General features: G+C 34.8%; 1 protein-coding gene across 4 annotated transcripts; it reads right to left on the bottom strand.

The window, feature by feature from the left end:
• Window positions 1–49,255: 49,255 nt before the first annotated feature.
• On the bottom strand, window positions 49,256–213,781 carry TLK1 (tousled like kinase 1). 4 transcript variants are annotated; one of them, XM_074215727.1, is made up of 22 exons: window positions 213,600–213,781; window positions 193,228–193,296; window positions 155,456–155,574; window positions 149,803–149,874; window positions 124,202–124,277; window positions 116,213–116,259; window positions 114,201–114,296; window positions 113,187–113,276; window positions 112,643–112,735; window positions 100,389–100,499; window positions 100,166–100,302; window positions 94,746–94,934; window positions 84,380–84,446; window positions 68,996–69,093; window positions 67,605–67,686; window positions 63,690–63,781; window positions 63,515–63,604; window positions 62,975–63,144; window positions 62,504–62,639; window positions 53,372–53,483; window positions 52,644–52,751; window positions 49,256–49,623 (listed from the first exon to the last, which is right to left on the bottom strand). In XM_074215727.1, the coding sequence occupies exons 1-22, from the start codon at window positions 213,742–213,744 to the stop codon at window positions 49,450–49,452; spliced, it is 2,373 nt and encodes a 790-aa protein (XP_074071828.1). In that variant the 5' UTR covers window positions 213,745–213,781; the 3' UTR covers window positions 49,256–49,449. The 4 variants fall into 4 exon arrangements, with proteins under 4 accessions (XP_074071828.1, XP_074071832.1, XP_074071829.1 ...); XM_074215731.1 differs by lacking the exons at window positions 193,228–193,296; window positions 213,600–213,781 and adding exons at window positions 160,872–160,937; window positions 163,388–165,493; XM_074215728.1 differs by lacking the exon at window positions 193,228–193,296 and having other exon boundaries at window positions 213,600–213,779.
• Between the last annotated feature and the right edge of the window lie 59,179 nt (window positions 213,782–272,960).

The following is a 272,960-nucleotide window of genomic DNA, read 5'->3' as shown; positions in this document are numbered from 1 at the left end:
ATTCAGTCTGATTTTCAGTTGTCACCCCTACCTTGCCTGGCATAGGAAATAGTTCACTTCCAGGGTGGTTATTGCCATGCTGGAGGGCCATAAGGAAAGGGTCAAGGAGAGGAGAAACTCAGATTGAGCATCACTGCCCTGGTTGGATTAGGAATGATTACCTGCACTTGTCTCGCTGTCCGCTAGGTGGTGCTGGACAGTGTCTTTTCTAATTTGGGCCTCGGCCACCCAAAGTCAGTGTGGCTGGGTCCCTTTATCCCCGGCCTTCTCGATAACTCAGGCTAGTGGATGCAGTTACCCCAAACAGCAAAAGTGGGGACATCGACAAGCTCAGGGGGGGCAGAATGCCCCGATGGCAGATCCAGAAGGACCCTGGGCTTTTTTTCTGACAAAGGTGAACTGTATTCTCAGGCACAGACAAGAAGTGGCCCCCATAGCTACCTGGCTTCCCAGAAAAGTCTTGTCACTTTTACTTGATTTACTTATCAGCCCAACTCCAGGAACAGACTAGTTTTCAAAATAACTGCCAGGTGGACCTCTGGAGCACTGGCAGAAAGGGGGTGGCATGGAAGGTGAAAGAGGGGTCCAGAAATGGCCACATACATGAGTTGGAACACAGGACCGTGCCCACACTGGCCCATCCTGTGGCCTCTCAGCCCCCCACCCACCCAAAGAGAAGTCACTCTATCGCCACCCCTAATCACAGTTATTTACATTTTTATATGCCCTACAACTGGTACTGAGGCTCCAGATCTATAATTCACATTATAGAGAAAGCACAAGCTTCTTGCCCCATAAACCTCCCTGTGAGGAAGATAGAGCAAATCTTTATCTCCTCCCCACCCCCATTCCATGCCTACTTTGAAGATAACCCCAATAAAGTGATTTTACAAGTGGCAAGCCTGGACTTCTGACTGAATTCAGTCTTTTTTTATCCCTAATACACCAGAAGAGACATAATTTTGCCATCATATAATTGAGATGTCATGAGGAAGAGTATGTTGTGCATAGTCCCAGAGGACAATATCTGGAGTGAATTGTGGGAGAGGGGAGAGAATTAGACTTGGAATAAGGGAAAATTTCCTAACAGTAAGAGTGACCAGAAAGTGAAACAGAAAGAGTGCCTTGAGGAGGCAGTGAACTCCCTCGTAGAGGAGATTTTCCAGAGACTAGATGACATTTGGTCAGGTTTGTCACATAAGGGACCCCCTTTAGGAGCACTGGACAAGGCCTGGAGTTCCATCCCAATACCGAGACTCATCAATTAAAACAAACTTCCTGCTCAATATAACAGCAAGGGGAGTTTGGGAGAACCCTCCACACAGCAGGTTCTCATTTGATGGCCTCTCTTGCCATCGGGATCCACTTGACCATTCTTGATGGGGGTGGGGGGGAGTAGGCAAAATCTGAATAACTTCAGAGCAACTGAGCCATGCCCCAAACTCTTTGGGCAAATGGGTTCCTGGGGCATAGTAGGACTGGACTGCACTGCCATATGTCTGTACAAATACACCTACTCCTACTGACACCCATCCAGGGGAACTGACACAATTCAACTGTATCAATTTCCTTATTTGATGCTTATGCGAAAATAATTTACATTTATTCAGGTTTTACCAAGTCAGTGGATTAGTTAGTATGAGGAATATTTTCTCCATTTTAAAGACAAGGAGACTAATGCTTACAGAAATCACGAAAACAGGCAGTATTGTAAAAACCAAAATCCTGTCAAAGCTAAAATTGTTTACAGCACAAGTGTCAAAGATGCTGCCCTGCAAAGGTTCAGACTACATTAAAATGTAATGGGGAAATAAATACTAGCAAAAAAACTATAATAATGCATAGATAATGTTTTATAAATCAGACAATAAAACACAGGTGATTCTTTCGTATGTATAAGAATTTTCTGCTTTAACACTACTGTTTACAGCAAGACAGGCATGAGTTGTCCCTTCATGGATGCCCCAAACCTACATAAGTGTTTCCTACATATATTTGCCTTGAATATTTGTTGGATTGGTTGGTTGGTTCTTGTCCTTCCTTATCAAAGAATACCAAAATGTTTGAGATAAATTATAGCATGTCCAACTGTGGCTGATTAAACCAATATAAACTTAGAATGCTCTGCTACAGGTTGGGCACAAATAGTCCATGTGAACATCTGGAGGGCTTATTCTAAACTTCATTTCTCTCTTTTTCTTGGAGCTGCTTCAATTCTGCCTTGCCTATAGAGTGCAGCACCCTCTCTGATGAAGGAATGCCATGCTAGGTGATCCTGTGCCAGTGGCTCCCATGCTATACAATCAATTCTTTTTTTTAAGTTTTTTTTTAAAGGCAATGGGGTTAAGTGGCTTGCCCAAGGCCACACAGCTAGGTAATTATTAAGTATCTGAGGCTGGATTTGAATTCAGGTCCTCCTGACTCCAGGGCCAGTGCTCTATTTACTGTGCCACCTAGCTGCCCCTCTAATATTCTTAAAAGAGACTTTCAGGATGGTTCAGTATCACTTCTTCTGACCCCCTTGTGTGAGATCTCCATAAAATAGTCTTTTTGGCAAGTGTACATCTGGCATTCTAACAGCATGACCAGCCCATCCTAGCTGTACTCTCTGTAGTAATGTTGGGATGCTCGGCAGTTTAGCTTGAGAAAGGACCTTGGCACCTGGTATCTTCTCCCACCAGGTGATCTTCAGAATCTTCCTAGGACAATTTAAATGGAAGCGATTCAGTTTCCTGACATGGTGCTGATAGACTGTCCAGGTTTCACAGGCATAAAGCAATGAGGTTAGCACAAAAGCTCTATAGACCTTCAGTTTGTAGTCAATCTAATATGACTCTTCTCTCCCACACTTTCTTTCCAAGCCTCCCATATACTGAACTAGCTCTGGTAATGAGTGTCAACCTCACTGTCAATGTGTACCTCCCTGGAAAGGACACTGCCAAGGTAAGTAAACTTATCCACAATACTCAAAACTTCTCCATTTTCTGTAATCAATGGCTCCACATATGGATGGTGTGGTGCTGGCTGATGGAGCACCTGTGTTTTCTTGGAATTAATTATTATGCCAAAATTAAAGCAGAGAATTGATCCATACTTCGTTGCATCTTAGTTTCAGAGGCTGCACTGAATGCACAATCATGCACAAATAGAACAACATACACCAGCACTCTCTCCACTTTAGTCTTGGCTTGTAGCCTTTTCAAGTTGAAGAATTTACCATCAGTGTGATAGCTACTGACCTTGGTGCCAAATTCATCCTGAGCAAAAGTGTCTAGTAATGTGGCTGAAAACATCATGCTAAAAAGCATAAGAGCAAGAACATGGCCTTGTTTCACTCCATTGGAGATGGGAAATCTCAAGAGCATTGTCCATCATCCAGAACCTGGGCAGGCATGATGCCATGGAATTGATGTACAATATTGTTGAACTTCTCTGGGCAACTGAATTTTGAAATAATTTTCCATAAACCCACTCTTTTTCTGCTCCACTGTTTCCAACTTTATTGGCAGTTTCCCCTCCAAGTTAGCAATAAACTGTTTCTGCTCAGAAGAACACTAATCTCTTGACATTAATGCTGTGAGGATGCAACCAGGAAGTTTTTTTGCCTTTAGGTAAATGGAAGACAATATTTGTGATGAAAAGGTCATGAGATGCACAAGTCTTCAGAAGTTGCTGTTTCCAACTCCATTCCTCCCAAGGTCTCCACATCTGCTAATTTGAGCCTACTTTGGCATTTAAAATGTCCTTGAATTATAAACTTGTCCTCTTCAGGTCTTCATAAAATTTTTCTTTGACTTCTTCAGGGTTAGGCATGGTGGGTGCATAGGCATGGATGATGGCATGATATTTTCCTGCAAGTGATAATTTTAGGAGTCTGTTGTTCACTCCTTTTGGTTGGTATTCAAACTTGCTGATAGATTAGTTTTCATTGTGCTTCACAGTGTTCCCCTTCACTGCGGCCACTCCAGAAAAACAAGTATTCAGGTCTGACTTCAGTAAGCTGGCCTTCATTTGCCAGCTTTGTTTCATTCAGGACTGCCTTTTGGATATACCTTCTGAGTTCTCTTGAAACAAGAGATATTTGTCTTTCAGGTCTATTGGATCCTGTGTCATCTATGAGTGTGCACACATCACTGATGGTGAGCGGCATCTTCTAGGAAGAAGTTTTTGTACAATTTTTTTGTGTCTTGACTGCAGGGTGGGATCCCTGCCTGCTGAGGTAATCAGGCCAGGGTTCAGTAAGCAGACAATTTTTAGGGCACCTTTTCTAGTCCCTTCCTCACATCATGAGATGAAGCAGGGCAGTCCTTAAAAGTTCAGTCACCCGGGTGTTGCTGAATTTCACTGCCGCTTTCAGTGGGGAAACAACCCTGTGGCCTGGGCCGCCTGTGTGCAGGGTTAAGACTACAGCTCCCATGTCTCCACACCTGCTGCTTTGTCTTTTGACCATCACCAAGAACTTTGAGATAGGAATGGAAAAGTTCTATGGGTGATGTCTTTTGATTCGCCTACAAATTGGATTTAAGTGAGGCAGAGTTGTTTGAAGTCGTCAGCCTCACTCTTTTCCAAAGTCATCGTTATCCAGTGGAAAGACAAAATCAAGACAACCAATGATGGCCGTAGTTGCAGTGGATGACCTTGGCATCTTCGGTGTCTCACCAAGCTCTATGTGTTCCACAGCACCTGCTTCAGCCAACATCATGGTCGTTGGAATGAAGTGTTCTCATCTATTCATTCCACCAGTGGAAGATTTCACATGCTGGGGCAGACACCCACCACCAACTCCTCAGTTACCTTCAATCTGGTTTAGCCCACCTGCCCAAATGGTTTACTGGGGTATGGCCACTGGACATGCTGAAACTTCTTGGAGCCATAGGTGAGAGTTAGTGACTCAGGTGGACATCAAAGGTAGATAGCAGCCCTCACAGCAGAGTTACCAGTCTTCCTTGAACATACCTATACCCCCCTTGAATATACAAGTTTCTTATATGTCCCTAATATATCATCCTTCTTTGTGTCTACTTCCTGCTGATGATGTGTCTATTTGTGTGGCAATGTCCCACAGGCTTGTAGAGCAGATGTTCATTCTATTGCTATTTATCATCCTATTCCATTTAATGCCATTGCTTTGAATTCTGTCCTTGGATTAAAGAAAAAGTAAATATATTGATGGGGGCTTGTGAACTTTAGTACTGGTTGGATATGGACCTAGGGAATCCTTTGAATATGAGATAGCTATTCTAGAGACTCCATGTGCAAAGTGGATGGAAGCCTTGCCTCAGGGATTATAAAAGCAAACCAAAAATTAAGTCGTTTGACTTTCTTTCTGCCATCAGTTGGCAGTTGTCCCAGTAAAAGTGAATAAACTCCTAGGCTATTTAACAAGCACTTTCCTACATATATAACATTCTGGTCAAATTAGAAGTCAGAGGGCACTAATTCACATTTCATGAGGTGAACCCGAGTCATGGCAGGATGTGAGCAAAACAAATGAATCCTCTGTAGATTTAGGGAGCTACAAAGAGTCAAGGAACTAGAACTCTGATGATATAGCCAATTAACTCAGCTGAGGAAGGAAGGGAAGGAAATCCTTAAACCAAACTACACCAAAATTATATAGTGATTTAAAGTTTGCAAATACTTTACAAATATCTCATTCTATCCTTCCTCAAAACAACCTTGGGAGATAGGTGCTATTATCCCCATTTTTACAGAAAAGGGATTTGTGACTTGCCCAAGTTCACATTGCAAGTAAAAGGCTTAAAAATTTATAAAATTTAATTTAATTTTTATTGATTTTTACTTTTCCAAATACATTTTATGAAATTTTTTTAACATTCAGCCATAAGCACATGTATATTTTTAAGTTACAAAATTTCCTTCCACCCTTCCTTCATTCCCACCCCCCTCCCCTCAGTGGTGAACAGTCAGGTTAATATTGTACTTACACGTTTGTGTTAAGCATGTTTACAGGTTGGCCATTTTTGGTATGAGGAATTAGAATTAAGGGAAAGAAATACCTAAGATATTTTTTTTAAAAACTAAATGTAGTGTTCCTCAAGTTCTGAAAGATTTTGTTTTGTCTTGTTTTTCTTCCACTGGATGGGGATAGCATTGTCCATAGCTGGTCTAATAGGGTTTTTCTAGCTCTCCAAACTGCTGAGAGGAGCTGCTTCCATCAAGGTTGATCATCTCATAATATTGTTGTTAATGTGCACATTGTTTTCTTGGTTCTGCTTCCTTCACTCAGCATCAGACCCTGTAATTCCTTCCATGCTTCTCTAGTTTTTTTTTTTAATTTTTATTAACATTTTGCTTTTCTAGCATGGTGCAGTATGCTATCTACCATACCACCTAGCTACCTCTTATAATTCATTATTATTTCACATCTTTTCTAATAACTTTATCATCCAATCCAATCAGATTTGTAAGAGGCTCTAAAAATGTTCCTTTGAACTAAAGACAAAACTTTGACTTATCACCCCCAATCCCATGGAGTATCTAAGGATCAGAGTGATGATTGCTTGTCCTTCTACTAATTTTTTTTAAATTTTATTTCATTTTTCTCAATTACATGCAAAGATAGTTTTCAGCCCTTATTTTTCGTAAGCTTTTGAGTTCCACATTGTTAACTACTTCCCTTCCTTCCCTCCCCAGACATCAAATAATCTGATATGTTTTATATACATATATATGTAGAATCATTTTTAATATATTTCCATATTAGTCATGCTATGAAAGAAGAATCAGAACTAAAGGGAAAAGCCATGAGAAAGGAAAAAAACCACAAAACAAGTTTTTAAAGGTGAAAGTAGTATGCTTTTATCTGTAATCAGATTTCATAGTTTTTTCTCTAGTTTTGGATGGCATTTGCTGTCACAAGTCTTTAATAATTGTCCTTCATCACTAAACTGTTAGATGAGTTAAGTCCATCATAGTTGATCATCACACAATGTTGGTATTAATGTATACTGTGTTTTCCTGATTCTGCTCATTTCACTCAGCTTCAATTCTTGCAAGTCATTCCAGGCTTTTCTGAAGTCTGCCTGCTCATGATTTCTTTCTTTCTTTTTTTGTAAGGCAATGGTGTTAAGTGACTTGCCCAGGGTCACAGTTAGGTAATTATTAGGTGTCTGAGGTTAGATTTGAACTCAGGTCCTCCTGACTCCAGGGCTGGTGCTCTATCCACTGTGCCACCTAGCTGCCCCCTACTCATGATTTCTTTTTTTTTTGTTTTGTTTTTTGTCATGATTCCTTAAAGAACAATAGTACTACATCGCATTCATATACCATAACTTGTTTGGCTGTTTCTCCAATTGATGGGCATGCCTTCAATTTCTAATTCTTTACCACTACAGAAAGAGATGTTATAAATACTTTTGTGTATGTAGGTCTTTTCCCCTTTTTTTAAAATCGCTTTGGGATATAGATCTAGTAGTGGTACTGCCCTATGCTAGTTTTGAACCAATCAAGACTGAAGAATGACCCTATTCAGAAGCTTTTTTGCAAAAATTGAACAAGTTGATCCTTCACTTTGAAGTAATGATTTTCTTTAATTGACAGGAGTTTACATGTTTAGGTATGTACCACATGAAGCAGATTGACTCAAAAAATAGAATCCTTTCCCTTCTATTTGTTGTAATAATGGTGATTAGTCAAGCTTATTAGCCCTCTGAGACTCATTTGAATATTTTACATACCTCCCTATGTTTGTTCTGGCCTACCCACAGAATATTTGCTAGTAGCTAAGATTATTTCAAACTAAGCCATCTGCCTTTAATGAAATACAAAAAGTCAGCAGTGACATTTCAAGACTAAAAATATTCAACATATTATGAAAGTTATTAGTTCAAACATGAACCTGTCTATTGCTAAGCAAGGGACATATATTTGACTACTATATATATTCCATGGAATAGATATTTCTGATTTGGTTTAAAAATAAGGAAATAGCTAATTATCTCTCACTAGAATAGTAAACCTGTATCATGGGTTAATTTTTTAAAATCTTAATGACAAAGATGACAAAAGACAAAATGTCTGTGAGAAGACAGGCACATATGGATGGAGCTGTGAACTAGTCCAATGAGTAGGTTAAAACAATTGACATTATGTGAGAAAAGTCAGAAATCTTTTTCAAAATGATCAGATCCTAAGGTCCAAAAGTCTTATTATCTAAGTAGGTTCACAGTGGTATGAATAAAGAATTCCCTTAACATGAGTGTCCATCTTTGAAGTTATAATTGTATAAAATGTGGTTATTGGTTCCATACAATGGAATAATGTAAGTGAATTTGATTTACGCCTTTCAGGGATTATTTGTACTGATAGGCACTTTAAAGGAAAGTGAATGATAAGGGGCAGCTAGGTGGCGCAATGGATAAAGCACCAGCCCTGGAGTCAGGAGTACCTGGGTTCAAATCCAGGCTCAGACACTTAATAATTACCTAGCTGTGTGGCCTTGGGCAAGCCACTTAACCCCATTTTCCTTGCAAAAAATCTAAAAAAAAAAAATAAGTGAATGATAGAGGGGAAAAAAGTCTCTATTCATAGCCAAAAAACTAGAAATAAGTGGGTGCCCAGCTATTGGGAAATAATTGTACAAACTGTAGCTTATAATTTAATATTACCGTTCAGTAAAATATAAAGAAATTAAAGAACTATGGGAAGACTTGAATGAACTGATAAGAGGGGGAATGAAGAAGTAGGAGAATGTTAGAATAGCTTCAATAACATAAATAAAAACACTGGAGGGAAGTTGAATCATTGTAACTAGAGTTATATAAGGACCAATCTAGGTCTTAGAGAACAGAGGATAAAAGTACATTCCCTTTTTTTCAGGAGTAGAGAGATGAGAAATTATAGGTGGAAATGTTATATATGCTATAATATTGATTGTGGTATGGATGAAAAACAAAAAAAATAATATTTTTAAAAAATGATGTATGGTTTTTATCTAAAGTCCTAATCTGAAGCATTATTGTGATATGTTGACAAATTCTAGAAAATTCTTACAAACCAGAAAGACTTTGAGGATTGGTCTCTAATTCATGGAACAATCTTCCAAAGGAGGGTGAAACTTATTACCAGGTTCAACAGCTAGGTTTTTGAGGATAGTATACTCAAATTTAAAGTGATTGTACAAAGCTTGTATTCTACTAAGTCCCCTTCTGAATATGGCAGCTAATGGAGGAGTGACTTCCTTGTCTGTAGCATCTTGACTGCCTGGCTAATTTAGTACTGGACTATATCCTACTGGTCACTTCTGGGGTTGCACTGACATCTTACCTGGTTTAGCTGGTGGCAACTTCCGGCCTGGATTCCAGTTCTGATGGTCAGCTAGGTGGCAAGTGGAGAGAATGCTAGGACTGGAGTTAGGAAGATCTGAGTTTCAATCAGGCCTCAGTCATAACTAGCAGAGCAGCCCCCAGGGAATCACTAAACCTCAGTGGTAAAACGGTGATGAGAACAACACCTACCTCCAAGGATTATTATTGTGAGTCCAGCACAGTGTTAAATGCTTGTTCCTTCCCAAACCTCCTGCCATTTTTCTGATGCTCTCAAGGTACAATCTAGTCTTATTTTGGCTCCAGTACTCATTCACTTAATAGCAGAAAAGAAAGAAATTCTATAGAGGCAGAAAATAGTCACCCAAGCACTAGTGCCTCCATGTTGACCCTGGTCCTAAAAGTCAATCAATGCTATTATCTCTCTTGCCTCCATCAGCACCAGAAAAAAAGAGAGACCTTAGTCTTTTTTTAATGAGCATTCATTACCAGTTCAGTAGCCAATCCAAAGGTTTTCTTTATCATTCAGTAAAACAATAAGAGACAATCAGAGAATAATTGCTCTTGCCCTGAACTGGGGAGAAGGGTTCCTTCCTCCTTTATACATCACAACCCAATTTCCAGAATAAGAGCACCCTTCCCTCAACCCCTGCCAAGAAGCCATGAGGACTGGTAGCAGGTAGAGATATCTGGGGTGTTCCAAGGACTAGGCCTAATTAATAAATCTTTCCTCTATGCTTACATGAACAGAGATAAAGCTCCTGGCAGAAATTATGACCTTTTGGGGGAGGGGATGGAGCATGGCTGAAAAGGTCATTCTGTGGTCAACAATTCTTTCCAAACTGCAATGCAAGAATTATCCTGTGAGAAAACAGCTTTTCATTTGCAATTCTTTTTACACTACAGCACTAAATGGGAGGCATACAACATTTAAAATTTTATCCTAGAATGACATTTTACTGCTATTTTGGGGCTGTAAACAAAGTTATCTTTAGATGAAAGATGATATTTTAACAAAGCAATGTCAAGTAATCTTATACCAATGGTGGAACTTCATTCAATGCTATCCCTCCTATTTCATTTAAGGGGCCCTAGCCTCTCACAATTAAATAACAATCTATGGGCATTAACCCATGAAGGACAATTGTTTGTTAGAATAATCAATGACTTCTTCTTTGAAAATCTACTAAGATATTTCATATGAGCTATGGTACTCAAATACAATTCCTTGCTTAGCCATCACACTGTAAATTAATTGCACATTCTGCCCTGCATTAATTTACTTTTATCACTTCGGAACATTCTAACTGTCATGTTGGGGATTTTAAACAGCTTCTATAACAAACAAGCATGAGACAGGAAAATGATAAATGTGATACTTGCACATTTTCTAAATAGTAATTTTGCCATTTCAAGGGACAAGATGAAAAAACAACCAGAACCACAAGAAAACATGCTCCAAATCACTAATAGTAAGAGAAATACAAAACTAAACAACTTTGAGCTTTCCCCTCATATCTCTCAAATTGATAAAAATAACAAAAAAATAGAAATAGTTTATGTTGGAGGAGCTGTAGGAAGAAAGGTTTACTTGTATAGGTGGTGGTAACTGATTTTAAATTAACCCTACCCCACTTAAACTATAAAATTCCCAATTAATCTCATAGACTTTAGATTAAATGGAAAAGTCCTTCAAACAGTAATGACTGCACAGGAATCATGATTGGACAGGCTGGAAAAAACTTGGCCATGCTCAAGAAGTTGGCTATAAATTGTAAAATTAGTTAGAATTACATTCACTTGACTTCCAAGGTAGAGACAAGATGGTGTGAAGCTAGGAAGCTCTTGTAGATTTTCTCAAAACAGCTTTAAATGAAATTTCTACACAGAAGCTACAGATTAAAGCTACAAATCCCATATACACAAAAAAGAGTGAAACAAGTTCTCATCTCTGATATTGTGAAAGAACTTCAGTAAAAGTCTGTCTCACCTGGGTAAAAAGGAATATAGCCCAGTGTAGGCATTTGAATTGGAAAGCCAGTGGGAGGCTCTTAGCCACAGAGCAAGAAACCAGATCAAGGATCAATAAGCCAGCTTGGAAGACAAGTTCAGACCCTGGAAATGCAGGTACAACAAATGGGATTGGTTTGGACTACCCTAAGGCAGAGAATAAACCACAGAATAGGCAATGCCATAGAAAGCAGTAAACCGGAGACCAGATCCCTGGCCCCAGCATAAAAAACTTAGGTCTATATCCCCTGTGCCCCAGGAGCAGAGTTCAACTATCAAAATGAGCAAAACAAACAAACAAAACAAACAAAGAAGTACTAACCAAAGATAGTTACTATTATGATAAGGATGATAAAAATGCCATCTCAGAAGAGGAAAGCAAAGACAAAATGCCTACATGTGAAGCCTCAAGGGAATTTATAAATTGGTCTCAAATCCAAAAATACCTCTTAGAAGAGCCCAAAAAGGATTTTAAAAACCAAAGAAGAAAGAAAGAAGAAAAATAAAGAAAAGAAATAAGAACCATGAAAATTATGAAAAATTGACTGAAGAAATCAGCTCCTCTAAAATTAAAAGTGACCAGCTAGAAAAGGAATATAATTCACCAAAAAGTAAAATTAATCAACTGGAAATGGAAAATAATTTATTTAAAAGTAAAATTAACCCACTGGAAAAGGAAACAGAAAAGCTAACTGAGGAAAATAAAATCCTAAAAATTAGAATTGGACAAATGGAAATTAATGACTCTCTGAGACATCAAACAAAACAAAAGGCTGAAAAAAGAGAAGAAAATGTAAAGTACCTCACAGGAAAAACTATCAACCTGGAAAAGAGATTCAGGAGTGATAATTTATAACTTATTGGTCTTTCTGAGAGCCTTAATCAAAAAAAGAGCCTAGAAAATACTTTGAATGAATTATCATGGAAATTTGTCCTAATAATAAGACAAAGACAAAATAGTCTTGGAAGAATCCACCAATCATCTCCAGAGATTCCAGGGGGAAAAAGTCCAAGGAACATTGTAGCCAAATTTCAGAATTCTCAGCTAAAGGAGAAAACACTGACAGCAGCCAAAAAGAAGAAATTTAAGTAGCAAGGAAGCACAGTCAGGATTATTCAGGATTTATCAGCTTCATCATTAAAGGATGAGAGGGCTTAGAATATAATATTCCAGAGGGCAAAGGAACTACAATCAAGAATCATCTACCCTGTAAAATTCAGCATATTTTTTTTCTAGGTTTTTGCAAGGCAAGTGGGGTTAAGTGGCTTGCCCAAGGCCACACAGCTAGGTAATTATTAAGTGTCTGAGACTGGATTTGAACCCAGGTACTCCTGATTCCAGGGCTGGTGCTTTATCCACTGTGCCATCTAGCTGCCCCAGCATATTTTTTTCAAGGAGAAAAGTTGGATTTTTAATGAAAGAGAAGATTTTTGAACTCACCTGATTAAAAAGACCAGAACTGAACAGAAATTTATATCTACAAGAGTCAAGAAAGGGAGAAAAATGTTGGTCAAAAATGTTAAACTATAAACAACTTTACATAAGAAAACAAGACTTGTAACTCTTAAGAATTATATTTCTCTTAGGATAGTTATAAGAAGCATACCTAGAATCAATTGATCATCAAAGTACTGATACTTCAACTGATACTTTGGACACGAGGGTAATATTTCTATTCTTAGAGGGTATGGGTATAAATGAATCATGAAGTAATTTTGTTTGACATGATACTTTAGCTCATGAAGATATATATATATATATATATGTATATATATATATATATATATACAGATGTATTTTGGAATATATCTTGACTGAAGTTGTTAGTTTAAGACAGGTATAAATTAAGATGTGAAAGAAGGGTTATACTGAAAGAAGACAAGACATTAGAGGATAAATAATACCACATGAAGAGGAAGAAAGACCTATTATAGTAGAGGGAAAGAAAGAAGGGTGTGAATACTGAGTAAATCCCACTCTCAATAGATTTGGTCCAAAGAGGGAATAGCATACATTCCAAATTAGGTTTAAAATTTTATCCTACCCTTTGGGGAAATAAAGGGGGAAGAAGGGACTGACAAAAGGGAAAGTAAAGGTAAAGTTAAGGGTAAAGTAAAAACAGTAAAAGTGGAAAGGGAGAAGGAAGTGGTGATAAGGGAAAAGGAAAGAGGAAAACAAATGGGAAGAAAGCATGAAAAGAAATACAGAATTAGTAATCATAATTATAAATGTGAATGGGATAAATTCTCCCATAAAATGGGAGCAAACATCAGAGTGATTAAAAACCAGAATTCTAGGACATGTTTTTAACAAGAAGTATATTTGAAGCAAAGAGATACACACAGGGTAAAAGTAAAAAAGCTAGAGCAGAATATATTATACTTCAGCTGAAGTGAAAAAAAAAGTAGGGGTATCAATCTTTATCCCAGACAAAGCAATACAAAAATAGATCTCCATAAAAGGGATAAGAAAGGAAACTGCATCTTCTAAAAAGGTATCATAGCACTGAAGTAATATCAATATTAAAATATATGCACAAAGTAGTATAGCATCCAAATTCTTAGAGGAGAAGTTAAGCATGTTACAGAGGGACAAAGAGAACAAAACTATATTAGTGGGAGACCTCAACCTCCTTCTCTCAGAATTAGATAAATGTAACCACAAAGTAAACAAGAAGGAAAACAAGAAGTGAACAGAATTTTAGGAAAGTTATATATGATAGACCTCTGGAGAAAACTGAATGGAGAGAGAAAGGATTATATATTTTTCTCAGCTGTAAATGATACCTACCCCAAAATTGATTATGTTTTAGAGCATAAAAACCTCATAATCAAGTGCAGAAAAGCAGAAATATTAAATGCATCCCTTTCAGATCATAATGTAAAAAAATTATATGTAATAAAGACCCATGGAAAGATAAACTAAAAGTTAAGTAGAAACTAAAAAACCTAATTTTAAAGAATGAGTGGATCAAAAAACAAGTCACAAAAATAATCAACAATTTCATTAAAAACAATGACACACAGTGAGATATCATACCAAAACTTGTGGAATGCAGCCAAAGCAGGTTTTAGAGAAAATTTATATTTCTAAATGCCTACATGAATAAAAGAGAAAGAAAAGCTCAATGATTTGGGTATACAACTAGAAAAGTTAGAAAAAGAACAAATTAAATTAAATTAATTAAACACAAATTATAAATTTTGAAAATTAAAGAAGAAATTGAAAAAATTGAAAGTAAGAAAACTATTGAACTAATAAATAAAATCAAGATTTGATTTTATGAAAAAAATCCAATAAATTTTAGATAAACCTTTGGTTAATCTGATTAAATAAAAGAAAGAATAAAACCAAATTACCACTATCAAAAACGAAAAAAGGAAACTCATTACCAAGAAGGAGGAAATTAAAATAATAATTTAGAACTATTTTACCCAATTGTATACCAACGGGGTGGCTAGGTGACGCAGTGGATAGAGTACTAGCCCTGGAGTCAGGAGTACCTGAGTTCAAATCTGGCCTCAGACATTTAATAATTACCTAGCTGTGTGGCTTTGGGCAAGCCTCTTAACCCTATTGCCTTCCCCAAAAAACAAAAAATGATTGTATACCAACAAAGCTGACAATATAAGTGAAATGAATGACTATCTACAAAAATATAAACCAACCAGATTAACAGAAGAGGAAATAAAATATTTAAATAACTCCTTTTCAGAAAATGAAATTGAAGAAATTATCAATAAATTCCCTAAAGCAATCTCTAGCCTCAGATGCTTAATAAGTCTTGACTGTGTGACCTTGGGCAAGTCACTTAACCCCATTGCCTTGTAAAAAAACAAACAGAAAAAGAAATCTTTATGGTCATCTGGATTTACGAGTGGATTCTACTAAACACTTAAAGAATAATTCATTCCAATTCTATGTAAACTATCCGAAAAAAGTAGAAGTTCTGTCAAATTCCTTTTATGACACATCTGATATGTAAACTAGGAAGAGTCAAAACAGACATATCTCTAATGAATATTTATGTAAAAATTGAAATAAAATTTTTGCAAAAAGACTACAACAAATCATTACTAGTATAATTCACCATGATCTGGTAGGATTTATACCAAATATAGAGGGATGGTTCAATATTAGGAAAACAATCAACATAAGTGACCATATCAAGAAAAAAAATGCACAGAAATCATATAATTATCTCAATAGATGCAATAGATGAAAATGCTTTTGACAAAATATAGCACCTATTACTATTAAAAACACTAGAGAATATAAAAATAAATGGAGTTTTCTTTAAAATGTTAAACAGTATCTTTCTAAAACCATCAGCAAGCAATTCTTGTAATGAGGATAAACTAGCAGCATGTTCAATAAGATCCAATAAAAAATAAGAATGTTCATTATCACCACTATTATTCAATATTGTATTAGAAATGTTAATTTTAACTATTAGAAAAAAGAAATTAAAGGGATTAGAATAGGCAATGAAGAAGCAAAACTCAGTCTTTGCAGACTATAAAGTGGTACACTTAGAGAACCCTAGAAAATCAAATAAAAAATCACTTGAAACAATTAACTTTAGCAAAGTAGTAGAATACAAAACAAACCCACATAAATCATCAGCATTTATATATATGGCCAATAAAACCCAAGAGCAAGAGATGGAAAGAGAAAACCCAATCAAAGTAACTATAGACAAGATAAGCTATTTGGGAATCTACCTCCCAAGACAAAATCAGAAGCTACATGAACACAATTACAAAATACTTTTCATTCAAATAAAGTCAGATCTAAACAACTGGAAAAATATCAATTGCTCATAGTTAGGCAAAGCTAATATAATAAAAATGACAATTCTACACAAATTAAATTACTTATTCAGTGCTATATCAATCAAACTACCAAAAAACTATTTTACAGAACTAGAAAAAATAGTATTCTGGAGCTACAAGAGGTTAAGAATATCAAGGGAATTAATGAAAAAAATGCAAAGGAAAGTAATCTAGTTGTTATCAGATATAAAACTATATTATAAAGCAATCTTCATCAAAAATGTCTAATATTGTGGAGGGCAAGAATTGGAAATCAAGGGGATGTCCATCAATTGGGGATGGCTGAAAAAATTGTGGTATATGTATGTTAGGGAACACTACTGTTCTCTTAGAACCAGGAGGGATGATATTTCAGAGAAACCTGAAAAGACTTGCATGAAGTGATGCTGCGCAAGATGAACAGAATCAAAAGAATATTATACTCCCTAGCAGCAACATGGGGTTGGATGATCAACCTTAATAGACTTGCTTATTCCATCAGTGCAATAATCAGGGACAATTTTAGGGTATCTGTGACAGAGAATACTGTATCCAGAGGAAAAAAAACTGTAGAGTTTAAACAAAGACCAAAGACCTTCAATTAAAAAAAAAGTTGTTATGTACCACATAATTTTGCTATTTCTAATATTTTATTTCTTCCTCAAGGATATGTTTTTTCTCTCAACACATTCAATTCAGATCAATGCATAGCTTGAAAACAATGTAAAATTTATCAAATTGCATTCTGCCGGGGAGAAAAGGAGGGAAGGAAGGGTGGGTGGGGGGGAAAATTGTAAAATTCAAAACCTTACAGGGGTGGCTAGGTGGCGTAGTGGATAAAGCACTGGCTTGGAGTCAGGAGTACCTGGGTTCAAATCCGGTCTCAGACACTTAATAATTCCCTAGCTGTGTGGCCTTGGGCAAGCCACTTAACCCCATTTGCCTTGCAAAAACCTAAAAAAAAATGATAGGTAGAAACTACTATTGAGTATAATTGGAAAACAAAATATTTCTATAGTTTTTAAAAATGTCTAGTATTGACTAAGAAATAGAGAAGTGGATAAGTGGAACAGTTTAGGTACAAAAGAAAGAGTACTAAATGACATAGTAATCTACTATTTGATAAATCCAAAGACACAAGTTTTTGGGATAAGAATTCACTATTTGACAAAAACTGCTGGTAAAAACTGGATAATAGTATGACAAAAACTAAATAGAGACCTCATAAGCACACCTTATACCAAAATAAGGTTGAAATGGGTACAGATTTTAGTATGATACCATAGACCAATTAAGAAAACAAGAAATGTTTTATCTATCAGATCTATGAAGAAGAGAGAAGTTTATGACCAAATAAGAGATAGAGAACATTATAAATTGCAAAGTGGATGATTTCAGCTATAGTAAATTAAAAGGTGTATGCACAAACAAAACCAATGCAGTCAAGATTAGAAGGAATGCAGAAAGCTGAGAACTAATTTTCACAGCTAGTGTTTCAGCTAAAAGACTCATTTCTAAAATATATAGAAAATTGAATCAAATGTATAATATTACAAGTGATTTTCCAATTGATAAATGGTCAAAGAAATGAACAGGTAATTTTTAGATAAAGAAATTAAAGTTAGCAGGAGATGATTACAGTAATCTGCTGTTTGATAAACCCAAAGAGTCCAGCCATTGGGATAAAAACTCCCTCTTTGATAAAAACTGCTGGGATAATTGGAAGTTAGTATGGAAGAAACTTAGATTAGACCAACACCTCACACCCTTTACAAAGACAAGATCCAAATGGTTACAGGACTTAGACATGAAAAACAATACTATAAGCAAATTAGAAGATCAAGGACTAGTTTACCTGTCAGATCTATGAAAAGGGGAGCAGTTTATGACTAAGGAAGAGTTGGAGAACATCACCAAAAACCAATTAGATGATTTTGATTACATTAAATTAAAAAACTTTTGCGCAGATAAAACCAATGTAACCAAGATCAAAAGAAATGTAGTAAATTGGGGAACAATCTTTACAACTAATGATTCTGACAAAGGACTCATTTCTAAAATATACAGAGAACTGAGTCATATTTTTAAAACAAAAATCCATTCCCCAATTGACAAATGGTCAAAGGATATGCAAAGGCAATTTACAGATAAGGAGATCAAAGCAATCCATAGCCATATGAAAAAAATGCTCTAAATCATTAATTATTAGAGAAATGCAAATTAAAACTTCTCTGAGGTACCACCTCACACCGCTCAGATTGGCCAATATGACCAGGAAGGATAATGATCATTGTTGGAAGGGTTGTGGGAAATCTGGGACACTATTACACTGTTGGTGGAGCTGTGAACTCATCCAACCCTTCTGGAGAGCTATTTGGAATTATGCCCAAAGGTCAACAAAAATGTGCATACCCTTTGACCCAGCAATACCACTACTGAGTCTATACCCTGAAGAGATGATGAAAAAGAGTAAAAACATTACTTGTAGAAAAATATTTATAGCAGCCCTGTTTGTGGTGGCAAAGAATTTGAAATCAAGTAAATGTCCTTCAATTGGGGAATGGCTTAGCAAACTGTGGTATATGTATGTCATGGAACACTATTGTTCTATTAGAAACCAGGAGGGACAGGATTTCAGGGAAACCTGGAGGGATTTGCATGAACTGATGCTGAGTGAGATGAGCAGAACCAGAAAAACACTGTACATCCTAACAGCAACATGAGAGTGATGTTCAACCTTGAAGGACTCGCTCATTCCATCAGTGCAACAATCAGGAACAATTTTGGGCTGTCTGCAATGGAGAATACCATCTGTATCCAGATAAAGAGCTGTGGAGTTTGAACAAAGTTCAAGGACTATTCCCTTTAATTTAGAAAAAAACAGATATCTTATTGTCTGATCTTGTTACCTCTTAGATTTCCCTTCTCTTCTTTAAGGATATGATTTCTCTCTCATCACACCCAATTTGGATCAAGGTACAACATGGAAACAAAGTAAAGACTGACAGAGTACTTTCTGTGGGGGGGGTGGGGGGAGGGAAGCAAGATAAGTGGGGGAAAATTGTAAAACTCAAATAATATCTTTAATAAAAATTAATTTAAAAAAGAAATTAAAGTTATCTATAATCATATTAAAAATTATTCAAATCATTATTGATTAGAGAAATGAAAATTAAAAAACTCTGAGATACCACCTCACACCTTTCAGATTGGCTAAGATGATTAAAAAAAAGGAAAATGATCAATGATGGAGAGGATGTAAGAAAATTAGGACACTAATGCTCTTTTAGTGGAGTTGTGAACTGATCCAACCATGCTGGAGAGAGATTTAGAATTATGACCAAAGGACATTAAGACTGTGTATACCCTTTGATCCAGCAATAACCACTACTATCCCAAAGGGATCATAAAATCAGGAAAAGACCCACAAGTAGAAAAATATTTATAGCAGCTCTTTTTGTAGTGGCAAAGAATTGTAAATTGAGGGGATGTCCATTAATTGGGCACATTATGGTATATGAATGTTATGGAGTGCTATTATTCTGTAAGAAATCACGAGTGGCTGGACTTTAGAAAATCCTGGAAAGACTTGCATGAGCTGACACTGAGTGAAGTGAGTAGAACCAAGAGAACATTGCACACATTAACAGCAACATTTCTGACCAACTATGATGGATGCTGCTCCTCTCAGCAGTTCAGTGATCAAGGACAATCCTGAGAGACCTGTTATGGAAAATGCCATCCACATTCAGAGAAAAAAACTATGGAGTTTGAATACAGGGTAAAGCATACTTGTTCACATTTTAAAACTTCTTTTGTTTTTTCTTTCTTTCTCGTGACTTTTTTTCCCCTTAGTTCTAATTCCTTTGTCACAACATGACTAATATGGAAATATGTTAAAACCCAATTATACAAATACAACTTTTTACCAGATTGTTTGCTGCCATGGAATAGTGTGAGGGAAGGGAGGGTGGTAGAAAAATGCAGAATTCATCAACTTGCAAATGGATGAATGTTGAAAACTTCCTTTTCATTAATTGGAAAAAATAATAAGAAAACAAGTTTTTTAAAGGATTACATTCATTTGAAAGGTTGGAGTAAGTATGGCATTCCAGGACATTCTGAGGGGCAAAGAAGCTATTTCAGAGAAGGGAGATAGATATTGGGGAGGATCACTGACTCCACAAGCATTGCAAAGAAGACCTGGGCTGAGGTAAGTTCTGAGAAAAACAAAAGTTCTGGGGCAATTCTATCCTCAGCTTCTCTTGCTTATACTTCTTTATCCAAACTTTTATATAATCTGGTATTTTGCTACCTAAATGTTTCTAATATGCTGAATTTTGCCTCATCAACAGAGGCCATAGTGATTAATGATAGACAGAAATATAAAATTAGGCAGAGACCAACCTCTGACTAAATGTTAGAAATTTTCCTAAAGGGTGGCATAGAGTAATTGTAATTTAATTAATAACTTTAAATGAAATTCCTAAAGTTGAAGAAGAGTATACACACTATGTGTACTTTAGAAGCAAACGATTCAAGAACACTGAAGAATTCTGGAATTGATTGTGAACTTGGGAGACTCTGGCACAGGACCATCCAGTGTGGTGAGCCCTCATCAGAGAAGCTGCTGTGCTCTATGAGTGAAACAGAGTTGCAGTTGCTTAAAAGAAACATGAGAAGTGCAAATTTAGATATCTGCATTCCAAATATTTATATGGACTTTTTGTGCCCAATCATTGTAGAGCTTTCCAAGCTTTTTAGTCACAATCACACCCACTGTACCTTGACCTCAATATAGTGATACTATTTGGGTTCTCTTTCAATAAAGGTTAACAATTGTTCACAAGTCTTAATTTAATCTAATTATTATAAAAAGGTACTACAAATTAAGGAATTCATCCAGGACATTCTTTTTACTTTGTGACTTTAAAATACTATGTTAAATAATTTTTGTTGTTGTTCTTTTTCTTGGTTTCCTTTTACTTGTTTGGGTTTTTTTTTTAAGATTTTTTTTCAAGGTAATGGGGTTAAGTGGCTTGCCCAAGGCCACACAGCTAAGTAATTATTAAGTGTCTGAGACCGGATTTGAACCCAGGTACTACTGACTCCAGGGCTGGTGCTTTATCCACTGAGCCACCTAGCCACCCCTAAAAGGTTCCACTCTTGAAAGTTGATGAACACAAAGGAAACAAAACCCTAGAACAACTTGTTTAAAATGTGAACAGTAGGCAAATAGGCAATAGAGTGGAGCTTTAGGCCTGGAGTCAGGAAGATCTGAGTTCAAATTCTTCCTCAGACATTTTCTAGCTATGTGACTTTGGGTAAAACATTTAACATCTGTATGCCTTAGTTTCCCCAACTGTTAAATGGTGGAAAGGAATAGCATATGTGAACCTGAAACTAATGCAAGGTTAGAAATCCTGGGGTAAGGTTGTTGGGAGGATCAAATGCTTAGCATCTGTGCCAAGGCACATTATATAAATGCTATTCTTATTATTGCTGTTATTAATCATAATAAACTCCAATTATTCTTTAGCTCTGGTCAAATGATGTAGTGGCACTGAGGTTGGGAGAAAAATTCAGCAAAATGGGAACTACTGTCCTGATTCCCATCACAGGTGGACAGGCAGCTTCTCTAGACCAGTACAAGGAGGGTGGTGTGGTCCCCTTAAGGAGAGACTGCCCAGGCAGCTCCAGACAGTGGGGCCAGTCCAACATAACAGACTCTCTGAAGACTGTCAGAGTGCTAAAATGAGTCTTGACCTGGGACAAAGCGGTTATGATTCCTTGGCCTACCTAATGGGATTCTTATGTATCAGCTCTTCAGTTTGAAGGACTTTTCCATTCAGTGTCTAAAGTCTAGGAAACAGACTGATCAGGCATCTTGTCATTTACTATATATGGAGTGAGGAGATTGCTAAATGTGCAGTGAGAGGAAAATTGTCTGTAATTTACTTGGTGAGAAGATGGTAAGGTATTGATGGGGGGAGAAGGGAACAACCGAAGGTGTTGGGGTGACAAGGGGCCAAAGCATTATTCCTTTCCCATAGAATCGAACTACCTATGGTGCCCCAGCCCAGCAGAACAAGGATGGCTCTAAGTCACCCCAATAAAATAATTTTTGGTAAATCTAACCAATGATTAATTATGTTCTTCAGTTTCTTCTGTGATTAACAGTGGTCCTTAAATGAACCTGTGGGCTAATCTTTTGTGATAATAATGGATATAATGACTAGCCATATTCTTCTTGGCCCTAATAATTTGGTTGCAATTTTTATTTTTAAAAAATAAAATATTAACACTAATGTTTTATCCAAAGACCAATGTTAAATTGGATTGGTAGAAGGTACAGAAAGATGTTTAAAGACAAATATGATCTGACTTTTGTCCCAAGTTTGCAAAGTTTGAGGTCCACCATTCTAAAAGCAATCAAGCAAGGGATTGACATGCTGTTTTTTTTAGGTTTTTTTGCAAGGCAAACGGGGTTAAGTGGCTTGCCCAAGGCCACACAGCTAGGTAATTATTAAGTGTCTGAGACTGGATTTGAACCCAGGTACTCCTGACTCCAAGGCTGGTGCTTTATCCACTACGCCACCTAGCCACCCCTACATGCTGGTTTTTTAAATCACACTACCACCTTTGTCACTATTACAACATCCAGTCTCAAGTCTCTTCTCATTCCAGTTCCTCCTCTAATCAACTTTTAAAATGATATTCCTTTTGGAAGGAAAATCATGATCTGACATAATATTCTACTCAATATTCCAAAGACTTCCAAGATAAAATGAGCCCCTCTGTTAAGATTTGAAAACCTTCCAACCTACCTTCCTAGCTTCATTATGCATCCTGTTAAAATGGTTTTCTCGTACCCCAAAAGGGAACTACTCCCATCTTTGTGTCTTGCCTTTTCCCATGCTTGGAGTGCACTCCCTACTCATCTTCAGTCATAGAATCCTTCTCTTCTCTCAAGATTCAGACCAAGTATCACCTTCAACATGAAGCCTTTCCTTAGCTGCTAACATCCTCCTGCATTGCTTAACTTGTATTTATTTGCATATATTCTCTCTGTATTTATTCTGCATTATTTATATCTGTACATGTTATCACCCCAAATAGAATGTCAGTGCCTAAGAGTAGGCATTTAATCAGTGTTTATTGATGGTTGACTAATTCTCAAGTACAGATCTAGTCTGATTACATTACTTCATCTTCCATTCTCTGCCTTGATGTCATTCAAAAATTGCTTTAGTAAGTATTGTAATTACTGCTACAGAAGACACAGAAAAAGAAAAGATCTTGACTTTTTAGGGCAAAGTCTTATCAACTGGTTTACTATTCAGTAGAAACGTTAAAGAAGAGACACTACCATCTGTTTTACTGCTGCACTTGTAAGGTCCTTAGCATCTTTCCATCTGACATACAACTGATTCTAATAGGATGTGAACTCCTTGAGAGATTGTCTTGCCTTTCTATTCATACCCCCAGTGCTTTGCACATAGTAAATCACTGAATAATTCTTTTTCATTTATTGATTTCATTCAACATATAATCTAGCCACTCTAGAATCCTGGCTCACAGAAGAACCAGGAGTAGTTGTTGTCCTTCAGAACTGAAGAGACCCCTGTCATTGTATCTGTGATGGCATGACTTGAACATTATGTTTATTATAGTGAGGGAGATATTGTACAAGACATCCTACTCGCTGCCTTTACAGAACTGTCTCATTCCAGGGCCTGATTTGATAAGAAACAGACTTCTGGGGATGGGCTGGCTGTTGTGGGAGTTCTTGGCCTTTGAATGTGGTTTCCCTCCCAAATCAGCAAATGCTCCTGGAACGTTAGTTGGATACATTTATGGTTGGAACTAAGACAGTATCTGATCATCTTCGAACCTCTAACTTACCTTTGCTTCCTCTGGCTCCATTGCACCTTCCAGTTTTGGAAACTACTTTGCTTGGGTTGAATTAACTAAGGGAAGATGGCCCTTCCTTTTCATTGTAATGCCACTGGGTATATTGTTGCTCAAATGAAGTTGGAACTATCAGCTATTACTGGAACTGGGGAAAAACAGTAAAGAAAATCAATTTAGAAAAGAAGCAGCATCTCCTTGTGACAGTTGTTAGCTCCCAATTCAATCTTATTTTGATGTGTTATAACAATCTTTGGCATCAGAGTCACACATCAGCTTCTCCTTTAAATGCCCCTAGGAGACTAGTATTCAGCTCTGATATGCCAAACAATGAGAGGGCACAGTTCTCTTCTTGTACTATTTCTGCTACAACTTCTACCTTTTAGTCAGATTGCTTTTGGGAGTCTTTGACTGAAAGTTGGTGAATTTTTGGAAGAAGCAGGAGAATGTGTATTCTATGAAAAGCCATACCCAGTGTGTTAACTCAATGAGGCAAAATGAGGGACTGGAGAAATTAAGCATCATCAGGTCTGACCATGTTCTAGAAATGTCAAATTTTCCATTTTACACAATTGCATTCTTTTTAGGCAAAATTTGGATCAGTTTTTTTTTTTCTATAAGTATGGCCTGAGAGTTGAGGTTAGGAGGAGTCACAAAGACTAGGTTTCATAAATAGGTTTTCTTTTAGGTTTTTGCAAGGCAAATGGGGTTAAGTGGCTTGCCCAAGGCCGCACAGCTAGGTAATTATGAAGTGTATGAGACCAGATTTGAACCCAGGTACTCCTGACTTCAGGGCTGGTGCTTTATCCACTGTGCCACCTAGCTGCCCCTCATAAATAGTTTTTGAAAGCAGAATTTGTCTTCCTCAGAGTTTTCAACAGTCATTTCCAAGTTCTGCATCTCATAAGTTACTTAATTCAAGATATCAGTGACTTTAGTTTTGATGTCCTGACTGGTGAACCAATGAAGATCTACACATGGCCTGTACATTTGGCAAGACTGAGACCCCAAACCATGCTTTTCAAACGTTGCAGATTGGGCCTAACTCAAGCTGATACCTTAGGTCTGATGTTAAAACAAAATGAGACCCATGTAAATTATTTATCAGTTAACAAAAGGTTTCCTTCACCAAATCATGGAAAGGATAGCAACAGACAGAACCATCCCTTTGGAAAGATGCGACCACTCTCATTTCTACATGGAAGTTTGTCAGCAGAAAATGTGAAGACTTGATCATCAAATCAATTCCAGTTGCATGTGGTTGGGTTCCTTCTGTTGCCCATTGGTAACCAAGAAGTCATTTATTGACACCAGTAAGCTTTCCCTCTTAGATGAGTCTAATCCTTTGGAATACTAGATTCTAGTACCCTGTGTGACCCTATCCAATTATTCCTTTCCTCTTATCAAGGTTGCTTAGACCCCATCTGGGATAACTGGGAAGGAATCTTTCAGCTTGCAGTTAGGATGATCTGAGCATCACTGACTCTGGTACTTATTAGATTCCAGATATAACCATGCATTTCATTCATTCATAGCTCTTTGCACCCAGTGGTCCTGTAGGATCTTCCCTCTGTCCTCCCCTCTTATTGTATAGGACATTGATGAAGCTTTGGTCGGGAGTGAGAGGAACGGAGAGGAAAGAAATCCCTCTAGTACTCCTGAAATGGAAATGGAAGGGCCAGAAGCAGAGACAGAAGTGCAGAGCAGCAATAGCACTCCAGGGAGTGTAAAGGAAATCATATTATTTACTAGGAGACAGAGTGTAGGATGTGCAGTTAGAAAACAATAAGCTCCATTGCTGCTTTAATCACCAGCTGCCTGACTCTAGTTCCTCAATTGCAAAATAGAATAAAAATAGTAGCTATTCCACATCAAATGAGATTATAATAGGCCATAGTAGGAGCTTTATAAATTTTAGTTATTATTTTATGTAGCAACCTCTTACCCCTATCCTCATAGTGATAAAAATCCCAATTGCTCTGCTACTTAAAGTGGGTCCTATGGTGACGTGCTCAAGATCCTTGGGGGAATCTACATTCTTTTTTTTTTTTTTTTACAAATGACAAAGCATTGTCTGATCACAAATGACATATTTGGTTGATGCGAAAGACAACCCAGCAACAAGTTTGCAAACACATGCAAAAAAATCATTCTGTTTTGCTTGCCCCTTTTTTATTTAAAGAAAAAAAACTGGCATATGTGGAAAAACCTTTTGGGGTGCACATCTGTATATAATATGCATTAGCAGCAAAACACTCTGCACAGTTTTCCAACCACCAGAAGGCGCATGTGAGCAAGGTCAAGAACCCTTTGACAGCAGCAAGGACTACTCCCTCCCTCTCCAGAGCTGCTGACAGGCATAAAGAAAAGGAAGTCTCCCTCCTCTTCCAGAAGTCTCACCCCCTTTTCTCATAGCCCAGGCTACTCTTTCCAGCAGCCAAATGAATAGGGGACAACTGTCCTAAATTACCCTCAGGCCAAAAGGACTTTCCTTGACTCACCCCCTTCTTCTCAGGGTCAGTACTAGGTTGGGGAGATTAGGAAAACCAAAACTCAGGGACAACTGCTGTGTCTAGCAGCCACGGAGGATGGAGGAAAGTAGGAAGCGACTGAACCAATGACAGCCAGAGGATAAAAGGACTTCTCCCAGGGCCGGTGAATGGGGAGGAGGAAGAAGACTGGGTCCTCATCAGCTTCATGGCCAGAGGTTCTTGTCTGATTATTACTGAGGTCCAGATTCACCCTCAATTCTTAATCTAATCACACTCATTTATCCTCCACTTTGGGTCATTATGCTGCTCTGAATTTGTTTGGAGCCACCTTATCCTGAACTCATGTTAGTCATATATGGTGTCTCCTCTCTTGGCTTCTTCTCAGCAATCTGTCCAAAGTTCAGAGCATGAAAATCTCAGGAACACTGGGAAGTTGGCCTGCTGTGGCAATCGCTCTTTTTGCAAAATAAGTTCATGTTTAGGTTTTTGTTGTTGTTGTTGTTGTTGGGTTTTTTTTAGGTTTTTGCAAGGCAAACAAGGTAAAGTGGCTTGCCCAAGGCCACACGGCTAGGTAATTATTAAGTGTCTGAGACCGGATTTGAACCCAGGTACTCCTGACTCCAGGGCCAGTGCTTTATTCACTACACTACCTAGCCACCCCGAAGTTCATGTTTAATCATGAAAATACCTGTTACAGAATCACAGAAGGTAAAGAGCTGAAGGATCTTAGGACTGTCCACTTAATTCTAGTCCTTTCATTTAATAGATGAAATAACCAAGGCACAGAGAGGAGTGGGTCCTCTCTAGGCCCCTCCCCCCATCCTGTTTCCTCATTTCAAAATGAGAATTGGACTAGCTGATCTCCAAAGGACCATCTAGTTCTAAATCTAAATTGCTCTCTGAAATGATTTGTCCAAGGTCAAGGTTGGGGTCTTTTACTCCAACAATGGGATCCAAGATGCCTACAATTAGTATTAATTAGAGTTTGTCCTTCTTGGCAAGGCTGAGATGGTTTTATGAATATATGGAAATAAAAGTTGAGCTTAGGCCCAAGTGTTAAGATTTACCAATGCTTGATAAAGCCAAACTGGGATTGGAAAGAAGAGCAGAGATCATCATGGGGACACTCAGGGTCTAAGGCAAGATTGAGACAGGGAAAAACGCAGGTATGTCAGAGAAATACAGGACAGAACTAGGAAGCATACTGGGAGGATTCAGGGAATCAGGGATATAATGAGGCAGGAGTCAGAAGCGATAGCAGGCAAGCTACGTTGGGTGCTGACTTTTAAGGGGACAAATGGGACTTTTTTCTTGGCCATCCATCCTTCATTAGAAAAATGATCCAGACAAGCAATAGCTTTCTCAAACAAGGAATGCTTCAAATCACATGTGAGATGAATGGGTGGGCAAGTCTCTGCTGAAGCCCACATGAATACAAAGATTTCCGAATTCTTCACATCTTTTATGTTCTTTCATTTGGAAAGGATCTTACATGAAGTATGAATCCCCACTATGCCTTCCCAACATTTTTCCTTGAGGGGCTGCTAGGTGGAGCAGTGGATAGAGTACTGACCCTGGAGTCAGGAGGACCTGAATTCAACTGTGACCTCAGACACTTAATAATCACCTAGCTGTGTGGCCTTGGGCAAGCCACTTAACCCCATTTGCCTTGCAAAACAAACAAACAACCTAAAAAAATAATTTTTCCTTGAATATTTCCAGTGATAAGAAACTCACCATCAACACAGTGGTCACTGGGATCATTCTTCCTCTTTGCATATATCCTTCCTAAGCAGCAGCATCCTAGGGTTTCTAGCAAATGCAGGTTTATTCCAGGCCACATGCTGCCTTAGAGTACTTCCCAGTGGTTTTATTGCCAATGGTTTCTCTTCTTTCCAGACCAGTCTTTGCTGAGTTTGAGTGCCAGGCCAACAGAAGGCACCCCTCCGGCCCCCCAATGTTCAAAGAGATCTTAGACATTCTATAATGGGTCAATGTCCTTAAAGTGACAAATGTGGAAAGTGAAAACCAGGGAAGTGACTTGTGTTGCCTAAGGCTATAGATGCCTTAAGCAGAGGAATGGAATTTGAATCCAGGTGGTTAAGGAAAGAAGACAAGCATTCACAAAACCAATGGGAGGCAACAAAAGGCAAGGTGTGGCCTGAGAGAAGGTAGAGAAATGACTGTATTTGCCAGGAACCCTGAGGGTGGTACTCCTTAGGAAGGTGACATACTCTAGGAGTAAGAGGGAGCCCAGCACATTATGCCAAGAACTATACAAAACAATTAGAAATCCCTGAACCAGAACTTTCTCAATCCTGAATGAGGGGCAGAAAAGACAGGAACTTCAGGTTCCTGCAGGTTTTCAATAGCTCCAATTCATACCATTTCTCTAGTACTGGGCTTCAGAGTACTTCCCGATGGTTTTATCACCAAAGACTTTTCTTCTTATAATTGTGTGGGGAGGTGAAAGCCAATGCAGGTAAAGAAGAAAGATTAAAATGACAAAAGCTTATACACATTTATTCTGATTTCCTTTGTGGACCCCAATTAGTCCTGTCCATTCTGCAGCACGCTGTGGAAGAACTCAACGGTGGTGGGTAGGGAAATGTTTCCCTCAGACTTCTGGAAGTTCAAAATAGGGCATTAAAAAAAGAAAAACATTTAAGTAGAACCAAAAAAAGAAAACATGGGTCATTCATGTGTTCCAAGAGATTAAATGATCACCAAGAAAGCTAAAGAAGAAAAAACCAGTGATATCTGATGAACTTCTAGCATCTCAGCATAGTATGAGATTTGTATTCCAGTTTATCTTACTTATTTGTACTTTTAGAAAGCTTGAAATTACTGCAAAGAGCTATGAATAGATCAAACACTGCTCCACTGAAGGATAATGGAAAATTGCATTCCCATGAAACTTTATGGTATCCCTGCAAAATAATGAAAAACACCTGCTTAACTTGCTGTAATCATTTGTCTGTTAATGTGTAATCTATATCTTAAACATTTTAAAATCTACTACTAAGATGCTAATGATTAGTGATTCATTAATCTAGTTTAGTTATTTAGTAATTCTGCTAATTCTTTGCATATTACCATGCTGTTTTTCTTTGTAGCCTTTATTGTATTAATCTCCCATCTTATTATGCCTTCATTTCTTTTGTGTACTTTTATTATGCTTATTTTTTATTTCTCTAAAAGTTATAAAAGCTCAATAAAGCCTTGGACAGTTTGTGGGGGATGGAGGAGAGAATAGGGCAACTTCACAGAATTCAGGGATATATGTCAGTGTGAAATGTTTTATCCCTTATATGTGTAAAAAGTAAAAGACAATGTCTTGAGTCTGACTCCAAAGAAAAGTCCTGAATCTGCTCTTCAACATTCAAGACATTTGACCCACACCACCAGAATCCATTCCCTCCTCTTGATGACTAATAAACATACATCCAGACTCTATTCAAAGACCTCTGCTAGAGAGGCTCACTTACCTCTTGAGGCATCCATTCTAATTCTAGACAACTTTGTTATTAATATTTTCTTTACATTGAGTTTATATCTGTCTCTCAGCAATATTGAGCCCCTTCTAACTCGCTTTTCTGGGAACAACAGAAAAATCTAATCTGTTTCTACATCACAAGTTTCAAATTTTAGAAGACAGCTATCACATGGTCCTCGTTTTTCATTGTTTGGTCCTGAAGTGCCAGAATTTGGCCACAAAATTTGAGAACTGTAAAAACAGATCAAAATGGATTGTTTTGTTGAAAATAAAAATACAAAATGGATGTTAGCTTCATGGTTTTCTAAGTCAAAATGCAACCTGTAGGGTCTGTTGCTATTTGAGTTTGTTGCAATGATATGGTTCCTACTCCTCCTCTTAATGGTACAGATAAAAAAATGAATTGCAAAAGGTCACAGAGGTAGTATGTGGCAGAACTGGTCTTAACTTCAGATTCTAAGAGTCCAGATCTAGTGGTCACTCCAACAACTTGCTGTTTTTGCATCTGATGAAATGTGGTTATCTAATGGATACAGTGCTGGACGTGGAGTCAGGAAGACCATATTTCAAATCCTGCTTCAAATACCACCTAAATGATGCTATGCCTCAGTTTTCTGAAATGCAAAATTGAGTGCGTTGGACTTATTTTCCTACAAGATTCTTTCAGCCTTAAATCTCTGCTCTATGACATTCTGTACCTAATATAGAAGTTATACATGGAAATAAGAATTCATTCCTTGGAAATTCATGCCAGTTAATCTTCTTCTGCATTACTTCATTAAACTATTCATCAGAACATTTAATCCTAGATGATAAGGCATTATATATATATATATATATATATATATATATATATATATATACACACACATTATATAGTTTGCTTATATATATATATACACATACTTTGCAAACTTTAAAGTGCTATATAAGTATTAGCTGTTATATTAAAATAGTGAAGTCTTCAAATACATGTTAATTATCATCATGCCAATGATATTTCCAAAACCTGAGTTTTTAGAGCGCATACCCAAACATAAGGTTCCTTCTAGTTCTAAATCTATAATCCAATGATCTATGAAAAAAAATGAGTCCAAATTACTGACTCTATGAGTGGGATATAAGAAGATGAATGTTTAGTGACAAAAGGATGAGGGGTCATTTTGAGGCCCATCTTGAATTGTGAGATGCTCCTGTCTTAGGTCTATGCATAAAGAATACCTGATCCTCTCATTTCCAGATCTCAACAAGGGGTAGCTTTAACTTTAGTCTCACCCAGGTAGTGCCAGTGGTGTAAGACTTAAACATACTCTAAAAAAGGGATGAAGCATGGCAAGTTTTTCATTGGCAGCTTTGTGAACACCTTGAGCATACTGCTAAATACATAGCCTAAAGTCCTCAGAGTCTTTCTACTGAAAATGACTTGTGTGCTTATAAAAGTGAAGTTTTGAATCTCAAATTCCCAAAACATTCTTCATATCAGAAAACAAAGCATTTCTGGTAGTTAGCTCATTCCCCTGCAATCTGGGTTCTCCTTGGGCATTACACATATCTGATTGAATTTAGAGAACTTTTTTGATTATTTAGGTTTGGGGGTGGTATGATCTCTGAAACATCTAGTAAGTTACCAAAGAATTTTAGGTTCTTTCCCTTTGTGTACCATTGTTCCACTGAACTCTTTTGATGGGGAGGAAGGGGGAAAGGGGATGGAAGGGACAATTTATTTTTGGAAAATAACCAGTATTTCTAAGGAGACAGAAAATAATTTCCATGCTAATAACAGGTAAGCCTGGCATTTAGAAAGGTGAATACATCTCCTTGGACTGACAAGTCTGGCTGAATTGGCCATACATTAGTCATTGACTGAATGGGAAGGGGGAAAAAAACTCATAGAATTGAAGATTGTTAAAAAGTTCATTTAGTTGAATCCCTAACTGAAGCATGAATCACTTCTACAAAATTTTGGCCAGGTGGGCAGTATCAAATGAGGTAAAGGGATAGTGTTTGAGCTTGTGAGTCACTTGTTCTTGATTGAGAGAAAAAAATCCTATCTCTTCAAAGGTTTAAGTAAACTGATTCTGAAGGGTCCTCAGAGCAAGCCAAATGAAGTTGTTTTGGGCTGTGCTCCCAAAGCTCCATTTTTTCCATTGAGATGAAAGAATTACTTGCTTATGAAAATTCAATTGTGAGATCACCTTTGGAAAACTAAGACATTTTCAACCAAACTACACCCAGCTTCTGTGTCAACCAAGACAGGGTAAAATCCTGATACCTTCCTGATACAAACTTTCCAGTACAATGTGAGGGAAATGAGAGATTGGAATTGAAATATTTGGCCATATATTCACTTCTAAAGCACACCTACTATTAAAAACAAATCCTTATTCTTGATTTAGGATGAAAGTTGTCAACAGTTTTCTTGTCACGCTATGGTGATGCCTATTCACCCTTCAGATCAGTGTTCTAAAATTCATGATGGAACTCATAGAAAACCAATTATATTGAAATGCAGTCATCAAAATACTAAACCAACAACAAACATAAAAAACATCAAATTCAAGATCATAAAGTCTAGGTTAAAAACTCCTGTTCTTGAGGAAAAAGTAGAGTGCAAAGGAAACTTGGGAAAGTATGTCAGAATTGCCAATAATGAAAAATAGTTTACACTGACAGGATTCAAGAGGCTTGAACACTACTAATGATTTCTATGAAGAATTAGTATTTTCTAGAACAATTTCCCCCCAATACTTTATCCTACTTTCCCTTTTCCTTGTTAATTACCCTCTTCCTCAGTAGGTTAACTTAGGATCAAGCATCATCAAACTGCTTCTTAAAAGAAGCTGCACTATAGTGGTAAGTAAAAGCAGAAAGAGAATAAAAACAGATGAAAATATAAGCCTACTTTAATCTTTGAGTCATAAGGTCACTTATATAAGATAGTCACAACTTTCCAATTCTTTAAATAGGTAAAGATTTCTAGAGTGAGAAAAATTGTGCTTTCGTCTTATCTAAATGTTACCATTTTAATAAAAATTTATTTTACCTATGGCTTTTCTTATGTAAGATTTGATCTTCATATACTTGCTGAAGAAAAAGAAAAAAAGGAGATGAGATTGCTATCCTATAAATATAGCATGTATCTGTGTGTATGTATGTATATGTTTACATATATATGACTGTCTCCATTTCTAGCTATAAAAAAAGTTTAAAGATTTAGAAACCATTTAGTTAAGCCCCTAATTTTACCATAGGGTCACACAGGTGGTGAACATCACATCAAGGTGGGGATGCAAACAGTCTCTCTGAATTGAGAGTCAATGTTCCTTAAACTGTATCATAATGGCTGGATAATTATATGAAACAAAGGTAAGGTAGTCAAAAACACAATGAAAACAATAGAAAGTTAATTAAAGGAAATTTCTTAAATCCCCAAATTGCAACATAGACAATACTTCATCTCCCTAAAAAACAACCACCAGAATTCTTATGGTTCAAAAAGAAACAGCTATTGGAAGCAATACATTGATTTTTCCTTTTCTGAAGTAGGTTATTCCGATGTCTGACATTTGGTACAGCAAAAGAGAAAATTGTTCAGTAGATAACATGTACACTGAACTACTTTCCTGGGGTTTTTCCATCTCTAAAATTCTACATCAAAATTTGGTTTCTTTTTTTTTTTTTGCAAGGCAATAGGGTTAAGTAGCTTGCCCAAGGTCACACAGCTAGGTAATTATTAAGTGTCTGAGGTTGGATTTGAACTCAGGTACTCCTGACTCCAGGGTCGGTGCTCTATTCACTGCACCACCTAGCAGCCCCAGGAAGGTGTTATCTTAGAGAAAATGTTTGCAAAATGAATTTTTATTTTTTTAATTTAAAATTATTTATTTGTTTATTTAAGGCAATGGGGTTAAGTGGCTTGCCCAAGGTACACAGCTAGGCAATTATTAACTGTCTGAGGCTGGATTTGAACTCAAGTCCTGCTGACTCTGGAGCTAGTGCTCTATTCACCTCAATACCTAGCTGCCCTCTGCAAAATGAATTTTTAAGGTAGAATAAAAGATAGTGCCACATAAGAGAAAAGAAAAATGATTAAATCATGGCTATAAACTGTTAATACTGAATGTACTGTACATTGTTTATATTGCCACTAAAAGAGTTAACAATAACATTTTTCTCTATCAACATGATTACATGTAATATATGAGATAAAGAGAAAACAACAATAGTCTCTTCAAATGTTCAACTGCAACTCTCACTAGTTTGACTTCCTCTAATGAAATTTTGTAGAAGGGAATAGTTGTCCATATTTTGTATGTCATTCAAAATGAAGTGGTTTTGAGTGGGTAGAAAAAATGGGCTGTTTTGTTTTTTAAATCAAGTGATTATTTTTCTATACAAAATTAATGAGATTTCTCCAACCTCTCCCTTCCATTTTGAATCAGGTTCAATCCAAAAGAAAAAATAAAACATTTCTCAAGTTATGTTCCAAAGAATTATGTGATTGGATTAGGTTGCATATTCCAACCTTAATTGCAGTTATAGAAAAGAGGTTTGGCAGAAGGATGCTTATACTTTCTCTTAAGTGACATATAAATTTATGATGAATTGCTGAATTCTAAGGGTACAGACTCAGAGATCTCATTAGATATGTATCAAATGGCAAGAAATAATTTATTCTCAAGCAGAAAAACATAATTTTCTCTGCTCGCTACCTCTTCCCTCCCCCCACCCCAATGATGGGGAGAAAGATTCCAAAACAAATAAAAGTGAAGACAAGAGAATGAACAAAATTTATGCCATAAAGGGAAATCCCTGGAATTCTTTTTTAAATATTGATTTATTTTGGTATTTAATGTAATTAATTTATTTTTACAATTTTCCCCTAATCTTGCTTCCCTCCTCCATCCCACCCCCCCCCAGGAGGCAGTCTGTTAGTCTTTACATTGTTTCCATGCTATGCATGACATAAATTGAATGTGTTGAGAGAGATAATACTGGAATTCTTTTAATGGAGGATGCTAATTCCTAATTTAAGGTTAAGATTAAATCATCCAATCAGTTCCCTAAAATCATAGAATTTATTATATTATAACATCCCTACTCTGCTTGAGCTAATGGAAGACTATTAAGCTGATATATATGAAATTCACTTTTATAGTAGTCTTTAAGTACATTAGGAAAGATATCCATTATCCTGTAATATCTTTGTGTGGTTCAATAGGGTTCCCACCTGTTCAGAGGCATAGGGAAAGACTTGTCCTTACAGCTTGTCATATTATGTTGACCTTTGCCCATAAGCTCTGTAAAGAGATCAATAACTTCTTTTTCTCACCCAGAAATATTTAGGTGTATAAGTAACAAATTTAAATATAGAGGATTAAATGAAAAAGTAAGCAACCTATAACAAGTCAAAAAAGGATAAATCTGAGGTGGCTAGGTGGCACAGTGGATAGAGCACCAGCTCTGGAGTCAGGAGTACCTGAGTTCAAATCCGGCCTCAGACACTTAATAATTACCTAGCTATGTGGTCTTGGGCAAGTCACTTAACTCCATTGCCTTGCAAAAACCTAAAAAAAAGAAAAGAAAAGAAAAAATAAATCCAGTTCTAAAACAAATCATGAAATAGTTTTCTATATACATGTGATTGTAAAGCTTGTGATGCTTTGATGATAGATTTAGACAAGAACACAATAACATGGTATAACTTTGCTTTTCACTCCTCATTACATCAGGGCTATTGTAAATTACTGAAATTAGTTAAACTTTTGTAATCAAAATAAATCACTAACCCAGTATCAATGAAGAAAGGTAGAAATTAATAAAGTTAAGTGTTTTCAGAAAAGCAGAGATATGTATTTTTTCCATTCTCAAAAAAGGGAAATTTTGTGCCTCTAAAATAAAAACAGTTAACTATTAAAGAATATAATTTTCAATATGTCTGAGACATGTCATATTGACAATTTTGACAACCTAGAAAGAAAATTAAGAAAATTTGAGTCTGCTACAGTTGGGTTTATAAGAATGAATGACTGAATAAATAAAAAAGTATTAGTGTTTACTATGTGCAAAGCAATATGTTAATCACTCAGGATACAACAGAAAAGGTAGTTGCTGCTCTCAAGGAGTTTACATTCTAATAAGGGGAGGCAACTCATATAGGAGATTAAGTATGCCAGATGGAAAGGCTCCATGATCCTTAAGATACAAGCACAAAACAGATGGTAATGCATTTTTTTAATGTGATATGTTTTGACAAAACCATATCCCTTTCTGATGTCAATCCATTTGAACTTAAGATTCTGGTTCTGATAAGTTTTTTCCCTTGGTCTTCAGTAGCTGTAGGTACAGAAGTCAGGACTTACAGCACTCACCGATGGAGACAAGTTGCCAAGTCTCAGATTTGCAAACACTGATGTTATGTGTAACAGGAAGCAGAGTTAGTGGTTTGAGAGGAATTCATGGTAGTTGAGAGGGCTAGAGATCACCCGGTACTTGCCACCTTGTCTCTCTCTCTCTCTCTCTCTCTCTCTCAGGTAGTCTTTCTGACTCAGGTAGACTGGCCGGTTGCTGGCTGGCCTGCTCAATGGGTGTAGCTGGAGCTCCCTAGAAATTATAGGGAATAGATGTTCCCTGAAAAGGGAATGGCTCTTTATGAAGAAATTCCTAGGGCCAGCTAGGTGACACAGTAGATAGAGCCCTGGAGTTAGGAGGACCTGAATTCAAATCCAATCTCAGAAATGTAATAATTATCTATCTTCGTGACCTTGGGCAAGTCACTTAACCCCATTGTCTTGAAAAAAAAATTAAAAAGAACAACAAAAAAGATGATAAATAAATTCCCTTAATGGTCATGGGAAAAAGGAAGTCTCTGCCTCTTTGTTCTCTCTTGCTGAGGGAGTCAGGATAACAAGATTTGCTTAGGCTGATAATAAATTGAAATGAAGTTGCAGAGTTCAAGTAAATTTTATTTTGTAACAACTTGCCATAAATTGATCAAGCTATTTATAGATAGTAATTTTAGACAATGACGTTCTTTAAAGACTTGGGCAATCCTTTCTCCTGAAAGACGTATTTACATTAACTTAAAGAAAACAATGGCAGCATTTTTCTTTGCATGAAAGCACATGATGAATGCACAAGTTTTTCCTCTTTTTTTGAGCAGGAGGATATCAAAGAACTTCTGTTGCTACAAATATGAATACTAATGTTGCTGCTGACAATTAATTGCCTTGTAATAAAATAGTAGCTATTTCCAAGTGATAGTATAGTTACAAGGAAATAGAGGCAAAGAATTATATACATACATATACATATCTATAAATGTATATATATAATATTTATTATATATATAAGTATACCTACATACATGTAGGTATGCTATAAATAGCCTGATCTTCCCTTCCCTCACACCTTCATCATTTCAAGCTACCATGCTAAAATCTCTTTCCTTTCCACAGTTAAACCCCTGGAAAAAAGATTTTCAACATTCCCTTTGTCTCCATTTCCTCTCAACTCAGCCCTTGAAATATGGTTTCTGATCTCATCACTCAACTAAAACTGTTCTCTCTTAAGTTACCAATTATCTCTTAGTAGGCAAATCCAGTGGTCTTTTTTCAGTTCTTGCTTTGACTTCCATGTAGCCCTGGAAACTACCTACCATCTTCTTTTTGGATTCTCTCCTTTGAGAGAATCTACTCTCTCTCAGTTCTATCATTTACCCCTCCTTAATTTCATTCACTGATTCATCATCCATATCTTATCTCCTAAAAGGTAGTATCCCTAAGACCCTGATTTTGGTCTTTTATTCTCCACCACCATTACTATCATCATCATTATCATCCTTTTAAGATTTGCAAAAATTCTTTTCCTATCTTATTTTATTCTCACAACCTGGACAGAAGGGGCTGTGATTGTCTCCATTTTACAGATAAGGAAACTGAAGGCAAGAGTGGTTAAGTGACCTTTTCAGGATCACACTACTATTAAGGATCTAAGGCAGGATCTGAATTCAAGTCTTCCTGACTCCAAGTCCAGTACTACCTTGTTGAATTGTGCTACTTAATTGTCACCTTTCTGTTCCTCTATCTTAAGTATCAATGGAAGGAAAAAGAACTTATTTTCCCACTTCAAATTAATTCTTCTTCCTAATTCAACCTATTTTTCTTAAGGACAATGCCAATGTTACAGTTCTTCCTGTAGGCAACCTGGGAGTCACTCCTCACTCCTATATCACTTGCTAGATCTTGTCAATTATATGTCCACATTTATCTCTTTTCCTTCCCCCTTTCTGCATTTACACAGCAGACCTTGTGTTCAGGCCTTCCTCCTCTATCACATGGTCTAATAATTTTTAAAAAAATAAATGTCTACTAATATTTTCTGTTTCTCACATCGCAACAGTAATTCCAAGTTTTTCTCTTTTTCATCTTCCCGGGCAGTCATCCCATATGACAAACAGTATTTAGGGGGAGGGAGAGTCATAATACTGATACATTGAAAAAGTATAAAGACAAGTATTACAAACAGTACTTGTATATATTCCACCTCTATGAAGGAGTGGGTTGCAGTATCTCATTATACAAGCCCTGAATGATCGTTAAAATTTCATTACATTTAGTTTGGATTTTGTTAGTAGCACTTCTTTGCATTTATATTGGGTATCTACTGCATATGCTATTTTCTTGACTGTTTACTGTGTACCAGTTCATGATACTTCCATGCTTCTCTGTGTTCCTTTTATACAGATCATTTCTTAATGCACAGCAATATTCCACATATTGTTTAACCATTCCCCAACTAATGACCATCTACTTTGTTTCTAATTCTTAGCTCACAAAAAGTGTGGCTATATATATTTTGGAGAATATCGAGACTTTCTTCTTTATGGGGATATAAGGTCAGTAAAGGAGACTGATTCAAAGGGTATGGAAATATTAGGTACTTTATTAGCATAATTTCAAATTGCTTTCCAAAATGTTTTTATAATATTTCACAGCTACAGCACTGGCTCTGAAGTTAGGATGTAAGTTCAATTCTAGACTCAGACCCTAGCTGTGTGACCCTGGATAAGTCACTTGATTAATTTACCAAAAAAAAATCACAGTTCAATGAATATTATTAGTATGCCTATCCTTTGGCATGGGGCAGTTAGGTGATGCATAGAATTCTGGGCCTGGTTTCAGGAAGAACCTTTTCATTTTTCAAATCTGGTCTCCAATACTTGCTGGCTGTGTTGACCTTGGGCAAGTCACTCAATTCTGTTTCATCTCATTTGCTCATCTTTAAAATGAGCCAGAGAAGGAAACAGTAAACCATTATCTTTGCCAAGAAAACCCCAAATGGGGTAACAAAGAGTCAGACTTAACTGAAACAAACAAAATCCTTCCATAAACTTCCTTCCAATATTACTATTGTTTTGTATTTTTTTTCCAATTTGCAGGATATGAGGTGAAACCTCAGGGTTGTTTTGATTGCATTCCTCTTAATGATTTGGAACATTTATTTTGTTGAGAATATTTTGCAGTTCTTTGGAGAACTTTGACCATCTTTAACCATTTATCTATTAGGGAATCGTTATTAGTCTTCAATGTTTATTGCTTATATTTTGCATACCAGATCCTTATTAAAGAAATGTGGTAGATTTTTCTGTTAGACTGTTTTCCTTCTTATCCCAGATACATTAATTTTGTCTGTGCAGTTTTTCAGTCAATTACTAAATATTTATGATGTGTCTTCTATTTGCCAGACCCTGGGCTAAATGCTGAAAATACAAAAAGGCAAAAGACACCTTCAAGAAGTTTACAATGCAAGAAAAATCTCTACCAAGCAAGCTTTATATAGAATAAGTAATAATAAAGGAGGGAAGCTACAAGGACTTGAGAGAGCTTAGGGAAGGTTGTGGAAGGCCAGTCTGAGTTGAGTCTTAAAGGAAGTCAGGGAGAAGTACAGTAGTGAATGGAGAAAGACCATTCCAGAGATGGGATTCCAGCCATAGAAATTATCTGTATCTTGATTGGTTAGATACCTCCTATCTATAAACTGAGAAGTATATGATCTTTGCTACTTTCTAATAGGATGATCTTTAATATTAAAGTTGTTTATCTGTTTATAAAAGGGCATTTTATTTTCTTTTTTACCTATCTTCATACCTCTAATTCCATTCTCTTGTCTTAATGCTGTTGCATTTCCAGAACTTTTTCAAATAATAGTGAGGAAGCTTGCATCCTTGCTTCATTCTCAGATTTACTCGAAGTTTATGTATCCCCATCACACATGCTTGCTTTTGGTTTAAGATTATTTTTATAGTAGTAAAAAAGTTTCCTCTATGTCTATACTTTAGGGTTTGTTAAGGTTTTTTCTTCATCTACTGGGATGATCATGTGTTTTAGTTTTCATCTTTAATATAACTTTATTAATGTGGAACCATCTTTGTATTCCTGGATAAATCTATTTAGACTGATAGAACTTAAAATTTTTTTTCCAACAATGTTCATTAATGTGTTTTATCCTTTCCTGGAAAAGGTATCAAGATATTTGTCTCATCAAAGACTCTAATGGAGTTTCTTTTTTTCCCCTCAATTTTTTGAGAATAATTTATTAGGTCTTTTAAAAGCTTTTTAGAATTCTTCTTTGAATACATCAAGCCCAGATTTTTCTTTTGGTAGTTACTTTTCAATTAGATGTAGTTCCTCTTCCGAGATTGTATTATGGAAGACCCAATTCCGGTCTTTTGATAAGTTCTAATATTAAATTTTGTATTTTTCAAGGTATTCCAATAACTAGGCCTAATAAATATCTGCTTATTCATATTTTTGCTTTCACCTGTTTTTTACACTCTTCAAATAGATTACCTAAGAATGTCAATTTTATTCTTTTCAAAGAATCAGTTTTTTACTGTTATTTGTATGGATTTCTTTTGTTCTGTGTTTATTTTCTAACTTTTTAAATCTCTACTCATTGTTTTTTATTTGCTTGTTGGCTAATTTTTAAAAATCCATATCCAGTTCATTAATCTTTTTTCAATTTTATTGTTTCTAGGATGAGGTTTTTCCCTGAGAACTGTCTTAGTAGCATCCCATAAATTTTTGGTGTTCTGATGCTTCATTTTCGTTTGCCTATTAGTTGTTCCCATTTTTTCCAATTTCATTAGGTTTTCATTTGGGTCTGAATCTTTAGATAGTTGTCCCTGAATCAATTTCTATTTTCCAACATTTTAACTCATTTCATCAGTTATACATTTCCCCCTTTATCTTTGTAAAACTTATCCAAAATGAAGAGGAATATTTAAGTCTCTGTTACTACAGTATAAATGTGTCTTCTTGTAGAGCTCAGCTATTTCCTTTTATGAATTTGGATGTGAAAGGATTTGGTTTGTAAAAGCATATTACTGATAATGTTTGTGGTTCCTTTCAGCCCAATAGTTTCCTTATTTGTCACTTTATTTCAAATGTTTTTGCTTTGATGGTATGATTGCATCGTTTTTATTTCATTTATACATAGTAAATATTTATGCATCCCTTCAGTTTTTAGGTATGTCTGTTTTTTAAACATTTCTTATAAGCAACAGATTGTAGGGTTTTGTTTCATTAACCAGTCTCACTTTTTTAGAATTCATTCATACTTAAAAGTTATGGTTAGGTTTATATTTTCCTTCAACTGTCTCTAATATTTCTTAAAATGATTTCCCCATCTCTTCTGTTGTAAGTACAGTGTTGTTTCATTTATTTTTTTTTAAGATGGCCTTGTTCCCAATGACTCTTCCCTTTGACTCAACTCATTTTCACTTCTTGCCCTTTTCCCTTTAGAGTTTTACTTATTAGTTCCTTTTTCTCTGGTTTATAATTTTATCACTCTCCTCCTCGCTTTTCCTCAGTCAAGTAGATTAGTCAACTGATTTTGTTCATTAGTTTTTCCTTGATTTTTTTTTTTTTTTAGGTTTTTGCAAGGCAATGGGGTTAAGTGGCTTGCCCAAGGCCACATAGCTAGGTAATTGTCTGAGGCCAGATTTGAACCCAGCCACCTAGCTGCCTGTTTTTCCTTGATTTCTGCAAGGAAATGAAGTGACTTGCTCAAGGTCCCATAGCTAGGTGTGACAGCTAAGTGTCTGAGGCTAGATTTGAACTCAGGTCTTCCTGACTCCAGGGTCGGTGCTGTCTACTGCACCACCTAACTGCCCCTCAAGCACTAGTTAAAAAAAAAAATCTTGGCACCCTTTTCAAAAAGGATCTCTCTCATTCTCATTCTCCATCTTCTCTGTCTACTATAGACTCCTTCATGGTCTTGTAATGAAAGCTCCCAAAGTATCCATCCCAGACTCTTCCTTCTAGACAGTTTGTGCCACTGCCTTAAAAAGGTTGTCCCACAGATTCCCCTTTTCCACTGTGCCTTAACCCCCAGAACAATGCTAATTCTTTATCATGGAGGACACCGCCCCATGGAAGGACCCTCCTTTAAAACATACCTGATCACACAGTGTACCATGAGCTGTACCTGCCTCTGGTTCCCCTTCCCCCCACCCAAGTCTCAAAATCTCTTTCCTGCATAGGCTCCCTCTCACACTAGGTGCCAGCTGCCTCCAAGTGCCCTCCCTCCCACTGGAGTAAAAATAGAGTTTTTAAACACCAACTCCTCTAGATCACAACCAGCATAAGGTCCTTGTCTCTCCTCACAGACCACTTTTCTTCAGTCATAGAAATATTTATCAGCAGAACCCCCTGCCACTCCCCGTAAGACCTCCATATCTCTTCTCTTCCCTTATAAAATTCTTCCACTCTTCATTTGCTCCCCTCTTTCTCTTAGCCCTTGATTTGACCCTATCACATCACATTTCTACCTGCTTGTAAATCTCTTTATGTGCCCTCTCAAGTTGTAATGTAGTCCCACCACAACCCCACCAAAACTGACTCACCTGTATACAGGATATAATCAAGTTATGTTAATACTATTACCTTTATTGGATTTCTGCCTTCACTCCTGTTTTCTTGGGAACATTTATAAAGAAGTCTCTTACTAGACTCTGTGCTGTCTTTTATGCATTTATTCACTTCTTTATTTTTTGTTTGGAGGACCTGAGAAACAATTTTTGTTTTGTTTTTCCTTCTAAAAATGTTTCAAACACTTATTTCTTACTGAATATCTTTTTTTTCCCATTATGGGTATTCCTTGGGGATACTGAGGGTTCAACTCCAGACAACCACAATTAAGAGGTGCTATGAATTTTTGATTTCCCAGTGCATATAAAAATTAATGTGGCCAACTAAATGATTCTATGAGAAATCAAGAAACAATGAAATAAAACCAAAAGAATGAAAGAACTAGAAAATGTGAAATATCTCATTGGAAAACAATTGACCTGGAAAACAGATCCAAGAGAGGTAATTTAAAAATTAATGGGCTATCAAAGTCATGATCAGGAAAAGAACTTAGACTTCATTTTTAAAGAATTTCCCCAGGAAAATTTCTCTAATATCCTAGAAGCAGAGGGTAAAATAGAAATTGAAGGAATCCATAGATCTTCTCCTGAAAGAGATCCTCCCAAAAATAACTCCCAGAAATACTACAGTCAAATTCCAAAACTCCCAAGTCAAAGAGAAAATATTACAAGCAGCCAAAAAAGAAACAATTCAGCTATCATGGCTCTATAGTCAGGATCACACAGGATCTGGCAGCATCTATATTAAGTGCTCTTGAACTTGGAATATAATATTCTGGAAGGCAAAAAGTTTGGATTACAACTGAGAATCAACTCCCCAGTAAAACTGAACATCCTCTTTCAGGGGAAAAGATGAACATTCAATGAAACAGGGGACCTTTCAAACTTTCCTGTTGAAACAACCAGAGCTGAACAGGAAGTTTGATCTCCAAGTACAGGACTCAGGTGATGCAAAAAGAGGGTGGTCAGGAAGGGCAAATTATGAGGGATTTCATGATGTTGAACTGTTTATATTCCTGCATGGGACTAAGATACTGAAAACTCATATGAACCTTCTTATCTTATTAGAGAAGTTAGAAAGAGTATATATAGATAAGGCACAGGAGAGAACTGAATATGAGGGTATAATATAAAGATGAAGTTAATGGGCGAGAAAGGAATGTACTGGGAGAAAGAGAAAGAAGTAGAATGGGCTAAGAAATTTCACATAAAAGAGGCAAGAAAAAGCTTTTGCAATGGAGTGGAAGGAAGGTCGAATGAGTGAGCCTTCATTCTCCTTGAAAATGGTTCAGAGAGGAAACAACATACACACTCAATAGAGAATAGAAATCTATCTCAGAGGAAAAAGGAGAGGAAAGGGGTAGGCAAAAGGGGACAGGGAAGGAGAGGGGGAAGGTGTAGGTGATACAGGAAAGGGAAGATACGAATTAACTTCTCTGATGTACTTATGATAAAGAATGCAATCCATCACAGAGACAGAGTTGATGCTACCTGAACACAGACTGAAGTACAATTATTTTCTTTTTCTCTCACCATTTTTTGTGAGGTTTCTATTTTTGTGGGGGGAGGGGGGGATTATGTTTATTTTACAACAAGACTATTTTAAGAATGTGAAAAATAAAGTAAATGATAAGCTAAAAAAATTGGAAAATATTTGTTATTTCACAGGAGGAGAGACAACGGACAAATTCTGATGACTTAGAAAATAAAATATATAACCCAAGATTTTTTAAAAAAGTAAATGAATCAACAAACATTTAGTAAGTGCTTACTTTGTGCCAGGCATTATGATAAACTGGGGACACATAGAAAAAATAATCCATGATCTCAAGGATTTATATTTTAATGAAAATACTGAATTTGAGGAAGTTTGGGGCATTCCATGGAAAAGCTAAAAAGGCATTTATTTGGTCATTCAAAATGAAGCCCCAGAGAGACTTGGATTGGATATCTGGAAGTCACCTGCATAAAGAATGACAATTATACCCATGAGAACTGATGTGCAGACCTAGAGAAGAGGGCTGAGGACAGAATTATAGGGATGCACCCATTATTAAGAGGGTGTATGAATATGAACCAGCAGAAGAATGAGAAGGGGACAGCTAAGTGGTGCAGCAGATAGAACACTGGCCCTGGAGTCAGAAGGACCTGAGTTCAAATTTGACATCAGACACTTATTACCTAGTTGTGTGAATTTAGGCAAGTCACTTAACCCCACTTCCTTGGAAAAATTAAAAAAAGACGTTTGAGAGGAGTGCTCCTACAGAAGGAGGATAACCATGAGAGAGCAATGTCATAAAAGCAAAAACCAAAGGACAAGTATGGAGAAAAAGCCATTAGATTCAGCAATTAAGACATTGTTTGTGACTCTGGAGAACGTTGTTTTAGTGCAATGATGTTGGAAACCAAATTATAAAAGACTGAAGAGAGGAAAGAAGTGAAAACAGTAAGTGTTAATAGCATTTTCTAGGAGTCTAGCTATGAAAAAAGGGAGAGAGAACCTGATCACTTGAAGGAATTAAGGCATAGAGATGGTTTCTGAGGAATGGGAGAGAATTGGGTATGTATTATTGAGTAGGACTAAGTCAGCAGTGAGAGACTAAAGAGAAGGGATGTTCTAAAGGACAATCAGCTGTAGAAGATGGGAGGGTGAGGAATTCAGAACATAGCTTTGGCAAGAAGTAGCCTCTTTATTCAAAACTGTAAAAAGGAGTAAAAAGTAAAAAGGAGAGGTTGTGGGATGATGTTAAAAGGTTGTGAGATGCACAAAAGGAGGGAAGGAGGTGGGTCCTGGTGAGTGACATCCATTTTGATGTCTCTTGCTACTACACCCTTTCTAAATTTCTTTTTAATTTCACACAGTGAAAAAGAAATGTTTCATATTTGACTCTGAAACTCTAGAGTACACTGAAGCATTTGGCACATAAATGCTTGTTGGCTAACTAGGAAAGAAAAAAAGACACTGACAGATTCACAAAGTGAATGTAAAATAAGACTTGAATTGTCTAAAGAATTACAAGGAAAATACAATAGTTATTACCAAAATATTTGGCTGTATTAAAGTTTCCAATGCTTTTAGCATAGAAAAACAAACAAAAAATAGAATAAACTTGTTTCCCAAATTTAGAGCTGGAAGAGAACCATCTTCCCATTTTATAAATGAATCAAGTGAGAACACTGAGGTTAAATGATTTGTCTAGTCACTGACCTGGAACTTGAACCAGGACCTACAGCTTCAAATCTATTATTCTTTTCCTATACCAAATGGTCAATTAAAACCAAATTCAGCTTTGCTTAACATGCCTCAAAAATGCCCCTTTAAAAAGTACTCAAGAAAATTCCAGAAAAAATGTTTTCAATGAGAGAAGAATTTAATGCAAGATTAAGAGTTTTATATAGATAGCTCCATCCTAATTTTTCATTATCTCTGGAATGAAAGCTGAAGATAGAAAACATTCCAAAAAGTTTACAAACTGAGCTGATTAGTTTGCTCTCAATAGAAATTTTCAGGAACAAAAAAGTTACTTGCACTTAAGCAACTACCCTCCAACCTCCCAACACACACAGCTGAAGTCCTCTGGTATGAGAAGAATAGCTCTCTATGGCAAGACTTACCTATGCAAACAATTCTTCTTATAAATGAAACAATCTAAAAATGAGAAAAAGACTAAAAAACATTTAAAAGCATCAGTGAAGGTGGCTATACAGATTTTTTTTTTTTTGCCAAGTATTATTTATCTTTTAGGATCGGGGCGGCTAAGTGGCGTCGTGGATAAAGTACTGGCCTTGGAGTCAGGAGTACCTGGGTTCAAATCTGGTCTCAGACACTTAATAATTATCTAGCTATGTGGCCTTAGGCAAGACACTTAACCTCATTTGCCTTGCAAAAAAAAACCCCTAAAAAAATAAAAATAAAAAATCTTTTAGGATCAAAATGTCAAATTATTAGCCAATTTAAGATAATTTGTATTTAATTCTACATAGTATTTTTTAGATTTTTAAAATTACTAAACAATTAAATCAAGAAAAGCATACTTTCCATCCCAAAGTTTGCTCTTTAAAAATAAGTGTTCTTCAGAATTAAAACTTAAAATATAAAATTTAATTTTTTTATTAAATAGCACTATTACTCTTCTCATTTTCAGAAAACCACCATTTTTTGAGTACTGGATTATAATCTGAGCTATTGACCAGTTATGTGACTATCTGATTCTAAGTGACCACTTAAATTAAGAGAACTCAACAATTTTCAATTTTGCTTTTTCTCTTACATCATAGCATATTCATAATAACATGAACTAAAATGTAGTCAGCAATAACCAGTCCTTCTTGTTCTCTCAAACAGTAGATATTTACATACCCATTGAATGTGTCTCAATGTAACAGCCCTAAAGCATTTACCTAAAAACAAGTCATTAAATAATACTTACTAAATGAGTATGCCATTTTATTAAGGTTAGGAACATGCCAACAGATGCAAATTGCTGCATAAAATATGAAATCTAAATCTAAAGCATCTATGTTCTTGTTTTGTAACCACATCACTGCTGACAGGATATTTATTTTAATCTGTCTAAAGGACAGACAGTCTAGAAGAATTTACGTGCTTTCACCCAAGGAACTACTTCATTTCCTCTTTGTATTCCTATTGCAGAGTAGACAGTGAAATTTAATGGAAACCTGTGTGAATAATGCTGTGTCACTTACCTCAGTTTTGCCTTGACTGTACAAATTTTAAACCTGCTGACCTTGGCCTGGCATTTTGAAGAACTTTGCAGCTGTTGTTCTATTTGTAGGCAAAGGGAGCTGGATTAATCAGTACCTTAAATCTTGAAGTTTCCATTTAAATGCTATTTACAGAGTCTTTAAATTTCAGTTGTCATTGTTTATTACTGTATTGGCTACATTCTCTACAATTTCAGCAGCATCTTAAAGAGACAGTTATGTGTTTATGTACAGTGAAAAACAAAATGGCTTGCAACATTAAAAAAACAAGAGCCACAGTTCAAATGTACAGTATTAAATGAGAGCCTGTGGTAATATAGCCTCCTTTTTCTGCAACATGGACAAAACTTACTTACATATAAGTATTCAGCATCATGAATGTGACAGCAAAAAGGAGTAATGTACAGGAGAGAAATACAGCATCCTGGAAAAAAAAAGTTTCTACCATACATGGCAATTAGAAAATGTTTCACATTTTAACACATCTGTACAAACCACAAGAAACATTTTTTCATAGGAAGACCTTCCCACCTTGCTGATAGGAACCTTCCAGAAACTGAGAATAACCATGAATGATTTCTAAATCTAGAATCTGTGCCACATCATTAGGGCATAAGAAACTGACTTAAAACAGCTGTTATGTCCAACATATTCAGTTATACATGCTTTGATTGTTAATGAATTGCCTACTTTTATTATCTCTCTGTGACATACAGCCAACTTCCACCTTAAAGAAGTCATTCAGTTTCTTTGCAAAGGTAAAAGCAACATCACTTAGCAGCAATTAGAAGAAGACTTAAAAAAAATACAATATCCAATTAGAAAAAGCCATACTTTAAACATCTGTACAAGAAAATAAGCTGCTGAAACTTGTGTATAATTGAAAATACGACATCTGTACAACAATTTACAATAGAACTTGAAGGGAATTGATCATTATCCTGCATAGAACTGGTCTGCATTTGGTTACATACTGCCATTTACTTTTTATCACAAGGACAGGAAATGAATTATGAAATAAATTCTGACATTTTGGAAACACTGCAAAATTACAATTTAGTTAATTCAAGAAGTTTTTAAAATATGCAACTCATTTAATCAAGGGTTTAAAGTATCTAGGAATAGCTTACCATTCAAAATGATACCATTGGAAAAAAGAAATGTGATTTTTGTTTGAGGTACAACTCTTCAAAAGCCCAAAGAGGCAAAAAAAAAAAAACAAAAAAAAAAAAAAACCCAAAGCTTAACTCTGTCCAAAAAGTCTATGATATTCTATTATCCCACAACACAAGGTGACCATCATTCACTTCATACTTTGGTGTCAGCAAAATTCCTGCTGAATGGCTAATGCATGGACACAGGCACTGAAATTCTTGTTAGAATTTGTCTGATATTTCCTCCATGAATTTAAATAATGAAAAACTACCCTTCATATTAGAACTCTCCAGTATCAACCAAAAATTTATTTAAGTATTATAAAGGTTTATTTACAATGTCTTCCCCTCCAAAAAGCCCCCAAAGGCCCATTTTTCCCCCCTCTTAAACACAGTATTCTTGTCTGTGTGCAAGAGGTAGTGATCCTTCAATGTTTTAAGTTTATACTCAGAGTACATTTATTCACAGTCCATGATCCACTCGAATACAAATTACACTAAAGAAGAACTTCAGTTTGAAAAGTTTTCAATCTTGTCTTGTGTTAAAAAAAAAAGACACTCAAATGCTCTCAAATAGTCTGCATTTGAAAACAATTTTGAAAGACATCACACCAATCTTGGAGCCACGTCAATAAGAAATTATACTTGAAGAAGGAGGGGTAGGGGTTGTTAGTCCAGCCATATGTAAATTCCCTGAAGAATTTGATCTTCTCATGTGAGGGAGAAGGTAAGGATCATTAGCCAGTTGGTGGACATCAAATCGATCTTCTTTTCGGTATGCTAAACAACGTCTTATGAAAGCCTGAAAAAAAGCAGAATTCAGATATAAAATGTCAAATTTTACATCTATCCCCCCTAAATATTATTAGTATATTCCTAGAGGAGAATTGATAAGTTTTTTTTTTCTTTTTGCAAGGCAATGGGGTTAAGTGGCTTGCCCAAGGCTACACAGCTAGGTAATTATTAAGTGTGTGAGACCGGATTTGAACCCAGGTACTCCTGACTCCAGGGCCGGTGCTTCATCCACTGTGCTACCTAGCTGCCCCAGCATATTCTTTCAAGGAGAAAAGTTGGATTTTTAATGAAAGAGAAGATTTTTGAACTCACCTGATTAAAAAGACCAGAACTGAACAGAAATTTATATCTACAAGACTCAAGAAAGGGAGGAAAATGTTGGTCAAAAATGTTAAACTATAAACAACTTTGATAAGTTTTTAAGACAACTATGTGAGTTGTGAACATGGGTTCAGTTATCAGTTATAATCTGTACATGAATGACTCCCAAATTCATGCAAACAATCTAAACCTTTCAACTCTAGAGCCTTTAGATATTATAAAAGGGTGATCAATGTTAAAAGAATAACAAGCCTTATCTGTTATCTTAAAACTAAAACCTTGATTTTTCTGGAAGGGAAACAATTATAATCCATTTTGATAGATTATATAAATTGCCTATTTAAAGATTCTAAAATAGGAAATTCAATATAACATTTAAGCATTATAGAAAAATATTTGTAGAAAAAGTTTAATCATCTTTGAAAATCTGCCCAAGTTAAATGAATACTTTAGGCACTTAAAATTAATAGTACAGGGGGTGGCTAGGTGGCGTAGTGGATGAAGCACCGGCTTTGGAGTCAGGAGTACCTGGGTTCAAATCCGGTCTCACACACTTAATAATTACCTAGCTGTGTGACCTTGGGCAAGCCACTTAACCCCATTTGCCTTGCAAAGTTTAAAAAAAAAATTAATAGTACAATCACCCTAATTTTCTTTTTTGAAGGGAATTAATTCTCATTTTCTCATCATATTCTGTAAAATCATGGTACTTGAAAATAGATCAAGAATGGATAAAGGGGGATGAATTTTAATCTTGCTTCTGATGTCAATTTTTTTTTGTGTGATAAACCAAATGCTATCGGTTTATTTTGGCTAAGGGCCCTCATTACCAGGTCCAAGTGAAGAGTAATTACAGGAGAAAAATAAAAGAATACACTAGTTTCCTTAGACAACTCTTCCCTCTATATATACTCTCCCCCAATTGTATCATTAGCTTCTATGAATTTAACTGTCATCTCTATAATTCCCCAATCCTCAGTCAACTTTCGTGTTCTAATCCTGCATCCCCAATTGCCTGAGTACTTCTACCTGCATGTTCCATAAGCAGCTCAAAACACATGTCAAAGACCAACTCAAATCCAACCCTCCCTTCTTCCACTAACCCTGGTTTACAAAACAAGTCATCCCCAACTCTTCACTTTCTCTTATCTCTGCTAGCTAATCAGTTGCCAGTTCTTACTAATTCCACCTCAAAATCTTTTGCATCTAATTCTCTCTCTCCACTCACACCATAACAACCTCAAATCTGACTTTTCCAAAGTCAGCAGAACTATTATCACCTACTTCCTGAAGTGCAGGCCTGACTATGCCATTCCCTTGCAGTAGCCATTCAGCAAATCTTCTTATAGGCAATTAAAATCTTTCAAATTCTGGCTCCAGAATATCTTTCCAGTATTATCTCATTATTCTCCATCATGTACTCCACATAAACCAACCAGACTAGTCTTACTGATTTCTTTGGCATCCCATTTCCTGCTTCCATGCTTTTGTACAAGCTGTGCTTCCTTCATCCCTAGAATGCTTTCATTTTCAGGTTTTGGGATCTCTTCCTTCCACTTCTTTCGAGAGACTTCTCCTAATTCCCAAGTATAGTGCATCCCCAACTTGAATCATTCTGCATACAAACTATGACCATTTTGGATCCTTTTAGTTGAATATAAGCTCCTCGAGGGCAGGTTTAGACCTACTTTTGAACCTGTATGTACAGCATGTAAGCTTTTTTTTTGGGGGGGGGGGAGAAGGGGAGGTGTCCTAGGGGAAGCACCACCACCTACAACCTAGAAAAAAGTTTTACCTAAGACACATCAATGGTTATGGAGAATGGCCAAAAAAATAATTGCAGGGCTTTACAGTGTACAAGTATGCTATATATGTTAAATCACAAAGTAGACAAACATGATATATAGCTATGAGATTCATTTGGGCAGCAGTGTCAACAAATGCCAAGTGATACATGCTTTTTAAGGACGTGACTAAATGGTTGTGGCTACTTCCCCCCATCTTGCTTCACAATGCTATGCCTCCCTTGTTATGTAGGCATGCATTAGAAACAAGAGAGAGATTGCATTTATTTATCTTAGGAATTTTAGGACATCTTGTAAAAAGGAATGCTCTTCCCCTTCCCTCCCACCCTGGTCAATGAAAATGAAATTTTGTGAACAAAAAATAAAAACTAATGAATAAAAGTCAATGATCAAATTCAAGGCTAACAACAGTGATCTAATCTAGTATAACTCTGTCTTATGATGTTAAGGAGAAAACACAAATGAACATACATAGAAATTCTATATAAGCAGCATCTCTATGGTCACCACAGAGTCCCATTTGATTTAGATTTACATTATGGTGAAGCATAAGCTGAACACAGAAATCAAACCAATTCTTATTTTCATGTGGATGCCACTTCCTATTGGGAAATGTTATGCGAATATCTAGACCACAGCTCTTGGGTTTATGCTAGTGCTACACAGCAATTAGACCCAAGCTAAGGAAGTGAAGATGGATTAATTTTATTATTAAAAAGCAAAGCAAAGACCAAAACCAATGGACCAAGTGGAAATCCTATACCCTTTACAGGGCTCTCTGCAGGAAACAGTAACTTCTTTTGGATTTACCCATTAAAGAGTATTCACACCTTGTCCTAGAATATATTCTGTTCAATAATTTTTTTTTTTTTAACATTATCCACTTATATAAGTTTAGTACCTTGGCTTCATTGCTTACAACGGGCTTCACAGGGAACTGAACTTCTGTGGCTTTTAGTATTGTGTTTTCTTGCAGGATATCTTGTTGAGACTGGTTGTGACCAAATGGCTAAAAAATTGAAATAGATATTCATAAGTTTATAATCTAAAATTTTCCAACTGATAGTTTTTTGGTTTAAGTTTTAGGTTGTTAATATGTAAACTATTGTTAATATGTAAACTACATAGGGAAGGCTCAGACTACAATTGATTTGAAAAATGCTGAGCCTGTTGTTTGCTATACAGAATTCAGTGTTAGAAATGCAAAGTTATTTCGCAGGCTAGGTAACTAAGACCCAATAAATACCACTGCATGATATTTCTATAGTCTTTTAATGTTTGCTGAATATTTTCTTCACAATTTTGTAAGCAAAGTATTGTTATGAAGTAACCCCAAGTTACAAATGAGGAAACTGAGGTTCAAGAAGGTTGAGGAACTTGTGTATGGTTAGACAATCATTAAGGTCTAAGGTCACTTCAAAGTTACTTTGTGATGGTAGTTAACAAATATAGTTTTTTAAATTTAAAAATAAATCTGATCCACCAAAAAACCCACTAAAACATACAACATTAACAAAAATAAATTCTATTAAATTTACACAAAGAAAACATTAAGGTCAGGAGTAAACACCTTTGACGGACTTGTAGAATTTACCTAAAGTAAAATAGTATTTTAATTTAACTTCTTACCTTTCGACCATATAGACACTGAAAAAAGATGACTCCAACAGACCATACATCAACCTTGTTGGAAATCTTTGGAGGCTCTTTGCCAACTACAAAACACTCTGGAGGTAAATACCTTACAAAAAACAAGACAAAGATGTCAACAATATTCCTTAACAAACTCTGGGACCTAACAAATGCTCTAAGATGAACTTAATTCCCATATGCAAAATGTACTGAATTTTCCACTGCCATCAGTGAAATTATACATGGATTATATCATTCTATCATTTACCAATTTTACCTACATAGGCTGCTCTTTATGAAAAAAATTAAAACTATAAAATAAGTTGAATTACCATGAGAAATTATAAAGGCCCAATTGTGACTAATTTAAAAAATATATTTAAAAAGAATGTATGAACAAGAAAAGACAATAGAAACAAAATCCAGCCTCATTTCCTTAATTTTTAAAATGAGAGGTCTGGACTGGATAATCTATAAAAAGGGTAATTTTAGCAATAAAATTCTTTGGAAAGTTATAAATTTACTAGATTTTTATGAAATACAGAAATAAATAATTGTAATATTTCAAAATGCAAGTAAAACTGGCTAATCTCATATTAGATGATTCTGTTTCTAACACTAGACTTGAAAAAAAAATCCATTTCTGTCCAAATTACTTTGTTCATATTTTGAGTTACTTTTGAACCTCAAATTATCTGGTCAAAGAATAAGATTTCTATTCATGATAAAGACTGGACCAATTTAAAATGAGGTCAGCAATGTATAACAGTACCTATGTACTGATATCCCTACATTTCTACCAATACTGGATGTTATAAAGCATAAATTCATCTCTTTTAACCACTTAGCAAGGGCAAGGTATTTCTCTAACTTATTATTTCTATTAATTTTATACATATATATGTGTGTGTGTGTATATATATATATATACACACACACACATATAATAAGAATAAAGTTTTAATCAGTTTGGTGAGGATTTTCCTATTCTGACTTTTTTTAATATTTACTTTATTAGATTTTCATGAAACTTATTTCTTCTCCAGTGATGATAAGTATATAATATTGCTTTCTTCCATTCCATTTTAAAAATTATATGGCATTATGATACATGGGAAGAATACTTATGGGAGGTAGAGGGGGTAAGTATATCCCTGGCTTTGAGTTTCAACTCTGATATTTAGCTCACTGCAGTTTCCATAGGAAAAGTTGTGGGGAGAAGTAACTGAATTAAGGAAAAATGAGAAGGGATTCTGGAAGAATGTTAAGACTTTAATGAGTGTACAAGAAAGATGGAAGAGGGGCGGCTAGGTGGCTCAGTGGATAGAGCACCAGCCTTGGGAGTCAGGAGCACCTGGGTTCAAATCTGACCTCAGATGCTTAATAATTACCTAGCCATGTGGCCTTGGGCAAACCACTTAAGCCCATGGCTTTGAAAAAAAAATCTAATTAAAAAAAAAGAAAATTACCTCTTTAAAAAAAAAGGATGGAAGAGGAAGGAAGAGAAGGAGGAAGAGAAGGAAGAAGAGAAGGTCCAAAGAAGGAGAGGAGGAAGACAAACAAGGAGGGCTCATTAAATAGGAAGTAGAAGGAAAAGAGAAAGAGAAAGAGAAATACTCAAAATAGGAAACTAGAGTATAACTCTTAGTGGGGGAGATTATTTTCCAGATAAGAGTCAGCCATCCAAGTGTCTTTAATCTCTTAAAATGCTGTGATTCTGTTATTGCACAAGCCTCAAATTATTATAAAATGCAATTTAACTTCAATCCACTAGAAATTTATTGGAATAAATGCTATAAGGTAGAGACCTGTTACAAAATAATTATTCTTTACCTTTTAAGCTTCAGGAAGCAAAGCATAGTATATGAAAACTAGTCTTAAGAGTAAGAAAGATCAGTGTTCAAATACTGTTTCTGGTATCTATTGGTTCTGTGACCCTGGGCAAGTCACTTAATCTTTGAGTTTAAGAGTATAAATTACAGGGCTGGTGCCTGAATTACTCACTGGTCTAATAAAATCACAGGTCTACTTCAACCTACCCATTTCCAGCATATTAATCTCCTCTTTATATTTAATCAATATTTAGTAATGCAACTAGTTTTTAATAGAATTATCAAGCTTCCTGGCATCTTTGCTGAACATTCCATCTTGCAATATATTTCTGGATTTTCAGAGTACATATATTTAGAAAATTTATGTAAACTCTTTAATTCTTCCTTTTATTAACAGATATCCTAATTTTTCTTTTGTACCATTAAAAGCTACACATCAATTTATGAGTTTTAATCAAATGTTTAATTTTATTAAATCAATTTCATGGCCATCTTCCTTACCTCTCTGATATGATCTAATATTGTTATTTACTGAATTTGTAAAATAATTTTCAACTCTGCTATTAGTTCACTGTCTCTGGGTCTTGGTTTCCTCATTAAAGGGACAGACTTCCTGCAGCTTCCACAGGAAAAGTTGTAAAATAATTTGAATGGGTGAACTTTAAGATCCTTTCAAGTTCTGTATCTCTAATGCTACTTGATAATACTGAAAAAATTTACTTTAATGCATCATTGAAAATGAATCTCAACATCTGCTTTCAAAAATTGAGTATTTTATTCTTTACTTTTTAAGTAACTGGAAATAATTGAAAATTTATTATAAAATAATAGGGATCTTTATAATTAGATAAATCAATACAATAAACTCCAGTGGCTTGATCTCTAAAAAAGATTTAATTATCTCTTATTTAAATATTAAAGTTGTTCTCAGATTGGCCCCAATTAATCTTTCCAGTTTTGCACATCACTCTCCCTCCTCCTGGACTCTCATCCAGCCAAACATGACATTCCATTTTCCATATTCAAACTACCTCTCCCTTCCTTTGCATCATCAAAGTCCATATCTCCCATTATAACATTACTTCAATTTCAATTGCTACACAAAGCCTTTCTTGATCACCTCAATGGATAGGGTCCCCTACAAATTATTTAACAACTTTATAACTTGTTCTGGATATGCTTATATTTATTCTCATTGCCTCCCATTCCATTAAAACATTAACCATCTTTTGTGTGATGGACTTCTTGGGCAGCCTCAGAATGTGTATAAATAAATAAAATAAAAATACAGATTTATAAAGGAAACTATACTGAAATAGTTACCAAAATACTGAAAAAAAAAACAAACAAACCTCACAGATCACAAGTAAACACCCTTGGGTTAAAATAAAAACCTCCTTTTGAGTGGGAATTTTTCATTCATATTTAATATCCCTAGCATCTAGGACAGTATCTGCTCAGCACATGATTAATAAATTGATAGATATTATGATTTTATATCATTCTTCTTATCCCACCCATATCAGGCTGATAAATTAGATCTCTATTTTACATCAACTAATAAAATCATTGCTTTTCATTTTAAAAATTCTTACTAGTTGATTCCCTTTGCAACATTTTAAGCATCTCTCCCTTGATTTCATGTTCGTGTTCCTCCAAAGGATAGAATTAATCTGTCAAACTTAAGTTTAAGGAATATTTGCATATACCTTAGACAGATAAAGTCAGAGCTGTTGTGGGATAGGAATGTTGACAATTACAGGGTCCAATTTTTTTGGGGGGGGGGGGGGGTTTCTGCAAGGCAGATGGGGTTAAATGGCTTGCTGGATTTGAATCCAGGTATTCCTGACTTCAGAGCCACCTAGCCGCCCAGGGTCCAATTTTTTAAAAAAAGATTTTAGTTTTACAATTTCCCCCCACAACAGAAGGTAGTCTGTTAGTCTTTACAATGTTTCCATGATATACATTGATCTAAGTTGAATGTGATAACAGAGAAATCATATCTTTCTATTTGCTTACATTTTAAGGGAGAGTTCATCCCATTCACATTCAAAGTTATAATTACTAACTCTTTACTGCCCTCCATGCTATTTTCCCTCTATTTGTATTTCCCTTACTTTTTCCCCTTTATCCATATTCCCCAGTATTTTGTTTCTGGATACCACCACCTTCAGTGTGTTTGCCCTCCTATGTCAACCCCCCTCTCCTTTCTTTCCCCTTTCCCTTTTCCCCTTCCTTCCCTTCCTTCTGTTAGTTCCCCTTTTTTCTCTCCCCCCTCCCCGTCTCCTCCCTCCACTCTGTCCCTTTTAATACTTGAAAGGTAAGGTAAGTTTCTTTTTTTTAAAATTTTTATTAAAGATATTATTTGAGTTTTACAATTTCCCCCCCATCTTGCTTCCCTCCCCCACCCCCACCCCACAGATAGCACTCCGTCAGTCTTTACTTTGTTTCCATGTTGTACCTTGATCCAAATTGGGTGTGATGAGAGAGAAATCATATCCTTAAAGAGAACAGAATTCTCAGAGGTAACCAGATCAAACAATAAGACATCTGGGTCTTTTTTTTCCCCCAATTAAAGGGAATAGTCCTTGTACTTTGTTCAAACTCCACAGCTCCTTATCTGGACACAGATGGCACTCTCCTTTGCAGACAGCCCAAAATTGTTCCGGATTGTTGCCCTGATGGAATGAGCAAGTCCTTCAAGGTTGAACATCACCCCCATGTTGCTGTTAGGGTGTACAGTGTTTTTCTGGTTCTGCTCATCTCACTCAGCATCAGTTCATGCAAATCCCTCCAGGTTTCCCTGAAATCCTGTCCCTCCTGGTTTCTAATAGACCAATAGTGTTTAAGGTAAGTTTCTTAACTGAGTGTTTGTGTAAGTTAACTTTAAGCCAAGTCTGATGACAGAAAGATTCAGGTGGTTCTCAGCTTCTCCCTTCTTCCCCTCTATTAAATTAGGTCTATTGTACCTCTTAATGTAATGGAATTTACCCCATTCAATCTCCCCCCCTCTTCCTGTCTCCTTACTGTCCCCCTTTTTAAGGAGGTATTGTTTTTAAATTATTCTATCTGACTCACAGAAAAATCATGAATGTCCATCACTTCTGGCTAAGTATATTCTCTCTAACAGAATTACAATTCTCAAGAGTTATAAGAACCTTTCTCCCAAGTGTACCCACCACAGCCATGGATAGCAGGTTTTTTTTCCCCTTTACCTACTCCCTCCCCCCACTTTAAAATCTTTACAATCTTTTCATATGTCTCTTGAGCCTCCTATTGGATGTCCAAATGTTCTGTTAAGCTATGGTCTTTTCATCAGGAAATGTTGGAAGTCTACAATTTCGTTAAATGTCCATCTTTTTCCCCCTGGAAGAGAAGGCTCAGCTTTGTTGGGTAGTGGATTTTTGGCTGCATTCCAAGCTCCCTTTGCTCTTCATAATATCTTATTCCAGACCCTTTGATCCCTTAATGTTGATGCAGCCAGGTCCTGTGTAATCCTTACTGTAGCTCCTTGGTAGCTAAATTGTTTCTTTCTGGCTGTTTGCTGGATTTTCTTTTATCTGATAGTTCTGGAATTTGCCACAACATTCCTTAGTGTTTTCAATTTAGGATCTCTTTCTGGAGGGGAATCAGTGTATTCTTTCAATAACAATTTTGCCCACTGGTTCCATGATATCAGGGCAGTCTTCCATCACTAAATCCTGTAATATTAAGTCAAGGCTTTTTTTTTTCTTCTCTTCAATATTTTCAGGAAGACCTATAATTCTCAGATTGTCCCTTCTAAAATGGTTCTCAGGGTCAGTGGTTTTGCTGATGAGGTATTTTATATTTTCTTCTATTTGTTTGATTTTTTGTTTTGTTTAACAGGCTCTTGCTGTCTCATGAGATCATTAGTTTTCACAGACTCCATTCTTTTTATTAGAGAATTTTCTTCATTTACCTTTTGCAACTCCTTTTCCAATTGGTCAATTCTATTTTTGAAAGAGTTTTCCATTTGACCAATTAAAGTTTTGAGAATTATTTTCTTTCTGCATTTGTCGAATTGTATTTTCAAATGATTTGTTTTCTTTTTTGCAAGGTGTTAATTGTCTCACCCAAATCTTCAATTGATTCTTTTTTTTTGCAAGGCAAACAGGGTTAAGTGGCTTGTCTAAGGCCATACAGCTAAGGTAATTATTAAGTGTCTGAGACCGGATTTGAACCCAGGTACTCCTGACTCCAGGGCCGGTCCTTTATCCACTACGGCACCTAGCTGCCCCAGATTGATTTTTAAACTCCTTCCTGATTTCTTCAAGGAAGTCTTTCTGTGCTGAAGACCAGATCATATTCTCCTCAGAGGTTCTAGGTCTCTCTGAGTTAGGTTCTTTTCCTTCTAGGAATTTTTCTATGGATCCCCCTTTCTTCTGGTCTTTCTTCATTTTACTAAGACCTTATCTTATGTTGGCAAGGGGCTGGTTCACAGAAGTTTGGTGTTGAGATCCCTAGAGACTTTACTCATTGGGTATTTAGCAACTCCAAATGGGCTGGCCAGAAGGCTGTGTTGGTTGCTTTCTCTCCAGTGTGGCCCCCTCCTTAACTTGGAGTGGGTGGAGGAAGGTGCAGAGCATTTTTATCTTTGATCAATAGTGGATTTTGCCCTAGGGCAAGGTAATTGCTCTCCCTATTCACAGCTGAGAGAGATCTTTGGTTCACATGCCTGGGGCAGAGGTGGGCTGTAATTGTGTTTGTTCTAGAAAGAGGCTTCTGCTGAAATGAAATACTGGCACTCTCCCTCCAGCTTTGCTGGCAAGCTCAAGACCTTCATTTCCACAACCAATGCCTCTACTCCCTAGTTGGCCAATCAGGCTTGCCCAGCTTTTAGGCTTTCACTCTCTAGTCTGTCCCTGCTGAACAGGCTAGTGGGGCTCTCAGGCTCTAACCCTGTCATGAGTCAGCCCTCTGCACCCAGCTCACCCAGGATCCTGGATTTCTTTTAAGAGGTTTGTTTCATATTACTTATGAGGGAAGATCAGGAGATTAGCACTGTGCCTGTCTTCTCCGCTGCCATGGCTGTGAGTCCCAATTTTTAAAATATTTAAATTTATGGTTATAATTCTAATATATGATCCAATCCAATATTCTATTACAGTGTTTTTTTTTATTTTTTATTTTTCAAGGCAATGGAGTTAAGTGGTTTGTCCAAAGCCACACAGCTAGGTAATTATTAGGTGTCTGAGGCCAGATTTGAACTCAGGTACTCCTGACTTCAAGGCCAGTGCTCTATTCACTGCGCCACCTAGCCGCCCCTATTAAAGTGTTTTTAAGAGAAGGGGAAAATTAAAGAAGATACTACTTGCATAATATACTATGCCTGTGAATTTCTACACTGGAGTTCCTATTTCTAGCTGATGAATAGATAATATAGTAACTCTAAGCAGTCTTAAAATAGTAGCATGGTTGACTCAATTATCCACTAAATACTGGTGAACATACTTAATTGACAATAAGCAATTTGATAATATTCTATAGACTTAACAGACCTTTATCTTCAAGATGTTGTATCCATAAATAATGAAAGGCAAAAAGCCAAAATTATTTACCCTTTGGAAAGGAAGGAAAAAATGAAGTATCCAAAGATTTTTATCATGGTAGTCTGCTACAAATAGCTGGGTTTCTTAGCTATCACTAGGAAATGAGTTGGGGTTTATAGGGAAGCATCATAAAAAGGAAAACATTGGTCTCCTCAAAAGTGATTTTGCCTGAAATTTTTCTGCAAATTATTTTTCTGAAGATCAGGAAACACAGTTGACAAAATCAGAATATGGTACAGTTACCAACTTAGAAAACTTAAATCGGAGTTATACAGCTGATTTAACTATAAAACCGAAAGTAATACTACTAAGTAATTCTATAGACATACTCATTCTAAGTCCTCAAGATTCTAAAAATTCTATAAACAATAAAAGACAAAACACTAAAACAATCTACCCTTTGAAAAAGAAAGAATGAAAGTAGATAAAGCATATGACTAAGAAACAATATCAATTTTGAAAAGTAAAAGGGTGACAAAATTATTTAATAAATGTAAGTTATCTTAAGTTATGAAAAGAATACTATATTAAAATCAAAAAACAATAAAATATCAGTTAAGGATTTATGAATATTTAACAGTCCATTTCCTGTTTCATACCCTGTTTGTCATGCCCAGTTCTGGTCATTTATTGCCCGGTAGGTGAATGTGATTATTTTCATAAGTAATGCTGCCATGAAGTTTCTAACAACAATCAGGGAATCTCAGAATTGTTTACACTACAATAGTTCAAGAAAGCTCACAAAGAGGAAGCCTGGAAGACTGAAAAGGACATGTCACAGGAGAAGAAGCCCTGTCTGTATTCTGGTAACAGTTGTTGGCCTTTTGGAACTCAGGACAAATCCCATTTGCTCAAATCAAGATCATTATCTGTCCTACCTTTCTCATAGGTCTGCTGTTGAAATCAAAAAAATTTAGTAGATGTAAAAATGCTTTGGAAATGGCAAAGCACTCTAAGTAAGGCAATAGTATGTTTATAATTTAACTTCTGACTTCTCTGGATAAAAGAGAAGTTTTAAACTTAACCTATATTTCAACCTATATTTCCTGGATAAAATGCTTTTGAAAACTGAGTTGATTAATCAATCATCAATTAGTTAAGGTAATTAAGCTTAAAACTTTTTTTAGTAGTTTTAGTAACACCCTGTACATAAACAGTTCATTCAGTTCCCTCATCTGCCAAATCATATATATAAGATCTTTAAGGGCCATTTCAACTCTAAATCTTACTATTTCAACTGTTTTTGTGGGCTGTGCTCCAAAACATATAGTGAAATTACTTGAAATCAGAAAGAGTTCTCTCTGAGGAAGACATTCAGGTTTCCACTAGGCAAGTCAATAAAGTTCAATTCTAATGGCCAGTTACTCTTTTATCTACAATTTGCCACCCTTCAGTGGCATCATATATGCTTTCGTCACTGGCTTCATTTTGAATATTGCCTTCCTTAAAGATCAAGAGTTTAATGAAATGGAAAATAGTTCTCCCCCCCCCCAAAAAGGTCAAAGGGTCTTTGATAACAGGGAATGTTCATCTTTTTTTTTTGGGGGGGGGGTTTCAAAGCAATGGGGTTAAGTGGCTTGCCCAAGGCCACACACAGCTAGTAATTATTAAGTGTCTGAGGCTGGATTTGAACTCAGGTCTTCCCAACTCCAGGGCCAATGCTCAATTCACTGTGCCACCTAGCTGCTCCAAGAGTTGATATTCTTAATATTTAAAATAACAGTTACCAGTAAGTTCCTGCCCCTTGAGAAGTTAGATCCATTCCATCCACACCATAACTATCATCATCCATAATTTTGGATAGGCCAAAATCAGTGATTTTGATTTCTCCACATGCTGTTCCATCTACTAAAAGGATATTTCCTAAAAAATAAAGAAGCACAAAAATTAAGAAATTCTTTTAAGTATAAATTCCCCCCATCTGTACAATTGCAACCATTTCATTGTTTTCATTATTTAATAAAAATATATTTTATGAACTAAATTAAAAGCGATTTATGTATTAAAGTTAGTAGTATGACGCTTCTAAAGTTAACTACAATTCTAAAGTAGTTCTCAAACAAAAAACATATCTTTAGCATAGATTTAATTTGATTTTAAGAAATTTACTATTTTTAAAATGATCAGGAAAGTGATATTTATAAGTGTCAAAGAACAAGAAAAGAAAATATGATAAATTATGATAAATTCTTATTTACCTGGTTTAAGATCATAATGAATAATAGGGGGTTTGATCTCATTGAGATATCTTAGTGCATTTACTATTTGCATAACAATGGACCTAGCTTCCTTCTCTGACATTAATTTATGCTGTTTGAGATAGAAATCCAAGTCATTGCCTTCACAGTATTCTAACACTGTACAAAACCTATAGAGAAAAAACAAAATACGTATTTATTAGATATACCATTAAATTGTGTTCCCAAATAATTCACAAACATCAAGACCAATAAAGAGAAAAAAGTAAAGTATAGCTTAAGTATTTATAATTATTAATCAAAAGCTAATTCAGGCATTGGGAGAGAATTTTAAATAAAGGACAGGACAAGATGAATATGTTTTGAGAAAAACACAATATGGTAACCTATTTTTTAGGAAGTTTCTTTTTATACAGTATAACAAAAATTTAATATTCCTAAATCCCCCTAGAATCAGGACAGCTATCACAACTTTTAAATTTCTTATTCACTTACACTGCATTTAGTTGCCATTATCACTAAATTCTATTCTATACTTACGTATCTGTGTCCAAGGAGAAATAATCATATAGTTTAACTATCCTGGGATGGTCCAGTTCTTTGTGTATTCTATACTCTCTGCAGGCATGTCTAAAGGAAGAGAGCATGTTAATTTTCCATGATCAAAAGACTCTTGATCAATTTACCACAAGAACCATAAGGCATTAATATTTACTTGTGGTAGTTTTCCTTCTTCTCATCCCTCCAGCTCTTATTAAGCTGATGGATCTTCACAGCAGCATATCTTTGTTCATAAAGGTCAAAAGCCTGAAATCCAAGACAAAGTACAATTATAGCCAAAGACCAAGCAAATTAAATTCATTCAAAATATAAGAATTCTTTAAAAACAAACAAACAAAATGAATTAACTAAATCTAGAACATAATAACAATGATTCATATTTATACGTTATTTTGGGGGTAGAGGGGATGGTAGATCTGTGATGTTATCAATGTAGAAAACTCTGGATAAGAAAACTCCCTCTAATGATGCAGAACAGTAGCAGCAACAGAAATTGATAGAGTTGCTTGGTGTCTAAGAACACACAGATCAACTGGACCCACCAACCAGATAAATATATAATTAGGAAATATTTAACAAAATAAAAATACTACGGAACACAAATAATAATAATAATAATAATAATAATAATAATAATAATAATAACAATAATTTGTGGTTTTCTAAGTCAATATGGAACCTTCCAGGGATTCTTATCAACCACACCACTACCTTAAGGTTTACAAAATTCTTTCTTTAAAACTAACCCAGTAAGTTAGGTAGTTGTATTAATTTGTAAGTAAGTCAACACAGTTAACAAGTGCTGGAATCTGAAACCATCAAGATTTCAAATCCACTTCTCTGACTCCAGGTAACACTTCTAATTAAGGAATGGGTTGCATTTTAATGGTACACAAAATTAGTCAGAAATTTTACTATGTGATATGTGCTAGATTACCAAAAAAAAAATATAAATAATTAGGACCACTACCAAATCTATATAGCTATATAGCACCTTCTGTTCAAATATTCTTACTTGGATTTTCTGAAATTTTATCGCAGAATAGATAAAACAATTCACCTATACTATCACTTTTACTCCAGCCCTATTCCAGAGATTACTGGTTGAGGAGACAAGAGCAACACAAGGCAGCAGATTAGTGGGTCTCTTAGACCATAGGCTTGAAAAGTAGGAAACATATTTCTTCACGACTTAAAGTCCCTCATTCCAGAGAGCTCCCTTGTCCTTGAAGCTCAATGTAGTGTAAAAAAATAATCTAAGTAAAGTTGTTTTAAGATATAAACTACCTAAGTTTAGTATTCTTTAAGAGACAGCAGCAAACAACATTGTGTCTACTGTTGAAGTATGAACTTCTCATTCAACATTGTTTTAGATGAACTAAAGAAAACAGGTTCTAAAATGCTATTTACTATGTTACAAAACAACTCCATGAACAGAGATTTCATTGTAAATCATATAGAGTCACTGCTTTTCAATGTGTACTTTAAGTAAGCATGGCTTCTGGCATTTATCCTAAAACACCTTACATTCATGTAAGGAAGATCATTCCACAAATAATACAAAATTTCAGTTTTGTTATTAAATGGCATCAGATTGTGTGTGTGTGTGTGTGTGTGTGTGTGTATGTATGTATGTAAGTTCAAAAACTATATCTAAAAGATTTAAAATCCACCCCAAATTTCATGGTCAGGGCTGTTTTTTTTTTGTTGTCACTAAAAGGTGACACTGAATAAATCAAGAATAGTAAAGCTAGTATGAATAGAAAAAATCTGAATGCAAAGTAAATGCTGTGAAGGACATGAAGAAATACATAAGTTATATAACATAAAACTTTATGTAAATCATTAGGGGCAAGTTTCCATTCTTAATTGGATAATGACTGTTTGTGTAAAGATTCTTTGGGAATAACACTTTTTTTGCCGGGGTAGAAGAAGCCAACTGTTAGGTTTGGGTTATGCAATTAAGAACTGAAGGGGACTAAAAGATTATCACATTCAATTTCTTCATTTTTATAGATCAGGAAACTAAGGCTTTAAAAGCAGTTAAGTGACTTGCTCAGAGTTTTATATTAAGTTACAGAGAGAGAGAGAGAGAGAGAGAGAGAGAGAGCGCGAGCGAGCTCCTGGATTTGAATTTAGGTCTTCTGATTCCAAATTTAGCAGTTTTGGGTTTTTAAATGAATAGCCAATTAAAATTTTATCTAACCAGCAGGTACAGCTCAGCTTATCTCATCCTTCAAAGTTATTTTTAAGGAACCATAATTGGCCTTGAGAAAATTCCCACAGTCTCTAACCTTCCTAATGAAATCCCTGAAGATTGAAAGATCCAATGCAAGTTAAGGAACTATGAAAGTCTTTTGTAGATTTTTGTAGTTTTTACCCCCCCAACATGATGCTATTCTTAGGAGTCACTAATTTGGGGGCAGGGAATAGGATAAATGGGATAAGACTGGAAACAAGAGAAAAGGGTGTTTGCATACTTTCCTTTGCTCACCTGGCATAATAATGTCTTCAATAAATAGAAACTTGACCAAGTTATAAAGTCTCTGGGTCTAGACCAATTCAGAGTAATTTAAAATTATTTTTATAACTGAAAGTTTGGGGGAAAGAGGTGTCTTAATATTAGGGTTGAGGGGCGGCTAGGTGGCACAGTGGATAGAGCACTGGCCCTGGAGTCAGGAGTGCCTGGGTTCAAGTCCGGTCTCAGACACTTAGGGACTGTCTGGCTGTGTGGCCTTGGGCAGGCCACTTAACCCCATTTGCCTTGCAAAAACCTAATAGGGTTGTGAAACACTGGAAGATACAGAAGGACCAATGACTAAAGTTGAAACACTTTCTCATATCCTCTTGCCTATTCAAAGGGTATTTCTAACTCTAGAAATCTTATTTATTAACTACCATTAAAGTTGCTCTGAAGGAAACTGGAAATTATGTGAGTCTCCAATTCACTGTGTTCTTGTCCAAACACTTTCAAGTACAGTCTAAATATCATATTTTTGTTTTGTTTTTTTGCTAGGCAATGGGGTTAAGTCACTTGCCCATGGACACAGAGCTAAGTAAATATTAAAAGTATCTAGGGGCGGCTAAGGTGGCGCAGTGGATAAAGCACCGGCCCTGGAGCCAGGAGTATCTGGATTCAAATCCAGTCTCAGACACTTAATAATTACCTAGCTGTGTGGCCTTGGGCAAGCCACTTATCCCCATTTGCCTTGCAATAAATAAATAAATAAATAAATAAATGAATGAATGAATGAATAAAAAACAAAACCCCTAATAAATAAATAAATAATTGAATGAATGGATGAATAAATAAATAAATAATTGAAGGTGTCTATCTGAGCCACATTTGAACTCAGGTCTCCTGAATTCAAGGCTGGTGCTCTATCTACTGAGCTACCAAGCTGTTCCCATTTTCAAATTATCTCAAGAGTTATCTTCATATTCAAAGTTTTGCTAACTACTTCTGGATGAATCTGAGGTAGAAGTTGGAGGAGAAGCAAAACATTTAGAACTTTTGATATCTATTTAAAATACAAGTGTATAATGCCTGACATTTATATGGCCTTTTAAGGTTTGTAAATTGTTTTACATAAATCACATATCCTCACAACCTTACTGGTTAAGTACTACAAGTGTCATTTTTTTTTTAGGTTTTTGCAAGGCAAATGGGGTTAAGTGGCTTGCCCAAGGCCACACAGCTAGGTAATTAGTAAGTGTCTGAGACTGGATTTGAACCCAGGTACTCCTGACTCCAGGGCCGGTGCTTTATCCACTATGCCACCTAGCCGCCCCTAGTGTCATTATCTTAATGTTTCAGATAAGGAAAATCTTGGGTGAATAATTTGTCCTGATTTGAGTTTATCCTAATTGTATGAATTTTCTTATCTAATTAAAATACAACAATCAACTGAGCTGTATTATTCTATAAGATTGCTAATAACATTCACTAAATTCCAGAAAGACCCCACACATTGGCACGAACTTCATATTGTTATAATTCTGAGGTCTGACAATTTCTTAGTCAACTTTTCCTATACTGATCCAAATAAGAGACTGAAATATACATTACCTTATATACTTCACTAAAACCACCTCTACCAAGTAGATGAAGTAACAGGTATCGTTCATTTAATGTGGGATGGTCTTTAAACCTTGGGGAAAAAAATACATATGCATATTTTTAAAATTTAGACAAGGGCATAATAAGATCCTATCTACTCCAAGGAGCCTTTTTTAAGGGGGGATGGGACTTTTAAGACTTTTCTTATTACTGCACTGCTTAGAACACCTTCCTCCTCTTTTTTATTCCTGCTTGCTACTCTTCTCTTTATATCTGCATCTGTCCTCTGAGCAATGGTGGTTTTAAGACATTGCTCAATGACTTCTTTGACTCCTTTCAACATCAGAATCACTTCAAATAGTCAAATGATCAAACACAGCCCTGTAGTTTTTAAAATAATGTCTCTTCTCATTTGAATTTATGTTCTCTAATACCTTAAAAATATTGTTGTATTTAAGAGTCTTGTTCATTCTACACTAAGCAGTTCAACAAGTATTTATTGTGGGTCAAAGTACCAGGGATTGTGCCTGGTGTTGTGGATGTGTAGGTAAAGGTGAAAAATGGTCTCTAACCTCAAGGAGCTAACATTAATCAAGATCTGATTGCAGAAACATATTAAATTTATCCATGATTACATTTTAGAAATGTTGGTCTTAAAATAAACAGGTATAAAATTCTGGATGCCACTGAAAAAAACAAAAAATTTAATAAAGTTTTAATTTTATAAGAAGTGAATAAAAATAGTATATGACAATATACTTCTTCCTTCCTATTTAGTCTTCTGGAACTGAAATTTTTCCTGAATTAAATAAAAATGTCTGAAAGTAACCTGTTTAGTAAAGTATAGGTATTCTTCTGTCCTATAGCCTCCAATCTCTGTTTTCGTAGGCAATTACAGCTAACTTGTTCAGGTTGGCTCCTTTTCATTCATATTACTGGGCAGATGATTTTTCTGGTTCTGCTTATTTCACTGTGCATCAGTACAAACAAATCTTCTGATTCCATGACATCTTAATTACTAGAGCCCAACACAGTTTTCCCCATTAGTAGAATGCCTCTGCCTTTTCCTGTTTAAGTCAGTTACTTGGGCATTTAACAACATAAGGCTGAAGACTATCTTAGAGCAAAGAGGATATTTATATTCTTTTTTCTAACTCTCAGAACTTCTAACACAATGCTGAGAACAAAAGTCAAAAATATTTCTTAATTGAACTATTTGTTGGTGTAAGCACAAGTCTATATTAAGATATAAATATCTTTCAAATATCCAATATGATAGGATTAAGTACTACTTCATGAATAGCGATGCATACATCCCTCTTCCTTCCTTAAAGAGAATAATCTATCACATGTTTTGCTATTACAGAATTAAGGTGGTACATAAAATGCAAATGCATTACTGTGAATTATCTTCATTGTTTATCCTTTTGAGTTCTCGTATGTGAAGATTTCTGACTCTTTCTAAGCGCTCAAGTTCTGCCTGAATTTCTGCTTCTTCCTGAAAATGAAGAGAAAGGACAAGCGGAATTTATTCATTATGTAAAAAATGTATTTCCCCCACAAAATCAACAGAAATGTGAGAGGGAATTCATCACATTACAAAATCCTACTGAACTAAGCAACTAAGTTCCTCAGTGCTTAAGAGAGAGTATTGCTAACTATTGCCTTCAAGTTCAAATGCGAGTGGCAGTGAGATAAATAGGGTCTCAAATTGGCATGTGGTATAAAAAGTGAGTTGGGAAAAATCTGTTTGAGATAACGTAATTTCTAATTTAAGAAAAAACTTTTAAAAACTTTCTAGAGTATTAAAATTATGGAGAGAACATTGCAAAATGTTACACAGTAACTCTGAGGTTAACACAAAGTTCTTTTGATGATCAAAATATGTATATTTATGCAGAAACCCTCAAAGAACAAAAGCCCTCAAGTGTCCTTAATTAGATTGTTTTCAAATTAATGTATGGTGGGAAAGAAAACAAAGATCTATGTACTTATTTTGGGAAGATCACAATGTAAGAAATACCATGCTGCATAGATCTTCCTTAGAAATAATAACTATTCTGACCGAATTGGAATAAAATTCATTTCCAATTTAATATTTAAGTAAAAACATTTAAATTTTTCTTTTGGATTTGGTGAGAAAGTTTTGCATTTAAACCAAAAGTACCCTGATCTGTACATTAATTTTTTAAGCACTATTTTGGAAAAAAATCTGGATTTATTGGAAAAACCTTAATTCCACAACAACTTAAAGTTTTAGAAGACATCTTACAGATAAAGGTAGCACTTTACTATGACCCTTAAGATAGAATCTATATTCCACATTATGAAATGAGTGAAAAAAGAGATGAGGCAGAGAACCAAGATTTTAATTTAGGTCATTTGAATTTAAACTCTAGGAAGTGTACCACATAAAAGAAGTATGATGCCATCTTCCATAAATAATTTTTCTATTTTAAACCTTTGTAAGACACGGTAACTATAAATGAGAGTTTCCTAATGGTATATTAACATTATTTGTGTGGTTGTATTATATGTTTTTTAATAATTAAGTAAATTCAGGAGGATTTTCTGTTTTTCATAGACAATCATTTAAAACATCTAAGAATATCACTGGTCCTCAAAATTGTTTATAGTATGCATAAATAAAACAAGTCAATACATGCTTTAGAAATATGAAAGCAATTTAAATATATATATATATTATTGAAGAAGCAGGTAATATTGGTACTATTGCATAAACTTTTTATATATACTTAAATGTAAGTCAGATGTCAGATTCGATTTCATATACAATCCTCTTATTTCCCGGCCTTTTTACATGGAAATATTTGTTTGCTAATGATTTTCTAGTACAAAATTAAAGAAAAATGATGAAAATGGACAAGCTTTCAGAAGAAACCTCATTAATAATTTAATATTCAAAGAACTGTAATTATTCTAAAATTTTCCTATTTGTGCATATGTGTGGTTTTAAGGATTAGAAAAACTGTTGCTTCTAGAGCAAAGAAAAAAGAAAATAATAGCAAATCTCATTTCCGGAATCATGTAACATAAATACTGAATGACTAGAGGGATCTTAATGGATATCTTAGTGCAAGCCTATTCACTAACAATGAAGAAATTGAGATCAAATTTATACAGATAATGCCAGAACCAAGATTAGAATTAGATTTTCTAACACTTGGTTTTGTGTTTTTCCACAACACCTTAAGAGTAAAATTGGAAATGTGTTCTCTATATTAAGAACTTGGTTAAAATAATTAGGCTATATACAAGAATTTTGCTTAATATACACTACAATGCTAGAAATTATATTTCATGCTATGAAGTTTTGTTCTTTTCAAAAGACTCAAGACACATTTAGTAGAAGTTATTGAAAATTTAGTAGAACTGTAGACATTTATACTGCTTGATATACATCAGGACGCTTGCTCTAATGTTTCTGTTTTAAATCTTTATAAAACATGGTAACTATATATAAAAGTTTCCTAATGGCATATTAACTTCAATTTAGAAATAAAGATAAATTCAGCTACTGATATGAGTAAGATTAAAAAATATGCAGAACTCTGTGGGAATGTAGCTACACTTGTCCTATTTTTTTAAGCCCTCCATAGTATTCTTCTAATTCAAATCAATCAACATTTATTAAACATAGTGTCATTATGCCGCACTAGGGATAAAGCAAAAAAAAAACAAAACCCAAAAAACAAAAAAACCCCCCAACAACCCACTCCTTGGGACACAAGGAAAATGAAGTGAGGCTGTGTGAACAACAAGGAGACTCAAGGAAGGTTTTACAGAGGAAGCTGTAACAGAGCCTTCAATGGCGAGAATGTTGGAGGTAATAAGAAAGGATTGCATTCTAAGTATGAAGGGCACTTTGTGCAAATGCAAAAAAAGTAAAGGATGAAATTGTGAATTCAAGGAATAGTCCATATTGTTTAAATATCAAGTATAGGAAGGGAAATAGAAGCAATATTATACTTAGCTTAATAACAGGCTAATTAATTTTTTATTTTATCCTGAAAGTTTTTAAGCAAGAAAATGATCATTTTCAGCAGCATTAGTTTACCTACTATATATGCCGAAGAGTAGCTGAAACTAGTTTAAAATACCAGCGGGAAACACTTAACAAAATAAGTAAAAATACAATTAAAAACAGTTAACACTAGGATTTAAGTGGTGTCAATATGCAGCCCAAAGGGACCTTTATTTATAATTTAATGGCCCCAGATTTCTATTTGAATGAGACCACTGGAATGACTCCAGTCACTAAATTTTCTGATTGCCAAATCTAATGACCTCACACTCAATTCCTTATACTCTATAATCTTTGACATTGTCCATCATCCTCTTCTTAAAACTCTCTACTCTAGATTTTTTGTGACATACTATCTCCTGGTTCTCTTAGTACCTATGTAAGCACTCCTAAGGCTCTCCTGAATCTTCATATCCAGGTTACATATGCTAAATATAGATTTTCTAAAGGAACATCTATGTACCAGGCCGATTTCTCTGTACTATTTGTGATCTCACCAGTTACCAATATATCAATTATATTAATGACTTTCAAATCTTATCCTCTGGCATTGACTTCTCTGCTGACCTTTGGTCTCCCATCTCTCATTGCCTACTGGACATCAAGACTAACTCAACATGTCTATAACTGAACTTGTTATATTTCTCCCTAATCTCTCCCTTCTTCCCAATTTCCATTTCAGGCTTGCAACCTAGATGTCACTCTCAACTCTATATTCTCAATCCCACTCACATATCCAATGTTGTCATCACCCTCTGTCAATTCTGCCTTTTTCACATGCATCTCTAAAATATACTCCCTTCTCTCATGTGACATCATCACCACCCTAGTACAGACTCTTATTGCTACTTTCACCATTCCAGGTCCTCCTCCATTCAGTAGTCAAAATGATCTTCCTAAAGCAAAGTTCTGATAATGGTCAAACCCCAACTCAAAATTCAGTGATTTCCTATCATCTCTAGCATCAAACATAAAAAGTCTTTAACTCAAAGATGCTCTCCAGAACCCACCAGCTTCCTCTACCTCCCATCCAGTTTTCTTATAACTCATATCTCATCATGTCCTTGATGAATATCTCCCTACTCTAAGCATTTTCACTTGCTCTGCCACAGGTTTGGAGTGGTCTCCTCATCTTCTGACTTCCTTGAAGTTCCCACTAAAATCCAAGATTTACAGGACAAGAAACTATTTTACCATCTTCCCTCTGCTGTCTATTTCCAAATTATGTTGTGTATAGATTATTTGTACATAGTTGTTTGCATGTTGTCTCCCTATTAGACTGTGAGGTTCTTGAGAACAAGAACTGTCTTTTGCCTTTTAGTAAAACTGCCATGTAGCTGTTGCTTAAAAAAAAAAGATAACCAACTGACTGAATGGAGAAAGAAGATATTTATAGCAGAGAATAATCAAGAGGTAATCACACTCCTCAGTCTCCTCTGATGGATCATCTTTCTATTCCTGACCACTAAATTTGTCCATCCATCCCCCAAAGTCCTGAACATTCTTCTTTCTTGTTCAACATTTCTCCCCCCCTCAGTGATCTAATGCATTCCTCCTATGGTCTCTGATTATCATTTTAAAGCAAAGGACACCAAATCCACATACCTAAACCCACATTTTACTTTAACTCCAGTCCTGAGACATCTCAACCTGGTTATCTCAAAGGCATCTCAAATTCAAAAAGTCCAAACTGAAATTACCTTCTCCTTGAAATTCACCCCTCCTCTAAACTTCCCCATTTCTGCTGACAGCACCTTCTAGTCATCCAATTTTATAATCATTCACAACTATTCTTCACCCTAACTCTAATGTAATTAGTTGCCAATACCACCTTCCCAGCATCTCTCTAGTCTGCACATTTCCTTTGACTAACATTGATACTTCAAAACCTTATTATTTCTCCCTAGGATCACTGCAATAGTCTTTTAAGTAGTCTCCTTAAATCCAAACTCTTACTTCTCTAATCCATTCTAAACAACTGTCAAACTAATTTTTCTAGAACATAAATCTAATTCATCCACATCTCAAGAATTTTCAGTGATTTCCCATCTCTAGGGTGAAATACAGAATCTTCAGCCTAGCATTTAAAGTCCTGTACAAATTAGCTCTCACTTCCTTTTCCATTCTTATTTCATACAATTTCCTTTTATCTACTTTCTACTATTCAGTTACATTTGCCTAATTATAGCCTATGCATAGCATTCCAACTCCTACCTCCTTCTACCTTTCCAAAGGTGTCCCTCCATGACTAGAATGCTGCCTCCAAACCATAGCTTACCCATCACCTCCTACAGGAAGGTCTTTACTGATCTTCCTGTTATTAGTACTTTCTTCTCTTGAAATTTTTTTTGTATTTACTTGTACATGCACACAAAAAGGTACTCAATAAAACTTTCTTGAACTGAATAAATAAAAGATGGTCAGCACTCTAGGTTCAAAGTGTTTTCACTGTCTGTTCCCCATTCCTGGAACACTCTCTCTCCTCATCTTTGCCTCCTGGCTTCCTTCGAGGCTTGTCTGTAAGAGGCCTTTCCAGTCTTCTTCTCTCTGAGATGATCCAATCATCCTCTAGCTTATTAGCCTGTTGGGGTAGATCTCATTAGCCTGTAATGTTCTAGAGAGCAGGAATTTTAAAAAAATCCAACCAACTGGCCTTTATGTTTACTCTCAATGCTCAACCCAGGGGTTGGCACACAGCTGACACTTCCTAAATTCCAAGTAACTGAATGATTTAAACAAGGATGTACAGATGCTGAGAAGGGTCAGATGTCAGGAAGCGAAAGGAAGGAGAGTCAACAAGACATATAAACTGATAGGATATGGGGGAAGAAATTGGGCCAGTGTCGAGGGAAGGTCTAAGGATATGAACACAGAGGAATGAGAAGATGATTGTGTTCTCAAACGTGACAGGAAGGTGTAGAAGATAAGAAGATTCCGGATTCAGGATATAGAAATGAAAAGAAACTCAAAGACCATTCAATACAACCTTCTTATTTTACAGATGTACAAACTGAGATCTACTGAGGTTTAAATGATGACCAAGGTCACACAAATAATAAGTGACAGAAGTAGGATTTTTAACCCAGGTTTGTGACTCTAAAAACTAATCTTATTTCTACTTTGCCATGCATATGGGACTTCCAGGAAGAGATGGATATTGACAATATATAACTAAAATTATGTAGTGAGATTACAGTAATGTATAGATTTTAAGTTATATGAATATAGATGACCTTTGAACACTTGAAAAATTGGTAAGATCACCCAGGGAGAGTACAGAAACGAGAGGAAGAGGTTCCGAAATAGAGATAAACAAATACCAGGTATTTGTCTAATACTTACTAACTTAATAAATTTTACTGATAATATCACCACTATACCTAGTGGTTATTGTTATTTTTGTCAAACTTAACAAATTTTTATTGTTTTCTCACTAAGTAGTAAGGTGATACTAATCAAAATTAAGATAATACAACCTGTATCAGACATTGCCACAACATTCAGAATTAAGTGTCAGGGAAGGATTAAACAGTTTGGCTCCAAAGTATTTATAAGGAGATGGGAAGGCCACAGTGGTAGAATCACATGTTTAAAAAAAAAAAAAAACACTTTTAAGTCCCTTAAATTCCAAAAAGAAAAAAATATATCTTCTATAACAAAAATACATTTTGGCCAATTTTTTTCATGCAAAGGAAAACTAGCTTCAATTTTCTGGCAATTTCAAACAAAGTGAAGTTGTATTTATTAACAAATATTTGTTGAATTTAATTTATTGAACTGTATTATAAATAAACTGATGGCAAGTTTTTATGTTTATTAATTAAATTCAACAAGTGTATTTGTTATCAGTTATCACCTAATAGAACACACACTCCTATTACCAGATAGTATTTCAATTGCAGTCAAGTTAGAGACTGAGAGCTAAAAATACAGAATGGGGCAAATCAGTCTTTCCCTGGTGTAGAAAATTGTTTTGGGGTTACTATATAACTACACTGAGATATTCTATCTGTCTGAAAAAGTCACCATAAAGTACCTACCCCAAGCCTTCTGCTGGAGTAGAACCTTCTAAGTCCCAAAACCCAAAACACTGGGAATTTCTGGAAATAGAAAATGGCATACAAGTATTTGGGATCTTTTAAAAAATATCAAATTAATAAAATCTAGTATTCTTTGATCACCTGCCAAATTATTAGGGAGATTAACAGAGAAAAAAAAGAAATATAGAAATAGGAACTTTACAATATTTCTTGGTCCTCCATAGGACTTTACAATGAATGACTGTTTTAATAGTTGACAACAGGATAGGATTACAAATAAATTGTATGATTGTGCTTTTCTGAATAAAGTAGTTCAACAAAAGCAACATTTTTCCCACCTATTGTGGTTCCTCAGTATGGTATTCAAAATATAAAAAGTAGTAATCAATCTACCTGTTTCCACACTTCTCTTCCTTTACCTACCTTAAACCTATCCTTTAAAATCCAGTTAAATCGAAAGACATTGCTGTTCCTCAAACCACGCCCATACTCTTAACACTTCTGTGTCCTTGTATTTCAAGATGGTCACATTTCTTGGTCTCCACTGGACTTTACAATGAGGGACTATTTTAACTGTTGATAACAGGGCAGGATTACAAATAAATTGTATGATTAGGCTTTTCTGAATAAAGTATTCTATCAAAAGCAACACAGATAATACATTTCTCCACCATCTTCATTTTTCTTCCACCTATTATAGTTCCGTAGTATGGGATTCAAGATACAAAAGGTAGAAAACAATCTACCTCTTTCAACAATTCTCTTCTATTACCTCCTTAAACTCCAGTTAAACTGAAAGACTTGCCGCTCCTCAAACCATGCCCATACTTTTTTTTCCCTTAGGTTTTTGCAAGGCAAATGGGGTAAAGTGGCTTGCCCAAGGCCACCCAGCTAGGCAATTAGTAAGTGTCTGAGACCGAATTTGAACTCCGGTCCTCCTGACTCCAGGGCCTGTGCTCTATGCACTGTGCTAGGTAGTATGCCCCTATGCCCATACTCTTAATATTTCTGTGTCCTTGTATTTCAAGATGGTCACATTTCTTTTATATGTACACTTTCTCAAAAACCCTCAACACAAAAATTTACTCTTCATATATAAAAAAGAAGAAAAAAAAGACTAATTGTTGATCTAATAATCTGAAACTAAATATATTTGAATATGATTATATAACAACAGTTATATAATATGAAAATAGGAACTTATTTAGAAAATTAACCGAAAATTTCCCCCCCCTAAATAATTTATTTTCATATTTTTCTTCCTGGTTCCCCTCTCCTACACTACTTTTCTTCAAGTCTAATCTCTCTTTAAATACCAAAGTATTATAAAGCACAATCCATGTTTTCATAAGAAAGCTGCATAAAATTTATATCGATGCTGGGTAGATTTTGACTGCAGTTCACCAAGTTACCCAATACTTATCTCCCCACAGCAGCAACTATATGTACTTAATTATAGTCAAATTAAAATACTAAGGACATTTTAAAAAACTTTCTATTTTAAACATGTTTGTGGAAACAAAAAAATAGCTGCTATATAATGGAACTGACCTTTAATTTTTGGAGACATCATTATCTAGAAAATTTAAGCATAAGTTATTTTAAAACATAGCTCTGGCATATGTGCCAAGGTATAGCACACCTAGCATACTATTTATTTTTGTTGCCTTCCTGCTTTTCATCACCCCAAAAAATACCATCGTGTCCTTACAGTCTGGTCAGGGAATCTTTTAAGATTCTTGCTACTTCGGCTTCTGCACGTAAAATCTAAGAATTCTTATAAAGGCTAACGTTTTTCTTCTAGGAAGTTGATACTCCTGATTCATCATCTTTAATAAGGATGTATGGTTGTGGATTTTCCTCAGGATGTGATAGGTTTAAAGTACCTACATTCTCATTCAGTTTTCCTTATGACCAATGATAGGCATTTCTAAGACAGCCTACAGCTATGAACCTTATTTCATTCTGTGTAAAACATAGTTGATTAGAGTTGACTTAGCCACCAAATCTGAACTAATTTGTACCATGCTCTGCTGGGCTGAATTACTTAACCCATTCCCCCAAAGTAATTCAGAAACAAAATAATCAGTAGGTCAGACTGCCATAGGAATGAATTTGTATAATTTCATCGAAATTGGGGAACTTTCAGATGAGAAAAATCTTTTTTTTTTGCTATGACAGGTTGACATTTTCCCTGGAATTCAGGCTTAGTTGCTTCAAGTACTTAGAGGTCAATTGATTTGACAAGGGTCACACAGCCAGTATATGTCAGAGGTAAAACTTGAACCCAGGACTTTCTGGTTTCAAAGTTGCCTCATTATTCAACACTGCTGCATTAGACATCTTTAGAGATAAGTAGAAAATTTAGAATTCCGGAATGATTTTTTTTTTGGTAAAAGAATTCTGCTATCACCTAAAGCAAACAATGAAAGGTTAGAAATATTCAAAAACAATCCTGAATTAATATTTAATGAGAGCAAGAAGAAGAATAGGGATATACTAAGTTTAAAGTCCTTGTTAGATGATACCTCACAAGGCGCTTACAAGGGAAATGTTTATAAATGTTTATTGGACTCTGAAGCACTGACAACTCTGTATTCTTAAAGCCTACATGATGCTCAATCAGCTTCACATGATGTGATTCTTATTCTTAAATAGGCTAAAAGGACAATCTTAAATTCACAGATCCAGAACACTTTTTGTCAATTTTATAGTATGACAGATGAACCAAAATGAATTACTTCCTCTTCTCACAAGACAATCAATTAGGATGGCATGCAAAACTATTCAAAGGTATAACATGGATTAACAATATGTTTAACCTGGTTATAAACAGCACTGAAGGGAATCTCGTTTCTAATACTTTTCCTCCACATCCCCTATAGTGATAAATATTTGTCTCATTATATTTTATAGACATAAAATAAGTTTTCCTTTGCCTCAAAAGGGAACTCCTGAAAGATTTCTTTTGAATGATTAAGGTAAGTTGAAAGAACAGATTTGGGGAACAAGTCCAATAAGTTTTTCTAGATATTTCTTAAATATTTATCTCTGCTATATCCCAAATTTAAGTGACAACAAATGTTGCTAACATAATATGGGATGGAAGAAATAGACAGCAAAGCTGTCCTTGAAAAGGAGTCCAAAGAGGAAGTCAAACTTCAGTATTAGTTAATTGGTGGTCATTCACCTAAAATCAGTGCCCTGTTATATTCCACTGTTCAAAAGGTTGCAGAAAATCCCGTGTCTTCCATCTCAACTAGTTGGATGATCCACTGTGAAGGAGAAAAGAGCTGTCCTTGGTCTTGACCTGTAAAAATTTCATCATGGAGGATTAATACTGATGCTGCTGCTGCCTGTGACTGGTTCAGTTTTTCTCTGCAGATGGTCAATATCGGTCAGAAAACAGGATTTCTGTGGAAGTGCTGACTGTAGGGCAGGGCTGTTGCTATACTTTTATCTCTTCAGAACGGAGGCACAAGGAGAGGTGAATGCCACATCACAAGGAGCAAAGGAGAGAGAGAGAGAGAAATGGTGTCAGGTGGCATGTTGGATGGGATTTTTCTTTTAGTAGATTGAGGAGATTGTAAATAGTTTGGCTCTCTGACTCCATCTCTGCAAAGGTACTTTTTGTGTTGATGATGATGATCCTTGACTATTCCAACACTCATTAAAAATTCATTTACAATTTTTCGAAATTAATTTCTGAATGTATCAAACCTACAAAAAAAGTGTTCCTATTATACAATTTATCATATCCCAACCCTCACTAAAGTATTTGGCTTTCTATGAATATCAACTCTCCTTATAAACTTCAATAACTAAACTTACATAAATAATCAGAATACTCGAGAATACAGACACCATAAAATCCCTACATACCATTCACAGCATCAACTTGCAAAACAACCGCAAGACAAGAAAAAAAATTCCACATAATTATAAAACTCCTATCAGCCAAAGGATATTGGGACTGAATGACAAATGCCTTTTTAGTAAAGTATGACAATAGTAAGAATATTGCAGGCATGACGGTTGGCAATATGTTTATAATTTTACAAACCCTTTTTGTAAAGTAGAGAATCCCAAAGTATGCCCCTTAAACAGTTCTTGTCAAAATTTTCAAAACTATAAAATAAATATTTGGACTACAAAATTAACCTGAAATAATACCTCTATTTTTAGACTTAATGTTTCCCTGTTCCTAGAATTTACCTACTGTAAGTGTCAATATAAAAAACAATAATAAAAGCACCTGATAAATAATTTTCTATGTCTACTAAAATCCATTGGTTCCACATCTAAGTATAACTATCAAAATGGGAAAGAGTTTGCAGCTGTCTCAGAGGAAAAAACTGCTTAAGGGAATGCAATAACTTCCTTTGCAAGCACAATTCTTAATAAATAATACTTGAGAGAGAAGTTATATATTACTGATAAATTGAGCTTTTTGCTGAAGAAACCAAATAATTACTTTTCCTATTAGAGCAGTTTCAGAGATAATAGTTTCCATTTTCTACATATCTTATTTCTTTGGTTTATCTGTGGAGTCTTTTATAAGAAGCTTTAAAAAAATTTGAAATTACTTCTTAGAGAGTTATGACATTTTGTTACTAATATTTACCTCTTAGTCGAGCTTTTTAAAAATAAATTTCAAAGGGAAATAAGCCAATACGTTAGCAAATTATTACTTTAACTCACATGGCATCCACAATGGTAACTCCCAAAGAAGACACTTTAGATGTACAATACAATTAACTTAAAATGGCTCTTCTTTAACTCCCAATAAAAGTTAAATGGTATATCTCCTCAAAGGCTTAAAGAAAAGCCAACTCATACTTAGACAAAAAAGTGCAAGGTGAATTCATTTCTCTAAAATTAAAAGTCTTTAAAACAATAGAACTCTAATTTGTCTGACTTTCCAGTAGTCCAAACCCAATAACAAAGGGAAGAAACTCTTATTATACACAAAAGTGACATTGTATGTTTTTCATAAATACCCACAAAATACAACAGCCCTCAATTCAACAGATTCTGTAAATGCTACCTTTGCAGCATTGATCAGACACCTCAAAACTAAGATTGTTCCTCTTATAAGGAATACATAGAAATTTTCTTAGATTTGCTGAGCAACAACTTTTTTGGTTATCCTGTTATTATTCATTCTCAATACTGGGAAGTTATGGAATAGTAATTCAACTGCATTAAGCCAATACATTTTGGCTTTTTTATGGTTTTCTTCATAAATTAAAATGCATTTTGTAATAACTTATTCATTCATAAATTTACATATAACCCAATACCATATTCATCATATACTTCTTCAGTCATTTATTTCTCACTACTACCAAAATCACAACCAAATCATTTTGTTCAACTGCTGACATCCTTCATCGCCATGAAATTAACCATTTTTCTCAAACTACAAGACTTGTGAATTTTCAAAATATGTTCAATTTGGTTTTGTAGCTGATATATCCTTGATGATCCAAAAGTATGCTAGATTCTATATACTACTGAAGTTAAGAGTTGGTAACCTGAAGACCAATGGTAGAACCCAGTGTGTTTCACAACACAAATGCATATCCAAGTCCATGGTAGAAGTTGTGAAAAATCAAGTAAGACAAATCAAGTATAACAAATTCATGAGTAGGGTGATATGACATGGCAGTGAAGCATCTTCTTAACTCAGGAAGTTGGTAGGTGCAGTGGATAGAGAATTGGGCCTGGAACCAGGTGGATCTGAGTTCAAATCTAGTCCTAGACACAAACTAGTTTCATGATGTTGGGCAAGTATTCCCAAATAAAAGATCACAATTGCCTCTACCAACCTCAGAGGGCTATTGTGAGGATCAAAAGAGAATACAAGCATAGACTGCTAAGGCACATTGTCTGGTCCGTAAAAGTAACTTCTTAAGGGCTAGATCCTTTCCTGTTTCTCTTCCCTCAGGTCCAGTCTTCTACATAACATTTCTATTCTAAATGAAGAATTGTCTTAAAATATCCAATAAAAGTTAGACTCTCTAGTTAGTTCTTTTTAAAACACATGACTGAACTATGACTTTCATGTTTCCTAATTCAAATGCAATGTAAATTTGGGAGATAGAAGTCCACATCTGCTCCTAGGTGATATGGTCAAGGGTATCTAGGTTCCATCTTCTCCCTTGGGTACATTTTAGCTGTCTTTATGAGTCTTTTGGGAGTAAACCCACACCCCAAAGTCTGTCAGACTCAATATAAAAATGATCATGAAACTGGAAGGGACAAGAAAGATTAGCTAGTCCCATTTCTTCCTTTTTTTTTGTAGCTGAGATATCTATAGGTTAAATGATTCTCCCACAGTCACAAAGACACAGAGTCAGGTTTTAGATTCAGATTGTTTGGCTCCAAATCTAGCACCTGATGATTTTAAAAAGTTAAAAACATTTGGGTATGTTTCAAGATTATAATTTCTTCTGCTTTCCCCAAATAATAGCTCCAAGATAAAGGGAAAAGAATACAAATATGTAATTTAGAGTAGGTAAGGCGGAAGAAAAGTAGTTAACTTTGAAGCTATCACTGCCACCTCTGTGAGTATATTTCAAGTTAAAGAGAAAAAGAAAACTGATCATAAAAGGGACAAAGATAAGAGAATGAACAGACAAGGAGATATAAAAGCTGAAAGGGTAAAACATGGGAATTAAAAGAGGAAAAAAGTACAGCGCTTTTGAAACTGTTCACAAGTATCTCTTTTTAAAAAATGTTACTAAACAGATATCTACAAATCAAATATTATGAATGACTAAAAAAGCTCATTATTTAAAAACAAGTTTCCATAAATAAAGCCTTTTCAAAATCAAAGAATTCCACTGTTACAATTAGGCAATCTCTAATTTATCTGCATAAATTCAAGTTTTCATGTAAGAGTTTTTCTTAAAGAAGCACATATACACAATATGCAATCTAGTCTCCAGAAAAAGAGATTAAAACCATTGTTTTATATAAAAATAAAGTGTTTCAAGGTAAGCTTTATAGTTCTTAGATAATCAAAGTTCCTAAGATCCTATGCTAAACATAATGCTAATTCACTATTAGGAAGTATAATCATTTTCCATTCAACTGCCAAATGCCCAAATGAATCTCCTCATTGGATTGAAAATCACTGGACAAATACACCTTTCAGGTACTTTTGGTTGAATCTGTACTGGACATGGACCACTGTAAGAATAAGAGTGTTGGAGGGAAAAGGAAACAGACCTAGATATGGTTGGAAGATTATACTAAGAATAATTAGGACTTTAAAGAAAGACAGTGAAATAACAATAACACTAAATTCAGTTTAATTCTTTCAAAAAGAATTAAATGAGGAACTGAGGTGATCAAACTAAAGGCCCAAGTGTGACTTGGGTCAAGAATCCAACATTGAGTTGTAATAATAAAAATACAGGCCATTATTCCAACAAAGTGAGTACTTTCTTAATTATGAAACATCTTAAAATTATAATTTGGTAGATAATTTTTAAGAGCTGGTAAGAGACTAAAAAATTATCACCCAAAGGCCTATTGGTTGAAGAAGAGTCTAAGAGAACTACATACACATACAGAAAGAGAAACCTGGTTATTGCCTCAACCTTTAAGCTAAAAAACCTTTATCTTCTGTTAATATTCATTCCCCCCCCCCTTTTACACAACAATCATCCTCCTTCCTTACCACAGAGAGCTCAAAATTCTGGACAATGTAACAAGTACCAAAAAATAAAATTAGGATCTCTTTCTCTGAAGATATCTGCATTCCAATATAGCACTTATCTAGTTAGAAAATATATGATGTTGAGGCTTTACTATACAAAAGTAGGATTTTTATAGAAAGGGGAAAGAGAAGGATCTTTATCCATTTTAGGGTTCAAGACAAAGCCATGCAGCAAGTGCAGTATTTTGTAAATAAACAGTCTAAATTTTAAATGTCACATAAAAATGAGGTTGATTTAGAAGTGTCTGTGTGTCATGGTTCAATAAAAATGAAGGCAATATTCTCTAGCTGTTCCTTTTTTGCAATCTTGTCAGCATAACTTTTGAAATTACATAAATGCATGAAGGGGAAAAAAGGGAAAAGAGTTTAAAAAGAAAAATTTGTATTACAGTCTGTATTGTTTAATTATTTAGGAAAGATCTCTTGCTATTCTTTAATAGTCTAAACTATGAATAAGCTATTGAAATGGTTTCTAAATAGTAAACCAAAACCCTGATATTGTTAACTGACAATTTTACTAACACAAATTAATTTTCAAATTAATTGTGTCAAAGGGTTCATATCACTTTACAATAATGCTCCTCAATAATTTACAATAATTCAAATTAATTCATTAATCAAAATTTAAAAACAAACTAGTACTTATGAAAAATATCCTTAACCATATATACAATAAGATGAAAACCCCAGCTTATAAAAGAAGTGCAAATTTTATAATTTGTGGTAAAACATAAAATAGGAGCAACATGTAATTTTATTTTTGCCATGAATCTTAAGTTATGCTGCCCTTGCACATGGTTCAATGTTTTATTAAAAAGATATTGTAAAGCTATGCTAATTCCCATGGCCTATCAGTGGACATTTTTATCTCAGATTTTCACTTTTCTCCCAAATTCAATTTCTTGAACTAGACTCCCTAATTCCAACCCTTACAATTCCCACGAACTCCCAGTTCACCAAATCAACATACCTTTTTGAGATGTCCTAGTCTAAGTTTGAAAATTTCTTCTTGTTCATGGTACTCTGCTAAAGTCAGCCTGCCAAAACAACAAAATAGTAATCCTACATATTAAGATTATTATTTATTTTAAAAAGTAGGCCATTAAATAACAATCAGCACAAAAATATTTATGATTAGTAATGTATCAAGACAAAGTTCTAGATGAATAAGCTAGAACTGCATTTAAGTCTAACCCAAGTAATTAATTAAATCATTATATTACACACATAGTCTCTCAAAATTTTAAGAAACTTCTATATCACTCTTGATTTGGAAAGGGGTTTGAAATTTAAAAAATGAAAAAAAGTCACAACTCTGATAAATACTTTAATTACTATTAAAGTATAATAAATTATGATAATCACATGCAAAAAGCCCCCAAATGGGTTAAGCACTAAGTTACACACCCACATTTCTATTAAGTATTTATTTAGGGCAGGAGTGGGGAACCTCACTCATTAGTCTGGTGTTGCTAAGGCAACCACAAACAGGGACTCAAAATTCAATTAAATCCAGTAAATTTTTAGGGGTGAATTAATGATGTTATAAATATCTAAATGACCCTTGGTAGAAAAAAAAAAGGTTACCCACCCCTGATTTAGGAAAAGAGATTAAACCTGTGATTTCATTAGTATTAGAATCTCCCAAATTAGCAACCTCCCTCTATCAGTATAGGTAAGTACCCTAATTAAAGAGTTGATTCTCAGATAATGCAAAGTTACGTGACTTGCCCAGGGTCACACAGCCAGTTATATGTCAGAAGAGGAATCTGAATTCTTCTTGGTTCAGAGGCAAACTTTCTATTCCCTATATTGCTGCCTTAAGGATTTATATAGTATTTTCAATTTTTCATGTGAGTTGTAAATATTTTATAAGTTGTATAATTAATTCATCGAAATATTCTGACAATCCAAAAATATTATTAAGCAGATAATTTTCAAAAGCAAATTAAATGAAGTCTAACTTTCTAAGAAAATGGTCATGTAAAGGATTACTCTATTAACACTGAAAACGATTTCTAGATTTTTTTTATCATACTTAAACACAAAGCTCTCTAAATGCTCACTATTTATAGGACATGGGCCAAATGTTATTCCCATTTCCAAATACACATGCTACATTACTTTATTCATGTTCATTATTCTATATAGTATAAACTTGTTGCAATTATTTCTCCTTAGTCATATTCTAAGAAGAGTCAAATCTAAACAAAGTAGAAAAAGAAAGCTCTTCTCTGCATACAACATTTATCTGCAGCAAAAATTATATCACCAACTATCTGAATCTATCATCTATCACAAACACACAGACACACACAAGTGTACACACAGACACGTTTGGATGGCTGATTTTAGCACTCAGCAGGAAACAATGTAACGAGCAAACACACAACTCTAACATACATAGAAAATGTTTGAAAACATCTGCAAAAGTCAGCTTACCAAAACAACAAAATAGTAATCCTACGTATTAAGATTAATATTTATTTCAAAAGGCAGGCCATTAAATAACAGCACAATAATATTTATGATTAATAATGTATCAAAACAAAATTCTAGATGGAATATGCTAGAATGGCATTTAAGTCTAACCCAAGTAATTAATTAAATCATCTATCTATCCATCTATCTACCTATCTACCTATCTATCTATCTATCTATCTATCTATCTATCTATCTATCTATCTATGAAAAACCTAAATTCAATCATAAGAAAGGGATTTTTCTAGCCATTTTCTCTGGTGCACAAATGTACCATTTATTGAGATTTTAAAAACAAGAACATATTACTGTCAATTTTTAAAACAATGGTTACTTATCACATTTCTCATGTTATTCTAATGTGGTTATTTCCTTGGGAAACCTGTTTAGAGCTAAACTTTTTGTTTGAATATTTTTCTAAAAGATTCATGTGTGGGTCTCTAACACGCTCATTACTAAGAAAAGGAAACTTGATGATGTGATACTAAACTATCAATCTCTGGTTACTCAAGAACATTATTTCTGTTAAGAAATTTTTTGTCACAAAGGAATAAAAGAATTTTTTAGGGATATTTTTAATTGTAAAATGTTTATACATATACATACATACACACACAGTTAAATCATATTAATTCAAAGTAATGGGGTGGGGAAGAGGAGTTAATTTGAAAGAACATGAAGTTTTTAAAAAAAATAGTTTTACTATAATCAATCGTTAAATAAAGCCTAGTGCTGTAAATGAAAATTTAAAAGTGATTTCTAGTTAGCAAATTAACTATATGTGTAATGGAAAAAGGGTAAAAACATCACTTGTACAAAAATATTCATAGCAGCTGTTTGTTGTGGCAAAAAATTGGAAATCGAGTGAATATCCATCAACTGAAGAATGGTTGAACAAACTGTGGTATATGTATGTGATGGAACACTTTGTTCTAATAGAAACCAGGAGGGATGGGAATTCAGAAGCCTGGGAAGACTTGCATGAACTGATGCTGAGGGAAATGAGCAGAACCAGAAGAACACTGTACACCCTAACAGCAACATGTTGATGATCAACATCAATGGACTTGCTCATTTCTCAGGGCAGTAATCAGAGACAATTTGAGGGTATCTGCGATGGAGAATACCATCTGTATCCAAAGAAAGAATTGTGGAATTTAAAAAAGACAAGACTTATTACCTTTGTAATATAACTTTTCTTTTTTAAGTAAAGGTAACAGTAAAGGTAATAGTAATTTACGTAATTTTGCTATTTCATATTTTATTTTTTACTTAAGGATATTATCTTTCTCTCAACACATTCAATTCTAAAAATAGTACCAATAGGTACCCAAAGGTACTATTAAATAGATAAAACATTTATCTGTAATTTTAATACAAAAGTACAGTCAATATTTTCTAGGTCTAGGTCCAGGTCCAGGTCCAGGTTTTTTTTTTGTTTTTTCTTTTTAGGTTTTTGCAAGGCAGATGGGGTTAAGTGGCTTGCCCAAGGCCACACAGCTAGGTAATTATTAAGTGTCTGAGACCGGATTTGAACCCAGGTACTTCTGACTCCAGGGCCGGTGCTTTATGCACTATGCTGCTCCTAGGTCCAGGTTTTAACAAATTTTGAGTAGTGTGTATGAATTAATGCTGTTTTATAATATACACATATACACATTTTTATTTACTAGTAGTTTCCTTAAAGTACAATCACCAGACCAATTTTTTTATATAGCCATAAATTATGGCAAACTTCAAGAAAACAAATTATATGCTATCAATGATAAGCAGATTAAAAAAAAACATCTTTTAAAAGGACAGATCCTTAATGATCATAGAAAAATGAGAATATTTGCATAAATCTGTTATAAAAATTTACTTAAATGTTCATTTTGAGTCAGATCTCTTATTAAGATCTTATTATACTGTAGTGCACAATTCTTAATAAACAACAATATACCAGGCTGTTTTTTTAAATAAATGAAACAATGAGGATTGATTCTTTATTCAAAACTATATTTAATTGAAATATGGAGTAACACATTTCACACACACACACACACACACACACACACACAACTGAGGAAACCATAATTCTAAGTGAATTTGAGGAACAGAATTTTGAACTCACAGAAGTGAGAAACCTGGAACCTCAAATTTAAGGAATTTCAATCTGTAGCACACTGTTGCTTAGTAGAATATCAAAGGCTTCTGATATTGCTTACTTCTATAATTCAAGCAAAAAAGGAAAAAAATAGCTAACATTCATACTGCACTTCCTACATGCCAGGCATTGTGCTAAGTTTTTTGACAAAGTGACAGATGATCTAACAATATTCTGAAGAAAGAATGAAAAGAAGATCAACAATGATAAAGTCCTGCAAGATCATCCAAGTAAAAACTGAAATATAGAATGATCAATCTAACTTATTTGTGGTTATGATGCTTATAATTTATTAAGTGCCAGGAACTTCAACTTTGTTCCTTACTTTCTTTTCAAATTTTCAAATTAACCTATATGAGGATTTTTCTCCCCTGAGATTATCTCAGATTTTGAAATGGAAAGAAAAAGTAAGATTTAGTGATAGGAATTCTCATTATAGAATAATTATATATATATATATATATATATATACACATACACACACACACACACATATATATGTGTGTGTGAAAGCATGTAACTATTGTGTTACATATTTTGCATATTTTAAAGCTGATCTTTTTTAAATGAATAATCAAATTCAATTTTTTCCAATAAAATGTGGGGAAATACACAGATTAATAATCTTGATATCAGCACGAAATCTGCATCTCTCTTCTCATGACCTAATTGTCTCAATCCTTGATCCAGATGCCCAAGATTGCCCTTCTTCAGTGTAGGTCATAAATATTAAATTTAGGTCTTCATTATTAAATAATGTCCCAGAATTAAGTCTTAAGTGCATAACATAAATTGATCATAACCAAGAAAAAAAAAAGATGTAGATAGCATTGCTTTAGGAATTCAAGAAATAGAGGGAGGGAGAAGATATATTTTAGGAGCATTGCTTTGGTAGTTGTAGGCAAGACTGTAGAGAAGAAGACATAAAAGGTATTTTGAAGAAAAAGGATTTATGGTATCTGGTGACAGAACAAAAGATCTTAAGGTTTGAGAACTCAGAAATCAGCTCTAGATCCGATTACTTCTAAAAATTATCTCTTGAGGATTTTGAAAAAAAGATTAGTATTTGACATTGTACTAATGCTACTCAAATCTTTTCTTAAACTCCTAAAATCTGGCTTCTGATCTTAACATTTTAACTGAAACTACTTTCTCCAAGATGCCAATGATTAATTGCCAAATCTGACAGCCTCTTCATGGTCCTTCCTTATCCTTCTTGACTCTCTTCAATATATCTTCTCCAGGATGCTTTGTGTTTTCTTTATTTTCTTCTTACTTGTCTGATCACTTCTTCCTCTATGTCATGGCCATTAATTGCATGTGATCCCAAGAATCTGTCCTCTACTCCTTTTCCTTTATTCTATCTCATGTGATTACAACAGCTCCTCTGGATTCAGTTATCATCTCTCTCTCTCTCTCTCTCTCTCTCTCTCTGTAGATGATTCCAAATGTACAGATTCAGCTCTAGTTTCTTTCCTGAGTGCTGGTCCTACATTGCCTTTTGGACATTTCAAGATGCTTGTCCCATAAATATATCAAACTCAGCAAGGTCAAAATCAAATTCATCATCTATCTCTTCAAACTCATACATCTTTCAGACTTCCTGATTACTATCATCCTCAGTACCATTTTGGATTCTCCTTCATTCCACCTTCTGTTGACAGACCTTTAACTTCTATCTCTGTAACATTTTTCAATTATGTCCCCCTTTTCCTTATTCTATCAGGTACCACCCTGGAAAAGAGGGAGTAAGGCCTTCACAGGCCTTGCCTACATCATGGCTCAAGCCTTTTCCTTGTCCTCTCCAGATCATTGTTCTGTTGGGGGCCAAAAAACTTTCTTTAAATCTAGCTTACACCATGACTCAAAACCCATGAGCTCTCCAGTACCTTCACCAAAACCTTCCTCTGCTTACCAAAGGGTCTCGCTCCAGGGTTCCTTCCAAGGCTTCTGGAATTCTTAGATGCTGCCCCTCTTTATGCTGTACAATCCAGTCATGTGGGGCTGCTCACTAGCTCATGCATAGGACCTCCCCTCTCCCTCTAGAGTGCTGCTGCTCTGGCTGGGCCGACTTCAGAGGAGGAAGGCCCTCCCAAAAAGAAGCCTTGGCTTCTTCTGCAACAGAGACAAATAAGGCTTCTTCCAGGAGCCCTTCCTGATCCCTCCAGTTGCTAGTACCATGACCTCTACAGCTCTCCTGAATATGTCATAACTATGTTAATTTATATTAGTCTATATAATTTTGCCCTCCTATTTTATTTTAATTCCTGTAGGGCAGAGAATGTAGTATTTTCTGTTTCTTTATATTTGTAGCATAACACTTGGCACATCATAAATGCTTAATTGCTCACTATTGATTAATTTGATAAAAAAACTTTCTAAAATAAGAGAATCAATTTGAAAACATTTTAAAGGATCATACCAGAATTTCCCCAGTTTATAAAAATAAAATTATAACCCAATTTCTTGATGCAAAAGGAGCCAGAGTCAAAATTTATTTCTTTATGATAGCAGATGTTCTGAATTAAGTCAAAGTTTAATTTCCAATTTTTGTCCATTCTTACTTATTTAAAAGTTTTTATTCAAGCAATAGATAATTTATTTTGGTTTGTCATTTTAGTGAGAGCTCCACTGTAGCTTGACTTCATTTACTAAAGCATGTAGCAAACCCACAGGTGGCTACATTTGGACAGCCCTGTACTAATTCAAGTAAATTATTGAATATATCTTTCTCAGTTTCAGGATCCATAAAGCATTGATTTACTATAACCATTTGGAAAAAATTCAAATTATTCAAGCAAAACCACTCAGAGATACAAACTGACCCCCAAAATTTCACTACTGAGCATGTATACCAACCAAGTAAAAGACAAAGAAAACATCCAATGATATGCTAAAATATTGATACTAGCTGTTTTTGAAGCAGGAAAAATGATTAAAGTGGATTCCACACCCACTGGAGAGTGGCTGAATAAATCCTGGCATTTAGATATTATTGCATGGACAGGACAAAGGAGAAAGGAGAAAGGAGAAAGGAGAAAGGAGAAAGGAGAGGAAAGGAGAGGAAAGGAAAGGAAAGACAAATCTCAGGAATTGAGAGAAACATAATGTGATGGTGGCAATATCCTAAATTCCTAAGAATAGTTTTCCCTAAAAAATATTGATACAGCACTCAAGATTTAATTGGCTCAAGAGACAAAAGAGTTTTGACTTAGCTTCCTGGGAGCCCAAGGACAAAAACATCAGGATATGAGGAATCATAACTTTGTCTCTCAGGCTTTTAACTAGTGTACTATCATAGACAAACACAGGGTGAGGAAAGTTATGCCTTACTACATCAGTGCTAAATATTCCCCCGCCATACAGTTAAATAAAATGCCTTTTGCAAACTATTATATTTTAGAGTCTCAGTTTATTTTAAAATCAACCTGAGCTATGAGACTGGATTAAGGCCAAGTCTACTCTACATGGAAAGATCTATATCAATTGAGTCTCAGGAGAACAAATTACTTATGATTACAGCAACTTAATAAAAAAACACAAGACAACAAATGAACTCAGAATGAAAACAATAAATAACTCATAAAAAACACAAATCAGTTGAATATGAATCCTGAAAATGGTAGACATGGACTGATTTAGTTGTTATAATGGTTGGTTTGATTTCACTTTTTCTTTGGAGGGATGGGGAGGAAGTGAGGAAATAAATAAGAAATAGTTTCTTAAAAGATAACAGACATTAATAAGAACTTAAGAAAAAAGTTTAATGTTGCAAAGTGCCATAGAATAGAGACTATGCAGTGGAATTCTATCAAAGAGACCAATGAAGAACTATGTCTATTTACAACTCAATGTTTTACTTAGGAAGAGACAGGGGGTTACAGGAGAGTGAGAAGTATGTTTCAAGAAATCACTTAAAACTCATTGAACCCAAAATTCAAAATATACTCAATGATATAAAATAAAGAAAACAAAGATCAATTCAAATATAGTCACATATATTCCTTATTTTATTGAGAGGTAGTACAGTGCAGTGCTGAACTAGCAGCCATGAAGTTGTTAAGTTATTGTTCAGTCATTCCAGTCACGTCCAACTCTTTTGTGACCCCCCATTAAAGTTTGCTATTTTCTTTTCCTGCTTTTTATACAGATGAGGGAATTGAGGTAAAGAGGGTAAAGTGACTTGCTCAGAGTCACATAGCTGGACAGATCTGAATTCAGGAAGAGGAGTCTTCTTGACTCCAGGCCTGACACAGCACTCCTAACTGCCCCTCAATTGAAAAGATCTGATTAAAATTCCCAAACATTCACAACATCTTTGTCAATGGGCAATTTATACACTCTTTGAACCTCATTTTCTTAATTTGTAAAATAGGGACAGAAATTGGACCTTCCTTAGAAGAGGATTCTCCTAGGTGAGGAAATAATGTCCTCTTTAATTCAGTCTATGTCTTCTCTAAAACTTAAAAAACATTAAAAGAGGACAAAATGAAGAATGGAACACACGGTACCCTAAGCTGTTTTCAGTTGTTTATGTGACTTTTATTAGAAGTAGTTCTGATTATCTGGTTACATTAGAGTAATGGGAAGGATGTAAATCTGTTCATTTACTTTTGACGAGGCTGTTAAACAGATAATTGTGGGGGGAGATAAAAAGATAAAAGAAATAAAATAATTATAATGTTCACTTAGATAAAGTGTTTCTAGTATGGAAAATTAAGAACATAGCACAAAATGGGATTACTAGTAACTTCTGTGGGAAAGAACATACCAAAGCAGAGAAAAGGTACCACAAAAGACAAAGTGAAACAACTCATTAGTAACTTCAGAATCAACCTAGGTGATCAAAGAAGTCACCTGAAAGGCATCTGGGATGAGGAGAGGGAGGTTTGGAAGAGAGGAAAGTGGGTCTTCAAAAGGATTTTTAAACTTTTTTTGTGTTACAGACCTCTTTAGTAATCTGGTTAAAAACCTATGATCATCAGATAACTTTTCAAAATTTCTTTTAATACATAAAATAAAATGAATAAGATTACAAAGAAACCAAATTATACTAAAATAATTATCAAAAAAATTTTAATCTATTTCACAGATCCCATTATCTTTTAAGATGAAATAGAAAAAAAAATGATGATAAATCTGACAGACATAAAAGGTTTGGATTTGCAAGTTGTTTCTATTCCTCAAGGGGCCGCTAGGTCGCACCATGGATAGAGCACTGGTTTTGGTGGGCAGGAGTTCAAATTCAACCTCAGAAATTTACTAACTGTGTGACCTTGGGCAAGTTACTTAACCCTGATTGCCTCACATCCAGAGCCATCTCTGGCTACTGGCTCCAGATGGCTCTGAAGGAGAAAGTGAAGCTAGCAACTAAGGACAGCACCCCCCACACTCAAATCCAATTCATGTGCTTGTCATGGCATCACACCCCCCTGATGTCAATGGTCTTCTTCGAGTATTATTCCTCAAAAAATGGTATGGGAGTTATGTAGGAGAATATATATAAATCCTAAAAATTAAGTCTAACTCAAAATTTCCAATGATAAATGGGGAATAGAAGATAAGGATAGAAGGATTTAGTTTGATTTCAGAAGAAAGGAAGTAAAAAATTTAGAATCTTCAAGAAAATAGGTTTGAAAAGAGCACAGGAGGACATCTGGTAACATTCTAAAAATAATTAATCTCAACTTTTCTTTGCTCAGTTTCCTCAACTGTAAAATGAAGATAATATAATTCCAACTGCCTGGAGTTTCTCTAGGATCAAATGAGGCAATTTTTGTAAAAATGCTTAGCACAGTGCCAGGCACATAGTAAGCACAATATAAATGGTAGCTAGTATTTATCTTAATCATCATCATCATCATCATCATCACCACCATCACCATCAATCATATTTACAAAAAAAGAAAAAAAGGTAAGTAGAACTGAAAAAGTTTTTGTTTGGTGGTGGTGAGAATATATTTTTAAAAGAACAACTGAAAAGATAAAAGGAATGTTGGATTCTGGGTTGGTTAATCAACAAATATTAACTCAGTACAAGTTATCTATAAATCATTCGGTGACATTTAAAATTTTTTAGAAACAGAATTGCTAGGATCAGATAATTTCCTAAAGTTTTGTGATTCTGTCACAATCTATTTATACAAAAAAGCCATAGTTAACTGCCTGGTTGTCACAAATGCTTAAAATATACATCACCAAATCAAGCAAAATTTTTACATCTAACCACAAGTAAATTAGTCGGTTTATCTAAAACTGCAGGAACCAAGTTCAGAGATTTTTTTTACCATGTAATAAAAGCAAGCAGATTATTCTGCATCCCAGAACATGTTTCTATCTTACTGTATTTGTAAAGTGTTAGCAATGGCTACCATCACCACTAGAATACTTACAAATAAGAAACTTCTTGTGCACCAAAGAAAGTTCCAAAATTTTCTATTCCCAATAAGAATCATTCAGATATTAAAAGTAGAGAAAGGCTCTACTCCTTCTTTGGCTGCTGAAATCTTTTAAAAAAGTCAGCAAGGCAGGTTTTTCAAAAAATTAAATAGATTTATAGAATTGCCGTCTGCTTTTAGGTCATATTATTTTAGAGCTAAGCTGTCAACCATTGCCCTTCTTCCTAGGTATAACTATTTTTATATTAATTACATACATTGCCCACATGTGTTAACTGGTATTGTTCAGAAAAGGAAACTAAAATACTTACAGTTGTGGCAGATTAGGTCTAACAAAAGGATCATTTTCTGCTCCATTGACAGCTTTGTTTTTCCTTTGTTTTGGTTCAGAATTGGTAGAAGGTGCCTGAGAATTATTAGTAGTCGGTGGTTTTCTCTTTGCCAGAAGTTTTCTTTGTCTTTCAATATCCTCCCTTTGCTGATTCACCCATTCTTGTTGTCTGTTGAAAGAAATTAAACCATGTCACTCTTCAATACTTTTAAAATTAAAATGTAAAATGTGGCACACCAAGGTTATCATATTTGGATTTAAAAGTTCATAAACTGAGAATTGATGCCTAGAGAAGTTCTGACCCCTCAGTGATGAGAAGACACCAAATGAAGTGAAATATGCCAGTCTTTGAAGTTATAAAGCCAAACACTTATTTTCTATATACTGTTTCTGTTTGATGATAGTTTTCACTTTGATCTTTTGGTTGGTATCATTCTATTGGTTGAAGCTAATGGAGAATGAACAAAGAAGAAAAACAGTATTCTTGAGTATGGGCAGAGGGTAAAGTACCAGACACACAATCATCCCACATTAGAAATAATCAAGGTGCAGCTAAGTGGCACAATGGATAAAGCACTGACCCAGAGTCAGGAGGACCTGAGTTCAAATTTGGTCTCAGACACTTAATAATCAGGAGTGTGACCTTGGGCAAGTCACTTAGCCCCATTGCTTTGCAAAAAACAACAATTTTTAAAAAAGAAAATAATAAAAACTTTTATCACTGCACCTATTTTGACAGAAGGTTTACAAATCTCACCTAATTGAGAAAGATGTTCATCACAAAGATGTTCATCACTGTTCATCACAAAGATGTAAAAGAGTTCTAACTGCTGGTTCTGCCAGCAGCCACTTTCTCAGGCAATATTTCTATTATTCAAGCAGGGAAAGATGGTCTTGATGATAGCTTTGTGGTCCCTTATGGAATTGCTAATCTGCCCTGTGAGACTCCTCACAACTGTAATTCCCAGGATGGATAAAATTCGCTGAACAAGCAAGGAAATACCAACCAGATGCCATGTTTTGAAGTAAGAAACTGAGAAACCTAGAAACATCTGACTTCACTAGTATCTCCCCTTTGACTGGAAATTTCAAAAATGTTTTACAATTTCTACAACGTATTGACATATTTAAACTTCTGGGGCTCAGACAGTCATGATCAACAAACTAATAGTAGTCAATTGTTGAAAGAAATCCTGGCATATTACATTTGTGAAGGATCAGTATAAACAATTACCTGTCCTATAAAATCCTCCCAAGATATTTTACCTGCCTCACATTTCTCTAAAAGACAGGGAGACATTGGTTGTTACCATGGACATCTGACAGCCCTCAAAGATTGCTTTTACCAAAACATGCCAAGGAGTACGGGGTGTGTGTGTGTGTGTGTGTGTGTGTGTGTGTGTGTGTGTGTGTGTGTAGCTAAATGACATTGATGAAATCTTGCTGCTCAGTGACTGCACCAAATGGATAACCATGATAAGAAACTAAGAGCAGGAGGCCAATTCCTATTTGAGAATCTTGTCTTTCCAAATTTCATTTTTTACTTCCAATTCCAAATATAACATTTCAACAAAAAAAGGCTCACCTCGGAATGGATATCTCACACTACACATACAGTGACCTACCAACCTTGGAAGCCTAAGTCAAAGAAGAAGATGCTCTCTCCTTTCATTATTATTCAAATTTCTGTCCATAGAGTACTGAGAGGTTTAAGCTCAATTTCCTGTATTCCCATTCATAACTTTCTTTTCTTGGGGACATTCCTCAAAATCTCCCTGTTAGGGACCACACAATCTGACATTTTGGTCCATTCTTAGTCAAAAGGATTGAGATCAAGTTGTATAAAGTTATTCCCACAGGATGGGATATAGGTGTTGTCTTTAGGATTTCAAGTTAAATGATGCCCAAGTCTTGCAAACAGGCCTCAGCAAAGCCAAAGAAAATCCTAGCTATTTCAAATGACACATTAGTTCAATAATAACTCAATAAAGCTAATAATGAAAGCTTCCCAGGCAAAATAGTTACTATTCAAAAAACTTCAGAAAACAGATTGCCAGTTCTGAGAAATATAGTCTTAGCTACATTCATTCTCAAGGAAGAACTTCCATAACTTTTTACTTAGTTGTTAAAAATATCACTGAGAATAATATGTCCTGGGAACCAACATTTTTTAAAAAATGAATTTCTCTTTCAGTTTGCTGCTATCATAAAAGAGAATTTACAAAGGGGAAAAAAGTGAATTTGCATCAAAACTTCATTTCTATTTTTTCCCCTGCCACCTTAAAGTATGGTACTTTAGGTCAACAGATATTTAAAATAAAAAAAGTGATAGTTAAAATTAAAAGAGGAAAGGAATATTCTTGACCCTTTCTTCTATATTCTTCCTCATGCTGCTTCTAACTCTTCAAATCTACTTCTTGACAGATCTTTTCCCACTCCCACAGCTGTAATGACAGTTTGGGCTCTCATGACTTCTTGTCTATTTCAGTAGCCTCTTCAATTGTCTATTGATTAACAGTTTCTGTTCTCGCCAAAACAAATTACCTGAAATGGCAGGTTTATCTCTTCCTAATGAATAGCTTTAATCAAGTTACTATACCAGTAACTCCTAAAGCTAGATAAATGAAGTCAATATTCCTGAGACCCTTGTTCATTCAAGGTCTTCCAAAATTTAGCTTATTTTTCTTTTTGAGCCTTACCACAATGCTACTTTCTCACTTATTTACATTCCAGAGAATTAGGACTATTTGCTGCAGCTCCTTGAAGAAGAACTGGACTATTTCTCCATAGCTTTGCACCCCTCATGCTAAAGAGTGTTTGTGTTCATGTCTATATTTTTCATTCCAACTCTGGGTATGGAAATTTTATATTTCTTCTCCAGTTCAAATGCTACTTCTTTCAAATTCCACCCAAAGATTTTCTTTAGAATTATTTATTTCCTGTGTGGAGTGGTTGTGTCTTTGGTTTCACTGTAGCTAACCGAGGACAGAAACAAAGTTAAAACTTTCTCATCCTAGTAGTACTTTGCACATAATAGATGTGAAATGCTTGCTGAATAGATAAATGAAAATACTTATTTGAACATCTTTATCTAAAAGGAATAAGAGAAGTAGATATAGACTGCCTTTAATTTTACCCCCTATAATACATTTTTAAAAAAAAAAGGAAATTTGATAGATTGCAAGTAACTGCAATGGTTTTTAACATGTTTATGATGACTTGATGTTGCCAGATATAAATTTTAAAAATTAATGCTTTTCTAATCTAAGAACTTCAAAATTATTTAAGATAGTAACTTCTTTCTACTCTACAGCTTACTGACTTTAAGCAAGAGCATTTCTCTTTTGTAAACACTAAATGAGAGACATTTGCAAGCTGCCAGTTATTATTCAGTCATTATATCCAACTCTGACTCCATTTAGTTTTTTTCTTGGCAAAGATATTACCATTTCCTTCTACAGCTCATTTTACAAATGCGGAAAACAGAAAAACAGGGTTAAGTGACTTGCCCAGGGTCATATAGCTAATAAATGAGACCAGATTTGATCTAAGGTTTTCCCAACTCCAGGACTGGCACCCTATCCACTGAGTCTTAGCTGCCTAGCAACTTGACCAGATCAGAATATAAACAGTGAAAGTTTTAAACAAAACCACCTACATCTCCCTTCTTGTAGTACAAAGATATAAGAATCGTTACCATTCTACCAAGTTCTAAAAAAGTATCTTAACCAGAGTATTTCACCACATGAGAAAAAAAAGAATACTTTGGATATCATCATATACAGAACTCAACTATTTCCATTCTTCAGTACGCCACCAACACAAAATCCCTATTTGATGATGTAGATTCAAGTTTTATATGATCTTTTCCTTCTCTTGTCAATTTAATAAAGAGAGGAAGACATAAAATAGCAGGAAAAAAAGAAACTGAAAGCTTTAGAAAATAATTTTCATGCTAATGGGAAGGTCCAATTAAATCTTCCTCTATAACTTCACTTAGGAGAGTTCTATTTAAAATTATATTATTAGATTAAATTGAAACAAAAATGTTATAAATATGATACTGACTAAAATCCTAATGAATACAATATACAGAAGAAAAATTAAGGTCAGTTATTGATTAGTTTTAGTAGATAATAATCCAGTTCACTGGTTATGCAGTTATCTTGTTTCCTGCTTCTGTTCCTTGTACCTACTTGTCCTTGGATTATTTCACTGATCATTAACATCTCCATCAAAATATAAGAGAGAATACAGAGCACCTAATATGATGTTTGGTACAAAGGAAGTATTTATAAATATTTACTGATGATATTAATGTTAGTAAGGAACAAATATTTTTGGTCCTTCCTGGGTGAAACTACTAAAATTTTAGTGGGAACAATAATTTTAAGCACCAGCCCAGATTTCTGGATTACCTATGGTAATTAATTGTGAATCTCTAAAGGAGGTAGGAGGACCACAATTCTCTGGTTTTGTTGGTTGTTTTAGCAATTAATGAGTTTTAAGTCATCACATAGCTTGCAAAGTTATGTAGCATGCCAAAAGCAAGGGGAATAGAACTTGAAAAGTTGTAAGGATATATCACCAAATCACCTTCAGGCTCCAAGATGTGAATGAGTATGGTGGGCTGCTAATGCTGTTGACATTTTCTATTCCCCATAGTTCTGACAAAGAAATGAAAGGGATGTAGAAGATCAACACAAATTTTTAGTCTTGGATATAGGAACAAAGAGGCTGCCTAATTTACTCCTAACAGCTGACATTCAGCTTCAAAACACATGAGTTTTAAAAATTATTTCCTTGAGGCAGATTAGAAGTACTATTTAATAATAATGTTTTCAACTCAATTAATGTGTATGATATTAAACAATGTGATCACTGTCCCTGTCTTTCATTCAGTATAGCATAGATTTAGGATTAACATTAATAGCAAAATGGAGTTCTAAGGATGGGAAAAAGATCAGAAAAATCAGTGTTATGCGAAAATCCCTGAATGAAAAGTTAAATTCTCTTCTTATCAACTTACCCTTCAAAATAAAACTGAAAAGCCAAGTTAGATTTAAGAACTATACATCAAATAAATGCTAATCAAGAAGTTTGCTAAAGCTAAAATTGAAATTCAATACCTATGCTTACATTTAGCTGTCAAATATGCAAAAAAATTAAATTTTGCTCATGCCAAATTTTTTCAAAAGCTATTTAAAAATAAATGAGGATAACTCATCATCTTTCAAAAGCACCACAAGTCAGTAGTCTAAATTCAGTTAACTCATTACAGAAATATTTAATGAATTCTATCACTTCTAAGACAAATGAGAAAGAATCATATAAGGAAAGTAAAGCCTTAACAAAAATCATCCACAATTTCTGGGAATTTTAAAAATAAGAATGACTAACTTCACAAGATTCTGAAAGGCAAAACCATCTGTCCATTGTTCAGTAAATGAAGCACCATGTCTAACTGTTGTAAAATGCCCAAGGCGTAGTCTGTCTTGCATACTCTTCTCCCTGCTTGCCAGTTTTTCTTGTGTGCTCTGGGGGGGGAAAAAAACAGTTCAAAATGAAAATGTTCATAATGTTATTAGAAAAGCTGAGAAAAAGAAGCTCAACTTTAACTTACCTTTTCTATTAAAAGTTTCTTACTCATTGAAATGCATTTATTTAACCTTTCTTTGTATTTTTCAAGTAGTTTTTGCTGTTCATCTATTTGACGTCTAAGATCACAGTTAGCCTAAAACATAAGCAGGAAATGTAAAAATATGCAAGGAAAAACTTAGAATTTTAATGCTACTATATAATGTGCCAAAAGGGAAAAAAATAACATTATCATAAACATGCATATCTATATATGTGTATGGCTTCAGGTACTTGACTCATCAAGTTGTTTTTTTTTAAAATGTGGATTCAAAATATAAATTTTCTATCTTAAAAGTTTTGAAGAAGACAGGAAAACTTAGGACTATATTCACTCTATTGGTATGGGGGAAGCTACTATGCTTATAAGCAAATATTTTTTTTTTTAGATTTTTCAAGGCAACAGGGTTAAGTGGCTTGCCCAAGGCCACATGACTAGGTAATTATTAAGAGTCTGAGGTCAGACTTGAACCCAGGTACTCCTGACTCCAAGGCCGCTGCTCTAGCCACTGCGCCACCTAGCCGCCCCTATAAGCAAGTATTTTTTAACCTCTTTTTTTGTTTGTTTCATAGATCCCTTTGGCAGTCTGATGAAGTCTATCAACCTCTTTTCAGAATAAAATTTTTAAATGCACAAAATAAAATGCATAGGATTACAAAGGAAACTAAGTAGACTGAAAGTTTTATCAAAATTTTAAAAAAATGTTCAAGGACTCTAAGTTAAAAACTCCTGATCAATTGCACTATACCAGGAGAATTAATGTTCCAAACGATGAACCTGATATCCTGCCAAATCAAAAAACAAACTTTAATATATTGCTTTAAAGTTTCCTTTTCTTTAATGGTAAATCTGGATTTTTCTCAGACTTCTCTAGTTTCTCTCTACCTCTTCCCAATCTGTTACCTAACCTAAATCATAAGGTCGAGAAGAGGGGGCACAATATTTCTTGTTTTGTATAAGGCTTCTACTTCAATATCAACTCTCAACAATATCTTTCTTCTTATGAAATCAATTCCATTTATACTTGGTTAAATAACATCAAGTATATTTTATGGGATACTGTGCTAAGGGCTAGAGATACAAGAAGAGGCACAAAATTCTGAAACATAAAGGGCAACCCCTGCCCTCAAGCTCATATACATACATATGTATATGTTTCAAACTACCCAAACCATTTCTGCAACTCTCAGCAAAAATTTAGTTATTGATTTTTATTCCAACCCCTAGCATATTCAGTGCCTTTAATATTCATTCTGATGCCTGCTTCAACTTCCTGGCCTTACATCATATTGTAGAAGAGGTATATGGTATAGTTGGAAAAAGTTCTAAACTATATACTACACACTATTATATAGTAGGCTATATATATACTGGTTCTGATTTTTATCATTTGTAAAACCAAAGACAATCTCAGTTATACTATCTGTAAAAATGAAGACCATATCTGTATGACTTATACAACAGAGATATTCCAAGAAATGTACTTTATAACCTGAAAAGTATTATGTAAACATGAGATAGCACGATTTGGTGTATACATTTCCAATCTATTTCAGTCCCTCACAACAATGGTTCACATTGGCTCTATAATAAATTTTCTTGAATTATCTCAAAGATTGTAACCACTTATATCTTCCTGTTAAAACCTGTTTTTCACATTAACCAGACCACCAATCAATCCTCTTGACTATTTACTTCAAAGTTTATCAAAATCCTCCAAATTTCATTTGTTTCTTCAAAACTAGGTCATTTACTACTATAGTCCCAATTAGTATATAAGAACACATTGCTCCTTTGGTCCTCTGCCATATCTACTATATTTTAATATATAGTTCATTTTTTTTTTTTTGGCTCTAACTTCTGGGATGCTAATGGCATAGAAAACTCAGTGTCATATAATGGTTCTAATGTCACTGCAAATTTATACTAACTTTAATGATTCTTAGATTCAAGTGAAGTTAAAATTAGCTGGAACCTCAGAAATCATTTAGTACAACTCCTTCCCTTGAAAGATGGGAGTTGCTAAAGTTGTTCAAGTCAGAGGAAAAAAAAATCAATACTTGAATCTGACTTGCAAAGAAATGATTTTCCCCACTATATTTCTTTTATCTGAAGAGCCCACCAACTTCATATCTGTCTTCCCAAAATGGTCATTACAAACATTTCCCCTCCTAACAAACACCCAATTCCATTTCTATTAAATGCTACTTCAGCAGATGATCTTGCCTACAACGTTACTGAGAATATAGATTTCAGGTAAAGAAATCCCTTAATTTCCTTTTCAATACAAAAACTTCAATGTTTACTTTTTTGCTTCTTTCTGAATTAGCCTTACTTCTTCCAAAGACAACACCTTTACCTGTGCCATTCTACCTTTCCTCTGGGACCCTGCTTCATCATCCTCTCTTGAATTAGAAAATGTCTCCTAGTTTCTTTCTATTGGCTTACAAACATGTTTAAAGTTCTCATTTTTTAAACCATGATACTTCCTCAAATCCTCATATTCTCTGTCCTTTTTTGACTTCCATCTGCACGCATTATCTCCAAGTACTCTTCTGCCACTTGTTCCTTAATGCCTAATAATCAGGCTTTTACTCCCACCACTATGACACTATTCTCTCTGAGGTCACCTATGACCTGCTAACTGTCAAATACAATGGTCTTTGCTCATAATGTTAACAGTGCTTGTAATACAACCTTTAGTGAACTCCCTGTTAAAAATTGTAGCTGTCTTTTATGACTCAATTCAAATAACTTATTTTTCCCAATTCTTTGTTTTGTTTTTTTGTTTTTAGACTTTTCAAGGCAATGGGGTTAAGTGGCTTGCCCAAGGCCACACGGCTAGGTTATTATTAAGTGTCTGAGGCTGGATTTGAACTCAGGTACTCCTGACTCCAGGGCCAGTGCTCTATCCACTACACCACCTAGCCACCCCCTGTTTTTCCCAATTCTTAATCCCTCCTTACCTTAGCATTTTGCTTATATATCTCTTGTGGAATGTAAGTCTATCATTTGTTTTATTCTTATCAAATCCCAATTACTTATTCACTTCTGAATGAGCCTGACCTAACATCATCTTAACTATTAGGTGCTCAACAAATACTTGTTAAATCCAAAATACACAGAAGACCCCATTCTTTAAACAATTAAACAGATGGAGATCTACTCTCCCCCAATCCTGCAATGGTGTATTGATACCAATATATTTTTAATCATATATACAACTTATAAAGTTATTTTTGGATATGATGGTTCTGCAAAATTTAGATACAATATATTCTCATCTTCTTGCTTCTTATGTCCTTAACAGTAGTATTTCAAGTGAAAGAGGAAGATGGAATCCATTAGGATTAATCTTCCCTCTAGTTATTTAAATTGTAACATAATTATCTTCCCTGCTTTTAAGATAAATGGACCATGCCCCAACAAGCAATAAACAATGGAGTATATTAAGCTTAAGAAGGGTCAAATAAGGGGCAGCTAGAGGGTGAAATGAATAGAATATAGGCCCTGGAGTCAAGAGGACCTGAGTTTAAATCCAGGTTCAGACACTTAATAATTACCTAGCTGTGGCACCTTGGGCAAACCACTTAACCCCACTGCCTTACAAAAAACTAAAAAAGAAGGGTCGAATACATAGACAATACTATTCCTTAAATCTCATTCCAACTTCTGGGAAACCAATTCCCTAGGATTTAGGGTTTGGGGCAATTTTTTAAGTGTTTGATTTGCAGAGAATATACAAAATGATCATCAGGTTGTAGTCTGAGCTAGAAAAGACTTGTAACTCCAAGGTGAGATGATGTCATGAATTATAATCCATCATCAGAAAAATGAATCAACAGTCTGAAATGATAAGTGAACAAAGGGGCAAGAGCAGAATTGGAATTTTAAATCAGTTGGGAGGAGAGAAGATAACAACTGAAGTGTCAGAAGAGGGCAGGAAACTTTTCTAAGCTCAAATAAGAGAGTACAACAAAGGAAGATATATTCTACAAAAGGAAAGTGACCACAAAGATGAACTGGTGTGTTCATACTAATGTCTGAATCCTGGCCCCCTGGTCTCCAAATCCAAGTTTCTCACAATGATACCAAGCTGGGTTCTTGTAGAAAATTATCTTCCTCATACTATAATATAATTCTATCAAATAGTGATTCAACTAGAGAAATGCTTGCAAACTACAAGAATACCTGGCAAAGTCAAGAGAAGGCATATCATAATCAATTTTAAAGATAGCAGAATTCTTCGGTCATTTCCATCTTGCCCAATTCTTCATGGCTCCCATTTGGGTTTTGTCAGGCAAAAATACTGAAATAGTTTATCACTTTCATCTTCAGCTCCTTTTTCAGAAGAAACTGAAGCAAATAGGGGTAAGTCACTTGCCCAATTTCACACAGCTAGTAAGTGCTTTAAGACTAGAATTGAACTCAAGAGGATGGCTCTTCCTGATTCCAGGTCTGGCACTTTATTCAGATTGTGTTGTCTAGCTGTTCCCAATAGCAGTATTTACTCCTTAATATTTTGTTAGAATCTTTTCTTTGTGATATTCTGAAAATGAATGCCTGGCTTTAATATTGTGTTACTAATAACACAAATTTTATATGATTTGGTTACTTTGTGTTTACCTATATTAAGGGCCACTTGATATTCCTTCACTGTTTACATTAAAGACTGACTATTGAAGTTCAAAACTTAATGAGACTAGAATGAAAGAAAAGTGATAGTAAATCTGTACCATTTTATATCTATTAGTTAAAAAACCTACAGTTTTATCTACAAATTCAAGTTGAAGACAATGTGACATACATAAGAGTTTGATGACAAGTGGTCTAGAGGAATGTTTTTACTTCAAATGATTTTCATTCATTTTTTTTTTAAGGTTTTTGCAAGGCAAATGGGGTTAAGTGGCTTGCCCAAGGCCACACAGCTAGGTAATTAAGTGTCTGAGACCGGATTTGAACCCAGGTACTCCTGACTCCAGGGCCTGTGCTTTATCCACTGCGCCACCTAGCTGCCCCCAATCTTTTTTAAGGAGTACAAAAAACTCTTATCACTTTGTTCTATCATGTTTCACAAACAAGTTCATATTTAAAGCTAGATCCTGTGGCCTAAATTTTTAAAAATCCCTAACCCTAAGTTCCAAAATAATTTTTTATCTTTATTGTATCTTTGAATACAAATTTCCATGTATCAAAATGATGAATGACAGTTTAAAAGATGTTTATCAAATTTTGCAAAACATTTATTTAACTTTCCACACTCTGGAAAAGATTCTAATTATCTTAATCTTAATTAACTTTTTGCTAATGTTTACTGTAAGACTGCATAGCAAAATGATCAAATAATGCTGAAAATTCCCTTTGGAACTATGAGGAAACCAGCCTCTCAGATACCTTTATCCACCTCTTGTAAAAACTGGTAGATGTGGAATCTTTATCCAATGACCAGCAAGGGGGCATTGAAGGAATTGAGTCTTACTGATCTTAATAGTATCATTATAAACAAAACCACAGAAGTTGCAGGTAAATGGAGGTTAAATGGAAGGATGGTTCAAAGATTTATCAATGAAAATGAGTAACTAGAACTGTTTTAACATGGATACAAAGGAAACCAAAAATGTCATTTCACATACTATAAATTACCATTAGAAATAACAGTAACTTATGCACCAACATTGTTACAGAAGATTAAAAAGTACAAAGAATTCTATGAAGAATTCATTAAGAAACTTCATATCAACTTAACAACCAAAAAAATCATTGACAAATGAATAAAATTAAAAAAATTCAGTATATACTATGATACTTGGTGCTTTAACACAAAAGTGGGAATAGGGAATAGGTGAAGGTAGTGAGAAATATATTGGAAAAGATGGAACAGGAAAACGAGAGAAGACATTGACTAAGAAGAAAATGAAAATAACTATCAAGAGATGCAACATTAAGAGAGAACAGATGGACAGTCTCTGTGTGCTTCACTGGTATTCCAAAGACAAAAGAAAAAAAGCAAAGAAACTCCTAATAACTAAAAGAGTTTGGGAGAGCACATTATATAAAATGGGCTGTGATGTGCATCGCTTTAAGCAAAATCCACATCAATGAGATTACAGATTCATTTGAATAGTTGAAAAATATATATGAAAAGTGATTTAATTTCTCAAGAAGATGGTCTATAAGGAAGCCTTATTCCTATACATCGTTTTTGAGAAAAGCATCTGAAGGCACTGGCAAACATTCAATAACATCACACACACATGCACACAGGTACACACCTTCAAAAAAGGTTACTGATGTAGGCCTCAATCATCAATCTGTGTATAGGCAGACCATTTATTAGAGGCAAGATTAAAATTAATACAAAGCTTAAAAAAGAAATGAATTATACGAAAAAGATAATGGTATAAAAAATTGAAAGTTGGCCTATTTAAACATTTTACTGATGACAAAATATGGAGGGGCTAATATGGATTACAATAATTTCCTTTAGTTTAACCAATGTAAAACAAATGTAATAGTAAGGAATCCAGAAGATAATAAGAACTTGAGTTAATAAAGATGTAACTTACTTGCCAAACAGAGAAATATGATAACTAAGGGCATTATTAATTTAGAATATAAACTTATTTGTAAAGTAAGGAAGTTAGAAAAATTATGTGCAATATCACCTTATAAGTTAGAGAAAAGCAGTGAAGATGAAAACAAGTGTATGAAGAGCTGACCCTAGAGGCATTTAAGGATTAATCTAGAAGGAAAACAACAAACAACAAAAGATAAATAGATTCACTCCACTTAGATGCTAATATTAGTCCTAAAAAGAAGGTACAATTGGCACTAACAGGATCAAAGATAGGAAAAGCAGCTGGTTGAACTAAGTGTATAGATAATGTTGAGAACACTGTGAAAATCATTCACAAAAACAGTAAGAGATAAATTCACACAAAATTCATACAAAACAGGCAGAAAAATATTCCAGATCTTATAAATACGAAAGAAAGGTAATTGATACAACAATTACTATGTACATGTATACTTTCCCATTGTTTTTGTTTTATTTTATTGGTTTTTACAAGGCAATGGAGTTAAGTGACTTGCCTAAGGTTACACAAGCCAAGTGTCTGAGGCCACATATGAAGTCAGGTCCTCCTGACTCCAGGGCTAGTGCTCTATCCACTGAGTTCCATCTTTATTTTAAAAGAAAGATATATAACACTGACAATAAATTAGTAGAAGAAAAACAGGATTTTGCAAATTTTGCTTCATAGTAAATGAAAATAACTATCAAGAGATGCAAGATTAAGAGAGAACAGACGGACAGTCTCTGTGCTTCAATGGTGTTCCAAAGACAACAGGAAAAAAAGCAAAGAAATTCCTAATAACTAAGAGTTTGGGAGGGCACGAGAAGAATTAGATAAAATGGAATAGGGCAGCTAGGTGGCACAGTGGATACAGCACCTGCCTTGGATTCAAATCCGACCTCAAACACTTGATAATAATTACCTAGCTGTGTAGCCTTGGGCAAGCCACTTAACCCTATTGCCTTGCAAAAAAAACCTAAAAAGAAAAAGATAAAATGGAATGTGATGCACATTGCTTCAAGCAAAATCCTCATCAATGTGATTACAGATTCATTTGAATAGTTGAAATATATATAATTTCTCTAGAAATATAATTTCTAGTTTTTCACTGGACAAATATTGCACAGAATATCAACAATGCTTGTATAATCTAAAAAAGCTATGTGATTCATAGAAGCATTCACCACGACCAGGAAAAAACCAGGATGACTGATTCCAGAATACATTAAGAGTGAGGAATAAGAAGACTAGAAAGGTGGGGAGGATACTATATGAAAGGTTTAAAAAGTCAAATAGGGTATAAGATACTAGAAATGACAGGGAGATACTGGAGTTTACTGAACAGTATAAAGAGTAAGACTGTGATAAAAACAACATTTTGAGGACAGTAGAGAGACTTATACTTATTTGAAAGCAAAGATAGGCCTGAGGGGAAAAAATTCTTAGCCTTTATTTTAACCCCCAAAAATCCAAATGAGAGATGATCAGTAATTATTAACCCAACATGCCTATTTTCTCATGAATTTTTATGAGCATAATACAAGAATTGAGACATAATGAAAGCATGGCAAGGGAATAGCAAGTTTTTGGAAATAATATTCTATAAAAGACCACATATCTTTATAGTCAAACAATGGAAAGGTGTAGAAAATATACAGTTTATTGACTAAAAAAAGTCATTTTATTCAGAGGAGCAAAATATCATTACAGGGGTGGCTAGGTAGCGCAGCGGATAGAGCACCGACCCTGGAGTCAGGAGTACCTGAGTTCAAATCAGATCTTAGACACTTAATAATTACTTAGCTGTGTGGCCTTGGGCAAGCCATTTAACCCCATTTGCCTTGCAAAAAAAAACTATACACACACACACACACACACACATGTATATATGTATATATATATATAATATACACACATATACATGTGTATATACATATATATATCATAACAGAGGCTCTCTCTCTGTGCTTATGTTTCTATCATGCAGGAATACATTGAAAAATGTAAGCAAAGTAATTTTGTTAAATTATCCTCTGATTATTAATATTAGCTGAAATAAAACAAGGAGATTTCTACTAATAAAAAGTGCTTGGAAGATATTCAGATCAGAATGCAAATAAAAGAGGGATTCCTTATAAACGGCAATTTTCTCCAGAGGTTTTGGTCTATATATGACACTAAGTTAATGGTGTCAAGAACTGGAACACTTCAGAAACTTCAGAAGGGGAACCATAGTCAATCAAAAAATCTTGATCAGATTATACATTCATACAAGAAACAACAAATGGATATAGAATGTTTACTGCTCAGAATCTGATATGGTGTCAGATAAGACAACCTAAAAAGTCAGGTCACACTTGTTCAACAGATAAAAGAAGTTGACAAATAATCTGGCTCATTATCAAACCAAAGGGAAGGAAGTTGGTTGAACTTCAAGAATTGCAGTTCTTTTAATGACTCCAAACTTCTCCTTGAATATTCTTTGGTTGAGGCCACATCACTGTGAGTCACTGGAAGAACTACCACTCAAAAACAGTACAGAGGAGGATGGTGAATGTGAGCATGCTTCAATCTATGACAAATGAGGAATTTAGTAAAATAAATTAAGTAAAGGAAATTTAGGGGGAGAAGTCCCTCTGAGGAAATTTCTCATTGAGGTGGATAACCAGCTTCTCTATAATTATGGTCTTAATGAATTTTCTGAGTTTTTCTGAGGAATTAATCAGTTGCATAGTGATTATGTGTAGAAGTAAGATGTGAACCCTGATATTCCTCCACCAAAGCTGGGCCTCCATCCAATCTTTCTGTGAAAAGGGTATAAGAGAAATGAAATTAATGGTCAAATACATGGAAAGTGTCATGGATGACTAGTAGATAATGGGCACCTTTTAGCCTGATCAAAAGGATCAATGATCAGCCAATAAGGAAGGGGAAAGATGGGTCACCTCCCACCTTCTCTGATCGCCAAAAGTGGGAATCACTCCTTAACTCTGCCCTGTGGCCGAGTTCTGCAAGCTTCTATCCTATCCATTTCTACCCCAGCCCTTCAGGGCAATAATAACTTAACCTTGACATTGATATCAGTAATTATATAGACAAATTTAGAAAATTATCCCCTCTCACTGCCCCCAGTATATATTCCTATCCTGCCATGTCCCCCCCATCATTCGATGGCTATAGCAGGTGTTTCTCAAATGGTTCAGCAGTCTTTGGCTAGAGCTGAGTTGAAATTGTATAATTTATACATTTTTTTGTCTGTGCTTATATATAAATGTATATATACACACACGTGTTAATATACATATATGAGTACATACACAGACACATACCTACATACTTGTATAGTATAGCATAAATTCATTCAAGTACTTATATGTTTGGAGACCACTGCTGTATACAAGAGGTAAATACTAAAGGATTTGTGAGAAAATAAATAATATAAAGCCCTAAGCCTTAGGAAAATTGTTTTGACAACTATACAAAAGATAAATTATAGGATACAGACTAATACAAAGATTTCAGAAAGCTATTATAGTGGTTGTTCAGGAAAGAAAGAATATGTGGAAAGATAGGAGCCTATTCTGTGCCATGCAAATAACAGATGTCCACATAAGATATAAGATCCACTGAATGAACTATCTCTAATTAAAAGAAATGCAATGCATGGAAGATCAATTCCAAATAATTAGAATAAAAAAAAACTCAAAAAAAACTAACGGGTAGGAATTTGGAGCAATTTTATACTTAATGTTGAGACCAAAGGTTTCTCTGCCTAGGGATGTTTAGAATAGAGGGTTAACTTCCTTATGACTTTCAGAGTAGAAGCAAAAGTCCTACAAGTTGCTACAGGATTCCAATCAGCTCTACAAGCCTCTTCAATGTCTCTCCCTTTCCATCTAGACAATAGTCCTCATTCTTCTCCCTTTAATTAACATAAGTCAATTTTGTTTTACATTTTATAACTGGAAAACAATTAAGTGCAAATTTAAAAAGGTAATCAAAATAACATCAACTAATGAGCTATGTGCCCAATTTAACACCTTAATAAAGTATTTATGAGACAGATCTATGAGCATATTGCAAAGAGTTGATGAAAAACTCAGCAAGGAAGAGATATGCTTCCAAAAAACTATACCTTTGGTCATATAAATGGCTGAAAGGTACAGAGAATACAAGATGCTGAGTTTACTCTTTGTTAGTTTTAGTTTCTTGAGAAGAGAAGGAAACCTTGAAGGGAAGGTTCTCTTCTAAGAATGTATATGTATATCCCTCAGACACTTAATAATTACCTAGCTGTGTGGCCTTGGGCAAGCCACTTAACCCCATTACCTTACAAAAAAATTTTAAAAAAAAGAAAAAAAAGAATGTATATCCCACAAAGATGTTAAACATCACACAAAATGTCTTGACAGATTTATATAGGACAACTTTGTTCAAGAATTCTCTAATTATCAACATCAAGCCTGTCTCTGTCACATTACATATTCTCTTATAGAGTTCAAATGAAGGACTCCCTGTAGATGCAGGTGCTTGCTGGGAGCTACAACCACCGAAGAAATTAATTCACCTACCATTCTTCACTGGAAAAAACAAGGGGAAAAAGAACGTCTAATTTCCAGTAATGATATGTAGCTGGATAGGAAGGCCAATTACTTAATCTATTAGGAGAAAATCTTAGCCAGAAATTTCAGATAAATGATAAACTGGCCAAGAAATTAAAAGATTAAAATACATTTGGGTAACTGTGAGTGTTTTGTATTATATCAAGTAACTCCCTGGCACAAAAGTTCAATATATTAGTATAAAATTTTAATGTGTGAATGTGTATATATTAGTAAAAAATTATTCCAGTCATATAAAATTATATGACTGGAAATCATTCAGTGATATAACTTATCAAGAATCAAAATTGTGGGTAACCTAAAAACAATAGAGAAAAGAGAGGCAGGAGATTTTTAAGTAGCCATAGTATATTATCAAAGATGATTCACATACAACAAGAGATACCAAAGGTACTCAAGAAATGTATGGTTATTTCTCATACACATGAAGAGAATACTTCACACCAATAAGACAACTGAAGCACTGAAATATTATTTATAAGAAACAGGAGAAAGTAACATGTCCACTTGAAATTAATGTTAGAAAGACTATAATTTAGATTTTTAATGATTCAAGAGTCTGATGAAATCTTACAGTACTCTTAGGGTCATCATTTGGAACATCAATTTTCATTGGATATGGTATATGGAAGAGTCATTTGTGATCTGTTAGTTGACAGCAGGTTGCTAACTGTATATTTCATAGAGGAACTTATTCAGAGAACTCAATGAACCCTAAAATGCACATAATGAACAATTAATTCTCTCATGATTGTTAAGCACAGCAAACTCAGCGCTATACACACACACACACACACACACACACACACACACACATACACATATATATATATGTATGTTCATTTACATTTTATAGTTCTTTAAACTGAATTTGTAAAGAGAGCTTTCCAAAGAATCATTTTTAACCTGATGCTTTCATCTACATGTTTAGATTACAAATAAGTATTCACAGGTTTATAATTTTTCATATGATAATAAAATCAATATTTTCTAAAAAGTATCACTATTACCAATTAATTTCCTTTCACAAATTATTACTTACCCTGAGCAAATCATCTATACGACCTTCTTTCTTTTCCAGATCCTGGTTTTTATTATTTTCTAGTGCAGCTAATTTCAGCATTGTGAGATCAGTCTAAATAAAAGAAAACTGGTTTATCTTCTACATTAAATGGCTAATATACCTAATAATAAAGTAGAATGTAAAAGAAAACTGAAAAAGGACCACTCAATGACAGGATTTAAATAATGTATGTTAACTATATTAGCTAAAATCACATCAATAAGATTATAGATCCATTGAAATAATATTATTTATGAGAAACTGAGATGAGGATGAGTTCAAAGACAAAAAGATTAAAGAAAAAAAACAAATTATGTTTTATGATTTTGCAAGAACTGTATACTCGTTAAAGAAACAAGGAATGAGAGTAAATTTTAATTTCTGATCCAGCTAAATTCCACATAGTCTAAGCCCATAGCTTTCTTGAGTCACAACATGTGATTTGTAAATGTATCTTTGAAACAAATAGAAGCTAATGCAATTGTTTCTGAGGACAGAGAAAATTCATAAGATTACAATTTACCTGAATAATTTTAAAAGATAACTGCTTTGGTTGTGTAATAGGGTGGTCCCCAAAAGCTAATGCAGTAGGAGAAGGGCTATTCGGCCGAACCTAAAATACATATTTAAAAAATTACCTCATTAGGGAAAAAAAGGTTAAAGTCCTTTATAGCAACGTAGATCACCAAGAACAAATATCTGAATTTTGCTAACAGCCTTATGATCCCCATCTTTTGGAAATCCTAGAAATCATTTTTAAATAATTGTTAAAATGAAGACAAAAGAAATTTTGTCTAAGCAAACACCTGAAAAATGTCAAAAAACAACCGAAGTGGCTCAAAAAGTAAATGTGATTTCTCCTAGATGTCTTGAGCTGCAATACAATATCAAAGTATGAATTCTATGGATCTAAGGCACTTCTATTTAAAAATCAACAGCATGTTTTCCTTGACCAGAAAATAGTCACAACATAAATTTAATGGGCACCATTATTCGTACTAAGAAGTAAAATGTTTAAAAATCACAACTGGAAGAAACATGAAATCTCAAGGACTTTGAAAATCTGATTCTCTTTACTGTCCAAAGTGGGGGGAGTAGGGGAACTATCCAAGTTGACAGCAATCAAATCAATCTTTAAATATCTCCACAAACAAAAACTTGCCCAATCTCAATCTTAAACTTATTGACAAGATGGAATTCAGAATTCAATCTTACCATTAAGAATTTATTCCAAGCTTATTTTAGTCCTTATTTTAGCCCAACATCTAACTTACAGAAATGTTAGTCTTGAATGCAACTACAAATTTAATAAAATGCTTTCTTTCAAAAGGTAACAGTTTTACTGTCATAAAGCTTTATGTTACATACAATCATTAAATCTTTAAAAAGAATACTAGTCTATTTTATAAAAGATAAGTTTTAATTTAGATGGAGGAGTCTATATGGAAATTATGAATTATACCAATCCATAAAACTTACTCAGTACCAAAATCTTTTGAATTAGGCTGAGCAAGACAAATTCACAGCCAAAACTTACACAGGAGGAAGGAGTGGAATGTGAATGTGAATTCTGAGGTGATCGGATTGCAGGAGGTATTCCTCTTACTGGACTAGAGCCATTCCCACCTTGATACTGAGGGGAAAAAAAAGGCATCAAATATGAATTAGGAAGACCCTTTCAAATAAAGTCTAAAAAATTAATTTAACCATAAAGTAATTTTAGATTAAGTATGATATTAACAAATATTCACTTTATAATGCAAAAGGAGATCATAATCAAGATATTTATAACCAGTTCCTAAAAGACTAAACCAGTTCCTAAAAGATTAGGAAAATTTATAAGAAAAAAAACAAAATTATCTCTTCCTTACCTCAAAAATATTACTGTTATACTGTTCGATTCATTATTAAAATAATGACAATGAGACAGATCACTCTTTAAAGAATGCCAGGAATTTTCCTTTAAAAGCAGGAAAACATTTGAAAAATATTATGTCCTTATTTTGAGTGTTTTATAAACAGCTTATTGCGCCAAATGAAGAATCTAAAAACATGCTCCTTGTTTACAATAAATGGACATGGTACTATGAAAATCCATAAAGATACCTGGCTTACTTACTGTTAACATCATATAAACTTGATTATCCATAATTGGTTTTTCCTGAATATTTAAGTAGTTATAACCTCAAGGACTACTCCCTCTTTCTGACCATGTTGTTCTTTTCTCCATTGCTCCCATCAATGTCTTTTCTCTGGGCTCTCCAAATAATATTAGTCACATCATTGCCCTAACAGACAAGTAAGCAAGCAATGAGTGTGAACAGTGGAAAAGAAGTGATTTCCCAGTTTTCTTTAAATCCTTTTCTAAACCTTATGGAACAGGATCAATGAGACTGAATAAACAGAACTGCAGCCAGTTGGGATAGACATGGGCTCAACTTCAACACGTCCACCTTCAGAGCCTCAGTTTCTTTCTTTTTTTTCTTTAAAGAACAAAATACAATTGTCACCTACATGGTGATGACATCCAAATTTAGAAAATACTTACAAACCACCCACAATGGATGGGTGTGGATTAATGAATATAAATGAGAATGCATGTAAAAAACACACTGGGAAGTTTATAGTTTATGTCTCAGTTGACAAAAATATTTCTTTCAGGACCTGTAATTTTTTTCTGTGATTTTCTTTTCCACAAAAGAAAATCTCAATTGCTTAACAACTGTGGAGTTGATCTTCAAATGTTACCATGGTCCCCAAATTCATTAATCTCATGAGGAGCCTATCTGCATTTCCCTAGGTCAGAACTTGTACAAGACATATCCACTACAGATGTTTCTAGCTTAGGAGGGCTTCCCAGCCTGTGCTTTGCTGTCACAGCTTTTAAGAATGCAGGGTCACACCAAACCAATGATATTGGGCATTGGTAGGGGACTCTAATGCTTGTATGGAAAACACATGGAAGAATAAGCTTGGAGGGAATATTAATGGTGAGTTTTGCTATACCAGACAATCCCATTCTCAAGAAAAAATATTTCATAGTAAAGCCGATAGTACTTGCCATATCAATTTTTATATATACCCCAAATTAACAGTTGAAAGGAGTTGTATTTTAAGCCTTATACTTCTGACTCAAATCAGAAACTGACTCAAACTATTTCATCTATCTCTCTAAACCTTAATGTCGCTCTAATGGTGATAAAAAATTCTCAGATAGATGAACTATATCCATTAACAATGTTCTTTCTAGGGGCAGCTACGTGGCATAGTGAATAAAGCACCGGCCTTGGAGTCAGGAGTACCTGGGTTCAAATCCAGTCTCATATACTTAATAATTACCTAGCTGTGTGGCCTTGGGCAAGCCACTTAACCCCATTTGCCTTGTAAAAAAAAAAAAACCTAAAAAACCCAAACAAACAAAAAAAAACCCCAATGTTCTTTCTATTTGAAATTAGGAACAGTTGAATATATGGTTCATAAGAATTGTTCCTGGCCAAATGTAAAAATACATCATCCCAGAAGACAAGAGGAATCCTTTAAAAAACTTACTTCAAAAAAGTCACTAATTTTGAGGCCACGTCCCCCAACACTTTTTCCTAAAAAAAAAAAAGGAGTCACATATTTAAAATACAATGAAAATGAATACTACAATGTTATTTTGCCAGAACTTGTTGAAATTTGATTTTGAAGACACTGATGAAACTTATCGATATGAGGACCAGGTGCTTCATTTAGTTGGTGTTAGGGATGAAGGGGAAATAGGAGAGTGAATTAGTAAAAACAAAACATAACAAAACTTCTCAGTTCTGAAGGAACCAGATTCTACTTTGAGAACTCCAAATAATTATGACAGACTTTTAAAATGATAAATGGCATACTTTAATAGAAACATGTCAATTAAAGTAATTGTTCCAATTATTGGAGGTTCACATAAACACATGATGTTAGGAGATTAAATTCTATTACACTAATTACTTAAAAATAAGCACTGAGCAAATTAGCATGTTATAAAACTACAATTAATTCACACTGGTTTATGGTTTCTAATTGTTCATAAAAGCAGTTCAGTTAACAAAAGGCATAAATGGCAACTAATATTAGCAAACTAATTCATATCTGTAAATTAAAATAAAAAATAAAAAGGCACAATTAAACAGACATATCTATGCTCTATCAAACTAAAAGGTGATTAAAAATGGAGGCTATTTTGCACATAGATATTTTGGCTTTTTAAAAACAATCTAAATTGTGGGTTATTTTGTTCATAGACAAAGTTTAAAATATGGTTCCCATAAGCACATTGAGACAATAGTGTAGGAATTATTCAGAATAAATAGCAAGAGGGGTAGCTAAGTGGGTAGAGCACCAGCTCTACAGTCAAGAGGAAATGAGTTCAAATCTGACCTCAGACCCTTAATAATTACCTAGCTGTATGACCTTGGGCAAGTCACTTAACCCCACTGCCTTGCAACCCCCCCCCAAACAACAAAAATGAATATATAGCAGGAGAGGGAGTCAAGATGGAGGAGTGGAAGCAGCAACTCCTGCAAGCTCTCCCTCCAATGACCTTTAAATAATGAATAACCAAATCCCACAATGACAGAACCCACAAAAAGACCAAGTGAAACAATTTTCTAGCCCAAGAAAACTTTGAAGATCTGTGGGAAAGGTCTGTTATATCAAGGTTAGGAAGGACCTGCAGTGCAGCCCAGGTCATACTGGAGCAAAACAGCTCCAGGCAGTGGAGATGCTTTCCAGACCTCTTTGCCTAGGGACTGTCAAGGACAATTAGGAAATTCCATCAGGAAAACTGCTGCACCAGAGTTGAGAGGCCAGTGCAGGTGTCAGAGCCACCAGAGTTTCCAGACTACTCAGCCCATGGCCAGTAAGGGGTCAGGGGGAGTTGTTAGAGGTATCTGCTCTTTCTGGGGCAGGAAGGACTCTGTTGCTTTGCACATAAGTCAGATCCAGGTCGCAGTCTGGGGCCCAGTCTCAGGAGGAGAAAAAGCACAACAGTTTACTGCCAAAGCAAAGCAAGGGTTCTCCAGGGCAGAGGGGTGTGCTTGTGTTCACCCACAGACCAGCACTGGCCAGGAGGGCAATCAGAGCCTCTCACAAGAACTTGGAGGAATTGAGATCAGGGTGGGGGAGGTGTCCCAGAAAACAGCTACAAAAATACCTCAAAAGTTTGAGACAGTGTTTCTTCCACCCTGGGAGCTGAGCTCCACCTTAAAATAAAACCAGAAACAATTACTTTGGTCCCATGGAGGATCAAAATATACACTCAGAAAATGCCAAAGTCAAGGCTCCTACATCTAAAGCCTCCAAGAAAAATATGATTTGGTTTCAGGTTATGAAAGAGTTCAAAAAAGATTTTGAAAATTAAGTAAGGGAGGTAGAGGAAAAACTAATAAGAGAAATGGGAGCAACGCAGGAAAATCATGAAACCAAATCAGCAGCTTGGTGAACGAATTACTAAAAAATCCTGAAGAAAATAATATCTAAAAACCAATTTGGGTCAAATAGAAAAAAGCAATCCAAAAAAAGTCAATGAGGAGAAGAATGCCTTAAAAAGCAGAACTGGCCAGATGGAAAAAGAAACACAAAAGTTATCTGAAGAAAATTCCTTATGATCTAAAATGGAGCTAGGGGAAGCTGGTGACTTGTGAGAAATCAATAAAACAATAAAACAAAACCAAAAGAATGAAAAACTAGAAGAAAATGGGAAATACCTTATTTGAAAAACAACTGACATGGAAAACACATCCAGAAGAGATAATTATAAAATTATTGGGATACCTCCAAGTCAAGATAAAAAAAAAAAAGCGTAGACTTCATTTTTCAAGAAATAATTCAGGAAAATTGCCCTGATATTCTAGAAGCAGAGGGTAAAACAGAGACTGAAAGAATCCACTGATCATCTCCTGAAAAATATTCCAAAATGAAAACTCCCAGGAGTTTCATATTTTATATATATATATTACATATATATATTACTCCCAGGAGTATTGTAGCCAAATTCCAGAATTCTCAAATCATGGAGAAAACATTACAAACAGCCAGAAAGAAACAGCTCAAATATCATGGAGCCACAATCAGGATTATACAGGACTTAGCATCTTCTACATTAAGGGCTCACAGAGCTTGGAATATGATATTCCAGAAGTTTTGTAAAAGAGCTTAGATCACAACCAAGAATCAACTACCTAGCAAAACTGAACATCCTCTTTCAGGGAAAAAGATGGACATTCAATGAAATAGGGGACTTTGAAACTTTCCTGTTCTAACAACCAGAGCTGAACAGCAAGCTTGATCTCCAAGTACAGGACTCTGGTGAAGCAGAGAAAAGGTGGACTGGAAGGATTATTTACAAGGAATTTAATGATGTTGAACTGTGTGCATTCCTGAATGGGAAGATGATACGGATAATACTCATATGAACCATCTCATTTATTAAGGCAGTTTGAAGGAGCTGAATAGGGAAGTATAGGGAAGAATAGGGAAGTATAAGATATTAAAAAGGAATGTAATGGGAGAAAGGGAAAGGGGAGGCAGAATAGAGTAAACTATTTAACATAAAAAGAGCCAAGAAAAAACTTTTGCAATAGAATGGAAGGGGGAAGTGAGGGGGAGTGAGTCTTGACTCTCATTAGAAATGGCTTCAAGAGGAAATAACATCCATGTGCAATAGGGTGTGGAAATCTCTCTTACCCTAGAGGAAAATAGGAGAAGAAAGGGATGGGAGAAAGGGATCAGGGGAAGGAAGAGGGGGTGGTAGGTGATAGAAGAGAGGGAAGAGGGTAGTCAAGGGTATGATTTACTGCTCTTAGGCCACCCCCCTCTATATTTTTTTCCATGAGTTCCTTTGACATTCTTGACCTTTGATGGCTCCAGATGAATTTTCTAACTATTTTTTTCTAGCTTGGTTAAATAGTTCTTTGCTGGTTTTGATCGGTATGACATAAGAAATTTAATGTAGGTAGAATTATCATTTTTATTGCATTAGCTTAACCTGACCATGAGAAACTGATGACCAGTTGTATAGATTTGACTTTATTTGTGTAAAATGAGTTTTGTAATTGTGTTCACACAAGTTTTTGGATTTGTCTTGGGAGGTAGATTCCCAAGTATTTTATGTTGTCTGCAGACAATTATGCTCCATATTGCTCTCCAGAATGGTTGGATCAGTTTATAACTCTTCCAACAGTGGCATAAACATTAATAATTTTCCCTTTCTGGGGGTGGCTAGGTGGTGTAGTGGATAAAGCACTGGCCCTGGAGTCAGGAGTACCTGGGTTCAAACCCGGTCTCAGATACTTAATAATTACCCAGCTGTGTGGCCTTGGGCAAGCCACTTAACCCCATTTGCCTTGCAAAAATAAATAAAAATAACTTTCACTTTCTGTCACCTTAGCCAATCTGTTATATGTGAGGTGGTACCTACCTCATATTTGTATAGTTTAAATTTTTTTCATTTGAAAACTGCCTGTTCATATGCTTTAACCTTTTATCAATTGGGGAATGATTTGTAATCTTTTAAATTTGATTCAATTCTCTATATATTTTAGAAATGAGACCTTTATCAGAACCCTTTAGCTGTGAAAATCGTTTCTCAGCTATTTTCCTTCTCATCTTGGCAGCATAGTTTTATTAGTGCAAAACTTTTTTTAATTTAATATAGTCAAAAACATTCCATTTTGCAATTTTTAATGTACTCTATTTTTGTGTGGTCATAAACTTGTCCCCTTTCTATAGATCTGACAGAGTGTTTCTTGATCTGTTAATAGGTTTATGGTATTGTCGTTTATGTCTAAATCATGTACCCATTTTGACTTATTTTTGGTATAGGGTGTGAGAGGTGGGTCTATGCCTAGTTTCTGCCATAGTATTTTCCAATTTCCCCAAAAGATTTTGTTGAATAATGATTTGTATCCCAGAAGCTAATGGCTTTGGGTTTCTCAACAAAAGATTGTAGTCATTTAGTACTGTTTCTTTTGTACCTATCCTAATCCACTGGTCCATTACAGTTTTAATGATAAATACTTTAGATCTGGTAGAGCTAGGTCATCTTCCTTTTTATCATCACTTCCTTGAACTGATATACGAGCTCAAACTAATCATGAGAAAGTGACATTTTTCTAATTGTTTAGATTTGAGACTTTATTTGTGTGAAATGCATTTTGTAATTGTGTTCACAGTTTCTGGATTTGTCTTGGGAGGTAGAGTCCCAAGTATTGTATATTGTCTACAGTTATTTTAAATGGAATTTTCCCTTCTATTTCTTGCTCTTGAGCTCTGTTGTTCATATATGAAAATATTGATGATTTATGTTCTAGCCTTTCTTCACAGACATATTGGACATTTCTTCCTTTCATTCACTTGATCTTCCACCTGAACTGGCATCACTGCTGTTTCCAACAGATGAGATCCCATCTTCTGTTATGTTTTAAAAGGCAATATGATATCTAAAACACATTTTGTTCCATCTCTGCAAGAACGACCTGAAGTAGAATTTTTAACCAGGAAACTGAATGTATGTGAGCACAACCTGGCTTTCCACCATATGTTCTATGCCCTCCTTGAAGGCAGGACAGATTTCATTTTTCTCTTTCTATTCTTAGTCTCACACATAGTAGGTGCAGTACATAACTGTAGAATTAGACTAGAAAGAAAAATAAGCATACAAACTGAAACATGAATAAAACAAGAGAATGAAAATTATTTTTCATGATTCTCTAAACTTCAACTAGCAAATCTAGTTAAAAATTCAACTACCATTTAATAAGGAATTCACCAACATAAATAAAGGGAATTTAACTACTACTAAAAAAAAAAAAAAGAATGAACAGTATAAAGAATAATACTTAATAATACTTATTCCATAACACATCTAATGCTACAAGGGGCAGCTTAGGAGACCCAATGGGTAAAATTGCTCGATTCCAAGTCAAGAAGACCTAAGTTTAAATCTCTTCTAAGATGCTTACTAGCTATATGACCCAAGGCAAATCACTGAGCTTCTGAATTACTCCTCATCTGAAAATTAGGGATAAAAAATAATAGTACTTACCTCCCAGAATTGATTTAAGAAGCAAAATGAAATAACATATGTACAGTATTTTACAAACTGAGGAGCACTCATGTAAAAGTTTTTATTAATAGGAAACACAATTCTTGAGTAGCATTCTGAGAACAATCTCACCAAGAAGTTAACTAATTAATGTTAGCACAACCAAATTTCAATGACATGAACAGTAAAGCTAACAATTCATGGTGATTTGAACTCTGGAAACAAAGAATATCCTCTATCATTAAATCATCACTGTATATGATTTAAGGACCAATTCACAGTAAGGCACTATATTTTTGAGGTAAATACTGAAATATTTCTCAAGATAAACCAAAGTAGAAGAATAGTTATAACTGGTTTAAGGAAAATAAAATAAATTTTTAGTCATTTTCAAACAATTATTAATTATTTAGATTTTCCAGAGGGAAAAGGATATCAAAAATAATTTAAACTACAAAATTTCCCTTAAATAAAAAAATCAGGTACCAGTGATCATTATGAGGAAATAACTAATAAATGATTACTATGGAGCTCAGATAAAGTACAATTAATAAGTATATGGTATAATTAATATGTACTAATAAAATATTTATTTTAAGTCAGAAACTGAGCTAGGCATTAAAGATACGATAAACAAAATAATCTTTTCTTGCAAAGAATTTGCATTCTAGTGGTGGTGACACTGAGCACATTTATAAGTATATATAAAATAAATAAAGTAGTTTCAGAATAAAGGTTAACAGTGGTTGGAGAACTAGGAAAAACTTCATGTATACAGTAGTATTGAATGACATTCTACCAGGTAGAGGGGAGCTGTGCAGAGGCATAGCACAGAATGTAAGAGTACAAGTAATATAGGGTAGAAAGATCCAAAGTTGTAAAGGTCTTTAAAAATAGAAAGAAGACTTCCTAACTTTTTCTAGAAGCAATGAGAAGCCCTTTAGACTTCTGTGTTGGGGAATACCATGGCCAGATCTGTGCTTATAGAGAAGTACTTTTAGAATAAAGCTATACAGATATTTGAGGTAGAGAGATCATGTAGGAAGCCATTGCAATGATCTATGGAAGAGGAAATGAGCTTGAATGAAGGTGGTAGGTATTGTGGGGTGAAGTAGATGAGGAGTTGTGGGTATAGTCAACATTACAAACCTGAGAGATTAGAAGAAGTGGGTGAGGAGTAGAAAATAAGGAGTTCTGTTTTGAGCATGCTGATCTTGAGACATTATTGAGAAATTAGATTTGAAATGTCTAACAGGGAATTTGAAATGAAGGATTGAAGCTCAAAGGAGTGTATGGAGCTAGAATATAGAAAAATCATGGGTCACAGAAATGGTAATTAGACAAATAAGAGTTATTACAATTACCAAAAGAGAAAGAAACACTCAGGATCAAAGTCTTGGAGAACACCTACAATTCAGAGGCATGATATAGATGATGATGAAATAGCAAAAGTATATTTAGATCGAAGGAAAAACAGAACAGAGTGGTACCACAACAACTAAGGGAAAAGAGAATAATTCAGGAGAGGATGCTTGAGAAGAATGAGAAGTAAAAAAAAAGAACATTGGATTTTTAAGAGATTCCTAGTAATTAAAGAGAGCAGCTTCAGCTCAGTGATGCAGCTGGAAATCAGGAATTAATTACTGGATTAGGAAGTGAGATGAGAGGAAAAGGGAGTGAGAAAAGAGGAGAGAAGGGGAGGAAAAAGGGAAAAAAGGATAAGGATTGCTTCATTTTGAGAAATGAGGGGAAAGTAGGAGAGAGAGTAGGGATGATGAAAAGTCCTGATATGAATGGGAAAAGGAGAGCTCCTGTCAATTTCTTAGTAAAGTATGAGGCAAGTTCCTCAGCTAAGAAATAGAAAGGAGGGGAAGATGAGGAGAGTTTGAAAGAAGATACATAAAAAAAATAAAAAGAAAATAAAAAAAAGAAAGAAAGAAGATATAATCTAGAAATGCTTGAGTGGGGACTAAGACAAGGAATCAACTACAGGGTAATTAAAAGGAAAGCTTCATTTTAATGAAGGCTCAGCTGAAGCTGAAGAATGTAAATTTATACTGCACCAAATCAGCATGGTGTGACTTCTGGTAGCTCAATGTAGTAGTGTAGCTGAAGAGATCCAGGGAAGAGGTTTAGGAAAGGATGAATGGTGAAAGAAAAAGGAGGCAAGGGATTCAACAGTAAAGGACAATGGAGAGGTTAACTGAGTAACTCCAGGGACAAGACTGAAAAGGAAAGGAAGTGAAATCTCTGAGTAGGGCAAATGGTCTGACAAAGTACCCTTTCTGGACAATGTGTGTAAGAAGTCCCACATATACTAAAACAGGAAAAAGTTGCTTTCAGGGTCACATAAGCATAAAACTATTAATGTTTCCATGAACTAAATCTTAAGGAGTATATTTTACAACAACAAATTCACAAAGATATTAAATACTTATGTGGTTTTCAAAGAGTATTGTTTAACTCACCCTGACTGCTTTCACTTTGGTTTTCTGCTTTCCTCTTTCTTCCTCTGGATGGTTCTGATTGTTTCTTCTCTGGAGTCTACCAAAAAAAAAAAAAAAAAAAAACCCCACCAGTTAATAATATGATGTTATTTTTTAATGATGCAGTTATATCTTAAGTAGTATGTGATATTTTAGTACAAAAATGTTTCTATTCAGTAGTAGTATGATTGTTTTATTTTTAAAAATCCTATTTATCATTGTCATCTATTTTCTAAGATAAATTCTCCATTATAAAAATTAAGTTACAAATTCTGTACACAGATGAAGACTACCTAAAATACAGAATTCTTCTGCTGTAATAATAAACATGTCTTCAGAGCTGCTTAAGACAAGATCCATTTTTGTTTTTTCATCTTTTTAAAGATCCTTTCTTTTTCTCCCCAAAACTTTTTATTCTCTCCGTTCCAATATTTAATCATAGAAAAGAGGTAGGTCTAGGAATGAACTCAAAATAGTTCAGGTAGATCTATTTTGTAGCAATTAACTTTTCTTTCCCTCCTGCGTCACAGAGGGCTTGTATAAATCAATGAAATTATGAGAAATGCCATGAAGGATTACCCAAGACAGACAAGTCTTGATAGAGGGTTCTGACAAAAGGTAATTCACTAGAGAAGAAAACAGCAAACTAGTATTCTTGCACAAAAAACTCCATATACACAAGTTACTGGTGAAGAGTAGAAAATAATTACAAGATGCTCTGCAAAGAAGCTAAGTTGTGAATGTATCTAATGACAAAAGGAATGTCTAGTACTGTAAAGATATATATTGCAAGGGAACCTAGAACGTTAAGATCCATGAACCAAGATAAGTTACATGTGATCAAACAGGAGATGGAAAGCTTTAACAGTGACAACCTATGCCAATGAACTTAAATTGATAGAAAAAAATAAATTTAATTAAGATGATCATTGTTTATACTACTGTGGGTAAGAAACCCTTACAAGAAATGAAGCAGCCCTCCGACAATAAAAGTATGAGAAAAGTAGTACTACAGTATATTCTCCAAAATGAAATCTCTCTGAATCTAAGACAACCATTCCTACATCACAGCAATATAAGTAAAAACTCCAATCACTGATGCCAAAGAGCCCAAAGTTGATGAGTTCTATCAAGATCTACAATATCTTCTACAAGCTATCACCAAATAAAGATGTCGCTTTCTTCATAGGGGACTGGAATACTCAAAAGAAAGAAAAGATAATTAGGATAATGACAAGTTTGGCCCAAGGACTACAAAATGAAGATTAAGACTTCTGTCAAGATAATTTGTTGACCACAGTAAATTTCCCCCCCAACATCTCAAAAGGTGACTCTATATATAGACATCATTACATGGTCAAAAATGAAATCAGATTTTTTAATATGTGTGTGCATATACACACATATAAATAAATGTGTATATATATACCTATAAATGTGTGTGTATATACATATATATATATATATATATATATATATATATATATGACAGTGTGTGTGTGTGTGTGTGTGTGTGTGTGTACTTTGCAGTCAAAGGTGGAGAAACACTGTAAGACTTGAAGGAAATTGGCCTATATCATGAGTTTCTCATGGCAAAGTAACCACTCAAATTGAATAAAGTACAGAAAATCACTAGATCATGTAGGTATAATCTAAATACCATCCTTTATCTAAAGAACTGTAGGATTTTAACAAAAAAAGAAACAGTGCATAGTAGAAAACCTTCAAAGGAGCAAAGAAAATATGAATAATTTTGAAGGCAAAATGTAGTGTTTATTATAGAAATGGAAATGTATTGCTTCACATTATGAATCCTCTCTTATGTAACTGCTGGACTCATGTCAATATTTTTTTTTTCTTATTTTGAATCTAAATCCAAAATACAAAAATACCAGAACAACAACAACAAAAAACTCAAAAAGGCTAACTATGGACAGAGACCTAAAATATTATCATAGAAGGCTGGAAAAAAATTCCAAAGAAAAACAAAAGAAAACAAACAAAGAAAGCAAAATAGTTGTCTGATGAAGCTTTACAATAGCTGAAAGAGGAAAAGTGAAAGGGGGAAAAGAGAAAGAGAACACTCTACTCATCTGAATGCATAATTCTGGAGAACAGCAAGGAGAGGTAAGTTTTTTCTTTTTTTTTATTAAAGATTTTATTTGAGTTTGTGAGTTTTACAATGCCCCCCCAATCTTACTTGCCTCCCCCCACCCACCAGAGGTAAGTTTTCCTTAAATGAGCAATGCAAAGAAAGTGAACAAAAGAATAGTAAAGAAAATATGACATATCAAAGGAATGTTTCATGCAAAAATAGGCATGATAAACAACAAAAATGGTGGGGTCTAAAAAGAAGTAAAGATTAAGAAGAGGTGGCAAGAATACAAAGAAGAACTCTACAAAAAATATCTTGGCATCATCAATAACTATGATAAAAAAACCAATAAAATTGATAAAACTCTGGTCAATTTGAAGAAAAGAAAACCAAATTGCTAGTATCATAAATGAAAAAAGGGGAACTCACCACCAATGAGGAAATTAAAGTAATAATTCAAAATTATTTTGCCCAACTCTATGCCAATAAATTTGATAATCTAAGTGAAATGGATGAATATTTACAAAAATATAAATTGCCCAGGTTAAAAGAAGAAGAGATTAAATACCTAAACAGTATCTCAGAAAAAGAAATTCAACAGGCCATCACTGAACTCACTAAGAAAAAATCTCCAGGGCCTGATGGATTCACAAGTGAATTCTACCAAACATTTAAGAAACAATTGGTTCCAATTCTATATAAACTCTTTGGGAAAATAGGGGAAGATGGAACTCTGCCTAACTCTTTCTATGAAACCAGTATGGTGCTGTTACCTAAACCAGGAAGAGTTAAAACAGAGAAAGAAAATTACAGACCTATTTCCCTGATGAATATAGATGCAAAAATCTTAAATAAAATCTTAGCAAAATGATTACAAGTTATCACTAGGATAATACATTATGATCAAGTAGGATTCATTCCAGGAATGCAGGGTTGGTTCGATATTAGGAAAACTGTTAGTTAATCAATTATATCGACAACAAGCCTATCAGAAACCATATGATCATATCAATGGATGCTGGAAAAGCTTGACAAAATACAGCATCCATTCCTATTAAAAACACTAGAGAGTGTAGGAATAAATGGTCTGTTCCTTAGAATAATTAGCAGTATCTATCTGAAACCATCAACAAGCAATATATTCAATGGGGAGAGGCTAGAGGCATTCCCAATAAGATCAGAGGTGAAACAAGGATGCACATTATCACCACTACCATTCAATATCATATTAGAAATGTTAGCTTCAGCAATTAGAGAAGAAAAAGAAATTGAAGGAATTAGAATTGGGAAGGAAGAGACAAAATTCCCACTCTTTGCAGATGACATGATGGTCTGTCTACCTACAGAATCCCAAGAAATCATCCAAAAAACTACTGGAAACAATTAGCAATTTTCGCAAAGTTGCAGGTTATAAAATAAACTCTCATAAATCCTCAACTTTTCTATATATGTCTAGCAAGATGTAGCAGGAAGAGCTAGAAAGAGAAATCCCATTCAAAGTAACCACAGACAATATAAAATACTTGGGAGTCTATTTGCCGAGACAGACTCAGAATCTTTTTGAAAACAATTATAAAATAATTCTCACAAAAATTAAATCAGGTTTAAATAACTGGGCAAATATCAACTGCTCATGGATAGGTAGAGCTAACATAATAAAAATGACAATTCTACCAAAACTAAACTATCTGTTTAGTGCCCTACCAATCAAAATTCCAAAAAAAATTACTTTAATGAGTTAGAAAAAAATTGTAAGTAAATTCATATGGAGAAATAAAAAGTCAAGAATTGCCAGGAGCTTAATGAAAAAAAGTACAAAAGAAGGGGGCTTAGCCCTACCTGATCTAAAATTATATTATAAAGCATCAGTCATCAAAACTGTTTGGTATTGGCTAAGAAATAGAGTGGTGGACCAGTGGAACTGACTAGGTGTAAAAGCAGGAGAGGATTATAGTAATCTGCTGTTTGATAAACCCAAAGAGTCCAGTCATTGGGATAAAAACTCCCTCTTTGATAAAAACTGCGGGGATAATTGGAAGTTAGTATGGAAGAAACTTAGATTATACCAACACCTCACACCCTTTACCAAGATAAGATCCAAATGGTTACAGGACTTAGACATAAAAAAACAATACTATAAGCAAATTAGAAGATCAAGGACTAGTTTACCTGTCAGATCTATGGAAAGGGGAGCAGTTTATGGCTAAGGAAGAGTTGAAGAGCATCACCAAAAACCAATTAGATGATTTAAATTACATTAAATTAAAAAGCTTTTGCACAGACAAAACCACTGTAACCAAGATCAAAAGAAATGCAGTAAATTGGGAAACAATCTTTACAACTAATGATTCTGACAAAGGACTCATTTCTAAAATATAAAGAGAACTGAGTCATATTTTTAAAACAAAAGGGCATTCCCCAATTGACAAATAGTCAAAGGATATGCAAAGGCAATTTACAGATGAGGAGATCAAAGCAATCCATAGCCATATGAAAAAATGCTCTAAATCATTAATTATTAGAGAAATGCAAATTAAAGCTTCTCTGAGGTACCACCTCACACCTCTCAGATTGGCCAATATGACCAGAAAGGATAATGATCATTGTTGGAAGGGATGTGGGAAATCTGAGACACTGTTACACTGTTGGTGGAGATGTGAACTCATCCAACCCTTCTGGAGAGCTATTTGGAACTATGCCCAAAGGGCAACAAAAATGTGCTTACCCTTTGATCCAGCAATACCACTATTGGGTCTATATCCTGAAGAGATGATGAAAAAGAGTAAAAACATCACTTGTATAAAAATATTTATAGCAGCCCTGTTTGTGGTGGCAAAGAATTGGAAATCAAGTAAATGTCCTTCAATTGGAGAATGGCTTAGCGAATTGTGGTATATGTATGTCATGGAACACTATTTTTCCATTAGAAACCAGGAGGGACGGGATTTCAGAGAAGCCTGGAGGGATTTGCATGAACTGATGCTGAGTGAGATGAGCAGAACCAGAAAAACACTGTACACCCTAACAGCAACATGGGAGTGATGTTCAACCCTGAAGGACTTGCTCATTCCATCAGTGCAACAATCGGGAACAATTTTGGGCTGTCTGCAAAGTAGAGTGCCATCTGTATCCAGAGAAAGAGCTGTGGAGTTTGAATAAAGTTCAAGGACTATTCCCTTTAATTTAGACAAAAAACAGATTATCTTATTGTCTGATCTTGTTGCCTCTTAGACTTTTTGTCTCTTCTTTAAGGATATATTTCACTCTCATCACACCCAATTTGGATCAAGGTACAACATGGAAACAAAGTAAAGACTGACAGACTGCTTTCTGTGGGGGGGTGAGGGGAGGGGAAGTAAGACTGGGGAGAAAATTGGAAAACTCAAATAATAGCTTTAATAAAAGTAAATTAAAAAAAATAACTATGATGGTGTGGTTCCTGTCCTAGAATTAGACATCTTGAAAAATTAAGTCAAGTGGCCTTTAGAAAGTATTACTAATAATAAGGTTGAAAGAGGCAATGGAATACTAGCTGAGTTGTTTAAAATCCTAAAAGATGATATGGTTAAAGTGCTGTAGTGTGTATGTCAGTCAATTTGGAAAACTCAACAGTGGCCACTGGATTGGAAAAGATCAGTATATATTCTAATCCTAAAGAAGAACAATGGCAAATGATTTCTAAAAAAATCGCTCTCATTTCAAAGGCCAGCGAGGTCACACTTAAGATTCTGCAAGCAAAGGCTTCAGTAACATGTGGACTGAGAATTACCTAAGTATAGGCTGGCTTTGGAAGAAGCAGAGGAACTAAAGATCATATTGTCAACATTTGTTGGATTATGGAGAAAGAAAGAGAGGTTCCAGAAAGACATCTACTTCTGCATCACTGACTAAACATTGAATATTATCACATCATTTACTTAATTTATATGCAGCAATGAATACCTCAAGTGAAATGCTAGCCTGGATGAATCAAAAACTGAAATTTGGGGTTAATTCTCCAGGTCTGGATTAGCAACCCCAAAGGATTATTGCCATCCATGTCAGTGGCATCCCAGCTTTCAGGGTATCACTGCTTCCAAAGTAACAGTTGTAATTGACGAAAGAAACACCAAACTGAGAGGGAATGGTCATACTATTAAATAATATTTTTATGTGATACCTGCACATTTATATAGCATTTTTCTTACAATAACCCTGAGAGTTAGATAATGCAAGTCATGTTATGCCAGGAAAAATATCAACAATCTTAAATATAAAGACAATAATCACTCTAACGGCAGAAAGTAAAGAAAAATTACGAAGCTTCTTAATGAAGATAAAAGAACAAAGTGTAAAAACTGGTTTGAACATAACACTAAAAAACAAAAACAAAAAACTAAGATGATGGCAGTTGGTCCCCTTACTTCTTGGAAAATAGGGGGGAGAAGAAATGGAAGCAGTGTCAGATTTTACATTTTTAAATATCAAAGATCACTGTCGATGGTATGGGTTCACATGAAAATAAAAGACGCTTGCTCCTTGAAAGGAAAGCTCTGGTAGATCTGAATAGTATCATTAAAAGCAGAGAAAATACTTTGCTAACAAATGTTGGTCTAAGTCAAAACTATGATTTTTTTTTGAAGTGATATATGGCTGTGAGAGTTAGACCATTTAAAAGTGAGTGTTGCAGGACTGATGCTTTTAAATTGTAGTGTTAGAGAAGACAAATTTGAGAGTCCCATGGACAGCAAAGAGATCAAATTACTTTATATTTAAAAGAAATAAATTCAGAAGAACAAATTGGAAGGACAAATACTGAAACCAAAGATTAAATACCGCAACCACATGTTGAGAAGATTAATCTCAGTGGAAAAGATCCTGATGTTGGGAAAGATCGAGGGCAAAAAGAAAAGGGGACAAGCGGAGGATGAGAAGGACAGAGTCTCATCGAAGTATGGAAGTTGAGCTTGGACAGAGTTCAAGAGATAGCACAAGGATATACTATGCTACAGTCTACATGAAGAATAAGATAAGACCAAATAAAAAGCAATTTTCCCATAGACATACATTTCTATGCAGAAAGTCAAACATATAAATACACCAAAAACATGGATGTTTTTCTCCCTAGGTGTCTATGAATGGAAGTAAATCTGAATATTCAAATAAATGTTTCCCCAAATTGTTCTTTCTTTCTCAATATACTGATCATAAACATTTTTTTTATTCTGTGTAGATTACCTAAGTATATTTTTACATTTGTTAAATTAAGAAGATGACCTACATGATCCCTAAGATGTTATGAAGTCTAAAACTATATAAATTTAAATGGAGTCTAAAATTTCTAAGGTTATTCATTTTCATTATGATCTTCCTAATATAAAAAAACTATACTGCTCTCAAAAGGTGATATTTTAAAAGTTAACTGAAATCAAAAGTACCAAAAGAAAATAAACAATATGGATTTCTTCAACCTAACACCATTAATAAAACTGCACAAAATTCTTTAGCAGTAGTTCTTAACCTGTTAGGGTTAAGATTTCATGAAGTCCATGAATTTGGATAGGAAAAAAACTAAAATTTTATTTTCACTACTATTTGGTTTCCCTTATAATACTATGTACTTTTATTTATGCAGTTAAAAATACTGTTTTGAAAAAAATAGTTCATAGACTTTTAACAAAGGAATCATGGCACTTTGATCCACTTTAAATTAAATTCTATGACTAATAAATGTAAAGTCTTTTTAAAATAACAGTAATTATTTAAAATAATAATTAAAATGAAATAATAATAATCCATATGCTAAATGCTGGGATCCTAAAGCAAGACAGTTCCTGCCCTTAAGGAGGTCAGTCATAATTTTTATAATTATTTTGCATATAGCAATAAATGTTCTTATAAATGGCAGTTTTTTAAAAAGTTAAAAATACTTCAATATCTACACTTTAAGTTTATACCTGAATAATAATTCCACCCAACATATTCAACACTGACCTATGTGGAGGGCAATCCAGAAGTATAGCAATGCCATGAAATAAATCTGTTATTAAAAGTTGCTTACAAAATGAATTTTTATTAACGTCATAACATTTCCCTTCACTTCGAATGTGATTTAAAAGACATTTCATCAATTTATTTAGCAGTGGTGTTTTAATTATTTAGTTTTAAATTAATCTTTAAATTACTGTCCCCAGGGCAGCTAAGTAGTGCAATGGATAGAGCACTGGCCCTAAGGACTATAAATGGTATAAATTAAAGGATAACCACCATGATAACTTCACACTCCAATTTCCATAAAAAGACTAAAAAGTTTATTATTAAATACTTGACTTACTTGTAGTCAAGGGCAACAATAAATTAGAATACAAGCAACTTTTTAAAATCTTACAGAGAAAAAGATAAAAGATAAATAATAGTATCTGCATCACAAAACTGAGAAATAAGTGAAAAAAATTTTAGGGGCAGCTAGATGGTACAGTGGATAGAACACCAGCCCTGGAGTCAAGCGTACCTGAGTTCAAATTCAGCCTAAGACACTTAATAATTACCTAGTCATGTGGCCTTGGGCAAGCCACTTAACCCCATTGCCTTGCAAAAACTAAAAAAAAAAAAATTAAAAAATTAAAAAAAATAAAGCTTCACAAGTCTCAAATAAACAAAGTAACTTTTAAGGTATTCAAAGATAAAATTGGAAGGGGGGCAATATGTTTGAAAAATAATAAAACTTTATTGAAATTTTTGTTTGTTTTTTAGGTTTTTGCAAGGCAAATAGGGTTGAGTGGCTTGCCCAAGAACACACAGCTAGGTAATTATTAAGTGTCTGAGGCTGGATTTGAACCCAGGTACTCTTGACTCCAGAGCCTGTGCTTTATCCACTGCACCACCTAGCCGCCCCTATTGGAACTTTTATAGAAAATTATTTTTACCATCAAGAAAAATGGAGACATTACATTTAGATTCTAATAACCTGATCCTACACGTACAAAATAATAAGAATAAATTCTAAGGCTTACAAAATGCTCTTTATATTATTTTATTGATCCAAGTAATAAGTAAGGCAGGGAAGCTAGATGGTGCAGTAGATAGAGCACTGGCCTTGGAGTCAAGAGGTCAAGAGTTCAAACTCAGTTTTACACACTTGACACTTACTAGCTGTGACCCTGGGAAGTCAATTAACCCAGATTGCCTGGCATCAGGGTGATCTCCAGATGTCCTGATTCATATCTGAACCCAAACAGCCCTGGAGGAGGTGAGGCTGGAGACTTAGCACAACACCCTCTTGCTCTTTAAAAATGAAACACAAATATCATCATCAATTATGTAAGATAATAATGCTCATTTTATAAATAAGGATACTTAAACTAAGGTTTCAAACTTAAAATTATTCACTCTGGCTACTATGCCACTTCTACCTCCAAAATAGTAATGAACTGAGGAAAACAAAGGAAAGGAAAAGTAGTTGGACCTTGAGCAAGTGTATATATAAAGGTAGACAAAGTTGGAGGTCCAAGTTATGGGGAACTAGGAGACAAGGAAGTTCAAAGAGGAAAAGATACTAAAAGGTATGTCATAAGCAGTTCATAAAGGGATAGACCTGGAGTTAGGGAGACCTGAATTCAACTTTTGCCTCAGACACTTCTTAGCTGTGTCTGTCTCAGTCTCACCAACTAAGAAATGAAGACAATAATGGATCTCTTAAGGATGTTGCAAGGATAGAATGAAATGATGTTTTAAAGCACTTTCTAAACCTTAAAGTACTATATAAATGCTAATACAAGTTTCTAATAGTTATTTCCAGCAAAAAAAAAAAAGATCAGTCAATAAATTTAGGATTCAAATGACCCTCAGGCATAAAATTTTTACCTTACTCTATCCATGCTTCAGATGTCTTTTTCATGAAGCTATTAGAAGAAAACATACATTCAGAAGCCATATTTCAAAGTAGATCAAACTTTTTAGCACACCATGACTAATAAAAAGATTTAGTCCAATCAAAAAAGCATTTGTTACAATAGAGCAAAATGCCTTGAAAAGATATAAACAAAGAACAGTGTTTTACAAGTGTTCTAATTGTTACTTTCACTTGTATGATTGTCAATAGGTGTTCATCACTGTTATAGGGAAGTATCTAGCCCACAAGAAGACCCACCATATAAATGACAAGTAACTCCAAATGTTTGTGGATGAAATTGTGTTGGCTGCACCAGGCCCTAGAACAAGTGGATTTCCAAGTCCAACTTCCCTAGTCATTGTGCCATCTCACTGCTTGAATGAGATCTGTAATCCTTCAGACGAATTTGGTCTATCAAGACAGGGAAAAGCACCAAGGTGAAGAATGCTTATTTTTCAGATATTGACATTCAAATGGGACACTGCAACCAGACAAAAAACTGAAATCAAAGTAGACCAGGCAATGAACAAATTGGATTGCTTTAGAGAAACTTTCATAATGCTTTTATTGACACATTTTCTCTGAAACAAAGGCAATATTCTAAACCAATATTCTACTGCTGGTGGTTTATGTCTACAATTCTTGGTACACTATTAATTAAAGCTGCAATACACTATACATGAATAATTACAAAGAAACAACATTAAAAATATGGTCAACAAGAAATATGACTAAAAAAAGATGAACTATATTCAAGATTGGTGTAGTTTGGGGGTGCTGGTCAACCTTGATGGACTTGCTCATCCCTTCGGTACAACAACCAGGGACAATTTGGGGCTATCTGTAAAGGAGATCCAGAGAAAGAATTATGGACTTTGAACAAAGACCAAAGACTATTACCATCAAATTAGGGGGGAAAGCTATATTATTATGTAATTTTACTATCTCATACTTTATTTTTCTTCCTTAAGGATATGATTTCTCTGTCATCACATATCACATTCACTGAGATCAATGAATAACATAGAACCAATGTAAAGACTAAAAGAATTCCTCCTGTGTGTGTGTGTGGGGGGGAGCAAGAATGGAGGGAAATTGTAAAACTCAAATAAAATCTTAAAAGCATCTGTATAGTTATAATTACAAAATTCTCATGGAAATTATTTTTAAAAAAGGGGAAATTCAGTGATAGTGAATAGGAAATGTCAATATAATAAAAATTATAATACTATTTTACAAAAATATAACAGTGCTATACCAAACTACCAAGGAGATGCTTTACAGAACAAGACAAAGCAACAACTATTGGTTTGATCTAGATATAAAGGAAAACAATAAGCAGAAGCAGGAATGAAAAGGAAATGATTCTCCTAGAGTTCAGATTATACGATGAAAATGTATTGTTGTTGATGTAAAAACTATTGTCTTGTTCTGCTCACTTCAAAAATTCATTGTTGATAAATGTAAAAACATATTACCTGTAGATCTTCCTACTTGACAGAAATTGATGAGAAAATAGAATTTCATTTAGAAAATATTAGCTTTAGAGTAACATCTGATAACATAACATACCAAAAACTCAAAAAGTGTATGTGACCTGCACATTATTTTTAAAACATAAGAAGAGAACCTGATCAGGTATTTTCATACCTACAAATAGAGAATACATTCTCAAACAAACCAGAGATATAAACTATCATAAAGATAAAATATAAGTTTAATTTCAATAAAAAGAATTTATACAATTATAAAATTGTATAAACAAATAAAATTAATGCACCTAGAATATGAAGAAAAATCACCTATTGAAAAGTCTTTGTATCAAATCTCTGTTAAGGATCAAATCAGAAATCTAAATTAAAGAACAGAAGCATGGAAGACCAAAAGCAATCTGAATAGAGCAGTGGTCAAAGGATAAGAACAAACAGTTCTCAAAAGAATTGTAATTAATCAATCAACAGTTAGTAATAAAACCCAGTATGTGCCAGACACTGTACTGGGTGCTGGAGATATAAAAAGAGGGTATTATAGAAGATTTAAGGGAGGAGATGGAAAAGGACTTGTGATGTAAAGGTGTGGCTGTGCTATGCTATGCACTGTTGGAGGGAATATCTATATCTAATTATAAACTCCTTTTTTTTTGTTTTTGTTTTAGGTTTTTGCAAGGCAAATGGGGTTAAGTGGCTTGCCCAAGGCCACACAGCTAGGTAATTATTAAGTGTCTGAGACCAGATTTGAACCCAGGTACTTCTGACTCCAAGGCTGGTGCTTTTTTATCCACTACGCCACCTAGCTGCCCCATAATTATAAACTCTTAAGAGGGGAAAATAATCATATCAAAGCATGATATATCATAGAAAATAATCCCAGTTTAATAGATTTCAAAAATTAAGATGATCAGTCTTTTTACTCATCTGAATATTTATTAGCAAATAAAATCTGTGAATAATAGAAAATTAATTATTTCTAAGATGTTCAAGACATTTACTCAATTTCCCATGCAGGTAGGTATTTTAGCAGATATGAATGCCAACCCTAAAAAAAAAAGATAACTACTAATATGTCTTCTGCACTACACACAAAATATACATTTTCCCCTCCAGATATAGATGTAAAATAAAGTCTAAAGAAAAAGCAATCCTACAAAAGTATATTTTTAAGGTTCTTACAAAACTGTTTGCTATGTTATTAGATGATGTCTAAACTCAAATGTGGTTAGTGACCTTAAAATTCTGAAGTTTATTTAAGGATCACAACTGAGAATCAACTATCCAGCAAAACTGAACATTCTCTTTCAGGGGAAAAGATGGACATTCAATGAAATAGGGAACTTTCAAACATTCCTGTTGAAATGACCAGAGCTGAACTGAGAGTTTGAACTTCAAGTACAGAACTGTGGTGAAGAAGCATAGAGAGGGTGGAAGAGAAGGGCAAATGATGAGGGACTTAATGTTGAACTGTGTGTATTCCTGCTTGGGAAGAAGATACTGAGAACTCATAAGAACCTTCTCATTTATTAGTGTAGTTAGAAGGAGCATATATAGACAAGGCAGAGGAGAGCTGAATATGAAGGTGTGATATATTATAAAGATGGAGTTTATGAGGGAGAAAGGGAAAGGGAGAGGTAGAATGGGGAAAGTTACTTCACATAAAAAAAGACAAGGAAAACTTTTGCAATGGAGTGAAGAGGGGGAGTAAGGGAGCCTCTACTCTCATTGGAAATGGCTCAGAGAGGAAATAACATATACACTCAATTGAATATGGAAATGTATCTTAACCTAGAGGAAAATAGGATGGGAAAAGGGCAAGGGGGAGAGAGAGGGAGGGTGGGGGGGAAGAGGAGGAGAGAGATCTTGATCGTGAGACAGATAGATGCAACATTTTTGAGGAGGAACAGGGTGAAAGAAGAGAGAGAATAGAATAAATGGCTATAGAGAGAATAGGATGGCAGGAAATACATCTAGCAATAGCGACTGTGTGTGTGTGTGTGGGGGGAGTTGAAGCAATTTCTCTGATGGACTTATGATATAGAATGCTATACTTCCCAAAGACAGAGCTGATGGTGTCTGAATATAGACTGAAGCATACTGGGTTTTTTTCCCCCTCTTCACTTTATTTTTCTGATTCCCTCATTGTGAAGGAGGGGGTGTATGTTTACTTTTGCAACATGACTATTGTAGTAATGTTTTTCTTGGCTACACATTTTTAACCTACGAAAGCAACTAACTTACTTTCTCAATGTGGGCAACAGGGTGGGAGGAAGGGAGAGAATTTGGAACACAAGGTTTTGGAAGTAAATGGTGAAATTTGTTTTTGCATATAGCTTGGGCGGGGTGTTAAAAATATAAATATAATTAATTAAAGGTAAAAAAAGATAAACAACTTTGAAAAACTTAGGATCTCTGATCAATACAATGCAATCAAGCAGTTTCACAGGACCTATGATCAAACATATCATCCACCTCCAGACAAAGAAGTAAAAGATTCAAGAGTAAAACTGGAATACATTTTGAGAGGAGGTTAAAGAACACATAACCAATGAAAAGACTTTTTGTCTGACTATATATTTTTGTAATGGACTTCATTTTTTTCTTAATTTTCAAATAGGTACAAGAGAAAGTAGGAGGTAAAGAATTTTAAAATGAAATTTTTTTTAAATTTCATTTTTTTGTTTTTTGCAAGGCAATGGGGTTTGCCCAAGGTCACACAGCTAGGTAATTATTAAGTGTCTGAGGTCACATTTGAACTAAGGCCCTCCTGACTACAGGGGTGGTGCTCTATCCACTAAATCATCTAGCTGCCCCTTTAAATTTAATTCTTAAAAAAAAAAAGACAATACTGAAGTAACACTGAATAATAGAAAGAACAAAGAGATTTAGGTCAAGTTCCTGTGACCTTGAGCAAGTCAATTAATATTCTTAACTCTGCTTATCTATAAAATGAGGAACTTGGTAGCATAGTTGGATAGATTGAGGGCTTGAAATCGAGAAGACTTATCATCTTCCCGAATTCAAGTCTGGCCTTAGGCATTTATTAGCTGTATGACCCTGGGAAAGTCACTAAACCCTATTTACCTCAGTTTCCTCAATCTATAAAATGATATGGAGAAGGAAACCTCAAACCAGTCCAAAATTTGAGGTAGATTTGAACTCAATTCTTCCTATCCACTGCACCATCCAGCTGCCCCAATCAAGTGGTAATAGAATTTTTGAAACATAGTTTAGCTGTTCAGCCTTGCCCAACTCTTCCTGAATCGATGAACTATACAAACCCTGGGATTTTCTTACTAAAGATATTGAAGTGGTTTGCCATTTCTTTCTCCAGCTCATTTTGCAGATGAGGAAACTAAGGTAAAAAGTTCAAGGTCACACAGCTAGTAAGTGGCCAAAGCTGAATATGAATGTAGATCTTCTTTACTCCAGGCCCAGTACTCTATTCGTCTAGTTACCTCTAAACATAGTTATAACCTAAGGAAATAAACGTATCTTCATCATGAGGTCATACCTCAGGTTTTTCCAGCCAGAACTTGTATTCTCATTGGCACAGTCTCTCTAAAACCAGGATCATCCCAGAACTGGATAATAACTTTAGTGGAGATTTGAGTTCCCATATCCAGTCACGAATATGATTTATTTTCATTACATAATCTTAAATTTAATATTAAAAAGACTACCAACAAAAATCATACAAGACTGCTTTGGATAGTTTTGTAGTTTTTGGAAGAACACCACAAAATATATTTAGATCAAAAGCACACTTAGATTGATAAAATTTATTTGACTAAACTTTCAAAGGACAAAGTTAATTTATAAATAAAATCTAGATTCAAACATTTTTATATTATCATTTGACTACAATGAAACAAAAATGCTTGTAATTTTAAGACTGATAGTTTACAATTTGCACTTCTCATAACTTATTGTTTATTTTCATATCAATTCAAAATTTGTATTTTTTGAGACATCTCTGTATATCATTGAAGTTTTCAGAGACTTTTACATAATATTTCTCAAAATCATGCAAGCAAAATAAAATCATAAATGAATTCATGGAGTTACAAATAATACCTTCTTAGATTAACTTTTCTTGTTTTTTGTTTTTCCAAGGCAATGCAGTTAAGTGATTTGTCCAAGGTCACACAGGTAATTATTAAATATCTGAGGTCACATTTGAACTCAGATTCTCCTGACTCCAGGACTGGTGCTCTATTCACTGTGTCACCTTATATTACCATTAATGTTAAAATGTACAATTTCTTATCTAGTCATAAAAGAATGAATTTTTAAGGAAGCATTTAATATATTCACTTCCACATTGTTATTAATAAGCTTGAAATTCTCAATCCATCAAAAAGCCTTGATTAAGGGCTACTATGTATTAGGCACTGGGCTGTAATAAACTAGAGAGACAAAGACAGATTAAAGTGTGCCCACTTTGAAGTAGTTTACATTCTTTTAGTTGGAAGGTGAGACTACAAATAAGCATACATAAAATATAGACAAGGTTATTTTGAGTAAGGAGGTAGTAGCAGCTGAGAGGGAGGAAAATGAGGCAGTCTCATGACTGGAGGATGATGTCTGAGTTGAGCTTGGGAGGAAGCTATTAATTCCAAGAGGCAGCTGTGAAAAGAAAGCAACAGTAGGACAGGTGGGCTGGACTACAATAAGTGAAGAAGTAATGAATAATAAATCTGATGAGGCTGAATCATAGGATCATTCATGTAGAGCTCAGTGTCTCCACAAGTCTTCTAATCCAATCCCTCATTTTACAGATGAGAAAACTAAATCCTAGAGAGTTAAGAGATAACACAGGTAATAGGGGATAAATTTAAATCCAAATCCTCCATCTCCAGAGTTCTTTTCCACTATACCATAGCAAGTTAAATACTAAATGGAGACAGCTATATTTGATCTTCAAAGCAAAAGAGAACCACTGGAGTTCAAAATAAGAGAATGAAATAGTCACATCTCTGTTTTAAAAATATCCCTCAGAAAGTGAATTCTTGACTAAACAAGAGAGATAGGAAGTCACAGGAAATAAAAAAAAATAGATAGCTCCAACTGTAAAAAAAGTAAAAAGTATTAGCACAAATTTTATGTCCTTAGAACCAGAGATAAATGATAGGCAATACTCCAAAAAGAACAAAGAAAAAGTGAAGATTCACAACGATAAAAAATATAGTAGCACTATGCCATAACAGAAAATTGCAAAGCAAGAGATTGCTCATTTACTGAGTAGTTACTGACAAATTATGGTATATAACTGTAATGTATTTCTGTGCTATGAGAAATAACAAAAAGAATAGTTTCAGAGAAGCCTGAGAAGACCTATATAAACTGAGAGAAATATAACATTGTAAAGAAAAACATCTTTAAAAGAATTAAGAACTCTGATCAATGCAATGAATAATGACTACAGAAGAACACTGATGAATCATTCATCCCATCTTTTAACAAAGATGTGATAGACTAAAGGTACAAAATGAGAGACATTTTCAGACATGTTCGATGTATATAGCTGTTTTATTGAACTATGCTTATTAAAGGGGAGGTATATGAAATGAGGATTATTTTAAAAAGATAGCAGCAATGATACATCTAAAAAAATTCACAGAAGGTAAGCAGGGAAAAGTTTGAAAATTGTCATGTTTAAATTACATGCTTTAAAAAATAAACCAAGCTATATATAATAGAAATTAAAGGTTTCATATATAATACTCTTTCTGCTTTTTCATCATATACAAAAATGATACTGTTTGCAAGCTCATAATTAGAAGAAAATAATTTCTAAAAAGGAATATCACTGTGGTAGCAATATGGTTAAGTTATTTCTTTGATATCCCACAGTGACCATAATATTAGACAGATGGGAAGTGCTGTTTTGATTTAAGTACCTTTTTTAAATGGAGAAGTACTTACCCAGATTTTAAAAATTGTCTTAAATCAGGCCTGCAAATCTAAATTGGTTTTGCAGTTTGTTTTGAAAATGAAAATATTTCTCTTTTTCTGAAAGATACCGTGACACAATGGAAAAGTTCTGGATTTTGAGTCAGAATACCTGTTTCAATACTAACTCTATCACCTACTTACCTATTTGAACTTAGGTAAATAAATATCTGAATTTTGCTGTATTTTGGTTTCATCTAGAAAATGAAAAGGTTGCACCAGATGGACTTTAAATCTCTATCTACTTTTAAAATTAAGGACTAAAATGAGATCTGCTCACTAAATAAGATGACAAAAAGAAAATATTTAAGCTTCTAATCATAGGAAATTTAAGGGAGAAAGATAGAGTAGAAATAAAGGTGGGAAAAAGGACAGCAATAGACAGATACCAAGACCTTCAAAGAACAAAAAGATTTTGAAGTCTATTAAGTATGCTGTCACCAAAAATGCCTAAATTAATGACTTTTTTTTTTGCAATAGGCACCAATAGTGATTTCATCTCTTGTCCCATGATATGGACACTCTGTACTTTTAAAAAAAAATTAAAATCCTCCAATGTAGTAACCTCAACATAAGCTAAATTTATATTTTATTCTTAAGAAAATAAGAATAATTTGTTATTAGTATATTATTCACATCCAATAGTTATAGTTAAAATGGCACTTAAAAATAATCCATTATTTAAAAGTGACATTTCTCCTAAGAATCTTTTTTATATTTATCAGCATAACCTCTAATTAAATAATGTCTCAAATTTCATTCAGTATATTGATAGCTCACTTCTGAAATCAAAACAGAATAATATAATTTTAGAGCTTCAAGGGATGCTAGGATTCATGTAATTCAGGCATGTTCCTATTTGAATTTGCTTGGGGGGTGTTGGGGGGGAAGTTAAGAAAGTTAAGGAAAATGAAAAAAAAGAAAAAGAAAAAGAAAAAAGTTAAGGAAAATGAAGCTGAGAAAGGCAAAATAATTTGCCTAAAGTCACACAGTAACAGAATTAGGGCTACAAACAGTCTGTCAACAAGCATTTACAAGTGCTAGGCATGGATGAAAATGCTGAGGAATACAAAGAAAAATGAAACCAGTTAATCTCAAGGAGATCACATTCTATTATGGGAGATGAAATGCAAAAAATAGAAACATACAAGATACATACATGACAAATTTGAAGCTTCTGGACCCCTAAGAAAAATTAATTCCACAATAAGAAAGAATTTAAAATTTTTCTAAGACACAGTTCCCTTGTACTTCTTAACATTCTCCAAACCTTACTGAAGTAACTGTCAGGCATTCTGATATCTGACAGAATAAGTATAAACTTAATTTCTTATAAACTATCATCTGAATTACTATGAATTTTAAAAAAAGTAATACTGAATTGATGAAACAATATACCTCTCTTTTTATATAAATTATATTAGTGAAAAATATCTACAGAAGTATAACTTTTATTACAAGAAATGAAGTAGTAGATAGAATAATATGATTCAAGGCTTTTCATATAAACTTTGTTTCCTTAATTATAGTTAAGATGTTATTAGCATTATCATCAATACCAATAAAATAGTAGGGTATTAAAAGAATAAAATTAAAAAGGATATATATATATATATTATATTTTCATATAGAATTTATACTATATTTTCTTTTAGGAAAAAAGTCAAAACCAGGAAAACAAAGATCATAAGACAGTTTAACTAAGGTTTCATATTTTTTCCTATATAATAAAGTAGAATTTATCAGATTCATCAGCAGTTTAAAAATTCTTTATTAAAATTTTAAATAAATGAAGAATATACTTTTTAGGCATGATGACACTGGTCAGGGAGTCATCTGGCAATTTGAAAAACCAAAACAGGTTAAATGTGATGGAAATTAAACATATTACAATATTTTCACAGAAGGAAAAAAGTAGCAAATCAACCATACTCACCCAAGGTTAAATATTAACTATTATTTACTTGAAAATATAGGAAAAGGGAGATATCAAAAGTAAAAAAGAATGAAATGGTTGAAATTATGTGGGAAATCATACACTCCAGGAAAGATTACTACTATTCTACCCAAAAATTAAATTACTATCTAAGAAAGATAATCCTTTTTTATACATTTTATTCTGAAGTATATTAAGTCAAAAATGTTTCATAAAACCATGTAAAATTAATTCTAAAAATCTATTAAGTACTAGAAAATTAAATAATGACCTATTAAATTAGCTTATTAAACTGTCATTTATTTTTCCTTTTCTTCTGAAAAGTAGAAACAAGAATAGATACTGTTTTCTGCCTGCTTAAAATGAAACAAAGCACTAGGGTTTGAAAATGCTTTGGGCATAAGCATAATCAGTAATAAATAGTCACAAAGCCAAGAAATATCACACTGATTTAATTTAAGTTTGATTATAATGAAGACTTATAAAAGATTTAAAACACAAAAAAAGTTTTTAATAGTTAAAATTGAACTACTATGAAGAATATATTCAATTTTAGATTTAAAATCTATTTCACTATAATCATATGACTCCCAAACTCTGATATGTCAGAGTTATCATTCTCTCTCTCTCTCTCATTCTTTCTCTCTCTCTCTCTCTCTCTCTCTCTCTCTCTAGATAGATAGATAGATAGATAGATATATAATTCTACCAATACTCATCACAATTTCTGACTTAGTTAAGGAGTGTCTATGGGCCCTCTAAAATCCTCCTATTTGGCTCTTCCTTTTATACATATAGTCTGGTCCTCGAACAGGTTAGGGTCTTCCAAGACTAAAAACTACTGGTATGTATAGCCTTTGACACTCCAGCATCTGAGACATCTGAGAATTAGTTTATAGTTACAGACACAAAGTCATGCATTTTAAAATGAACAAGATCAAAATGCTGAAAATCAAAGTATAAAATATCATTACTTTTACAAAGCAGATTTCTTCAATAATTATTTCAAAGAAAACAGTTTTTAAATCACTGGTGGCAAACTCAAAACAGAAACAAGGGGCACTAAACCATACATAAAAAATCTCTGCAGGTTACAAATTGACTTAGTTTTTAAGTATCTGTCTGCTAAATATTTCCCCATTTCAGTTTAATCTGTTTTGCCACACTGGGAATATCATTGGTCATAGGCATCCCAGTAGCCACTTATTTTAGTACCTCTATCCTATACCAAGATGATAATCATTGTGCAATATACCTAGCTTAATTACCCCATATTGATTTAATATAGAGAACGCCTGCCCAAAACTGTAAGAGACATCTTGAGAAAAAAATAAAGGTAAGAGTTAAAGATAAATTTGCAGAATAGATGATGTATAAATATTTTGAATATACTTATATAATATTAATTGACTAAACCAAGATCCTTTGTGTTTTACATATATATGCACAAATACAGAAAAATGTATCTATACTTCATTTCTAATGTAAATAAATATAATCTATACTTAAAAGATCTATTGGGTTTAATGGGAAACTTCTTTTAAAACTTCAATTAAGTCCAGAAATGGTGAAGAGGAATCAAAGCCTATCATATATTTATGTATCAAACCAATCACAATAAATAAGATATATTTAGAATATATCACTGAAATGAATATAAATCAACAGTGAAAGAATAAGAGATTGGGGGAAATGAAGAAATAAACAAGGAAATGGAGGAGGTAACTTGGTAATACAGAATATTTTGAAAAATAGGGATTTGGGTCATGAGAATACTGGTATCCATTGTAAAGGACACCAGGATGGAAGAGGAATATAAAAGGAGAGGTAAAAGGTTATAAAGGGATTATAAAGGGAACTTCATTTATTTAAAATCTTATTAAAGATATTGCTAAATTGTTTCAGTCACAATTCTTTATGGCTCCATTTGGGGTTTTCTTGGCAAAGATACTGGCCTGGCTTTTCTTCTCCAGTTCATTTGACAGATGAGGAAACTGAGGCAAACAGGGTTAAATGACTTGTCCAGATCACAGGGCTGGTAAGCATCCAAAGCTAGATTTCAATTCAGAACTTCATGTCTCCAGGCCTGCTATTCTACTTAGTGTACCACCAAGCATTCAAATTTTTTGCTGAGAGCCAATTGAAAACTCTTATCTTCTTACTACCTAAAGCAAAAGGATTTATAGCTCCTATATCACAGAATTTAAACCTAGTATTATTGGTTTAGCCACATAATTAAATAGGCTCTTATGAACTACCTTGCAAACTAATTGGTTCTAATATTATTATAATGGTAAACGATTACAAATCATAAATGATTAAAAATGCAACTCAATGAAGTTTGAGATTGCCTACATATATAATTTGCATGCATGTATACCTGTATATGCAGATATACATGATATCACTGTTGCCTAGTGTCCTATCCCCTGCACCACTGAGCTATTCCTGAAAGGGAATGGTGAGATAGGATAAGTTAAATGCTAAAACTAAATCACACTGAAATCACTGGATAATACAAGTATCTAAGTGTCTTGAAGCAAAGGAGGAGAAAGTTAAGAGGATAGTCCAATTTAAAAGAAACAGTAAGAAGGGTATAAAAAAGGTTAAAATGTTCTTTTCATTCAGAAGGTCATCTATACCAGGTGTCTCTACTTTTCTCCCACACACTTACAATCCAGCTTTTAACCTGGATTCCAGTGAAAGCACTCTCTGCAGCTACCAAGAATCCTGTAAACTGTCAAATACAATGTACTTTTCTCAATTCTCATTTTTCCTGACTTCTCTGAAGGCTCTGACATTCTTGATTACTCTCTTCTCAGAATACCACTCTCTCCTGATTCTCCCCTACTTATCTATCAAGATGGCTCCTGTCTCCTTTGCTGCATTCTCATCTAGCTCACACACCCTAACCATTGGTGTCACTCAGATTTCTGTCCTTGGTCTTCTACTGTTCTCCTTCACTTGGTTGATTTCATCAGTCTTCATTAATTAATTATCATTTCTAGGCTAATGGTTCTCAAATTCACATATTCTATCCTAATCTCTCTGCTGACCTCTGGTTTTATATCCTTTCAGACATGTCAAACTGATGTTCAGGAAGCTTTCACTCTACAGATCCAAAATTGAAATCATTATCTTTCTTTGCAAATTCTTCCCCTTTTACTGTCAAGGGTACCTACCTATTTGTTGCCAAGAGCAGTTATTTCACCTTTTTTTGGTATCTCTCACATATGCTCCCCCCTATGGTGACAGCCCCATCAACTCAAGCCTAGATTATTACCATGGTCTGCCTACCTCAAATCTCTTCCCAATCTGATCCATCCTTCGTTTGGCAAATTAATAATTTTCCTAAAGCACAAATCCAAATGTGTCACTTCCTTATTTGATAATTAACTTCATTGTTCCTTATTGCGTTCAAGGTCAAATACAAAATCCTTTCATTTTCAAAGTCTTCCATGACCTACTCCATTTCCATCTTTTCAGTATTCTTATACCTCATTTACTCTTTGATCCAGTGACACTGGTCTCCTTGCTGATGCACAAAGCATTCTATCTCTCAATTCTGCCTCTCTCCCAATCCTGGATCTGGAAAGTTTTCCCTCCTCATCTCCACGTCCTGGTTTTCCTACCTTACCATCAAATGCCAAATAAAATTCTATCCTTTACAATAAGCCTTTCCTAAACCCTCTTAATTTTAGTACCTTCCTTCTGTTAATTATTTCCTATTTTTATCATATTGATCTTGTTTGTAATTATTTGTTTTCCAGTTCTCTACCCCATTAGATTGCATGCTCCTTGAAGGCAAGGATTATCTTTTATCTTTTTTATGTATCTCCCTGTAGTTAGTTTAGTGCATGTTTAATTAAGTTTAATTTAAATTAGGTTTAAAACCTAATTAATATTTATTGATTGACTAAAAGAGAGGGATCTATGACTAGCTGGCTAAGTACAGTCTGATCAATGTGGGTCATAGTTTTCACCAACTATCATAGCACCTTAGACAAAGCTTTGAATGATTCCAATCAGCGTCCCCAGAAGAACAGTATATGTATAAGTATTTTCGGGGGTGGGGTGGAGAAAAGATGGTAGGCTGTGGGAAGGGAAAAGATTTATTCCCTAAATAATTTCAAATCTTTTTTCTAAAACAGGGAAAAAAATAAAAATCACTAAATCAACTTGTAGAATAAATTTATCACAAAGCCATTATTTTCCTTATTATTTCCACATTAGGGAGGCAAGAAGTTATTTCATGAACTTTTCTGATTCATCAGGTACAGATGCAAGTTTGAGGGCTTTTTAAAAGACTAGGACTGCCACAATCTTTTTTTTTTTTTTTAGGTTTTTGCAAGGCAAATGGGGTTAAGTGGCTTGCCCAAGGCCACACAGCTAGGTAATTATTAAGTGTCTGAGACCGGATTTGAACCCAGGTACTCCTGACTCCAGGGCCGGTGCTTTATCCACTGCGCCACCTAGCTGCCCCTGCCACAATCTAAAAGCTGCATCACATAATGAATGGGTCACACTGAAAAACACTAACAACATTATGGAGCAAAAGGCACTCTCTGCCCAGTCAAGGTACCATATTTAACATTATTAAGTACATACTAAATTTAATTCATCCTTGTAAATCTTCTAAAGAGAGTAAAATTTTTCTTTAAAAAGTTGATTCCTTGTAAATGAACCCTAAATGCTAAAAACCTATTACACCTATTTGGAAGCAAGAAGGAGCCTGCAAAACAACATGGAAAAAAGATGACAGTGTTATAAATCACGTACATCTTTATTCACTAACACTTTCTAATAAAAACTAAATAGGAACATTGGTTTAAATGAAAAGAAATTAAATACCATGTCTAAAATGCCTCACTGGCCCTGACCAAACAAATGGTTATGAAATAGAAGTATGTGAATTTACCAAGTATACCTAATACTATGAAATTATCAAGCAAGAAGTGCCTCAAACTTCTAGAAATTGATAGAAAATATCTTTCATAACCATAGGATTTTTAAGAAACTATTTTAGCTAAATCTAAACCTAAAAATAATTGAGGCCCTAGGTTCAGACTAAATTAATATAAAAATCTAATCTGTGGTAACTGGTTTCAAGAGGGCCTGCTAAAGCTTACCTCAAGGGAACCTACTGCAGATAAGGTCCCATTCACTTGTACAGGGTCCTTTCAGCTGCCTGCCAGTTGTCTCTGTGGAAGGGAAAGCCTGGTGAGTCAGAGCCCTATGCCACACTCCTTTGGAGTTTGAGGATGCCTGTAGATTACTCCATAAAATGATCCAGGCAATAGAAGATCAGATGCTTATGAATGCCACACAACATGAAGATGGCTTTTTCAGTACTCTCTCTCTCTACTAATGTCCAATAACAAATCTATAGTAATTGAGTGCTGAAAAGTCATTTGATCATGTTAACACAACATAGCTACTCTAATCCAAGAAAAACAAAGATTGGAATAGATCAAAGTCAGAAGGCAGTTACACAAATAGGAAAAATATGAAATGTATAAACTATTTAATGAAAGACTACCATATTGCCATAATGTCTAGTGAGATGAAACTTCAAAGGATCAATCAACCAAAACTGAAAATGCATGTTCAACTATGGAATATCTCAAGACTTTCCAACACAAATGCTTACTTATTAAGTACAGCATGCTCAAAATTGATCTATATATTCCAACTCCAAATGCATACATATTCGATACATGTTTTCATGAGGTAAAGAAGAGAAATTCTTTAGATTTTTAATTACATAAAAGAATGAACAGCAATAGCAAAATCTAAAAAGAGGAATATCTATGCCCCACAAAGGGAAGCATGCATGCATGCATGCACACACAAGAAACAAATATTTCAGGATGAAACTAAGAAGGTGAAAGAATAACTATAAAGAAGAAATACTGATATATATATATATATACACTCAATATTTTTTGAACTTTAATATTCTAAAATTATTCCTAACAACTCTAATTCCAAGACCAAGATCATTTTTATATAGCCAAAATTCAAATTCACATACATAGTTATTCAGACTAGAATTTCTTTCAACTGCCAATATTGCTACGATTTATGGATAAGAATGAATTTTTCCCTTTACAGTATGTTTTATTTCAAAGAACTTTTAAGTATTAACCTTTAGGACAAGCACAATTAATGAAAAGAAAAATACCAAGTTAGCAAAGGTGATGCAGGTTTTTAACAAAATTACACACAATTACTTACCTCTGATTCTTTATCACTTAGAGAACCCAAACTTCCAAAACTGTGATTAGAACTTTCATTATTTGTTGAGGCCTGTTAAAGATAAAGACTTGAAGTTACAAAAACTTAATCAACAGTAAGCACAGTAATAAAGGAAATGTGTTAAATTTGACTATAAGTATATAAATTAAAATTTCTGTTCATTTAAATCCTAAACTTCTATATAATTAGTACTTTATTTTTCCCTTTCAAAGGAATGGGAACTATACTGAGTAGAAGTCAAAAGAGAAAACAAATCATAAAAATCATTTTTAAAATGTCATATTAAACAAAAGTCTCATTGTCAAATTGGTATTTCACTTAAAATGTAAAAAATGGTACTTTGAAAAAAAGAACTTGAAAGAAAATGTACAAGTATTGTTTTAAACCTAATGATTTTATTTAGGTAATGAGATAATACAATTCCCACTATAAACACCTGAGATGGATATAAGTAGAAAGAAGGAAATGGAAATTATTCTTAGTCAGGATTCAGTTAAGGTAGTAGTTGAACCCCCAAAGCATAGACAAGAAAATAACGTTCAAAAAGGAAGATAATGCCAGCAGATTCCACGACTTTAAGCTAAAGAAGAAAGCATGAGTGAAGATCAAGAATAATCAGATTCCTTCCCCACCCCACCAGAATAGCTAGCAGAGAAAAGATTAAAAAGCTCAACAAAACAGCAGAGTATTTATCAATACATTCAATGAATACCTGATGAAAAAAAATACATGTATTCTTCAGTCGAGGAGACAAGAAGGCAGTAAGGGGGAAGAGATTTTAAAGTTAATATAATTTCAACCTTGAGTCAGAATAACTCCAAATGCATAAGAGCCAAAAAGATCTTCCTTTCCTAGGGATAGAGGGGACAACTACTACATTAGAGATATAAGAAATGGGGGGGGGGGTTTTGAGGAGGAGGTTAGGGGCAGGGGCAGGGGCAGGTCTGGCATTACCAAGGCAATTGCAGACAGAACTCAAAATTCAAAAAATCTAGGAGCTTTTAGGGTTGGGATCTGTATGACTTAAATGCTGGGTCTAAAGCCGAGAAGACTTATCTTTCTGAATTCAAATCTGGCATCAGACAGCTGTGTGACTCTATCTGCCTCAGTTTCCTCATTTGTAAAATGAGCTAAAGAAGGAAATGGAAAACCACTCCAATGTTTTTTTGCTAAGAAAACCCAAATAGGGTCACAGGAGCTTAATCAGACATGACTGGAAAATGACAGATCTCTAATGTGCAAATCTCCCTGAGCTAAGACACATTTGCTGACAACATCACATTAAGGAGCACTATCCTAAAGAAAACTAGACAACTAATTGGTCACCTTAACTGGATAAAAAAAGCGCATTACAGCACAAATAGCAACACTAGCAGTGACAAAGTAAGATTTAACCCTAAGATTCACCCTGGGCTCTACTCCTCATGATGAGGTTTGACCTTCATTTTCAAAGAAGACTATGATATCAAGGAGGTGATGCCATGTCAAGCACATGAATTGGATTTCAGTGAAGGGATACTGTGCTAAGTCACCAGCCTCACTTTTTCCTCCAGAGTCATCTGGGTCCAGTGGCCAGATATGAATAAGGATGACTGGAAATGGCCCTGGATGCAAAACAATCAGGGATAAATGACTTGCCTAAGGTCACAGATTTAATGTATCAGACTGGATTTCTGAACTCATATCATCCTGACTCTAGGACTGGCACTCTCTCTCCACTGTACCACCTAGTTTAATATCATAAGATAAGTCATATAGTACCAATGAAGCCTCAGTCTCTCATAAAACAAAAATATATCAGTAACCTGGCTTGAGTATGCTTTGCTGAACAAGGAAATATTTTTCTCAAAATTTGTCTTGCAGGATGAACAAAAAATTTGCAGTACAAATATAATGTTTGAACTTGAACAGCTTGTGAAAGGATGACATTCAACTGGGGCAATTTTTTTTTTTTTGCTTTCACCTTCTCACTATTCACAATCATTCCCTTTGCTCATGTCCTCTTACCCCAGGTTGTTGCATAGACTCCTAACTGGTCTACCCATTTCAAGTACCTCCCCTCTCCAATTCATTCAGAAGTGAACAGAAAGGAAAAAAAAAAATCAGTGAGTCAAAACACCAAAGTCATTTTAAAGAATGAAAAATAACTGAAGGCAGTAGTGTAAGTCTTACTTTTAGTGAAAGCAGAATAAGAGACAACAACACTCCCAATGTTAAAAATCCCAATATTCTCATGGAAGAAGATTCTCCTTCAAAGGAATGAACCCTTCCTCTTCCTCCCTCTGTTTTCCTGCATGCCAGCAGCCACAACTCTTTTCAAAGAAGGTAAAGTGCAGGTTAATTAGTTTTATTTTTGGTCTATAATGTATCCTAATCATTACTACTGTATTTCAGATGCATTAGAGACAAAAAACTTAACTTAAAATTATAACTAATTATTTTAACATGAATATTTTTGGGGATGTGATACTGATCATCCAACTTTACATTATCTCCTATGGTAAAGTTCATTTTCCAATATGAACAAATCACATGATGAACAGTCTTCGGAAAAAATTAAATTCATAACTGAGATTCTACTGTATTAAGCTTCAATTCAGGTGGAAATCCAAGGGGAAAAGGGGAAACTGTAACAAAAGCAAAAGTCACAAATAAGCTACAAAACTAAAGCAAAAAAGTAACCAAGGACATGTGAGTATGTAATAAGGAGATGACTAGGGATGCACTACATAAGCAATTTCCAAGTGTGATGTAAGGACCAACTTTTGGGGGTGACTTGTGGTCATTCATAGACCAGGAGGGAAGACAGAGCGTCACACACAGAGATCCTTTGGGGGGGTCCCAAAAATACTTGAAAGCTCAGGAAGCACCCCAAGACCAGGCACAGGCTGGGGAAATGAGTAAACAGAGAAAAAAAGAGGAGCAGCACATTGAGAAATACATTGCCTATGATCCCAAGAAGGATCAAAATACTCAATCTGAAGATGAGAAAGTACAAACTCCTGAATCTAAAGACTGCAAGAAAAACAGAAACTGGGCTCAGGCTATGACAGAGCTCAAAAAAGATTTTGAAAATCAAAGTGAGGGATATAGAAGAAAAATTAGGGAAAAGAAATGAGAGAGATGCAAGAAAAACATGAAAAAAAAGAAGTCAGTAGCTTAGTCAACAAGATTCAAAAGAAGGCTAAAGAAAATAACATGTTAAAAACCAGCATAAGTCAAATGGATAAAATAGTTCAAAAAAGTTATTAAGGAGAATGCTTTAAAAAGCAGAACTGGCCAGATGGAAAAAGAGATAAGAAAGCTCTCTGAGAAAACAAATCCTTCAGATCTTGAATGGACGGAAAGAAAGCTGCTGACTTTACAAGAAGTCAAGACATGATACTTCAAAACAAAAAGAAGGAAAAATTAGAAAAAAATGTGAAACATCTCACTGAAAAAACAACTGATCTGGAAAACAGATTCAGGAAAGATAATTTAAAAATTATTGGGATACCTGAAAGTCATGATCAGGAAAATAGCCCTGCTATCATTTTTAAAGAATTCCTACAGGAAAATTTCCCAGATACCCTAGAAGCAGAGGGCAAAATAGAAATGGAGAGAACCCACCAATCTCCCCCAGAAAGAGATCCAAAAAACCCCCAACCCCCAGGAATGTTATACCCAAGTTCCAGAACTCCCAAGTCAAAGTGAAAATATTACAAGCAGCCAGAAGGACGCAATTCAAATATCATGGAGCTGCAGTCAGGATCACACAGGACTTAGCGGCAACTATATTAAGGGCTCATAAGGCTTGGAATACAATATACCAGAAGGCAAAAGGGCTCAGAATGCAACCAGGAATCAACTACCCAGCCAAACTGAACATCCTCTTCCAGGGAAAAAGATGGGCTTTCAATGAATCAGGGGAATTTCAAATGTTCCTGTTAAAATGGCCAAAACTGAACAGAAAGTTTGATCTTCAAATACAGGACTCAGGTGAAGCATAAAGAGTGGAGAAGAAGGGTAAAACATAAGGGACTTGATGATGATGAACTGCATGTATTCCTGCATAGAAAAATGATACTGATAATACTCATAAGAAACTTCTCATTTAATAGTAAAAAGAGCTTTTATAGATGAAGCACAGGAGAGAAATGAATTTGAAGATAATATTGTAAAAAATGGAGTCAATGGCTAAAAGGGAAATGCACTGGGAGTGAGAGAAAGGAGAGGTGGAATAGGCTAAGATATTTCATATAATAAGATTTTTTTACTACAATGAGCTATTGCAATGATATGTAAGGGGGGAAGGCAAGAGGGAACAAGGGAACCTTAGCTCTCATCAGAGGTGGCTTGGAGAGGAAATATCATATATATTCAATGGGGTATAGGCATCTGGATTAAAAAGGAGAGAAAGGGGACAGGGGGAAGGGGGGGATGTGAGTGATGGAGAAGAGGGTGCACCATGAGGGAGAGTGGTCAGATATAACACATTTTCTTTTTTACTTCTTGCAAGGGGCTGGGATTGGATGGCCTGTCCAGGACCACAGGGCCAGGTAGTTGCTGGGCCTTAGGGGTGGTATGTGGGCTTTGGACCTCTTGGCCCCAGGGCTTGTGATCAGTCTGCTGTGCCACTCAGCTACCCTAGCACCAGCACATTTAAAAAGGGGGACAGAGTCAAAGGACAGAGAAAATATAATGTATGGTAGTGGGGAAGTAGGAATAGAGGGAGTTGCGATTAGCAATGGAAATGGTGGGAAAATATGGAAGTAGCTTTTGTGATGGACTTAACATAAAGAATGTGATCCACCTGTGACAGAGCTGGTGATGATGGAACATAGACTGAAGCACATTTATAGTATCATTATTATTATTATTATTATTATTATTATTATTATTATTATTATTATTATTATTATTATTATCATCATTATTTTGGTTTTTGCAGGACAATGAGGTTAGGGTGACTTTCCCAGGGTCACACAGCTGGGTGATTGTTGGGTATCTGGGGCTGGATTTGGGCTTGGGTGCTCCTGACCCCAGGGCCAGTGCTCTGTCCACTATGCCACCTGGCTGCCCCTATTATTATTTAATTTTATTTTTTTCTCTTTCCTTTATCACTCATGAGGGTCTATATTTGGGGAGGAGGGGTATTATGTTTACACTTAAGAATATTTTAGTAATGGATAAAAAAAATCATTTGTGCAAAAATAAAAATGAATAATAAACAAAACAAAAATAAAGAGATCCTTTGCAAATTATATTTTAAATAATTTGATATAAATTAAAGTGTTTATTAAAACAATATTTACTTTAGGGGGCAGTTAGCACAGTGTACAGAACCGGCCCTGGACCTGAGTTCGAATCTGATCTCAGACACTTAATAATTACCTAGCTGTGTGACTTTTTTTTTTAGGTTTTTGCAAGGCAAATGGGGTTAAGTGGCTTGCCCGAGGCCACACAGCTATTTAATTATTAAGTGTCTGAGACCGGATTTGAACCCAAGTACTCCTGACTCCAAGGCTGGTGCTTTATCCACTATGCCACCTAGCCACCCCTAGCTGTGTGACCTTTAGGCAAGTAGCTTAACCCCACTGCCTTGAAAAAAAAAAAATACAAAAAAAATACAAAAAAACCCCTCAATACTTACTTTAGCTCCAACACTGCAACTTCCAGTGCTCCCAGTGCTTCCACTTACAACTCCTGTAAAACGAGCTTCTAGTAACTCTTGCCTTCTTGGATCTAAGCTGTGAAGCTCATCCATTGCACCTACAAAAAAGACATCCAGTTAGTTGTGATTTGCTATTGATTAAATGAATGATTCAAATTAATGAAATACGTAACAATGACATTATCCAATACCAATCATCAGAAAAGGTTATCTTTTCCTTCTAATACATGCTACTTTTCTAAATTACTGCAGCACTTGTTTTTGCAAGGCAAATGGCATTTAGGGTCTTGTCCAAGGCCACACAGCTTAGGTAATTATTAAGTGTCTGAGGCCAGACTTGAACTCAGGTACTCCTGACTGCGGCTGGATGCTCTATCCACTGTCCGACCTAACTGCCCCTACTGCAGCACTTTTAACTGTCACTTTTTGGGTGTTTAATCACATACTGCCCTTCCATCATGTAACTATTTCAATTATGTGAATCTGTTTTCACTTTCACTTTGTAAAAAAGCCATTTCCCTGCCTAACAAAGAATTCTACACAAAGGAACTCAAATATTAGAATAAAAGAGAGGTTTCCTATTGAAGAACCAAGGATGCTCCAAAAGTCATTCTACTGTCATTTAAGAACTGAGTTATACAATTTTAATATCATACAAGATGTAGAAATAAAAAAACAAAAAAGTGGGGAACATAAACAAAATATTCATGAGCAGACCTAACCCACAACAAATTCTTCCAGTCCATCTTCAAATGAACCCTTGCTATTAACTTGGCAATTATCTTATTTCTATTCTTTTACAAACAGGTACAGAAACCACTTTATTCTCACTTTAATTTCCTATCAACTCCCCACTTTATCTTTATCCTCAATGTCTTTTACATATATATGCATATATATATCAGATATTTAATAAATGCTTGTGGGATTGATCAGCTAATTTACAGAATCTTCTTGATTTTTCCAGCACTTCATTCCACCCATAACCACTCAATTTACTCTTATCTCCTACTTCAGTAAGAGATTATTCTTGTTGACTTCCTGTATCTTCCCTAATTGTCCATGAGTACTATCTTCATGTTCATTCTCTTAAATCTCTGAACAACTGCTTCACTTCTATCCTTGATCTCATGCTTTACTCCTGAGGATTTTTTCCTATACTTGCAGTGTCCCTGTTGGTCATATTTGTTGCTCCTCCAGCTCTGACACTGAGAGATCTTTCAACTTTTAAAAGGTCTTAAATTTGGCCCCATTGCTCCAACTAGCTCCTATTTTATCTGCTAATTTCCTTCTATTATCAAATTTGAAGATAGTACTATTTGTCATCAGATAGGACTCTGGAGAATTCCCTCTTTCCCTTATGTCTATCTTACAACTTCTCAAAATAATTCTCATTTTAATTCATATTCCCACCAAGGCAACCATTCTATATAAAAAAAACTAACATTGATAGATAGATAGATATATATATATAGCTTTACAAATATTATTTTATTTGATCTATAACAACACATTAGTTGTAGGTTTCATATTTGTGAATTCATCTACTTGCTAAAATTTATTTGTAAATCCCAAATTAATACTTGCAGAGTTCTCATATGAAAGCTCAATCTCAGAGCAATAAGAAATTTGAATCACCCAGTGTACATATTACCAGCTAAGGTCTGTAAGTTATGCTCTTTGCCTTGTTTATGCTCTCATTATGTAAAAAAAGTTTCCTTTCCACATCTATTTAGTGTAATAGTTTGTGCATTTTTATACTATTTTTTAGTATAAATTTTTATTTTAAATATCCATCAAGGCATAGTGCTTAAGTGTTACTAGTGTTCCTAAGGGTAAGAAGGCTGTGATGTACCTTACAGAGAAAATACATTAGATCAGCTTCATTTGAGCCTGAGTTTACAGTGTGATTGGCTGTGAGTTTGATGTTAAGAAATCAACAATATGGTATATATCCAGAAAATGGATAGAGAATTGCTAATTTCTATGTGAGGCAAAGTAAATGTTGTGACAAGAAACTCAGAGGAACCTAACCCTGTATTTCTTCTAGAAACAGTGGTTTAGTATTTGCTAATTCAGCATTCAAGGTGACGTTATAGAACATAACCATGAATAATAAAAACTGACTGACATATTATCATCTTCATATTACTGATAAGGAAACTGAGACAACAGAGGATCACAAAGCTAGTATCAGAGTCTAGATTGAAACCTAGAAAACTAAATGGTTTTGGGAACTGCAAACAATGCTGGACGGATGGGGCGGCTAGGAGGCGGAGCGTAGAGCATTGGCCCAGGAGTCAGGAGTACCTGCAACTGAGAATCAACTACCCAGCAAGGCTGAATGTCCTCTTCCAGGGAAAAAGATGGACTTTCAATGAACCAGGGGAATTTCAAATGTTCCTGTTGGAATGGCCAGAGCTGAACAGAAGGTTTGGTCTTCAAATACAGGACTCAGGTGAAGCAGAGTGGAGAAGAAGGGGAAAATATGAGGGACTTAATGATGAACTGCATATATGCCTGTATAGAAAATGATACCGATAATATATGAACCTTCGCAATTAACAGAGCAGGTAAAAGGAGCTTTTGTAGATGAAGCACAGGAGAAAACTGAATTTGAAGATATATTGTGGTGTAAAAATGGAGTCAATAGGTAAAAGGGAAATGTAATGGGAGAAAGAAAAAGGAGAGGAGGAATAGGCTAAGATTTTTCTTTATTACAATGAGCTATTGCAATGATATGGAAGGGGGGAAGGCAGGGGGGAATGAGGGAATCTTCACTCTCATCAGAGGTGGCTAGGAGAGGAAACAGCATATATACTCAATGGAGTATAGGTAACTGGAGTAAGGAAAAGAGGACAAGGGGAAGGGGGGGATGTGAGTGATGGAGGAGAGGGTACACCATGGGGGGAGAGTGGTCAGATATAACACATTTTCTTTTTTACTTCTTTCAAGGGGCTGGGATTGGATGGCCTGTCCGGGACCATAGGGCCAGGTATGCTGGGCCTAAGGGGTGGTATGGGGGCTCAGGGCCTCTTGGCCCCAGGGATCTGTCTGCTGCGACACTCTGACTACCCTACAGCAGAGTCAGAGTGAAAGGAGAGAGAAAATATAGTACATGGTAGTGGAGAAATACCAAAGAAAGGAATTGTGATCAGCAATGGCAATGGTGGAAAAATATGGAAGTAACTTTTGTGATGGATTTATCATAAAGAATGTGATCCACCCGCGACAGAGTTGTTGGTGTTGGAACACAGACTGAAGCACATTTTTTATTATTATTATTTGGGGGGGTGCAGGGCAAATGGGGCTGGGTGGCCTGCCTGGGGCCGCATAGCAGGGTGACCATTGGGTGTCTGGGGCCGGATTTGGACCCGGGTGCTCTGTGCTCAAGGGCCATTGCTCTGTCTGCCACCCAACCACCCCTACTATTATTACTATTTTATTTTATTTTGGGTCTTTTTTATTTTTTTTTGGTTTTTGCAGGGCAGTGGGGTTGGGGTGGCTTGCATGTCACACAGCTGGGTGATTGCTGGGTGTATGGGGCCGGATATGGACTCAGGTGCTCCTGGCTCCAAGACTGGTGCTCCGTCCACTGCACCACCTGGCCATACCTACAATTATTACTACTATTTTTTTTAATTTTAATTTTTTTCTCTCCCCTTTATTTTATCGCTCAAGCAAGTCTATTTTTTTTTGGGAGAGGGGGTATTTTGTTTACTCTTAAACAAGAATATTTCATCAATGTATAAAAAACATTATTTGTACAAAATAAGAATAAATATTAAACTAAAAAGGAAAAATAAAAAATATTAAAAAAAGAACCCAGCTCAAATGGGATCTCAGCTTCTAATATCCTTCTCTCTCTCTCTCTCTCCCTCCCTCGCTCCCTTGGTATAAGAAACTTTTGCATGGGTCTTGGAGCTAGGAAATTCACTTTGCTCTGCACTCCCGTGACCACAATTAAAGATGCTTCATTCCACAAAAATATAAAAAAAATAAAAAATAAAAAAATAAAAATAGGGGTAGCTAGGTGGCATAGTAGATAAAGCACCGGCCCTGGAGTCAGGAGTACCTGGGTTCAAATCCGGTCTCAGACTCTTAATAATTACCTAGCTGTGTGACCTTGGGCAAGCTACTTAACTCCATTTGCCTTGCAAAAACCTAAAAAATAAAAAATGAATAAAAAATAAATAAAATTAAGGCATTAACTGACTTACCTCTAAATATATAACTAGTATCTATCAGAGACGAAGCTAAAACTCAGAACTTTCCTTCTCCAGGGCCAGGGTTCTATACCTTCCTATCTTCTCCAGCAAAATGTACTTCAATTATCTTCTTTCTGCCTAATCTTCAATCTCTCCATATCTACTGGATCCTTTCTGGCTGCCTAAAAATATTACTTCTCATCCTTTAGAAACAAAAGAAAAAAACCTTTACTAAATTTTAATTCCCTTAAGCCATCGTCCTTCCCCAGGTATTCTATACACCTTGTTTCCACTTCCTATCCTCTTATTCCTCAATCTTTGCCATTCAACTGAAAATAATTTTTCCAAAAGTACAAATGATCTTTTTCTCACAATGATTCATATGCAACTAAAACTCAACATGTCCACAACAGAACTTATCTTTTCCTTCAAAGTTACCTTTTCCAAACTTTCCTATTCTTGTCAGAGGCATCAATCACCTTCCTTCTAATTATCCAAGTTCAAAACATCAGTTTCATCATTGACTCACCCACTCTCCACTTATCCAATCAGCTGACAGATTTTATCAATTCTTTCAGAACATGTCTCTTTTAATAAGTTCCCTTTTCTCTAAATAAACAGTTTTCTTCACTTCTATTCACCTATTAGAATAGCCTCCTATCTGTCTCATTGGAAAGTCTGCTGATCCCATTATAATCAATCTTTCACTCTGCCATCAAAGTGATTCTCCTAAAATACACATATGATTAAGGCACACCCTACTCCAAAAAAGTCCAGTGGTTCCATATTACCTCTAAAGTTCCAATATCTTCAAAGTTCTCTCTATAACATTCAAATTTCTTCACACAGCTCTTCTTTTAGAATCTTTGCAAATTAGCTCTTTCATCTGTCTATTCCCTCTAAATCTGTACAGTTCAGCCATTCTGGTTTATTTATGTGTCTCAGTTAAAACACTATGACTTGGCACTGCCTATCCTCCATGTTAGGAACTCTTCCTCCCCACTTATCCAAAATGCCTGACTTTCTTCAATACTCAATTGCTGCCTTTAGCAGGAGGCTTTTCCTGGTCCCAGTTGCTAATATCTTCCACTCAAAGGATATCTCAAAAGAAGTTGAGTCATTAAGTCACAATAAAGTTTCAATTAAATAAAAATTTATTAAGCATTTACCATATGCAAGCCACTTACTAGCTATGTGACTCTGGGCAAGTCACTTAATCCTATTTGCCTCAGTTTCCTCATCTGTCAAATGAGCTGGAGAAGAAAATAGAAAGCCACTTCAGTATCTTTGCCAAGGAAACTCTTAATAGGGTCATAAAGAGTTGAACATAGCTGAAATGAATCAACAAAACAACATGCAAAGCTAGGAAACAAGGAAAAACTGGTGAATAAAAGGGAGTTTGTTTTACAACAGGACAGGCAGTGTTTATAACCAGAGTAAATAAGTTGAATAAGGATGAGAATATGGCAGTGAAACTGAGTGTGTACCTAAAATGGCAATTGTATTTATTGTTTCAAAAATCTTCCCTCTAATAACCCCCTAATAGTAACTATCAAAGGTTTCAAAGGCTCAGTTCAAGTAATATTTTCTCCACAAGGGCTTCCCTAAACTACTTTCCCTAATCACTTCCTCTTCTCTAAGATCCAATAGCATTTAGACTCAGTTTCACATTTCGGTAATCCCTTCCACCAAACAGAGGTTAGGAGTACAGTGCTGCCTTCTTCCCCACATAGGGAAAATCTGCCTAAATTTTTTTGACCCTCCCTTCATACCCAAGAAGAAGTCTGAATCTTTCTTTTACTGTACCCTGTTGAAAAATTGTAAAATGGTATTAAAAGAAAAAAGGATATTGACATTAAACAATATAATTTATATATTTCTGAGTTTTTAAACTTCATTGTCATCTGCTGGCCCTTCATATGTGTTGTCTGCAACTTCTGCGAAACTCACAAAAAAAATTCCCATTTAATTTCTCATGCCAACCTGTGATATACTTACTAAAAACTGAGATAGGGCAAGTCAAAATGTAGAAGGCATAATTGCAATGATGTTTCATCTATTTTTTTTTGCTTGATGTTATTTCACATCTGTTAACACTGTCCCAATTTAGGTTCTATATAGTGCATGTTAAAGCAATAAAGTGCATATAAAGGCAATGGTAGCAGAACAGATTTTTTTTGCTATTAAAGCTTCTCAAGACTATAGCAAAGAATTCACCTAATTAATGTATCAGTGAATAGATGCAGAGTTTGTCAAATATATAAAGAATAATTGAATACACTGTAATAAGATAAAGTCAAAGTCAAAATGGGTCCAGGATTTAGACATAAATGGTGATATCATTAGCCAATTAGTTTTTTGTTTGTTATTTGTCCTTCATTCTTGAAGAAGAGCATGATATCAGGGAGGCTGATGCCATGACATGCACATGAATTAGATTTGAGTGAGAGGGGGCTGTGCAAAGTCACCAGTCTCACTTTCTCCTCCAGAGCCTTCTGGGTTCAGTGGCCAGACATGGATCAAGATGACTGGGTGCAAGGCAATAAAGGATAAAGACATGCCCAAGGTCATAGAACCAGTAAGTGTCAAGTGTCTGAGGCTAAATTTGAACCCAGGTCCTCTTGACTCCAGGGCTGGGGCTCCAGCTACTATGCCACCTAGCTCATGGGCAATTAGCCAATTAAAAGGAAAAAAAAGGGGGAATACTCTCATCTGTCGGATTTATGGAGGGGGAGGAATTTATAGGCAAAGAGATAGAGAATATAAATGCATAATTTTGACTACATTAAAACAACTCTGAGGTACCACCTCACACCCACCAGACTGACTAAGTGACAAAAAAGGTGATCAATGTTGGAGAGAATATGGGAAAAGTGGGATACTAATCCACTGTTTGTGGAGTTGTGAAACATTCTGGGGAGCCATTTGAAACTATGCCCAAAAGGCAATAAAATTGTGCTTTAATTCATCAATATCACTTCTAGGCCTGTATCCCAAAGAGATCATAAGACTTAGGAAAAGATCCACATATACAAAAAATATTTACAGTAGCTCCTTTTGTCGCCACAAAAAATTGGAAATTGAGAGGATGCCCATCAACTGGGGAATGACTGAACAAATTATGGTATATGAATGTGGTAGAACACTATTGTTCTATAAGAAATCATGAGGGATGGGACTTCAGAATAACCTGGAAAGACTTGCAAGAATTGCATAGTGAAGTGAACCGACCAGAAGAACATTGTACACACTAACAGGCAACATGGAGTGATGATGTTCAACCATGTTGGACTTGTTCATTTTAGCAGTACAAAAATCAAAGGCAATTTTAAAAAACTTGTGATGGAAAATATCATCCATATCCAGAAGGATCCGTGAAGTTTAAATGCAACCAAAGTTGCATTTATCTTCAATTTTTAAGTTTTCTTATGCATTATTTTTTCTCAATTATTTTTCTCCATTTTGATTTGACTCCTCTCACAAGACAACTAACATGGCTATATGTATGGCAATACATATATTGTCAACATATTGGATTGCTTTCATCATGTGGGGGGGGGAGAAAGGGAGGGAGAAAACTGTAAAACTCGAAACCTTGCAAAAAAAATTGATGAAAACTACTGCTCTGTGTAATTGGAAAAAAATAAACTATTTAATTAAAAAATATAGAAAATCACATACATTCCCCTAATCCAGGTTTTACCTTCCAAAACATTAGTCCTTCTTGTAACATCTGTCCAAAATTAGTTTCTAGATTAAAAACTTCCAATGATGAATGATCTTACTACTTTCCTTGACAGCACTAAGAATCAGAATGCCTTCCTTCTGTTTAATGGAAAAAAAATGTTTGTCCTTTAGGGCCAAACAATTCCTTTTTTATATTTCAAATATTTGAAGATAGTTATAATATCCCATTAGAGAATTTCTCACCACACCAACAGTCACATTTCTCATTATACCACTCGCCAATCCTTTTTCAAGATATCATCACTGACATGGTTTGTAGCAATACAACTTGGCCACATAATTAAAATGTTAATTACTTGAGTTAAGTATTGTTTTACTCTTTGTATGTGTATCCCCAACATCCAGCACAGGACTTAGCATGTAGTAGTAGTAGTAGTAGTAGTAGTAGTAGTAGTAGTCACTTAGCATTGGCTATTTTTAAAAGTGATGCTCTTCACTGGGTACAACATAACCTTAGTTACACAGGAAGTCTGTCTCTTCCCTTGGCTCTGGACAATACTGTAAAGTAGCCAAGTCTGAGACAGAGCCACATGGTGTAAAGGGTGGGTCTTGAAAACAGAAGACCTGGATTTGAGCCAAGGTTAAACCAATAAATACTATTTGTAAGCCAAAGATAAGTCAATTAACAACTCAGTGCCTCCAAATAACTATGGGCTATGAAGGAGCTCTTCTGGTGTATCTGGTTAAAGGAATTTCCATACAGACTAACTCCCCACAGGATGAAATAAGTTGCTTGCAAGTCACAAAACCCTTTTAGTCTTTTGAGGAATAATATCTCCCTGTTCACATGCTGCCTTGTCAAGTATTTGTGCTTAATTCGTGTAAAACATTTGTTCCTATTGAATTTTTTTCTATTCAGCACCCTGTTTCAGTCTGCAAAGATATCTTTGGGTTCTACTTTTTAATCACCAATGTATGAGTTCTCCTGCTTCACTTTGTATTACCTTACCTAGGTACTGCCACCTAAGCTTTCATTCAAGTAACTGATTAAAATGTGAATAGTCAGGTTAAGAATACTAACATGTAGCACTCCATTGGATTAATTCCTCTAGGATGACTCCAAATCATTTTTTGATTCCTTGATTCCTGAATGTATGTTATATTTACTATTTCTGTACAAGTTGTCCTTGTACAGAAGCTGCTTGCTGCCAAGTATTACTTTGTATTCCCATCAGCTAAGAGAGCAATACATTAAAAAAATTGCTTTTTTGAATTAAATTAATTTAATTATACTTAAATTTACTGAATTTATATCAAAGATGTATGGTCAAAACTCACCTCAAAAACTGCATAGCTTTAGAATTAAGAACCAGGGTCAATTCAAATATTTTCCCCTACTTTTAAACCTACTGGTTTAACTTACTCATGATTCCTAAAGAAACTGGAGGAAAAACAAACCACCTACCTAATATTCTTTCACTTTCAGAAAATTAAGAGCTCTTTATTGATAGGACACTTTATTAATACTATGCAAAGTCATGACTGGAAAAATAATAAAATTCATTTGCAAGAACAAAAGGTCAATAATATCAAAGAGACTAATGGGGGGGCAAAAGAAAGAAGTTTAGTTTATTACTTTAATAACATATTAAAGGTTATAAGGTAGTATTTCTTAAAACTCTGAGATACTACAGAAAGGATCAATGGAACAGAGTATACACAATTTACAGCAGCAAACAAGTATACAATCTAGTGTTTGATAAATGTAAAGGAAAGTTTTCAAAACAAGAATTTGTTGTTTGGTAAAAATTGTTGGGAAAACTGAAAAGTAATCTGGCAGAAATTTAGCAAAGACCAATATCTTACACCATTTTCCAAGAGAAAAATTCCTCTAACTCAAGCACTCTAATGTAAATTAAACAATTTGGTCTCCTTGTGTCATTGGTTGCAAAGACAAACTGGATTACCCATTGATAACAATGTTATTTTGCAACAGGAGAGAGAGCAAGAGAGAGAGAGAGAGAGAGAGAGAGAGAGAGAGAGAGAGAGAGAGAGAAAACGAGAACTTCCTACATAGCTTTTTTCTTGTAAGGCAAATAGGGTTAAGTGGCTTGCCCAAGGCCACACGGCTAGGTAATTATTAAGTGTCTGAGACTGGATAATTACCTAGCCGTGTGGCCTTGGGCAAGCCAGGCACTCCTGACTCCAAGGCCAGTGCCTTATCCACTGCGACACCTAGCAGTCCCCACATAGCTTTTAAAAGGTTTTTTAAAACTAAAAGAACAGGGGCAGCTAGGTGGCGCAGTGAATAGAGCACCGGCCTTGGAGTCAGGAGGACCTGGGTTCAAATTTGGCCTCAGACGCTTCATAATTACCTAGCCTGTGGCCTTGAGCAAGCCACTTAAACCCATTGCGCCTTGAAAAATCTATTTTAAAAAATCACCTAGCCCTAGAGTTTAACCTATATTTCTCCATCATGTCCCTAAACAGGTAGTTATCAAGTCTTTACTTCCAACTTCAAGACGGCCAATAATGAGAAAAACATGATTAAGCAGCATATTCCACTTCTAAACAGCTCTATTAGGAAGACTGTTTTTTTAAAATTTATTTTATTTGTTTAAGGTAATGGGATTGAGTGACTTACCCAAGGTCACACAGCTAGGCAATTATGAAGCGTCTGAGGTCAAATTTGAACTCAGGTCCTCCTGACTCCAGGCCGGTGTTCTATCCACTGTGCTACCTAGCTGCCCTGGAAGATTGTTTTTTTTTTATAATGAATAATAGTTCAAATTTCTATAGCTCCTAGGAATTAGAAAGCATTTTTCTATAAACTCATTATTATTATTATTGTTATTATTATTATTATTATTATTATTATTCCTGTACACAAGTAAACTGATAGACTCAAAGTCACACAACTAATAAAGTGAAGATGGAGGATTTTAACCCAGGTTTATTCAACGAAGAGTAGTCATCATAACGATTTATCTAACACCTTTAAAGACCTTCAGAGACAGAATCCATTTACTGTTTTGTGAGGTAGCCCACAGTTGTTATATTTTTAGAGAAGCTATTTCCCTCTTGGAAATTTTTATACATTACTGCTGGTTCTGCCCATTGGAGCCAAACAGAAAATGCTTAATCCCCTTTCTTGGAGGCAATCCTTCAAATTCTTGAATATAGATATCATATCCAGAGAAGGAAATCCCAAATGGTGAAGGACCTTGAAGTTATGCCACAACATAATAGCATCAGCGGAAGGGACTGGAGTTATTTAGCCTAGAGAAGAGCAGACACACTGGGAATGTAATGGTCATGTAACTAAGCCTCAGTTTCCTTGGCATGTAAAATGAAGGAACTGAACTTTAAGATGACACCTAAAGTCTATTTTAGATCTAAACCAAGGAGCCCATAAGTCTAATCCTAAAGAGTGAAATTGAATAGGACTGAACCAGGCTCTTTCACCTCCTTGGTCCTTTCCATGCATAAAAGAAGAGGAACAAAACAGACTAATGATTAAGCTACTTCTATCATCACCTTTAATATTATTGTGAAGTAGTCTAGAATAAAAGCACTTAACCTGGAGTCAAACTACTTATATGGTTGAAATAAAGCATTACTTATAAGCCCACTGGCTCTTATCACTATTACCATTACTTTAATCAAGATGCAAACCAAATACAGAAAAGGAGATGTCAAAATTAGCAAATACAATGGCTTAATAACTTACTATGTAATTAATATTGAATGGAGAAGACTGAATCCAAATTTTAAACTTTAAGAAATTTAAAGAGAGGCATGGCATAGTAAATGAAGGGTTGACCAAGGAGTCTAGAAAAAGTAGGTTCACTGACTCTTAGTATTACTAAATCTTTGGCAAACCCTAAATTTCATTAGCTAAATGTAAATGAACATCAAGTGGTATTCAGATCTAATTCTACACTGCCTTAATGTAACTCTACAAAAATACTCCTCAGCTTGACATTTTAATGCCCTTCACAATATCTCCTGTCTATCCTTTCAGATTTATTTCACATTGACCTCCTTTATGCATTTTATTTTCCAATCACTAGGCCTAAATGAGCATCCTCTTGATTCTGCTTTGGCACAGAATAACCCCCATTCCTAGAATCCTTGACCTCTCAGAATCACACAGCCTTCAAGGTTCTAAAAGAATCTTCTTGAAGTCCTCAGTTGGTGTACTTTTCATTCTAAATGTTCTTATATTTGTTGACTGGTATACTGTAATCCCATTAACTCACTAAAGGGAAGGACTACTTTTCCTTTTGTCTTTTTATTTCTAACACCTAGCACAGTACTAAATAGTTTAAAAAAATTGGCTGAATTTAAAGGAATAATGGTTTCTTTGACCTTTCCTCCTCCAGAATCCCTAGAAAAAGCCATCTCCCCCCCCCCCCCCCCCCCCCCCCCCCCCGCCTTCTCCCACCTCTCCCTCTCATTCACCTCTCGCCCTTCCTCCCTCTCCTCTCTCTATGGCTCTCTTGTGCTAACTCTTCTGCCTGGCATTCAAAGATCTCTAATTTTGCATCACCCCATCTTCTAAGCCTCATTTCATACCACTCTCCTCACATCATCTATGCTCTAGTCAAACCATTATGCAATTTTCTTCATTTCTCCTTTTCAAACAATCAAAATTTATGAAGCACCTACTATGTGCCTGGTACTGTTCAAAGGGTTGAGGACACAAAGAGGCAGACAGTCAGTCCCTGCTCTTCTGGACTTAAAATCTAACCTCTTGCCTATTATGTTGCATTCTGTTAATTATATCTCAAAAAAATAACTCTTACAAGGAAGTCTTTCCTGTACCCTGAGACACTATCACAAAGCCCTTAGTTCTGCCTTTCTTGAGTACTTAAATATTTCTAAGTCCTGTTTAGATAGTAAAAGCCATACAAGTCGTAACCAAAACTTCTCTTTCCCCTAGAATCTTGTATTGCATATTATTTTGAATGAAACTTCAGATGAGGAAAAAAAATTCCCTTTATTAGTGAAGACAAGCAACAGTTCTGCAAAGCAACTTATGGTCTTATAAAAGACACTTGGAGACATTGAGAGAGAACAGTTAACTGGATCTAGGGTGTTGCAAGCTGTGCTCCCAGTTCTTCCTTACTTTGAGGCCTGCTTCCAAACCAGGATGGCCTCCCTGTCACTCATGCTATATTTAGTAGGTGGTTAATTTTTGTTGAATTATATTCACTGTGAGAAATTTAGCTGAATTAGGGACAAATCAATCAATTTTTAAAAGGAAATATTGTCACTACCTTTGAATAAACTCAGTATCAAGAATTAGTCTAACAAAGTACTGACAAAGGCAGAGTAGCCTCATTATGGAAAATTAATTACTGATTTGTAATTAGCATACCAAGTATAAGTCAATAGGTGTTTTTCGAGTATTGGAGAATACTTAAAAATCAATTAGTTCTTTAGTTTTAGAACTTTTAAAAAATTTATAGTATTCTATGCATTAACTTAGTTGCTACAAAAGGATAATTTCAATTCAGTCCTAGTTCAAACATATTCTTAATTAGTAGAGTCCAAATTAATTATGCTTGATTATGATTTTTCCATTAAAGTTATATTTATAACTCAACTTTCCTAGAAGAAAAGAATAAGCTATCAAGTAAGCCAAGTCTTTACAAGACAGTTTTAAGGAATATGTGAACTTTTACTATCATCTACCTAAGAAGTGCCAAAATGCCCTTACTGAGAATCTTCTACACTGTAATAAAAGCAAAGAACCATGCAAATATTCCTTCAAGGCAAGACTTTGATACCGCTGAAACAACCAATTCATTTTGAATGCTAACCAATACATGTAAAAAGTCAATAAAGAAAATGTTAACTTTGTCTGTATTCCTTTAGAATCTAAAATAACATTGTAATCCAGAAATAAGAGATTTGAGAAGACTAAACAGGAATCAGCTACATGAAACTTGTGAGGCTAGGTCTCAGGCTCACTTGTTTATATCATCCAGGTTAGTGAGTGGAGCATGAAAATATTCTCCATAATAAGAAATGGATAAACCTAAAACTGTCAAATAAGATCAATCTTAAAGCATTACATAAATGTGAATTATCTTTATTGTCATAAAAACCTATGTACCAAAAATAAACTTTCATTTTCTATCCCATATACAGCATCTATCTTTAAATGCTTGCATGAAATATAATTGAGATTATTTTGGACTAAACCATACTTCTACAGTTCCAAGATGAGGTATAGTCATCTTTACTTTCCAATATGTAATAGGAAGCATGTTGCCTTGGTGTGTGTTCTTTAGATATGATGGTATTTAAATATGGCACATCCACACAGTGCCAAGCCCATAGCTGGTGCTTAAATATTTGATTTATAATTCCATCCAAATATATCATATTTTACCAGACATGAGAAGAATATTTCTAATCAAACCCAGCTGTACATTAGAGTAGGACAAATGAAGTCAAGAGAGTAATTCATCAGCAACTTTCTAACCTCCACCACATTTATAATAATACCTTATGGTTTGCAAAGCACTCTACAAGTTATCTCATTTAACACTCACAACTACTGAGTTAGGTATTATTATTAACCCATTTTATCGATTAAGAAATCAAGGCTGAACGAGAGTTAGTCACTTGCCTTGGGTCACAAAACTATTAAGTGACTTAGGCAGTCTGAACTCAGATCTTCCTATCTCCAAGTTAAATTCTCTATTCTCCATGCCACCTAGATGTCCATATATTATTCATTTCCTTAAAAAAAGAAAACTTAAAAAAAAGGAAAAATGAAGAAAAGTGGTTGCAAAATCCAAAAATTACGTTAGAATAAACCCTGAAACATAATAACAATATCTTAATGACTTTAGAGTTTTTAGGTTTACACTAAAAATATATATTTCATTGAAGAGTCCCCCAAACAGTATAACCAGTATCATTCATATTATTTTACAGGAAAAAAAACTGAGGCTCAAGGAAGTAATTAGCCTCTGAATATCCAACTGGTTAAGTGTTCTCAAATGAAGGATATTCTCATCTATATTAGCTATCAAAACTACTCTTTCTTTTTGTTCCATTAAGTTTCTGCAACAAGACTTATTTCCTTCTATACGTAATTCAAAAACACCCTCTGTGCAGTCTGTGATCTACTTCAGTTCTAAAAGAAGATGAGGGTGATGGAAGAACCAACATTACACAATTCACCACAACCTAGAGAGCCCAGCTAGAACCCTTCTTTTAAGGCACTAACTAGGCCTTCCCACCAGAAACATGTATTCTCACATTCCTAGTAGCAAATAAACCCCGCCTCAAAAAAAAATTAAATTGCAATATAAAGATATCCCACAGCACACAAGCACCCAAGCAATTTTCAATTATTGCAAAAAGAAATCTGTCTATGACCTTTTATACAACTGTGATCACAAGCATGTAACTATATATCACTATATATAACTATAACTTCAAAGCAAAGCTGTCTCCTTGCTCCCATGCTTTTTTAGCATGTTTTCAGACATGTTATCAAATGCCTTCAATAAGCATGAACACTACCTCAGGGTCAGTCACTGCCCTGATGGCAAGTTTTTGAAAAGGCTACAAGTCAAGGCCATAGTGGAGGGAGTGTTGGTGCATGTTCTTCTGTTTGCAGATGGTTGTGCATTCAATGCAGCCTCTGAAGCTGAGATGCAACAAAGTATGGATCAATTCTCCACTTCTTGTGCTAATTTTAGCCTAACAGTTAACACCAAGAACACACAGGTGCTCCATCAGCCAGCACCACACCATTGATACAGCAAATGGAGAAGTTCTGAGTACTGTAAACAAGTTCACTTGCCTTGGCAGTGTCCTTTCCAAGGAGATATACACATTGACAATGAGGTTGACACTCGAATTGCCAGAGCTAGATCACTATTTGGAAGGCTCCGAAAGAAAGTGTGGGAGAGAAGAAGTATTAAGACTCACTACTAGATTGAAGGTCTGTCTACAGAGTCATTGTGCTGACCTCATTGCTATATGCCTGTGAAGCTGGACAGTCTACCAGCACCATGCCAGGAAACTGAATCAGTTTCATTTAAATTGTCTTAATCACCTGGCAGGAGAAGATACCAGGCTCTGAAGTCCTTTCTCGAGCTAAACTGCCTAGCATCCCAACATTACTACAGAGAATGCAACTACAATGAGCTGTACACATTATTAGTATGCCAGACATAGACTTGCCAAAAAATCCATTTTACAAAGAACTCACACAGGGAAGCACTCACGGGGGGGGGGGGGGGGGGGGGGGGGGGTCAGAAGAAGTGATACTGGGACACCTTGAAGATCTCATTGAAGAACTTTAGAATTGATTGCATAGGGGCGGCTAGGTGGTGCAGTGGATAAAGCACCGGCCCTGGAGTCAGGAGTACCTGGGTTCAAATCTGGTCTCAGACACTTAATAATTACCTAGCTGTGTGGCCTTGGGCAAGTCACCTAACCCCATTTGCCTTGCAAAAACCTAAAAAAAAAAAAATTGATTGTATAGCATGGGACACACTGGCACAGGACCACCCAGCATTGCGTGCCCTCATCAGAGAGGGTGCTGCACTCCAAGAGGGAGGTAGAATTGAAGAAGTTCAAAGGAGGCATGACATACATAAGTTTAGAGGACCCACTCTAAGTGTTCCCATGGATTATTTGTGCCCAACCTATGGTAAAGCATTCCAAGTTCGATCAGCCACAGTCAGACACATTGTAATTTGTCTGAAATATAGTGATGTCACTTTGGTCTTCTTCAATAATGAAGGAGAAGAACCATTGTTCAGTATACCCAAATGACTACTTGGATAAAGAATAGAAGGAAAATATTAAAAGAAAAGAGATGCTTATCAAATTTTTTTTTAAAAAGGAAAAAGTCATTTACGAAAACAAACCACTCCCACATTTGAACAATAAAAATTTCCATAAATGGCATCAGTAGGTTTATTTTTATAGAGTAAAAATTACATAGCATAGATGAAAATAATAAACACTAAAGAGTGCCAAAGGAAAACTGTTTTCTGAAATGAAGTTTCCCCCCCTAATAATACGCAGAACTGAAGACATTTATTTTCTTTTCCCTATTTCTATACCCCCAAAATTAATATTTTAGGAATGGCTAATCATTTTAAAATCAAATTATGTACCAATCAATTTAATACAGTCAGATCATACTTCCTATTTCCCAATTGATTATTCATTGTTAAGTCTAAAGTCCCTATGTTTAGATCCCCCCATGCCCATGTAATATAGAACTAATGTAATAATTTGGAGATAAGTATTTATGAGGAACATTCTAATCCTTAAAGAAAAAACTACATAAATGTTACATTTTAAAGAAATTTTCTATTTAGCAACAATTATTGTCTTAAATTCCTTTCTCTCTTTTTCCAAAATTCCTCTTACTTCTGTTCTTCTGTTACCACTCTGGGATATTTGCAAGAAAATATTATGTTTGCTACTTTAAAAAACATCTCTTCTTTGTGTGTGTGTGTGTGTGTGTGTGTGTGTGTGTGTGTGTGTCCAAAGTGGTTCAAAAAAAAATCTATGAGTTCAATTAAACTATATAAGCTCCCTGGGAAGACAAAGGCCCAGGATGAAAGAGAAAGCTTGACTAGCAGCCCTAAATGCTTTCTCCTAGTATAGGAAGCTCATTAAGGGTAGTACTTTCTATTTGTCTGGAAGATTTTATCATGGATTGTAAGGCAGGAAAAAAGAGCATCTAAGCTTTACTTTCTCTAGTTTGATTTTCTCATTGGAAATCTTGTTTGGTGCAATATCATTACTATAAATGGGGCTAAGGAATGAATCTAAGGTTGGAGAATTGACTTGACAAAGAGTAATCAATGGGGAATTAGGAAGTATGATTCAGTGATCATATTCAAAGAGTTCTCTAAAGAGTTCAGACTTTCAATAACTAGTCATAAGTTACATATACAAGCAAAGGGGATGGGGAAACTCTAATGTAATGAATGTAAAAATAATGCAACTCTTAAGAGATCTAGATTTTTTTAAAAGCTCTAAAAATAAATTAAATAAAGCTGGAACTGTCACAAGACTCATCAACTTCAATCATATATTGATAAATAAAGAAATGACAAATAAATAAATTGGAGTCAGAAGACCTGGGAACAAATGGCAGCTCTAGGTTTCAAACCTGTTTTAGGTATGGCTTAACTTCAAAGACTTCCTCATCAATAAAATGAATAAATGAGATATTACTTCTAAGGTTATGTCAACTCTAAATATATGATCCCATGTGGTCTAGAATATTGTTTATGTAAGCCAACTTCTATCCTTCACCAACCCTCATCAAGCTTCCAGATTTTCATAAGATTTTTGAACTGATGAAAAAGTTTTTATCATTGATATTGCCCACTTTTTGGTTACTGATGCCCCTGTCCTCCAACAATTTTGATATAGGCAAATATGTTGGGTATGTTGAGGCACATACTAATGTTGGTGAAAAATATATTTTTTGCATTCAATTTTAAAAGTCTATATTTAAGTATAGGTGCTTATTTTTTTGTTTTTGTTTTTTGCAAGGCAAATGGGGTTAAGTGACTTCCTGAAAGTCACACAGCTAGGTAATTATTAAGTGTCTGAGGCCGAATTTGAACTCAGGTCCTCCGGACTCCAGGGCTGGTGTTCTATTCATTGTGCCACCTAGCCATCCATGCCTTAGTGCTTATCTTTAAATTAAATTTAGTTAAATTTTACTTTATTTAGTTCATGTGATGAGTAAAAATGTCTTTATATAATAACTGCAAATTCAATAAATGTTCTGTTTCTAAAAAAAAAAGAAAAAGAATATTCCATGGGTACATAACCTAATAAAATATACTTTGCACATTTGTGGTCTCTGGCTATCTTCACTTCTTTCAGATACCTCGAAAATCTTTAAAACTCTTTCTCCCTGTTTTGATCCAATGCTTATTCCATCTTTTTCTTCAGGATCACTTCCAGTGTTTTTTTTTATTTTTTTAAATGTTACATTAAAGTCCAAATTTAGCAATTCAAATGTTTGTAAGAGTATATAAATCTTTATGGTTTTTTTCCCATCTATTTACTGACCTAATTACATTTTTACATTCCTTTGGAATGTCTTTGCTTAACCACTTGTTAAGCTAAGTTCTCTTTAAATTTGTTTCCCCCCCTAATAATTTTTACTAGACTGAGGTGAAATTGCTCAATTCAAATTAATCTAATAACATTGACTATGAAGTCATCTGATTTGTTAGAACAAATTGGCTCACCTCAAAAAAGTACATGTCAAAATCAACACAAAAAATTGAAAAATATAAAAATTAAATAACTGATTATTCTCTGATCATTAATTTCAAAAAGCATAAAACATGTAAAGAGATGTTTGGCAAGCATCTGCCACAGCCATGGAGGGTATCCAATGCAGAATCTAAATCAAAAAAGGATTTATGATAGTGAAAACAACTTTATGTTCTTGTTAAAATGACAATCATGCAAATGTTCCATAACTCTGTAGAATCTCCCATGGGAAATCTATAATCATGCAAAAGAGTTCAGTCTAATTATTCAGAGGGAAAAGTAAATGAATAAAGAATATCTATTATGGGGATTATGATATGCAGATAAGTAGACTATCTATAGAGCATATCCTTCAAAATATATTCTTAGATAGATACTGTAAATGGATAAAGAGCTGAGCCCAGAATTGAAAAGGAAAAGAAAGCATAAACTGCCTTTGATAAATTGTATGGTTTTTGTTGATTTAAAAAAAATAACTCCCAAGTTTCTCCCTGAAATAAATGCCCATCTTTTTGAACAGCAATGTACTTCCAGTGAGATAATATGGTTTTGAGTCAGTCTCCAAAGAAGTTAAATCAAGTAAAGTACAAGGGCAATGAAGAGACACATGCTGAGAGTAAGGAGATTGCTACTTGTTACAAATGTGGGAATTACAGAAGAGAAGCTGAACAAAGAATGTCAACTATATTCCTAGACTGTTAGGTGGTACCAGAATCAGACTTAAAGTCAGGAAGACTAAAGTTCTTATTCAGATTCTATACTTAGTGATATGACTACAAGTAAATCAGCCTCACTTTCTTCCTATACAACAAAAGGGGATTATAATAATTCTTGGCTCAAAGGATTATAGTGAAGATCAGTAGAAATAATGCATTAAGTGTTTTCCAAGTGTTAAGGAATTCTATACTAGGCACTATTATTATTTTCCAGTAAAATAGGAATGTTAAATAAAAGATTTTCTTATTCAAAAAGAAGAATTATGATGGTCCAGATTATACTAGATCCTAGAAGCTAGAACAGTCATCACCAAGGATTGGAAGCATGAAAATTTGGATAAATCTTGTTCATCTGTAATGTCAAAGCAAGCTCTTCGTTTACTTAAAGTAAAATCATATTCAATATTTAGTTCAGATTGCTTTCTCATAGCAAAGATCCTATTTAAACTGCTCTAAACAAGATATACACTCCAATTCAAAGTCCTATTCTCAATTTAATACAATTCTCAGCAAAACAACTAGCTTTATAGAAAGAGTCACAAATCATTATTTTGCCACTATATTTTTTAAAGACTAAAATGACTTAAGTAAAATTCTATCCATCAAAAATCCAGGGGCAGCTAGGTGGCGTAGTGGATAGCTCAACAGCCCTGGAGTCAGGAGTACCTGAGTTCAAATCTGGCCTCAAACACTTAATAATTACCTTGGGCAAGCCATTTAACCCCATTTGACTTGCAAAAAACTAAAAAACTAAAACTAAAAATAATAATAAATCCAATGGTCCTAAATAGGCATACAGTTGATAGGAAGAAAAATATAGACAATATGGAGAAATAATTACTATAGCTTCATTCATATAGAAACTATCCTAAACAATATGCTAGATTATATTATAATACAAATTACCCTGAGTCACTTAAACAGGAAAAATTCACACCAATATACTCCATATTTCAAGAAACTCCTTTTGCTAGGAGATACAAGTCTGATGGACCAGACTTTTTTTCTTGGGATTTAAGATCTGATTTTATGCATTACTTCTATCAATATCTATCTAATGATTAATGGAAATCATTTTAAAATTACCAATGAGGTGAACTGCAACTGCAAGTATAAGTTGAAGGTTACTGCTGAATATTAATTAGGCAAAATGCATCAATTATCTAACTGTAAAGGAAAAATAAAGAAATGAATGCAAATTTGTTCCTGGGGTAATCAAAACTGAAATGGTTTTTCTCTCCCAGATTTCTTATGGATAACATAATATACTTTCAGATATATGCAAACTAAAAGGAAATCTCAAAAAAAAGCTAGCTATGTGACTACAGGAAGTCATTTAACTTACCTTTAGCTTGCTAATCTATCAAATTATTACACTAGACTGGGGATAGATAGGGGGATTCTAGATGATCTCTAAAAGTTCCTTTCAATGATAAACATGATCCTAGACAACTTCTCGATCAATGGACTGACTTTGAGGTCAAGAGATATATTACATATTAAGCAATTACTCAATAGGCATATATTAAGTCCTATAATTTGACAGGCCCGGCATTAGGGGATAGGAATGCAAAGACAAAAATTTAAAACCCATAAGCAATTAATGAGCTTACATTCTAAACTATTTCAACAGGAATAGAAATAGACATTCTTAACCCACACTACATTTCTGCAGCTCATTTAATTAATAAGTCTTTCTCTTTTTTTAAGTTCTTATCCCACCTTTTTTTCTTTTTTTTAGTTTTTGCAAGACAATGGGGTTAAGTGGCTTGCCCAAGGCCACACAGCTAGGTAATTATCATGTGTCTGAGGCCACATCTGAACTCAGGTACTCCTGACTCCAGGGGCCTGTGCTCTATCCATTGTGCCACCTAGCCCCCCCCTTTTTTTCCTTGAGGATCAATATATGTTATCTTATTCACTTTGATTCTCCCATTGAATGCACCACATACAGCATGTCAATTAATTTTCAGGAGCCTCTGGTTCCAAATTTGTAAAAAAAAAGAGAATACTAATACCTGGAGTAATTAAAACATGCTCCTCCTCTAACGCTCTATCATGAAAAAAGCTTAAATCAGCAAAGCCAAAGTCTAGCAGGTACTAAAAGTTTGAAAGTTTTATATCTCTAGTCCAAGCACCAATCAGGTTAGCTTCCAAGTAACTCAATGCAATAAAGGCCAATCAGTGTTGACGTTTTTGGTCACTACAATTCTCAAAAAAAGGTTGTTGTCAGAAAAAAAAGAAAGAAATTTTAAACAAAGTGTTTTATAAATTCTAAAATACTATATAAATGCCAATTAGTTGTAGTTCTTTATTTTAATGCTGTTATATTGTAGAATGGCCTCAATAAATGCTTGTTGAATTAAACCTATATATAACCATCTCTAACTCAACTCAAAGTGTCTTCTTTTGCCCTCTTCAGAAAAACATTCTATCATTTCTAAATACTGCATTCTACCCAAAATAAAAATAATCTCACATCTCAATCCACTTACCATGCAATATTTATATTTACTTCACATTTTGCACATACTCTATTTTCTTTTTTTTTTTTTGCAAGGCAATGGGGTTAAGTGGCTTGCCCAAGGTAATTATTATAAGTGTCTGAGGCCGGATTTGAACTCAGGTACTCCTGACCCCAAGGCCAGTGCTCTGTCCACTGCGCCACCTAGCCACCCCCCACTGCGCCACCTAGCTGCCCCCAAAATAGATGACTTTCTTAAACACTATAGTCACCCTCCTCCCTTGGTTATGTTAAAAATTTCAAATAAAGTATCCCTTTACTAAAAAACTTGAGGATGAAGCAAATTTCTAATTTCTTACAAAAAAACTGACAAAAAAATTTTAAGTCCCTGGCCACCTAGTAGAACACTCCAATTTCAGTGATTTCGGTAGATTAAAGACTACTTTTACTAAGAAAATTGTGGTAGTTTTGCTTCCTTTATTTTCTAGCCAAACTAGAACAAATAAAACATTTCATCACATGCATTCCCTCCTCAAATTCTTAATTTACCACTCAAGGCAAAGCCTATTTTGAGAATACTGAGTAATGGAGAATCAATACACACACATACACAAACATGTTCTCTCTCCCCTTCAAACAAAATTTTAAGTTCCACGAAGGCAAAAACTCAATGGGTTTTTTTGTGTTTTTTTATGCCCAATATAATGCTTTAAATATAATGTAATTCCTGCCTTTTATTAGGCATCAATTTGCATACTTGGGAATCAAAAAGTTTGTCACATTAATTATAAATCTGAATTTATCATATGTAAAGTAGGCAAGAAATGTTGTACAGGAGACAGACTAAGAGATGAGTTTTAAAGGATGAATCAAGAATTCATACAGGCAAAAATCAATCCAGGTCAAGTGAATATCAAAGACACGTAAGCAGCAAAGTATAGAATATATTCAGACAATAGTAATGAATTTAGATATAATACAGGAAATAAAGGCTAGTGAATGGATCTGTGATTTCACTGTTTGAAGGAGCTCGAAGACAAACTCTCTACACCAATGTCAATGAGAATGATTTCTGCAACTCATAGTGTTAACAGAATTGCCTATGAGTTAATGACTTAGCTAGGGTCAATTTCCCAATCATGGAACTTGAATTAAGGTTTTCCTAACTCCAGCTTGCCAAGACTTGCTATCTGATACACCACACTGACATATCATAGAGGCTTGAAATGTTAGGCTGAGAAGTTTAAACTTTATTTGGAAGAAAGAAACCTACTTAAGATTTTTGAGCCTGGATTGAGATGATGAAATCTGTGCATGAAAATAGTCTGGCACATTGCTTTTGAATATTTGTTTTAAAATCCATCAAAATGTTCAATTTTGGGAACACAGATTTCAGTTCCCGATGATTTTATGACATGGATAGATAAGACCTTTTAGATGTGCTCAGGACTCATGATTTCAGGTCTTATGAAGAGAAGATTACGTCTGACTTATTAATGACTTTTTTCAACTGAGAATACTTGTATTCCAATGGATCCAAGATCTTATCAATATGAACATTCACTCTACTTGTGTGGAACCTATTCATGCCTGCATGTCTTTCTTTAAGATCTCTAGGAAAGGGGCAGCTAGGTGGCACAGTGGATAGAGCACTGGCCCTGGAGTCAGGAGTACCTGAGTTCAAATCCAGCCTCAGACACTTATAATAATTACCTAGCTGTGTGGCCTTGGGCAAACCACTTAACCCCATTGCCTTGCAAAAACTAAAAAAAGATCTCTAGGAAAAGAGTCATCAGATTTGCTGGATACTTTCCTCTGGCTATTTTAACATTTCATAGAAAAGAGTGAAACATTCAATTTGTCCAACTATTATAGTTTACATGACTGGTCTACCTCATTTCTAAGCATAGAACTTTTCTTATTAGGCCAGTTAGAACATTTCTTAACAAGTCATTGTTAGTATTTCTTCACTTCCAGTGTACTTCAAAACCCAAACACTTAACTCAGAGTTTGTGTACTTCCCTCTCCAAAGAGCCCATGAATAAATTTCAGAGACCTATAAATGTGTTTTAAAAAATTTTTTGATAACTATTTCAATATAATTGGTTCCTTGGTAATCTTTTGTTTTTACTTTGCACACTCTGAGAAGGGGTCCATAAGGTATACTAGAAAATCAAAGAATATCATGACTCAAGAAAAGTTAAGAATCCCTGCTCTAGAGTTAATGTTTCTCCATTAACCCCATCCTAAACATAACATTAAATTACCTGAAATATAGTTCTAATTGACTTATTCTTTTTTACTTACTGAAGTTTCCAAAAGCTTCATAATTTTTCCCAAAGTTATAATGTAGTTGTCCAGATTTGCATTCTTGATGTGGTCCATGGTGTTTTACTCTCATTCATGCCATATATTCAATCATTTGCCAAATTTTGTCATTTCTAACTCCACAACACCTCTTGCTTCCAACTCCTCACTAACTCACACAATTAATACCTTAGCTCAGATCCTCAACACCTCTTGCCTGTATCATTGCAATAGCCTCCTAAGTGGTATCCCTGTCTCAAATTTTCCCCACTCAAGTCATCTGTTCCACACTACTGTCAAAAGTTATTTTCCTAAAATAGAGTAGTTTTGATCATGTCACTATTACTACAGGGTCAGATAGAGTTCTCTATTTGACATTTAATGCTATTCATAATCTGATCCCTTCCTATCTTTCAACTTACTTCCACAATCCTTTATTCCCATACTATATTGGCCTATCTATTGACTCACACATGACACTTACATTTACTTTTACACTAGCTTTCCCCCATATTGAAGATATTTTACCCTTCTCACCTCCACATCTTAGAATACATGGCTTCTTTCAAGAACCAGTTCAATGCTACTTTCTACTAGAGGCCTTTCATAGTTCCCTCTAAGATTACTTTCCAACTATTCCACATGTATCTGGTACATATTTATATGCATAATGTCTTTCCAATTCAAATGTAAACTTATTGTGATGGAAAATGCTACCCACAACCAGAGGAAAAACTATGGAATCTAAATGCAGACCAAAGCATACTATTTTCATTTAAAAAATTTTTTTTCTCTCATGCTTTTTCCCTTTTGTTCTGATTTTTGTTTCACAAGACTAACATGAAAATGAGTTACATGATTGCACATGTACAATCTATAGAAGATTTCTCACTGTTGTGGGGGGGTAGGGAAGGGAAGTAGAAAATGTGGAAATAAAAAAATCTTACAAAAAGATGAATGCTGGAAACTATCTTACATGTAATTGAATTTTTTTTTTAATTTTTAAAATGTTGATTTTTTGAGGGGATTTTTTTTGTGCCCTCAGTTTAGCATAATACTAAGCATAAAAGAATGTTTGTTTCTGTTCCTTTACATGTAGCCTGTAAAACCTCATAAGCTAAACCCTTCAAGAACTATATCCATGCTCTTGCTTGGATTGGAGAATCAAAGGAATCCTAAATGAACATCATTTTTTTCCCCTCCTCCCTTTGCCCCAGCTTCCTGTCTTAACTATCAATGTGGGATAAGGTAGTCATTGCTGGGTTCTGCCTCATCTGAGACCACAGACAAATTACCCAATCTCTCAGTTTGTTTTCTCATCTATAAAAATATGGTTAATACCTTAATCTTATAAGGTTATTGTGAGGATTACTTAAGATATATCAAGTTCCATCAAAACTTTAAAGCACTATACATATAATTATTCTCAAATGTTACCTCCTGCACTCTGCTGAACCTTGTGATTTTTATCACACAATGCCATGCATTAGTTATTTATGCACATTGCACCTCCCTCACTAATCATAAATTCTTTGAAAGCATTAAGTCATTGTCTTAGAAATCTTTTTTTTTGCACCTCGCAATTATCTGGTCAATGAACAAATTTTTTAATAGTAAGTACTAACCATAACCATGCTACAAGGTAAGTTTTTTTTTTCATTTGGGATCATCTGTTTTGTTTTTAACACTAACGGCTGGTATCTGTGATTTGAGTTTAGGCTAAACAGATACAGTAAAAACTATTTCAAGACAGAATGTTAAGTCTTCTACAAGAAAGGTGTAATGTAATAAGTAATTGAGTATTGATCCTAATTTTTGCCTATCTTCTCAATTCTTTCTCTCTGGGAAAAGAATTTTTCCATCCACATTTATCATATTTTCCTATGTATAAGATGCACCCTTTTTTGAAAAATCTGGGGTCTAAAAAAATGGGAGCATCTTATACAATGGTTGTAGATTTTAACTTGCATTTTCCACTTTTTTGACTTGGTGTCTTTGCATTCACTTTGTCACATTTGTTACCAGTATTTTAGATTACATTTTGCCACATTCTGCCCAGAAATGGCTCAGAAAAGATTTTCATACAGTGCGGAATTCAAGTTAAAAAATGACCCAGTTTGCAAAAGTGAATGGAAATCGTGCTGCTGAATGTCAGTTTGGTCCTCCTCCAACTAAGAAAACAATTGAAGACTATATGAAGAAGAAATCCTCCCAAAAAATGCCAAGGTAGAAGAAGGCCATGCATGAGAGGCAAGTCAGCAAAATGGCCTGATTTGGAGAGGGAACTGAAGAGATAGATGAGCAAAAGGGCAAGTGGAACTCCTGTGTCCACAAAGGTTCAGTATGAGGCAGCTTGAACTGCTGATGAAAAAGAAGTGACTGACTTCAAAGGAGGACACAACTGATACTTCAGGTTCATGAAACAGAATGAACTAAGTATGCATCCAGGCACCAGACTTGCCCAGGGAGAGCTTGTGGTCAACCCCAGACCAGAACATAGGCAGGAGAGAAATCAGAGTCCCTACTAACACAGTGATCTGTCATCAAACACAAATGAGGACGAGCTAATGGACGACGGGTTTAAGTCATGAGGAATTGTATAAATTTTATGTTGAATAAAACGAGTTCAATAACTTTGTATAATACTTTTTTTTTTCAAATTTCAGGCCCCAGAATTAAGGTGCAGCTTGTACATGGAAGCGTCTTGTACATGGGAAAGTACAGTGTGTTTAAAAATGAATGGTTAAGACACACTAGAAAAAAGGAATCCAACTGAAAGGGCTAGTCTCAAATGAGCACAGCAAAAAAAGGTTTAAAAAAAGGATTACTCGACAATCTGCCTTCATGGGGGGGGGGGGCACGTTTTAAGAAAAATTCATCTGACTTGCTGAACTGCTATTATTAAAACAAACTGACCACTTTATGCTTACTTTATTTTATTTTGTTTTCTTTTTATTTTATTTAAGGCAATGGGGTTAAGTGACTTATTAAAGTTTACACAGCTAGGCAATTATTAAGTGTCTGAGGCCAGATGGGAAATCAGATCCCCCTGACTCCAAGCCACTGTACCACCTAGCTGCCCCACATTACATGCTTATTTTAAAGGAAGATCTTTTATACAAAGCACAAGCAAACCATTTTATTGAATCATGACATGCTAATTAAATATTACGGTCCTTCAACTGCAAGTCAACATCTGCACAATTAGCATTTTTTTTACCCAAGTGATTTTTAATATATAGATTACTGAGTCAATGTTGAAGTATCATGGATCTCTGAGAAAAGGTCTTACAATGTTCTGGGAATAGATGCATTCAGCACAGTTCCCTAAAAAGGAATCTCTAGCAGACTTTTTCACTTAAAGCAAGGGTACTTAAACCTAGGGTCCAGAAACTTTTAAAAGTATTTTGATAAATATATTTCACCAAAATTAGTGTCCTTTGTAATTTTAGGAATTTTAACGATAAGTTAGGTTTAAGGCTCAATTTTAAAAAAAAATTCTATAAATTGCCCAGATTAAGTGAAGAGGAGATAAAATACCTAAACAACCCTATCTCAGAAAAAGAAATTCAACAAGCCATCATTGAACTCCTTAAGAAAAAATCTCCAGGGCCTGATGGATTAACAAGTGAATCCTATCAAACATTTAAGGAACAATTGGTTCCAATTCTATATAAACTCTTTGGAAAAATAGGGAAAGATGGAACTCTGCCTAACTCATTCTATGAAACCAATATGGTGCTGATACCTAAACCAGGAAGAGTTAAAACAGAGAAAGAAAATTATAGACCTAGCTCCCTGATGAATATAGATGCAAAAATCTTAGCAAAATGATTACAAGTTATCACTTGGATAATACATTATGATCACATAGGATTTATCCCAGAAATGCAGGGTTGGGTCAATATTAGGAAAACTGTTAGTATACTCAATTATATCAACAACAAACCTATCAGAAATTATATGATCATATCAATAGATGCTGAAAAAAAAGCTTTTTGACAAAATACAGCACCCATTCCTACTAAAAACACTAGAGAGTGTAGGAATGGACTGTTCCTTAGAATAATTAACAGTTATCTATCTGAAACCAACAACAAGCATTATATTCAATGGGGAGAGGCTAGAGGCACTCCCAGTAAGATCGGGGTAAAACAAGGATGCCCATGATCACCACTATTATTCAATATAGTATTAGAAATGTTAGCTTCAGCAATTAGAGAAGAAAAAGAAATTGAAGGAATTAGAATTGGGAAGGAAGAGACAAAACTCTCACTCTTTACAGATGACATGATGGTCTACCTACAGAATCCCAAGCAATCATCCAAAAAACTACTAGAAACAATTAGCAATTTTCGCAAAGTTGCAGGTTATAAAATAAACTCTCATAAATCCTCAACTTTTCTATATATGTCTAGCAAGATGTAGCAGGAAGAGCTAAAAAGAGAAATCCCATTCAAAGTAACCTCAGACAATATAAAATACCCGGTAGGCTATTTGCCAAGACAGACTCAGAAACTTTTTGAAAACAATTATAAAACACTTCTCACAAAAATTAAATCAGATTTAAATAACTGGGCAAATATCAACTGCTCATGGACAGGTAGAGCTAATATAATAAAAACGACAATTCTACCAAACTAAACTACCTATTTAGTACCATGCCAATCAAAATTCCAAAAAAAGTACTTTAATGAGTTAGAAAAAGTTGTAAGTAAATTCATATGGAGAAATAAAAAGTCAAGAATTTCCAGGAATTTAATGAAAAAAAGTACATAAGAAGGGGGCTTTAGCCCTACCTGATCTGAAATTATATTATAAAGCATCAGTCATCAAAACTGTTTGGTATTGGCTAAGAAACAGAGTGGTCGATCAGTGGAATAGACTGGGTGCAACAGCAGGAAACGATTATAGTCATCTACTGTTTGATAAATCCGAGTCCTGCTATTGGGATAAAAACTCTCTTTGATAAAAACCTGCTGGGAAAATTGGAAGTTAGTATGGAAGAAACTTAGATTATACCAACACCTCACACCCTTTACCAAGATAAGATCCAAATGGATACAGGATTTAGACATAAAAAACAATACTATAAGCAAATTAGAAGATCAAGGGCTAGTTTACCTGTCAGATCTACAGAAAGGGGAGCAGTTTATGGCTAAGGAAGAGATAGAGAACATCACCAAAAAGAAACTAGATGATTTTGATTACATTAAATTAAAAAGCTTTTTGCACAGATAAAACCACTGCAACCAAGATCAAAAGAAATGTAGTAAATTGGGAAACAATCTTACAACTAATGTTTCTGACAAAGTCATTTCTAAAATATACAGAGAGAACGGAGTCATATTTAAAAAAAAAAAGCCATTCCCCAATTATGAGAAAGATTTCCAACATGGAAAAGGTGTCCATGACAAAAGAAAAAGTTAAGAATCTCTGAGATTTATGGGAACCTAGATATCATTCAGGATATCTCAGGACAGTGATTATTTTTTAGCAAGAATGTATCTGTTTTGTGTCTTCTCACTTGAAATAATATCAGAAGGTAATTGAATAGAATTTTCTCTGGTTGCATTTATCAAAGAATCTTTTATGGGTTTAACAAATATATAAAGGGCACCATAAGAAAATAGTCTAAGCAAATGTTTTGCAGAACTGGGGAAAATCCCTGAGTAGCCCTGCTCCCCCCTACTCACCTCCCAACATTTTTTAAAGAGGAGGAGGGGCTAATCTACAAACACATAGCTGGATCTTATACTCTCCACATCTTTCAGGTGACCATGACATGTAAAGATGTGGTTCACTCTAGATTATTGGCAATGGCATGTGAATTCCTTTCTCATGTGCTCATCAAAGATAGCCTCAATACATGAAGGTATAAAACTCTTGTATTTGTTGTCTATTGTTCTGTTGATTTTTCATCTATGAATATTCTTGGGTTACTATGATGTCATAGAGTCTAATATAGTGTTCTGGAAACTTGTTTTCCTCTCTATCACTTTTTTTTTTTGTTTTTACAAAGCAATCAGGTTAAGTGATTTGCCCAAGGTCACACAGTTAGGTTCTATCACTTTTTTATTGGCACTCTTTCACCTTCCTCGACAGTGTTTTGTAAAAGAATTTGTATTCAAAAATAGGGTTTCCCTGGGACCCTAATGCATTATTAGGAGAGTTATGAACAGATTCAACCATTCTGGAGAGCACTTTGGAATTATACTCAAAGGGCTATAAAACTGTGCATAACCTTTTGACCTAGTAGAAGACTACTAAATTTGTATCCAAAAGAGATAACCAAAAAAAAAGGGTAAAAAATCCACTTGAACAAAAATATTTATAACAGCAGTATTGACAAAGAATTGGAAATTAAGGGGATGCCCATCAATTAGGCATATGAATGTGATCAGAACACTATTGTTTTATAAGAAATCATGACAGTGGCAGCTAGGTGGTGCAATGGATAAAGCAACCGCCTGGAGTCAGGAAGACCTGAGTTCAAATCTGATCTCAGACAAACCTAGCTATGTGACCTTGGGCAAGTCCCATTGCCTTGCAAAAAAAAAATCAACAACAAAGAAATCATAAGGAATGATATTTTTTAACAGCCTAGAAAGAGTTGCCTGAACTAATTGCTGAGTGAAGTAAGCAGAACCAGAAAAAACATACACACTAACAACAACACTGGGTGATGATCAACTCTGACTTGTTCATTTCAGCAGCACAATAATCAAAGACAATTCTCAAAAGACTTGTGATGGAAAATATCATTCATAACCAGAAAAGAAAGTTTAAATGCAGATCAATGTGGGGTTTAAATGCAGACCAAAACTGTCTTCAGTTTTTTAAATTTATCTTCGATCTTTTTCCCACTACATAGATGATATTAGATTTCTTTCTGTCAGGAAAAGAGAAAAGGGGGAGAGAGAGAGAAATGTAAAATTCAAAACCTTGAAAAAAATTTACTGGTGGAAAATACTCTTGCATGTAATTGGAAAAATAAATAAAACATTAAAAAAAGAATTAAAAAAAATTAGGGCTTCCAAATTTTGGTTGTCATACTTTACACTTGGAAAAAAAAATTGTGTTACAAAGGCAATTTCTCAGCTTTCTGACCCTCTTGTTATGGACGTTGATTTATTACTAATAAACTGATTCATGAAAGAGCAATAATCAAAGTCAAATTTTTGCCTTTGTCCTATTCCAATTTTTCAACCACTGACAGTTTGTCTGTATGTCAGTTTAAAAAAATTTCTCTGCATTCTTTTCATTTTTTCCTTTTAATGTGATATTCTTAACTTCTGTTGTAACTAGTCACTTCATAGAAACAAGAATTCTGAAACAACTCCTATATTAGGAAGTCATTCATCTAACTTTGAAAGAATTAAGAACTCTGAACAATGCAGTGACCAAACAATTCCAAAGAACCAATGATGTAGTATGCTACCCACTCACCTCCTGAAAAAAAGACAATGGACTCAAGGTGCATGCAGAAAGAGACAACTATTGCTTTATCTTTTTATTCGAAATTTTAGAAATATGAAATGAGTTATTTCCATACAAATTATAGAGCAAATTGATACACTTAATATAAGAAACTGCAAATGTTACAAAGATTTTTTTTCCAGTGAGAGGTAAGGTAAACAGAAAAGAAAATAAGAGGCTTGCTAATGGGAAAAAAATAAAAAATAACTGCCTGATATGAAGTAAATCAAGTACTAGAACTGCAGTAAGAAAGATCCAAGTTCAAATGTGACTTGAGTACTTACTACAGACAAATCAGCCTTACTACCTACATCAAGAAAATGAAGATAATAACAGCACCTTCCTACCAAGGTTGTTATGTGAGGAACAAATGAGATAATTGTAAAGTGTCTGGCATAGTAAGTACCATAGAAATATTAGTTGTTGTTATTAAAATATTGTACATTTCATTTCTGTATAGGATTATCTGATGTTTGTTTTCTCAAGTCTCTTCTTAAAGTCATGTATTCATGGTTTACAGGCATAAAGTTTCTCAATAGGCTACAAAATTTTAGCTCCTCATATTTTAAACCTACACTTTATTTTCCAACATACCTTTGCAATATCCTCCTGTGTCATCTTCACAATGACAAAGATATTCATTTTCAAAGCAATCACTACTATAACTAAGATTTTTTTCAGTATAAGACAAAGAATTGAATTGTCATTTTCTAAAATGCCAACCTAATTTATCTAATAGTATAATTAAACTATTCTGAGATCACTGTACCTCTAAACAAGCCCTGCTTCAAGTTCTAGTTCTAACCAAATTACTAATAAAAACATGGAAAGGAGTCAGTTCTGCTCTTCACTTCCTTAAAATCAAGAGTCATGACCAAAAATCCATTATTACACATTGAGGATCAAAGAACACTAGCAACAATGATACAGATTACTTAAAAGATATTAAAGCCACAATTTCAGGGTGATATGTATTTCTCTATAAAGTTATACATTAAATATCAAAAGTCTAGCATGATTTTAAGTCACATGAGGGTAAAGTAAAGTCTCTGAACTTTAGCTAAATTCTCTCACCAAGGGGTGCCCTATCAACAAGTCTTGGTGATAAATTGGATACCTCTTCTGATAATTTTTTCCTTTTTGTTTCTCCATGCAGCTGTTCTTTCAATCTTTTAAGAACATTTCATTCTCTCATTTAATAGAACAGTGCAAAGGTATTCTTCTAGATCCTGCACTTTCTCCAGTAGATAGATGAATAAAGAATCTATTAAGCAATACAAATACAAGCAGCAAGGCAACCCCTGCCCCTCAAGGAGTTTATATTCTAATGGGTCAAGGTAACACATAAAAAGGAAGATACTAGATGGAAATGTTTAGAAAACATAGGCAAGATAAAGCAAACTTTCTCCTATCAGAGACCAATAGAGGCAGAGTTTAACTAAAACATTAAAATATATTTTTTACAAGTGTTGTATATACACATAGTACAATCTCTGTAGGGTCCTGTAATATTCTTCTAGTCCTTCATTCTTGTTCTGTTTTTCTAGAAAACACTCTGGTTACCTGCCTATTTGGGCAAAGGATTTTAGGTGGATGAGCTTTTCTCCCTAAAATAATAGTTGAAATTATCAGATTCTTGCCAGTGTCACACAATGTAGAATCCCAAGCTTTTAGCAGTTAGTCTTTCAGTTGTAGAAATGCCTCCTGTAGTATTCCAACTGATAGTTCTTTTTTTTTTTTTGTATCTCCTATCCCCATCTATAAGAAAACAGAAACTATCTACTTGCAACTGGCCTCTTAGTTGTACCACTATATTTGCAGAGAGGGAGACAGACCACTTAGGAAGCTATTACAAGGTCAACAATGATAAAGGCCTACCCTGGGGTGGAATTTAATATGGAAAGGTCAGCTGACTGACTGTAAGATGCTGTTAAAAAAAGGAGAAAAAAAAAGGAGATTATCATAGGATCTGACAAATAAGTAGATATGGGGAAGAAATGGAAAAATCAGAGCAAATTCAAAGACTAAATCTGAGTATCCAGAAAGATGATGGAAGCAACAATAAATAAGAAAGATGAGAGGGAGTTTGAAAAAAAAGATGACAACTTCAATTTTCGTCATATTGAATTAAGCCATCCAGGGAGATGTATTCAGTAGGAATTGAAAATGTGAGTCTGGAGGCTTGTCATAAACCAATTTAGTGTGCAACTGCACCACACCAAGGCCATTATTACTTTCAGTGAAGAAACAATAACCATTAAAATATAACAATCAAAAACTATATAAATACTCATTGATTGCTAAGTGCAAAACACTTTGTTAGACAATAGGGAAGATATAAAAATAAGCAGGATGCTGTTCCTGTTCTCAAGATTCTTACAATCTAACTGAGAAGGGGAAAATACATGAAGAAATGAATAATATAAAATAGCATATGTGCCACATGAATAGTAAATGAACAACAATATAATGTAGCATATACGCCACATGAATAGTAAGACTGGTTCAGTCAGAGAGTAGTCGCATCAAAAGGAACTTTAAAAGAAGAGTATACAAAAAGAGAGAGAGACATTTCAGAAGAACTAAAAATGCTGTAGCAAAAGCTCAGAACTGGAGTCATTTGCATATGAAATTTTCTAGGAACAGAGCATCCTTCTAGGGGAAATATTGAAAGATAAGGGTGAAGGAAGATAATATAAATGAAATAGTTAGATAGCAATATAATTAGGAACCCATTTGTATAGGTGTAAAGTTCTAAGTGCCACTCAGATAACTGCTTGCTATAACATATTCAACCAATGAAAAGTTCTTTAAAGAGATACAACACAAAACTTATCTGAAGGATTATCACACTCTCCAAAATTAAACCACTATTAAGTAAACCTCATTATCCTCACATCACAACTCATCAAAATGTATACCAAAGTTTTCAAGCTATAAAGAATATTTAGAGATCATCTTATCCAAACCCCTTATTTTACAAAGAAATGAATAACTAGAGTAACCACCAAGTGATGTACCCCTTGATGCAATGCTGCTTGGTAGCATAGCCAATATAACCCACATCTCGATTTCATGTCAGGACAATGCTCTGAGTCTCTGTATAGACTCTAGAAGTGTCTTCCAGAGGATCTACTCAGTTAATAACCATAATCTTATTGAAATACACATTTTTATTTCTTTTCCTCAGCTTTATAGAACTCATACTGTGAACCTCATTCACTCTTCTGAATTTATGTATCAAATGAGCTTTCTCAGGAATATCTGATTTCCCACTGTTGACCCTATAACCCATAACACTAGCCTAATCCAACTCCCAGTCCTTGTTTTTTTCCTCACAACAGATCAAATACATTTATGTTTTAAAAAAAAAACCCAACATTTTCTATTAAAGTAAGTGGATATTCCTTTGGAACAACAGTTCTAAAATTTTTTTGGCCTCAAAAGTTCTTTACACTCTTAAAAACTAAGGACCCCCTCCTCCAGTGTCTATGTGGACTCTATCAATCTTTACCATATTAGAAATTAAAATGTCTATGTACTATTATGAAAAAATGGTATCCCTAGTTTTTTCCTAGCCCCAGCTAAGAATTTCACCTTCCACAAAGTCTTTCCTAATCCCTCTTATTTCTAGTACCCTCTCTCTGTTATTTCCAATTTATACCATATTTGCCTTGTACATAATTATCTTCATGTTATCAACTTACAATATAGCATGTAAGTTTTGAACTTATAGATCCCCTGAAAGGATCTAGAGATATTCAGACAATAATTTAAGTATCACTGCTCTGGACAATTATGTGAGTACAACTTCATAAAATAAGACCAAGTAATATCACAACCACAGAGAAACACACAATTTCAGGACTCATACACTTAGCAGCCATATAGTCTAACCTACATATAAGAACAATACTCCATTACAGCATATGTAACAAAGTAGTCATCAAAGCTTCTGCTTAAAGATCCCCAAGGAATAAGGAACCCATCATATTTTCATGTACTGCTAAATAAACTTTTGGCCAGTTAATTAGAACAATTCTTTTTCATCAGCATACTTGTAAGATCAAGTACTTCTATCATATGACATATGATCACAATTCAATATAAAACCAAACCAATTTTAGATATATTTATCAGTAATATTAAAAACTATCATTTGCTGATTTTATTATGACTAGTAGAATGTAGTCTTTCTGTCTGCTGGTTTACCTACTACTACTATCATGTCTTTAGTTCTAATAATATAAACTACAACCAAAGAATATGAAGATAAAATGTGATACATAGCTAAACACAGTTTAAGAAGACTTTTCCATTAGCCTTTCTCCTAAATCTCAGGCTGCTTTCATAGAAGCATGCACAGGAAGCGTTAGCATAGCAAATGATGCTATGAGCAACAGAACCACGACAAGGTCCTTCCTGAGTCTGTTGAACTGTAAAATTATACTAACTTGAGAGAACTGAGATGGGTAGAAAATACTGAAATCAATCTTATGCCATTTAAATGTAATAATGGTATCCATCCCTATCTCTACAAATGTCAGATGATTCAACAATAATCTAAATCCAGTCATGCTAATTATAATTTTACTTCACTGGAGGATAAGTAAGGAGAATAGTGGAATATCTGTCAGGAATTCACAAAAAGGAAATGATCTAAAATAAGCCCCCAAATAAAGTCCCAGGACAAGAAATCGACCAACACAGATATAATGGCATGCCTCTCTCAAATTTTTCCTCAGTCACCACCCACACCCACACCCACCTCTCCTTTTAGAGACAATAACTAAAAACTCGGGATCAGGAAATTCTTCCCCTCCCAATTTCAGGTAGTCATCCTGAGAAAAATTAATCTTCATATCAGAGTATCAAAGCTGAGAAGATACAAAAACACTAAGGCACCAGGAAAAAAAAAAGATTCTTGCATTTCCAGATAAATTTCCTAGAGAAAGAGAGACAACAACACATGAATTAACACAACACAATGATTCAATATGCTGGGTCAACTATGAACAGATGTACAAATTTACCAGATTTTAATTAACCACAGAATTTAAAGAAGTAACCCTAAATGAGGAGGTCTGAGAGTCACTATCCAATTCAATAAATAGTACTATGCAAAAGTAGTTTGTACTCCAGGAGGTACAAAAATAAAGCATTAAATCCCTCAAGAAGTTCATAGCGACCCCTGGTGTACCTGGCAGGCAAATGAGCACCACTTCCTGGTGTCCCTGGCTGCCTTCAGGCCTCAGCTATTAAAAACCTCACCTTTTACAGGAAGCCTTTCTAAATACCTTTTATTTCTAGTGCCTTCTCTCAATTGATTATATCCAATTTATTCCCTATTTACTTTATACAAATTTATGTGCTTGTTGTTTCCTTCATAACAGCATGAACTCAGGGGCCTGCCTTCTGCATTTCTTTCTATCTCCAACTCTTAGCACAGAAACAGGAACAGTGCTTAATTATTTATTGACTGACAGAATATGCCTTTGTGTCTTTACTTTCACACACACACACACACACACACACACGTGCATTTATGTATTACTACCAGTGAAGGGAGTATATAAGGATATAAGATGAACTCACCCAGTAGCACCAGTAACTGCCAAGGAAGGACAGCAAGAAATCCATGATATTCTCTGGTAATCCTGTGATCTATGGGGACAATTCAATTGACCAGAATCCCAAAATAAGACCCTTGGATAGACTGTCCACCCAAAATATTCTATTATTTCCCTCTACCCCAATCTACCCTTTAAGCTTTCACTCACATTCTCATAAATCTGATAGATTCTTCTAAGGAAAAAACTTGTATATTTTTAAGCTTTAAAAGAATTCTGATGCTCAGATTGAATTAGTCTGACTTCTTGACCAGTCAAAATTTAACATGCTTTTATCATCTTGCTTAAAAATTCTTTATGATAAAAAGGGTAATATAATGAATTGGAACAAAGAGTTTCAGGAAATAATATAAACCAGCCTATCACATCTTTACAATGATCTAATTGACTGAAAATCATTAGAAAAATAGAATAAGACTCCAACATATTGTGATCTTTATAAAAAAATTATTTTTAGGGGCAACTAGGTGGTGCAGTGGATAGAGCCCAAAGTTCAAATCCGACCTCAGACACTTAACTGCCTAACTGTGGGCAAGTCATTCGGTTTTTTTTTTAGGTTTTTGCGAGGCAAATGGAGTTAAGTGGCTTGCCTAAGGCCACACAGCTAGGTAATTATTAAGTGTCTGAGGCTGGATTTGAACCCAGGTACTCCTGACTCCAGGAGCGGTGCTCTATCCACTGAAGCACCTAGCCACCCCTGGGCAAGTCATTCTTAACCCCAATTGCCTTAAATTTAAAAAATTATTTTAGACGTATTTTTAATGATAAAAAAGCAAAAAAAAGTCTTTAAAGGCTCTCCTCTAATCAAATGCTTCCCATATACATTTAAGCTAATGATGTCATAATAGTTATAACCCAAGATATGATTTTTCCAGGATCATAGTAAGCAAAATAACAGGTCATCAGCTGGAAAAAGGAATTGTTAAAAAAGGAAGAGAGGGCCTAATATTTAGGGTTAGTTTTTTTACAGTTCTTTTTACAGGGTAGCCTTGCAAATCCTAATAAGTTTTTTCACCCTATCTTATTTATATGCATGGGGCCCTGGAGTCAGGAGTATCTGAGTTCAAATCCGACCTCAGACAATAATTACCTAGCTGTGTGGCCTTGGGCAAGCCACTTAACCCCATTTGCCTTGCAAAAAACCTAAAAAAAACGAGAGGGCAAAGACAACTAAGTTGTCTGATATGTTAAGAGTATTCTGGATATAAAATATTCCATATTACAAAATGTTAGGAAACTCAGGTATCATCTGATTCAATTTTTTTTATTCAACCAATAGGAAAAAAAACAGGTCAAGAATAGTTAGTGACAGAACTAACCCAAATTTAGTATTCTTTCCATATCACTGGGTCATCTGCCTAATAAGAATAATGATAATATTTTCATAAGTGAGAAAATACCAGTGAAAAAATATACCTAGAAAAAGAAAAAAACTTTTTCCTGAACTAGTCATTTTTACTCAAATCTTACCAAATTTTGTTATCTGAATAACTTCAGAAAAGTTTCAAATCTTAGTCAACATCATATGACATGAGAACTAAAAAAAAAAGCACCTGGCGATCTCAAGTTACATTTCAAGAGAAGTATGATAAGATATGTAACAGTACCCCCAATATTCTGTTTTCATCAGTGTAGGGTTAATTAATCAGAACTTCAAAAGGTCAAGATACAAAAAATTGAGGATTTTAAACCTGGAAAAGAGAAAATTCTTAGGTTTTTTTGGGAAGACAAGTGACTTGCCCAAGGACACATGGCTAGTATCAAGTGTCTGAGGTCAAATTTGAACTTGGGTCCTCCTAACTCCAGGCTGGTCGACTACACCACGTAGTTGCTCCACCAAAAGGGAAAATTCTAAGGGAAACATGATAGCTATTTTAAAGTACTAGAAGGGCTAGAAGAGGGGTTATACCTGTTCTACTTGGGGGTAGAGAACAAAATGAGGGAAGGGATATAAGTTGCAAAGAAGTAAATTTCCAGTAGAAACAAGCAACAATTAGTAGATACATCATTCCCCAGAGAAGGCAGATGTTGTCAGGCAAAAAGGGGAATAAGAAATTCCAGTGATCTATGAGAACCTACTTAAAATGTCTCAGATCTTAAACCAGAAACTCCCTAAACATCCCAGAATCATTTGAAACAAGGTATCAATGGCAAGTACTTAAGATTTGTAAAAAATCCTTAAGAAATCACATAGTTAAATACCCTCATTTTACAGAAAAGAAAACTGAGACCCAAAGAAATCAAGTAATTTGCCAAAGCTCACACAAAAGCAGGATAGCGAAGATTAGCACCAAATTTTTCTAAATCCAAATCCAGGTTTGTCTTTTTATTTATGTTTCTTTCCCTAACCCTTCAAATTAAGAAAAAATAAAGTTTGAGTCTAAATAATTTCCACCACAATAGGCTGCTTGTTTGGAGGCAGTTTTCTGAAATCACCAAAATACTAACTGAAGAGACAAAATTTACCCTACTTGCCAAAACTTAAAAGTGCTTGGGGGGGGGGGGGGGGGCGCTAGGTGGCATAGTGGATAAAACACCGGCCCTGGAGTCAGGAGGACCTGGGTTCAAATCCGGCCTCAGACACTTAATAATTACCTGTGTGGCCTTGGGTAAGCCACTTAACCCCGTTTGCCTTGCAAAAACCTAAAAAAAAAAGTGCTTGTGCATTACTTATCGATGTCTTTCCACTACTCTTATTAATCTTTCAGTCTGTACCAGGGAAAAAATTATGCTCCAGGCTTTATAATCAGGTAACAAATAACTCCTTCCAACCAACAACCCTCTCTTCTCACACCCACAATAAATACACAGGAAAACAGCTACAATTACAAAATTAACTAAATAGCTTTGAATATTGAAAATGATTTGATATTCAAACTATTTACATGCAATCTTTTTAGAATTCTATTCATTTTGAAAATTACTTATACTGATAGTAAAAAGTCACTGTCTTCACTACTAAAGTGTGAAACTAAGATCCTGTTTATTCACATGGGACAATAGTCAATTACTTTATCATGGGGTCCTCATGATTGATAACAATGACTATATGTGAACAGACTGTTCAGTACTTCATGTAAATTTCTGGGTCAATCAAATGAAACAAATCACTCATGATCAATTCATTTGACTTATTTATTCACAGTCAGAATTCAAAGAGTGAAAAGACCTTGCAAACTTAGCTTTCAAAGCAGAACATCCAAAACGATAATGCTGGTAACACACTGTCTCTTAAATTAAGTGTCCTTTGAGTCATACCCAAAAAGAATTAGAAAAAAGCAAACACTAACAGACAAGTTTCACACTGGAAATGAAACTTTTTTTGTTTGTTTATTTATACCTTTACCTCTGATGGTGCAGTGGATAGAATGAGGGGCCTTGGAAACAGGACAGGAGTTCAAATACAGCCTCAGAAACTTGCCATTTACTAATTGTGTGTGACCGTGGACAAGCCTCCTGTCATCCTGACCATATCTGGCCACTGGACCCAGATAGCTCTGGAGGGGGAAAGTGGGCATCACCTCACTCAAATCCAATTCATGTGCTTATCATGGCATCACCTCCCTGATATCATGGTCTTCTTCGAGAATGAAAGACTAACAACAATAAAGTACTACATTCCAAGCACTATACAGAGCACTTCACAATTATCTTATTTGAACCTCACACATAATGAGGTGCTATTATTGTCCCCATTTAACAAAGATGAAGAAACTGAGGAAATCTCATGTAGACTTCCTAATGCCATTAACTGTTACAGAAATCAAGAAAAACCAAGAAATATGCCTCTGTTCATAGGGAATAAGGAAAAACTTCAATTGCATTCTGACCATTTAAAAATTAGCTCAATGGGCTACATTCTTCTAATTCTACTTGGGCACCAAATTCAAGGGGAAAATAAAATTCCCAATTCCCATTAAAACACTGAAATGAAGGGGAACAGATGTCCATTAAATGGGAAATGGGTGAATAAATTGTGATAGATGAATGCAATGAACTAATTTTGTAGTAAGAAATGCCAACTATGAGAAATTCTGAAACTATGATTCATATGATCTGATACAACATAGAAAAAAAAGCACAAACAGAAGAATACAATACACAATAACTAACACAATATAAGTAAAAAAAAAGATCACTAATTAGAAAACAAATTGCTAATTAACTGTAAAACTAATAATGGTACTTAAGAACAAATAATGAAATTCATCCTTCTTCCTCTCACTAGTAAGGGCACAAAGTGAGAAATGTTGTCTACTCTGTCAGACAATATCACAATATCACTGATAGTTGCCTTTACTTGATACAATGGAGAGTTAAATCGGAAGGTGGGAAAGGGAAAAATATATTCATAGCAGTAGATAGTTTAAAACAAAAAACATCATTAAATTTTTTAAAGGGGAAAAAAAATCAAACATACAAGTGAAATCACAATTCCAACTAAAATGAATTTGAAAGCATTATCCTCAAAAAAAAAATGCAAAGAAAACACAGTTAATACTACATTTCTAATGTTAAGTATGAAATCTTCTGCCTATAATTTGGTAGATAGAAATTGTATTTTTTTAAATGTTATTTATTTAACGCAATGGGGTTAATTGACTTGCCCAAGGTCACACAGCTAGGCAATTATTAAGTGCCTAAAGCCTCATTTGAAATCAGGTCCTCCTGACTCCAGAGTCCATGCTCTATCCACTGCTCCACCTAGCCCCCCCCCCAAAAAATATATATATATATTTTAGTTTTTGCAAGGTAATGGGGTTAAGTGGCTTACCCAAGGCCACACAGTCAGGTGATTGTTAAGTGTCTGAGGCCGGATTTGAACTCAGATACTCCTGACTCCAGGGCCAGTGCTCTATCGACTGCGCCACCTAAACTCCCCAAAACTAAAAAACAAACAAAAAAAATTACTAAAATATGTTGTAGTTGCCTGAACTAAACAAGCAAGCCCAGTTAAGGGGAGAAAAATATGAAATCCATAGAAAGATTATCAGATCACATCTTTTGAGAAAAACCACAAAGCATTATCTACTGTAAACGAAGCATCACACCAAATAAACTCCTTAGTGCACACTATTTGTTGCTTTCATGCTTTTTTCAGACAATATAATTTGAGACAACTGAGAAGTAAATTGTCTTCAAGTTGCCATATAAGCTGAAGAAAGCACAAAATAATTCTGAAAAATATTGTGAAATACTGCTTTGATACAAAATAACCAGAATGTAAAGATACTACTTTGATAAAGATATTTTTAAACTGAGAATTTCATTTTAAATGAAAAAGCCAACTTTGGTTTTCAATCAATAGTTTAAAGTTAGCACTACATCCATAGGGATTTTCCATCTAATTTTTTTTGCCTTCTCCAAAATTCCCTTTTATCACAGCATGCCTTTACCAGTTGCCTACTACTTAAGGACAAGGTTATTCAAATTGGCCTAGAATTCAGTTTTTGGATTTTTCAAAGATTACAAGTATTGTCTTAGCTTAAAATGTTATTTAAAAAAGTAAAAGTGAATGAAGGAGCATGATATTCCATATTTTTTTATCAGTGAATTACAGATGACAAGGCTGGTAATTCCTGTTCTAGGGTGAAAGTAAAGTCCTCTCCTAGAAGCAGAAGAGAAGATATTAGAGCTTCACACTGACTTTTGGCCCAAGAGTCATGATATTCGATTAATGAAATCAAATATTCTCTTTAATGGTCAGCAAATAGCATCCTGAGTGAGAACAAAGACAATAATTTAAATAATTCAATTTTTAGTTCTATCATGGATACAGAATAAGGATTACTAAGGTCCTAAATCTTAAGATAAATATCCAAGAAATCACTAAGCTATACTTGCCTAGAAATTAAACAACTATTTATAAATATAACAAGATTATTTAATTCCTCTAATTTAAGTAAGAAAGAGTCCTTTGAAAGTTATCTAATATTCAAGAAATCAATAATAATCAGTTGATCTTGGTGAACAGGTACTGAATGTTAAAGAAATAGGAGATAATCATATACCATAAAATCATCAAACTAAACCAAAAGCACAAAAAAGAAAACTTATCAAATAAGTCTCTTCTCACACCCTCTTCCTAAAAAGGCATTAGGGAAATATGAAAAATCATTCTACAAGAAAATTACAGACAGAGAAATAACAGACATTTTGTTAAAAACTCTTGGAAGAATTAAAGAGAATTAGAAATTAATGATTTTTAAAATATGTCAATATTGCCTCTAAATTCTTTTGTAGATAGTTAAGCACTAGCTTTGGATGCCCTTTCCTTCCCATAAATATAACAAGTTAAACAGAAGGAAAGAAAAGCTGTAATCAGAAACAGTAAAAATAATCCATTATTTTACAGAATTGAACACAGGCTAATTTACACACACACACACACACACACACACACACACACACACACTCAGTTGAAATGATAAACTGGGTTGCAATCAATATGAATTCATAATCTCTAATAATTCAGCATCCATACCCTTGGACCATGCCAAAACAGAGGGGATCTTTCTGAGATAGACTAGTAGTTTCCTGCCTATCTTAAAACTGAGAGCCTTCAATATCTAATAATTTTAATTATTATCTAGAGGGCTTCAAAATTGGAAGCTAAACAAATTCTACTCCTATTCTCATCTTGAATCCTGAGGAACAAGGAAGAGTTGCATTCTTTAGGGCAAAACATACCTACAAATACATGGTTCATGATTCACACTTAAATTTCTAATTTTCAAGAGGAAAAGGAAAAAAAATTCCAGGAGTTGTTCTAGAATGTCTAAAACTTAAATCTTCAGTTGTTATACAAATCAAGCAGAGAATTTCTACAGGAAACTTAAAGAATTCTAAAATAATTTGATATATAGCTACAATCTTGCCTAGAAGAATATTGTCTTCCCTGGTTAATTTTTCTCTCAATTTACAGAAGCTTGCAATGCCCAACAGTGCTTACCACAAAATGGTCTTGGTCTCTAATCACTTTTGCTTCTATTCTATCCCTCTACCAAGGACTCCCAGGTGCCATGGTTCAAATATGACTTATTACATGATCTCTTTTGTACTTGTTGGACAAGCGACAGAAATTGTGATTGCCTAGAAAGAGAGGAAAGAAGAGAAGAGAAGGAAGAGACTGATAGGACAGAAGAACTTTATCCCAAGGGTATGAGGTTGTAGGAAACAAGACAACTTCAGCTGGTGAGAAGTCAGATCCAGAACCTTTGTCCTTTGAAGATAGGTGCAATCATTTGGATAGATACATGTATTTTGCAGGAAAACTCAAAATTTTAAATAGTGTTTTGGCTGCACAAAAGTAATACTTATTTTATTACAATCTTTCATATGGTTACAATGTATCCAATCTTAGAAGTCATTTTATCTCTTTTGGCCAGTTTCTTCACTGGTTAAACAAGGGAATTAGATGGGATTTTAAGATATCTTCTGGCTGGCAATATTATTCCATAAATAAGTAAAATTAGATCTATTAATTGTAGCATTTTTTTATTAAAACAGTAACCTACTCATAAAAGTATGACTATAAAAAAAACAGTAACACAGGCTCATCTGACTGATACATTCTAGAAAAATAATGCTGACTTTAATTAATAGTCAATTCATGTACTTTATAGTAGAACAAAATCCATGAGATTTATAGCACAGTTTTCTCAAAAAACCAACTTAGGGCAAATCAGTTAACACATCCTTATACTAATTTACTCCAATTTTCCCTATCTACTCCCTTAGCAAAGAGTAAGTCTCCAATGAACAATCATGTAGTGCTGCTTAGGACTATCGAGATCAAAGAAGAAATTCAGTCTCTTCTACTTTTTTGAGACTCAGGAGAAGTTAAGTGATTTGCTCAAGGACATATAGTAAGTAGCAGAGAGAAAATTTGATAAGTTTTCTGATTTCCATTTCTAGTGTTTTGTCCTTGAACAATACTGACTTCGTCAGGTTTTGAAGCATTTTTTTCCCATAAGCTCCAACAATTCCATTAAGTATTTAAGCAAGGTAGTAAAACTCCCATGTTAGACAGATAACAAAATATGAAGTAACAAGCTAAAAGTTAGGCTACTACTTGTATAATAATGAAGACCAGGAAGAGTCCCTGGTTTTCGATCTTCTGAATCCTACATTCTTTCCATATCACCAATTAAATAAATACTTCTGAATGCTTAAGTATACTTTCAAATGCTTAAATTTCCATAAAATTATCAAGATCACTGCATTAATGTCCTCATTTGTCTTGTTTTTGTTTCCTCCAGACCTGTGAATTCTGTTATTTAGGTATCAGTAAGGGCACTTCTACCAATGAAGCTTAACTACTATTCTATAACTTATAGTTTTAGAGGGTTTCCTGGGGCAATGAGAAGTCAACTTGATCAAGTTGACACAGTTAGAATAAGACCTGAACGGATTTGTTGCAGCCACCAAAATTATTTTCCTTATATTCAGACTTACAAGTCTGAATCACACTCTGACAAAACTCTTCAAATGGTTCCTAATTGTCAACAAAGTAAAACAAATTCTTTTTTTGCCTAAAATGCAAGGTCTTCCAATTAGCAAAATCCAATCTTTTTAAGCTTCCTTTATTTCTCTCTTCCACATACTGTAGCTATAATGAACTAGTGGACTTCTCCATCCTTCCATTATGGATATAATTCCCTTAGACTTTTACATAACACTGTAATTCTCTAATGAGTTTTTTCACATTATATTTATTGCTTTACAGATTATATTACCTTATTGTTAAGCTTACAAAGCAGGGACTATAATTTTAATTATATCTCAACTGCCTAGGAACAAGTTATCCAGTAGGCATTTAATAAAGGCATGTACAAATGAATTGAATCAGTAACAATAAATAGAATTATATCTTTAGATCTGGGACAGCAGAGGTCATCTAATCCAACCCTCTCATTTTACAGAGAAGGAAACTGAATACCAGGAAGGTTAAGTGACTCTGTCAATGTCACAACAGGAATAAGGAGCAGTGACAGGTTCTGAAATCAATTCCTCTAACTCAGGCACTCTTTGAATTAAACAATTTGGTCTCCTTGTGTCATTGGTTGCAAAGCAGAACTGGATTACCCATTGATAACAATGTTATTTTGCAACAGGATATATATATATATATATATATATATATATAGAGAGAGAGAGAGAGAGAGAGAGAGAGAGAGAGAGAGAGAACGAACTTCCTACAAAGCTTTTAAAAGATTTTTTAAAACTAAAAAGAAAAGGGGCAGCTAGGTGGCAGAGTGGATAGAGCACTGGCCCTGGAATCAGGAGTACCTGGGTTCAAATCTAGCCTCATACACTTAATAATTACCCAGCTGTGTGGCCTTGGGCAAGTCACTTAACCCCATAGCCTTGCAAAAAAAAAACACCTAAAAAAAAACAAGCAAAAAAACCCCCTAAAAGAACAGAAATTACTTCATTAAGAAGTTTCAAAATAACTTTGAGGCTCAATCTCAATCTAGAAAATAGAAAGGGAGTGGATCAAAAGTCTTCTCATGTCATTTTCTTTTGGGTCAAGCTTTACTGTATTAGACTTTTTTTGATATTAATTAGTTCTGCTAAATTTTCCCCCCTTTTTTATTTTTTGATCTGTAGGGAAGAGGAAAAGACATATATGATGGAATATGTAGGTAATGAAAAAACAAAATGTCAATAATTTTGACTTTTTATTGATTCCTTGTTTTACATAAGGAAATTAAAAACAAAATGTAGACTTTTAAAATATTCTACACTGTACTTTAAGTCATACTAGTTCAAGGATTAACAAAAATGCTAATTTACCAAATTTTTAAAACATTTAAAGTCACTGTAAGTTTTATCTGTAGTTTTTGGAAATGGGAAAATAATCTCAGAAGTCCTGGCAATCATGTCCAGTTTTATCATCAACAAACTCATCAGGACTTTTACATTATAAAAATTTTAGGACATTGAAAGTTCAGTCTGTGACAAAACAACTTTCTTTTGAACTCATTATTTTTTATCACTACAATCCTTCTGGGCAGCTGGCACAGTGTATGGAATTCTGGGTCTCAAGTCAAAAGGACTTCTTTCTTCTTGAGTCAAATCTGCCTTCAGACACTTATTAACTATATGATTCTGGGCAAATCAGTTAATGGCTAGCCTCAGTTTCCTCAACTATAAAATCAGGTGGAGAAGGAAATGGCAAAACCATTTTTTGCCAAGAAAATCCCAATTGGGGTCTTACAGAGTTGGACATGATTGAAACAATAGAATAGCTCCTACAATCTAAAAAAAGAAATGGCAATTTCAAACTAATCTAAGGGGCAGCTAGGTGGCACAGTGGATAAAGCACCAGCCCTGGAGTCAGGAGTACCTGGGTTCAAATCCGGTCTCAGACACTTGATAATTATTCTAGCTGTGTGGCCTTGGGCAAGCCACTTTAACCCCATTTGCCTTGCAAAAACCTGAAAAAAAAAACCTAATCTAATGACTTTAACAAAAATAAAGTTAACATGATCTATAATTAGTGCACATATGAACAAGAGGATCCTTCTTCTATATTACATCAGTAATAAGCAGTACTTCAGTGCCATAATGTTCTGTTAGCTAGTCCTCATTTCTGTCATGAAATTTAAGATACTAATAAAATCTAAATTTATAGTCAGAACTACTAAATTCAACCAGGAATTTACTATAACTATCATTGATCTCTAAGAATTTGAATGAATAGCAGTAATAATATAATATATGCATATATATAGGTTATGTTGTCAAGTTATCATATATTTACTAGTTAGTACTCACAAATATTTTAGAAGATAACCTATCTCTACTTAAGTAGGCAAAGTGAAGATAAAAAGCACAATTTGTCCAAAGTCACAATTAAACTTAATTTTTGTCCTCTTATTCAACTCAATTTTTTAATTTGCATACTTTAAAAGCAAATAAATTTGACTATAAAACAGCATTGTCATAATCTCATTTTCAGTCATTCAAGGGATATTTACATATCCTCTTATAGTAATGTTGGTAGGAAAAACAAAGAGAAACAAATTGAAATATACTTCACTTCTGGTTCTTAGTATGTGTTGAATTTCAATTTATTATCTAATTTAAAATCTAATTGTTTACAGCTGATTTTAATCAACTATCTCAAGATATTAAAAAAATCACAAAGAGAAAGATGGCTACAGAAACACAAAATTGTTAGTGAGCTAACAGTGACATTAGTGTAGTCACTGGGGAAAGTATATGTAATTACATGAAGTAACAATAAGTTTCATATGCCCTGAAATCTTGTAACTTGGCAAGTACTCCAAGCAGGTCAAAGATAAAGAAACTCCAAATTAGTTATAGCAGAACTTTTATATGGTAGCAAAGAAACTGGACAAGGAAGGTACACAATAAAGATGAATACCTAAAACAAATAGTGGTACATCAATGTAATAAAATATTACCAAAGTGAAAATAATGACTAATATAAAGAATTATATGAACAGAAGCAGAGTGAAGTTAGCAGAATCAGGTAAACTATGAGGGTCTACAACAAAGTAAATGTAAATAATTAAACAAAACTGAATACTACATAATAGTGACTAAGAAAAGTTTGGAAAATGCCCCTTACTCCCACTTCCAAGGTTTACACTCCCTTGAGGAGGTGTTTTCATGTAGATGGAACACTACAATTGTTAATTTAGCATTCATTTGATGTTCTGGCTAGTTTGCAGAAATGCCTTCCTACCCATATTTTATCTTTTATTCAAGATATTGCTTGATATTGACAGAGGAGGGGAGAGTAAAGGATACATTTGGAAATGAAGGTGTTAGAAAAATAAAGAATAAATTTTTTAAAAACTTAATCTTTAACACCTATATCAGAGTTTCTTAACATTTCTGTGTGTGTGTGTGTGTGTGTGTGTGTGTGTTGTGTGTGTGTGTGATGTCCCCTTGGGAAGTCTGGTGAATCCCTCTTCCGAGAATGTTTTTAAAATGTATAAGCTTATAAAGGAAACCAATTATATTGAAATAGTTATCAAAATGCAGACATAAGAAAAGTTCAGACATCAGGTTAAGAAAACTGACATTTAGAAATGTAATTTATTGAATCTGACACCCCCCCCCAGCCTGTATTTTCCTTATTACTACAGTTCTATATATTGAGAGGCAGTATAGTAAAATAGAAGGTGCAATAAATTTAGCATGGAGACTTATGTATGAACTCAAATACTATCCTCAATTTATAAAAACTATAAATGCAGGCAATATACAATTTTGGGGCCTTAATTTATTCATCTGTAAAATGAGGATACCAAGATAGAAGGTTTTATCAAAGGTAATGTAGTAATATAGTCTTAAGTTTCAAACTGCTAGGTGCTGGCTTTTAATTATAATGAATTGATTTTGCTAAGCATGTGAAAAGAATACTATCTAGCCTAGAATATAATTTTACCTAACAAATACCTATTTGCCTAACAAATTTCTATTGCCTTCTAATTGTTCTCCTGATGTAAAAAATTCTGATTCATCCTGATTATACCATATGCACTTAAAAACTAGTGTTCACAAAATTTAACATTCAGATGAATAACCTACTTCAAACTATTTCATTTAGGGACAAAACATAAATCCAGGGATAGACCTGGTATCAAAACAAAAAGTGTCATTAATTGGAATAGCAATTAGAAGAAAACAGAATTATAGAATCTTAGAGCTAGAAGATGACTCAAAGTCCAGAAGTGTAATTCCAACTATGCTTAAATTATCAAACTCCACACACACACACAACACCCCCCATTATCCCTAACAAGCATTATCCAATCTGATGATCCTGGGCAGAAAAAAAACTCCTAAAGCAATCCATTTCAATTTTGGATTACTCCATTAGGAAAATTTTCCTTGTAATCCCCTAGATTCTGCTGTAATTTAGACACATTGGTTCATCCTAGTTCTTCCTCTGGGATCAATTCTACTTTCAGCAATTTTGAAACCTTTGGTTCTTGCAAAGTTCCAATAAGAGTCAACATAAAACAAATATTATCAATAAGGAATTTAAAATTGAGACTAGCCAGGAAAGCACTCAAACAGAGGTTTAGAATTTCCATAATTCAAAATGTTGCTTATGAAGGCATAACTCCAGGCACAGGGTGATTTGGCAAGAATTTCTCTGAGATGAGGCTGGTAAAGAAGATTGGCAGGGATGTGTCCAATGTATCTAAAGTAAGTATATGAAGTGTTAAGGCTGGAAGAGTAAAATTTTAGGTCCTCAAAGCTGACAGGGACCATCAGAGGTCATCTGGTCCAGCATATACCTAAACAGGAATCCCTTCTCCAATATTCCTAATTAGTAATCATCCAACATCTGCTTGAAAACCCTCCATGTTGAAGAACTTACTACCGGAATAGCCTACTCCATTTCAGGGCAGTTCTAATTGTTTACAAGTTTTTTTCCTTATGCAAAATCAGAAATGTATCTCATAAATTCCTCCTTATAGCTAAGTTTACAAAACTCCATTTCTTTGTATAGAAAAATTTCAACTGGAATAATTAGTACAACAAATTTAAAGCTGAAAAGGTCTTCAGATCACATGTAGTGTGATCTCTTAATTTTAAAAAATGATAAACCAGATTCCAGAAAGATTAAGTGACTTGCCCAAGGTCACACAGGTAACAAAAGGCAGAGCTGATTCCTTTTGTGTTTCCATCTCTGGCACATAGGTACAGAATCATTACATATTAAATGAAGTCCTTTTCCCCTTGTGCTTGGGCCAATATAACTTTTTTAATTGGTGGCTACTAGAAATCTCTTATGTTTTCAAACTTTATCATGATTATAAAAAAAAGGGGTTGATATGTTTTCCTGCCTTGCTAAATAGAGCACGGTGAACATAATAATAGCATCTTTCAGAGGTCATGGTTACATATAACAATTATGACTATATAACACACAGATGATAGTGATAGTTAATATTTATATAGGAACTAAGATCTGCAAAGCATTTTTACCTATATTATCTAATTTGGGGTTTTTAATAAGCTTTTGAATTAAGTACTATCTTTTCCCCATTTTATAGATTAGGATATAAAGATTTAGAAAAGTTAAGTAACTTGTCCAGGGGGTCAAAGCTAAGTAATAGCCTCTGGAAAAAAATATGGACTCAAGACTCTTTTCAAGTCCAACATGCTATCAACTATTGGCAATACCTCATTTCTATGAAAAAGCAGATTTTTTTTGATATGATATTAAAGCCATGAGTCCACACATCTTTACCACTCCTCCCTAATTTATTTCTAAAGTGAGAAAGTTAAAAATTAAATAAAACATAAGATAAGGGAATGACCTCTAAACTGCATCAAAGTGTAGAGATATATTAAAGTCTATGTCAATTCCAGGATATCAAACAAAATTTTTAATATTTTAAAATCCAATGAGATTGTTTTGCTGAGATGTACAGTAGCGTCTGAAGATGTAACAGAAAGGATATATCAGAAACAGGACAAACTTGCATGTAGACTGGACCTGTGGCAGCAGATGTAGAAGACCTGGAGACACTAGAGGAGAAACATCTTGACTCTCAAGGAGTTTGTCTTCCATTAGCTAAAGTCCAGTTACAATGTTTCTATAATTGTTAGGCAAGAAGTGATTTAATAAAGCAGGGATTCTTAACCTTTTCTACACATAGATTTCAGAAAGTTGAATGGGGGGGAAACAAACCTTTATTTCAATGTATTTAGTTTCCTTTAAAATTATTTATGTTTTATGCCTTTAAAAAAATTCTCAGAGAGGGTCCCCTGGTTTCAGTAGATGGCCAAAAAGTATTTATGACACAAAAATGTTAAAAAAAAAATCCTTGTCTTCAAGGATAGCTGAAATGAAAACTTCACAAAGAACCCATGCAAAAAATACCGCTCAGGATAAAAAAAAGTTTTCTAAAATATAGGGAATGAGTAAAACAGAATTTTTTAAGGTATGCTACTAAGAGATGTATGCTTATCTAAAATAGCTGAGAAATCTAAAACGTTTTGATAAGGCAATCAGGCAAATATCTAATTAAGTATCTAACTACCAAAAACAAAAATCAATGAGTGGAGAAAGTTTCAGGAAGGTAAATTTTGGCTCAATATAAAAAAATTTCCAATAGCTATAGTTCTTGAAGATGACAAACATCTCATATACAATTCTAAAAAAAAGATACATTAACTGTACTCAAATTAACTTAAAATGTCCTCTTACTGGAATCAAATTCTTATTGGAATTCATTTTTATGATTTTTTTTTAAGGATTTTGGCAAGGCAAATGGGGTTAAGTAGCTTGCCCAAGGCCACACAGCTAGGTAATTATTAAGTGTCTGAGGAAGAATTTGAACTCGGGTACTCCTGACTCCAGGGCGGGTGCTTTATCCACTGCACCACCTAGCTGCCCCTCATTTTTATGATCTTAAATAAGTCACAAACCTGAGGAATGCTTCTATACCTTTAAGCAGAAAATTGTGATTTGCCACTTACAAAAAAGTTAAAAGAAATGCTAGAACTACAAGATACCTCAGGGAATAAAATCTAACATTTTCATTATAGAATTTGAGTGGCACCGTGGCAAAGTAGGAAAGTCAAAACCAAACTAGCTGGGACACTGATTAAATCATGTAATTTCTATAAGCCTCAGTTTCCCAATCTAAATGAGGAAGTTGAAACTGATGACCTCTATAGTCTCTTCCAGAATTAATAAGGCATGATTATATGAAGCTTCAAAGTCTTAAGAGTTAGTAATAAAGGACTAGAACACTGATCTTCTGGTTCGTAGTTTTTCTTAAATTTTGCTATCTTCCTTGAAAATTGTGTAAAAAAAAAATCTTATGAAAATGAGTGATATTTTAAAGATGACCCTTCAATCAAAAATCAACTATTTGGTCTACATGCAGCAAAATATGAAATCTTTGTAAAAAGTAGCTACTTAGTACCTGCTACGTGAATGAAAGGATGGTTCCATCAATAACAGTACTTGCTGTACTGACCAGTCAGGGAAGTTAATTTAGCTCTTTGAAGTCTGTTTCCTTTAACATCTAAACATCCAAATCACAGAATCATGTACAAAGAATACCTCACAAATATTAATTTTTATAATTAAAGGGCAAATATCATATGAGCAGATGATAATAAGGAATGCTAAAATTCTTCATTTGGTTTTGTCTTTTGGTGCTACTTAACATGTACATTTTGAAAAACACTCCAGAGATCTAGTTAATTAAACAATTTTCCTTCACACATCCTCTCTAAGGAATCCTCAGTTTAAAAAAAAATTGGAAGTACTTCAAAGTATTTTACTCCTGATTTTACAACAAATAATACAAATAAAAGTCTACATAGACTATTTTGTTGACAATTTTTCTTTCAAAATTGAAAATCAGTACCCTACAGTACTATAAAATTCTACATTCAAACCTACTATATAGCTCTTCTAAATGATACCAGAAGCAGTAGGATTCCCTAAAATGTCTTCAAAGCTTATATATTTCACAGGGAATTTAGCAAGATTGCAGAAAGACTGATGGTTTTGACTCCAATAAGTGTAGAAAAAAATCTATGAAGAAAAAGCACAATTTAAATGCAAAATAGTAACAAAACCAACTATATAATTTCTTACTGCTGACAAGAGAATATTCCAGAGGATGTCTGTAAGATGTTTAAATACAGTCTAGATACAGAAAAGTTAAAGGAATGAGAATTTTAGGATTAAAAGGTAATTTAAAAGATCATCTAGAACAACTTGATCTTAAACAATGCAAGAATTTTTCCTATGATGGAAAGTAATCCAGTCTCTCTCTCTCTACAAACTTCCTGAGACAGGGTACTAGGAGCATTTCACTTCACTGTTGAATAGCTCTCTAAGCTGTTGGAAAGGTACCGATATTCAGCTAAAATCTAGTAGTCCCTGTTACTTTTATCCAGTGGTTCTATTTGTCTCTAAGAGGCTATACAGACTAATATCACATCTCCATTTAGTTATCACTTCTCCAGTCTACAGATCTCAAGTTCTTCACATGAAACTCTTTCCAGAACACCTTTATCACCCTCATCTGGTTATCTTCCAATTCTTCAATCTCTTTTAAAATGCCGCACCCATAAATGAATATAATACTGGAGATGTGATCTAAGATAGAATTCACTACAATTTTCTTTTCATGACCTGAATGTATTCTTCTGCAAATATAGTCTAAGATTCCATGTTGAAATGTGAATGACATACCAAGAAATCCACTTCTAGGTCTCTTGCATCACATAAAGTTAGTAAGAAGCATGCAGTAAACCTTTGTTTTCTGTTTTTCCTATTTTTATATATTCATTTGTAAGGAATAAAATACTACAATTGCTATAATCAAGTATAGAAACAGGAAGAACAATTTGTGAATAAAATCTAGAAGACTGTGATGTTTATATTAAATGGTCAATAAAAGCAAAGCTACTCATAATTTATAACAGATAAGGCAGATTTGAAGATAGAAAATTCAAGGAAAGAGTTCTAACTTAATAATCTTTTTACAGTAATACCAACTCAATCCCTTATCCACAAACAAACCATTAGTCTATGTGAAGCTAGCTCTAAGGACCAACTCTCCAAAATCTATAGTTTAAAAGATCATTAAGTGGGGCGGCTAGGTGGCACAATGGATAAAGCACCAGCCCTGTGAGTACCTGGGTTCAAATCCGGTCTCAGACACTTAATAATTACCTAGCTGTGTGGCCTTGGGCAAGCCATTTAACTCTATTTGCCTTGCAAAAACCTTAAAAAAAAAAGAAAAAGATCATTAAGGGGCAGCTAGGTGGTGCAGTGGATAGAGCACTGGCCTTGGAGTCATGAGTTCCTGGGTTCAAATCCAGTCTCAGACACTTAGTAATTACCTAGCTGTGTGGCCTTGGGCAAGCCACTTAACCCCATTGCCTTGAAAAATCTAAAAAATAAATAAATAAAAAATAAAAAAATATATAAAAAGCTCATTAAGAAAAACAGAGATGTCACTGATTTAAATGATCAAACAGGAAAACCAGCTATCCATTCCTTTATAGCTCCTAAAGAGTAATTCCAGCACCTAGTACCTTTCAAGCACATATTTGACAAATTTAAAAAAAAACCCCACTCCAGGAATTCAAATAGGCAAATATTTAACACCTGTGGGACAAAGGAGATTAAAAAGACAAAATGAAACTACCCTGGGTCATAAGAATAAATCAACAGGTCTAGACTTTCCCAGACCCACATTAGAAAACTTGTGGACTGGCTTTAATTTTTTTTTTAATCGAGGAGGAGCTGAACTTCAATGATGGCATTCAAATCATTAAAAGGATTAGGTCAAAACCTTTTTTAATCTTCAAAAAGGTCAAATAAATCAATTCATAGATTATTAAGATATATTGTCTTAAAAGAATCATGTAAAAAATTAAATCTTTTTCATTGGAGTGAATCAAATCTGAAAAAAGGCTATAATCCTTATTTTATCCTAGAAACTTAAAATTTCCTGTAATTATATAGTAACAAATTAAAATAATTTTTCAGAGAACACCTTGACTTATATAGGCAAGTTCCCATTAACATTAGGTGTTTACAAGCACTGTAGAAGAGAAAGAAAACAAGAGAATAATTGGAGTTCCTCACATATCTTTCAAACCATCTCATATTTATATAACATACTGACAAGCATAATTGGGAAAATGTGCTAAGCACTTGTTAAAATGTAAACTGTAGATTTATACACAATGCAAAATATTATGATGTAGATACTAGGGGCTTTAGATATGCAATTTCCCTTAGCATTAAAGTAAACTCTGAATCCAAAGCCCAAAGCACTGAGATGAAAACAAACCCCCAGAGGGCTAAACACTGTTTGTACCTTATTTATTGTCAGATAGAAATATCCCACAGAGTCCTTACAGTTACTTGAGAAGAATTGTAAGCTTTCAACAAAATCACATCCTGGTGTTTCAAGAATTATTATCTATTAAACTGACACAAAATTCGACAACTTAGAATCAAGGCTAACTAAATTAAAAATAAACAAAAACAACCAAAGAAAAACCCAGTGAAGTGATAAAGTTGCGTTTTAAACAACTGCTCAATTCTTCCTTTCATTCTCTTCTCTCCTTGAGGGCATACTTTTTTTTGAAGAGTACAAATGTCTTTCCTTATAACAAAAGTAGTTACTATATAATCTCTCAAATTTGAGGGCCTAGATTTTGGCAGTCTGAAAATTAAACTAGTTTATTTTGCTATTCACTGATTTCAAAGTAATAATCGAATGGGCCAACATTCCCTGAAAAAGTGAAAAAGACCAAAAAAAAACCACCCCAAAGTATTTTCTATATTGGTCTTTTTTGGAACTTGTTATCATATTCAGCTAAAACTATATAACAAATCAGAAATAACATGTTAAGGAATATCATGCTACTTAAATAGCATTAAGGAGGAACACAAGAATTTTTTTAAAATGAATCGATTTACTAAAATCCGAGCCAGGAAATATTCAAACCATTTAAAAAAAAAATAATTAGCATGCAGTTTTGGAGGTGAGATGAAAGCAGAAAATGTCTGTCAATTTATTCAGCATGTTTAATGGATGCCATAAATCAAACCTTTTCATGAATTTGCTAGAGAATATTCATGCCAATCTTTTGAGCCTGCTATTGTCACTTCCACACATGCTCATAGATACCACCCTGACAAGGAATGATATTATCTGTCAACTACTGGTAGAGAGATTAAAAGGACAAACCAGTGATTACACATTTTCGCAGCTCTGAAAATTAAATATTTAACCTATCTTTTTCAAAATAAGCCGCACTCTTCATGTCCTCCTAAACAAGGATTTTAATCTCCTCCTAAGGTTCGTTCCGGGATATCTATTTACCTTCTGTGGATTCCCCCACTCCTCCCCAAGAAATCGGGCTGCAGCCTGGGCTGGAGAAAGGCATCCGGCTCGGAGGAGTGAGTCAACCTTCGAGCGCCTTGTTGGAATACTAATAAAGTTAGGGCCAAAACGTGATTTTGGACGGGTATTTTCCTCTTCTAAAAATAGCTTTCGTTTTAGGGCCACACTTTTGAATTACACAGAGCGAGTTGTCATTTTGGCTAAAAGTTGTGGGGCGGCTCACTAGCTGTGTGGCGGCGGCACAGCCGAGAGCGGGCAGCCAGAAGTTGCGGCCGGGGGCCAGAAGGGCTCGCTCGTCCGCCACCTCCGCGCCCCCAGCCCCCCGCACCCCGCGGCGCCTCCCGTCGGGGCGCCGCGCGGCGGCTCCGGAGGGGGCTCGGGCAGCCGGGCCCCCCCCGGCGGGGGTCCCCGGGCGCAGGCCCGGGCGCGGCGCGGCGCCACTCACCTTCCTTGGGCCTCCCGGATGGCGGCGTGTGATTCAGCAGGGACCTGGCCGCCGCCGCCGCCGCCGGGCCCGGGCTTGGAGACGTGGAGAGCCGGGACCAAGATGGCGGCCCCTCCAAACTTCCACTGCTACTTTGGACACTCATCAAGCTACTTTCTGGGAAGCGGGCACCCCCCCGGCGGCGGCGGCGGCGCCGGCATCCGCCTCAGTCATGGCCGGGGCCGCGGCGGGGAGGGAGCGCGGGCGGCGGGCAGGGCGGGCGCCGGCCGCGGGGCGCTCCGAGGCCGAGGGGAGCGCCTGGCGCGGCCCCGGCGGCCACGCACGACCCGGCGGCCGGCCCCTCCGCAGTGCGCCCTGGCTCCGAGGCGGCGGCGGCGGCGGCGGCGCTGGGGGCGGGGGGCTGGCGGCGGAGGCGGCGGCGGCGGCGGCGGCGGCGGGGTAACCTCTGCATCAGTTACAGGAGGAGGAGCAGGAGGCGGCGGCGGCGGCGGCGGCGTCACGCGCCGCCTGGGCAAACACTATCGCGAGGCTCCTGCGCCTCCGGTAGCGGCGGCGGCCGCGGGAGCGGGCGGCGGGGGCGGGGCCGCGCGGTGACTGACGGCCCGCCCCCCGGCCCCCGCCAATCCGCGCCCGCCCCGCACGCGCGCGCCGCCGCCCCTCCCGCGGCTCCTGGCCGGCGCAGCCACCTGACTTCCCCTCGTCTCTTACGGAAGCCCGGACTCCCGAAAACCCACCCGCCCGGGACCCCCCACGCGGCCGCCCGCCCGCCCGCCTTGTTCCGGCGTGCACGCTGTGGAGGGAGGCTCGGCCCCCGCCGCCTGGCCCTCCTTGGGGGCCTGCTCGGCCTGAAAAGTTTGAAGAAGGAGGGCCGCGGCGCCCGGCGCCCGGGGCCCGGCCCGCGCGTCCGCAGGGACCCGGAGATGCCCCCGTGAAGGGCCGCAGAGCCCGCCGCCCGCGGCTGCAGGGCCCGGCTCCTTGCCAAAGACTGCGGCGGAAAGGAAAAGTTTGAGGAACGGAGGTGCATGAGCAAAGCGTGGCACAGCACGTTCCTGTCTGCTTCAGCCTGTATCTGCCGCTATAGATGCTTGTATGTGCATAGTTATGTGTAAGTCGGCACACATGCACTCTCCATACATCTCCATCCATGCACCCACTGTATTATCTCCATTTTATAGTCGGGGAAACCGCCCGGGAAAGTTGAGCTGACTTGCCCAGGGTCACACAGACGATAAGAATTTGAGGCAGGACGCAAATTCAGCTCTTCCTGAGGAGGGGAGGACAAGCACTCTTTCCACTAGGCCACCTGGTTTTTGATAGGAAATTCCAATACTCTTTTTAAGTTAATTTTTTGTCTCTTTTTCTTCTACTGTAGTGGAAAAAGCAACCAGTTTGAGATTAGAATCCTAGTTTGTGCAAATCATGTAATTTGTGTGCTTCAGTTTTCTCATTTGTAAAGGGAAGATAATATACCTGCTGCACACGCAGAATTTTGATCAACAAATGAGAATATATTGGGGTTTGTTTTTTTGTTGTTTTTAGGTTTTTGCAAGGCAAATGGGGTTAAGCGATTTGCCCAAGGCCACACAGCTAGGTAATGATTAAGTGTCTAAGATTAAATTTGAACTCAAGTCCTCCTGACTCCAGGGCCATCCACTGCACCACCTAACCACTCCAACAAATGAGAATATATTTAAAGTGTTTTGCAATTCACAAATCTACAAATATTATTTCCTAAAAACACAATTTTGATTACTAGATACCACACATCTTACAGTTGTTTGCAATATGTCTGGTGTTTGAAAGGTATCTCTGAAAGGTTATTTCTTACACAAAATGGAATGCACCATATCAGCTCAGGAAAATTAAAGCAAAATGCATCCTTTAAAAACTAAATTAGATGGAGACCTAAAAAAAAGTATTCTCTGATTACCCTAGAAATGAGTTATTTTTGTTTTTCATTTTTATGATTCTATGTTTCATACACGAATACTTTGTGTTCATTGAATAATTCATTTGGATACTTCCATCAAGTGTTAATCAGACACTTACTTAGGAATTGCACTACTCAAACTTCTTACTCTGCTAGATTTTCAATTAATTCTACAAGTCACATTAATAGATGGTATTAGAAAAATATTTTAAGTAAATTCAAAGTCTCAGATAGATTTAGATTCATAGTGAATTCAGAAAGAATGTGGGAAATGACCCTTTAACCAACTAAAACAGGAGAATTTTTTAGAGTATGCTATATATGAATCTGCATTTATATTAAAAATGATGATTATTAATAGGGATAGCTAGCATTTATATAGCTCCTGTGGCCTGGCTAAACCCTTTACAAATATAGAGAATAGATCCTTACAACAACCCTGGGAGGTAATAAAACTATGCCCTGATTTTAAGACCAATAAGATTAGCCTCCAAACTTCTTGTCTCTGGTCTCTCCCCTTTCCCCTCTCCAATCCCTCCTCCATATAGCCAAATTGTTATTCCTAAAGTACAGGCCTATATACATGTCATTTCCTTGCTCAGGAAGCTACAGTGTCTCTCTATGGTCTAGGACAAAATACAAACTCTTCTGGCATTTAAATGGCTCTGTTCTTCAGGATCCTACTCTAGCTCACCCTTTCTGGGTTTATGGTATGTTAATTCCTTTTACACACTCTATAATCGAGCATTTATTAAATCCCTACTATACACTAAGAGCTATATTAGGTGCAAAGGAGACAAAGATAAAAATGATCCTCCTGTCCTCAATGAGTTTACATCCCATCCAAAGATTATGAAATATATATATTCAAAATAATTTATATATATATATATTATATATATATGTTTATATATGAGGTAATTTGGGAAAATCAGGAAAATCATGTAGAAGGTATTATCCAAAGTAAACTTTTAAAGAAACTAGGAATTCTCAAAGGTAAAAGGTGAGGAGGGAATGAATTCTAGGTATGGATAACGACCTGTGCAAAAGCAATGAGGGGAATAATCAAATATTGCTTGTGAGGAACAGCAAAGCCCCTTGACCATACTATCGAATGCAGGGGGAAGAGAAACATATGAGGCTAAAAATATAAATTGTAAGAATTGAACAGAGTCAGAAACAGAAAACATAGTTTGTAATTTGATCCTAGGGATAATAGGAAACAACTGAAGTTTATTAAGCAGGGAATTTACATGGTCAGACCTGTGTTTGAAGAATATGACTTTGGCAGGTGTGTGTGGAATATGTTTGGAAGGGGAAGAGGCTTGAAGCCTGGTAAGAAGGTATAAGATTGTGAATGAGGATGGTAGCTTTGTGTATATAGAGAGAATGAGGTAGATTCCAGAGATATTGTGGATGTACAAATAGAAAGGATTTGGCAACAGAATGGGTATGTGTGGTGAGAGAAAAGAGTGGAGCATTTCTCAAAGGTTGCAAATTGGAGAGTAACTCAAAGAGTAACAATGACTACTAAAACAAGTGCCTTTTCAGAAGAGATAATGGTTTGACTTGGGGGGGGGGGGGGGCTTGGGAAAGTTGAGTTCTTGGACATGGGGAATTTGAGATGCCTTTGGGATATCCAGTTCAAAATGTCTAATAGGCAATTAGTAACCTGGAACTCAGGAGAGAGAGAGATTAGACAAATTCATCTACTTCCTCATCTACTTCCTCTTCTCCTAAAAACCATATTCCGTCTCCCATCCCAATTTTGAACAGGCTATCTCAAATACCTAACATGCACTCCCTCCATCCATCTATTGCAGCAATTTCCAGGCTTTTTCTCTTCAAGACTTAACTTGTGTCACCTAATTGCTCAGGTCTGTTCCCCACCCCCACCTGCAAAAATAAAAAATTACTCTTTATCTTGTAGTTGTCAATATACCTGTTGCTTCACCCAATAGAGCATAAACTCTGAAAGACAGATTGTCATCTTTGTATCTGCAGCATTGAAGGCTTTTAATAAATGCTCTAGGTTGTTATAAAAATAAACTTCATATCTCTTACTGCTGGTCTAATTCCCCTGAATTTCATTCTATCTCCTACTACCTGCTAGACATTTCTCCCACCTGCATGTTATAATAGAAATCTCAAACTCAACATGCTCAAAACTGGACTCATCCTTATCTCAACACTGCTTCACACTTTCCTTTCTTTGGGGTGTCACCCAGATTCATAACCTTTAATTGTGATAGTTTCCTCTCCCTTACCCCCCCCCCATGTAAACTATTATTGTCTTATGGATTTATTCTCCAGAATGTCTCCTAGCATCACCATATCTCATCAGATAAGCATTACTAGACTTCAGACCCATATACCTTGCACTTGGACCAATAATATCATATTAATACTCCTTTTCAGTTGCTTCCCTCTCTAAGCCATCTTCCACACAGACAACAAACTAATCTCAAGGTATAGATCTGATTTTATCGTTCCCCTATTCAAAAATTCTTTAGAACCTCCCCGTTGACTGTTGGATAAAATACAATGTTTAACATTTAGAGTCCTCCCCAACCTGACTTCAATCCACCTTTTCAACTTTACTTCACATCACTACCTTCATGAATTCAATGCTACAGCCAAACTGGACATCTAGCTATTTTCTAAGTTCATTCCCGTACCCCTCTCCTACCTCCATGAAACACAGAAGCCATCTCCCATAGCTGGAATGCACTTCTCACTTTGCCTTGGAGACCTCGAGGCTCCTTCAAGACTAAGCACAGAGTCAATCTCTTCTACCAGGCCTTCCCCAAACCCCTTCTCCCCCAATTGTTTATTTCCTCTATTTTGCTTAGACCATTTTGTTTACTCTTAGTACCTGTTATTCCCCAATGTATTCCCCAGAGCAATATCTGTATTGTATCCTCTAACAGAATATAAGCTTAAGAGCAGGGACTCTTTTAGAAGTACTATTAAACATTAGTTGATTTAGATTGAGAAAGCAGGTATTGTAGAAAGATGGGAAGATTATTGTTGTATTCATGCTTTGCCACAAGCTACCACTAAACTGAACAAGTCACAAGTTCTCTGGACCACAGCTTCCATACCTATAAAATGAGGGGGTTGGGTTAGATGACTGATTAGGATCCTCCCAAAGTTAAAATATATTATTTATCTATAATTCCAATTATATGGATCACCATCCCACTACTCAGTAGTCTATCTGCTGGGGAATTAGTATCCATTTCCAATAAAATGCATTTGATGGAGGGGCCCTTGTTAGAGTCTCTGGATTGCCTTTCCTATGAAACCATAATAATATTTTATTAATATCTCATATTTTGTATGTTTCTTTTTTCCATTAAAATGTAAATATAGTAACTTAAAGCATCAAAAATGTCTTAATAGAGTGAATGCTTATTTGAAACCATGACCAATTGCCAATAAAATTGTTTTTGTCCTTTGATCCAGCAATACCATTATAAGATGTGTACCCTAAAGAAATCAAAAAAAAGGGAGGCTGACATGTACCAAAAAAAATATATAGCAGCTCTTTTTATGGTGATAAAGAACTGGACTTTAAAAGGATGCCCTTCAATTGGGGAATGACTGAACAAGTTGTGGTACATGAATATGGTAATATTGTTCTGTAAGAAATCATGAGATCTCGGAGGGCAGCTAGGTGGCGCAGTGGATAAAGCACCGGCCCTGGAGTCAGTAGTACCTGGGTTCAAATCCAGTCTCAGACACTTAATAATTACCTAGCTGTGTGGCCTTGGGCAAGCCACTTAACCCCGTTTGCCTTGCAAAAACCTAAAAAAAAAAAATCATGAGAGGAAAGACTTCAGCAAAACTTGAGAAGACTTACCAATGAAGTGAGCAGAACTTTAACAGCAATGTTGTGTGATGATCAATTCTGATAGATTTAGTTCTTTTCAAGAATATAGTGATCAAAGACTTGTGATGGAAAATGCCATTCACATCTAAGCTATGGAATCTCAATGCAGATCAAAGCTTACTATTTTCACTTTTTAAAATTTTTTTTTGTTTTTTCCCTTTTGTTCTGATACTCCTTTCATAACATGACTAATATGGAAATATGTTTAATATAAATATGCATATATAACCTTATCAAGATAATGTACTGTCTTTGGAGAGAGAGGAAGAAGAAGGGGGAGGAAGAAAAATGTGGAACTCAAAATTTTACCAAAAAATGAGTGTTGAAAATTATCTTTACATGGGATTAGAAAAATATAAAATACAAAAACAAAAAAAAAATGAGTGAATGCTTTTATTCTAGTTGCTTTATAAAACAAGTTAAACAAGTAGAATTCTTGCCCTCCTAGAGCTTACAATTTAACACATTCAAGCTTAACTTTAAAAAAAAAAGACCTACAGATATATTTGAAACAGACAATGCAAAGGGTATTTAGGTTCAGACAAAACCAAATTAAAAAGAACTTACCACCTCATTTCAGCCTAATTGGGAGAGGATGAAATCCAAGAACTCTCTTTATGAATGACAAAAGAGATTTTTGGCAATGGGAAATGGGGAAAGAGAGTCATGGAAAAAAAATAGGGTAAAATAAGAATGGGATGAGCAAGTAAAAGTAATAGTGAATAAATTTGCCAAGAAAGGCAGGATTGATTTATTTTATTTTGGGTTGTTTTTTTCTTTGCAAGGCAATGGGGTGTGACTTGCCCAAGGTTACACAGTTAGGTAATTTTTAAGTATCTGAGGACATATTTGAACTCAGGTCCTCCTGACTTCAGGGCCTGTGTTCTATCCACTGTGCCAACTAACTGCAGATTGGTTTACTTTTGTTTTAAGAGGGTAGAAGGGACAATGCAAGGATAAAAGTAAGCAGAAAGGGTTTAGAATAAAATTAAGATCATCTTCCTCAACTATAAATCATGTTTAACAGCACATTTGTGTATCTTTTTTTTTTTTTTAGATTTTTCAAGGCAATAAATGGGGTTAAGTGGCTTGCCCAAGGCCACATAGCTAGGTAACTATTAAATGTCTGAGAGGTCGGATTTGAACCCAGGTACTCCTGACTCCAAAGCCGGTGCTCTATTCACTGCGCCACCTAGCTGCCCCACACATTCGTTTATCTTAACAACTATCTCTAAGAAGCTCAAAATACAATATAGAAATCATGTGGGACCCTTTTATCATAAGGAAAGAACTGGAAAGAAAATAGTTGCCCATTAATTGAGGAATGGCTAAATAGATTCTGATACCTGGAGGTAAGGTACTTTAATTAACAATGCATATGAAAAAAAATCAGAGAAGATTGGGAAGATATATGAACCCATGAAGGCAGGAGAAAGCAGAACTATGACAATATAGACACTACAACAACGTAAATGGAAATGAGAAACATGGTAAAATTATGGCTGCTTGACATCAGAGGAAAGCTGATGTGAAATATATCATTCTAGCTTGTTTGTAAAAGTGTAAAACTTCAAAAGAGGCAGCAGTGCATAGTGAGTAAGTAGGACACTGACTTAGGAGTCAGCAAAACCTTGGTTCAAATCCCTCCTTAAATATTTAGTAGCTGTGTGACCCTAAGCAAGTTGTTACTCTATTTCTCAGTTTCACATCTGTAAAATAAGGGAGCTGGGACACAGTAATCTCTAAGATATCTTCTAATTCTAAATCTGAGGCAAATTTATATATTCCATGAAGTTTTTAATCAAACCCCCTTAATCCTAGTCCCTTTCCCTAAAATACTCCTAATTTGCCCTATAACTGTCTCATTTGCACAGTCATTTGCTTGTAATCTACTTCTTTAGAATGTGAGTCTCATAGAACAGGGACTGTTTTATTTTTCTTTGTATTCCCAGACTTAGCACAGTGTCTTGCATAAAGTATGCTTGTTGTTATTAGGCAATGTGTTGATTGGGTTTTCTGAATCACACCTCCCTCCCCAACACCTTTTCCTTCTTTTTATGTACACAGATATTAAATCTGAGATCCTTTAAGTACAATTGCCATGATCCACCTAAACACTTGTTATGTGTGTTTTGTATAAGGTTATGTGTATGTAAAAGGTTATGTATATTTTGTTATAATTTGAAACTTTTTAAAAAATCAATTCAATTATCCTATGAAGAAAGGTTATTTTGTTCAATGCAAAGCATATTGGACTTGGACTTAAAGGCCTTAAGGTGTCATTCTTGACTTTTCCACTTAGTACCTGTGCAGCCTCTGGCAAGTCATTTAACCTTTTGGAGTCTTATACTTCTGCTAGATCATCTTCAAAATCAATGCATATATGATTCTTTAACATCAACATGCTTGTACACATACGTTTGCATTGTGTGTATGCACATGTATAAAGGCATATGTCTATGTGCATATAATACAAGTGTGTATGTATGTATATGTATATAAATTATCTCCCCTATTGTATCAGATGGTTTTCTCCAACTCTTTCAATCTATTTAGAAACTTTGATCCACACATAACAAAAAACTGGAATTGCCAGTTTCTCAAAATTGATTCATAAGCCTGGGGTTAAAAGAGAAAAAAAGTTACATACTTGGCAACTCTGACCAGCTCCAGGACACTTTTCCTCCCCCATCATCAATTGGAAACTGTCCTCCAAGGACAGAAATATTACGAAATATTTACCAAAACAAAGTACAACATTTAAATGGTTCCCATATAGCGGATTTATGACCAACACTATATCCTGTTAACAAGGCAGATTGTTTCTGGAAAATAATTTGAAACATACAAAACCAATATATACTTGGGTTCTATTTCCTTGGCAGCAATATTCTTAGCAAAGTTGAGGCACACGTTTTTGGTTTCTATTTACTTGGCAGAAACATTATTAGCAAAGTTGAGGCACACATTTTTGTACATTACACTGAGAAACAGAGGTGACCAAATGTTAAGTGCCTTGACCCCTGCTTCTGCAGTAGAAATTTTTCTGGTTAGGAAATTAGGTGTTCATCTTTGTAAAAATATCAAAATGGATACCAAACCTAGTGGATTCCAAATTCTGAAATCATTCATTATTTTCCCAGAAAGACAATATACATCATAACTTTATACCCAAACAAGACAATACAAAATTTCTATATACTTTACCTCATGTTGGTTTTTTTAGAAACTTCAAAAACAACATGGGAATATCAAATCTTTCCTTTTAAATTATTTAAATGGAAAATTCTTTCCCTCTAAATTATTTAATGCTATTATCTAAATCAGTCCTACATGTATGTAAGATAATTAGTTACAAAATTGTTGCTTATCCAAGGCAAGTGATAAAGAAGTTTGATGAAATGGGCAAACCAGCTTTGAAAAAGATTATGAGTTAATATTTGTACATGTATGCAAACTTAATCTATTGTATTAGTGTTTTTCCCCCTCTTCCTAAACTTCTCATTCTATGTTATAATGCAGTTTAAGATTCTGTTCCATTCTAATGCTGACCTTAGTTTTTTATACTTCTAATTTCTCATTTTCTCAAACTCCTTTTTGAATTCCTATTTTCTTGTTCATTAGACTTCAGATCTTCTTTCAAGCTCTCCAAGAAAATGATCTCCTACTCTTATTATCATTATTTCTAAAAGTAAATTTTTCTCAAATACAAAAGATAAAAACAATAAAAAAATCCCTCAATCCCCCATTATCTAATTCTATTTAATTTATAAGTTCAAGTATCTCAGAATTCTGATGATAGTAGCTGCTTACCAAACGTTAGAATAAATTGAATGATTTCAGAACTCTCCCAAAAGCCTTTATGGAACATCTAATATAAAGTTAACATTTGCTTCTGATATTGGCAAGTCTTAATCCCAGAAGGACATTCTTTTTGCTTCATTTTCCTTTGGACTCCCTTGAGTCCCCTAAGAAAGTGGGGTCCATCAAAATGGGCTACAACTCATATGATGGCTAACAACACTTAAATTCTATATTTCAGTCACACACACACACACACACACACACACACACACACACACAAAACTTAAGCAGGAGACAAATTATTTCTGGCAACACTACCCAGAATTTCACACCTCATTGGTGTCTACTATTAGGCAATTGGCTATATGTTATTTTTCTCCCTAAATTTATCTGGGTTTGTTTAACTCACCTCCTTATGAACTCTAGGAGGTTAGAGTTGTTTGTTTTCAATGTGTATATTTAATATCTTCATCTTACTCTGACATTTTGAAGAATTTAAGTTACTTTGGATGTAGGAGTGGTTCTTGCATGTTATATTGAATTTTGGGGGAAGAGCATAATAATTCCAAAGAAAAGAGGAAAAATATTCTTTTCTGGCTCTTTACAGCAAATCCTAACAGAAGAGCCCTGCACCTATATTCCTGGCAGTGAAAAGAGTTCTAGATTAGGATCCAAAAGACAAGGTATTAACTTACTACTTGTATGACCTCTGGCAAGTTGCTTGGACTTCCTGGGTCTCTGTTTCCTCATCTGGAAGATAAAGGGGTCATACTAAATTATCTGTAAGGTCCCTTCCACATCCAATACATATTTAATGGGCTTACCTGTGCAAAGAAAAAGCAAAACAGACACACTACTGTACTACCTGGGACTTCCTTCCACTCCAAGTGAGGAGGAAGGTCAAGAAAGAACAGTCATAAATTCAGGTGCAACCCCTCCTTGACTGATTTTTACCACAGGAAATGTTAAGGTCCAGCAAGATACTTACACTTCGATCTCAGTCCTGCATCGAAGGTGACACCTGGCTTGAAAAGCAGAGCTTTGAAAACAAAATTCTGAGTTTGTCCCTGCAACTCATAGTGTAACTTTTCTTGTGTGTTATAATTTGACAGCAAAAATATGTTTCTTGATCTTGATCTAAAGATTTTTTAAAGGTGCCACATTTCAAACCATGATTCAAAACCATAGCTGTATTAGCTAATGAGACATTTTCCCAAACCACATAGAATTTGTCCAGTTTAGTCACTCAGGGGTTGTGTTTGTTTTTTAAATTAGGCACTCTTCAACCATAGGAGTCCATATCTGATTTGGTTTGTGTCTGATTCGGATGCAAGGCGTTTCTCTGGACCCTTGAGAAAATGAGGTTCTCTTCTAAGCACCTGACCTTGAACTAGCAGTTAATAAGAATGATTAAAAATAAAAACACGTTGATCAGGGGAAAAATAATTCATACACACCTAAGGCCCCTTATGGAGACTAATTGGTTTTTTTTTCCTGTTGTAAGTAGCTGTAGTTGCTCTTTGACTGGGGGGGGGGGTCTCCTATTTTGTTTTGACTCAAAATTATAAGCTCTTCTAATTGCAAAATAGCTTCAACCCTTCAACTTCATTAACTATGACCTCAGTTTCCTACTGAAATCCCTAAACCCACCTAATTTTCTTCCTTTGATTCCTCATTTTAATGATAGGTAAGTGGTCTTTTGAGGTCTTCTTTTCCAGTCTCTTCTTTATCTCCCTTTTCCTATTGTTTACTTTATTTTTTCTTCTTTTCCCCTTTAGTCTACTTTTCATAAATGGCTCTTTTCTCAGTCAACATTTCCTTTTCGTAATTTCCTGAATTGGTTTAGAACAGAGGCATCAAGCATGTTGGCATCAGAAACACTCCCGATTGTAACCTAAACCAGTTAAAATGTAATTGGGAAATATTTTTAAAATAAATAAAAATATAATAAAACATAAATAACCTTATATTTTAAGAGTAGGTTAATATGTAGCACACAGGAATACTTAAATACAGTTTAAAGGCCCCCAGTTTCTTTTTGAATTTTACAATAATGGTGTGATGGGGTTACTGTCCCCTAAATATTGCTGGATTAGGTACACAACTTTTTTTTTTTAGATTCAAAAACAACAAAACAGCTAACTTTTCTGAGTATTCTTTAAAGGGGGCAATAAGGTAACACACATGCTTGTCTCCTTCCTACCAAATCCTAGTGTTAAAAAAAAACCCCATTACAAATCAAGAATAGGAAGGTGAGGGACAGCCAGGTGGTGCAGTGGATAGGGCACTGGCCCTGGAGTCAGGAGTACCTGAGTTCAAATCCAGCCTCAGACAATTAATAATTACCTAGCTGTGTGGCCTTGAGCAAGCCACTTAACCCCATTGCCTAGCAAAAAAAAAAAAAACAACAACTAAAAAAACTAAAAAAAAAAAAAAGAATAGGAAGGTGATCCATTTATCCAAACAGATAACAAAGAAAAATCCAAGTTCTACAAATTAGACTATGGGAGATGATATACAATAATGAATGAATTCTTTAGATGGTTTCACTTAACCAAGAAGGAGATATGTCACTCAACCAGTCTCACCCAAAGAGAAAGTCCCCAAAGCCTTTAGGGATGTAAAATGAAAAACCAGAGATATGTTGAGGAGCTGACTTCTAATGTGTCAGCAAAAAAAGTCTTTTCCTTTTCTTTGCCCTGGAGAGTGTTCCAAAGAGAGGCTGAAATCATGTGAATCTTACAAAGTAAGAATGAAGAATGATTTCTGTCTAGAAAGCCCCCATCTTTCTGTCTCTGTCCCCCATCAACTTTGTCTCTCACACAGGAATGTAGTGTTCAGTCATCTTTCTTTCCACCAATAAGGAGATTCTTATGGGAAAATGATCTAGTCTTGAACTCAGGTAACATTTATATTCAGAAAATACTTTTTACTATAGTATCACACTGAATAAGTTGCAAATCCATTTCTATAAACCAGAGGTTTTTAACCTGTGATCCTCAGGTCTATGGATAGGTTTTAAAAGGTCCATGAATTTGGATGGAAAAAAAATACATTTTTATTTTAATATAATTGTTTTCCTTTGTTTTCTTATGTATTGAGAAACATCATTCATATGTCTTTACTAGATGTATAAAAAATTAAGAATTCCTCAAAAACTATGATGTTGCTTCAAATAAAATGTATCACTACTATTCTAAAAGCTCCAAGAGAGAACAGACCATTGTTTTGTACAAATTTTATTCTAGAACATAGTTCTATTTATTCTGCACATAATAGGTATTGAAGAAATATTTATTGATTTGAATGTAACTAAATTAAAAGTCCTCTTTTACTATAAAAGCATAAGTATCATACCTACTAAGAGAAAAAGTAAAAATGATAATACTTTTTTTTAATACATGAAATATAAAGAATTTATATTATTGATTAAGCTTTTACCTAGAAGGCACCAATTGGAGAGTTATCTCCATCTGAGAAAAGAACAACTGAAGTACAGGATGACTAAGTCAATTGTTAATTATTGCAATTCAACAGGTTTAGGTCCTGGGAAAAATTAGAAAAAGTTTTACAGAAGCTAAACCAAATATAAATAATTTCATAAGAATGCCAACTCAGTACTAGCATTTGTGCTTTTAATTATTACTTATCTCAGAAAGTCATTTGTAAATATAAGATTATACCCTTTCACAAATCACACTACCTCTCTGGTTCTAGTTTACTGTTCTGTTAAAAAAAAAAAAAGGAATTGGACTAAATAACAACTAAGATCCTTTCCAGCTTTAAATCTCTGATAATACTGAATATACTGATATGTGTGTGTTTAATGTGTATATATATATATATATGTAGATATATATGTAGATATATTTGTAGGTATAGGTATTGCTTGAGTCAAAAGATTTTCTAAAATCTACTATAATATTGAACTAAACAATAAACATATACAAGTTTCTACAAAGATGGAAGAAGGATGCATATGGCAAGTGCCTCAGACCTTTAAATTGAGACTACTACTCAGTGAAAAAAAATAGGATAGTTTAGTTTAATGAAAGTTGAATAATAACAAAATTCTTCCACTAATCACACAGCTTTCAAAGGTAGTTTATTTCACAAATATCTTTTTCAATAAACTAAAGAATAGTTTTTTTGCAAATAAAGGATAAGAAAATTTATTTAATGCTGGAAAAATTGAACAAAGTTTTATATGCAATAGGAGCTTAATACACATTAAATTGAATTCTGTCCTGTGACACACTTTTAGGGAACAATCTTTAAGTGACATTTACTAAAAATTTTCAAAAGAATTTAAAACTGTGCTAAGAATTTTGGGACACTGTACATACACATCAATGAAATAAATATAAGGCATAAAACATGAGTTGCCACTTGTAAGTTCTGTCAAAATAGTTTGAGAACCATTGTGGAGCTGTTGCTAAGAGAAATATATCCACTTACAGCAATCAAAAAGACCAACTAGGGAAGAGTCTTTGGAAGGAGGCAGCTATGACTTATTTTAGTGATAGTAGATACTATCAATATCAGAACTTCATGCACCTTAAGAAAGCTCTTGCCTTAGTAAAGTTTCTAAGTCTCTGACTTTACTAAGCCCTTTCTTCCTCCTCCTCCTCCTCCCTTCTTTTAAATTCTTATTTGTGTTTTCTCACATTGCTTTCTCTCAGTCTGTCTGAATCATAATCTGTTGTACTATTAGGATGGTGTATATGCTACTTGATGGAGGGTATGAGCTGAGAACCTTTCTCAAGAACTGTATTTTTAAAATACATGGGCATGGGCCCAAAATATGTGTATGGGCATAAAACACATTGAAAAATGCAAGTTGGCACAAGTCAGGCTACCCAATTACCCCACCCCACTTAAAGCAAGTAACTGACTGATGACATGCCCTGATATAGTTATCAAGTGGAAACACATTGTTCACTAGGTATGACTGAAGCCTGGACACCTTCAAAGTTGTGATAGGAAGTCTACTAAGGTTACTGAGGAACCCCCTCTGTGGTCTGTATAAAACCATCCGGGTAAGTTGGAATCAAGAAACTGATCAAGGTGAGAAGAGAGCTTCTACCTAAATTCCTGCAGGAGAGAACATGACTTCGGTGCTCCACCACAAGAATAGGATTCTTGGGAACTTCATTAAAGAATGAATTTGGACATAGTATCCCAGGATAACAGCTGCTTGAGTCAGCATCTATACCAGGAACCAAGAACAGCCTGGATGGGACAAGGAAAACATATTCAAGGTTTTTCAAAGATTGCAACAGAAAAAGGGAAAACAGGGAAACATCAGCAAAAGGAGCTACAGGAGTTATGAGTTACCATCTTTACCATTTGTGCTTTTAGCTTGAACCTACTTGGTCCTGGACTCTTTTTTCCTTATATGAGTGTCACAGATTTTTCTTTCTTTCTGGCAGGGAGGAATGTGCCAACTGTTCTTATTATACTACCTTAGTAAACATACTGAAATAGAATCAATTTAAAAGTGGTTGACTAGTGGATATCACTGACAATTATGGCAAGAACCATTGGTAGCTGGTTAATGAACTACAGTATTAGAAAGATAACTGCCCTTCCCCAATTCTTCAGGGATATCTCTAGAACCCTAAGAGAATTTAAAAGACAAAGACAATATTAGGAAAACTATCAAGATAATTGACCATATCAATAACAAAACCAACAAAAATCACATGATTATATAAATAGAAAATGTAGCACCCATTTCTAAGAAAAACATAGAAAACATTGGAAGAAAAGGAGTTTTCCTTAAAATGATAAGTAGCATCCAGCTAAAACAATCAGCAAGCATTCTATGGGGGGGGGGGGGGGGGACCTGACCCTTTTCAATTAGATCAAGAGTGAAAGATGTCTATTATGACCACTATCATTTAATACTGTCCTAGAAATGCTAATTTAACAATAAGACTAGAAAAAGAAATAGAAAGAATTAGAATAGGCAATGAGAAAACAAAATTATCACTTTCATATGATATACTAAGAGAATCTTAGAGAATCAACTAAAAATCAGTTGAAACAATTAACAATTTTAGCATAGTGACAGCATATGAAGTAAACCCTCATATATCATCAGAATTTCTATATATATTAAAAACAAAGTCCAGCAGCAAATGAAAGAAAGAAAAATTCCATTTAAAATAACCATAGACAATATAAAATTCTTGGGAGTCTAAGTGCAAAAAGCAGCCCAGGAGCTATATAAACACAATTACAAAACACTTTTCCCACAAAGGCAGATCTGAGTGACTGAAAAATATCAATTGTTCATGGATGAACCAAATCCTATTATAAAAATGACAATTCTACCTAAATTAATTTACTTATTCACTGCTATGTCAAGCTACCAAAAATATTTTGAGGAACTAGAGAAAATATTAACAAAATTCATCTGCAAGAGCTATAAGTCAAGAATATCAAAGGAATTAATGAAAAAAATGTGGAAGGTGGTCTACCTATACCAGATATCAAACTGTATCATCAAAACAATCTAGTACTGGCTAAGAAAATAGAATATGGAATCAATGAAATAGATTAGATCTACAGTACAGTACACAGTAGTAAATAACCATGGTAGACTAGTGTTTGATAGACTCAAAGATTCAAACTTTTGGAACAAGACCTCACTATTTGACAAAAACTTCTAGAAAAGTGGAAAACGGTTTGCTAGAAACTAGGTTTAGACAAATGTCTCACACTGTATACCAAGATAAGGTCAAAATGGTTATATGATTTTTACATTAAAGTTCAGACCATAAGCAAATTTGAAGACCATGCTATAGTTTACCTGTCAGATCTATAGTTAAAGGAAGAATTGATGAATTAGAAATAGAGAAGATGTAAAATGAATAATTTTGATGTTTAATTTAAGAAGTTTTACAGAAACAACCCCAATGTAGCCAAAATTAGAAGGAAAGTTGAAAAATGGGAGGAAAATTTTACAAGTATCTCTGATTAAGGCTTCATTTCTCAAATACAGAGAACTGAGTCAAATTTATAAGAATACAAGTAATTTTCCAATTGATAAATGGTCAAAAGATATGAACAGGTAGTTTTCAGATGAAAACATCAAAGCTGTCATATGAAAGAATGCTCTAGGGTGGCTAGGTGGCGTAGTGGATAGAGCACTGACCCTGGAGTCAGGAGTACCCGAGTTCAAATCCAGTCTCAGAAACTTAATAATTACCTAGCTGTGTGGCTTTGGGCAAACCACTTAACCCCATCGCCTTACCAAAAAACCTAAAAAAAAAAAAAAAGAATGCTCTAAATACCTATTGATTAGAGAAATGCAAATTAAAACACCTCTCAGGTATTACCTTACCCCATCAGATGAACTGATAGAAAAAAATGCTAAATGTGTATTGTGGGAAAATCAGGACACAAATGAATTTTGGTAGAGTTATAAACTGATCCAACCATTTTAGAGAGCAATTTGGAATTAAGCCCAAAGAACTATAAAACTGCATACTTTTTGACTTTGCAATGCCACTATTAGGTCTGAATCCCAGAGATTTTTTTTTAAAAAGGGGGGAGAAAGTTCCTACATGTACAAAAATATTTATGGCAGCTCTTTTTTGTGGTGTCAAATATTGGAAATTGAGAGTATACCATTCAATTAAGGAATGACTGAATAAGTTGTGATTTATGATTATAATGGAATACTATTATTCTGTAAGAAATTATGAGCAAGATGATTTCAGAAAAAGAGTTACATGAACTAATGCAAAGTGAAGTGAGAAGAATCAGGAACATTGTACATACATGCTACCAACAATATTGGACAATAATCAACTGAGAACAACTTGGATATTCTCAGCAATACAATGAACCAAGATAATAGTGAAGGACTCACAATTAAATATCCTATCCACCTCTAGAGAAAGAATTGAGGGAGACTGAATGCAGATTGAAGCATGTGATTTCTTACTTTATTTTTTTGCTTTTGTGTTGTTTTTGTTTTGGGGTCTGTCTTTTTTTCACAACATGTCTAATCTGGAAATATGGTGGATTGCACATATATAACATATATAAAATTGCTTACAATTTCAGGGAATGGAGGGATGGAAGAGAATTTGGAACTTAAAATTTAAAAAAAATTAAAATTGTTTTTATATATGCACTTGGGGAAAAACAAAATATTGTTTTTCAAAAATTGTATGAAAATACACACAGCAAGTCACTCTCAGTGGAGATTTTGTTAGCTATTTTCATACCCTCAAAGGAGAGAAATTAGGCTAAATGCTAAAGGTAATGAGTCCAAGCTGGCAACTACCTTAACTGTACTGTAATTTCAATTGTGAAGCAAATATTGAGAATATATTGCATTTCTATGTGTTTCATCTCTTCATTTATGATAACAAAGATTTTTTCCCTCGAATAAATAATTTATTTATAATTATTTTTCCTTCTAATTCTTATTTGAAAACTTGATGCTGAATAATTGATGTTCTTTTATATGATAGTGTCCTTTTAATAATTATATTGTATTATATGTACATTTTGCATTTACATACACAAATTTAATATAAAATTTTCTTTTGAAATCTCCCCCAGCAAAGACTCACCCACAGGTAAACTAACATTCAAGGCAAAATGGGTTCAGGTTTAAAGCATAAATGGCAAAGGTGGGAGGTAGCTCATACTGAAGTTCTTTTAGCTGAAGTCCTCAAGATGATCCCCTTTGGAATAGTATATTTTTTTCTTGGCATTCTTGAAAAGCCTTGAGGAGAGATGTTTCACTTTTTTATTGACTAAAATGGAAAATTATGTTCTTCTAATAGAGAAGAGCTGGTTACAGAAGATTTCATACTCTTACCAATTATTTCTTACCCTACAGTCCTAGGGCCTTTACAATATGGTGCCAATCTACCTAATAGAAAAGCAATTAATTATAACCAAATATTTTATTAGCCTATAGAGTTCTGACTAGCAACTACAAGTGAAATACCTATAGCTATAATAATATTTTAACAGGGCTTAACCTTTCCTTCTTTCAGAAATGCAGGATTTCATATTGATTGGGATACAACTTTCCCTCCTCTCATCCATATAATACTGGCAGGTTTTGCTCTTTTTGCCCCTAAATGTCACTCAAAAAACTGATCCTCATGTTCATCCCTCACAATATCTTTGGTGTGTCCCTGCATATATCCAATTCATGCTCTGTGGAGCAACCTCCTTTGTTATCTTGGAAATGGTCTTGCTCTGTGGGCTTCAGTTTGCTATTGACTGAAACTGATATTCTTGTGACATTCTTTTGGTGTTTGGGGCCTCCTGTTGTGTCATTCTCCTCTGTCCTGTCTCCTTCTGGATTCCTTGAGAAAATGCTTGGAAAAAACAGTAAGATCATACATTCCCAAATAATAATAATAATATTGGAACCGGAAAAATAATTTTTGAAACCAGGGATAGGTACTAGACCTGGGCTTCACTGATATATAGGGGAACTGCTAAATGAGGAATCCCCCTCTACCAAATGCCTCCTTCTCTACAACTTATAGTCTTAGAGACTATAAGACACTGAGAGTTTGTAACTTCCTATGGACACATAGGCAGTTTGTCAGACACAGGACTTAAATTCAAGTCTACCTAGCTTCAAGACCAGTTAGTTATCCACTATACACTTATTAAAAGACTCCGACATCTACCCCATCCCATCCTACTATTTTCTTTCTTGCAAATTTCTTTAAGCTCCTTGACTATAATTAAATCGTGTATTATTTTTAGTTATTTTGGGTGTAAGCTCTATGAAGACAGATACTTTATCTTATCTAAACTTTGTATCTCTATCATCACCTAGTTCAGGAATCTGAATGCAGATTATTAAATTATTATTAAATGTGATAATTAATGATAATTATTTACTTTTCAGGTCAATAGGAGACAGAACCCATGGGAGTAAGTGAAAGTAGCATGGACTTTCTATCTCATCAGTTATGTTTGAAAAGAAAATCACTGGAGTAGCTAAGTGGTGCAACGTATAGAACACTAGCCCTGGAGTTCGGAGGACCTAAGTCAAATCTGGCCTCAGACACTTGACACTTACTAGCTGTGCAAGTCACTTAACCCCATAACTGTCCGACAAAAAGAAAAGAAAATCAACATCATTCTTTGAATTAGTTCTAACAGCCCAAGCCTTTGGGAAAAAATAGGAAATAAACACAACCAACTACTGTGATATTTAAGGGATGTGACCTGGAGATATTTTAGTAGCAAGCTGACCTAAAGTCTTGTAGCCATCAACCATCCATTGGTACATTTGTTTCTAAGCTCTGCTTCAAGGAATCAGAAAGGAGACTCTTATTCAATATCAGGATGAGGGTGTGGGTGTTAATAGTTAAGAATTTTAAGAAAGCACCAAATTATATCCACATCAATTTATTTTAAAATTTCCTTCAAAGCATTATCTATTGTATTGTTGTTTCATGTAAGTTTAGTCATTTTTTTTTTAGCTTTTTGGAAGGCGATGGGGTTAAGTGACTTGCACAAGATCACACAGCTAGGTAATTATTAAGTGTCTGAGGTCATATTTGAACTGGGGTCCTCCTGACTCCAGGGCCGGTGCTCTATCTACTGCACTACCTAGCTGTCCCAGGTTTAGTCATTTTTAAAAATGTTTTTATGTTTTTAGGATACAGTGGGAAATGACGAGTGCAATTTAGATCACAGATAAATAACTTACCTTGTAATTTGGAATATGAGAACAAGGTTCCTAATCCTACCTGATGATACTGGATACTAACAGGAAGTTAGGAAGAATATATAAATAAAATAAAATAAAATAAAATAAAATAATAATAATAATAATAATAATAACTTAGTGGGAAATTTAGTTTTATATTCCATAGAGAATGTAAACTATTTTAAAAAGAAAACTGTGATTTTAGAAAAATGAATTTATTTTTTTTAATTTTTTTCAATTATATGTAAAAAACAATTTTTATCATTCATGTAAAATTTTTTTGAATTACAAATTCTCTCCTACTTTCCCTCCAATATTCTTGGACTCCATCATTCTTTGTCTGGAGCCTTTTTCCTATTGATGGATCCCCCAAATGCCAATTCTTGCCAACTCCAAAAAAACATATATGTGTGTGTGTGTGTGTGTGTGTGTATTTGTACAAAAGTCCTTTTCCTTTTGTAAAAAAATCTCTTCTGCCAGATCCTAAAGGATCTACCTTTCTATTTCTTAACAAGCACCAAATAGTTTTTGATAATAACTGCTTTATAGTATAGTTTAAGATCTGGTACTGCTCAGCCTTCTTCCTTTATCTTTTTTTTATAATCCCTTTGCTATTCTTGACTTTTTAACTTCCAGATGAATTTTATTATTAATTTTTATTTCTAAAAATATTTTTAGTTTGATTGCTATGACACTCAATAAGTAAATTACTTTAGGTATAATTGTTATATTTATTGTATTAGTTCTGCCTACCCACAAGCGATTAATATATCATCAAGTATTTAGATCTGTCTTTATTTGTGTGAAAAATACATTGTAATCTGTTCATATAGTTCCTGGGTTTGTGTTGGCAGGCAGACTTCCAGGTATTTATATTATCTACTATTATTTTTTTAAGTGTTATTCAATTCTGAACTTAAGAAATAAAATAAGCATTTCTATAAAAAAGCAAAGGAGAAAAAAATGATTATACATGAAACTACAAATCTGTTATGTTGCTGTTCCTTTTAAATATAATGTAATATGTAATTATATTATAAATTATAACTATATTATATTAGTATTTATATATTATAATATAAATATAATAAAGTTATCTTGAAACTTTCTTTTTCCTTTCCTTTTTTTTCTTCCTTCTCTACCCCAGAGATGGCTATCATTAGTAGGCATATGTATGTGCATATACATACACACATATATGAATATATGTATATAGTATATATATATATATATATATATATATATATTCTATGCATCTCTTTATCAGGTCTATCTGTGAATGGAGATAATGGCTTTCTTCATATGTTCTTTGTAGTTAATTTCAGTATAGAGCAATCTAGTCACTCAGTATTGTTCTTAAAACAATATTGTTGTTACTGCATACAATTTTTTTTTGGTTCTACTCATTTCATTCTTTATTTCATGCAAGTTTATTCATGTTTTTCTAAGGTTATTAAGCTAATCATTTTTTATAGCATAGTAGTATTCCATCACAATTTTATACCACAACTTATTCAGCCATTCCCAAATGATGGACATCTTCACAATTTCCCATTCTTTGTCACCATAACGAGGGATGCTATAAGTATTTTAGAATACATAGGTTTGATGGACTTCAGGAGTGAAACTAAGACAATGGCACAAAGCTCATTTTTCCCTACACAACCTAAATGAAGCCTCTACATTGATATCAAAGCTACAGATACCACTGAAAGAAGAAAAGATAAAAACAAGTTTTCAACTGTAGACATTGTAGATGTCTACATCTACAGGGAAAGTCTGTCTTTTTATGGGGTGTAGGTGGAAGGGGAAAAGGAGTAAAGCTAGATTAGGTAGGAGAGCCAAAAGGCCAGCAGGAGGCTTTTAGCCAAAGTGCAGTCCAGCTCTGACAGCTAGACAATAGCATAGGTCCTGGTAGCTAGATAGCAAGCCAGCAGGAAGGGTTCCAATCCCAGACAAAGTCTGAACCCTGGGAACTCTGAGTCAAAAGATAGGACTGGGGTGGGAACAAACAACTGCATTGGATAATCTAAACATAAAGGAGGAAACAAACCTCTGCATAGGCAACATCTTGACCACCAATAAGAAGATATCAGACCCCAAACTCAGCACAAAAAAGCTTGGATCTGTATTCCCTCTATCCCAGGAACAGAGCTCAATCAAAATGAGCAAAACACCTAAAGGAGCACCAACAATAGAAAGCTACAATGCAGACAGAGATAATAAAAGTATCATCCTAGAAGAAGAAAGCAGTGACAAATCACCCACATGGGAAGTCTCCAAGGAGTCTAGGAATTGAACTCAAATCCAAAATCTCATAAAAGAACTCTAAAAAAAAATTTAAAAAACCAAAGAAAAAATGAAGAAGAAAAATGGAAAAAAGAAATGGGAATCATGCAGTAAAATCATGAAAAATTGACCAAAGAAATCAACTCCTTTAAAAGTAAAAGTAGCCAATTGGAAAAAGAATGCAACTCCTCAAAAAAAAATTGAACAACTGGAAAAGGAATGCAACTCATTTGAAACTCAAATTGACCAACTAGAAAGGAAATGCAACTAAGCAAAAAATAAAATTAACAACTGGAAAAGGAAATACAAACACTAACTGAAGAAAATAAATTCCTAAAAATTAGAATTGAACAAATTGAGACCAATGAATCTATGACACACCAAGAATTCATCAAGCAAAGTCAAAAGGCTGAAAAAATTGAAGAAAACATAAAATACCTTGTAGAAAAAACAACCTAGAAAATAGATCCAGAAGAAATAATTTACGAATTATTGATCTACCAGAAAACCTAGATCAAAAAAAGAGCCTTGAAAAGATCTTTCAGGAAATTATCAGGGAAAACTGTCCAAATATATTGAAGAAGACAAAATAACCCTTGAAAAAAAGGCCAGAGCATCTCCAAGAAAGAGACCCCAGGATAAAAACACCAAGGACTATCATAGCCAAATTCCAAAATTCTCAAATAAAAGAGAAAATACTTCAAGCAGTCAAAAAGAAACAATTTAAATGCAAAGAAACCACAATCAGAATTATATAGGACTTACTAACTTCAACATTAAAGGATCAGAGGGCCTAGAATATAATATTTCAGAAAGTAAAGGACCTTGGATTACAACCAAGAATTTACAACCATGCAAAATTCAATATATTTTGTCAGTGAAATAAAGAACTTCCAAAATTTCCTGATACAAAGACCAGAACTGAACAGAGAATCTTCAAATATGAGATTCAAGAGATGCACAAAAAGGTAAAAGGAAAGGGAAAAAAATAAATGTTAGACAAGAACATAAATTGTATACAACCCTACAAGGGAAGATAATACTTTTAAAGCTTGAGAATTATATTTCTCTTAGGATAATTAAAGGGTTGAATATAGTTGAAGAGATTGTATTTATGGGATATGGATATGGCTGGTTATTGTCTTTTGCTGCTGAAGATGACCAGGATATCCCTATGTGTGAGACAAGTTACTGTTCATGCCACTATGGCCAATCAGACCAATATGTGCTCAGAATGCTCATTCATAAGTCTAGCATAAATAGTCTAGGTGAGCATCTGGGGTATTTACTCTAAACTTATGTATCACATGTTTCCTTTGAGCTACTTTATTTCTGCCCTGTTCAAAGAGCTCAACACTCTCTTGGATTTGAGCAGCTTTGCTGGGTGGTTCTGTGCCAGTGTCTACTATGCCTTACAATCAATGCTAAAGTCCTTAAGAGAGACCCTCAGAATGTGTGTGTTCCAGTATTTAGAGGACTTAGAGTCTCTCTATATAATTAAATCAGAAGTGACTTCACCTTACTAGATACTTAGAGGCTTGTCGTACTATGAGGGCAGAAGGTGAGAATGTACTTAGAAGAGTTGGACAAAAAAGAGATTAGGAAGTAATTTTATCTTAATCCATGCTATGATTGGGATGCTAAAGGGACAGTGGGAGTATCCAATAATTTGGTTTGGGAGAACTGTAGGTCTATGGTCTGGACATAAAGACATCATGAAGAAATATATGCTTTGCTTGAAGCTTTGGGTTAAAATTGGAAGTATCCTTAGTGGGGAGGATGGTACAAATGCTTCAGGAAATGATTAGGCTTTGCATGATGCTTTGGTTCATGATGATTGTGTGTCCATGGAGGGTACTTGAAAAGGGGGTAAGGTATAAAGAGATTATAATTTAATATGATTTATTACTCTTGAGAAGTGTATTTTTAATGAGACAGAAGAGGAGAAAGTACTTAGTGACTATGAGGCAATGTTTTGATTGATTGTACTTTGATAATTGTTTTTTAGTACTTCTATCAGGTCAGATGAAAAGAGTATATTTGGACAAAAAGAATGGAAGTACAAGACGGGGTTAAAGCAATAAAAACATAAAAAGAAGGTCCATAATAGGATAAGGCTAGGCATTAATGGATAAATAACACCAGGTGAAGAGGTACAAAGACCTATTATAACAGAGAGAAAGAAGGGAGGGTGTGACCACTGAATAAATCTTATTCAATAGATTTGACCCAAAGATGGAATAACATACATTCCCAATCCTACCCTACAGGGATGTAGGGGAAAAAAGGGAAGGAAAAGGGAAGAAGGAACTAGTAAAAGAAAAGGCAAAGGTAAAAGTGAAAGTAAATTGAAAGTAAAATTTAAAAGAAAAGTTAAAAGAGAAAAAAGAGCAAAAATATAGGTGAGGAGGAATAAGAAGAAAGGAAAGAGAAAAGTATAAATGAGAAAAGATAACACAGAGGGAAATAATTAGTAATCTTAACCATAAATGTGAATGGAATGAATTTTCCCATAAAACAGACATAGATAGCAGAATGGATTAAAAACCATAAAATATACTTTGCTTTAGCAGAAGTAAAAAATCCTGATCTCCGACAAAGCAAAAACAAAAATATATCTCATTAAAAGGGATAAGGAAGGAAACTACATGCCTTAAAAGGCACTATAGACAATGAAGTTATATCATTATTAAACATATATACACCTAGTGGTAGAGTATTGTTAAAGAAGTTGATTGAATTACAAGGAGAAATAACAAAACTATAATAATAGGGGAATCCCAACCTCCCTAACTAGAGAAATCTAAGTACAAAATAAACAAGAAGGAAGTTAAAAAGGTGAATAAAATCAGAGAAAATTTAGATATAATAGACCTCTGGAGAAAACTGAATTGGGATAGAAAAGGAGTGGATCAAACAACAAATCATAGAAGTAACCAATTATTTCATCCAAGAAAATGATAACAATAAGACATCACACCAAAATTTAAGGGATGCAATCAAAGTAGTCTTTAAGGGAAATTTTTTATCTCTAAGTGCTTATTTGAATAAAATAGAGAAAGAGATCAATGAACTGGATATACAATTTAAAAAGCTAGAAAAAGAACAAATTAAAGATCCCCAATTTAGAAATTCTTAAAAATTAAAGGAGAAATTAATAAAGTTGAAAGCAAGAAAACCATTATTGGTTTTATGAAAACCAAGAGACAGAAAGAGAATTACATTTAAAGTAACTGCAGACAACAATCAGAGTTGATTTTATGAAAAAAAATTCAGTAAAATAGATAAACCTTTGGTAAATCAGATTTTAAAAAAAGAAAGATAAAGCCAAATTACCTGTATCAAAAATGAATAGGGTGAACTCATCACCAATGAGGAGGAAATTGAAGACATAATTCAGAGATATTGTATGCCAGTTGTATGACAATAATGCCCTATTGTATGCCAATAAATTTGATAACCTGAGTGAAATGGATGAAAATTTACAAAAATACAAACTTCCTAGAATAGCATAAGAGGAAATAAAATACTTAAAAAATCCCATTTCAGAACAACAGAAGAAACCATCAATAAACTCCCTAAGAAAAAGTTTCCAGGTCCAAATGATTTACAAGTGAATTCTACCAAACATTAAGGAACAATTAATTTCAATTCTACATAAACTATTTTAAAAACTGGAAAAGATGTTCTGCCAAATTATTTTTATAGTACCAATATAGTACTGATACCTAAACCAGGAAGAGTCAAAACAGACAAAGAAAATTATAGATCAATCTCCATAATGAATACTGATGCAAAAATCTTAAATAAAATTTTAACAAAGAAATCTCATTAAAAGGGATAAGGAAGGAAATGACATCTCATTACTAGTTATTAGGAGGATATTACACAGGTTACTTAGTAGGATCAGGTAGGATTTATGCCAGGTAGGCAGGGATGGTTCAATAATAGGAAAACACACAACATAATTGAACATATCAATAACAAAGCCAACAGAAATCAGATGATTATCTAAATAGATGCTGAAAAAATCTTTGACAAAATACAATATCCATTCTTATTTAAAAACACTGGTGAGAAAGGAATAAATGGAGTTTTCCCCTAAAAATAATAAGCATCCATGTAAAACCATTAACAAATATATGTAATGGGTATAAATCAGGAGCATTGCCAATAAACTATGAGATAGGGAAGAAAAATATAAAAGAAAATTTTAAAAGTGAACATAGTATTCATTCAGATTCTGTAGTTTATTTTTTGTTCATTTTATTTTGTTTTTCTTCCTCTGGATATGGGTAGCATTGTGCATAATTGGTCTCCCAAGATTGGCCTAGTTCTCTGAACTGCTGAGAGTTGCTACATCCATCATAAATGATCAACTGATAATGTTGTTATTAATGTGTACAATATTCTCTTGGTTCTGCTCCCTTCACTCATCATCAGTTCCTGTAATTCATTCCATGCTTCTCTAGAGTCCTATTATTCATAGTTTCTTTTAGAGCACTTATACTCCATATCATTCATATAACATAATTTGCTCAAAAATTCCCCAATTGATGGACGTGCCTTCATTTTCCAATTCTTTGCACTTACAAAAAGGACCACTATGAATATTTTAGGGTTAAATGACTTGCCCAAGGCACACAGCTAGGTCATTATTAAGTGTCTGAGGCTGGATTTGAACTCAGGCTCTACTGACTCCAGGGTCAGGATTCTATCCACTGCAACACCTAGCTACCCCGGTATGATCAGTTTTAATGCTCTTTGGGCATAGTTCCATATTGTTCTTCAGAATGGTTGGAAAAGTTTACAACTCCACCAATAGTGCATCAATGTTCCAATCCTCCCAGAACCTCTGCAACATTGATTGTTTTTCCTTTTTGTCATCTTAACCAATCTGTTAGGTGTGGGGTGGGTCATAGTTGTTTTAATTTGCAATTCTCTAATGAATAATGACTTGGAACATTTTTTCAAATAATTAAATTTAACTTCAATTTCTTCATTTGAAAACTGCCTGTTCATATTCTTTGACCATTTATTAACTAGGGAATGACTTCTAATCTTTTAAATTTGTTCCAATTCCCTATATAATTTAGAAATGAGACCTTTATCAGAACCCCTAGCTTTGAAAATTGTTTCTCAGCTTTCTGTTTTCCTTCTAATCTTGGAAATAATTGGTTTTATTAGTGCAAAAACTTATTAATTTAATATAGTCAAAATCATCCAATTTATAATGAACACTATTTCTTGTTTGGTAAATTTCTCCCCCTTTCTTTAGATTTGACAGACTATTTCTTGATCTGTTAATTGGCTGTTGGTATTGCCCTTTATGTCTAAATTCTATACTCATTTTGACCTTTTGTTGAGATGTGAGTCTATGCCCAGTTTTTGCCATGGCATTCTCCAATTTTCCCAACAATTTTTATCAAATAGTGAGTTCTTATCCCAGAAGCTAGTGTCTTTGGGTTTGTCAAACAGGAGATTACTATAGTCATTTACTACTATTTTTTTTGTACCTATCCTCCTAATCCAGTAGTCCATTACTTTTTTTCTTAACTAATACCAAGCAGTTTTGATGACTGCCACTTTAAAGAATAGTTTTTGATCTGGTACAGCTTTATATTTTTTTTTCATTAGTTTCCTTGATGTTCTTGATTGTTTTTTTTTTTTGCTCCAGACACATTTTGTTACTATTTTTCTAGCTCTGTAAAATAGTTATTTGGTAGTTTGATTGATAATTAATAAGTAATCAATTTGGATAGTATTGTCATTTATTATATTAACTTGGTCTAACAATGAACAATTGGTGTTTTTCCAATTGTTTAGATCTGACTTTATTTGGATATAGGTCTAGTATTGGTATTGCTGAGTCAAAATTTAAAACTGATCATACCCTTTGACTCAGCAATATCAATACTACACCTATATCCAGAAAAAATCATTAAAAAATAGGGAAAGTTCCACATCTGATTCAAAATATTCATAGTGGTCCTTTTTGTAAGGGCAAAGAATTGGAAAATGAAGGCACGTCCATCAATTGGGGAATTTTTGAGTAAATTATGTTATATGAATGATATGGAGTATAAATGCTCTAAAAGAAACTATGAATAATAGGACTCTAGAGAAGCATGGAATGAATTACAGGAACTGATGATGAGTGAAGGGAGCAGAACCAAGAGAACATTGTACACATTAACAACAACATCAATTATGATGGATGGGTCAATAATAGGAAAACGCCCAACATAACTGAACATATCAATAACAAAGCCAACAGAAATCAGATGATTATCTAAATAGATGCTGAAGAAGTCTTTGACAAAATACAATATCCATTACCATTAAAAAACACTGGAGAGAAAGGAATAAATGGAGTTTTTCCCTAAAATAATAAGCATCCATGTAAAACCATCAACAAATATTATTTGTAATGGGTATATACCAGGAGCATTCCCAATAAGATCAAAGGTGAAACAAGCATTACCTTTATCACTATTACTATTTAATATAGCAATACAAATGTTAACTTTAGCAATAAGAGGAGAAAAAGAAAGAAAATTAGAATTGGCAATGAGAAAGCAAAACTTTCTCTCTTTGCAAATGATATGATGGTAAACTTAGAGAACCCGAGAAAATCATCTAAATAACTATCTGACCTCCTTGAAACAATTCACAAATGAACAACATGAACAACAAAGCCCAAATGTGTTTTGTGGTTGTGTTCATACAGTTTCTGTATTTGTCTTAGGTGGTAGATTCCAACAAGTATTTTATGTTGTCTGTAGTTACTTTAAATGGAATTTCTCTTTCTATCTCTTGCCCTTGGGCTTTGTTGTTCATGTATATATAGAAATGCTGATGATATAGGTGGGTTTATTTTATATCCTGCTACTTAGCTGAATTTGTGAATTGTTTCAAGGAGGTCAGATAGTTATTTAGATGATTTTCTCGGGTTCTCTAAGTTTATCATCATATCATTTGCAAAGAGAGAAGTTTTGCTTTCTCATTGCCAATTCTAATTCTTTCTTTCTTTTTCTCCTCTTATTGCTAAAGTTAACATTTGTATTTGTATTTGTATTTTGGAGCAGATGGAACTTTCCCCATTTTTTAATGATTTCTTCTGGATATAGGTCTAGCATTGGTATTGCTGAGTCAAAGGGTATGATCAGTTTTAAATTTTAAATTTTTTTATTTATTTAAGGCAATGGGGTTAAATACATTTGTATTGCTATATTAAATAGTAATAGTGATAATGGTAATCCTTGTTTCACCTCTGATCTTATTGGAAATGCTATGTAGTTTTCTTACTTTTTCCCCTTAGTCTTAATTCCTCATTATAGAAAATAGCTAAACTGTAAACATAGTAAACACAAATAATATGTACAATGTTCACAAGACTGCTTTTGCTGCTGAGGAGAGAAGGGAGGGAAAGGAAGGAAATTAAGTAACTTATTAATATGCATATGCACTCATTGAAAAACTTTCAAAACCCATAATTGGAAAAATAAAATATTAATTGGATAAAAAGGGAAAAAATAGAAACAGTAACAGAAGGTAATTTTTCTTTTTTTAGGCAATAGGTTTAAGTGGCTTGCTCAAGGCCACACAGCTAGGTAATTATTAAGTGTCTGAGGTCGGATTTGAACTCAGTTACTCCTGACTCCAGGGCCAGTGCTCTGTCCACTGCGTCACCTAGCCGCCCCAGAAGGTAAATTAAAAAAAGAAAAAAGAAAATATAAGTCTCTTACTTTTCCCCTAATCATCTTAGTAAACAGATCTAGTAAGTGGTATTGCTACTTAAAGGGTATTGGCAGTTAAATAACACTGGTCATCATTCCAAAATGATTGAATCAGTTCCACCAATAGTGAATTAGTATTCCAATTTTTCCATATCCACTCCAATATTTGTCACTTTCCCCTTCATTCATTCATTTTAGCTAATTTGTATTCTCTAATAAATAATGATTTAGAGCATTATTTTCCTAAGATTATAAATAATTTTCATTTCTTCATTGGAAAAGTACCTGTTTATATCCTTTGACCATTATCACTTGGGAAATGACTAGAATTTTTTAGATTTGACAAATTTCTTGACACATTTGAGATACAAGACTTTTATCTGAGAATCTGTCTATGAAATTTTCTTCCCCAATTCTTAGCTTTTTCTTTTGCTCTTGGCTACATTGGTTTCATTTGATAAAACCTTTTTAATTTAGTGTAATTGAAATAATCCATTTTATACTCATACTACTCTCAATCTTATTTATTTATAAATTTTTTACCTATCCATAAGTCTGACTGAAAAATATATTCCATGTTCCTCAAATTTTTTTGTAGTATTTCTCTTTATATCTGGATGATGTATCCATTGTGATTCTCTCTTGATAAATAGTGAAAGATATTAATCTTTCTCCAACTTCTACCAGCTGCTTTCCATTTTTCCCAATAATTTTTAGCAAATAATGAATTCTTAGCCTCAAAACTTGAGTCAAGGTTATTATATGTTATTTTCTGCTGTAAACTGTATGTCTACTTTGTTCCACTGATCCATCTTTTTATTTCTTTAGCCAGTACCAGATACTTTTGATAAATACAGCTTTATAATATGATTAAAATCTGGTACTAGTATTATTTTTCATAGAATTTCTCCTTCTATTTCTTGTTGTTGGACTTTGTTAGGAATACCAAGAAATGCTGATGATTCACAAGGTTTTATTTTTTATCATACAACTTTATTAAAATTGTTAAATATTTCATACAGCTTTTTAGTTGATTCTCTAGTATTCCCTAAATATACTATCATATTATCTGCAAAGAGTGATCATTTTGTTTCCTCACTGCCTATTGAAATTCCTTAAATTTCTTTTGCTTCTCTTATGCTAGAGCTAGCATTTCTAGTACAATATTAAATAGTATAATGGTGATAATAGGCATTCTTACTTTACTCCTGATCATAGTTGGGAAGGATTCTAACATTTAGAGATATAAACTTTCCCCTAATTATTGCTTTGGCTACATCCCATAAATTTTAATGTGTTGTCTCATTGTTATCATTTTCTTTAATGAAATTATTGTTTGCTTCTAAGATTTTTTTTCTTTGACTTGTTCATTCTTTGGGATTATCTAGCTTCTAATTAATTTTTGATCCATGTTTACATAGTACTTTATTAAATGTAATTATAATGCAGTATGCATTATGTATTTATTGCATTATTACATTATGCATACATTATGAATAAAATGCATTTATTATTTCTGCTTTTCTGCATTAGGTTGTAAGATTTTTTTTCCTTCCCTAATACATGGTCAGATTTTGTGTAGGTGTATAAACTACTGAGAAAAAGGTATACACTTTTCTATTCCCATTCAATTTTCTCCAGAGCGCTATCATTTCTAACTTTTTCTAAACTTCTATTTATTTTCTTAACTTATTCTTGTTTATTTTTGGTGAGATTTATCTAGTTCTTTTTTTTTTTTAGGTTTTTGCAAGGCAAATGGGGTTAAGTGGCTTGCCCAAGGCCACACAGCTAGGTAATTATCAAGTGTCTGAGATCTGATTTGAACCCAAGTACTCCTGACTTGATGGCGGGTGCTTTATCCACTGCACCACCTAGCCACCCTGAGATTTATCTAGTTCTGAGAAGGCAAAATTAAAGTCTCCCACTAGTATTGTTTTAGTATTTCTTTTCTCCTGCAATTCATTTAATTTTTCTATAAGAATCTGGATGGTATACCTTTTGATGCATATCTATTTAATATTAATATAGCTTTATTATCTGTTTTATCTTCCCTGATTACCTCTTTTAATTAGATCTATTTTTGCTTTTGCTTTGTCTGAGATTATAATTATCCTTGATATTTTGCTTCAGCTGAAACAATAGATTCTACTCCAATCCTTTACCTTTACCTTTACTACTGATAGAAGGGAGAAGGGAGTAGATGAGGCAGTGATAAGAAGCAAAACACTTTTGAGAATGGGCAGGACTAAAGAGGGGAGGAAGAGAGCGAGAGAAAGAGAGAGAGAGAGAGACAGAGAGAGACAGAGAGAGACAGACAGACAGACAGAGACAGAGACAGAGCTTTTCATTTTAGGATCTCTTTCAAGAGGTGATCTGTGAATTCAGACAGTCCAGTAATTTTAAAATTGTCTCTCTTAGTTCTATTTTTTAGGAAAGTTGTTTTTCCAATAAGCTATTTCACATTTTCTTCTATTTTTTCATTCTTTTGAATGTTTTATTGTTTCTTAATGTTTCATGTAATTATTAATTTCCACTTGCCCAATTCTAATTTTTTTTTGTTTTTTCAAGGCAATGAGGTCGTGACTTACCCAGGGTCACACAACTAGATAATTATGAAGTGTCTGAGGCTACATTTGAATTCAGGTCCTCTTATCTCTAGGGCTGGTGCTTTATCCACTGTGCTATCTAGCTGCCCCCCAATTCTAATTTTTAAGGAATTATTTTCTTTATTGAATTTTTGTATTCCTTTTTCTAATCAGCCTGTACTATTTTTTTTACAGAATTCTTTTCTTCAATGGTTTTTTGAGCCTCTTTTACCTTTTGACCTATTCTGTTTTTAAGATATTTTCTTTAATATTTTTTAATATTTCCTTTACCAAGCTATTAACTCTTTTTTTTTAAACATTTTTTTTTGCATCACTTTCATTCCCTTCCTCATTTTTCTCCCTATCTTTCTTATTTGATTTTTGAAATTCTTTTTTTGAGCCCTTCCAGGAGATTTTTTTTAATTCCTGAGACCTAGTCACAGCAGTTTTCTTTGAGATTTCATGTAGCTGCTTTGATTTTATTTTCATTTAGGTTTGTTTTTTTGATCTTCCCTGTCATTTCCCTGTAACTTTCTTTGGTCAGGTTCTTTTTGTTGTTTGGGTTTTTTTTTTGTTTTTTTTTTTTACTTTTTACTTTATGTTAAAGTTGGGCTCTCCTCCCTAGATGGAAGAAACACTGTTCTAAGCTTTAGTCCTTTCATTTTTCTGTTCTTAGATATAGTTCTGGAGATCTGTAAGTTTTCAGTTTTTCCAAAATGGCATGACTTAAGGAGAGATGTGATCACAACTCCCCTAGCCTTTTCTCTGCTCTGTGAGTAACCACAAATATTCTTTTCCACCCTGGAATTATGATCAGTCACTCCTGCTAGTGTTCCTCTTTGTCCTGGTACCGTGATTAGGAACCACATATGGGTTTTGCTCCCAGTATCAGCAAAGTGATCCCTGTAATCTCTTTCTGACCAGTTGTTTGACCCCTTTACTGTCTGTGGGCTGAGAACTCTGTAAATTACTACTGTCAACTATTCAGTTGCTCCCCAGGCCTTTTATCTGCTTGCTGAGATGCAGTCTGTAAAGGCATAGCCTGTGTTGGTCTGAACTCCACTCATACCCCAGTGAGATCTTTCTTGACAACCTACTTACTTGTCTTGGCTTGGAAAATTGTTTTGCCCTGACTTTTTGTTGGTTCTGCCACTCTAAATTTCTTTTTTAGGCATTATTTTAAAGCTCTTTGGAGGGGAATTGGAGAGAGCTCACGAAAACTCCTGCCTTTACTCAATCATTTTGTTTCCACTCCCTGAAAAACATTGAATTTAAACTTTTTTTTTTTTGCAAGGCAATGGGGTTAAGTGGCTTTCCCAAGGCCACACAGCTAGGTGATTATTAAGTGTCTGAGGCCGGATTTGAATTCAGGTACTCCTGACTCCAGGGCCGGTGCTCTATCCACTGCACCACCTAGCTGCCCCTGAATTTAAACTTTTGATTTTTTTCTATCTTTTCAGGCATGGTCATTTTGATAGATTTAATTTCATTATCTTAAAAAATAGGAAAATGCAGATTCTGAAACTTTTTTAAAAAAAATATTTTTATTATGAAATTGACTATCAACAAGCATGAACATTTTTATATAGAAGAACAGAAAAGGATTATCTATGAAACCATGAATCTCTATTATGTATATTTTGTATTTTTAAGTATATATTAAATTTAATGTTGTAATGCTTAAAATTTCCTGCTTTCTGAATGTCCTTCTATTTGGAGACTTTGGATTGTGTCTTGGGGAGTTTGGTGGAATGTGAAAAGATAAAGGAAGGAATTGAGAATGAGTTAATTTTTAGTTTGTGCCCTTCACATGGAAGAAATGTAAAATATTCAGGCAAAACTGATAGAATTAACAATATAAAGAAGGAATATAAGATAGATGAGATGTTAATAGGATAATAGTAAGTGAAAATTAAGTTGCTTTAAATTAATTCATTTTTATAGAAAGACAAATTATGTTGGAAGGTGCTGAGGAAACTTGCGGCTGTATTCCCAGATTTGATTATAAATACTGACAAAGTATAGAGAATAAAAATGATCCTTGAACCATGGAGATGGGCATATGTTTTCCAATTTCCTGAAAGGGGTAGTTTTGGAAAATAAGTAAGTCTGAAAAAAATATTTTAAAAAATAGTAAGAAAAAAGTCTTAAGTTGTATTTTATCTATATGATAGCTTATCTTTCGACATAAGAGAAGGAGGAAAGAGATTGACAATGATCCTGTTGCCCTCTGGATTTGGCAAATCCAAGTTACTCCAAAATTCCAGTCAGATTGAAGAAGGTAGTTTGAGAGAACTTAGAAATGCCCCAATTACTGTCAACATTCTTTTATAAGCAAGGATTCAAGGTCTTATTTATTTCAGGATTCCCTCAAAGGGTGTAGATAAGCAATTCATCTCTTTCCCTTTATATGGTATATATGTTTTTCTATCTCCTCCTCTAAATCTCTCATAGATCTACTCAGCGCATATAAAAATTCCTTCTAATTAGGTCTTATTTCATTTGAACAATCTTCTCCCACTATTAAATATGAAAATATGACACAAGCCTTCCTAACAAAATTCAAAATATAAAATATGCTGAAGAAAGAATCAAATATATCTGTACACATGTGTTCATATATGTGTATAAACATGTATGTGTGCTTATATATTTCATGAATGTGTATCCATAAAAGCATGTGAATGTATACTTATATGCATGTACACACATATATGGACATACCTACAAACATTCACATGCACATACGCACATATTGATATTAGCATTTATATTGCACTTGGGTCAGATACTGTGCTAAACAATTTGCAATTATTATCTCATTTGATCCTCATGACAACCCTGGGAAATAGGTACTATTATCATTTACAGATGAAGAAACCGAGACAAACAAAGTGTCTGAAACCAGATTTAAACTTCAGACCTAGCACTCACACAGAAACACACACTCTACACATGCACATAGGCACACATACATATATTACTTATTTACATGCTTGAATACACAAGTATACAAATATGTCCATATGTTTATATGGATATATGCGGTATACACACAGAAACACATACATAAATACATATATATATGCAACAAATCTGTTGCCCAATCTTTTTGTAATCATCTTATTTCTTTGGTCATGATTTTCAGTTTCTACCCCTAATGAGAGGAATGATACCAAAGTAGTTTGTACGTAGATGGTAATATTGGCTACATAGAAGGAATGAAATTGATGGACTAGCTCATTAGAAAAAGAGCAAAGGGGGGTGGCTAGGTGGCTAGGTGGCGCAGTGGATAAAGCACGGGCCCTGGAGTCAGGAGTATCTGGGTTCAAATCTGGTCCTCAGACACTTAATAATTACCTAGCTGTGTGGCCTTAGGCAAGCCACTTAACTCCATTTGCCTTGCAAAAAAAAAAAAAAAACCCAAAACAACTAAAAAAAAAAGAAAAAGAGCAAAGGGTGTCAGCAAACACAACTCCAATTTCAACGAATATTCTAATTTACTTTTCCTTATTTACCCCATTCCAACATTCTGTGAGGCCCGGACTTCCAAATGATAGAGGTGATATCTGTCACTAATTTCCAGAGAATGAGTCCAATATCACGTTACCTGGGCTATGGAGAGTGTGTCCTGATCAGAAGCTATCCATTATATATATAATATCATAGAGAAAATAGATTTCTGTTCTACTACCTTCAGTTGTAGAGGTTAGATCAGGTGAAATTTAACTGTCAAAAAAATTAACAACTGTTTCAAATCCTAGCTCCAAAAGAGTGCTTATCTTTGTATATGTGCACCTATGTGTGAGTGCTTACCTATCTGTATGGAAATGTGTGTTTGAAGCGTCATCACCATGCCTGGAATGATTGGGTAGGTCATTTGGACACAGAATGTTATGGGAGCAGGGATTGGAACAGAGGACATTGAATAATGACAGTCTAGACCTCATTGTTAGATTTGACACAAAGGGTAAGGATGAAGGAGTATGAAGGTGTTAAAGACCACTTTAAAGTTATTTGCACTGGGGGGGTGGCTAGATGGCGCAAGGGGCAGCTAGGTGGCACAGTGGATAAAGCATGGGCCCTGGAGTCAGGAGAACCTGGGTTCAAATCCAGTCTCAGACACTTAATAATTACCTAGCTGTGTGGCCTTGGGCAAGCCATTTAACCCCATTTGCCTTGCAAAAACCAAAAAAAAAAAAAAGTTATTTGTACTGGTAATTTAGAGATTGATCATGCTATTGATAGATTTAAAGATACATATTTTATGGGAAGAATCATCTAGGTGAGATGGTTAGAACATAAATGAGAGGCTGGATGCCACTGAATGGAGGACAATACTGGTACCAGGTGAGAAACTGAGGACACATCTTTATAATCTATTTCCAATATAGCAAAAAATAGCTATAAATAAATATATTACTGGTTGCATGAAAGATAATGCATTTACCCTTTATGGAAAGTTATAGAGTAGAAATGACAGCTCAAAGGCCTTCAATGGGACCAGAACAATTAACTTGCTGGCAAGTTGTTTTACCTGGTGAGCAGGAAAAGACTGGAGGTGAGGGGTTAGGGAAGTTGATAATAATTTAAAAAAACAGAGCAGCCTCCAAAAGAAAATTGGAAATAAAGGCTGATTTAGAAAGAACTGGAAACTAAACAAATTCCTTAAGGAATGACTATACAAACCAATATTGGTATATGAATGTAAAGGGATATTATTTCTACTAAAAGAAATGATAAGCATAAAGAATTCATAAAAACTAGGGAAGACTTGAATGAACCAATGCAGGATAAAATAAGTAAAATCAGGAGAGCAGTGACTACTGAAATATATGAAAAACAAATTCCTGAAAAAGCATTAGATGCATTGACTACTCCAGGGACCTGATGATATAATATGCCTCCTTTCTCTTGGCAGAAATGTGATTGTTATTGTTTATCCTTCATTTCTTAAAGAGGATCATGACATCACAGAGGTGATGCCATGACAAATGAATTGGATTTGAGTAAGGGATGGCTGTGCTGTCACCAGTCTCATTTTCTCCTCTGAAGCCATTAGGGTCCAGTGGTCAGATCAGGATCTACTGGACATGGCCTTGGATACAAGGCAATCAATTAAGTGACTTGTCACACTGTTAGGAAGTGAATCTGGATTTGAATTCAGGTCCAAGATTGATTGATTCCAAGATAGCTGATCGATCCACTGTGCCACCTAGCTGCCCCCAGCAGAGGGGTGATAGACTCTAGCTGGGAAATGAGGCTTATGTTGTCAGATGTGGCAGCATCTTGCCCTGTTTTGTTTAACTGTATTTTGTTATTCTTAGGACCAACACTAGTGCATGATGAGGGTGGAAAGTTGAAGTGATATAAGAAAGAAAAAAGCAACCATAGTTCCATTAAAAGAAAAAGGCATGATTACTGATTATGGAGTAAGGATTAGAAATTGTCTTTAAAATCATATACAAGTAGCAAAATTTAAATAGTTAAGCTACTTTTCAAATGCAGAAAAGCAAAATGTTTGCCTATTCAGTTCTTTACTGTTGATAAGCAAATTTATTTCTTTTCATTTTATGTTTAAAGGATATTTACAACACATTTTCCCATTTTAAAATAATGATACTGAGATTACAGTGAACACAATGGGGAAAAAAAAGGAGAAAATATCTCCCCTTAGACTCCAAACCATACCAATAGATTCAACTTTAGGTAATAAAATGTAAACTAAAACAAAATATGAAACCATCAAGTTCTACTTGAGTTGGATGTCATTGCAGCCTTTTAAAATACTTTTTCTCTGAGAGATCTTAGTCATTCTCTATGTAAAGAGACAGGGGAAAATGCTATAGATAAGAAAATTCTTTCTACAACAGTATAGAAATAATAATGTATCTAATCCAAGGAAAGATTTAAAAATAACTCAGAATAGGAGCTGGGATTCTGGTGGAAAGTTAAAATGGAGTCTAGGAAAATTTTAGTCTATAACATATAATTCATGTGTATTTAGGCATATAAGTCTCTAGCATCTTCAGGGAGGCTAGGTTTTTAATGTCTTTTCAACAAATAATTGTGCAAGACTAAAGAAAGAAATCCATCCCCTCAACAGATAATTAGTGACTGCCTGGTCTGTGGCACACCCTTAACATGGAGCAGCTCACAATAATGGCTAAATGACTCATGGACTTTCTTTCCCTCACAATATAGGAAAAAAAGAGATAAACATAGAAAACTGAGGTGTGGGGGTGGGGAAAAGGAGAAGGGAGGGAGAGAAAGATGGGAGGGAGGAATAACAAAAGTTTCCCTTCATATTAGAGCTGATCCTGGTGGAACTATAAATAGACACATTTATTGTACAAGGCACATGGTAGCAGTGGAAATTGTAAGATAGTCCTCTTCATTCGGGACAATGAGGGGAAGAGGAGTGGGGGGGGGGGAGTTCCTCTTTCCTAGCAAAGAAGAGCTATACCACATCATTTTTCTGAAGCTTTGTTTCATCATGTGTCTTCTGTCTTCTTGGTTTGATATTGCCCTATTTTAGCTGAATAAGTATTATAATTGCTAAAGATTTCTATTGCTAACTAGTCTATTCCTTACAACCCTATGAGGTAGATAATAATGATGATGATGAAGATGATGATGATAATTTACATGTAGTACCTTAAAGTTTTCTGCATAGATGATCTAAGATGAATTTCACAACAACAGTGTGAGGTTGATCCAACAATCATTATCATCTCCATTTCACAGATGAGATAGCCGAGGCTCTGAGAAATTTAATAACTTGCCCATGATCATACAGTCAGCAAGTTTCAGAGGTAGTATTTGAACCCAGGTCTTTCTGATTCCCAGTGTACTTACCCCAACCACAACTATTCATATGTTAAAATATTTTTATTCATATATTTTATTTTTTATATCACCAGAATTTCTCCCAAGATTCTTTATCCTCTTCCCAGTAAGCCATTACATTTAATAAATAATTTTTATAAAGGGGGAAAAAAGAGAAAGAGGAAGAAGAAACAAAAAAATCAACCTTAGCAATCAATATGCCAAAAAAAGGTCTGAAATTATATCAACAAAGCATGTGGATCTTTTAAACTCTACAAAGGAATGAGATGAAAATATTTTTTCATATCATTTTTTGGAGTAGGGCTTATTCTTTATGATTTTGCAACATTTACTTTTAATTTTGCAGTTGTCCTTTCCATTTCTTTTCTGTCTCCTTTACTAGATCTTTATCTGGGTTGCTTCCACTAACAATGGATGTCTGTCATGGCTCTGCCTGGGCACTCTTCTCTTTTCCATCTATACTATTTTATCTTGTAATCTCCTCAGTGCTTGTGGATTGAAATATCATATCTATGCAGATAATTTTTATTCCTAACCTGTCTCCTGACCTTTAGTCTTGAATCTCCAACTGCCTTCTGGATAACTTGAACTAAATGTCTTGGAAATATCTTAAATTCAACATGTCCAAAATGGAACACATTAATTTTTCCCCAAATCATCTTTTTTCCTAATTTCACTATTACTATGGAGGTCATTCATCCAAGCTGACAACCTAAATGTCATCTTCTACTCCTTCTTCTTTGTCAACCCCCTTCCTCAGTTTCTATCAGTTGCCAGGTTTGGTTGAATCTATCTTTACAACAACTTTTGAATCTTCCTTTTATATCCCACATCTCTCTTCTGACTCTGCCTTAGTGAAGAGCCTCATCACCTCCCACCTCAACTATTGAAATAACTTGATATTGAATTAATGTCCCTGTTTCAAATCTCTCCTGGTTCTAGTTTGTCCTCTACTCAGTATCAGATCCATTCAGCTATCTGGTTACCATTTTCCTAAAGCACAAGTCTGACCATGTCACCCCTCCCCTCCACCATTCAGTAAATGCCTCCAGGATGAAATATAAGGTTCTATTTATTTTTTTAAAACCCTTTACAGCCTGATCCCTTCCTATCTTCCAGTCTTATCATATCTTATTCTTTTCCATGTAATCTCTAATCCAGAGACACTGGCCACTTGGTTGTTGCTTCTATAAGACATTCATCTTTCCAGTGCATTGTCACCGATTACTTATTGCTGAAATTTTGTCTCCTCATCTCATTCTTCCAGCTTCTCTGGTTTCTTTCATATTTCAGCTTCCTCAAGAGCCATTCCCAGATTCAATACTAGTTCTTTCACTCTGCATAATCTCTCATTTAACCTGTATATATCTTGTTTGGACACACTTTGTTTCCATATTAATAGTCCCATTTTACTGTGAGCTTTTTCAAAGCAGGAACTATTTTTGCCTTTCTTTGAAACCTTAGCCCATAGTAAATTGGCACTTAGTAAATGCTCCTTGACTTGGTTTATTGTATAAATTGTTTCCTTGGTTCTGCTTACTTTTCTCTACATCAAGTCATATAAATCTTACCCTGCTTCACTGTATTCCTCATATTCATCATTTCTTACAGCAAAGAAATATTCCATTATATTTGTGTAACCATTTGTTATTCCTATTTTACAGTTCAGAAAACGGAGACTCAACTTAATTCACCTGCACAAGGCTAGGAAGAGGCTGAGTCAGGCCTGCCACCCAGATCTCCTGACTTCAGTTTCAATACTATTTCTATTATATCTGGAACAGTGAGTGATTTGGAGCAACTGAAAAAATACAGATAGCTACTTTGAAAGACTTAGGATCAAGACAATGGAACTAGCCACAGTTCCAGATGACTCATGATGAAACATTCTTTCTACTTACAGATAGAGAACTGATGGACTCAGAGTGCAAATGTAAGCTTTTTTTTTTTTGGTCACATCTTTGTGGGAACTATTTTGTTTGTACATATTTATAACAGGTTTTTTTCCTTGTTTTTTTTTCTATGAGATAGGAAAGGGGGAAGAGAGAAGGAGAATGCAGAATTGAAAATCAAATAAAAATTGAATTTAAAACATTTATTTTAATGTGTCAGTTCAACTATATGAACTCACAATCAGCACCTAGAAATGGCAATTATATTGTATGCACAGAGTTAGGATTATAGTAGATACTTAATTAATATTTATCGACTGATTGACTGAAATGAGAACACATAAATCTGAATCTCAGCTTTACCATATACATAGTAAGTGACCTTGGACAAGATGTTCTCTGGTCTCACTTTTTTCATTTGCAGAATGGGAGTAGAGTGGACTAAATGATCTCAAATGTTCTTTCTAGCTCTCAATCTATAATTTCTATTTCAAAGTTGCTCTAGGGGAGTCTAGGTGGCTCAGTGGATAGAGCACTGGCCTTGGAGTCAGGAGGACCTGAGTTCAAATCCAACCTCAGACAGTTGATAATTACCTAGCTGTGTAGTCTTGGGCAAGTCACTTAACCCCATTGCTTTGTAAAAACAAAAATAAAACCCAAAGTTGCTCTAGATGCAACTATGTGATCAAATGCATGAACAAAGTCCCCTGTAACTTCATCACAGAACTCCTGATACCCCAAAAAATAAACTTGTGATTATTTTAAATTTCACTTTACAAATATTTGTTAATTATTCATTGTTATTTGGCTGCCTCTTCATTATTTAAAAGTTCTACTTGGTATATCATCCTGATTAATTATTATTTTATGTTCCCTAAAACTATAAGGTGTAGAATTCTGTACATTACCAATCTTTGCCCTAATTTCCTAGAATCTTAGAGCTGAAAGACTTTTAGAGATCATTTAGTACAACTTCTTACCTAATACAGGAACTCTCTGATATAATATTCCTGACAGATTGCCAATGTAGCCTTTGCTTAAACAATTCCAGTGAGAGGGAACTCACTACTCTTGAGGCAATCAACCCAATTACTAATTGTTAGCAAGTTCCCTTGTCTAAATCCCTGAATCTAAATCCATCTCACTGAACTATCCACCTCTTAGCCCTAGTTCTACTCTCTAGAATTACATAAAATTTATCTGATCTCCCTTTCATGACAGCCTATCAGATATTTGAAAATAACATTATATATTCCTCTTAACCTTTTCTTTTTCAGCTTAAAAGTCCTTTTTCTTGTTATATGTGTGTGTGTGTTTATGTCTGTGCATATATACATACTTCTTTATATATATATATATGTATATATATGTAAAATGAAACATATATATAAAAGAAATGTTTGTCCTTTTTGTTTTAAAAAAGTGACTATATTGTTTTTTATTATTTGAAAGGCTTTTTGAAAGCTCAAAATCACTGACTTTTCTTGCAGAAGGACTTATAAATACCTCCTGGAACTTCAATAAGAGAAAAATAATTTTCTTTCATGCATATGTAAAAGGTTTGGTTGGGTTGATATAGTTTCAAATTACTTTTTGTTTTATTTTTATCTATTCCTCATATTTCACAATTGCTTTTCTTTAAATGTTCTCTGGTATATCGGTATCCCAATTAAACAGCCTCACTTAAAGATGGACATAATGCTCTAGATGTGAACTTGCTAGTGCACAGAACATTGGGCCTACTTCCTTCCTTGATCTGGATACTGTACTCCTGTTGCTTAAATTTCCATTAATTTGTAAAGCAGCTTTGTCATGCTGTTGACTCATTTGGGGTTCTTGATTAACAAAATGCTGAGGATTCTCTTCCCTCTCCCAGCCCCGGGTACAAATTGCCATTATCCAGGTCTTTTTCATTTTTGTACATCTTCAAAAGATTTTCTGAAACTAAATCAGTACTTTATGCTTATTCTTTTAAAATGTCATTGTGTTACACCTTCCTTCATTTCAGAGGTAGGGAGACTATGGATATGGAATAATGTATGTACAATCTTATTTAATCTTTGTGACAAAGAATGACTCCCTGAGTAGGAGAGGGAGAGGAATAAATTTAGAATTCAATGTATAAAAAAGAAAAGGTATTAATACAACCTTTTGGGGAAAAAAATCTTATTGGGCAAGTTTCCAACCTTCAAATCCAACCTATCAAACTTTCTTTTGCATCTTGATTGCCATCTGACTTTCTTTCTGATTTGTATCAAATGTTTCTTTAAGTAGGATACTGGACTTAATTTCCTGAATCATTTTTGTAAATAGGTTCAATCATTCCATTAGTTTTATAGAACTCCTTTATTTTTCAGAGATAATATACTTCTTAGTTCTCTGAATTAAATTACAGTGCAATTGTCTGGCTGGACCACAAGGTTCAAAATGCTCTGCTTCTTCAGCTGTTGATGATCTGATTTTTCTTCCTTAAGCATGTTTTTTTTTTTAGTGTGTCTTGTCCAGGATCAAGAACTTGGATTACAAGTTCAGGACAGGGTGGTCTGGTCATTACTGTTTCCTGTAGGGGAGGGTTATTTTGGGACCCATTTGATCTCTCTCCTTGGTAAGATAAGGAATGGTGAGCCTTGGGAGAGAGTTATATTGGTAGAGCTGGAAATTCATCAGTTGTCTTTGACAAGGAAAAGATCATAGATTTTAATATAAGGTTGAGTCATCTAACAACTCACAACACACAGATAAACACACACAGGCACAGAAACAGACGCAGACACACACACAGTCACACACACACACACCCCATGATGTCCAAAAGTTTTAATGCAGTTTTAAACTGTAATAACTAAAAGTTTACACAATTTACAACTGAAAACAACACTAAGATTTTTGGCATACCCTTCATTTGTTTTATTGATGTCCTCTGTTTTTACATAGCTGCCATTTCCAAATATAAACTTTGAAATCTCCATCCAATAATGCCTCCTTTGAAATAATGAAAGACAGTTGAACAAGGTCAACTAACTCTGATAGTGCATGAACATTCAACATCCATTGCCTCCTGATTCTCCACAAAAGGGAGAGAAATATATTTTCTTATAGCAAATTTGGTCATTAATATTATTCAGTAGTTGTCTATATCTAGGAGTGTAAGCATGTTCAAGGAAGACTAGTACCTCTGCTGTGAGATCTACTGAGCCTTCTCAGGGTTGCTTTCCATCTTTGGTGTTTACCAGATTCACCTAACTCTTATCTGTGGCTCCAAGTAGCTTGCACAGCAGTCACACCCCAGTAAACCATTTTGTCAGATAATGCTAAGCCAGGTAACCAAAAGATCTCAAACCCAATCAGTGAGTTAGGGTATGTGAAGATTTTCTTTGATGGAATAGGCAGATAAGAACAATTTGTTCAAAATGTTATGAAAAGAACTGAAATTGGCACTGTAGAACACATAGAACTTGGTTAGACATCAAAGATGCCAAAGTCCTCTGCTGCATCTAGCACCATCACCAATTGTCTTGACTCTGCCATGTGATGACTCTGGAAGAGAGTGAGGCCGATGATTTCATGCAACACTGCCTCACTTAAATTCAATTTATGCATGAATCAAAAGATATCACCCATAGCACTGTGGCAAGTGACGAAGCGGCACGTGTGAATACACTGGTAACTGTGGTCACAACCCTGCACGCAGGTAGCCCAGACCATAGAATTATTTCCTCACTGGAAGCAGCAGTAGGAATATGCAGCCTCCTGGGTGTGTCTGAGCAGCCTTTTAGGGATGGCACTGCTCACCTCCTGGTATGAGGAAGGGGCTAAAATTCTCTGCTTACCCAACCCTGGCCTCCACCGTGATGTCCCTTATAGTCAAAATACAAAATAAAATGTACCTAAACTTCTGCAAAAATGTTTCCACTCACCATTGGTGCATGGAATGTGCACACACACCTTTAAACAACACAAAATCTAGTAGACCTGAAAGATGTTGTGTGAGAACTCAGCAGGTATCACATCCAAATAGCTGCCCTGAGTGAAATAAGGCTAGCAAATAAAGACTAACTTACTGAAATGAGAACTGGAATCATGTTGTTCTGGGGTGGCCACAGTGAAGAGGAGCACTGTGAAGCTGGTATAGATTTTGCAATCAAAACTAATCTAGTCATCAAGCTTGTATGTTGACCAAAAGGAGTGGAGTGTGGTGGAGAATGCTGGACTGATCATAAACTTATCCTCTCCCAGCTAAATAGTCTCATTCAACAGAAGTGATGGCACCAAGGTAAATGACTATCAGAAGAACTAGTGTCAACAGATCAGAGTGTTTCTACTGTGAGGGAACAGTTTATTGTTAACTAGGAGGGAAAGTTGAGCCAAGATATAGTTGGCAACAGTGGAGCAAAAAAGTAGTGGGCAGCTTTGGAGGATTTGTTGTACAGCACTGCATTTACTCATCTGAGTCAGAACACTTGTAACATCAAGACTGGTTTGATGAAAATGATGGGGAAATTCAGAAGCTGTTATATAAAAAACAAGAACTTCACAGGATTTACCAGCAGGAGAGTTCATACAGTTCATCTATTTCTAAGAAGTAGCATTACACCAAAAGTTAAGTTTAAACAAAGCTTAGAGAAATACAGGATTCTTGGATTAGTAAAAAGGCAGATGAAATACAGTACTATGTTGAAAGTAATAATTATGATGCCCTGAAAGCTATCTATAGGCCAAAGACCTATGGTGCATCTTAGCTACTCAGTGCTGATGGAGTCATCTTGATTAGTGAAAAGAACATAATCCTAGAGAGATGTGCAGAATATGTCCTTAGTGTTCTCCACAGATCATCATCAAGCAATCCTGAAACCCTGACCTCAGGTTTAAGTCAATCCCTCCCTAAGTGAAGTTCCAACTGAAGAAAAGGTTTTAAATGCTCTTAGGCTCCTTTCATAAAGCAAAGCATCTGATTCTATTCCAGTTGAGATTTGCAATATTGGGGGGGGTCCATTGCTCAAACAAAATCTGACATTTTCCAGGTTATATGGCATGAGTAGGCTATCCCCCAGGTATTTAAGCTTGCTTTCGTTGCTCATCTCTATAAGACAAAGCAGATGAAGTATAACAATCACGGGGCGGTGGGGGGGGGGGGAGCCTGTGGCAGGGAAGGGGGAACAGTGGGAGGTAGAAGAGAGGAGATCACTCTCTTTCTTACTCATTGATGGCATGATTCATGTCACTGTCTTTCTTAATCCTTTACCTGAAAGATGGTCATCTATTTCCAGTGGGTCAGAAAGGGCCGAGAAATGATTGATATGGAGTTTGCTGCCCGACACCTCCAGGAGAAATGCCAGGAGCTAAGGCTTTAATACAACATTTGTAGATCTGATCAAGGTCTTTGATATCATCTGTCATGCAGGCTTATGGAAAATTTCATCAAAATTCGGTTGCCCAGAGAAATTCATCAGGATTGTACATCAATTCCAAGACAGCATGCTTACCTGAGTTCTGGATAAAGGAGAAGCTCTTGAACTTTACCAGGCAACAATGTAGTGAAAAACAAAGCTACATGCTTGCTTCCAAAATTTTTATCATGATTTTTCAGTCATGTCACCAAACTCCTTCAATGAGGACAAACAGCATCAAGATCAGCTACTGCATTGATGGTAAATTCTTCAACTTGAAAAGACTACAAGCTAAGGGAGTATTGGTGCATTATTTTTTGTTTACAGATTTTGTGCACTCAACCAGTCTTTGAAATTGAACTGCAACAAAGTATGGATTGATTCTCTGCTGCTTGGGCTGATTTTGACCTAAAAGTTAACACCAAAAAAAAAAAAAAACCACAGGTGCTCTATCAACCAGCACATTATCAGTCCTAGGCAGAACCATCAGTTAGAGCACATGGAGAAATTTTGAATACTCTAGATAAGTTCACTTAACTTGGCAGTACACTTTCTTTAGGACTGTACACAACAATAAGGTAGACATGTGTGTTGCCAGAGCTAGCTGGTCTGGGAGATTGTAAAGGAAAGTGTGGGAGAGAAGAGGTATTAGACTGACTGGCAAACTGAAGATCAACAGAGTCACTGTACTGACCTCATTGCTGGAGGTCTTCGAAACCTGCCTTTCCAGGAAAAGGAATCATTTCCATTTGAATTGTTTTAAGACAATTCTGAAGATCAGCTAGCAGATTAAGATACCAGACAAAGAGGTTCTTTCTTAAATTGAACTACCAAACATTCAAACTCTATTGCAGAAGGTGCAATTTTGATGGACTGTTCATATTTCTTGAATGCCAAATGTCTATACCACAAAAAAGACTATTTTATGGAGAATTCTCACAGGGCAAGTGCTCACATGGTGGTCAGAAAAAAGAAATACAAGGACATTCTAAAAGTCTTTCTTAAGAACTATGGAATTGACTTGTGCAACATAGGAAACACTGGCACAGGACTGCCCAGCATAGCAAGCCTTTATCATATAAGGTGCTATGTTCTATGAGTAAAGCAGAAATGCACAATGCAAAATGCACAAATTTAGAGATTTCATCCCAAATATTCACATAGTTTATTTGTGTCAAACCTGTGATAGAGCATTCCAAGTTCATATTGGTCTGATCAGTCATAGCCAGACACTGTTGATTCTAATATAGGGATGTCATTTTGGTCCTCTTTTTGGTTTACATTTCAGTAATCATTGCGTATGTTGTTTTCTTAGCTCTGTTTACTCTAAAAGAGTTTGTACATATTTCTCTGTATTCTTCAATCATTTTTTTTTAGTTTTTGCTAGGCAATGGGGTTAAGTGGCTTGCCCAAGGCCACACAGCTAGGTAATTAAGTGTCTGAGACTGGATTTGAACTCAGGTACTCCTGACTCCAGGGCCAGTGCTCTATCCACTGCGCCACCTAGCTGCCCCTTTCAATCATTTCTTATGGAAAAATAATATTGTATTTTATTTATAGAACAAAGTTTGTTCAGTCATACTCTAATCAATGGGTACCTATTTTGTTGCTCTTCTTTATTTTTCTTCCACAAAAACTGCTACTATGAATATTTTCTTACATATTGAGTGAGGTTTGACTTTTACTTAAGTAATGGAAGATGAATAATGGGGCAAGCTGACTGTGATACCCTTTTATATTACCACAGTTAGTGAACTAATGGGTGAGTCTCAGATAATTATAGAATCGCATAATATTAAAGTTAGGAGATACTGAAATGATTATCAAAGCTAATTTCTACATTTAACAGGAAAGCAAACCAAAATCCAGACAGGGAAAGTGGATTATTCAAAGTACCACAAAGGAATGCAGGATGATAAATCCTATCTCCTAATTCTCCACCCTCTTCTCTTTCTACAATGTAACCTTTACTAGATAGAGTTAATGGCAATGTGACCTAAATGCTTACTATATAAGAGCACCTTAAGAGGTAAGACATGTCCATGGCCACCATGAGGATCACCATTTTTCCTGGTACTCCTCTGAGTTATAATAAGAACAATTAGTACAAACATTGCCCCCAAACCTAAAATACATGCTTCTCTTACCCAAAGTCCATGGGGCAAGTGTGCTCATACTTAAGGGTAATGAGGAAAACATGTGACAACTGGATGGATACCTCTCACTCATGGTGTCAGAAATTCTTTTTTCCCTTTATGAGTCCTACTGAAGATCTCCTTTGGTCAAACTCTCTTGGACTCCAAGGACTGGTATCTTTCTAGAATCCAGGCAGTGTTTCTCTGTCATAAGGGATCTTGCTCCCTGAAGCTACTGATGTCCCCCATCCTCATTCTGATAGATAAAACTTTTGCCTTGTTTAGCCAGGAACCAGATCATCAAGCCACTTCCTATAGTTTCTCCATCAATAGCCTCATTTTCCAGCTATCTCCACCTCATCAAAACAAGACTTCACTCTTAGCTCCCCTGGTTCTGCTAAGAGAGCCTTTTGTCTTTCTGGCCACAAACCAAGTCACCACGACATTTTCTGCAGTCCCCTTAGTGTACCCTTCCACCCCTCCAACATTTATGTATTTGTCTTTTATCTCCAGAATGTAAGTGAGGAAAGGGTCTCTCTCTCTCTCTCTCTCTCTCTCTCTCTCTCTCTCTCTCTCTCTCTCTCTCTCTCTCTCTCTCTCTCTCTCTCTCTCTCCCCTCCCCCACCCCCTCCTTCTCTCCCCTCCCCCCACCCCCTCCTTCTCTCCCCCCTCTTCCCCTTTCTCCTTCTACTGCCTCTGGTCACTCTGATGGACTCTGCTTCCATTTAGCTTTAATCACTCATTGGCCCTTTCATGGGACCTTTGGATCTCCTTGACTTTCGAGGTTACTTGGACACATGCTTACATTTCAGAACAATGAGTCCTGAAAAAAATAAAGGCAAAGAAACAAAGGTGATCAAGTGTTCACAAACACCAAAAGCTTGTAGGAGACAAAGTTAAGGTCCCTCTCACCAGACTTTCAATTAGATCTAAATAGTCTTACAAACTGAAGTGAAAAGCTACAAACAAAAGAGAATAAAGGGTCCAGTCAAACCTTTTGTAAACCTACTCATTTCCTGCTTGGCAACCTCTTAGTCATCAGTTCTTGCTCCACAGTCAGTCAGAAGACTTTTCTTTATCATACAGTGCTAGTTTCTCAGTCTTTCAAGGAAAGAAGCAGGCTCCAACTTTCTACCTAACTGAACTAAAACCAGGCTGGGAGGACTACTCCCTCTACACACACACACACACACAGATGCATGTACCCAATACACTTCTTATTAAATTTGAATTCCTCATATTTGTTATTTATTAAAGAATAATAATATTCCATTGTGATTCCGTTATGATCACTACAATTTGTTCAAGTATTTCCCAATAGATAGACACCCAATTTTTTTTTCAGATTTTTATTACTATAAAATAGTCTGTAAATATTTTGGTATAAATAAGGACATTTCTGTCATTGAACTCCTTTGGGTTCAGGATATTTATTTTTTCTGGAACTTCTACATTATTTGGTGTCATCTTTGCAGCAACATTCCTTCAACACATAAAGAATACTTTACATTTGGATGCATTCTCTCCTTGCTGTACAATTTTGCTTTAGTTGAAATCTGAAAGTTACTTTAATAATGAAAGCAGTAGGGTGGTGCAGAAAATAGAGTGTTGGACCTGGAGTCAGGAAGACTCATCTTCAAATCCAGCCTTAGACATTTACTAGCTCTGTCATCAGGGACAAGTCATTTAACCCTGTTTACCTCAGTTTCCTTATCTATACAATTAGCTGGAAAAGAAAGTGACAAACCATTCCAGTATCTCTGACAAGAAAACCCCAAATGGAATCACAAAGAATTGGAAATGACTGAGCAGCAACAAACTGATGATGAAAATTCAGCAACTCATGCATAGGCATATGTGTCAATATTTCCAGGGTCATATTTCCTTACAACTTTGAATACCTGAAGAAAAGTAAAATAAAAAATTATTCCTTCTTATCTATTTTAGAATATTAAAATTTAAATCTCTTTATACAGGCAAGGGAGATTCTCAATATTAGAAAAAGACAGTATTCATGTCAAGGGATGTGGAGTCAAAACTACCCTCTGCTATTTGTACCTTATCTATTTAAAAAAAAATTAAGCTGAGATCACTTTCCCTTTAACTTTAAATCTATCACCCTATGGCTATAAATCCAATGTTCTTCTTACTAAATCATATTGATGCTTTACTTATATTTTGAAGTTAGTTTAATGCCTTTTTTTCCTATCATAAGCATTTCTGGAAAAACTCTCATCCTTCCTTTTCTGTCTCCACCCTTACCTTTTTTCCCAAGTTCAAGTGAAGGTATTTATTTGGAGGAAGCACACTCCTCTGGATCAAACTATTCACCTAATGAGAGAGACAGCAATTCATTTGAGGAGAGCATGAGCTTTAAAAGGGTAGAGATGAAGTAATCAGGGAGACATAGATGGGCAGTAGCTCAGAAAACAGAAATAAGATAATTAAATACATATAGATGAGGGACAGTAGGCTAATGCCTTCAAGCTAGGGCAGGGACTTATTGTGTTGTTGATAGGGGCTCTTCTTGTGCCTGTCACCCTTTCCTTTTTTTTTTAACCTTTGAAATTTATTTATTTTGTATTTTACAATTTTTTCCCTAATCTTGCTTACCTCCTCCCACCCCCCACAGAAGGCAGTCTGTTAGTCTTTTTCTTTTTTTTTCTTTTTTTTTTTAGGTTTTTTGCAAGGCAAATGGGGTTAAGTGGCTTGCCCAAGGCCACACAACTAGGTAATTATTAAGTGTTTTAGACAGGATTTGAACCCAGGTACTCCTGAGTCCAGGGCCGGTGCTTTATCCACTGCGCCACCTAGCCACCCCCAGTCTGTTAGTCCTTACATTATTTCCATGGTATACAATGATCTAAGTTGAATATGATGAGAAAGAAATCATATCCCTAAGGAAGAAAAATAAAGTATAAGAGCTAGCAATACCCTTCCCTTTTAACAAAGAAATGAAGCAAAAATAGTGACCTGGCTGTGTATACACCATTATGCTTATGTAGGTTAGGGAGACATACTTCATTATCTGTTCTCTAGAAATATTATTGCTTAGTATAGTTTGGTTTCCTTGGGTGGAGTATTAATTTATTTTATTGAGGTCATTACTTGTATATTGTTCATCTGATTCAGCTTATTTTTATTCTGCAACAGCTGATGCAACTTTCCAGAGTCTCCCTGAAATTTTCATATATATCCTTTCATTTTTTTCAGTCATTTTGATGACAGTGAACTCCAGGTAAGTGCCTTGCACCCTGGCAAGGACTTATGTCCTCAAACCCTATCAACAAAACAATAAATCCTTGCCCTAGACTGAAAGAATTGTCTTTGAGCTAAGATATCTACTCCCATTCCAGTGCCTACCTTATTGATATCACTTGAAGTCAGGACATGCTCAGTCTATCTGACATGTCCAGTTTATGTTACCTACTCCTTATTCTCTCACTAGCACCATCCTACCTCCTCTCTTACCCCTTTTACAGCATATACTCTATATAATCCCGGTCTTATCCTATACTGGCTGCTGTTATCAACCCAGTTACAATGACCTCACAACTGTCCTTAATTTCACTCTCAGCTTTGCTACTTTCTTAAGGAATTCTAACAATTTCCCTAAGAAATCTAGTCTATTTTACTACTCAATTTTCTTGTTACTTTAATATCCACAGAAATACATAAATAAACTTTTTTTCCCCTAAATTCTTCTGGGTCAGAGTCAGTCTTTTAAGTGAATTCTTTCACATTCACCAGAACCCCTGAAACTTTTAACTGGATACATTTTCTGTTAACAATTTTTCACTCAAATCTGACTCTTCACGACCCTTTGTGGGATTTTCTTGGCAAAGATACTGAAGTGGTTTGCCATTTCCTTCTCCAGTTTATTTTACAGATGAGGAAACTCAGGAAAACAGTGTTAAGTGACTTGCCCAGGATCATACACCTAATTGTCTGAGGCTGAATTTGAGCCATGAAAATGAATCTTCCTGATTCCAGACCCTGCACTCTATCTGTTATGCCATCCAGCTGCCCATGTCATTTTGTACTGCACTGTATTCTGTTACATTAATATACCATATTTTGTTCATCCATTCTCCAATCAATTAGCACCTACTCTGTTTCTAATTCTTTCATACCAGAAAAAAGTCACACTGCTACATTAGAATAGAAATTGGATATAGTATGTTTGTTGTTTTTGTTTCCTTTTTTAGAAGGAGGCAGAATGTTACTATCATAAATTGTATCAAATTGATTTAACCATTCCATTATAAATTCATGTCCTGTAATATTTCTTTCACTAATACAACTACCATGTTTCAATTGCTTTTTAATGCTCATTTCCACTGACTTCTTTGTTGGAAAAAAATCTGCCCTCTGTTTTGTATTATGTTGCGATGTCTGAGTTAAATAGATATTCTTTTCTTTCTGCCTTCCTTCCCAGACTGTCTAATAAGACCTGGCAGTTTTGAATTCTGGGGAATGATTAGCATCTATTTAAGTGGAGGCTGTACAGTCTAACAGTCTTTTCCCTTCAAGTATTTACACATCTCATAAAGTGCCTTCAGCTAGTCTCTGATATGATTTTTCCTTTTGCCACAAGAAATTCTCACTCCCAAGGTTGACTGCAGTCTCTAGAACTGATTACATATTTGTTTCCCCTCCTGGTGCCATTGGCTATCTTCTGGATATCTAAAATTACTTGGAGTTGAAATTGGACTCAATGGAACTTCCATTTATTGGTCCCACTTCTGCCCTAAATTTAGGACCAAGCAGAGCAAGTTCTAATTCCTCTTTTACACAACAATTCTTCAAATAATTGAAAAACACTTTTACATAACAATTAAGCCTTCTCTTTTCAATGCTAAACATTCTTAGTTTCTTGAGCTGAATTCCATATTGCATGAGAGTGAGGACCTTGAGGTCCTCCACCATCTTCATTGCCCTTTGCTATATGCTCCCAACTTGTCAATGTCCTTCCAAAAATGTGGCTCCCTAAACTGAAGACAATACTCTAGATGTGATCTGACAGGGCAGAGTACAGTAGGAATATCATCTTCCTTTCTGAGAGTCGAACAAAGAGATAGTTCTACTGTGGAAAATGGTAAATATTGACTCAGACTCTCTTTACTGAGCACAGTTTAATATAAATGAAAAGGTTTTTGCCCTAGGAGTCAGGAAGCCTTGGTTCTAGTCCCTGTTTCTTTAACAATGATAAAAAATAACAATACAGTACAATCTTGGATATTCATAATAATGATCCTGAGGAGATTGTACAATTTTTAGGAAGATTTTCATCAAAATCAGACTTGGTGTTTTGCCATTTAAGAAATAAACTTGGGGGGGGGCAGCTAGGTGGTACAGTGGATAGAGCACTGGCCCTGGAGTCATGAGGATCTGAGTTCAAATTTGACTTCAGAACTTAATACTTGCGTGACTTTAGGGAAATCACTTAACCCTATTGCCTTATAAAAAACAAAAAAAAAACTTTAATAATTTGCAAACTTAAAAATAAAGATAAGAATATTCTTCAAGTTGTGCTTTAAAGTTCATAAGATACTTTACAAATATCATTTCTTTTAATCCTCACTACAAGCTTTGCAAACTTAAAAATAAAGATAAGAATATTCTTCAAGTGGTACTTTAAAATTCATAAGATATTTTGCAAATATCATTTCTTTTAATCCTCACTACAAGCCAGGTAGGTAAATATTCTTATTCTTATTGTTGTTGTTATTATTATTATTACTATCTACATTTTATGGATAAGGAAACTGAGGCAGACACGGGCTAAGTGAATTGCTCAGAAAAATACAACATAAATGTCTGAGGCCAGATTTGAAATCAAGTCTTCCCAACTCCAGGCCTGCTGCTCTATTCATTTAGTCCATCTACCTGACTCTTTACTATCTTTTCAAGATTGATCACTCTCTTTTGATTTCTCTTTATTTATTGGGATTTTTTTTTTAAAAAAATAGATATTTCATCAAACACTAATTTCTCATGTATTCCGATACTATTTTTGGGGTTTTTTTATTCATCTAATTCAATTTTCTTTTGTAGTGCCAAATAGTTTTCAGGAAAAAAAATAATTATGGTTTTGTAATACATTTTGTGAACTGGTAGAACTCATTTCCTTCACCAGTCTTCTTTTTTATTATTCCTCTTGGTTCTTGCTAATCTTTTTTCCCCTATATATATATTTTGTTATTCTTTTAATCTAATTTGTTTGTTTCCTTTCTTTCTTTCTTTCTTTCTTTCTTTCTTTCTTTCTTTCTTTCTTTCTTTCTTTCTTTCTTTCTTTCCTGTTTCTTCCTTCTCCAGGATGTAGCACAATGTCTAACACATAGTATAGGCATAATAAATATTTATTAATTATTGACCTCCAATATTCAATTTAATTAAAGTAGTATTTTAAAAAGACCTGTTTACCATTTGTCAGAGCCCAAGGTCATACACATAGCAAGAAGGCAGAAATGATTAATGAGTTCTCTAGGCATCTACCCTGGTTTATTTAGACAATTTTTCTTACTCCCCCCCATAACCATGCCCTCTATTCTTTCTTCATCATCAGAGTCATTTGTATTTTTGTCATAAGAATTTCTCTTCTACTCCATCTAGCTTGAGTCAATTTTCCCTGCTGAATTTTAGAGTATGGAATCATAGTTCTCTTTACTCTGAGTTCTTTGATCCATTTCTCCTTCCATATAACATGTGGCAAAATGAATGGATAGAGAGCTGACCTGAAAGCCAAGAAGATTTAGGGTTCAAGGCCCATTTTGGGGTAGGAGAAGATACGGACCTAAATTGGTAGAGCGAGTTTCCTCACTAGAAGCTCTCAACACCAATGAAATCACAATCTGATCCCTATCTCTGGGTCCCTTCTTTGAAAGTTATTTTCCTATAATCTTAGTTGATTAAGGTCAGTTTTCTCCTTTTTTGTTAGTCAGGAATACAAAGATATTTTGGTGATTTCTTTCTAAGACTCTCATCATTCTTCCTTCAGCCATCAATTCCTCTTATCAGCAAATAATTTCTATATCACTCCTTTTGCCAATCAGAAATGACTATTTGGGTTTTATTCTTTTTCCTTTCTCTGCTTACCTTCAGGTGGCAGGCCTAAAAAGCAGGAGATATATGAACAGCAGATTCCCTCCCTCAGAGGCAAATGACCAGGAAGGAGATTGTTTCTTTTAGACAGTCTATAAATTTAGGCAACAAGATTGTTAATAATTAAGAATTGAATAACTGACATTATATATTAGATATTATCCACCAAAATCCTTTTCCAGTATGGCTAATAAAGAGTAAAATGCCCTGATTGAAGGTTCATCTCTTTTCCTTTCTTTAGTCCTGCTTTGATAGAGGTGTTAATGAGCTGCAAAAAGTATAAAAAAGTAGGCAGCAGGAGGGAGAAGCATAATCCATAGCTGAATCATCAGGATCAAGAGAAAACTGATATCAAACTGCAAAAAAAAAAAGGATGTATTGTTATGTCCATTTATATACATACTTTTAGGCATTATCTAATGAAAGCTGGCAATGGTCTTTTAAAGTAGACTTGCCGAAGGTCACAGAAAGAGATAAACATTGGTGGGGGGTGGGGTGGGAATGAATGTACCTGTAAAAATTTTCATCATGTGGATGACAATTTGTGGGTCTGTGGCAGAATTGATGCTTTTGAATTGTGATGCTGGAAAAGACTTTGGACAGTACCTTGGAAAGCAAGGAGATCTAATCAATACTTAAGTTAATTAAGGCTCTTTAATGGAAAGTCAAATACTAAAACTGCAATCTTTGACCCCATAACGAGAAAATGGGACTCATTGGAAAACTTCCTGATGTTGGAAAAGATTGAAGACAAAAGAAGGATACAACAGAGGATGAGGTGCATAGATAGTGTCATGGAAACAGCCAACTTGAACTTGAACCAACTATGAGAGATTGGGAAGCCTAGAAGGGCCTGTCATGCTATAGTCTGTGGGGTCACCAAAAGTTAGACATGACTGAAAGACTGAACAACAAAAAGAGGTAATAATTCAAGATAAACAAAGGATTTCAGTAACAATCATTTCCCCTTCCCACACAAGAGTGGGACAACTTTGTACATTCTCAGGACAAAGTAAAGAGCTATCCTATTGTGACTTTTCCTCTCTGTCCTCTAGAAATTTCCTGCACAGTGACCTGTAAGAATTCCTTCTGAGAGGTTAGAGAGAGAAAAGAAATAAAACATTCTCTTTCCCTTTTCTTTTTCCCTATCTCCTGAAACTCCCCCACCACGCCCCCACCTCCACCTCCACCCTAGCCCCATAAACCACTGTCACTCCCCCAAAGAAGAGGAAACAGCAGAGAGAATCACATTAACAAAAATTTTAAAATTGGATCTCAGAGGCCATCTAATTCAGCCAATCCATCTACAAGAGTTTATTAGTCACTTTCTAGGTGTTAGGCACTCTACTAAGTTGTGTGAATGCAAAAGCACAAGCAAAAGTGAAATAATCCTTGGTTTTAAGAAGTGTTTTTTCCCTCAGGGGAAAACAATGCATACCTACAGAAATAAATATAAAATATGTATTATGGAGCAATGGATAGAGCACCAGGACTTGGAGACAGAAGAGTCAGCTTCTTGAGTTCAAATGCCACCTCAGACATTACTGGCTGGATGACCCTGATCATTTAACCCTGTTTGTCTCAGTTTCTTCATCAGTAAATTGAGCTGGAAGGAAATGGCAAATTACTCCAGTATCTTTGACCAAAAACTCCCCAACAGGGGTCACAAAGAGACTGACACAGCAAATATATTACACACACACACACACTTACAGAGGAGGGAGTAGAGCAGTTGAGGGTATTCTAAAAAGTCTCATTTAGCAGCTGGCACTTGAATTGTACTTTGAAGCAAGTTAGGGATTCCAAAGCTGAAGTTCATGAGGAGTGCATTCCAGTAATGAAGCACAATATCTACTAAGGTACAGAGATGGGAGATATAATATTAAACTGGGGAAACAGCTAGTTTACCTGAAAGTATGTCCAAAGAGTAATAATGTGTAATAATTCTGGAAAGATAGACTTTTTTGCACTGAACTGCAAAGTGCATGCCCATCAAGTGGAAACAGGGTAACTAACTGGCAAGTAAACAGAATGCTGGGTTGGAATCAGAAAAAATGTGAATACAAATCCATCTTCAGACACTTCCTAGCTATGTCACTTTGGGCAAGTCCCTTAATCTCTGTCTGCTTCAGTTTTCTCAACTGTAAAATAGGGATAGTAACACCCACCTCCCAGAGTTGTTGTAAAGAGATAATGAGACAATATTTGTAAAGCACTTTGCAAATCTTAAAGTGCTAAATAAATGCTATATATTATTACAGGATTGAGTTTCATTGGAGAAGCTAGTGAGAAATAACTAGAATATTAAAAAAAGAGAATCAGTAAATCACTATAAAAATGAAGAAGAAAAGGGGGTTGAAACCAGATTATGAAGAGTTTCAAATGACAATCCAAGGAGTCTGTATTTTAACCTAGAGGCAATAGAAAGCCACTGCATCTGTTTTAACAGGTGAGTGGTTTAGTTGAACCTATGATTAAGGAAAATCACTTTGGAAGCTAAAAGATTAGATTAGCAAGCAAAGGGAGACAAATTAAAAGGTGGTTTTAGTAATAATACAAGTGAGAGGTGATGGAAGCTTGAACTGCAGTGGCACAGTGGAGAGAACAGGACAGATGTAAGAGATGTTGGAAAGGAAGTAGTGGTAAAATTTGGCAACTGATTGAATAAAGAAGGAAGGTAAGGGAAAGAGTGAAAAGTTCAAGAAGACTCCAATATTGCAAACTTGAGTAACTAGAAGAATCACAGTGTTCTATAGGGAAGTAAAGATGTTGGATAAGTTTGGGGAGAAAAGGTAATAAGTCTGTTTTGAACATAGTGATCCAATTGGAAAATCTTCCATGGTCACATTGCGATGTGGGAGAAGACTTCAGGAGAGATGCTAGGGAAGAATATATAGATCTGGAATTCCTTTGCTTAGAGATGGAGAGAGAGAAGACATCCAGGACCAAGCCTTGGTCCGTATCCATATTTAGGGAATTGGAGAATTTGATCCAGCAATGATTTGAGATGGAATGTCCAGATGATTCATTTATGACATTTA

The sequence above is a fragment of the Macrotis lagotis genome, chromosome 1 (assembly GCF_037893015.1).
Source record: "Macrotis lagotis isolate mMagLag1 chromosome 1, bilby.v1.9.chrom.fasta, whole genome shotgun sequence".
NCBI classification, from domain to species: domain Eukaryota; kingdom Metazoa; phylum Chordata; class Mammalia; order Peramelemorphia; family Peramelidae; genus Macrotis; species Macrotis lagotis.
The sequence above is the reverse complement of the archived record's forward strand: the minus strand, read 5'-3'. Positions and strand labels throughout refer to the sequence as shown.

Bases quoted from the DNA above. Each gene is read 5' to 3' on its own strand.
- TLK1 (XM_074215727.1), bottom strand. From the start codon at position 213,744: ATGAGTGTCCAAAGTAGCAGTGGAAGTTTGGAGGGGCCGCCATCTTGG. The intron at 63,782-67,604 runs GTAATGTATATT...CTTGGATTTCAG, and splicing joins GTTTTAGTGAAGTATATAAG to GCTTTTGACCTTTATGAACA. The intron at 53,484-62,503 runs GTAACTGTTATT...GTTTTTTGTAAG, and splicing joins CAAGGGGCAGGAACTTACTG to GTATTTACCTCCAGAGTGTT.